Here is a 278,729-nt window from a genome sequence, read left to right as displayed (position 1 = left end):
TTTCTCTTAATTTTCCCATACCTTTTTGGATAAAACCGTGCGCAAGTACTTAAGAAATGTGTTAAAATTTACAGTATTGGATTGCCTAGTAATTGGCGTTAAGGGACACACAAGCTCAAAAAGTATAGGTCACTACTTGTGCCCGAGGTGAGAACTGACCATGAGGAAATATACAGATGTGAACTGGAAAAAGTAAGGCCTATCGCTGAACGTGATTTGCTACATACAAATGTCGGTGATCTTGTGTTAAGGCATGTTCAATTATTATTAGAAGCGCAATGCCACAACCTTTTGCCGCTCGAATCCGTCCTAAAACCCAAGAAATGGGCCATGTATTGAAGGCTCGTCATCTTCTTCGCCACGCTGGAAGATAACGACGAGGTGGACGGCCCCGCGCGGTTACTAGGCACGCGCCGCGGCTGGAATGTGCTTCGGTGACAGTGAAGAGGGTCCCAAAGCGACAACAAACATGTCATAACCGCATCGATGGAGGAGCAAGATTTCTGGGCCTAGGACAGCCTGGAGCTAACATGGGATGCCGACTCCTGAGAAACCGAGGAGAGCGAGCTACGACTGCGGGATGCCATCGCCTGGAGTCAATCTCGGTAAGGCTACGTCTCCATTGGCCGAGCGCTGGTAAATAGCTAGCGGGCTCGTTTTCGTCGACGTACGTGTGAATGATGAAGCTAGTACACGAAATCAATGAAGAAAAAGGATTAGCGTCTTTCTTCAGCTGAGGTAGAGTTTCGCAAGATTCTAGATTGGAAATAAACTAAAATTCGATTGCTGAGAGATCATGAAACAGTTCACTTGTGCGGTCAACTGTAGATACTGCGCGAATTCTGAGACAAAGTGAAGGCTGTAGAATACTTACAAGCTGTCCAATGGTGAGAACTTCACTGCACTTGTAACGATGGCATATATGCTCTAGAAAAAATAATCGGCGCAAAACAGACACGAACAGAAGAACTCAGACGACACGATTTCGTGTGTTTACGATCGGCACACCTGTGCCCTGTAAAACCATGACAGCTGGATTATGGGTGTGGTGTTCCTTCTTTTAATCCGCGCGATGGGGGCAACGTATACCCCCGTTATACCGATAGGTATCGAGACGCTGAGTGGAGAGTAGGGAGACTGCACCATATTCAGTTTCGTCTAGATCGCCGGGTGGTATCAAAAATTTTAACAGAATCGCTGCAGTGTTCAGTGCGCTTAAAGTTTATTAAATCATTCGTGTACTTCTCTTGTTCCAGGTCGACAGCTAAGACGACAAAATGACATATTACTTTACGGGCTTCGTGAGGAGTCCTGGAGGACTCCTCAAGATGATCCAAATCGTAAGAAATTTCTCTTCCATCAGAGTTGATCTTTTATGCTGCAAAATGCGGGATATGACATTATTTCTTTAAGGGCTTGGTGGTATAGGGCTCGGGTAGAAATGAAAAGAGTACTTTATGAATCAACACGACGATATCCGTCGGTCGCTACACAGTAATGGGCAAGTCTTGGCAAATGATAGCCGGCAGTATGCACGCATGCCGCGAATCAGGATAGTGATTTGGTCGAGTTGGTCGAAGTTCATGACGTAGAATCAGCGCAAAGCACCGAAGCACCAAAGCACCGAACCTTCTTCTATGTGCTTTAAAAACTAACTTTGAGCAATAAAATTCATTTGGCAGTCAGCGCTTGTGTAATTCTTTCCTTTAACCGCACTCCTAAGCCGCGATTTTGTAGCGACGTCTTTTCTGATGCTATTCCTTTTCACGCTTCTCGCGTTTCGTCAATGGTCAGAGCAACGCTCCGCCCGCGTATCAATAGGATCGACCGGCCGTGAACGGTGGGTGATAAGAGTGGCATGGAATCGAACCGAAGGCATCGATACAAAATCGCGGCCCTATTCTTGCACTTCAGTGATTTGCACTGCTTTTGTATCATGAACGTATGCCGCAAGGACTCGCTCACCGTCCACAATGTGCACTGTGCAACCACGTCTTAACATGGTTAAGACACGGTTAGATTAGCATTTTGATTTGTTGTTGGCATGCGTTTTTTGTTGTTGTTGCGGTATGTAGTTAATTCATTTGTGTGCCTACAGTCCAATCCTTTATTGAAGAGTGTGTTGTTTCCTTTCAAAAAAAAAAAAAAAAACGCTCGATCCCTAACGCCTTTGCCTCGCTGGATATATCTTAGGATCATGGTGATGGATAAACAGCGCCAAAAAAGACGCAGACGGAACAGAAATGAGTATTACAAGCGCTCTCACGTCCACTTCTTTTTCAAGTCTGCGTGTTGCTTCGCGCTGTTTATTCGTCACCGTGCAACTTTAACAACCCACCAAACTTACCGCTTGTCTATTCTAGTAGACTTTTCGAATAGAATGTGTAAGTGCGCTCTCTACCTGAAAGCGCGCTAACTGTGACAACAATGTGTTCAGCTGCTATTTACTAGCTGCCAGCCACCTTAATTAGCTATAACATTGTGCCCGGAACTTGCAAAGTATGTCTTCTTAGGGCAGTGTAGAACTATTGCCAGGAACGGTGTATAATTTCCTGCTCGAAACGTGCTTCAGGCAGCTTTCTTTAACAACTACCCAAAGTTTCGAATAGGGAGTTTCTGATCGGCGCTGTCGTCATTATTCTTTCAATTGTACGATGGAATGCGACACTGGCTCTGATCTGTTTGCAAATGTTCCCCCTCATATTTATACTTTTTGTGCGCAAACAAACAGGGACGAAGAATAGGGGCAACACAAGGACGAGCGCTTTCTAACAACTGGTTTTATTTTTGAAGAACTACTTACTTAAATACCCACAGAACTGCGCGATCTAGAGAACAGAGCACGCCTACAGCGCATATGATACCCGCTGATCTGCGCGATCAAGTCAAAAGAGCAACGTCAATATTACATATAACACTTGTGATAAAAAAAGACGTGGACAAAAGCCACCCGGTCATACTAAAAACAGCAAAGTGCATAAAAACAACCACTTACAATAACATGCGTTAAAGATGTGATGATAGAAGCGAATTTTCTTTATCTAACAATGAAACAGAAGGATGGCTGATGCATTTTTCTTTTTGTTTTTCAATCCAGTATGCTTCCACGATTTCCCTAGCGGTTTGATTCCTATGCCTGTACAAAATGTCTGTGCTAGTAACACAAGGGGAGCAACCATGTTCTTGGCAATGCATTGCCAAATGCGTACTAGGGCGACCTTTCAGGCTAGACAAGTGCTCCCTTAACCTAGTGTTAATGCATCTCCCAGTCTGCCCTACGTACACATGACCACACGTCATAGGAATCTGGTAAACAACGTTCTTCGCGCAAGCAACAAATTGGTTCTTGCGCGGATGTTTAACAGTGCATTCTTTCTGTACATCATCCTTACTTTCGAACTTCTTTTTAACCTTGGAACACACACTACCTATTTTGTTTTTTGCCGAAAATACCACTTTTACTTCATAACTACCAGCCACCTTCTTAAGTCTGTGTGAAAGGCCGTGCACATACGGAATCACTGAAGCATTGGAATCTCCATCCTTCTGCCTTTGATTCTTTGTGCATTGTCCTTTATCCTTGTTAAGTTCTTTCATTAGTCTAGCACACGTCGCCAGCATCACAGCGAGCGGGTACCCAGCCTTTCTCAACCTGTCAACTTGCTCAAAAAATGCAATCCTTACAGTGTGGTGACATGACTTCAACAACGCTGACCGGAAACACCAAATGACTATTCCATTTTTCACAAGCCTGGAATGGTTTGATGCATAGTTCATTAGCGGTTTTCCAGCTCGGGGTGAGAAAGATCAACACACATGTTCCGGTAGGAATGTTAACTTGACATCAAGAAACTGTAGCTTATTATCTACCGGTACTTCCGAAGTAAATGTTAAGCCCTTTCCCAGAGAATTGAAGGCTTCTACAACCCTATTTCTGAAAGCACCCTTGTCTACAGGACAACCTAAAATCAAGTAGTCATCGACATATCTGTAGACAGGCCAACTCTCTGTCTATGCTTCCCAAAAAAAAATGCTACTTAGGATGGGAGCTACCTTTGACCCGATGCACACACCCATTGCCTGTATATACGTTTCACCACAGAACCCTACATGTGTATTCGCTAAATAAAAATGCAGAAGTTCAAGAAAGGATTCAACTGCCATGCCGCACGTATTGCGGAATGACACCTCGTCATTCTCATTTGTTATGCAATCTTTACCACTGCACATTAGGGGCCCTTGCGGTAAGGAATAGTAAAGATCCTGAACATCTATGCTGAATCCCCAGCTGCAGCTTGTACTATCTAATGCCAAACAATTCACAAGGCCTTCAGAGTTTTTCAATATGTACGGATCCTGCACTTCTAGGGAATTCAACATTTTTTGCAAGAACTCCGCGACCAGAACTTGCCAACACCCTCTCTCGGACACAATTGGCCTAAACGGAATTGCTTGCTTGTGGGTTTTTGCCGTAAAAAATATCTCCAATTTCATTCCTTTTGAGTTCTTTACACGTGACGCAAGCTTATCTTGGTCACATTTTTTCAATAGCTCCACCGCTTTCTTTTTAACGTTTTCTACATTCACATCACATTTCTTAAAGCACTTGTTCACCGCTAGGAAAGCGTTTTCTAAGTAACAATCATTTGGTACAACAACCAGAAAGCCTTCCTTGTCTGCTTGAATAACACGCAGATTATTCTCAACCAAATACTTAGCAGTCCTATCAACATTGGGCCTGGATCTATCGCTTACCGAAGCTTTAGCTACCACGTCCACACATTCCACCACACATCGATCTTTTTCTTTCTCTGGTACGCTCCTGGCAATGTCCCTTGTAAGTGCGAACCTGTCGACGATGTCGATCCTTGGTTCCACGCAGAACTTTGGCCCCAACTTGAGAACCTGCTGATGCCGTTCTTCCACCGTTGCACCCCCTAGTATTAGAAGGCGTCCCTCTGGCACTTCCCTTTTCTTCTTCTTCGGCAATTTTCGACGAACATCGTTCCATATAGCCTCAGTCACAATATTTGCCTGTCTGCACCAGTCCCGAAAAGCCTTCACGTTAAAAAGGCCACCGGAAGCAGACGAACAGGCCACCTTTAGACATTCTTTGAAATGTCTCACCTGTCTCCGGCTCTCTGATCGCAGGATCTTGATCATTCTTCTCCGGTAGATAATAAGCTACAGTTTCTTGATGTCAAGTTAACATTCCTACCGGAACATGTGTGTTGGTCTTTCTCACCCCGAGCTGGAAAACCGCTAATGAACTATGCATCAAACCATTCCAGGCTTGTGAAAAATGGAATAGTCATTTGGTGTTTCCGGTCAGCGTTGTTGAAGTCATGTCACCACACTGTAAGGATTGCATTTTTTGAGCAAGTTGACAGGTTGAGAAAGGCTGGGTACCCGCTCGCTGTGATGCTGGCGACGTGTGCTAGACTAATGAAAGAACTTAACAAGGATAAAGGACAATGCACAAAGAATCAAAGGCAGAAGGATGGAGATTCCAATGCTTCAGTGATTCCGTATGTGCACGGCCTTTCACACAGACTTAAGAAGGTGGCTGGTAGTTATGAAGTAAAAGTGGTATTTTCGGCAAAAAACAAAATAGGTAGTGTGTGTTCCAAGGTTAAAAAGAAGTTCGAAAGTAAGGATGATGTACAGAAAGAATGCACTGTTAAACATCCGCGCAAGAACCAATTTGTTGCTTGCGCGAAGAACGTTGTTTACCAGATTCCTATGACGTGTGGTCATGTGTACGTAGGGCAGACTGGGAGATGCATTAACACTAGGTTAAGGGAGCACTTGTCTAGCCTGAAAGGTCGCCCTAGTACGCATTTGGCAATGCATTGCCAAGAACATGGTTGCTCCCCTTGTGTTACTAGCACAGACATTTTGTACAGGCATAGGAATCAAACCGCTAGGGAAATCGTGGAAGCATACTGGATTGAAAAACAAAAAGAAAAATGCATCAGCCATCCTTCTGTTTCATTGTTAGATAAAGAAAATTCGCTTCTATCATCACATCTTTAACGCATGTTATTGTAAGTGGTTGTTTTTATGCACTTTGCTGTTTTTAGTATGACCGGGTGGCTTTTGTCCACGTCTTTTTTTATCACAAGTGTTATATGTAATATTGACGTTGCTCTTTTGACTTGATCGCGCAGATCAGCGGGTATCATATGCGCTGTAGGCGTGCTCTGTTCTCTAGATAGCGCAGTTGTGTGGGTATTTAAGTAAGTAGTTCTTCAAAAATAAAACCAGTTGTTAGAAAGCGCTCGTCCTTGTGTTGCCCCTATTCTTCGTCCCTGTTTGTTTGCGCACAAAAAGTATAAATATGAATATGTTCCAACTAGGCCGACTCGCAGTTATGTTCCCCCTCATGGTGTTTGTGTTTCCTCGAAAAGAAATAAAGCTAAAACGCTGCGAGCAAAGATTATCGTGATAACTAAATGACGATTAACGTTCCAATGTTATGCCTTGGTCTCGAAAGATGCCGTAGTGGCGTTCTCTGTATTAATTTTCACCGCGTGTATCTAAATATACGTATACCGAACCAAAGTTGAGACTATTCGCTGGACAGAAAGAAAGTAGCTGTGGGTGGAGCAACCGCGGCAATCGTCATTGTCGTGCAATCAGATGAGAATCTGAGGCGAGCACGTGCTGTGCGCAGCTCATCGGTTTGGTGCTAATGTTGATCCTGATGGGGGGCCACTACGACGTCAGCACGGGCCTGTACCGCCTCCGCATCGACGCATTCCTGATGACCATGACGGTCTTCACCTTCGTCCTCACGTCCGCTCTTCTCCTGATGTGCACCATCATGGGCTCGACAGAGCTGCCGAACTCTGTTCTGGTACGCGCACCCCTTCAGAACTTGGAGTTCCAGCAATGGCGTACAGCTGTGTCGACGCGAAGTTGTCACTGATCATGTACACTATAGGCGCCTCATGACGCAAGAATACAACAAATAGCCTGGCTTACTCCAAGCAACGGCAAACACCATAACCTTGTTCTTCCAGCTACATGCATGCTACAAGATGATGTAATGTTGCGTCATCGCACGATATTTTCTGTTTATTTGCATTACTTTCTTCGTTCCATTGTCGGACCTTAAATTTTTTCCCGAAACCTCCATTTATCTTATTCATGTCGAGTTCTTTCAGCAGCATTTTTTTTTTTGCGCGCATGTACGTCGATCTTGTCCTTTTTCGCGTCGACTTTGACTGACACGCTTTTTTTTATTGAGAGGTCAGGTGGACCGATCCCGGAGATAATGCAGTCTGGCACAATGTGGCTAATTTCCGACTATATTTGCGCTTATTGGGCCCCTAGCGTTAGTTCTACCTCCAACGCGACTCATTTTCACTTGTCTCGTTGAAACCTACATTTTGATAACTTTTGCAACTCGCTACGACTCTCTGGAGACGCGAAAGGGTAGTTTTTTGACCGAGACGCCAGATATAGATAATCATATCCCACTTACGAACTCGAATTAGCCTAGACTTAAGGAGGGAATGGAAGAAACTGGTACATAAGCCGATCAATGAGTTAGCGGTAAGGGGGGAAAATAGAAGAATTCCGGATCAAGCTACAGAACACGTATTCGGCTTTAACTCAGGAAGAGAACCTTAGTGTTGGAGATATGAACGACAATCTTATGGGCATCATTAAGGAGTGTGCAATAGAACACGGTGGTAACTCCGTTAGACAGGATGCCAGTAAGCTAACGCAGGAGACGAAAGATCTGATCAAGAAACGCCAATGTATGAAAGCCCTACAGCTAGAATAGAACTGGCAGAACTTTCGAAGTTAATCAACACGTGTAAGACAGCTGACATAAGGAAGTATAATATGGATAGAATTGAACATGCTCTCAGGAACAGAGGAAGCCTAAAAACAATGAAGAAGAAACTAGGAATAGGCAAGAGTCAGATTATGCGTTAAGAGATAAAGACGGCCATATCATTACTAATATGGAAGAGATAGTTCAAGTAGCTGAGGAGTTCTATAGAGATTTGTACAGTACCAGTGGCACCCACGACGATAATGGCAGAAAGAATAGTCTAGAGGAATTTGAAATCCCACAAGTAACGCCGGAACAAGTAAAGAAAGTCTTGGGAGCTATGCAGAGGGGGAAGGCAGCTGCGGAGGATCAGGTAACAGCAGATTTGTTGAAGAATGGTGGGCATATTGTTCTAGAAAAACTCGCCACCCTCTATACGCAATGCCTCATGACTTCGAGCGTACCGGAATCTTGGAAGAACGCTAACATAATCCTAATCCATAAGAAAGGAGACGCCAAGGACTTGAAAAATTATAGACCGATCAGCTTACTGTCCGTTGCCTACAATGTATTTACTAAGGTAATCGCAAATAGAATCAGGAACACCTTAGACTTCTGTCAACCAAAGAACCAGGCTGGATTCAGTAAAGGCTACTCAACAATAGACCATATTCACACTATCAATCAGGTGATAGAGAAATGTGCTGAATATAACCAACCCTTATATATAGCTTTCATCGATTACGAGAAAACGCTTGATTCAGTCGAAACCTCAGCCGTCATGGAGGCTTTACGGAATCAGGGTGTAGACGAGCCGTATGTAAAAATACTGAAAGATATGTATAGCGGCTCCACAGCCACTGTAGTCCTCCATAAAGAAAGCAACAAAATCCCAATAAAGAAAGGCGTCAGGCAGGGAAATACGATCTCTCCAATGCTATTCACAGCGTGTTTACAGGAGGTATTCAGAGACCTGGATTGGGAAGAATTGGGGATAAGAGTTAATGGAGAATACCTTAGTAACTTGCGATTCGCTGATGCTACACACCTTACTAAGCAAGGCAAGATGCCTTGCTTAGTAACTCAGGGGACCAATTGCAATGCATGCTCACTGACCTGGAGAGGCAAAGCAGAAGGGTGGGTCTAAAAATTAATCTGCTGAAAACTAAAGTAATGTTTAACAGTCTCGGAAAAGAACAGCAGTTTACGATAGGTAGCGAGGCACTGGAAGTGGTAAAGGAATACATCTACTTAGAACAGGTAGTGACCGCGGATCCGGATCATGGGACTGAAATAATCTGAAGAATAAGAATGGGCTGGGGTGCGTTTGGCAGGCGTTCTCAGATCATGAACAGCAGGTTGCCATTATCCCTGAAAAGAAAAGTGTATCACAGCTGCGTCTTACCAGTAGTCACGTACGGGGCAGAAACCTGGAGGCTTACTAAGAGGGTTCTACTTAAATTGAGGACGACGCAACGAGCTATGGAAAGAAGAATCATAGGTGTAACGTTAAGGGATAAGAAAAGAGCAGATTGGGTGAGGGAACAAACGCGAGTTCATGACATCCTAGTTGAAATCAAGAAGAAGAAATGGGCATGGGTAGAACATCTAATGAGGAGGGAAGATAAGCGATGGTCATTAGGGTTACGGACTGGATTCCAAGGGAAGGGAAGCGTAGCAGGGGACGGCTGAAAGTGAGGTGGGCGGATGAGATTAAGAAGTTTGCAGGGACAACATGGCCACAATTAGTACACGACCGGGGTAGTTGGAGAAGTACGGGAGAGGCCTTTGCCCTGCAGTGGGCGTAACCAGGCTGATGATGATGATGATCCCACTTACGCCAAAACCGTGGAAAGTCGCCAAAGAAGACCTTGACTTCAAAAAAGTAATAGCAAGTATAGCGTGACAATAGCGTGATAGACGGCTGACTTATGCACTCGTGACTGTATTTGGTGATATGAAAGGCCTAAATTATTCCGCGGGTCAGAGTGGGCTTATTATGAAACAACCGTCATGCACTTTGGTTGGCATCGGCAAGAGTGGCACATGTACTGCCAGATGCATGCGATAACTGTTGTTCGGGTAAGGCGCATGCGCTGTTGTGCCATAGTGCTACTTGCTCAACTTTCTGGGCCACCGCGTTTGTTTTCGTTAAGCCATGCTTCGAAGTTGTAATGTCGGACGCTAGCTTGATGTTGCGACTTGGAGCGCTCTTGGAAGATGTTTGTAAAGGGGAACGGAAAACCGCCCCTTTGCATTCCAAACTATAGAGTGGGGCAGTGCCACCAATTAAAAAAAGAGAAAGCGGAGAAAGGGGGCACATTTTCCCTTTAATAATTCACTTTTCGCTATGCGACATGACGCACGCCTAAGAAAATGGTGGCATTCGTTTCATTTCTTCGTCTGTGACCTAATGGAAATTGGCGCACGCGCACGTGCTTTCGCAAGTGCCATACGCGCGTTAACTTCTTGGCCATGAAGCCGACGCTACGGGAGCGAGGCTCGCGGGCATGAATCAGTACATAAGTATAGTCCAGTTGTCAGAGTGGAGTTTCGTTTTCGCGCATCAGGATGTTTCGCAGCTTTAAACGCGGGCAACCTTGCCGCGGCTGCCGGGGGGGTCCACGTGTAGCCTAAAAGAAAGTTAGTGTTATGGATGAATTTCAAGTATACTTGAAAGCCATTCATAACACTGATTTTCTTTTTATTTATTAGCAGTTATTTAGGACCATGGACGGGGATCAGGCAGCCCCCCTTTTATGCTTGGTGCGCGAAGGCCGGTAGGGAGGCCTTGACGTAATACATCTTGCCGTGGCTCCAGAGATGTCCGTTTACACCTCCGTGTGCCCAGCGTTCACCCATCGCTCATCGTGATAATAGGTAGTCCTGTAAAAAAAGATTATATTCGCTGATGTGCCGTTTATTTTTTATTTATTTATTTGTTCTTACTTACTTACCACGTTTGGCCGCAGTGAATTATTTCATCCTCGGTTGCGAAGATGCAGGCACTTCGAACGGCAGCGTCCACCGCACACAGATTGCCAGTCATAGCTACAAGACATGGCTTTGGTATTTGCTTACCAAAATGCACGTATAATCACTCTCCATGCGTGAATTGTTCTCATAGCTTAGCAATTAACGCAGTTTGTCGTTCTTTAAGCGTCTATCTATTTATGTGCAGCGCTACGCTCCGAGAATGAGTTAGACAATAGCTGAATGTTAGAAATACACGTTCGCGTGTACTTGTAACATAATGGAAAGAGCGAATAACGGAACACCATCGACGAAACGCGGAAACTGCGAATGCAGAAGTGCTAAATTAAACTTTCCACTCTTACTAAATGCATGGACCTTAATTATATACACGGCCCATATTGTTTCCATCAATATGACACATGGCTCAGCAACACAGAATAACTACATGTATCTGGAGCATTAAAAAATAAGAATTCACTTACTGCCTCTGCATGTGATATGGTCTCTTTTGAGCAGGGCATAATTGCGCTTTCTTTTTTTAATCGCGAACGGAATGTGCTTCAGAATTCTTTAAGTAGTGCGGACACTGGCCTTCGGCATGTCCGGTCGCCGACGACATCGTTGCGGATGTTTCCCGCTGCCTCGTTGTGCATAAGGTAGCCATGCACTTTTCGTCGCCGGGCAGCTGTTGCGCAACGTGTTGTAGCGTTCCTCCTATATACAGGGTGTCCCACATAACTTGAGCCAAGAATTTAAAAATGAAAGGCGCATCGCAAGCGAATTGATCCGAACGCATACTACTCGCAATAGCCTATAGCAACTCAAATATTTTTCCCCCGTAACTCACTAATTAAGTTTTTTTACCCAAATTTTTAATTGTTGGCTGAGGACCCCTAGTATGACACGCAGATTTGTAGGGCACCTACAGAAACCACCGATCGAGTTGTTTCCTTTACGATACGTCTCAAGTAGTCCTTTTTTCCGGGTTTCAAAGAAAGCCCGCGAAATATGAAAAAAAAGCCACGTGACGGAGCGTTTGCGCAGTGGTATTGTGCTGCTCTCAAGCGTGCGTTCGGTGAACAAGGTCGGCTGCATGGTGACTGGCGACGAGGAAGCGGCAGGGCGTTCTTTATCTCATCGGCAGCGCTCGGCCAGCAGGATGCATTTTCGTCGGCCAGCAGGCTATTTTATGCCCACTGTAGGACGACGGCCACTCCCTGCGATCTCCAATTACCCCTGTCCTGCGCCAACCGATACCAACTGCGCCTGCAGATTTCTTAACTTCATCACCTCAACTAGTCTTCTGTCGTCCTCGATTGCGCTTCCCTTCTCTACGCACCCATGCTGTAACCCTAATGGTCCACCAGTTATATAACCTACGCATTACATGACATGCCCAGCTCCATTTATTTTTGTTAACGTCAATTAGAATATCGCCTATCCCTCTTTGCTTTCTGATCCACACCGATCTCTTCCTGTCTCTTAACGTTACGCCTAACATTATTCGGTCCATTGCTCTTTGCGCGGTCCTTAACTTGTTCTCAAGCTTCTTTGTCAGTCTCCAAGTTTCTGCCCCATATATCAGCACCGGTAGAATGCATTAATTTTACACCTTTCTTTTCAATGATAATGGTAAGCTTCCAGTCAGGATCTGGCAATGTCTGCCGAATGCACTTTAACCCATTTTTATTCTTCTGTAAATTTCCTTTTCATGATCAGGGTCCCCTGTGAGTAACTGACCTAGGCAAACGTGTACTCCTTCACGGACTCTAGAGGCTGATTTGTTTAGTGTTACTGAAACTTTTGCAGGTTAACTATATACTAGGTGCATTAATTGTTACTATATGCGCATCACCATTTGCACAATTCTCGACTATTGCTTCGCACTTTCGACGGAAGTGCAGTTTTTCTCGTTGGAATACAATAATTTAACCTGGTGACAGCGAACTGCTTGTGTGTAAATGATTTACAATGCGATTGTTTATTCACCTGTGAAGTTTTTGCCAGAAATGTTTGCACCGAAGTCCATCCGTGGGCGATTATGACAGTCACAGGCAATTATTCCTCATGATTCAGCTTGCACCAATTACTGACTACATTTGCAAACGGAATGAAGTACAGCTATGCTCATTCTCTGCAATATGATATATTTGAAATGAAACGATTCACCTCTTTCATTATCACATACCTTTGCATAATTATTGTTCATTACTTGTAGCATCATTCTTCAAGTTGGGAAATCTAGCAATTAGTATTTGCATAAACATATACACATCGCAGAAGGTGAACACTTCTTTCTATATTTGTTAGGGTCACGTCGAATGTTTAAAATCTTTAGATTCCCGAGTTTACCGGCATATCTATGAACACTTAAGGTTGTTTTAAACTTATTTCTGTATCCTGCATATTCCTAAATTGGTAGCTTTGAAATGATTAATAAACATTTAGTACCCTTGCTGTCTTAAGGAAGTGCGAAATACATATTTGTTCTTGCATTTAATGACGTTAATTGGCAGAAAACGCGTTACGTGTAAGCGTGTCCTAAAAAAGATTAGTATAAAATTATTTCTTGTAGAATACCGTCTTTCTGTCCGTAGGAATTAGCCACGAGTTTCTAGCGGCATAAAATATCAAACATTTGTTATTGTTGACGTATTTTGACACTTACCATGTTTTATCGTCTTCTTGCGGCGACATTATCGTCGTAACATTCGTAATTATATACTTGGCATTTTCTTTTTTTCAGTATCGCATTAACTACCTCTTGGCCACCATCACTTACTTTCCTTTCACCGTGGGTTTCATCTTTGAAGAGTACATGCATGGCGACATCAAGCAGACCATTGCAGGAGGGGTAATGTATCGGGGCACATAGGTATCTGTTTCAAACTTAACGCGAAAATACCAGCCTTTATGTTGATGCTTTATAAAAGAAGTCTTTGTTGGGCCGTCTACCTTTCTTGTCCTGCCCATGCGCGCAGAATATTTTAATAATTTGTGTCGAGCGGCTCGTAAGTTCATCCTGTGGCGTCACATCCATTGGCGAAAGATGGAAAAGTCCTCGTTGTCCTGTTTTCTGGCCGCATTTTGACGCAAACGCTAGTTTCACACGAATCTATATTAAATTATTGATTCATCTGGTTCGTGGTGTTCATTTAGCAGCCTATCCCTGCTCAGCCTAACGCATCAGTGTAACCGGAAGCAGTGCCGCAGATGGATTGGTGTCTGAGCTAGCGAGTCAGAAAAGGTGATTGGTGCTTCTGTCTGCGCAGGTGCTCAGCATCACCAATTCGCTAATCTACATGTTTAACCTGTGCGTTAGCTACGAGCTGCGCTGCCTTCGGGGCCGGCGCCGCGAGCGACAGCCCAAGGGCGGGAGGAGCAAGGGCGCCAAGAAGGGCAAAGGCAAGAAGGGAGGTCAAAGCGACATAGACATCCTGATGGGCAGGGACCGGGCTGCCGGTGGCGCCGCTGGCATGACCGGCCGCATTCGCAACGAGCGAGACCTGCTGGCCACCGGCGACGTGGAGACCTTCCACCGACTCCAGCAGATCCAGCAAATGAACCGGCTCTTGGAGAACGACCCCATCATGTTTCACCAGCAGACCAGCTACATGCTGGGCGCGCAGCAGGCGTACGCGCAGGAGCAGTACATGGGCGGAGGGTCGCCGGCAGCCATGCCTGCCGGCCTGCACAGCGGCGGTGCGTCGCCGGCAGCGGGTGGTGCACCGATGGTGGACGAGTTCGGCCGCCGGGGTGGCCCGCGCGACGACCGGCTGGCGCGCAGGGTGGTGCACGAGGTGTACCGCGGCGAGTTCCTGCCGGGCGAGGAGTACCTGATGCAGCCGGCCGTGGGCAAGGAGTTCATCATCCCCATCCAGGTAGAAGGGCGCAAGTCTTCGCAGGACAGCAGCACACCTACCGAGAAGAGCAAATCTCCGAAGAAGAAAGGCAAGAAGTCGTCAAAGAAAGGCAGCAAAAAGGGCAGCAAGAAGGGATCAAAGAGTAAGAAGAAGGGAAGCAAAAAGGGGAGCAAGAGCAAGAAGAAGGGAAGCAAGAAAGGCTCCAAAAGTAAGAAGAAAGGCAGCAAGAAGGGCTCCAAGAAGAAAGCCTCCAAGGGTAAAAAGAAGAAAAGCAAAGGAAAGAAGAAGAAGAAGAAGAAGTAGAGCCTTGTTCAACATATACTCTTTACATGTGGTGTGCTTTTTTTGAGCTGTGCGAACGACTCGGTATTTGTGTTTCACTATCATTCGGAACTAATAAAGTGGCGTACCTTCCCTCTTTTTCTCCTACATAAAAAGTTTCAGTTTATATTGTGAAGTTACTGCGTGTACAACTTCAACTAATTCGGATGCTCAACGCACGACGCCATCAGGCTGAAAATTCCGAGTAACTTTGCCTGAAAAATACTTGCCGCCCAAGCGAACTGCGTCACGACAACATTGAATAACTAAACCAAACCTGAGACAATCCGCAGGGTTGGCAAATATTGGTAAAAAATTCCCGGACCAAAGTGCATTTTTTAAAACTGTCAAGCTTTCTGAGGAAACCGTTCGGGTTTTTTTTTTTTGTCACTTTTCACGAACCAACTACAGGCCGTCCAGAGGGTCCGCGACGTCGCGGGGAGTCACCACCTCCATGTCCCGTCGGTTCCCCCCCAGTCAAGTTCCTCAGGACACTCTAATGAAGTTCTTGTCACCGTCACTACGTGGCATTTGTTTCTCGGTGCCAACTCTCCCTTTCATGACTCTTTCTCCGCCTTGTCGACTTTCGCTGAGCTCTGACACACAGCGCGCACCGCGTCGCGAGGCAGCAGGTTCAAATGCAATTCAGTGTCCAACATCAGTCTCGCAATCTAAATGACGCTATTTATTGTCACGGATGATGAGCCACTATTTATTAATAAACACTGTTTCTGTTGTGAATGTGCAAAGCGGGCTTCTCCCCATGAAATCTATTATTCCGCAGAAGCTAGCTTCGACGAACGCCTTACAAGGACACTAAAGAGAAACGCAAACAGTTTAGAGTGATAAATTATTTCTTCAAAACTCTTTGTTAATATCGCGGTAAGAGATTGATTACTAGAAGAGAAAATGAACGCCAATCTTTCTATTTTTTTTTAACCTCAGCGCCGGTTCCTCAGTGTGACGTCATGTGTTTCAATGTATTTTCTCGTGTTTGAGCCGTCGTTGTGCAGTAAAAGTTATCAAAATTGGCTAAGTTGTGTCTTTGTCTTCCTTAGAATACAATATAGTCCTTTTCTTACCAATAATAATTTAGCTGGGCCCGAGTAGGAGCTTTCACAGTCCCTTTCGTAACGGCGAGTTGGTGCGCGAACTTCAAGGTGGCGTCGCCACCGGTGTTTCGTCGTCGTGCCTTTTGGGGCTTATCAAGCCTACTGTCACAGTAAGAGCGGCTTTTTTTTTGCACCGTTGAAGCGTAAATTACCAATACAGCTCAAGTCAGTTGTCTGTTTAGTGTTCCTTTACCAGCGGTAGTGGTCGTGGACTCCTTTCCGCTGGTTTATATGACGTAGAGTGTATGTAAGTAGTGCTGCACATGAAATGTTTAAGAAACGTGAGAAAATGGATACCTTCACTAAAAATTCGCGCACTACCATGGAGGTACTACAGTTTCTCCGTGCGGTACGTGACGACCTTTCAAAAAGCTAGCCACGCCTGCAGGGGTGACAAGAAAAGTTGCAATTTTGCAGCTGATGCTTGGAAACGTGCCTAATATATTCACTTGTCTTTTTAATTACTCACTTTAGAGCACACGTTACTATGGTAGGCAAGGTATAATGTAGCGTTTCCATCCAGTCGATTCCATGCCCACTTAACCTCCACCGTTCACGGCCAGTTGATCCCGTTGATAACGCGGGCGGACCGCCGCTAGACCCCTGACGAAGCGCGACGAGGAATGGCATCGGCATAGAATCGTTTCATTATTCCGGCCGAGAATTCAAGATGCTCATTACTGAACTCGTATCCACCGCGGAGAACTTGAAATACCGAGACTAGCACCAGTTTCAAGAAATTCGTCCATAACACCTGATAAAAAATGAGTTGGTGTTGTAGTTAATGTGTACAAAACAGCTATTAGGATTTTGCGAAGCCATTAACTGGAACGTCATGTATTTCTCAGCGCGGACATCTTGAAAGTGACACTAGCCTTAGTATTCTTGCTAACTAGACTTCATGACTGCTTGGCTTCAATTTCTCAATTATGAAATGTGCCCTACAAAGAATAATTAATAGTTCATTAATAAATCGTCTTGATTAACTACTTGGGACATCGCGATTTGCCGTGTAAGCAATTAACGTCCGCCTCTTCAGGTAGTGCACATGAGGTTGAATTGCGCTTTATGCTCCATAGAATTTGTAAAAAAGCTGTTTGATCTGACTGCTACACGTATGCGTGCTGTAAGAAAAAAAGCTCAGAGGGAAGTAATAGCGGTGAATGGGAAAGAGTAAACGAAAAAATGTAAAAATTAGATTAAACTTGAAGGTAGATATTATGTCTGCTGTTACCGCAAAGTTATAAGTTCATGCATGTTTCGTAGACTAACTGTTTATTTCCAACAGTTGCTTCAAGAAGCGTGTAATTAAACTCTTCACCGAACATAATATGAGCGAGAATAATTGGGGAACCACGAGGAGCTAGATATATTTAGTCAACAATTTACAGGGTGGCTATTAAATATGTTCACAATTTTCCGGCAGCCAATAAGCTTCTAGTGGGGGTCGGTTTCGAAACAATCACATATAGGTTAGAAAATGGGAGGTACGAATGCCATTATATTCTAATGAGAGCTGGCTAACAGCTTTTTCCATGCAGCCATGAGCAGCATTCTGCACCGATTGGTCATTGTCCACCTCTACCGCGAAGGCTTCGCCCCGCAGAAGATTGTCGATCGGCTCCGCATTCCGCGAATAACGGTTTCATTGCGATAGCAATTATATGGACACTCCAGACAAATTTCCGCCGTCGGCGTGAGGTTCCGTATAGAGGCAAAGCGAGGTAAGATCACGGCCGCGTGCCGCATACGTGCTAGGGAAAGCGTGCGATGGTGAGGCGAGAATGATAGTGGCTTGATGCAGCGGCGTCTTCTCGCGTGCGCAAGGAAGAGGGGAAAGGGGGCAGGTCAGCGCGCATCTCTTCTATTCCGGCAGCGGCTGAGCGCGGTCGCGCGCGCCCTATTTTGTGGGTAATCTCCGTTGGGTGCAAAGGCTAGGTGACCCGAAAGCCTGATGGCTTCGTGAGCACTGTGTTCTCGCGTGCCTATACACTCTAAAAACAAAGAGAGATCCGGGCACTCTCTTTGAGGGAGTATCTGCTTGTCCCATATTTCACTCTTTTCGAGTAGATCGACCCTCTTTGAGAGAGAGTAGGGCAACTCCTCCTGACAGAGTTTTGTTACTCCACCGCAAGGGAGTGCTAGTACTCTTCCGCAGAGTGCTAATACTCTCCCCACAAGGAGTGCTAGTACTCTTCCACAGAGTGCTAATACTCTCCCCACAGGGGTAATAGTACTCCCCCTGACCGAGTACTTCTTACTCCTCCAAGCCGAGTGTTTCTACTCCCCCAAACAGAGTGCTTGTACTCCTTCAGAACAGAGTGCTAGTACTCTTCCCAATAGTGTGAAAGCACGATGTAGATCCGTGGTGACGTTTGAAGGGATTCGCAATACTTACATGTGGGGAATATTTTATTCCTTCATATACAGCTTCTGCACTTATGCTTGGTGAATGGGATGTAATCTGTAGTCGCCGAATTATTCACATGAAACATTTTCTCTTAAAATGTAAAAATCTTTTTTGATCAATCACAAGACAAACTGAATAATAATTTGAGAAACATACTGACAAACATAAAGTCAGATTACAATGATGCCCATGAAATTTACAACACATCTTGTAATAAAACAAGTATATTCTCTAAAGTTTAATCAGTATTACAGTGTATAAATATCCTCTAATTTCAATTGGCTCCTTCTTTTCAAAAATAAAGTATACAATTGAAAGTTAAGCATATAAGAAACATGTACCAACTCACAAAGTATTGACACTGTGATTGAAGAGAAATATATGCCACATTACTGGCCAGCAAACGCACTTCTGGCACAAAACGCGTGCACTTACATGGCAGAGGTTACCAGATGAGCTGCTACGCATGGGACAGGTAGTGTAGATAAATTGTGCAAGAAATTTTTTTTTTTTGCCATATTCTAAGACTGCAGCTCATTTGATAACATCCTGTACAGCATATGGATGTTCCCGACTGAGGGAACAATGCATTTAGAAATGTGTTGTATATTCTCATGTAAGGCTGCAGGTCTAGCTAGCTTTGCTTATATTTTACATAGCTATTCATGTATGCGCTGCACCCCATTGTTTCTAAGTGTCTTCCTATTCCTATTCAGTTGGCCTCCTCACGAAAGTAGTTTCCTCGTGCTGTTGGAATTAATCCGTTACACTTTCTCACATAAATAAAATTAAATTTACAATTTTATTTAGTGTGTAGCAAATGAGTATAAAACCGCAAGGAGCATTGGCATTAAAATATTGTGCATCAAGTTTCTTGTCATATATGGTAGCTTTTCATTCCCATTACGGTAAGAATGCTATACTTCTGAGGAGCAGCTTGCATAATTACATGATCAATTATTGTGAGTCGCTAAATATGTAATCTAACTGAAGTATAGCATAGCTTCAGATGTGAACCAAAAATCAAATGTGATGAATATGATGCATCAAAGGTGACATAAGCATTAGTACAGGAAGGGAAGTGCACGAAAAAGACAAGCAAAGAAGCAAAACAAACTGAGAATGGCACCATCCTGTTTTATATATCCCTTCCATGCACGTGGATTTTGCATGCGACTATGCATATACTTGCACAATGAACCAACTACCTGAAACCAAAGCTTTTTTCCTGCTGAAGTGGTTAAGATGCGCTAAAGAAAAATTCTCGCACTTACAGAATCTTCTCAAAACAAGTACATATGTGCCTAGGAAGATTAATACATCACCTCACTGTGCACTCTATCTTAAGTCCAGAATTATGTCTACAGAAGCCATGAAACTAAGGGGCTTTTGCTTAACACTATATGTTCACATACGCCAATTGATAAACAAGTGTTCTACTCAGATGCTCTGTTATTTGCATTGAACGCATCTCTACCTCCACTAGCATACTTCGTTGGCAAGTAGATTGAAGAAACCACAATTTTACATGTTTAAAATAATTTTCAATTCCAAGTGACTATCTGGCTTCTAAGACGTAAGATGTGCACCACGGTATACACAGATAAAGGCCTTAATTGCTCCTTGTTTTTGCTTTGGGAGGCACAAGCGGTTCTAATGAACTGGTTTCGTGAGCATGCACGTAAACAATAATTACTTCTTAAACAAGGAATTCTCTTCCCCAATGCTTCCCCTTTCTGGAACCTAAAAGGAAGCCATAATTCTAATATTAAGTGTAAAAAATAGATAAAAAGGAAGGCATGAAAATCTGCCTGCATGTCAGCATTTACAATACAGAATCACAGTGGTTTCTATTTGCACCCTTGCATTCACATGCTGTTAAATGTAAGCTATTAAAGCTGCTAAATGTTAAATGTATGTAAGCACCTAACCAAGTACGAGCTGTTGATTTTTACAGTGAAAACAGTATGTATCGTCACTAAGCTAATATGCAATTTCATTGCACCACTATTTTTTTATCACGTGGATATATCTGCTGAGAGGCAAGACAAGAAACAGTCACTTCTCACAAGTAATCAGCTTTTTTATAAAACACATTCCTAACTTTTCAATGGCACTCACTACTATGTGTTTGTCTCCAGAAACCATACTTGATTTTGACTTTCTCATCAGACATTACATAAATAGACCATGTTAAGATGATTGCCTAGAGGACGTGAGAACATTCATCTTCGTGTGATATAGTGTATTTTGATTTTGTTGACATTTATTCAAATGGTACACACAATATACCCTTATTCTAGTTTTCTGGTCCAAATTGCATGGCATTGTATTTTGATTCTTTGGCGTGCGCTCCTTTGCACTTCGTGAAGTCGCGCTGGGCTGGCTCTTTGGCATCCGTGTGTCCTTACAACTGCCTTCTTGCGTTATATAAAGCGGGTGCCTGAAAAATTTCGTGCGCAAAAGTCAACACGAGCACATGGTGCACACTGCACACTGCAACACGAGCACACTGCACTACTTATATCACACGAATCGTATTCTGAAGCCGTACAACTACTTCAAGAAGACGCAACACGTGTGATTGATTGGTTAAATGCTAATGAAATATATTTAAACAAAGACAAAACCACCATGATATATTTCAGAAATCCTCATAAGACTGTTAGCCTAGACCTGTTCATTCAATTACATGGTTATCAGTGTTTAAAATGCTCTTGCCTGTCTCTACCGCTATCCTCTTCTGTTAAGTACCTTGGTCTTCATTTTGACGACCGTATGTTGTGGGATGTCCACATTGACTACATAATAAAGCGTTTACGAACGGTAGCAGCTCAGTTATACACACTTAAATTTAACACGCCTGTTAAGTTGCGAAGGTTCGTTTTTAAGGCTTAGGCCAGTCTGTGCTCAGATATGGTATTTCAGTTTTTGGTTCCTGCTCACAAACGAAAGTAGATCGAGTGGATAAGCTATTGCATAGGATAGCTGCGAGCATACTGTATGGTACCGCTTATGATTGCTTATGATTATTCAGACAATGACGTAAGAAGTAATATTACAGGTGTTGAGTCCTTTTCGGATCTGTTTGTACAAGTGATACTTCTTCGTAATATTTTCTCGAATCGCCACAAAATAATACAGAGTAAACCTAAAACGCTAAGAAAAACATGCCTTTATCAGTTACCGCGTATATATACGAACTATGGTAAAAAGTGTCGAGAATATTACGTTCCTTTTTATTTTAACCAGTTGCCGAAAGAAATAATTCAACAGCATTCCTAAAAAGAAGCCAAACAACAAATTAAAGCATGGTTACTTCATCCTCAAAATACTTGACAGGTATTGTGTGCTTGTGTTTTTTAAACAGTTCCTATCATTATTTACACTTTTGTCTTGTAAACAAAAAGATTGTGATCTCTTTTTTTATGTTTCCTAAAGAAATAGAGGGAAATTTTATTTTTCAAATTAGTTTTTTTTTCTCATGCTACTAACACAGTAAAATATTCCTGTTCAGTGTTCTCTTCAAGCTGTTGCGATATGGAACATATCCGTCATACTTTTGCTAGCAGCGAGCTAGCACCTCATGTCTGCCGTGACCCGCCCACAAGCGACTTGCGCTTATGCGGGCACGATATGTGTAATAAGTTGTGAACTGCTGAAGTAAAAAAAAAATTTAATTTGGGGTTTTACGTGCCAAAACCACTTTCTGATTATGAGGCACGCCGTAGTGGAGGACTCCGGAAATTTAGACCACCTGGGGTTCTTTAACGCGCACCTACATCTAAGTACACGGGTGTTTTCGCATTTCGCCTCCATCGAAATGCGGCCGCCGTGGCCGGGATTCGATCCCGCGACCTCGTGCTCAGCAGCCCAACACCATAGCCACTGAGCAACCACGGCGGGTACTGCTGAAGTAAAGATGTATGTATGTATGTATGTACGTATGTACGTATGTATTTACCAGCCTGCATTATTTTTCGGAGTACACTGGCCTTTATTTCATACACCACAGGTGGGCTTTGTACAAATATTGCTTAACCCCTTAAATGTACGTATTTGGGAGGTGCCACCTATTGGTGATGTGCGAGAGAGTCTACAAATAATCTGTGATGACATCTACCCTCACATTGCAAAATTTCTTTCTCAATATATAATAAATGGACTATTGCAAGATCATTTATTGAGTTTAGGTATAAATACAGTCATCGCAACAGACGCCTCACAGTGTGGAGAAAAATCTGGAACTGGCATTTTCGCTCCTGCTCTAGACTGGTCATTCTCAATTAGGATTCCGGACTACTTGTCCGTATTTCAGGCTGAATTTCTTGCTGTAGTATTAGCCTTACGTAAGCTAAATTCATCAATATCGACGGTAGTGATAACAACGGATTCTTTATCTTCGTGTACATCGCTCACAACAAATATTGGCGCTAGCCTTTTACGTACACTTCATTTTCTAGTGTCTGACCACATAAATTTAGTTAGATTACTTTGGGTGCCTGGTAATAGGGGATTATACATGAACGAGATGGCTGACATTCTCGCGAGAGCGGCCCTCAATGGCTCTGTACAATCATTACTTCCGGCATCAGCTTACCTAACTACTACTAGGTACAGGAGATATGCACTCGCTCTAGAGTTTTTGAATCCAGTGATAGCAAATTTTTCAGAATATCGACGCCTCCTATTCTCTGTGCACAAAAATTCCTTTCACACCAGAAAAACTAAACTAATTTTTACCCGGTTACGCTGTCGAACACCATAATTAAACATTTATCGTCACAGGGCTGGTCCCTCCCCTCTGTGCCCATTCTGTGCAGTAGATGAAACCATCGGTCATTTCTTCTCATTCTGCCGCCGTTTTTCCGCGTTAAGGAAAAAGATTTTAGAACCAACGTTCACGCAACTTGGTTCAAATTTCTCCATTTTAAATATCCCTTTCTAAGCCTCCTCTCTTGGCAACTACCACAGGGATCTCTGCTCAGCCGTGGAGGAATTCATATTTGTTTCAAGACGTCTTTCTTAAGTTCTTCAAACATTATTTTTATCCGTTTCCACATGACACTTTTACCAGTTTTTGTACTACCAACATCATAATACCATCCAAATCTTGGCCAATCCCCCGCAGTGGGTACGCGTCATCGAAAAAGGGAATCCAATCCAATTCAAGCCAAGCCTGACTGCGCTAGCACCATCATCCATCTCCTGTGAATAAACCCATTTTGTAAGAACTCTTCGTAACAGTTGTGGTAGAAGGTGCTGGGTAATCGAAACCCGAAGACGGAGGTTGAACCACAAGCTCTTCGACGGAGCCGTCGCCTTGCTGGACTTCCACCGAATCCACCGGAGTTCAACCTGTCCCACGACGCAGACGAACAACGGCCACCTGCTGCGCCGGCCAGTTCCGTTCAACAATTGAGAGATGCGCGTTCCTTCGCCGGAAGACCGGACGAAGACGTCGAGGAGTGGCTCATCCATTATCAACGGGTGAGCGCCGCCAACAAGTAGAATAGCACTTCTCAGCTTTCGAAAGTCGTGTTCTTTCTAACCGATACTGCGTTAGTGTGGTTCGATAATCACGAGGAAACGTTAATGACATGGGGCAGATTTGTTTCTGAAATTAAAGGGCGATTCGGCGACTCCGCGATGAAAAAGAAAAGGGCAGAACAGACGCTAGTGCAACGCGCGCAAGTACCAGGCGAAACCTGCATGACCTACATTGAGGCAGTAATAAAACTGTGTAGGATGGTGGACTGTGGAATGTGTGAGGAAGACAAAGTCGTGCACATCCTAAAAGGAATTGCCGAGGATATTTACTGTTTCCTTATCGCAAAAGACACCCTGGCTTCCCTCGCCGACATCATTCCGCACTGTCGCACTTTCGAGCAACTTAAGACAAGGCGAACCTCGCCGAAGTTTGGCAGGCTAGCCAATGTGACGACAGTTGCAAGCATACATAGCAACCAGTCGCTCGATCTTGCGTCAGCGATGCGACAAATAGTCCGGGAAGAGCTCAGCCTGCACGCACAAGTGACACACGCAGGCAGTCATCGCTCCCGCCTGCCACTAGAATTCGAGCCAAACGTTGCATCCTTCTCCTCGTATCCCGCGGCCAGGGGCATTGAGGATTATGAACTCGCGCCTCGACCACACTGCAGCCATGTGTCTGCGACAGAGGCCTTACTTATGACGATTGGCCACGTACGTAAAAATGCGGCCACAGCCGCATTTTTACGTACAAGACACTGTGACTTATGATGTCAGGCCGCGACAAGGACAGCACCAATACTACTACCACGACGCGACTTATGACCAATACAGGGGATTTCAGCGAGCAGCCGAGATACGTTACCCACATGACAACGAACTTTCTCGTCGCCCACAGCGGCCTAGCATTTGTTTCGAGGAATATGTTGATAACCGCGACCCTTGCGTGTGCTGCAACTGCGGTTCCACAGAACATATAGCTCGTTATTGTCCCCACCGCCGTCAATCACGAGGGACACCACCGATGTACTCGCCACCCGGAACCCGTAGTTCATATGTCTTAATTGCGGACGACGGATTTGCTTCCAGGAGACCGTTTCTCGCACGAGACGAGGCGCAGCGATTTCCCGGCATCTGAGCGGAGTTTGACACCGCCAACTAACCGTCCCCGTCGCTCTCCGTCCCCTCGGCGCCGTTCTTCCTCAGGACTGCGTTGAAAGCTAAACAGCGTTCTTACAGAATGCTGTGACCGAAGAACCTCGGTTCTCCGCAGAAGCGACAGAAAGGGTAGGAAGAGAAAGCGGGCGGAGGTTCGAAGTAGTAAGACAAGAGCGCGGGGGGTCGCCTAAAGGGAAAATGAATGGTGATGACAAAAAAAAAAAAAAAAACGGAGTTTGAGAAGAACAAATTCCGCCGCCGGGAAGCTAGCATCCACGGCCAACGGAAGTCTTTGCAAGAAATACCTCAGCCTGTTGTGATGCCCGAAAACACAGTGAATGTGTTGATTGACGGAATACCGACCATGGCGTTAGTTGATACTGAGGCAACAGTGTCTGTGATGAGTTTCGCTTTCAAAAACCGTCTTGGCCACAAAGTTATGTTTCCTTGGAACGACGCTGTTACCTTTCGTGGAGTAGGCGGTGAGTGTCTTCATCCCCTTGGTGTTTGTGCTGCGAGTGTTTTGTTGGCCGGAAAAGTGTGTCGGAATTCCTTGTTCTTTCTCGTTATTCGCACGATGTAATTCTTGGTATCGGTTTTCTTTAACAATGCGGCGCTTCCGTGGACTATGGTTGTGGCGAAATATCGTTGAACAAGTTATGTATACCAGCACTTTCCTAACAAAGCTCGCGTGGCGAAGACAGGGACACACTCAGTGTTCTCGATGAAGTGATTGCACCATGATGGTGCCTGACGCCCGTTCGTGTTTCTTCAACTACTGTTGATGCTGCTTGTGTTGACCTCGCAGTTAGACCTCTCAGCATAAACTGTGCTAAATATATACTGGTGCCCTGCTCTGTCGTGTGCATGACGAAAGGAGTCGCCATTGTGGGCGGGTGCTGAACTGTTCCGCCACGCCGGTTGTCCTTCCTCGCAGCATAAACATCGCTCTCTTCGATGAAGCCTCGGGCACCTCAATAGCGGCATTAACTGCGGACCTCACTACAGCTTGCTCTCCTTGCGATAATCGCCATTCTGAAGATCTAATGCTCCGTATGATCAGGAAGGCTATCTGTACTTCGTAACGCCAAGCACTGGTACAGGTCCTTTCCAGGCATGTTGCTGCATTCGACTTCGCACATGGAGATGCACTATTTCACTTACCATCGTTCCGCGCTCACCACAGAATAGATACCGGATCAGCACATCCCATCCGCCAGAAGCCCTACCCAGTGTCATCCTCCGAGCGCAAAATAATTAAAGAAAAAGTCAAGGAGATGATTAACAAAGGCGTTGTTCAAGAGTCGTCGAGCCCATTGGCAGTCCCAGTAATCCTGGTCCAAAATAAAGATGGCTACTGGAGATTCTGCGTGGATTACAGACGTCTAAACGCAGTGACAAAGAAGGATGTCTATCCGCTACCGCGAATCGATGACGTCATTGAGTGCTTACACGCTGCGTCTTATTTCTCAACACTTCATTGGCGATCGAGATATTGGTAAATACCTATGGACCCGGACGACAAGGAATTAAAAGCCCTCTTTCGTTACTCCAGATGGCCTATTCGAATTAAATGTTATGCCTTTTGGCCTTTTCAATGCTGTTGCCACATTTGAAAGATTTATGGACACAGTACTACGTGGTCTAAAGTTGGAGATATGCATGTGTTACCACGATGATGTAATCTTTGGCCGTACGTTTGAAAAACATAACGAACGCCTCAGCTTTGTTCTCGACTGCATCGCAAAAGCTGGACTGGTTATGAACTAAAAAAAATCTCGGTTTGCCGAACGCCCAACTTTGGTCCTGGGAGACTTAGTCGACAAGGATGGCGTCAGACCCGATCCTCGTAAGATTGAAGCGATCAGCTCCTTCAAGCCACCGCAGTCAGCGTAAGAATTTTTGGCCTATGTTCGTATTTTCGTCCTTTTGTTTCTCGGTTTGCCGACATCGTTTACCAGTTGACCAATATTCTGCGACAAAATGCGGCCTTCAATTGAACACCAGAGTGTAACGCATCATTCTCTCAACTGAAGTTTATACCAACGTCAGCCCACCTCTTGCGTCACTTCGATCTAGCTTGCCCCACTGAAGTTGACACTGATGCTAGTGGAATCGGAATAGGAGCGGTGCCTGTACAATGTCACAGTGGCGCATGTCGTAGCATATGCCAGCCGTTGCCTGAGCAAATATGAACGCAATTATACGGTTACTGATTGCGTATACGCGGATGGCGCACTGATGCGCCACGCAACTGCGAAGACCGCTCACTTGACGCGCCGCACAGCAGCGCCTACCGTATATTTCACGTCAATGAAAGTTCATTACGCACTCGCTTCACGGAAGCTTAGTTTGTATGGAGAGGCAGTTCATAATTTAACCAAGCGAGGAAGTGCGATTGGCGAACCGTCCCGCTGATAGCAGTTCTCAAAGCCTGCGGCAATAAATTGACGCAGGAATATTTTTTTATCGACGATAGCGACACGGAAGTGCGGGCTGATATTCTTGTTAAAGGGGTTTCGTCTTTATTTTTCATCGCTAAACCGTAAAAACAGGAAGCGCCGTGCGTATACCCCGGCTGCCTATGCTGGAGCCGCGCTCTTTTACCTCAATATGGCCGCCGCCGGCTTCACTCGCTCACGTAGGCGGCGGCTGGGACTGTCACTTCAGAAGTTTTATATAAGCTCCTTGCTTGAAAGCGATCTGCGATGGGGACAGAGGCTAGGTGCGCCGAGGACTGATAGGTTTGTTCGGGCTGTGTTCTCGCCGCTTAGTTCGCGTTGAAGCGAGAGGTTGCAAGAAGGTCAATGCGCTCGTTGCTGCTTTCGCGCTTCCTCATACCAGCGTTTTGACAGCGAGTGCCCGCGGTCATCGAGTGAGATGATTTCATGTTTGCCTGTGCATGCGAGACAACATGCTTGTTAATTTAGTTAGTAACTGAGTGTTTACAAGCTTACACGGCCGATAAAACTACTATCCTGAGTTCGTATATATAGCTATCTAATAATTTGCATCGCAATCGATGCTTTTTGTCCTTTGGGCGAAACTGTGGCCTTTTCTATGAATCCATTTCTGCTTTAGCCAGAGTATGGTCTCATATAATGAAGTAAATAATTTGCAGAACCACGACGCTCGTTAAAAAAACAAAAAAGACAACAACGGCGTTATCAAATATTTCTCGCGCGAGAAATTACAGCGGATAATCCATTCGAACGGTGATGTCCGTTGGATTTGAACGCATAAGGAATTTTTATGTTGCTGAAGTCGGAATGAATCTTCAAAACAAAATCGGGACCAGTTTTGTAAAAAGTATTGTGCGAGCATTTCCTGTGGTTATCAGGAAAATTAATTCCCATAAATGATGGATCGTATTAACGTCGCATTTGTGGGATTTTCGCCCGCGAGGAAAGCATTTACCGAGACTGGGACGTTCATTAAAAAAATTCACCAGCGTTGTCAACACGTTTTGTGCAAGAATTCACTCAGGTTAACTTTACATTGCTCATACATCTTGTCATCTTGTCAAAGCTGTGAGATTCTTGTGCGCAAAAAATTCTTTACCAAGAACAGGAGGCTCGCCCCCCCTCCCCCCTCAAAGAAGGAAGAAGAAGAGAACGAAATACTGCGCTCTACCAAGATTTTTTTTTTCTTGCGCAAGAATTCACTGTAGCTGGCCGCACAGTGCAGAAAGGTCACATCAGCGCAGTGTCTGTGTTATTTGTGCTCGTAAATATTTTACCTGCCGCACAGGTGCAATTTACACCAGCAAAAAGAAGCGCGATGCTTCGGTTGGCAGCGCACCTTGCGGCTTACGCTCGAACTAGCGCCTACTATGCTCCAACTGCTGGGGAGCGCGTTGAGTGGAAAAGCCTGGGAAAGAGAGTGCGCGCCGCGCGATCTCGGTGACCATGCTTGCGATGAGGAGTGTAGTGCGTCAACAACTTGCTGCCGAAATTGTTGTAGAACGTACCGTCGAGGCTGACCCGTAGACATCTGACTGCATTTATGTCGTGTTTACCATCGTCGAGCTTATATGCCTGATGGCGCTAGTCCATTCTCTTCTTCCACCAAGGGGCTCTATGTGAGTACTGTACACTACATGGCTCAACCCCCCCCCCCCCCCCCCCGTTAGCGATGACGGCACTGCCGTTGAGCGCTTTAAGTTGTGGAGATGGCACTGCCAGAGTCTAGATGAGCTGGCTTCAAGCGGTCGATCGAAATTGTCTCTTCGCGTCCGCTGACAAGAAGTGTGAAAAACTTGGCGTCACGCTTGAGGACTTTGAAGGGACTGTCGTAAGGAGCTTGTAAAGGAGCGCGAGTAGCGTCGTGACGGATAAATACAGGAGTGCTATGAAGTAAAGATGGGCTCATGTAAACATTCATGCGGTCGTTACGAAACGGCGGCGGTAGAACAGTGGCCATTGTAATGCGAAGGCGGTCAGCGTAAGATTGTAGGTGAGCAGATGACGGTTCCGAGGCGAAGAACTCGCCGGGTACGCGAAGTGTCGTGTCGAAAGTCGAAAACGAGTCCTCCTGAGGAACACTGTGCATCTGCTTTCAGAGCTGTGCGAAGACCTTGTAGAACCAAAGGTAGACGCTCTGTCCATGAAATCATGCAGTCATGGGCACGAAGTGCTGCTTTCAGTTGACGGTGGAAGCGTTCTACCATGCCATTGGAACTTGCGTGATAAGCTGTCCCTCCTATGTGCGTTACACCCAGAAGACGAGAGAGAACTTGAAAGAGGGACGAGTCAAATTGTCTTCCTCTGTCTGTCGTTATGGTATGTGGTACGCCGTAACGAGAAATCCAGGTATTTAAGATGGCCTGGGCTACGGACTCTGCAGTAATGTGAGAGAGTGGCATTGCTTCAGGCCAGCATGTGAAGCGTTCGGTACAAGTGAGTACGTGTCATTTGTTCGAAGACGGTGGTTACGGATCAACGATATCGATGTGACGTGGCCGAAACGAACGTCTGGTGGTGGAAAATGACCAGGCGCGCTCATAGTGTGTCGACTGACCTTGGCGCGCTGGCACTGTATGCATGCCCGAGCCCAGAAACGGACGTCAGCGTTCATATGCGACCACAGATAGCGGGAAGTGACCAGACGTTGTGTGGCACGTACTCCAGGGTGCGATGAGGAGTGTAGTGCGTCAAAAACTTGCTGCCGAAATTGTTGTGGAACGTACGGTCGAGGATGACCCGTAGACATGTCGCATATCACTTTGACGTTGCAGCCAGGCAGTAAGATATCTTCGAAGCGCAGAGAATCGTTGGCAGTCAGGAGTGTTTGAAGTTGACAGTCTATGCGTTCAGCGGTAGCGAGGCGGACGAAGTCAAGGCCGGAACGATTTACTTGGCTTGTATTTATATGGATCCGTGACAGAGCCTCGGTAACGGGATTATTAGCACCACTGATATGCTGATTGTCAGTAGTGAATTCGGATATATATGCAAGCTGGCGATTTCACGGAGAGTGTGCGTGGAACTGTTAAAGGTAATAGCATAAATGAATGATTTGTGGTCGGCAAGAATAAAGAACTGACGCCCTTCGAGGTTGTGACGGAATTGGCGGAATGCGAGGTAGAGACCTAGCAATTCGCGACCGAAGGTGCTGTAGCGGGTTTCTTGCAGTGTCAGCTTCCTTGAAAATAAAGATATAGGCTGCCATGCCTGCCAACCAGCTGTTGAAACACGGCGCCAACAGCTATGTCCGAGGCGCCCACCTTAACGGGCATTGGAGCGTCTGGTTGCGGGTGTGCGAGTAGAGTAGTGGTAGCAAGGACGTTCTTGGCAGAGATAAAAGCAGATTCAGCAGCATTAGTACATGATATAGGCGTGCTAGCTCGTGTTGAACCACAGAGTAGAATGTGCAGAGGCTGCAAAATTGAAGCACAGCTAGGAATGAAACGGTGATAGTAATTGATGAGGTCTATAAATGCCCGTAATTGCTTGGTGGAAGACGGACGTTGAAAATCTTTAATGGCTTGGGTACGGGATGGGACGGGTTGGATGCCATGCTCGTCTACTCGATGGCCCAGTAAATCGAGCGAAGCAACGCCAAACTCACTCTTCGAGATGTTTACAACCAGGCCATATTGACGGAGACGTTCAAACACCTTATGTAGGTCAGATTCGTGTTCCACAGCAAAGCCACTGAATACAAGAATGTCGTCTAAATAAACGAAGCAACAAGACAGGCCATGGAGTACTTGATCGACGAACCGCTGATATCTTTGAACGGCATTACGGAGGCCGAATGGCATGTGGATGTATTCAAACATACCAAAAGGGGTAATGATTGTGATTTTAGGAATGTCGGAAGGCTCGATAGGAATCTGGTAGTAGGCTTTTACTAGATCCACCTTGCTATATATGCAGCAACCATGGAGTGATGCGGTGAAATCATCGATGTGGGGTATAGGGTACCTATCGGGAATCGTCACTTTCTTCAAGGCGCGGTATAATCGCCACACGGCCGCCAATCACCCGTCTTCTTGGGCACCATGAGTAAAGCAAATGACAAAGGGCTAGTCGAAGGACGAACGAAGCCCAACTCGAGCATGTGTTCGAATTCTTTCTTTGCAATTTTCAGACGGTCTGGTGCTAAGCGGTGAGGTCGGGCGTATACTAGTGGTCCTTACAATGTGGTGCATGACGTTGTGCACTATTGGACGATCTGGCGAAGGTGGTTCGAACACCTCTGGAAATTCCAGCAGAATGGTGGACCACGGTTTCGGTACCTGTGTGTGTGCTTGTACGAGACGCAAAGGTGGTGAAGACGCGGTGATACCTTGCACGGACAGGTTTGTTGAGGAGTCAAGAACGTCGATGAGAAGGTTAAACTTCCACAGAAAATCAGCGCCGATGATTGGCCCGCGGACGTCGGCGACGGTGAATAGCCATGGAAAAGGGCGTCGCAGACCAAGGTCAAGAGGGACAGATTTCTAGACATACGTTTTAATGTTGGAACCGTTGACGGCAGTGAGAAAAGACGTGTCATGGCGATCTCTTCTGTGGTCTTGAAAAATACGGGGAATGACACAAATTTCCGCACCAGTGTCTACAAGACAGCGAACTTTCGTGACATGGTCGGTGACGTAGAAGAGACGGCTTGATGTAGTGCCAGTAGCACTAGCCGTCATCAGTGACTGGCCCGACCGTTTCCCGGAAAGTTGCAAGGCGGACGGCACTGCCGTGCGCGAGTGCCATATCTGGCGTGATACCAACGAATAAAGGGAGACGGAGGGCGTGACACGTTTTGGTCATGCGAGCGATGCCGCTGCTGATGGTTATTCGCCTGAAAGCGTAAGGCAGCCAACTGGTTAGTTAGTTCATCTACTTGCACAGCAAGGTACGTGCTTGAACTGTCGGGTTCGTCAAAGTGCTGCTGTAACTGAAGTCGTGTCACCACGGGTGCATTACAACGGTCAACAGCAGATATCACAGGGTGGAAAAAATCCATAATCTGGTCTGCCATCGTCGCTAAGGCCTCGACAGATGTCGCAGTAGATCAGACACATGAAATCATGCGTACCTGGTTCGGTAGACGCTGGAAGAAGAGCTCCCGAAGGATTTTCGAGTCTGCTGATGATGGACTGTCCTCGCTGAGTCTGCTGATGATGGACTGTCCTGATGATGGAATGTCTTCGCTGCCCAGGAGTTGTGTCATGCGGCGAAGCAGCTCAGTCGGTTTTCTGTCACCGAGTTCCTCCGATGAGAGGAGCTGTTGAATCTGTCACGACTCAGAGTCGGTGGTGCGCCGTAGTAACTCCCGCTTAAGGTTGTCGTACTGGTCATCGGGCGGAGGAGCTAGCAACATGTCGCGGACCAAAGCTGCAGTGGTCGAGTTAAACGCACTCACGACGTTGTCGTACTGGGCCGCCTGAGATGTGACTCTGTGACGGTGAAACTGCGCCTCGATGTGGAGTTCACAGTCCGAGGGCCAGAAATTGGGAAGTTCGAGTGTGGCGACAGAAGACGTTCCGTTTATTTTTCGAGACGTCGTTGTGCGGCGGCCGGTTCCATGGCATCGAGAAGAAACTTGGTAGACGTATACAGTTGTGATGTGGTATCACGTCCGAGGTCACCAACTTCTAGGAACAGAAGGCCCACAAAGAATTGCCATTTATTTATCAGGTGACTGCGTTGATGTCCTGGCTACCATAGTCGAGCCTGTATGCCTGATGGCGCTAGTCCAGTCTCTTCTTCCACCGAGGGGCTCTATGAGTACTGTCCACTACAGGGTCAACAATCACTCCCTGTTCCAAGTTTTCGAGCATGTTAACACAGCCTCCAAACTTTTGAATGATATCAGCGTTTTCTATACGCCAATGCCTCAACAACATTGAATGTTACGGGTTCTTTTTCAGATCACCAATTACAGATCATCACTGAGTCGTGGGTGCGCTTCGTTACCACTGCTGCTTTGCTTATACTCGGAACCATTTTGGGTATCCTAAGAGAGCATAGCTCTTGTAGCTTCAATCTACCATGAAATAAAGTTCGTGTACGTGCTTGCGTATGCCGATAACTGTGCCTTTTTCTGCGCTGGTAAGAAGAAAGTGGAGGTTGCCCTTGCCGTCACAAAGGAGCTCTGTAAGCTTTCCCAGGCCGCCGCTAATTTCGATAAGTTTAGGTTTTTGATTCGGCCTACGATGGCGCTATGCCAACTCACCTTGCAGATATCCAGCGGAAGCAGGGTCATCGGTATCTGGGATCCCCTCTGTCTCAGTGCCAGAATAGCAACCGGTCGGCAGCAGTAAAAGGAGTACAGGGCAAACCTGGTTCATTGTAGGGGTGACCACCTTCGTTTAGACTTGCTAAAGCTTGCAGTGTGTTTCTTGTGGCTTTTCTTATGTATACATGGCGGCTTAGAAGTTGCTTAAAACACGTTGGCGGGCTAGTTGGTTAGAATCCATGGTAGAGTGTATAAGCGCAACTGAACGAGGATGTAGAAAGAAACAGATACACAGAGACAGCGCTGTCTCTGTGCATCTGTTTCTTTCTACGTCCTCGTTCAGTCGCGCTTATACGCTCTATCAGAAGTTGCACTCTACACAGCTTCGGTTGCAAGGGCTACATCGAGCTTCTTCCACGTTATTTGGGGCTCACGCTGTGATACTATGCAACGTAATATCCTCTTCGTTCCACATAAACGTGGTGGCTTAGTGCTTACTCGATTTAGGACCCTTCTTTACGTACACCTTCCGGATATAACTGTGTCATAGACTGTCTGAGAATTACCCGAATTAACTTGGGTCTTTCTCAAAGCAAGGGGCTCTTATGTTTTATGCTCAACAGCTGCAGTAAGATAGCGGCCGCAACTGGGCATTGCCTTGATGCTACACTTTGTTTTACCGCTGAACAGCACTGAAACTATATCTCCCTCTGTGAGATGAGAAGGTTTCTTCCCTGTCTTAATAGGTAGGTGAAAAACACAACGCTTCAGATGAGCATGAGAATGCCCTATGCATGTAATATAATAATATAGGACGAAAATGGAGGTTACCTCATAGGAGTTCCGTTGAGTCATTTCTATGTCGTCACGGCGTGCATCTGGAGGACTGAAGGGGTGCCAAGAAACTATACCTAATATGTTTTTAAAGAATGTCAACGTAACTCAGTATGTGATACGTAGAATCGCCAAAGCAGTGGCACGTTATTATTATTATTATTATTATTATTATTATTATTATTATTATTATTATTATTATTATTATTATTATTATTATTATTATTATTATTTTGTTTGCTAAGACTTGCGCATTGAAACCGACTCATTAGTCAGCGACATGCTGATGAGCAACCATCGACGACGGCGTGCCTTTCAGTTTTTATTTTCCTTTGTGATACCAAACTACGATGAAGAGTTTGGTATAAGACATACAAGGTATAGCAGAGTCATTTGCACGGCCGCAACGAGCGGCGCTACGCTTTCGATGACTTTTATTTCTCAGTGAGCATTGGATTAAGGGCAAGAACCACAGTAAACCGGACTGAAGGATGCAGGCCAGGCAATATATAGAAGTGCACGATTGTACGTGCATTTATTTCATTTCAGTGCGACAAGAATGACGAGTTCAGATATTTGTTAGTGCGTAGATGTGTCGTCAAATAACCGCAATTATTAGATCGACTAAGCCGCGCGGTCTCTGCGCCGGAACACGATCAACATCGACATGCGTCTCGTTTTCGTCGACAAGAAAGCGAACTGTTCTGCCACGAAGCATATCAAGTGGCAGAAGTACTAAGTAGGGCGGATTAGCAATGATATCTTAAATAGAGGCAAACATGCTGCAGCAAGGTAAACACGGAATTATTGTACCTAGCAGTATATACAGATATCTCCTGCATCAAACAAGCGCTTAAAATAAATCTTGTATTTTCTGAACCCGGATTCTCAACAAGGAACGATGATATAAAGGTAAACCTTTGTATGCACACAATATACACTGTTTTGGGAAACTCCGCACAGCGTTCGTTGTTTACTGGCGTCTATTAAAAGAGGAAGCGCACGAAAATTGAAACAAAACTGTATACACGTGTGCTTCAACTATAGGTTACCAATGTGGGGACTGTGCTAAGCTTGTGAAACTCCGTGCAACACACTGGCTTTACAATATTTCGCAGTGAGTCAACCCTCAAAATGAGCTGTCGTGGTGGTACTCCTTTGGAAGTAGTTGTGCACCTACTCCAACTCGGACGACGGTTCAACAGAGCTCTGTCTTCAACAGCATTATCCTCAAACCTGCCGATATACAAATACTCCAAAAGTTTAGTAAAGGGCTAACACATACTTCTATCAACTCAGCTCAACGCATCTTGAGCCTGTTTATAGCTATAGTGGAAAAAGAAAAAACTATAACCCGACACTCGCAATAATTCGGCATTTGTAAATGTTTTTCTTTTGTTTCACGTTATTCGTATTTCTAACCGAAACCGCATCAAATTAGCTTTTCTTATCATATCCCTTGGGCTCGGGCACCTAACAATTTGTTCTTGAAGAGAGGAGGGCGATAAATACCGTCGCTATTTCAACTTCAATAAATATCTCAATGGTAGGCGTGTCCTCGCTGCCCAAAATGCCGAATAGCTAATTCAAGGAAAATAATGCAAGAACACAGCCAGGTACTTATCTAATGGTGCTAAAGAACAAGCCGTAAAAATATGCCGCCACAGGTACCCAATGAGGGAGTCTCTGTGTCTTCGCTTGGTTACCAGCGACTGTGGCGCCTTGCAGTGCCAGAATTACGCACACGCAATGGACGAAAGACGCTTCCCTTGATCCATTGCGCGGAGGTATAACCATAATGCCCCCGAACGCGTCGGAACCCGCTCCCACCATTGTTAGCGCGAAATGCAACTTTCACAAGTACTCAGGCAGCACTCAGTTTTTAATAATCTGTTTGAGAATCTCATGACGGCACGCCAATGTGTCAGCGAGTTCGTTATACAGTCTTGAGGATACAAAGGGATGGGATGTATACGTGCCGGCTAAAAGTAAATGTAACCGCCACGTACTTCACGTGAGTGAAAACTTGACTGGTCGCAATTAACGAGATGACTACAAGAAATATAGTTGCGAACTAAAAAAAAAAAAAAAAAAACACGCGCAGAGTAATATTCTTCTCTCTCTCGCTTGGTCCTTCAACTCGAGTAGAAGACGGCGGGCTATACAGACAGACGGTGCGCTCGTAATTAGAACCGCAAGCAGTGTTGTGTGCGGTCCGTGAGTGCTGCGTCTTCTCTGTTAGTGCGTGGGTAGCCGTGGCCCCCCTCATCTCGGCTCTGGGCGAGCAAAAAATAATAATAAAAAAACTGGGGGGAAGCGTCCCGAGGCAAGAGGCGTCCACTTCTCGGCGTGTCGCTGGCCGTTCTCAGTTGGTAGGGCGCGGCGGTTGCGGCGGTGGCGGGGGCGGCCTAGTCGCCTTCCAGTCCTGGAACAGAAGGAATGCTCCGGCTCCGTACACGATCGCCTGCAGCAGCCCGAACACCTGCAGATGCGACGGCACTACGTCAACGGCCGCATCTTTGTGCGCAACCATGCGAACCAACATGATTTCATACAACAAAATGTACTTCAGACCATATAACCCGCTACTCTGTAGAACATGGCACACAATTACATGCCAATTGACCTTGTAATGATCTTTTTTCTCGGTCTTCCCCGGATAACCCTGCATGCACTACGCGGTCTTATAAAAAATTCCAGCGGGCGCTTCTTGAGTTGTAACTGCTTTAAAAAAAAATCGCTAGCAAGGATACAGAACTCTCTTGCATGTGTTTGCAACAGTACACATAGCGCCCTCTCTTTACGTGCGAATATAAAAAGCGGAAAGGGGCCACTGATATGACGCTAGTAAAACATTGTACACTGACTATGATGCTTCAGCCAGATAGTGTTTCCTGCAGGGTTATGGGAATTCGGAGAATTTAAGGGGGTCTAACCCCGCCCCGAAATGGTTATCTCTGGGTAAGAGCTCCCGCGCTTTTACCCTCCCCGAACAGCGTGGCACACGTGTGCCCCAGAGAAGTACTAAAAAAAAAAAAATTACGCCCTTATGTTGTGATTCTTCTTGTGAAAAGTGTGCACTTTCATCAAGCTTTTGAGGTCATATTGTAATTGCACATTACACATTTCGCGGGCATAAATTTCTTAGTGCATATTTTCTCATTCGAATGATCCGTTTAAATCTATACTCTGAATTGGCTGCTGACACCTAAAAAAAGAAGGCTAGCAACATGCGATAGTGCTTCTACGAGCGTGACGAAAATGTTCAACAGGGACCGAAAACTGCCGGGCTAAAGCTCGGAGTCTGTCACAGTGCCAGTGCTGGGAATGTTGTTTGTGATTCTGCATCCTAAAGACCACCAAGTCATCATTCTAAAGCTTACTACCGCGATTAATGGCTCAAAGAATGGAATTCGTAGCTTCGTGCTGGCTTCAAGCGGACGCTAACTTTCCATTTCGCGGATATTCATCACCTTGCGTACTTAAGTTACACTCATTTTGGCTAATATTAAAATTTTTTTGTTGTCTTCATTTACCTCGACTCCTTTTATGACTTATTACCCAGTGTCAGATCACAGCTGAAATGCCTTGAGTCGGCAACCGCCCCTAAAGGTTCCACGGTTTTACGGTTCATGAACTTGGTGACTGCATAACTATACCTATAGATCCTTTTCATGCTTACAGAGTTCCCAGAAGTCTTCCCGTTAATCCCTCCGGAACAACACGTTACGATAGCCTATAAATTCATAGGACCCTCCAACTGGCACCAGTTTTGCTGCAGAGTAAGAGAGTTTCACAAGTGAATTGTATTGTTAAGTGCAAAGAAATAACATACATGAGCTCGACGCACGGCGCACATTCTTTATATCAGAAAACGTCAAGAATATGTGGTTACAGTATACTATGCGACAAAATATTTCTTTTCTTTTGGAGGGGAGGGGGGGGGGGGGGGGCTAACTGGACTGTCATAAATGTCTGACCAGAAGTTCTCTAGGGTCATGTACGCACTGCTGCCACATCGCGGATGCAAAGGGTCTACATAGCCTAGAAAAATGAGCTTGTGATGATGATGTTGATGTAGATGATATGCGGTGTTTTGTGGCGCTAGGGCCAAGTATGACCAAAGAGCGCGAGGCCAGTGTTAACGACATGTCAATGGAGCGATGAATTACGAGAGGTTGTGTCGCGAGGCCAAAGAAAGAAAACGTCGAATGCACAAAATGAGTCTACTTACGCCAGCAGCGATGTATTGCCCGTTGAGAGCACTGAACATCGTAGGCCAAGTTTCGTAGTAGCTTGACTGCGACACCAGCTGCGTTACCGATGCGATGATGTAGAGGACGACAGCCGTCACCGTGTATGCCAGCTCCTGCGTGAGGTAAGAAGCGTTACGAAGGAGCGAGTGAGAAATGGCATAACGGGCCGCAGCGTTCTCGCGTGAAGCGAGGCCATCAATAGAGGGCGCCCAGCGAGGAACCCCCTCAACGTGTGCTTGCTGCGGTAAATCTGGGGAAACGATGGGAAATGTTGTATTAGAATGTGAATAATTCTACCCAGCTGTCAGTTTAGGCTCCTCTGGCCTTCTCGAAGCCATTAGGTTCAAGAATAGCAGGGGAAAAGAGAACATGTCCGCAATAGAGATTAGTAAAAGGCGATTGGAGGTTTGGTTGCAGAAAAGTAGGGAGATCACAAACAGCGGAGGCATACAAAAATAATGTTTCCAGTAGCTGTTCAGAAAGTTTGATGCTGGAAATTCTTTGTGTGCGTTTTCCTGAAAAAGAAAAGAGCTAGGCAAGCTATTAGCAACAGCTTGGTGGCGAAACCCGCCGCCCCCTTTCAAAGGGGACGCCCATAGCAAGGGCGCCTTCATGCAATTTTTGCATGTAGTGAACGTGAAGAAGGGCACCGGGGGGGCCCGAATTTTGTTAGGCATAACCAAATGAGGCCGACAGACAATTAAACCAAGGAAAGTATAGGGGAACTTACGCGTTTCAATTGCATGCAGGTTCACTTACCCTCCATGCAAGAAAAACCGCGCATTCTACTCAGCTCATCTTTCTAGCGCGTATTTGTGGTACAGCAGTGTTTTTCACTATTTGCGCAATATTTCTTTCCCACAAATTGGAACAGAGAAGTAACTGGCGCGCCTGATAGGCACCAGCGTGTCCTTGCACACATGTATTAAATATTAAAAAAAAAACGCGTAGCGCAGTTGTGATACGTTGCTATTAGGTTTTGCTGGCCCCCCGCCCTCAGGCGAATGTATACGTGTCTAAATAAATAAATAAATACAAAATTATAGCTCGTGTAATCACGCTCATAGTTCTGGAATTGAGCGATATATCTTACTTGTGGCGGGAAATATCGAGCGCCGACCAATCGTTGAAAACACGACGTTTCATCCCTGCTACGTACGGGAGCCTTGGTGCCTGCTACGTACGGGAGCCCCCGTAGTCAACGTGAACAAGGCACACGTACGTGTACTATAGCAGGGCCGAAACGCCTTTTATTTTCAACGACTGGTCGGCGCTCGATATTTTCCGCCATCAGTTTTTCAGACCAGACGGATTTCCGTCGAACCCTGCATTTCGCTGACTTATCTTGCGGCAATCCATCACAGCTATACCCGGGCGAAAGCTGGTTTTTGACTTGATAAAGTAAGCGCCAAGAAGAGCAACAATAAACCAAAAGTGGTTGTCTTCATCATTATCATCATTTATTATTCCCTTAAGGGCCCCATGTGGGGTATTACATAAGGGGGGGGGGGGACAATAATACAAACATCGAATGAATGGTCATGTACAAAGCAAAAAAAAGCAACAACTGAAAAGACACTAAAACGAACAGGTTTTAGCATAATTAGTTGCAAATGTGGGTGGTTAGTAACTCTCGAAATTTCGAAGGGTTTCGCTCTACAACAACGGATTCCGGGAGCGAGTTCCATTGTTCTATTCCAACGGGAAGGAAGGATTTGTTGAAAGCGTTTGTAGAACCATGAAGGCGTTGGATACATAAAGAACTGAATAGACGATGTGATGAGCGCAGGGGTGGAAATAAAAGCGAGGAACGAAGGTCACGAAAGTTATAGTACAATTTATTGAATTGGCAGAGTTGCGAAATTGTACGTCTTGATGCTAAAAGGGGTAGACCAATGGATAACTTCAAGTTAGTAACGCTGATAGTGTTGTCATAGTTCGATAAGATAAAACGGGAGGCACGATTTTGAGTAGCTTCTAAAGTGTCAATCAAGTACTTTTGATGCGGATTCCAAATTGTAGACGCATATTCTAATTTGGTACGGATGAAAATTTCATATGCTAGTTTACGAATCGACGGAGGAGACAAGGATAGGGATCTTTTAATATAGTTAAGGGATCTTGAGGCATCGGCTGTTATTTGTAGAACGTGGTTCGACCAATTTAGTTGGTTAGTGATGATAACGCCGAGGTAGTGGTAACTGTCGACCTCAGATAAATGCACAGAGCCCACAAAGTATATAAATTTGGATATAGCGCGTTTACGTGATATATGCATTAACTTACATTTGGAGACATTTAGTTCCATTATCCAGCGTGAGCACCACTTGTCAATAGAATTTAGGTCATTTTGCAGAATAGATTGGTCAGTGTTAGTAGTGACACGACGGTAAATAACACAGTCATCGGCGAATAGACGTATTGTGGATGTAATATTGTCTGTTGGGAGGTCGTTAATGTATATTAGAAAAAGGAGTGGGCCGAGGACGGATCCCTGTGGTACACCCGATATTACTTTGGTAGTACCTGAACAGCAACCGCCAACACAGGTGAACTGGAGGCGATCTGTCAGGAAGCAAATGATCCATGATAGGATTAGTGGGTCGAGGTGAAGGCATGAAAGTTTGGACACTAGTCGGTGATGAGGGACGCGATCGAAAGCCTTTGAAAAATCTAAGTAAATTACGTCAGTCTGAAATAAAGAATCTAAGTTTAGGTGGAGATCTGTGGTGAATTCAAAAAGTTGTGTGTCGTATGATAAGCCAAGACGAAAGCCATGTTGTTTGCTAAAAAAAAAAAAAAGAATTTCTGTCGAGGTGGGACGCTATATGGGAATATATGACATGTTCTAAAAGTTTACAGGCAATACATGTAAGTGAGATCGGGCGATAATTGGATGGGTCGGAGCGCTTACCAGATTTAAAAACGGGGGTTACTTTGCTTAGTTTCCAGTCTTTGGGCATAGTTCCCTCGCTTATAGACTGGGTAAAAATGATTTGTAATATCTGGCTAATAATCACGTTAGTGGCTTTTAGTATCTTCACCGGTATGTTGTCAGGTCCGGGGGAGCTAAATATTTTAAGTTTATTGATTAGGCTCGCGATACCTTCAGCAGCATGGGAGGCATTTCAGTGCCGCAAAATCTTGGTAAAACAGGAATGTTGGTGGAAGATTCACAAGTGAAGACGGCAGAGAAGTATGAATTGAAGACGTCAGAACGCTTTTCAACTGGAACATGGGACTCATTAGGATTAGTTATGGTAATGTTATGCGACTGATTTCTACTTGGTGCGAGTATTTTCCCAAATTTTTTCGGGTTTACACGGATGATATTGAGAAGATCCTGGTGATAAAATTTTTTTCTTAGAAAGCTTCAGAAGGCTGTTGTACTCGCGCAGGCAGATGAAATATTTCTTCCATTTCTGGGCAGAACCACATTTTTTTGCCACTCTGAAAAGGCGCTTTTTCTTTTGTGCTAGTCTTTTTAGTTGGTTTGTGTACCAAGGCTTTCCCATGACACCACGAATGCAAACAAGGGGTACGTGATTATTGATTAAGCTGAGTAGCTTTTGCTTCTACAACAGCCAGTTTGCGTCAACAGACCTTCTGAAGGCAGTTTCCTTGAGGTATTAAAAAAAAAAAATATTCAGTTCGCTGTTATTTTTGGAAAAGTCAGCTTTATTGTACTACCGTATTAATTTTATTGAACGCTGTTTGATTGGAACTGGGATATGCAAATTGAAAAGGACAATGCTGTGATCGCTCAGCCCATTGACACATGCTATCGACTGAATGTATTCGGGTTTAGAAGTGAGGACCAGGTCAAGGGTGTTTGAGCCACGTGTAGCTAAGTTTACTGTTTGTGTAAGATTGAAGTTTAAGGCTAAATCAAGGAAATCTGGATGATGCTGTTAGATTGTTCCAGTTTATATTCTGAAAGTTAAAATCACCACAAATAATATAGTTAGCACGTGGGAATTGAGAGGTTGCATCTAAAATGACAGTGTTAGTTCGTCGATAAAGGAAGCCCCTTCATTGATTACATATGGTATAGTGTCCACGATGGTATTCTATACTCATGGTTCTGATATTTTGCGGTTTGAATATGATATATAGATACACGCTCTCAGTAAAATTCCACTTATAATGCTATATAGGAGAAACTGGGACATACTTATGTGGTATAGTTCGACATAGCGGCGCTTGGATGTGGTCTTCGTTTCTGCGGCCCATTGTGTACTTTTGACCTTTTCTTTTCTCTTTTTCGTAAAAAGTTGTGTTTTTCTTGTGCAGACCAGAGCCACCGGATAGCGGCCATATAGTATACATATATGCAAAGCAATGTCCGTTCACGCGGCACACACAAACACCGCATGACAAACGAGTACTCGACCCAGTACACCACAGCCGCACACATATGTCAGCGAGATGTACGTGTTAGTTTGATCACTTTACAAATAGAGTTGTGTGATGATGATTGTGAATTCATGACATACAAATTGGGCAGATCTTTTCTCTTATTCCAAGTGTATTTATGTCCGTATTTCCAAAGGGCGACATTTGTCGCATCGTGTTTATATACTAGATTCAGTAAACCTTGGCAGACGCCGTGGCGTTCGGCTATTGAGCGCAAGGGCGCATTTACGTTCGTTTCTCGGTTGCGGCAGCCGCATATATACAGGATGTTTCACGTAACTTGAGCCAAACTTTAAAAGTATGCAAATGCCACTTAGCTGGACCGAACCATGGTAATGCTGTTTGCCGTCGCGCTGAGATACTCAGATTACTTTTTGCATTCCGCCTAGTTATATACTTAGTTTTAATTGATTATTGAACTTATTCTCAAATATTATAATCAGGTTAAAATTGTCAATGAGAAAATTGTACAGCGACATGAAAATGTCCCGATACAGCTTTCTGTTGCTCAATACGTGCTCCATAAAAGTGTTTTTCCGAGTGTGAAAGTCGCGCGGCAATTTTGCGTGCATTCGCAGGCTTCTTTCACGCTCGTAAGAACACTCTCCTGTAGCACTTATATTGAACATCAGAAAGCTGTATCGGGAGTTTTTCATATTGCTCTACAATTTTCTCATTGACATTTTCCATCTAATTATAATAATTGAGAAGATGATTCATTACTTTAAAATAATTACGTAATTAGGCGGAATGCAGAAAGGTAGCCTGAGTATCTCCAAGCGTCTGCAAACAACATTACCTTGGTTTGGCTCAAGTTACATGAAACATCCTGTATATTGATCGAGGCGAAATGAAAAAAATGCCTGTTAGCACGTTAATTATTCCCAGTTGACCGCAAACAATAACTTAACATAATTTTATAATAACAATAATTTTTTTCATTATTTGGTTTTCACGTCTTCAAACTTTCAGGAAATTTTACATCACTATTTGCGGATGGAGAGCGACCCGGTCCTCGAGGGCGGACACCCACTACTCGGCACTGTTACGATCGGCCAGCGGGAGTGGTGACCTTCTAGCCTCTCCTGGCCCACTGCGGCGAATCGCTTTGTTAAGCTGACATTGCATCCCCCACGGTATACCGGCGCCCGGAAGGCGAGACACGTTCGACGGACCGAGTATTTTTAGCTGGTTCACTGTCGCCTTCACGGACCAATGGGAGCAAGAAAACTGGAAAAGGGTGTTCTACAGTGTTCCCCCATGGACTCCGGTAACCGCCATGGTCGTTTGACAAACGCACCAGCTAACTGCGGGGTCATCCCAGGAATCAAGACGCGCCAGCTTGATTCAAGCGTGACAGCACCTGTCTAGGAAGCCTCCCTCCTTATGTGTGTTCAGTGAACAAAGGTGCGGGAGTGAGTGCGTGAACTTTGGAAGCTCCGATTGGACGAAGGTTGGAGGGCAGTTTCCCTGGCCTAGGGATCTAGGGAGGAAAGAGGGGGTTTTAAGCAGCCGTTTTTGGTCCCTCGGTGTGCTTCACTGCAGTTATGTTAGACTGATGAGATGTAACGTTCTCCACTCTTTATATAAATATTGTAAACGAACCCAGTACTGCTCGTTCTCGATGAGAGCAAGTTGCTCCCTTCAACAACGTCCTTATTGTGGATGAGTCGGACGACGACATGGGCCAGCTGCTCCTTTTGACATGCTCGACCCCAACTCTTACGACACGTAGGTCGGCAAATATGGTGCATATAGAATGATAACTGTTTGGTCAGACGTCTGCATTTCATGCAGGGTACCGCATATAGGCAATTGGTTGTTTAATAAAATAAATAAATAAACATAAATAAAGGATATTAAGGGAGAAAAAATGCTCCTAGCCACACCGTAATTGCATGTATAGCTTTGGCTGCTGGCACCTAAGCGGTGATCAGCGGAGGGGAGTACAAGGTCATGGAGAGAGAACAGCAGAGAGTAACAGAAGGCAACTATTGACAAATATATGCAACGGAGTCGGAGGTGTATAAAAGCGCGGTCTTTGCCACACTGCCGCCAATTATGGAATGTTCACAAACACGTTCGCGTAATGAGGGCGACTTCTGTTTTGCCTTACGCACCGAATCTGGCGTCTGCGCCGCCGCATCTTTGTGACATTAGGGTCCCTAGAAATTCTAGGGACCCTAGTGACATCACGAGCTGTCGCTCGTCCATAACGATTTCATTTATGACCGACGTAGGCGGACGTGTTGAGAGCGCTACATGGGCTCTTAACAGGAGCTTTTTTCTTTCTTTCTTACAAGGGCACCCTGGCGCAAAGTTGAGGAACTTGTACTAGACCTATACGAATACACATGCATTGCCCACTGGTGTCACGGCGTATATCCGACACAGCGGAGTCTCTACGCTTCCGCTGAAAAAGCGGCCTATAGACAACCGAGCAAGTGGACCATGAAAAGCAGGCGACGCTTCCACACCGCGAATCGCCGCTGATTAGCGCCCTGGTTGGTGCATTGTGGCCGAGCAATGAACCGCGTAAACACTTCGAGCTAAGAGCGGCGTGGCCTTGTCGCTCTCGAAAGCTGACCGACCGACGATGCGTGACCGCCGAGGGTCGCGCTCTCCGCCGACGCCCCCATCCGCGCGCACACCCAATGCGGAAGGGTGTCGAATCGCAGGTCGCAGCCCTGACGGTGTCAGCGGGTCGCACGCGAAGCTATCTTGCAAAATAGACTCAGCACAGGCGTTTACATTTTTAATTTCTGTTACGCCCGCAGGGCGTACTTCGGCAATTAATAATTAAAAAAATACATGAAATGTTTTTCCAACCTATGTTCGGCGCGGTGGTCGCAGCGCTTGTTTCGTACCACGCGGTACTCGCACTATAAGAAGCATTGAAATGCTTTTCATGTCGTTGCTGGTGGTTTAGGTTAAGATGTTGGAACGTAATTTAGCCATTATTGTCCCGTCGGCACAGCGCCGCGCTGAAAAAACAAACGTTGGAAATAAGACGTCTCATGTGAACACACTAGTACACGTTCTTTGGTGAGTTCGTGCGAGCTGCACAACATGTTAACTCCAGCGCAACATAGACGTAGAGAAAGAAGCCAGTCGCATCGCGTCACTTAGTTTTTTCGCTCAAATGGAATTTCCGCTCAAGTACGCATGCTGCCGAATTGAGATCGCGCGCTTTCATCATTAGCTTATTTAGGCGTACCTTCAAGGACCCGATGCAGCCGAAATTAATCTGGAGCCCTCAATTGGTGGAGAGCACGCTAACACTCTATCAGTCAAAGTAGGCTGCCCGTCGCGCTTCGACATACGTATAGCTGGGCGTTTTGCGGCAGAACACAGAGAGTCCGTGCACATCGTGTAAACCTTAATAAGGGGCACACGGAACACCGCGGCTCCAATGCCACGCTTCTTGTGTTTCCCATTATGTTAGCTCGCGCGTATCCGCTACTATTTGGGTTCAAAGCACCGCTACTTGGTGAAAATTACGCTTATGGGGTGTCATGAGTAGTAAAGTCATGCCAAACTAAAGCTATTATGGTACAATATTAATCACTTAAGAGTTTCAACGATAGAATCAGTTTTGCAGTGGCACACTTCCCATGTCCGCCATAGTGGCCCGCGAAGATTCGGCCTTCGGACGCGCAGACTGCTAAACGAATATTTTACCTCTCTGCCACTCCGCCGATGCTACACAGCAGAGAAGAATGATGCGTGTGGAGGGGATGCTCGCGCCTCCAACTGCTATATGATTGGCTGCTATGCTATGAATGGCTGATGCCACACTCTTCAGCTTACTCACAAACCACCGAGGTCAGACATCCAATGACGTCAGCGGTAAGAAGTGATAGGCAGGATAGGAGAAAAAAAAAGTCGCGTCTCTCCACTTTGCCACCGGGGTGCGCTACCTCCACAAACAAAGACCAATCAGAGTTGTTGACGTCATCGTTGTTTCAAATCATGGCTGCCCGCCATGTTTGCTTAGTGGCTATGGTGTTGGGCTGCTAAGCATGAGGTCGCGGGATCGAATCCCGGCCACGGCGGCCGCATTTCGTTGGGGGCGATATGCGAAAACACTCGTGTACTTAAATTTAGGAGCACGTTAAAGAACCCCAGGTGGTCAAAATTTCCGGAGTCCCTCACTAACGGCGTGCCTCATAATCAGATCGTGGTTGTGGCCCACAATTAAAAAAAATCATGGCTCCTTCACACTGGAGGGGATGAAAAATACAAACAACAAAAACAAATTTAGAAAAGCAAGAATCAAAAATGGAGCATTGCCTAACAGAACTACAGAATTTTAATGAGAAAAATTTGGAGTCATAACTGAATAAGGTCTTCTACTTCTCAAAAGGAGATTGCCCTCGCGCATATGAAATATTAGAGAGTTTTAGTACTTCGCCATGACGATACGTACGCAGCACGCAAGCGCTTTGTGGAACGTGACAGCGCACGTCACAACAGGGCTTCTAGTACACGGGAGTGCCCACCTATATAAGCGTACGTAAACCTGTTACGTAAACCATCTGAAAGATAAAAATAAAGCGCTTGTTGTCTGCAGCCAAGTCAAGTCAATACAAATGTGTTAGCCAAATTTTTAGCCAGATGTTGGCACAGTAGCCGGATTGTGAACGTGCGCTCGCAAAGACACCTCACCGGAATTCTGCACCTGCAATCGAATCCCATCGCGCAGGATCCTGAAATCGGTTCTGCGCGTTGAGTTCATGCAGCAATGCCAAATTGTAAGCCATCGAAAAATAGACCCTTCCGCTGGTCGCCTTTGACGCCGTAATATTGCGCAAACCACCAGTCTGATGCTGTCCCGAACAAACGAAAACTACGAAAGCAGCACGCGATCGCCCTCCATGTACGCGCGCATGCATGAATCGGATGCGTGTCACGTACCACTTGTGTTACGTTCTGCACATGCGCACTATGTAAAACGTAGCGATCTTGCGTATACGCAACGTACGCAGTACAAAAACTGTTCACTTACTCCAATCGATAGCTCACGAAACGGTGCACGACTCGCTGCGCATAATATTGCGCCAGCTACGGCGCCACTGCTTTGCATAATGCACGAGCAAAAGTGCAGCTTTGGGAGCTTGAAAAATGCCGCTTTGTAGCTCAAAACCATGTGCTGCTGAGGTGAACAAGAAACACCGTATGTTTCTTGTATAGCGTTGCGCAAACAACGCCGTTGCAGACAGCCCGTAACAATAGGCGACTGTCGCGGTGGTTGGCAGCGAAACCTTGAGGGATGTAGACCATGAAGGACATCCCATGATGTGGAACCACACCGCCTCGAAGCGAACAGCCTTTGCGACGCTGAAGCCCCACTCGACGCGTGTCAACAGAGAGCCGATTGCACCGCGTACGTTAATATTACCTTGTTAGGAACTAGCTGTCTTGACAACCCGTTCGTTTCTTTACTTGCCGGCTGTGTGGTTCCTCAGCCGTAGCCGCTTCCTTAGAGCATCCCCCGGTCGCAGAGGGGTTGCGGCGAAGGTGATTGGATGTACGTTGTTGACGGCATATAATGCCACCAAGGACGCAAAGCTATCAGGAGAGGGAAAATACAGAGACACCGGGAAGAGGATTGGGACGATGGCCTACGTTTCGGGTTGGTCATTTACTGCACTATAAGGGAACACTGATGAAGCCCTTCGCCCACAAAGGGAACGGACGTCAACAACGCCACCAAAGAGGTATAAAAACTGGTTTCGAAAAAAATATTGCAAGCTTTCGCTACCGCTATAGATTTCTTGCCCCGTATCAGCTGGTCCCTGCTTGTTATTACGTTCTTGGGCGATTACAGTGGGGTGCACATGGGCATGTTGGTATGTCATTTTGAAGATAATTCTTCTTCTTGCACAGGTACACGAGGAAAGACAAAAATATAAACAAAATACAGTGCTAATTATCAACAGCACTTTATTGCGGGAAATAACCTATTTATACATTTGAGCATTGACACATATAAGTAGTATGCTTATATGCATTAACTTGTAGAAACTGAACAGACGGTGTGCCCACACGATGTGACCCTACAGCATCAAAATAATTTCATTTCACGCGCCAACTTACGCTTCTTATTCACGACGATACAAGCACTAAACATAGGCTCACTACCACAATATTTGCGACGACGCGAGAGCCAGCCGTCACGCGAGTCTTTTACTTCAACCTTCTCTGGAACGGTCATTGACGCAGCGGCGGTGATTGACCTACGTACTCTTTCTCCACGATGGCGATACCCAATAGACAACATTGATAATACATATTTCAACGGTTTGCGCTGCCGCTCAAGTATGCATTTCATCCGAGAAAAACTTGGCGTACTTTAAAAACTTTATTACGGCCTACCCAAAGTGGTGTCCCTCAGGAAGTGAAACTATAGGTGAGCAAATAGTATCTCTAGGTAGTCTCTCCAGGTGAACCTGGAGAGAGTATCAATCGTTTCTGATATTGTGAAACACCAGATCGGCTGCGTGCCGCGATCAAGAACAAACGACGTGGAAAATTGAGGAATGGGGTCATCCTGCTCCACGACAATGCCCGTCCCCACGTCGCTGATGTGGTTAACACAAAACTGGCAAAGTTCAAGTGGGAAACGCTGCAACATCCGCCATACAGCCCAGACCTGTCGCCTTGCGACTTCCTCATTTTGGGGCAATTGAAGAAGCAGCTCAAGGGAACCAGATTCGTGTCGGACGATGACGTGAAAGATTCACTTACAGACTTTTTGAAGCAGCAGCCCAAGTAGTTTTATGAGACGGGAATCACGCGACTCGTTAGTCAGCGGGACAGATGTCTAAATGCTCATGGCGACTACTTTTAAATGAAGTACCCCGTTTGCCATATATTCGCAATAGCTCACTTTAATTCTATAGACTCGCCCTCGTATATTTTGCAGAACTCCTTCTTTTTATATGTGCTCTCTGTTGCGACTATAATTTCGGTGCAATTACTCACAATACACGACCGGTGACAGCTGCTCCTGCGCAATACACTGGAACAAAGGACAGCGGCATTGAGATTTTTTTATCTGGCCGTTGCATATGTATAAAAATGTAAACATTGTTCTTGAATGACAAAGTTTCATTAAAATATTCGTCCTCAACTTGTTCATTTCACGGCCTTTGCGTTTTTTTATATCGGCGGCATGCACTGCTTTGCTGATTTCGAACTGATATAGTTCTAAAGTTCGTGTGATATTTGCATTACTTATTAAATAGACAAAAAACACGGAAGCATTGATATCAGTTATTTCGGGCACAATTTTTGGGACATACGAGTACATTCTATTATGAAAAAATACATATTTGACTTATCTTGACAGTGCGTAGCGTTCATGAATTTGTTTGTAGCATCTTTGGCAATGGCAATGCACTTATTATTCAGGTATTTGATTCCTCGACAAATTCTATAAGGAGGAGGCCGAGCTGCAACGTGACCCCCCCCCTACAAGAACGAAATTTCTGGCTACGTCACTGTTGCTAAGGTATCGCAAAAGGATAGAAAGTTGGGCAAGTTGGTACGGTAACATATTCTTGGTTTGTAGCGCGAATACACACACATAGAAGCAGCGTTCGTCCTGTCTTCTCCTAGTCTGTGTGTGTGTGTCACTTCACGCTACAAACCAAGAATATGCTAAGGTAGCGGTTCTATACAAAGATCGTGCTGTTGATTGCATTTGTAATTATCGACCAATTTCCTTATATACTCCAAGTTGTCTCTAAAACAATTGAAGTAGCCTTCAACTCTACAATATAAGAGCAATTTAAGTATCACTATATAGAACTGAGTAACAGCGAATTAGTACGGATTCCAACAAAAATTGAGTCAGTAAATCTTCTGACTGAACAACCCCGACAAAACAGTTTGTAACAGGGAAAATCAGCAATACATGAGGAATTTTTTTAGACTTTAGCAAAGCTTTCGATTACATTAAACAAAACATACTTTTTTCTAAGTTGCCATGATATGGAATGGGAGGCCGTACACTTAATTTATTATGCATGGTGATAATTTTAAAGTTTTACGGAATTTTAAGAAATCGCCTGTGGCAGATGGCATAATTCTTGTCCTTGAGCTTGATTATTCCAAGAGGCGGACATTGCTAGCCCGAGAAATCGAAACATATTCAAATAATTAAGAAGAATTCAATAACTAACTTCTCAATTAATTACTTTACGGCACATATTGCAATTTACGAATTGTAGCCGGTAAGGTTGCAAGATGTACCAACTAGAAATTAATTTCCAGGATGACACCAGTTTCGATATATTATTTATCTTAGTGTGGAACGAAATACATGGTCGTTCCAGTTACTTTTGTGCTTCAGTGCAAAAAAGAGCGCTTTGTTAGAAAAGTAAGTGGAACAACGCATTTTTAGGACAAATTTGATGACGCATATCTCCAAGCTGGCGTCATTCTGGAAATTCGTTACAAGCGGATATGCCTTGCAAATTCACCGGATACAATTAGTAAATTGCAATATGTGTCGTAAGGTAATCCGAAAGCTAATTAGTATACGCCGTGCTTGCTTAGTGGCCATGGTGTTAGGATATTAAGCACGAGGTCGCGGGATCGAATCCCGGCCACGGCGGCCGCATTTCGATGGGGGCCAAATGCGAAAACACCTGTGGTACTTAGATTTAGGAGCACGTTAAAGAACTCCAGGCGGTCGAATTTTCCGGAGTCCCCCACTACGGCGTGCCTCATAATCAGAAAGTGGTTTTGGCTTCTGAAATTATTGCCTCTGAAACTCAAGAGTGAGTTACATTTTTTTCTGATTAACTCCCGGCTTCTTACTGTTCGCTTGTGCGGGGCATAACTTTAAAACTAACTTGCAAAATTTATATATCATGTAGGAAAAGAGTATTTGTTTCATCTATAATTGATCTATCTATGAACTTACTTTTTCATATTTTAAGCAAGGTTATACTCTAAACATTAATACTTTGCATGATCAACGACTGTTAGAAGTCGCCTTCCTAGAGTTACAAGCGAACCACGAGAACTTTTTTTTTCTAAATACAGCGTCGCAACTGCATATTCTTTTAGAAGCAAAAATTTTATTAAGATACGAACAAGTACTAACTACAGCACAATTAGGAATCTGCCATAAAATGCCAGGTTCCTAATTTACTAAGCAGACATACTTCGTTAATTGACATCATACAACAAGCTTCATATTGGCTCACATTTAGGAGGCAATCAAAATTGTATTTTCTTAATTGTTTACAACATTATGTTTGTGTGTGCTCATTATTTCATATAGATAGTGCAGTTCACTAGTGCACCATAATATTGAAGTGTGTAGCTAATTCGCTTCGCAACTTAAGGATACGTCGTTTAATTGCTTATTATATACGCAGTACCGCATGTACCGTTGGCCATGTGTCATGTTTTCATTTTATATATATATAGTTTTTTATTTCTGGTTGTGCTCTTTGTTACCACGGCACTAGGAGCCATGTCAGACATATTTCTTCGCCCTTAGCTCCAGCGCCATGGCAATCATGAAATGTATTGTCAGAATCAAATAAATAAATGAATAAAAATAAAGAAATAAAATCTAGCCTAAGTATCGGTCTTATATAGCTAATACAGCCGTACGAAGTGCACTTTGTGTTTTTTGCTGCACGTTGTTTGCACGTCACCTCGTTTCATCAAGTGGAAAAGCTCATAAAACTTACGAGGCGTAGTAAAGTCCCCTTTTGGTTTGTGTCGCTCAGCTATGTTTTTACACTGTGGGAAACCTTGTAATAAGTGTATCAATGACATGATGACATGCAGACGCTCCCTCTCACCATTGGCTTTGTTTGGAGACTATTTTAATCCGCTGGTGCTAACTCATGAACTACCTGTAGGTACTATCGAGTTATTACATAAAGCTCATGTTTCATCCTGACAAGACTTACTGGTGCTACCACTGCAGCCGCGTGAAAATACACCAGTCCTGCCCTTCATTCAGTGCAGTCTAAGTCAGTAAAAGGAGGTGTTGCAAACAGCTGAGCCTGTATTTAAAAAAAAAAAGTTTTTACGAGCCGAAACCTCTTCTTCGGGGCAATTATGCCAGCCAATTGTGATGTCGGAAATATTATTAGCGAAGGCGGCGGTCAATGACAAACAGCACTATGTAAAAAAAGAAAGCTTTGTAAATTCGGCCCCTGCTTTCGCAATGTCCTGCACGGCTCGTATAATTAAGGATTCCTTTCGCTCGATTCTATGCCTTTCTTATCATCCCCCGTTCACGGTCAGTCGACCCGGTGATCACGGGGGCGGAGCGCCGCTCTGACTGTCAAGGCGCCAGAAGGAATAGCAATGGAATAGAATCGCCGGGGTAATGTAGCGATTATATTCCACGACTATTCCTTATCGCGTTTCGTCAGTGGTCCGAGCCGCGCTGCGCCCACGTTATCGCCGGAGTCGGCCGGCCATGAACGGTGGATGATGGGTTCTTGTGCACAACAAATGGCCGTAAGCCTATAGCAGACCAGTCCAAGAGGTTGTCAGACGCCGGCTATCCATTGGATGTTCAAACAACAGTCGCAGGATCATCGCTTAGGAAATTACAGCACTTGGAAACACAGCCCCTCTCAGACAAGTATAAAACGTGACAGTTATTCTTTACGTAAGATTTCCCACAATCAGAAAAGGTTGGCTGACCGATCCCAAAGGTCAACTTTTCTGCACCTTGCAAGCGTGGTAAGCTCTGTCGCTTGGGCAAACGAAGTTGAGCGTAAACGATGTTGAGCGTAAAATACCTGTAACAAAGAAACTGCACTCCGTAAACTGTATCAGTTATAGCGCCTGCAAGGTACTGCTCTTGAGTAGGAACAGTGGTTCAAGTTCAAGTTCAAGTTTATTGTTATTGCATGTACGTGAAACGGGCTTACATATCATATACAGCATCAGGAAGTCCCAGAGTGAGAAACTGCCAGGGGGACCTCCTATCATTAGTGGGTGCATAAGAGTATTAGAGCAGCAAGTAGAGGGCGAACAAACAAACAAACAAAAAAAAAAACGAAAAAAAAAACGCGTCAAGAAATACAATTTGTAGGGAACAAGTGCAAATAAATAGAAGACAATTAGATAGATATTAAAAATAGCGTTATACAGTAATATCACAATACGTAATCATAAGCAGGAACATCTAGTAATCCGAAAAAAAAAATTGGCTCTTCTGCATATTACGAACAAAGAAAAATACAAAGTGTTTTACAGAAATATGAAGCCTAACGATACAATAACAGAAATAATGTAAAGAAAATTTAATAAATATGAAAATATATTTATGACAAATGAAACGATGGTTCTGCTAACAGTATTCTTTTCATATTGTGTTTAAAAAACTGCAGTGAAAGAGATGACTTAATATTAACAGGGATGCGATTCCAAAGTGAAATACCATAGAAACGAAGTGTAAATTTACCATAGTTAGATCTGATTTTAGGTAATAGAAGGTTATAGCGTTCTGAAAACCTAGTATTATTTTTGTTCATGAGGTTATCAAAAGGAAGACTGTCTAAGGTTATTTCACGATGAAAGAGACGAAATGTAATGAGTGACAACTTATGATAGAAGAGCTGTTGAATTGGTAAAACGTTAAGACGTTTATAGATAGGTAAAGAATGGCAGCGGAATGAGCTAAAGGTCATTAATTTTATTGCCTGATTTTGAAGACGTTGAAGTGGTTTGAGATGAATGGCATATGTATTACCCCATGAAGATAAACAGTATGATAAATGACTGTTAATATAAGCATGATACAACGATCTAATAATATGAGGGTGGAAGAATGCGCGTGTTTTAATGATAATGCGGATGCCAAATGAAACCTTTTTTATTAGCGAGTTAGCATGGCTATTGAATTTAAGGTGTTTGTCGAGAGTAATACCCAGAAATTTAACAGAATCAGATGTCGGTATAACATAAGTATTTAACGAGACAGTTATTGGAGAAGAAATCGGCGTTTCTGGATTATGAAATAGTACAAAGGTTGTTTTTAAAGGATTGATTTGAAGATTATTATCAGTGCACCAGGAATACACATTGTTAAGATCAGTGTTAAGTGTGTCTTGAAGTGCGGTAAGTGATTTCTGTGATGAGTAGATGGTCGTGTCATCAGCATATAACAAACAGTTACAATTGGTAAGTACATTAGGTAGATCATTTATAAATAACAAGAACAACAATGGGCCTAGTATAGAGCCTTGGGGAACGCCACAGTTAATCACTTTAGTAGAAGAGAACTGGCCATTAAGATACACTACTTGAGGCCTGTTAGATAAGTAGCTACGAATAAGATTTAAAGGTCGGCCAGAAATACCGAAAGATTCGAGCTTATACAGAAGAATAGAATGATCTAGAGTGTCAAAGGCTTTTGTTAGATCGATGAATATGAATACAGTAGTTCAGACGGGCTACTGCACCACTGACCGCCTCAGAGAACATGAGAACGCTGAGCTGAACCAGTTCATAACATATTCCATGGCAATTACCGCAATGCATGTCTCGAGAACTGTATTGCTCTTTTCGCACTGGTCGCCGAAGCCCGGCCAAGAGCCTTAATCGGTATCATCCGTAGACACATCTTGAAAAACAAAGTCTGGCTGATGCCGCTAGTTGCTTCGGTTTCGCAGTACGTATCTCAAATGTTTAGCATAAATGTTATTTGCTATAGATAAGAACGAGTACGGTGTCGATATGTGCATAATGTCCCGTCTAATTAATACAGCACTCAGTGTTTTACCGGCTAATGACGAAGTGTCCTGTAAAGAATACGTCTCTCGCAAGCTTCGTGATCATTGCGGTGCTCTGAGCTGCCCTGCGGGGTTCTTTTTAGTGCTCCGGCGCGATCTCGGAGGCCACAACGGTTCCTACATATATGGTACAGTGTTACGCGGCGCTTGCGTTCGCACACCATGACAACCTGACTACAGCATATGCAGCTGCTCCAAATATTAACGCAAGTAGGTTTCATACACCGACAGTGTGCAGAAACTTATACTCACTGCGTGTTAAATATCATGCAACTCTTATAAGGACTGATGCACATTGTGATATTCACTGTTGTCCTTGGTTTTGCCTTCCAGCCATTCGGTCCTTTTCAAGTGACCTGAATACGTGTTGTTCAGCGTCGTATGTCAAAAACGCCAGTTTCCCAGATTCCAGGAAGTTTTCGCAATTTCGTAAGCCGTACTTTGTCGCACGACGTCGCTGTGCTGCACAATAATGCTCGCGTGCGTGAAAACGCCGCGAATGTACATTCGCCGCGTGGTTACTGTCCGCGCGTCAGGGACGTTCCTGCAACTATGGGATTGTGTACATGCTACGCGAATGAAGCAGCCCGACGTGGCTGTTTCGTGCACGCAACCGCGTTACGTCGAAATCGTTGTGCTTATTTCACGCAGGACCGAAGGAGCAAGGCAGCAGCTCTGTAGCGTCGCTGTGTTTTAAGTTTCAACTGCGCTCTCGAGAGGAGCGGGAAGGAGAAGGGCATTGATGCAACAGGAACACGAGGGTCACGGCCATAACTGCAGCTTCCACCTTCCCATGAAAGGTGACTACAGCTGCATATGCTGTAGTCAGGTTGTCATGGTGTGCGTATACAAGAAGGTCTATACAGTAAACTCTCAGTTGTACGAACGTCGGTTTATCGAATATTTCAGAATAACGAACATTTTAAATATCCCCGGCAGTTTTCTTATAGATGCTATGCAAAAATGTTTCACTTATACGAATTTCGGAACAGTCAATATTTCAGTTTAACGAACTCGTTCAGAGGACCAAGGCTTATTTTTACGACCCACGTGGTGTGTTTTTCATCGGCTACGTCGAGCCTTTCAGTTTTAAGTAACAACGGCAATTCGCGTGCCCACTTCCGTGATGAGTGCGACGAAACGGAAGCGGTTCTCTCTCTCGGACAAGCTGGAAATCCTTCAGCGCCTGGACAACGGTCAAAGGCAAGTGGACGTTGCAGAGGACTATGGAATTGCACCGTCGACGTTGTCAACGATTGTGGAACGAAAATCGAAGCTTGAAGGAGAAACTTCGATGAATCCCGCCAGGAAACGACTCTGCACGGGGTACTTCAAAGAAGTGGACGATGCCGTTGCGGTATGGCTTCGCGACCTACGATCTCAAAACATTCCAGTGTCCGGCCCGATGATACAGGGCAAAACGAAGGAATTCGCTCTTCTTCTGGACGTTCGCGGCTTCGAAGCAAGCAGTGGATGGCTTATAAGATTTCGGGATAGGCATGGGATCGCGTGGAAAACGATTTGCGACGAAAGCAAGGATGCCGACCAAGAGACAGCGAGAACCTGGAGGGATGAGGTTGTAGCTCAGGTTGTAGGGTACATTGTAAAGTTGAGAGACTTTGTGTCTCAACAGCAAGCTGTTTCAGAAGAGGTGTACAAAAACATTGACTCTTTGGACAGTTTTGTTACTTCCTGTGCTTTAAAAGTACAGATGCAGAAGAAGATTACAGATTTTTTTTTCTAAGTGAGAAAGGCAGCATTATAACTGTTAGGACCCTTGTACTTGTTGATATGTACAAATTCCATTTCACACATTTCTAACACTATGGATTCCACGTCTTTCGCTCCATGAATTGCACTTCAAACTTTTGACTCTGTATGCCATGTCTTATGTTGGTCTAGTGAATATTCAGTTTAGTGAACTTTCAGTTAAGTGAACAATTTTCTTCGGTCCCTTGAAGTTCACTCAAGTGAGAGTTCACTGTACATGGTAGTTAAAGCACAGATGCAGAAAGAGAGAGAGAGAGAGAGAGTATTATACTTAAATGATGGCTCTAGGTTTATTTGGGCAAGTTTAAGGGAGCTAATATGGCTCACTATAGAAGCTTCGAACGCGAAGCTCTACAGTTATATGTACTGCACCTAAGAGGTCACATCAGGCGAATTTGCTGTTAGGCTAGTTGGTGCATGAGTTTGTCGTTTGAGCACAGGGTCCGACCAAGGGCTAACGTCAGAGACACTTACCTATAACGATCAACGCGCACGCACACGCACGCACACGCAAAGAAACGCGCGCGCGGGCGCGACGCATGTTAAGAAAAATGAATGTTAAGAAAAAAAACGTTACAGAACACGGGCCCAGGGCCCGCGTATATTTAACGGAACATTTCATTTTCTCTCCTTTCCTAGCTGAGTGGCCGAGCGGAGTGGCCGATGTAAGTCATAACGACGGCGTGATGGCGTACGAGCTAATGATGAAGGGCGAAAGGAATGGGAAATGAAATAAAGCTTAGAAAAAACGGCCGATGCACTACTCTTTACTCTTGGTGTCATTTCATCGTATGTCCGGTTTTTAGCCTTGTCTGAGTTCGGAGCTTGGCTACAAAAAGCGCGCTGGACTGCAAGAAGGGCCTTGCGAGTTTATCACAGCGTGGGAACGTACGGTACATATAGCGTCGCGACGCCGCCCAAAGTGAATCGGATGTCTGAGAACGGGTGCGCCAGCGACAGTGTACCGTCTCTCCCGAGTCATAGCTCAGGGCCTAACAATAAATTGCGTGCGCTAACGGTTTTGGCCTCATGCACTTTTCTATACCTAATAGGCCATAGACCATTTCTGTGACGAACTGCATGCTAACCGGATTATACACCAAAGTAAAGCATCATATGCAGCGCACGACGACAGACAGACCCTCAAACCTGAAAGATTTTGAGCAAGATCAGCCCGGCACCGTCGCTGAGTCAGCTCAGAACTCAAACGCTACCTACAGGCTCGCGCGTAGTCCTGTTGAGGCACGAAAATTTCATGTTTTGTCAGTGCCTCTCTGCGGCAATATAAGAACGCTGCTGGGTAAGCTACAAGGCGCAGTCGCGGCCCCGCGCGGGTGGATGTGTACTCACGCCCAACAGCCAGGGCAGCGCCGACAGGGCCGTGTTGACGCCCAGTACGTAGATGATGCACAGCAGGACCGTGACGATGTAGCAGAGCGCTGCCACGAACAGGAAGAACCGGGCGTAGCCGATCAGCGCCGGGGAGGCACAGCCCAGACAGATCATGCCGAACAGCTGCGCACAAAACACACACACGTTATGTATACACACACGCGTACACACGCGCACAACACCCGCACCGCCCAACAGAGACTTTGAAGCGAGCTGCCCGCGCCAAATGAACACTCGACACGCGAGATCAATGCCCGATTGAGGCTTTCATTACTATGTCAAATATGCGCAACGGTTGGCGAGTTCATTTGTTTACCTTGTTCCGGTCTCGGTATACCTTCGCTTGCTCAGTATGAGCAACCAGTGTTTTTCCTGTATTGCACAAAACGTATACGCTTGCGCACCACGAGAGCTGCTATTGCCACTGGTCTGATCAGCTTGATACGCTTTGTTCATAGCGCGTTAATTACGCCGTATTAACTCCAACTTAATGCAAATGCAAGCACACTCCCCCTTTTCTTGTGCTCGTATGCTGATAAACAAAAGGTAAAGACACTATATATTACGCAACTTAACCATGCTCCGACTCTAAATATCTTCTACCGCGGGAAGGCGAAGGATGTCGAAGAAGCATGTTGAAATTTCGCCTGGTAAAGACCAATACTAAATGTCGAAAAGTATAAAAGAAGAAGAAGGAAGAAGTGGTGTTCCCCTATAGTGAGCGACTGTCTTCGCGAAATTATAGTTCGCAGCCGTGAGCGTAAATTGGATAGTTCATTTACTTTTCAGAGATGCCGAATTACCTGAACACATAACGTTAATGAAAGCAAAATTATCATACGAGCAAGGCGCACGCTGAGGCGTTTGCATTTCGCTTGTTCAATTTATCAGGCACTGTATGTTGCTACTTCAGCCCTTTCTGTGATGCTGGATTACCACTATATTGCAAGCTCTGGAAATGAAGTGATATTTAAAATACATTCTTTTGGCGAATACGTTCTAGTAACGTCTAAAATATTGCCAGTCTTCAATACTACGCGTTTAAGAAGCAACGACTAACAAGAGTCACATGCATTCGAAGTGTAATATTAACGTTTTCTTCGACTATGCCCGAAAAGGTGATTGAAAAACAAGACACGAGCACATAAAAGTGAGACCATGCACACCCGTTCCCGTTCACAGAAAACAAAGCAAAAAATATGCAGATCCCACGCACTGCAGGAATCAATGCTATGCGAAGCATTTTGCTGGCAGCCAGCATCGTTAGGGCATCTGCAAGGCGTTACCAGATGAACCAACGCTACTGTGTACGTCAAGCAACTGCGTGTATGACGCGAGCGTGTGCTTCACAACAGCAGCAAGATGGTGAGTATACGTTAGTACGACGATGATGCCACGAAGGCAGATTTTTTGTTTTTTTCGAATTCCACGAGAACGTTACATGTTTTGTGACCTGAGCCGATCCCGAAGGCGGTGCAGTCTAAGACAGTGTCTCAAAGCACTAACAGCCATGAGGGAAGAATGGAAGAAATTGGCAAGCCGTCGCTTTTATAACCAACTTACCCATACATGCGAAAGATGGTGGTGAGATTGACTAGCCATCGCGTGCGCGTTTTATTCGAAACCCGCGCATGCGCACGTGCTCCCGCTAGTGCTTATGCGACGTGCCACATGTGACATTTGTCTGAAAAGAACTCGTTCGTGTTTGCGCGAGAGAAGTATATGTGCTGTTGTGGCCTAATGGTTAGGAGATAGAGGCGTCGTGCTGGCAGGCCGACTTTCTTTCTGTCCCAACACCAGACACTAGAATTATTTTTTATTGAAGAGGCCCGAAACGATGTGACAAGAACCTATACCTACCTGCCGCAAAGTGCCTGGGATGAGCCAAAGAAAATTATACTCATTGAACCACAAAAAATACTCCAACACGTCTGAATTGGGCCTGTGTAGACAGTTCTGAAGCACAGGACTTGGTTTAACTTTATCGGAACAATTACTTCGCAGCAACTGGTTCGGAAAAAGCTACAAAGCAGCTCGCACTTCAGTCGTATCCGGCCGCAAGAGTGTACCGTTATACGGTACGATGGGCACGCCTTCCTTGGTTCACAGTGGGTATGCATAACACGGGAAATCTGCTCAATGTGTTGCCAGGAGAATGTATAATTTGTACAAACTGAATGGATAGATGGATGCTATGAGCATCCCCTTTGGAACGGGGTGGTGGGCTGCGCCACCAAGCTCTTGCTATTATGCCTAATGTCCTACCTATAGGTTAAAAAATAAAAAAAGCAATGAAAAAAAAGCCGATGAATTCCCGTAACCAAACTTTCTGAACCCCTATTGTAAACTGTGTTTTTACACGCCTCTGTTGTTTGTCGTTTCCGAACTTTTCTTCCACCAATCTTCAAATCGCATCTTACTATTCTCTACTGCGGACATGTTTACTTTCCCCCAGCTCTCGCTAAACCCAAGGGTTTCAAAGAGGCTAGTGTTGCCTAAATCTACCACTGGGCAGAAACCTTCACATTCTAATAAAACATGCTCCATCGTTTTCTTAGCTTTAACGCAGCAAGCACATGCTTCTTCCTTCTTATATCTCGCTTTATAGGTACGTGTTCTAAGGCATCCTGATCTCGCTTCGAAAAGTAATGAGCTTCCCTTTGAGTTATAAATGTTTCTTTCCTGATTTCGTTCTTTCCTCTTAAGTAGTTACTCATAGCAGGTTTCTTTTACATTGCCGCCACCCATGAGATTATCTCAGCCTCTCTGACTTTCCACTTGACGTTCTTTGCTGCCGTGTTGCTCACCCTACAGGCCAGGCCGCATACTAGCTGGTAAGCTTCCTAGTTATTTTCCTCCACTGTGAATCAATGTTTTTCCTGTACAGATACCTGAACACTCTCCCAGCCCATTTACTTTCTTCCATATTCCTCAGGCGTCCTTCATACTCAATTTTACTGCGAGCTTCCCTTACTTCAAAGCTAGTCCAGCCCATATCACCCTGCACAGCTTCACTTGTAGTCTTCCCGTGAGCGCCCAATACGAGGCGTCCCACTGACCTTTGGTTCCCGTCGAATCCTGATTGTACCCCTGATTAAAAGCAAACAACCGCATTTCCAAATGTAAATGCTGGAACCATTACACCTTTCCACATATCCCGGAGCACCTCGTACCTATTGTATCCCCATAGCGCTCTGTGCTTCATTATGGCTGCATTTCTCTTCCTCTTCACTGTTATTGTTTTTTCCTGTGTTTCCATATATCTAATGCCTTCGTTTATCCATATACCGAGATATTTATATTCTTTTACCCGAGGTATTTCCTGGCTCTGTATTGCCACTGTCTGTTCACTGTTATCATTGAATACCATAACACCTGATTTTCTAACGCTAAAGTTCAAACCTAAATTCTCGCCTTACTGTCGACAGATATTAACCAGACGTTGCAAATCACTTTGCTTGTTAGCTAGCAACATATTGTCGTCCCCATAAAACAAACCTGGAAGCTGTTGCTCTAGCACTATACCCGCCTGTTAGTATGAGAGATTAAACCAAATATTACTTTCCTCTAGCGCCATCGTCACATCATAAAGAGCTGTGGGAACTTAATTGATACGCAGTGACGCCACGTATACGATGATGATGACTCTATGTCGATGGAACCTTGTACGGGACTCAACTTGGGGCTCACTGCACGCCATGTGAACTGAAACGGCCATTTTTCGTGAGCGAACAGAAAAGTTAAATAGCGCCAACAAACAAACAAGCATATGTTCGACGAATGCAAGCGCAGTTTACCACTAGCGGTGATAGCAAATTACAAATATTCACGCAGTGGTGAACCAGGCCGTCAAATGGGAAATATTGAATCATCTCGCGAGTATAGAAGTGCAAGGTTTCAGGCTGAGTTAGAGCAGCCGTGAAGCGAAGGCTGCAAATTTGGTTCGTGGTGTATGAAGCACGCGCGATGTATACGAAGGGTGCGGCGGAAGTAGAAGCAGTAAAAGTTTCTAACGTATACGCGGTCAATGCGGAGTCGAGAGAGCGAAAAAGGCGAAAGACAGGGCTGCTCGCATACGAGCAGAAGGCGGGCAGTATAGGGAACGCGGCAACGTGTGCGCCAAAGCGTGCGCACGGCCATGGGCCGAGGGAACACTGCAGGCGCGCTCCAAGTGCGCGCTTGGCCATTTCACAACCGCTGCACGTTCGCCGTTTGCAGTCACAAGCGCGTCGCAGAGATTTTCCATTTATCTCCGCATTTCCCTCGCCCCACTCTCTTTGTCTCTCTTTAACCGTAAAAAAATGGGCCCCGTCCTTTCTGCTTTGTGCGCATATACGCGTCTCGAGGAGGTGTATGCGTGAGGAACGCCTTGAACAGTTCTCGTTCCGAATGAGGTGCATTGTAAATGGAGTAAGGACGCTCGTGCAGCACGTAATCCTGTGGCACACGTTAAAAGAGAGGTTCGAAATGCAGTGGGAAGTGAGCGTAAATAAGCTGAGCGACGCTGCGGCCTCCACTCCTTACAGGGGGCGACGCACGGTTAATAAGCCCGAAAAAAAAAATAAGAAATGAAAAAAAAAAAAAAAAAACGCGCAAGACTTCGGACGACATCGGGCGTGTTCAGGTTCAGCCGCGTACGGGGCACTTTCGCGCGCTAAAGTAACATGAAAAAAATGTACCATGAAGTGATGACGCAAGTATTTCGACGAATGTGCAGGCGCCGATTGTCTCGCGCGCGCGTCAGGAAACAGGCCTTCGTTGTCTTCTGTCATAGACGCCTTCCCATTTTTCTTAAACTATTTTTGCATATACTACACGGGACGCATTTCGCTTATCAACCTACCGAAGTGAATAGCACAGAGCGGAAGTTCGTTTTCCAAGGTAGATTTGCTCTCAAATTATTTTGCCCTTTCATAACTTGCTTCCTAGTGAATCTCAGTTTTCTTACGTGTTATCATTTTGAATTCTGGGATTTTACGTGTCAAAACCACGATTTGGGTGTGAGGCACACGGCAATGGGCGACTCTGGAATAATTTTCACCACCAGGGGTTCTTTAACGCGCCCCCATTGTGCACATGGAAATGCGGTCGCCGCGGCCGAGATTTGCTATCCCGCGACCTCGTGCTTAGGAGCGCAATACCATAGCCGCTAAGCGACCGCGGCGGGTCGTGTTATCATTTTCAATCGATAATGCATTCATCTAGCAAGCCGGCTAATTTTCTGTGTGTATGTCAGAGTAAGTGAGTAGCAGCTGCGCGTCGCAGCGTAAGTGCGCGTGTGCGTGCGCGTTATACCTTCCGAAACACCCCGCCATATCGACAATAACGAATACGCAAAATGCAACAAAGTTGCCTCATTTCACGTCAAGTCCGGCGGTCATGTTTTTAGGGAACGTGAGCGATACGTGTAAGCGCCGCTGCCTGAAAGTTGTCAGCAAAGGTGATGCCATCTATGCGAAGTGCCTGCATATACGTTCGTTTACAGCTTATCTCACCTCTCCCGCTTGTGCTAAAGGTGGGCTATAACTATCCGGCGAGCACAAATCTGCTGCAGCGGCGGGCCAGCCGGTGTATCGGGGAACTGAGAAAGTCCTATAGCGCTGCAGCGTGTATACATCTCTGGCCATGCGTCCGGAATCCCGAGACGGAGGGAGAAAATCCAATGTGTAGCGGACTATATTCTTTTCGCTTCATTAGCACAGACATTTCGAAAGGGAAAAAAGAAAAATCTGTCTGTGCACGGAGAACACATTCGCACATGTCCGCATATGCTATAGAGAACGTATTACAGAGCCCAGAAGGCCTTAAGGTATAGTGCGCCTTCGTGTGAGCAATTTCTGAGGCGTATATCCAGGGTGTCCACCGTAACTTGTGCAAAAATTTTAACATACACGAGTGCCACGTAGCTGGACAGAACCAAGGCAATGATGTTTGCCGTCGCTTGGAGCGAGTCAGACTATGTTATTTTGCCTAATTACATAATTAGTTATGATTAATTAACAAACTTCTCAAATGATATAATCAGAGCAATATTGTCAATCAGAAAATTGGAGGTCATCACGTAAAATTCCCGATACATCGTTCATTTGCTCAATACGTGCTACATAGTTTTTTTTTTTCCCGAGCCTAAAAAAAGCACACAAAAACAAGTAAAAAGTGCTGCGCGATTATAGTCGCGCGGTACTTTTTCGTGTTTTGCAGGCTTTCTTGCTTGCAACACATTTGAGAAGTTAAGTAATTAATAATATTATTTCTATACAAACATTTTATTTGAGAATTTATTTCATTCTTAATAACTAATTATCTAACTAGGCAAACAAAATGTCCAACTCGCTTCGAGCGATGACAAAGAGCATTTTACCTCGGTTCTGTCCAGTAACGCGGCACTCGCATATTTTTAAATCTTGGAACAAGTTATAGACAGCTGTATAGACAGCTTCGGACGGAGTAGGTCTCAAGGCGTGTCCGAATAGCGCCGGCGGACCAGGGACCAAATTCATAGAGCTTTTCGTTCGCAAGTGCTCTTTGCCATTGGCCTGGTCGTCCTCTCTATAACGATACTTCCTACATCGCGTATAGCTCGCGTCTATTGCTACGATCAGATTTAGCGTAATAACATTTTTGTGACTGTATAGGGTGACGAAGAGGGCGAAGTAACGTGGCGTGCGAACGGGCTGCCTCATGCATGCTGTGTCGTTACAGGCCGCGTGAAAGTGCGCCCCTCTCTCGAAGATACTCAGATGCACAAGGGGGGCCACAAAGGGGAGCGCCTTACTTTCGCCGGCGCGTGCTTCACCGGAGCGGACTCCCCCACCGAGCGAGGTGGGCTGCGGGCCTATCAGAGCGGCGCAGCTACTCACCCCATGCAGCCACGAACGCTCGCGTGCGCGGGCGGCAGCTGATCCCGATGACAACCGATGCGGCGCGGGTGAAATTGCGCACGGAGGCAGCGAGGAGTCGTTTGATTCCAGCGACGTGCATCGACGAGCGCTTAATCAGCCGCCCGCCAAGCGCGGCTACCGCTGGATGAGAGCAACGACGCTGCGAAAGGAAGTAGATTGGAAAGACCGAACAGTCAAGGTACGCCACATCGGTTTCGGCTCTTGAAGGGACCCTAAAGCAAAACACTGAATCAGTTTAGACGGATAAATCTCTGTTGTCGTTAATTTCGAAATATTAGGTTGGTCATTAAAAGAGAAATCGAAGGTCAAAGTTTCATTTTTTTTCATTTCGCGCCGAATCCCCGAAGGCGGTACGTCACTGTGACGTCAAGCGTTTCAATTTTTTTTTTTTCATATTGAGGCCGCGTTGTCTCAGCAAAGGTTCCCAAAACTGGCCATGTTCACTCTTTGGCTCCTTGAGAACACACAATGTGGTCTAGCCAGTAGAGACTGTCAAAATCTATGACGTCGCAGCGAGCTGGTGCGGGAGGGAGGCATCGCCACCCGTCTTTTATTGTTGCGCTTTTTCTGTCTTACCGAGCGTCTTGTCGGGGTATGAGGGTGGTGTTTTTGACATAGCTGAATAGTGCTTTACTGACACGCAAGAAATCTTTTTTTCTTCTTTTTATGTAGTGCCCCTTTAAGCAGTTCATAATTATGTATACCCGTGTGCTGGGCGCCGAGAAATCCGCATCTGTCCCAAGAACCCATTCCGGTATCTCCACACTACCAGCATAATCACGCCTTGCAGTGCACAAGCGAGACATGAAGCGGACTGTTATTTTCTTCTTTTTCTTTCGGGGTCATTTCTGGAACCGCTTGTGCCACAGCGCGCGGACGCGTCATCAAGCGGTACTTATATCGTATTTAGTGCGCGCGTAAAGCGCAGAAAAAAATAATTACGCAGGACATAGCGTGCCGAGAACGACTACGTGAATAGCATGTTTTAGGACGAATAACGAATTTAGTATGGAAAGGCATGCCATAAATTCAAAAAGCTTAGTAATTCTACGTGTCACAAGTGGAGTTGCACCAATATCATTAACCGCGTAATGTCAATGCTGCTCAAACGTGCATGTCCGTGCGGTCTGGCATCGATTTTGGGCTCCCACAACACGTACGTTGTGCCTTTGTTCGTGGGACACTCTCTACAACTAATGTTCTCGAGTCCGCCTTTGCGTTTCCGTTCAAGGCACGAAAACGTTCGCGGTCTCTATATTAAAAAAAAATTAATTATGGGGTTTTACGTGCCAAAACCCCTTTCTGATTATGAGGCACGCCGTATAGTGGAGGACGCCGGAAACTTCGACCACCTGGGGTCTCTTTAACGTGCACCTAAATATAAGTACACGGGTGTTTTCGCATTTCGCCCCCATCGAAATGCGGCCGCCGTGATCCCGCGACCTCGTGCTCAGCAGCCTAACACCATAGCCACTGAGCAAACCACGGCGGGTGCGGTCTCTATATCCCCTAGTCGGTGGGAGTGGCATATGGGCTTGTTGGTATCGGTCATCTCCGTAGCGCAGGCACAACGGCGCGGAAATAGAAGGCACACGAGACGACGCACAGCGCTAGCTTGCAACAGATTTCTAATAACAGATTCCAACAACACATTCTAGCATGAACACTCGCGTCGGCTTCGAAAGATCCCGAGAGACCCCCGACAGTGAGTGAGGTGCGAGACAACAGGCGTCACTCTTCGTGCTTCGAATTAGCGCACGAGTTGGCGCTGGAAGCGCAGGTAAAGGTAGGCCAGTGTCGCAGGCTTTTTCATCCCCTCTCCTTCAGTCACCGCAGTGCAGCTCACAAAAGTAAAACGAAAGTTGTCGCAAACGCTTTTAGTGCGATTAGGTGCCCGAGTCGAGGCTTCCGTAGCAAAAACAGTTCGTTAGCCGCCGCGCGCGACCTGCTGTGGTCATAGGTTTATTCAGCTACACGACAAAATAAATGTGCTGCGAAGAAGAGTGGTAGTATAGGCAGAAAAGAAAAAGGCAGAAAAGAGAAAAAAAAAAGAAGAGAAAAATGGCTTTCTGCAGTTCTGGGATGATCCTCAACGCACTTGTTTTCATTTCTAACATTTTATTTTTCTCAATATTTTTTTTTTTCGTTTTTATCGTGTCCCTTCGGTCAACCGAGTCTCAGCTTGCATTGCCCATGGTCTGTTGCGTCTTTAAATTTTGGACCAACCGACCAATCTTGAATAACACCAGAGTTGAAAGATTCAGTCGCTACGATGCAACTTGTCAACAAACACGGGTGAATGGAATCCTCGCCTACACACAGTGACGGTACACTGAGGGGCAATGTAGCAACAGCGATAAGTTGCCAGTTCGAGTCTTTAGTTTCTCTTTTGCAAGTTTGTTTGTATTGTTAACATGTCGATCGTCGAAAAAGGCGGAAGTCGTGATAAATCCCGGTATCCTCGTGTCCTCAGCGCACTGCCTCTGGCTGTGATTCGGTAATGGAATTTGCAGATGTCTTGTATAGTACACGCTTCGATTTCATGCCGGTTGCATGTTTTGAAAAAAAAAAAAAACGCATTTTATGGCGGTCATATATGCATTATTCGCCCAAGATGGAGTCATTGATATGACCATGTATTCGTATTTATTTATTTATTTATTTATTTATTTGTTTATTTATATACATGTACTTTACAGGCCTTCGAGAAGGCATTGTGTAAGGAGGGAAATACGGTAACTTATTAGTATGGAATCGGGAAAACAGAAACATCAGTATAATGAATGGAATATGCATGCAACATGGAAAATTAATACATTAGCAAATACAATATGTGGAGCAATAACAATAAACGGTAAACAATACCATAATAGCGTAATAACATCATAAACGTTTTTGCATCTTCTAGAGTAGTACGTACAGTAAAAAATGAGGACCGCTGAAATTCTTTTATTAGCTTGTAAAAAATTGCAGGAAAGAAATTTTAAAAAAGGCAGGGCGTGTTTCATATGCCTCAGACAATGTTTCCGGAGCGCTCAGCTTTAGGCACTCCTTGCTTGTCGAGAAAAGCTAGCAGGCACGACTTGCTCCGCTCTGCGTGGGCAGCGAGGCGAAAGTGATCCGGCCGCTGCGATTCGGGTGCGCCTTTGCAGCAGCAGAGGCCGTATACGCACCTCTCGTCCGGTCCGAGCACGCCGAGTGAACGAAGTCAAACATGCAAGGCGATGGACGCAAACACTGAAGCCTCGAAATGCAGGCATTTGTAAATGCCAAGAAAAGAAAGAGGAAAAAAAATTGCCAGACACACTTAAGACTGCTTATGTGTGGGAATGCGAAAGCATTATAGTCGACTATAATGCTTTCGCATTATAGGGATCCCCATCAAAGGGATCCCCATCAAAGGGATGCCTTTGGTGAAATGTTTTCTTCCACGCGGTTCTGCCCGCGCAAGCTCTCGCCTGCGTTCTAACTGCGCCTCGGTAAGGCCAAATGAAAACGAGCCAAGCGTCTCATCGCGCTCGCTTGCCCGCGAGGAGTTCGTTCTGAGGACCGCTCAGCGGCATTCAATAAGACCTTAATGCTTTTGATTTTATACACCAATTTATTCACTCATGACGTGGCGCCACCAGTTCCCCAGTGGCTGCGCCGTCACGTGCCCAACGACGCAGGCACTAGGCACACATTTAGTCAACCAGAACCGTGGAGCACGGCGAGCACGTCGGGGAAGCCTGCTCGTCTCGGACCCCGAAGGTCCCGGTTCGATTCCCACCCAGACCGAAATTTACCCAATATTCCTTTCAAAGGCATTAGTACTTTGTTTACAGGAACATCCCTGAGAAATGTGACGTCAGTCCGAGCATTTCTGATAAGTTTTTACTATTTGCGCCGTCGGCCATTTTTGTTACCATAGCTCGGTGGCGACGACGCCGGATTTTCGTGCAATAGGGCACACAAAGCTTTCGCATTAAAATGTCACAAGTAGTCTACTCGAAGCTTCGCAAATGCCCCACTAAGCTGCTTGGGTGCGAGGACACACGGTGGCGCCAACTTTCGGGAGCGCGCCGCTGACGTGGTATGAAGGGGTATCGCGGCGCGCTCCGCATAGTTTGGCTTCCGGCGTTCGAATGAAATACCGCGCGGGTGCCCTCCTGGACATTTCTGTAAGTGCCCTTAAAACAAGAGACGTCGAAAAGTGCCAAATGACTGGTGCTCGGCAAACTGTAAAGAGAAGTACCCTATGCACACGATCTATCTTTAACAAAATACAACGCACGACCACTGTGTGCGATCGTCGCAATGGAGTCCGCCGTACCGGTTTTTACCTTGAAAAAGCAATCGAATATACTCGTGTTCTAAGCTATCTGTAAAACAGCAGCCAATGTCATCTCACTGCAGCGATCACACGGACTCTCAACAATATCGCGGGAGTTTCTTGGGGGCTAGTGATCTCATTAGTTTCGTGTGAATACTGATATATGAAGTGACATAAGTTATGTCTTGCAATAACGCCATGATGGCTTTTTCTTATTTCAACTCATTTTATTATCCTGGCAACTTTATCGCGCCACACACTTTTTGTACGCTCTGCTTTGAATTTATGCATTTAATCGTGAGCAGAGCAATTGTGCTTGTCACAGGTCATAGGCTGACTGTATAATGCAAGAACTTTGTATATTTATAGAGTGTGTTTAGGGAGTTTCACTCGGCGCAATTGTGAAAGCTTTCGATTATTTAATTTTATTTTTCTATTCATGCTGATCTCTCCTGCAGTGCTTTAATATGTGCGTGTTAGGTACGCTTTTGGCACAGCGGGCTCATCAGTAGCCAAACTTCCCATGTTGTCGCACTTAATAAACAACAACAACGAACGGTTGCACGTGCGCATGTATGTTATGGTACGATATTTTAATTTCGGTGTGAAAGGTACCGCCATTTCATTTTGTTTCTTTCTTCAATTGGAAGGCATTGTAAAAGAATATCCCCACGGAAGATAGCGAAATTCGGTCGGCTCAGGTGGATTATATGAAAAGGCAGACATCACTTGCATGGCTAAATGAAATGGTCATGTATTTAATAAAAAAATATGCACTAATAAACTCTTCTTTTTTTATTTATTCACTTGTTCAAATTGCGAAATTGAAGTCGAGAGGTATGGTGAAGTTAGATCTGCCTATCAGAAATCCCGAGACTAGCATCACTCGAGTTATCCGTCCTCAAAATGTGCTAAAACCTGCGTTGGCGTAGTAGTCATCGTTCCGGCCCCTTAGAGAGATGCTCTGGTGAAACTGTAAGCAGGAACGAAAATATATTTCGTACTATATTTTGAAGATGCACATGCAAACATTTGTGATTGCCATTTCCTCGAAGCAGGCACGACTGTAAAACTGCTACGCTTCAAAATTTCAATAGGTAAGACACAATGAAGAATTTAAAAGGTAATCAGTGAATCTTTTCATTATAACTACGGGGACATTGTGATTTGCCGTGCAAGTAATGTCCGTCTCTTCAGATAATTCATCTGAGAAGCCGAATTGCGCTTTCAAAGCAATAAAAAGAATATTCACTAACCAGAAATAAATAAATGAAACACGCTATATTGGAAATTCGCCTGAATTTAAGCTTAGTATAGAGCTTCAAACGAAAAACAACGATGAAAGCATGGTGAGAGGGTAGGACCAGACGGTGTTCTGTTCACTCTTGTCCCGTTTCCCGCGCAGCCTTCTTTCGTCACGACCGCGGCAAACATATATACATAACGCACGCATTTGCGCCGTGCTGTGGATTTATGTCGCAGGCGAATGAGCACTTCCAGGACAAAAGCAAACATCATTGTGGGAGCGCTTACGGAGTTCGAAAACACTTTCGCCATGACTTCGTCGTGCACCGGGACATGCGATAGCCCTTCGCGACCTTTTTCTGAATTCTTTTTGATGTCTCATTATTTATCATATATGTGAGCCGCGAACGACAGCGCAGCTAAGGCTTTTCTATAGCGTTGTTAAACGCTTTCGTTCTCAACCCGCTCTACAAGCCCTAACTTCCGACGTGGCAGCTGTGCTCACGTGATCCTCATCCTGTCTGAGGTTACTCGTGTCTTGAGTATGTAGTGGTCGCTACCCAAATTTTCCATTGGGGTTTTCTCATTGCGAGTCTCCGCTTCCCCTTAGAAAGTGAGGTCGGGGCAGATGCCGACGCTGACCCTTCTAGAGTTCGCTGGGTCGGTAATTAGATTGCAGTTGAATTTCTCCACTACTGCTAGTGTTTTGCCTTTGACGTTGTCCTTTTGGTACCCCCAGCTCTTGTACATGGCGTTGAAGTCGCCAAGGGTGACGAGCGTATTGTCCTCCGCTAGCTTGTGGGCTCCGTGAGCATGGCAACGATAACGAACTGGAATGCATTCCGAGAAGCATGCGATAGCAACCAGGCCGGCATACAAACGGCGCCATTATCAGGATGACCGGTCCACAGTATGCGCCGCTCGACGCTCTATGGGGCGCGATAAATGCGCACAACGAATAAAAGGAAGGAAGGATGTGTTCACGTTATGCCCCCAGATCCGCACGCGAGCCCAGTCGTGGCTGATATGCAGGGAGCGGCGCTTTCTTTTTTTCATCAGTTCGTGCCTAAGTTACCCCCTTTTCAAAGCCTCGCTGTATACGCAAGGCGCGCTGCGTCATCCTGGCGCGAAGAGGCAGGGCTGCACGAGACAAGGGACAGCAGCGCTCGAGACAAACCGGGCCGTCGCGTGCACGCCGAAGTGCGCATGACAGGGACATCAACGGGACGGAGGGCCCTGCGGGCTGTTACGTGTGAGTGGCGTAACACAAACGCGCCGGAGGTGTACGCTGCCGTTAATCGACAAAGTCCGCGCAACTGGTTCCGAAGGAGCGCCTCAGGGGGGGAATACGAGGAAACAGGAAGCGAATTCGTAAAAGCCGCTCAACGAGGGTGAGGAGAAGAGAGAGGAGCGAGAAAAGGAAGAGGTACGCGCTCGCACTAACACACACACACACACACACACACACACAGCCAGGAGCCAAAGGGAATCGTCCGAAGCCCGTTGTGATCAAGGTTAGCTTTGCCGAGAAGTCCGCTCCTCCGAAGAGGACGGGTCTCAAGGACCTTGACCGCATTCTGCACGGCTATTCACGTCCACCACTCGCGGACATCCCCTTCTTGCAGACGCTCCTATCGTGAACTCGTCGGAAACGAGAGCGATGAAGCATGCCGACGTAGGCTCGGTAACCGGCACGATGGACGGGCGAAATATTTCCCGCGCCGGCGTTCGAAATGGGATTCGATTAACGGCGGTCTTAGTAGCACGAAAGGCAAGGAACGCAGACGAATGCGTCGGACATTGCGTATACTGCATTACGTTAGCAGCAAGCAGGTTTGTAGGGTTGCGATGGCAACAAAATAGAGCAAGAGGTTTTTGTGCGAGCCTGTCAGTGACCGTGTTGCTATCTGCTCTCTCTACTTCTAAAGCGTCACGTCGTTTGCGCTGCATACTATTCATAGCGCCTTAGAACGGACATGCTTGCGAGTGTATCTTAATACATTAGCGATGCTTTTTGTTAGTCTTTAAAGGTAAATAAATGTCTGTTCTCGTGTTTCAATTCCCCTTTGCATAATTTTTACAAATTACGCGAAGAAGAGAGAGAAATACGCGATTTTCTCCGTCATACTTTAGAGATAATGGGGTCCAGTATAATACTACGAGCCTCCTTATCATACAGCTCCATTAAAGCCTACACCTTCCGTGATTCTGTCACGCTCATGTCATTCCTGAAGGAAAAACAAAAGCACTCGCTCACAGTTTCTCTTCGGTGGATCCAACGTGACACCCCTCACCGACCGACTCATGCACGCAACAGGTAACAGAATCAGTGAACTGAGCCGATTCACCGGCGCGTACGTGATTAAAGGGCACGTGCGTAACATCTGCCGGTTGCGCATTCTCAGTGGTCTACGCGCGCGACTCTGTCCGCATTCACCGGAACGTTATCGCTGTGCAGCGCGCTTCAAACAACGCCGATGCGTAGTAAAGTGCACTCTTTGTGGATTGAGTGGCCTAATTGATCGTTACTATAACCGTGATTATCCAATATAAGTCTTCCTCTTTCTCTCTGTGATAATTGGATGTCGGCGCGGCTCCGCGCAGTGGGGCAATTTCTGCCGGGCGGCTCTGGAAAACCACGAGCGGGCCCGGCCGTCTACACTCGGACAGTTGGCTGGTTGGCCCACAGCGCCGGACCGCGTGTGGGACCTACAGTAGCCGCGCGATAACTTAATCATGCATCGGAACAAATTGAAAGAGGCCGCACGACTCCGGCGGTTCTCCGCGCCTCCGACCAAGTTCCCCCGAGCGTGCACGCGAGCGGAAAGAGCAAGGCCCGATTCCCGGCGCGTCGACGAGGGCGCGATGCATTGCCCGAAAGTGTAGCGGCGGAAACAAGCACGCCGAGTATTTGGGTCGGAACTGGCCCTTTGCTGCATAGCGTTCCGGGCGCGTGTTTGCGCTTCCTTGGGCCGCTGCGCTCCACCGTGACCTCTCCTACCGGTCCTTGGGGCAGCTGGGTGCGATTCCTCTCCCTTCGCGGCCTGCAGCGGTACGTCCATGGGAGCGCCCAACTCGAATGCGAAGGGGGCGCGTGAAGGTTTGCCGAATAAACGTCCGCTCGCGACCTACGGAACTTGCTTGTGAGGCGTATACCCGAGTCGTAACACGTTGCCTGCAACGTGTCAACACGAAAGGCTGCGTAGCACAGCATAATCTCGCCGCCTTCCACCTCCGCCCTATTTCTTACCGCGCGAACCTTGACAGGCGGACAGGTCGCATGTGACGCGCACGTAAGTTACACCGTTCAAGGGAACGCCGATTTTATGCATATAACACCACAGGCCTAAGGAAGTTAATAGTCGTGAAATGAGCAATGTAGATTATAGACCTAATTAGTCAAGGAATAGAAAGACGTCGGCATGCAACATATGTAAGTAGATGGCATCCTGAGATAAAAAGAAAGCGTACTGAAGTCGGAACGACTATCTAATAGAACGGGCAACCGAGTATGAGAATGAGTACATATCGAAAGAAATGGCTGCGAAGGGCGGCAAAGAACCGAAGCAATATAAACGTCTAGAGGGGGTCCTGTATACGGTCCAATCTTGCCATAGTCATCATCATCATCAGCCTGGTTACGCCAACTGCAGGGCAAAGGCCTCTCCCATACTTCTCCAATTACCCCGGCCATGTACTAATTGTGGCCATGTTGTCCCTGCAAACTTCTTAATCTCATCCGCCCACCTAACTTTCTGCCGCCCCCTGCTACGCTTCCCTTCCCTTGGAATCCAGTCCGTAACCCTAAATGACCATCGGTTATCTTCCCTCCTCATTACATGTCCTGCCCATGACCATTTCTTTTTCTTGATTTCAACTAAAATGTCGTTAACTCGCGTTTGTTCCCTCACCCAATCTGCTCTTTTCTTATCCCTTAACGTTACACCTATCATTCTTCTTTCCATAGCTCGTTGCGTCGTCCTCAATTTAAGTAGAACCCTTTTCGTAAGCCTCCAGGTTTCTACCCATAGGTGAGTACTGGTAAGACACAGCTGTTATACACTTTTCTCTTCAGGGATAATGGCAACCTGCTGTTCAAGATCTGAGAACGCCTGCCAAACGCACCCCAGCCCATTCTTATTCTTCAGATTATTTCAGTCCCATGATCCGGATCCGCAGTCACTACCTGTCCTAAGTAGATGTATTCCCTTACCACTTCCAGTGCCCCGCTACCTATCGTAAACTGCTGTTCTCTTCCCGAGACTGTTAAACATTACTTTAGTTTTCTGCAGATTAATTTTTAGACCCACCCTTCTGCTTTGCCTCTCCAGGTCAGTGAGCATGCATTGCAGTTGGTCCCCTGAGTTACTAAGCAAGGCAATATCATCAGCGAATCGAAAGTTACTGAGGTATTCTCCATTAACTCTTATCCCCAATTCTTCCCAATCCAGGTCTCTTAATACCTCCTGTAAACACGCTTGCTATAGTACTCGCTCCCTATCCGTAGTGGGTGCGCCGTGGTCAAAGTGGTGGATGGGCGCGAATCGGCATCCGTCTGTCTTGCTGCCCGTGTCTCTTTACGCCATTTCTGGACCTGTAACACGGGGGCGCCATAGCCGAGAAACCATCAAATTTCTGCAACAAATTGCAGGCTTGTAAGCCTTACAACCCTTCATGAGCACAAGCTCGAGTTAGACGTATAATATTTATCTATGACAGAGTGAGCTCTCTCAAACGCGCCCAATTCCGCTCGGATCGACATGCGTGCTGCCGAGACCTCTCTGAACGGGGAGTGAGACTGTAATTTAGCTCCGGTTGCGACAACGGCGCCGTCTCTGAACGCGATCCATGCACGACAAAATGATGTCTTCTCTCCTCCAAATAAAGGAGCGTGGGTAGTACGGTGGCAAAGATGTAAGCGATAATAGTATTACATGTTTTTTGCTACATGCGGTTTTAGCCGGCAACCCCCAGTGCTGACCGAACATGCAAGACGTTTCACGTTAAAAACGCATCTGCACAATTGTAGGGCGGCTGCGAATGTACCGCACGGTGTATCAGAAATTATTTACAATAAACCATCAGACGGCAGTGACTAACTGATTCTCTTAACTCAAATTACTGCGAACAGCAATTGTGAGCCTTTGAAACAGAGACAAGTTATAGAAAATTCCACGTGACCTTGAGACTAATCAGCCGGCACTCCTGGAAAACGTTGGGAAAACTCCAGTGTCACTGGAAGAACTTCTGGAAACTCCTGCACATTGCTGAGGTGCTTCCCGCAATATGAAGAAACATGCGGCTTGCATGCGGCAGCAGACGTGTGCTGTGCGCAGCGCCATGACACTTGGAAGCAGGGTGTATACGCAATACTACACAACCGCGGTAAGAGAGCCCTCCGCGAGGGGGCATTTACTGAGTTTACTGCCTTCACACGCTTGTCTGCATTTGCTTCACGAACCGACGAGTCTCCAAGAAAGCACGCGCAGCGCAATGCCAACACCGGCAAAGCGGCGTCGCAGTGCATTGCCGCAGGCACCGCGCCTCTCAGTGCAATACATAGCTGGGCGCTGTGGTACGAGGCACGCTACGAAGAACCGTCGGTGTTTGCCAGCGCCCAGTGCAAGTAATATATGATCGCTTGCGGGACAGGAAGCCATCTGTGGACTGCGCGTATACATCTCCCCGCCGCCGTTGGATCGTGCTGCACCGCTTTCCATAGTGTATACATGCGTGGGGAAGCCTACTATATCGCGACCAGATTCAGGACTTCTCGGTTACAGCTTAGGTACGTGCTTTTAAGTACGGCAAAATCGGGGAGCCTAGCAGCATATATATTGTGCTGAGTAAAATAAACTGGTTGGCCCGGCCGCGTCAAACGCACAGGACGTACTAATACAGGAGATCATCTTATAATAAGTAACATACAATAATAATAATAACTACAATAATTTCTGGGGTTTGACGCGCCAAAACCACGAACTCATTATGAGGCACGCCGTAGTGGGGGGACTCTGAATTAATTTCGATCACCTAGGGTTCCTTAATGTGCACCTTAATGGTTCCTTAATGCACGGTACACAGGCGTTCTTGCATTTCGCCCCCATCGTAATGCGGCCGCCGCGGCCGCAATTTCATGCCGCAACCTCGTGCTTAGCAGCGCAACGCCAAAGCCACTAAGCAAACACGGCTGGTAAGTAAAGAACAAGCGAAAGAAAGATGAAACATGTGTCAAACTCAGTCGTTAAGAGGACTTATGCAATACATGCGTACATCGACATATAATATGTCATAATACGATCTCATACCGTCCAAGAAATGATACAGAGTTCAAGAAATGAAATATGCTTCATACTTTCTGCGATCCCAGCATAGTGAAGGATGTTGAAGTGTTAGGTAAAGTGCAGCGATCATAGGTTGGTGAATTCTAGGATTCACCTCAATTTGAAGAGAGAAAGAGTAAAATTGGTCAGGAAGAAACAGGCCAACCTATAGACGCACTAAGGGTAAAAGCAGACTAATTCAGGCTGCTACTTGCAAACAAATATGCAACCTTAAAACAGAGAAATCAAGATGACATAGAGGTTATGAATGAAACCGTAACTAGGCTGGCTTAAGAGGCAGCAATTGAAGTGGGAGGTAATGCACCAAGGCGACCAGTAAGCAAGCTCTCCCAAGTCACAAGGGACCTAATAAAAAACCACAAACAATCAAAGTATCCAACTCAAGAGATAAGGTAGAATTCGTGGAACTGTCAAAACTAATCAACAAGGAGAAAATAAGGGATATTCGAAATTATAATGTGAGAAAGGCTGAGGAAGCTGTAAAAAATGGACGCAGCACGAAGTCAGTGAGATGGAAACTTGGCATAGGACAAACCAAGATGCATGCACTTAAAGATAAGCAGGGTAATATCACCAGCGATAGGGAAGGTATAGTAAAAGCAGCGGAAGAATTCTGCACTGACCTGTACAGTACGCAGATGAGCCACGATATCTCTATTCACAGTAGTAATGAACAGGTTGCATGCAGAGACTCTTTCTATAACTAGCGATGAGGTTAGAAGGACCTTGCAAGACATGAAACGGGGAAAAGTGGCAGGAGAAGATGGAGTAACAGTCAATTTAATCAAAGATGGAGGAGATATAATGCTTGAAAAACTGGCAGCTCTCTATACGAAGTGCATCTATCGACTTCAAGGGTCCCAGAGAACTGGAAGAATGCAAACGTTATACTAATCCACAAAAAGAGAGACGTTAAAGAATTGAAAAATTATAGGCCCATTAGCTTCCCTTCCAGTATTATATAAAATATTCACCAAGATAGTTTCCAATAGAATAAGGGCAACATTGGACTTCAGTCAACCAAGGGAACAGGCTGGCTTCAGGAAGGGTTACTCTACAATGGATCACATTCATGTCATTAATCAGGTAATCGAGAAATCCACAGAGTACAATCAGCCTCTCTATATGGCTTTCATAGATTACGAAAAGGCATTTGATTCAGCAGAGATACGAGCACTCATAGAGGCATTACGTAATCAAGGAGTTCAGGCCGCATACGTTAACATCTTCGCAAATATCTACAGAGATTCCACAGCTACTTTAATTCTACACAAAAAAAAAGTAGGAAGGTACCTACAAGGAAAGGGGTCAGACAAGGAGACACAATCTCTCCAATGCTATTCACTGCGTGCTTGGAAGAAGTATTCAAGCTATTAAACTGGGAGCGCTTAGGAGTAAGGATAAACAGCGAATATCTCAGCAACCTTCGATTTGCAGATGACATTGTCCTGTTCAGCTACACTGAGGACGAGTTACAACAAATGATTGATGACCTTAACAGAGAGAGTATAAGAGTGGGGTTGATGATTAATGATGAATGGCCGGGCAAGGGAACAAAAGTTCAGGATCGCCAGCCAGCCTCTAGAGTCTGTGAAGGAGTACGTTAACCTAGGTCATTTAATCACAGGGAACCCTGATCATGAGAAGGAAATTTACGGAAGAATTAAAATGGGTTGGAGCGCATTCGGCAGACATTGTCAGCTCCTGACTGGAAGCTTACCATTATCATTGAAAAGGAAGGTGTACCATCAGGGCATTTTACCGGCACTGGCATATGGGGCAGACACTTGGAGACTGGCAAAGAAGCTTGAGAACAAGTTAAGGACTGCGCAAAGAGAGATGGAACGAAGAATGCTAGGCGCAACGTTAAGAGAAAGGAAGAGAGCACTTTGGATCAGAGAGCAAACGGGTATAGACGATATTCTAATTGACATCAAGAGAAAAGAAATGGAGCTGGGCAGGTCATTTAATGCGTAGGATGGATACCTGGTGGACTATTAGGGTTACAGAATGGGTGCCAAGAGAAGGGAAGCGCAGTCGAGGGCGGCAGAAGACTATAGGTGGGGCGTTGAAATTAGGAAATTCGCAGGCGCAGTTGGTATCGGTTGGCGAAGGACAGGGGTAATTGGAGATCGCAGGGAGAGGCCTTCGTTCTGCAGTGGGCATAAAGTAGGCTGATAATGATGATGATGACCGTGCCAGACCACAATACGTCGCCTGTGTGTTTTTTGTTGTTGTTTTATTTCGAACAGATTTCTTGTGTTGATTATTTCGAACATTGCGACAGCCCATAACATCTATAACTGCAGACTATTACGCGAGTATTACTTTAATACCAAACGTAACAATACTTTACTTGTAGAACTTGCAAATCTATCCGTCAATTCATACCGTTATTCAACTCGTACACCTGAAGTATGGAAGGTTCCGCGCTCTAGAACTAACTACGGTTGTCAAATGTTGTGTAACAACCTTCCAAGATTACTGAATTTATATGACAGAGCAGGCTACAATTTACAGGATTTATCACTGTCATAATTTAAAACTCTATTGCTTTCACCTCTTTAGAGCGCGTTTGTTAATGATTAATAATGTATGTTATGTTCCTCTTTTTTTTGTCTATGTTACCAAGTGTATATCATTTATTTATTTCAATGCCGCAGTGTGTTTTGCATTATTATTGTGGAAATATTTCACTGTTTTTTCATATATTGTATAACTGCAATGTTTTATGGCCACTATATAAATGTAATTTATATGGTGCTTGATGTGTTACCCCATGCAGCCATATTCTACCTAAGGGGGTGAGGTTACCTCAAGCTGCGTCTGTGCGGCTTTTTTCCCTCTTCCACCTCCATTTACCACTCCTCTGTACATGTGTGTGTGTGTAAGTGGAAATCAATAAATCAAATCAAATCAAATTTTGCTTTTCCGCCTGTGGAGATTACTTCAGAGTAATTTCTGGAGCAGGCAGAAGGGGGGCTGCCTGCAGGAGATATAGGATGTCCGGGTGGTTAATTAATAAAAGCTACCAATTACCTCTTTAATTACTCACTTTAGAAAAAATGACGAAGTTAAGAACTGGTACCTGCACTATAGTACCACTTTCTAGATATCCATCCTTAAAATTTGCTTCCAACTACGGTCGCATTCCGTTTAACAGTTTCCCGATAGCTTCCCTCTAGTAGATTGGGGACGATGTCAGCTACAAAACCGAGGCTTTTCTTGCAGATTTTGTTGGACTGACGCAAGCGCGCACGCACGCACAAGAAAAAAGAAAAAAAAAAAACAATGATCTCGCGAACGAGCGGTATTCCGCTTCGCACTGCGCTCGGCTGGCTCGTGTGTATACATCATATAACAAACGTGCTATACGTTCTCTCAGGCCGGGCCCCGCTGAGCAGTCCTGCCCAGTTCGCGAGAAAGAAGCAAACACCGCCGGCGCGCTTCTTAGCAAAAAAGAGAAGCACAACGCTGCCACCGCGCGACAAAAGATCCCCGAGCTGTTGTTATTGTCCTGGGAGTTTCGAGTACTCGGTAAGGGAAATTCCGGCTGGAAGCGACGCGTACACCCATTATCTCTGTATATACACCACAACCAAGCCGGCGATCACGCTATAAATTGTAATCGTTTCTAGCATGCTGTCATGTGGCACCGATCTAGAGGGGTTTACGAAAACCGCACGTTTCACGCGGTAAAGTGGCCATACGGTAGATAATATGGTGTCCGTAAGCTATATCAGACTTACTTCTGAACCGCATTCAAATGCTAAAACGTTACATTACGGATGATCTATTGTCAGTTAATCATACGCGACGCGAAAACTGCTGTGAAATAATGAAAGACATGCTAGGCTCAGATACGAGTAAGTAATTGGCATTTGTAACGTCCTGTCCCCATGAACTCTCGTGTATTCCGCAAAACCAGACGCGCACAATGTAAAGGCGCCGATAACATATTTGCAATGGTCGTAAGTAATTTCCTCCCTTCCTCCTTCTGGTTATACGCTTCAACGGCTGATCTGCTTCTGTCGCTGTCACGCTGACGTCTCGCCGATTGCGCGCATGCCGTCTTTTTTCCGCACGCCGCTCGCTTCCCTTACATTTATTCGAGTATACGACCACTCTCAATGATTTGAGGAACTCTCGTTTAAAAGTGTTACGAAGATAGCTTTTAGTTTACTGCTTGGTTGTGCCATGTAGGATTAACCATTAAGTTGAGATTATATTTTTTTGCGGCATGAGCTTTTCATAAATGCTCAAGTATACTAAAAGGAGGAGAGAATGGTTCTGTTGAAGCATACAGCTCAGAGATATATTCAAAGCTTCCTAGCACATCCTTAATATATATATTTGTCTTTTTGGCTATGGCCGTAAATGTGACAAAAACACGAAATCATTCAAGATAGTATGAATGGCACATTGGGACATGGGCCTTCCACGGGCATTTTAGAAGTGTCGGCGCGCATGTTCGCCTTTAGTGACGCGCTATCGATGACGATAGTCCCATTATCTTCACCAACACCCTTGTTGAGGGGGTTTGGAGTTACACGCGCGTAGAAACACCACAATGAATGTAACTTTATGTTCAGCGCGTATTGCCTTGAAGAACTTCTAAAAGAAACGAAGCATATGCAATGATTCAGACTTCTTTTCTCTCGTTCTTAAACAGAATAGGCCCAGATAAATGTACACTGCTGTTGTAGTGCGGCACACTGTCGAATGTGTTTGATCTGCATGGGCGACTTGAAGCTCACAAGCAGCAGTGCCTGTGCTCCTACTTCGTCGCTGCGTGCAAGATGCTCGAATTATAAGGACTGTCTGCTACGGCCACGCATGCGTACGGCGGTTAGCGGATAACTATGCTTGGTCCCATCAGCATCGGGTTGCCTTGTTGATAGGCGGCAGCAAATCGATGAAAGCCGGCAAAAATCGCGTATTACGCCGCGCACCACAGCAGTGGGAATTTACACGCGAGCGGTTGGCATCGACGAATGTCCCGTATACGGGCGCTCGCTTCACTGCAGCGACTGCAAGAACCGCACGAGGCCCGCTTGTTTCCGCCCCGCCTGCCCGGCGCAGCCAAGCTGTTCCGCATACTTCCTCAGCCGCCGCCGCCAGCATCCGACACAAAAATCCGCTTTTCTTTTGTTTTTTTCCTGCCCGCGGCGCCGACGGAGACAGCGGCGCGCCCGCCGCGGTTTGTCGCGGGCTCGCAGCCTGTTTCGTCTACGTGGCGTTATTTGCACTCGTCGGCGTCTTTCGGCGTTTGCGGTCGTCGGTGCATCGGTGCGCCCACTGCGGCCTGTCCTTGTTCGGCTGGCTCTCGGCTGCATTTGCCCCATGGCCACGGAGCATGCAGCACTATACATGCGGACGCGCGCCTGTGTGTTTGCTCGGGTACAGAAGGACGTGCTCGCGCATGCGTGCCTGTCATCTGTGCGTACCTGCCTATACCTGCTGCTGACTCGACGCTTTTATTCATCGACTTTTTTTTTCTTTTTTCTTTTTTTTTTTTTTTGCGCGCACACGCGTGTTTCCCAAAGGAGGAGCTGCTGCCGCGGGCGACGACTCACCCCATTGTCGCTGCGAGCTAAGCCTCACTCTTTAGCAGCGTGCCTTGAGTAGCTCAGCCGCCCTTTACCACTGTTTGCGACCCCCTGTCCCCGCTGACTCGTGCTTCTGGACTCGCTCGGTCGGGTAGAGCGAGGCCCGGAAAATAGCAGCCCTGCATACACCCTGCGGCGTATACTGCACAGCATGCACATACCACGTGGACTACGCGAAGCGAAGCCTGTCCTCACCTGTCCATTACACGCCTTATAGAGAAGAGTACGGTTATATTCAGAGGACAGAAAGCGGACGTTTAAACGTGATACTTAACTTTACTATACCCGAAAATATTCCAAGCAGTGCATGGGAAATGTGTATAACGTTCGACATAAACTTTTTTTTTTTTTGGCGAATGTGAAGCGCGTTCTAAGAAATAAAAAAGAAATTCGTTACAACTGCGACAGTTGGTATTAAATGTAATGGCCCACTGCAGTGGCTCAGGGGCTATGGCTTTCTGCTTTGAGCACGAAGTCGCGGGTTGGATTCCCGGCCGCGTAGGTCGCGCATTTTTGATGCGGTGGAATGCAAAAAAGCCCGTGTACCGGGCTTTGGGTGCATGTGAAAAGGTGCACGCCGGCTCATTGGGGCCCCGGCCGCCGTGGTCACTCCTCAAGCCTTGCTGCCCCTGCAGGACCGGCGGCCGCGATGCTGGGTTGATGGCGCTGCGGATGCGCCTTTTCACTTCTCTTGCCACAGACTGCGCCTTGTTTTCCCCTTTGGTGCCTATGCCCGTATCCTTTATTTCCCTAAGCAAAATTGCATAGATCCAAAACCTGCCTTTGGCAGAGGAATCTAGATGTTAACTATACGGATGGTATTGTATTTTGTGAAGCCAGTGAAACCACCCAGCCAAACCCAGGTGATCAGAATTAATCAGGACCCCTCCACTAATGCGGCCATCATAGAGTCATAATCCACTATAGTTTCAGGAAAAATACGAAGAAGAGAGAGAGAAAAGTGCAGTTTGCACGAGTTCGTTCCCAAACCAGGATAATCCCTTATCGTGGTAGCCGTATTTCAATGTAACAGCCAACACTGGTTTTGTCATTTTGGTTCTTTTTGTTTGGCTAATACAATTAGTAAAAGAACAATTTATAGGTACTGCTGCGCAAGGAGTCAACTTATATACAGTCTGGCGCAGCTTGCAACACAACGCCTGGTACCGTATTTTATCTATAGAAGGGTGTAGGATTGGACTTGTTGGTGAAACATGCTTTAAAGTTTGAATAACAGCGCAAGGACAGCAGAGAGGACAGAAGAGAAAACAGAGCGCTGAATTCTCTCTTCTGTCCCCTCTGCTGTCCTTGCGCTGTTATTCAAACTTTAAAGTATTTCGTCTGCTATCGTCAGACAGAGTTTCAAGTCCGAGGTAATCATCTGTAGGATTTGTTTGCAAGAGTAGTCACTCGATTCGATTTCTCTCACTTATGCAGAGGTCATCTCCTCAAACAGTACTGGCTTTAGACTTTTCTTCTGCTGATGCGGCTCCATCTGATAATATTTGCTCACACACAGATTTGAGAAATATAATTTTAAAAGCTGGGGTTCAACATTCGGTAGGTGCAAGGGCGCCACGAGGGGGGCTGTACAACGGATGAGGCGTTCTTAATCGTATACACGCACCTAAATCTAAGTGCACGGGCGTGTTTGGACCGCGCGCCCATCAAAGACATTACATCCACCAAACTACTGTACCCGGTGGGCGCAGATTTAGGGTAAATAAATATACATGAAGCCACACCTACATGGTATGTTTTATTTAGGAACGTTACTCCCAATGTCGTTTCTCAAAAAAAAAAAAAAAAAAGATGCCAGCTCTCACGTAGCGTGTAACCACACATGCATAAGCCTTAACAAATATGAGAACATGTTGATCAATAGTATAATATTCAAGCGCAATTGTGCGCTCTTCTACGCGTGGCGGCTGCAAGCGAATCGCCTCGATGAACACTTATTGCATGAAGATAACTCAGTCGAAAACAGCTCGCTTGGCCTTCGTGCGCGTCACCTTTGCGTAGAGCGCGCGAACGGCGTCCGCTGGGCCTATCTGGCGACAGCCAGCCACGTGGCTCGACACATAAGAAGTGTCTGGGCACGCGAGGACGACGCAGCTGATCTGGGGCCCGGCCACTACCGTTAGACGTCGCCAGAGCGCCCCGGCGGCCGCCGTTCGCGCGCTCTACGCAAGGGTGACGCCGACTGCACACTTTTGAACGCCGCAAAATAAAATAAAATCTGAAACCACATACCCACGGTGAAACGCCGTGCTTCGACCAAGCAGCTTTCTGCAGGTTATTAAAAAAAATTCGGCAGAGCCCATGTCACGATGACTGTAGACGGTAATGCGTTTAGCATTGAATCAATATGGCGGCACAACGTATTGCCACCGTCGAAACAAGTTACGTATGAGGCGTGTACTGCAGTGGGACTCCTCTCTCGCGCTTCCTTAAGAGGAAGCTTTAGCTGGGGTTCTCCTCTCTAAATACATGTAAAAGGAGAATTCGTTTTTCTCGGCAACCACAGCACCAAATTTGACGGGGTTTGTTGCATTTAAAAGAAAAACTTAAAATCTAGTGACTGTTGGTTTCGAATTTTCGATTTAGGTCGTCAATTTTTTATTAAAAATTGGCAAAAATCGCAAATTTTCAGAAAACGAAACTATCAAGTTTACAACTCTGTAACTCAGCAAGAATATGTGATATCGCAATTCTGTGAATTGTACTTAATAGCACATCTAAAGCGGACAAATTTGACATCTCATACATGAATCTCAAAAAATTTATTAATATGTAATTACAACTTTTGCAGAACCCTCGTAACCAACGTAACAAACTCACGTAAGATGTAAAATGATATATGAAATTTGTCCGCTTTGAATGATCTAATGGATGCCGTTTACAGAACCGCGATATCTGTTCTTGATGCAGAGCTATTAGTTTGTAACCTTCGTGCTTCTATTTTTTTCAAACTTCTGAAATTTTGTAAATCTCTAACAAAATGCAAGCCTTAAATCAAAATTCCGCTTCCAACAGTCACTAGAATTTAACTTTATCTCTCAAAAGCAACAAATTTCATTAAAATCGGTCCAGGGGTTATCTCAGAAGAACGTTTTTGCGTTTTTACATGTATTTGAATAGGCCGCGTCGGAGTTGGGCCCGAGCTAAAGCTTCCTCTTAAGAACACCCGGTGCCACCCAGCGGCATCGCTGCGAACCCTGCGCATGGCCTCCGAAACGCATGGCGCGCCCGTGCGCGGGAATGCTGAGAAAAGCGCCACGCGGCAGCCCGGGCTCCTCTCTCGCGCTTCTTTCTGGACACGCTGCGCCATCTAGTGACGCTGCCGAGAACATCGCGCATGACCTCCGAGACGAGAAGCGGGGCGCGCAGGTGCGTGCGAACGTCGAGGACTGTTCGCTCGCTTGCCGCACAGCCAGTGGCACACAATCAGTGACCAAAGTTGGCGAGATGTTCGTTGAAGAGCGGCGCATATACCCAGTGCATTTGTGGTGCAGCCTAAAAAAGCACCTGGTTGCTGTCCTCGAGGAACCTTTTTGACGTGGGTTCGATTCCGTTCGGCATCGGATAAACTTAAGGAATCTTTCTCGTCATTGTAGAACGGCACACACCTACTGGAACATCACTAGTGACCCAAGTTGGCGTCAAAGAGTTTCTTTGAAGTGTCGTACATACCAAGACCTGCACCTAAAGTGACCGATGTCGGCGGGAAAGTGGTTCGTTGAAGAGTGGCAAATATGTACACATTGCCCCATACTGAGTGACTCAAGTTGATCCGACGGTTTGTTCCTAACTCTGTTCCCTCAGCACAGTAGCCCGATGCTCTAAGCATTCGACCATGGATTACAAAGTGACCCAGAATGGCGGGAAAACGATTAGATACAGTAGATACACAGACAGATATTTAGCCCCCGGAGTGTCCGTGAAGTCCCCTGAATGCTAACGAAATCAAAAAAAAAAAAAGAAAGAAAGAAAAACGAGCGCAGTAGTCTTTTTTCTCTCCTCGATTTCATTGTATTTGTGTGTTTTTCGTTTCGAGTTGATTACCCACCGGCCAGTGTTCGACCCATGCTGCGTGTGCGCCTGGCTATCAGCAGAAGAGCTTACCGATGTATATAGGTTTTACTTTAGTGCTGCTCACCTCTCAGTGAAATTGTGTGAAATTCATTTTACTGTATTGTGCCGAGCTGTGCGCTTATTTCTTACCTCCCATCTTTTGACTGACAGTTACTGAAGGATGTGTACATAACACGCGTGTACTCAAAATAGAAAAAAACAAGAGTGTCCGCAGGAAAGCTATAGCATGCGGTCCGAAGTTAATAAGCTTCACGAAGCGGTTGATGGAATAATGATAAGCTTCATAGTTTCCGTGTAATCTAAACCTCGCGTGATTGACACCGTTTCCGTTCATCGTCTTTCTTTCTCTCTCTCTCCCTCTTTGCTTCCCTTAAAAAAAATAAGTCCAGTTTTCACGTAGGCTACCCGCCTTCGGAGAACGGGTAGCGAAGTGTTTGTTCATTTGCGCGAACGTCCACTCTGCAGCGGGAAAGTACGCAGGCAGGCCTTATTATATAACAAGACCCGCGGCAGCAGCGAGGCCCCATCACCCGCTTCACGCTCCTTCGTATTTTTTCCGGCGCCGCTTCCGCGCTACGCCCTCGGCAAGGCGGGTCGGCGCACGATTCGGACAAGCGCGGAAGGCGGCGGCCTTTTCCGAGCGCGACTTTCGTCGGGGGCCTCCGTGCGAGGGGGGCGACCAGAAGCGACCTGCATGTCGGGCTTCGCCCGAGCTCCTGCGACGGCAGTCGGGTAGCCGTTTCGTACTCGTATTCACGCAAATGCACTCTCTGTTAAACTCCGAGATATTCGCAACAAATGCGTGCCACGCTATTATATAAAGGGTGTGCCAGCTAACTTTAGCCAGAGTTTAAAGATATGCGAGTGCCAACGTAGCCGGACAGAACGAAGGTAATGTTGTTTGCCGTCGCTTGGAGATAAACTATTTTTTTTCATTCTACCTAACTACATAATTAGTCCTATTTAATTAATCAACTTCTCAAATATTATAATTAGATTAGAAGTGTCAAGGAGAAAATTGTAAAGCGAGTACACGCAAAGTGCCTCGAGCGGTCAGTCGCGCGGCAATTTTGCGTGTAATTTTGCGGGCTTCATTCACGCTCGGAAAAGCACTTTTACGTAGCACGTATTGAGCAAAAGAAAGCTGTATCGGGAGTTTTTCATGGCGCTATCCAATTTTCTCACTAATACTTTTAATCTAATTATAATATTTGAAAAGTAGTTTATTTAATTAAGACTAATTATCTAATTAGGTGGAATGCAAAAAAAAATAATAATCTGAGTACCTCCAAGCGACGGCAAACAACACTACCTTCGTTCTGTACAGCTACGTGGCATTCGCATATTTTCAAACTCTAGCTAAAGCTAGCTGGGACACCATGTATATACAGGGATTAATTTTACATTTACGAGATTTTTAAAGCTCACCCGTGACGTGTAGTACAAATCCACTCATTGAGTTGGAATACTCTGAGAGGCGGGCATTACGTGCTCAAGAAATCGAAATTAATTATCGACTAATTACCATAATTTCGAGAATTACCTTTTAAAGAAACTGCTTTACGGCACGTGTTGCAATTTACGAGTTGTAAAAAAAAAATTTAGAAAGTACTTTGTTCTGATCGGATACACGGCATTGCAATCCTGCACGCCCACTCCACACCACTCTGTTCTTTTTCTCTCTCTCTTTTTTTTCTTGTTACGTCAGCAGCATTTTGATTTCGCTTGGTAAACATTCTTAGGGAAGAGTGACGTACGCTCAAACGACAACTATTGTACGCGTTCCAAAATAGAACGGAGGCGGTTCGTTCCACCGAGCCAAATACGATTCGTCAATTTGAAGCGTGCCGAACGCCATGACGTCAATTGTGACGTGATATCTGCTGTCAATCATTCCGTGTCGTCTGCTATCGGACGAACGGAACGGAACATACCGCCTATTTCGTGATGTAAAGAACGAACCGCCTCCGTTCTATTTTGGAACGCGTACAAGATCGCACCCCTAATGTATTTGGACAGCACCAGCTGGGCGCTAACGTGAACGCGACGGGAAAGCGGCTCGAATATTGTTTTTTGAGTCTATATATAATCGCGCTTCGTAATTGTAGAGCCTAGCGTTTCGGAATACCTTTGCGTGTATCACTTGGAGCTTCACAAATGTGAATAACGAACATGGCACGAATCATAAACTGGACGTTTTTTTCTTACTACAAAACAGGCGTACGTTTGTTTTCTTCTTTTTTTTTTTACATGTATGCGTCATCCAGTCTCTTCCAACGAGCTTTGGACGTGGTTTTCATTAATCAGTGTTGACAACCATGCACTGGCAGCGCGCGGGTGCAGACGGAGAAGGCGAATATTTTCTCTCTCGCAATCGCGAGCACAAGTGTATTCGCTCCAGTGGCTGGTGCCAAGCAACACCCCCGGTGGATCTCGAACGTATACTCTCCAATACGAGGGGCACACGGAAACTTACGGGCGTCTCCAGCAAGGCATTTATTTACGCCTTGTGACGCTTCACCGCTTTCGTGAAATGCAGATGAAATGCAGCGTGACGGTTTATCGGTTGAGGCGATACCTGCGAAGGCCGGTCTGCGTAAAATAAATAAGTAAGAATAAATGCAGGCACGGTAAAGCTTTAAATGTTGTTGCAAAGCTGCTGCTACCACGTACAAAGCGAATGCGCCATGAGGCGACGAGCTCAGGAGAGCTAACAGTGGCATGCACCAGAAAAGAAAAAAATATAATAACCGCACGTTTCAGTCGAGGCGAGTAAAGCTATAGTGGGTAATGCACGAGGGAGGGATTTATTCGAACGTAGGCAGATTAGTCGGTCTGAGCCAGCACGCTCTTCATGGGGGAATAAGAAGAAAGGGAAAGGAAATAGGGGATTGAGGGATGACGAGGGCATGATAGAGAAAGGGCATAGAGCTATAGCTGTACAATTCTGCAGCACTGCTAACATAGTGCTCGGCTATGTTGATGTGTATGTAGATATTCCGCAACGTTCTTCACTGTCAGAGTTGCATATTCTGGCTATGAACAGCCTCCCCCCAACCCCCCAGCTCCTCCCAAACTATTTTCTAAAATATGTCACAAGGTTGCCCGATAGTCTCAACGCGAGAACGGTACATAGTGGAAAGTGCGACTCCACAGCGAACTCACTTACGTGAAACGTAGTAAATTCATCACAATAGCTGCAACAGTAGCGCCAAGTCTCGTGTAGCATTCCTGAAGGTCGACATAACCAAGGCGGTTGTTCCTCTGAGTCTCCGCGGCTTCAACAGGGACCCATCTTCACGTCCCTGCAACTCTGCCCAGGCGGCGCTGCGGAAAAACCCGTCACCAGCGCCCCCGTCGGAGCCTTGGCGCGAACTGAGTAGTGCAAGGAGAGCTGTCCGCAAGCGAAGGTGCATAGGCCACAATGGATCCTTCTCTTTCGTTTGTGTTGAGGCACGGTTTCCTAAATATCAAGGACCTGGAAAGCTTCTTCCGCCCATCCACGCTTCTGAAAGGAAGCTCAGCAGGGCGAAGTACGTGTACAATATAAAATAAAGTCTCCAGTGTTATTTCGGCGTGCTGCAACTCGCAAGCAAAGAGAGCATCAGGTTTGTCTATAGGCATATCAGCATAAAAATCTAAGCATTTCAAATTCTTTCATATTGAATATGTCCTGAACACAAGACTTAAGTATCTCCTATATTTTTATGTATTTTATCATAATGTTTTGTCTCGCAATTTAGAGAGAGTAAATCCTTTCATAGCTTTTTCCAGTGCAGCAAACAGAAAACGTTTTCCAAGGCAGCAAACAGCGTGCGATCATAACAAAGGAAGCTTCCTACAGTGCATACGCGCTGCATCTTTCTTTCTCGCAGGAGCTACAGCATCACTCAGTACCTTAATTTGAACTTTTCGCAGACGCTTCGAGCAACAAGCACGCACAAATAAATCTAAATAAACACGACATTTTTTCTTTACACACGTGCGTTACTTCGCAATTACTCATCCAGTGCTCCTACAGCAACTTTATTGCGCACATTTGAAAAACGCAGTCGAGTAGGCTCAGCACATTGCGAAGCGTGCTTGTTGTATCGGCGCAGGACATACGAAATACCGAAAGTAGAAATGAGCTCGCGATACAACGATGCTCTAGAACAGGATTTTGAATTCGTAAACGAACGAAAATGTTTGGTTAAGCTGACCTGCCAAATCTCTCCGTTCCACTTGTTGAGTCAAGCGGAGGCGGACGTCTGTTAAAAGGTGGAGATGTCGATGGTACATAATAAGCAGGATGGTTCGCAACGTTGTTTTTTCTGTTACCAACGAAGTGGCGGCTGTAGATTCTTGAGTTTTCGCTTGGTCACCACGGTCCTCCATCAGGGCTACGCAACACAATTATAGAAGAACAAGATTGTCGCACTTTCTCATGCGAGCCGCTGTGTTGTGGGGAATGCAAGTAATCCGATTACCCAACAGGTTGAACGGCCCGTATCCAGCGCTCTTGCCTTTCCCCTTCATACGATCGCGATGGAAATCGGCAAAACTGAATGTTGTTATTCCGTCCTTCACGTTCATGGCAATTTACAACACAACAGTAGCGTCGATTGCGGCGTTTCTTCGTAGCGCGCGGAGCTATCGCGGTTGCCGTCGTTTCCGCCATCAGTCTGAAGAGTGAGCCAGCAAGCGCGTTATGGCAGTTCGGCGGCGCGTCTGACTAGCGTAGAAATTAATAGCTCTCTGCCTGGGTGTTAAATGCGCAAAACACTCGCAATATGAACCAAAATCTAGTTAAATCGTTGTTTCGCAGTCGCTAGCTGCATAGGCAACTTCGCAAGGGAGTCGGGCTTCGCACTACTCAATGACTGCCTCTTCGCACCGGCAAGTGGCGCTACACGTCTTGTAAAACTAAGGTGCCTCGATGCCAGCGCCGCCGACGGCGCTGGCATCCTATGTAAAACTCCAGAGTCTGACGTCCATATACCAACAATCGGAGGACAAAGCGAACGCGCCGCTTCGAACCTAGTCGATGGCTCGCCTGTCGCATCCAAGGAAAGGGGCACCCCTATTACGACACATGACTCAAGTGACTCTGACACCTCCTCCTCCTGACTCGCGCTGCCGACGGCACGGAGCCAGCCAGCAGTCACGAAAGAATTTGACGCGCGCTCCTTGCGGGCTCCGTCGTGCGTGCGGACTTTCCTCGCGGCGTCTCGCCTTTCGCTGCGGCGGCAGCCGTGACGCAGACTGGCCGCGGTCTAGCGCCGCCGCGCTCACGCCGTCGGTACATGCCGAAGATGCCGACTTCGGGCGCGCAGTGCAGGAGGCACGAAGGAGCGCCAGTCACACAGCAAATTATTCCAGCTGAAAATTCGCAAGTTTCCTCCAAAGTTCGATGCAGTAACAGCGACAGCGTGCGCAACTCTAAAAGATCCGCCCCGCTTGTGAATCTTGTTCGTCTTGTTCTTCCGCTTAAGATTTTAAGATCTCCAAACACTTGTTTGGCTATGCCAGAGCGATTGGCGCTCGCTATATCGCACAACACGCGCTCTCTTCAGGATCGGCCGATTCGAACATTCGAGCGTGCTGGCATCTGGGCGTGACCACTTACTGCTCTCAATTATTAAGGGCATGTTGGAACTTACGTGAACAGTTTCGCTGATAATTAACGCAGGCGGCCATTCTGCCTTTTTACCACGTCCAGTTGTGGCTCTTCACTTCCCTCGCAAATCTCGTGCGTCGACTAGAGGGCACGCATGCAGCCATATTAAGCAGACAATCGGACGACCACGGTAATTCTCATATGTTGCTGACGCGCAAGGCACAGGAGAGGTGCATGATCCGCCAATAGTGGTGGTTCTCCATATCAAGGTGTCGAACTGAACCAGAACTGAACCAGAACCGATATTTTTATCCGCCATCTTGGAACCGAACCCAAAGCGGAGCTTATATATCGCAAGAACCTTTCCGAACCGGTTCGACCACAGGTCTAGCCAAGGGCCGTTGCTGCTGAAATTCTAGGAAAGCAGACACGCCTCGCGCTGTGTGTTGACTCGGGAATAGTTATGTGGCTCGCCACAGTGATTCCATTGGCTCACTGAACTGTACGCATGGTAGGCTCAACTGTATACACTGTGCGCAAAGAATCGGCGCACACTGTTTAGGGTGTCGCTGACGCTGCGTTGTCTTGGAGGATACTGCTAGTGCTCAGGGCATATGCTGTGTTCAGGAACAGTAGCGAACTGGTTGTGCTCTCCGATACGCTCGTTGGAGTTTGTACAGTGCCTTCAGTGACTGCTGAACGAGAATAAAGCGGGGTTAACTGAGGGGCCCATTTTTATTAGCCATATCATAAGAAGCCAACGGACACTGACACCAAAGACAACATAGGGGAAATTACTTGTGCATAATAAATGAAATAGAGAAACGATAAAAAAATGGAAATGAAAGCGGATGAAAAAACAACTTGCCGCAGGTGGGGAACGATCCCACAACCTCATTTCGCGTGCGATGCTCTACCAATTGAGCTACCGCGGCACCGTTTCCCCATTCACTTTCGTGCGCACAGCCATAGCCAAGCGCACAGCCACAGGGGAAGACGAGGTTCCCGCTACGCTGATTAATGAACTAGGACCAAAAAGTAAGGAAGCTATGTAGAAAGCAGTAGAAAAAACATTAAAAGATAGACGAATACCAGACAGTTGGCGACAAAGTAGAATGAAGTTAATTATAAAGGTAACGCGGGGAAAGATAGAATTCACTCATATAGATCGTTGGCAATTACGTCGGTAATGTACAGGTTAGCAATGCTGGCGATTAAATTAAAACTGCAAGCATGGGCAGAACATAACGGTACATTGGGAGAACTTCAGAAAGGCTTCGGAATAGGTAGGCGTCTGGATGATAACTTATTTGTTCTTACTCAGTGTATTGAAATATATATCCGAAGAAGAAAGGAGACCGCTATATGTGGCTTTTGTAGACGTTACCGGAGCGTATGACAATGTAAACTGCAATATCTAGAGGAATATTCTGGAAGTGGAAGGCTTATAAAGGCAACGACTGTATACAGCTTTTGATGGATATTTACCTAGAAAATACCGTTTGCGTTGAATGGGAAGGAATGAGGAGCGAGAAGCAAGTTGATATCAACAAGGGACTGAGTCAGGGGTGCCCTTGATCCCCACTGCTGTTCATGAGGTACTTGGTAAGGATGGAAAGGGCGTTAGAGCGTGTTACGACTGGCGTTTAGCATTGTTATACTCGGCACCCTTTCTCGACGATTAATGCTTCACCAGCGAGCCTGCAGCTATGAAAAGCCCTTCACGCTGCGTCGTCGCTTTCTCAGGACCAGGTAGCTGGCGAGCGACTAAGTCAGCGTAACCAAAGCTGACGGGCGACACAAGCGCCCGCCTGTGCTAGACTGGACTCGACATAAACAAAGGGGCTCACGTCGAGGCGACAACAGCCGCCGCCCTTCGTGGAAGCCATGACTACCGTGAATACCACTATACCGGAACCTGACCCTGACAAGCGGACCGTCACGAATGGCCCACTATTTATTTATTTATTTATTTATTTATTTATTTATTTATTTATTTATTTTCAATACTGCCAGTCTCTTTATCGAGACCATAGCAGGTGGGCATATTGTTACAATGTAAGCGTTGATACAACATTTTTCATAGAACATGTGTATACAAAGTACAATAAACTAGATACGCTACATGTAGCTACAGAGTACAGTCTCGAAAAATACAAAATGCAAAAGAAAGAAAGACATCGTTTCACGCATATAATTGGTGAAGTCAACTATAACGATAAAACAAATGTTATAAATACAATAAATTGTCATTCAATACAATCTCGTGAAATATAAATGCAACACAACCATTTACAACCTAACAGTGTATAACTTAATACAATCTAACATAACATAAGAGATAGATCTAAACAATGTAAAAAACAATTTTGCATAAGACTAAAATATTTCTAGCAGTTATTCCTTACTCTTTTCTATCATGTTACTAAAAATTGAAGGCGTCTATATCAGCTGTTGTTGAGTCGAGGTGGTTCCACTCCCTAACAGCAGTAGGGAAAAAAAGAGTATCTAAATGTGTCCGTTTTACAAGGGTACTCAACTAACATTTTATTATGCTTATGGCGTGAAATACGCGACGTAGAGAAAGTAATGTATTTTGAAGCATTTATGTTAAAGCGGTTGTGCAACAGGTTGTGTATGAATTTTAGCCGAGCTTGCTTCGCTCTGTTTACCAGTGTGTCCATTCCGGATGAAGCCAGGAGTTCTGTGGGCGAGTCAGTGGTTTTGTACTTGTTGTGAATAAACCGTATTGCTTTCCTTTGAACTTTTTCCACTTCGGCTATGTTTGTCTTTGTGTGAGGAAACCAAACCGTGTTGGCGTATTCTAGTACTGGCCGCACAAAGGTTTAATAGCATAGCAGTTTGATATGACTGGGAGCAGATTTCAGGGACCTCTTAAGGAAGAAAAGCTTACGGGTGGCTGCTGAAGTGATGTTGGCAATGTGCGTGTTCCACTTCAAGTCAAATGCTAGAGTCAGTCCTAGATACTTGTGTTGCTGAACATTAGTTAGGGGTGTACCATTGAGAAGGTAGGTGAATCCTGACTGAATCTTCTTTGTTGTTACTACCATTGTCACTGATTTCTTGATGTTAATAGACATTTGCCATTGTTCACACCAGGCATTTATCTCGTTAAGGCATCTGTTCAAAGTAAGGTGATCTTCATAACTTCTTATTTCTTTATATATAATGCAATCATCTGCAAAAAGCTTTATGCTGCATGCTATGTTATTGACAATATCATTGATGTAAATTAAAGATAGTAAGGGCCCCAAGACCGAGCCCTGGGGAACGCCAGATGTGACAGGAACTGTATCAGATGATGCTTCATCATGGAAAACAAATCGTGAACGTTGTGATAAAAAATCCCTAGTCCAGGCTGTAATGCTTCCATTTCCAATAATTGACTCCAATTTTGCAATTAGCTCGTTGTGACACACACAGTGGAATGCTTTGCTAAAATCTAGAAATATTATATCTGTTTGACCGCGGTTGTCAATAGTCTGTGCTAGGTCATGTATAACTTGAGTGAGTGAATAAACTTTATTGTAGGTCCGGCGAGGACGCGAACTCGTCGCGCACCCGGCTAGTCCCACGTCGGGACCGGCAGGTCTAGCCCACCGGCCCGGTCGCGGGCACGCCGGACGGCCAGGATTTGCTTTTCTAGAGCGGGGCTACGCAAAAGCGAGTCCCACTCCTCCTTGATGAACTTGGGGTATGTCGACCCGCACTCCCAGAGCATGTGAGGTAGAGTGGAGGTCTGGCCGCAGGACGGGCAGGCGTCGTCGCGATACACGTCGGGGTAAGCCTCGTGGAGAGCGGACAGACACGGATATGTGCTGGTCTGTAGGAGCCTAAGTGAAACGGCTTGCGCCCTATTCAACTTGGGGTGAGGGGGTGGAAAGACCCTTCTGGACATGTAGAAATATTTAATAATCTCATTGTGAGTAGCGGGAGCGTCCCTGTGACCGTAGAGAGGAGGGAAGTCAGTGCTCCTTATAGAGGAAGCGCGGTCGGTGAGGTCACGCGCAGCCTCGTGGGCAGACTCATTGAGGTTCGGGGGAGCACCCTCGACCGATCCTACGTGAGCGGGAAACCAGTGAATTGAATGGTTTGTGAGAGCATGTGGACTCGAGCCGCTAAGAAGACGAACAGCTTCCTTGGCGATGCAACCCTTTTGAAAAGCCCTAACTGCCGTTTTGGAATCACTATAAATTTCGGACCCACGACCGTCTAGCAGGGCGAGGGCGATGGCGACTTGCTCGGCGACTCCGGGGTCTGAAGTGCGAATTGAGGCGCTATTGGAAATGTTGCCGCCCGAGTCGACCACAACGACGGCAAAGGTCTTCCCGTCACTGTACTCCGCAGCGTCGACGAAGCTTGCGCTAATGTCGTGTCGCTTGATCTGTTTGAGGATGGCGGCTGCTCTGGCCTTGCGTCTGCCCTCGTTGTGGACGGGATGGACGTTTCGGGGCACAGGGGCGACTTCGAACTTGTCTCGAATGCACCTAGGGATCGGGGTACTGACCATCGGGAATCCCACAGGGTGGTAACCCAGCTCTTCGAGGATGCGTTTACCTGCTGCTGTGGTGCCCAGGCGAGTGAGTTGCGCGCGTTCTTGGGCTTCGGCAATCTCCTCGGCGGTGTTATGTACCCCCAGCTTCAAGAGATCCTCGGTATGGGTCCTGATGGGTAGCCCGAGAGCCCTCTTGACTATTTTGCGGATAAGAACATTGAGCTTGTCTCGCTCCGCTCTGAGCCAGTTGTGCATAGAAATCGTGTACGTGAGGTGGCAGAGTACGAAGGCATTGATCAGCCTGAGAAGATTGCTTTCCTTCATGCCTCGATGCCGGTTTGCGATTCTGCGAACGAGGCGGAAAGCGTTGTCCGTCTTCGCGATAATCTTGCGGAGAGCAGTTCCGTTTCCGCCGTTGTATTCGACAAACATGCCCAGGACCCGAATAACGTCGACCCTGGGTATCACCCCCCCGTCACAAGTGCGAAGTCTGATGCTGCTTTCAGAGACTGGCTTCCAATCTTTGGGTCTGCCTCCCTTCTCTTTTCTGTAAAGTAGCAGCTCCGACTTGGCGGGGGAGCATCGAAGTCCGGTGGGGCGGAGATACTCCTCGATCACGTCAATCGCCTCCTGCATGGCTTCTTCGACTCTGCCCTCGCAGCCGCGGGAGCACCATATGGTGATGTCATCGGCGTAAATGGTGTGCTTGACGTTCTCGACGCGCGCCAACCTCTCGGAAAGACCAATCATACAGATGTTAAACAATGTTGGGGAGATGACGGCGCCCTGAGGAGTGCCCCGCCCTCCGAGGGGCACATCTTCGGAGCGGAAGTCTCCAATGCGAAGCTTGGCCTTCCTGTCAGTCAGAAAAGAGCTGACGTAGTTGTGGAATCTGGAACCCAGACCCAGGTCTGAAATGGTCTTGACGATGAAGGTGTGGAGCACGTTGTCGAAAGCCTTCTCGAGGTCCAGACCCAGCAGAGCCTTGACGTCTCTGGAACGGCCATCCACAATCTGATGCTTGATTAGTTTCATGGCATCCTGCGTTGAGAGTCCGGCGCGGAAGCCGATCATGTTGTACGTGTAAACCTCGTTGTCTTCGAGGTACCCGTTAAGCCTGTTGAGGACGACGCGCTCCATGACCTTGCCGACGCAGGAGGTTAGAGAAATCGGCCTGAGGTTCTCGATGTTCGGGGCCTTGCCGGGCTTGGGAATGAGCACCGTGCAGGCCATCTTCCATTCTGCAGGAACAACGCCGCTATTCCAGGACTCGTTGATTTTGTCGGTCAGGAAGACGATCGACGTGTCCTCGAGGTTTCTCAACATTCTGTTGGTGACTCCGTCTGGACCCGGCGCAGACTTGCGGTTGAGCGCGAAGATGGCCTGTCTAACCTCGGCAATGGAGAAGTCTTCGTCGAGCTCGGGGCGTGGAGGGCCTCGGTAGTCTGGGAGTTGGGTCACTGGATCTCCGTCGCGACGGACGGGCAAGTACCTCTGTACCAGTTTTGCGACGAGCTCATCGACCGTGTGAGACCTGGTGGCCTCGTGAAGGGCCCTGGCCAACGTATGCCTCTGATTTGACTTTGAGCCGCTTTCGTCGAGAAGGTGCTTCAGCATACCCCAGGATTTGCCGTTGCGCATCTGGCCGTCGATGGATTCGCAGAGCTCGTCCCACTGCTGCTGGCATAGCGCCTTGCAGTGGTCATCGATGACCTTGTTGAGCTCCGAGATCTTTTTTCGGAGTCTGCGATTGAGCCTTTGACCCTTCCATCGGCGGAGCAGGGCGTTCTTGGCCTCGATCAGGTGGGCAAGTCTGCTGTCCATCCGCTCGACGTCGAGATCGGTTTCCACTTTCTTGGTAGCCGCGGAAGCGTCGTTCCGGACGCCTTCACACCATTCTTCGAGGGTGGCGGGTGCCCTGGCTCTGCTGGGTTCTTCGCGAATCTTGCGAAAGTGGTCCCAATCGATGAACGTGAATTCCTTGATCCTACTCCGAGACACCTTGAAGTTGGTCTCGAGAATGTAGTGGTCGCTGCCGAACTCCATGGCGGTGTTCTCCCAGCCCACGTCCTCAACGTTCCTGACGAACGCTAGGTCAGGTGTCGAGTCCCGGGTGACGGAGTTGCCGATGCGAGTAGGAAAATTCTTGTCAGTGACCAGAGTGAGGTCCATCTCGTTGGCGTCTTGCCACAGGTTGCGCCCCTTGGTAGTGTCGTATACGTAACCCCAGATGCCGTACGGTGCGTTGAAGTCACCGACGACGACCAAGGGTCGAGGGCCGGCCAAGTCGGTCGCTTTCTTGAGGATGGTCTTGAACTGCTGGCGCGAGTCCCTGGGGTTGCTGTAGATATTGAGGACGAACACGCTGTTTTTGCGCTGATTCTGGTGTGGTACGTCGAGCAGGATCTCAACCATGACATATTCAATTCTACCACACCCCAGCTTGAGGTCGTGGGTGAGATGAGTCAGCCTTTTATCAATCAAGGTGCAAATCCCTCGCCCCCCGGGCAGGCCCGACACGGCCCTGTAGCCCTGGAGCGAGGCGGCGGAGACTAATGTTTCCTGGAGAGCAATGACTTGAGGTTTGACAGCGAAGGACCTGAAGAACTGCTGCAGAGGGGCTTTTTTGTTAGAATATCCCCTGCAGTTCCATTGCCAAATGCGAAAACTTTCTTTGGACCTATCCATTATGGCGGACCGGATGGACTACCACCTAACGGGGCAGTTAGGGCTGTGCAAAGACTGGGACCTCCTGACGCCGCCCTGGTTGGATATTGAAGTCTAGCTTCCTTTAGTATGGCGGGAACGGTGAGCGGTTGTACGACGGAGGCGGGTGTAGCCATTCGCGCCTCAATGGCGTCTATGCGATCAGCGAGAGCTCCGAGGCCCCTGTTGGGGTCTCCGAGTGCAACCTGAATTTGACGAACGTTATCAGTGAGACAATTGACGCTAGCAGTGACCTTCAGTCAACTGTGTTACTGTTGACATCCCGTGCCGAAATCCATGCTGATTGGCTGTTAGTATGCCATTCTGTTCAAAATATGTTGTTAGGTGTTTTAAAATTATATGCTCTAGTATCTTGCATGATGTACTAGTTAGTGATATCGGTCTGTAGTTGGAAGGAGAGTTTGTGTCACCTGATTTATGGATTGGTATTATCTTTGCTTTTTTCCAGTCATCTGGCACGCGTCCGGTTGAAAGTGATATGCGATAGAGAATGCCAAGATACCTGCTACACCATTCTGCGTATCGCTTTAAGAATTCGTTCGGGACGTCGTCAGGGCCACTAGACTTTTTCGTGTCTAATCCGAGTAGGAGGTTAAAGATTCCTGAGTCAGTTATGTTTAGTGAGTCGATGGTGAAACCTGTAGGAATTATTGGGGGGACAAAGCCGTTATCTGCAGTAAATGCCGATTGGAAGTACTTGTTGTATGCATTAGCTTGACAAACTTTTTCATCGTGGGGTCGTTCTGGCGTGATTACTTTGCGTGCACGGAAGTGATTCCAAAATCTGTGGGGATTACCTTTTACGAAGTTAGACAGGGTAGTATTAAAATATTCTTTTCTGGAGTGGCTTAGTCTCATTTTAAGGTCTGCCTTGGCGGTAATCAACTTTGATGTCTGGAGCGATTCATTTTTAGTCTTCTTCAAAGACCGACGTAACCTTTTCACTTTTCGTTTGGCATGAATTACCTCACGCGTTACCCATGGGTTGTATTTCGGCGATTTTCTTGTTTTTAACGCTATAAATGGTTCAATGCAGTCATGTATTACTGTCTTAAACTTAATCCAGAGGCAATTTGCGTCTGCCGAAGGATTGCAAGCCATTTCCGTAAAATCCGTGAATTCATGTGCCATGTACGTACGTCAAAACATTGGCGTCGTCCGACTTCGCGAAGTCGATAACGGTACTTTCTAAAGACGTTTTTTGTATGTTAAACGACAGAGGCAGGCGACATATTGGAATATCGTGGTCGGATATACCTTCAACAATACTTGTATGTATTTTGTTTACAAAGAAGCGATCAGAGAGTAGTATTAGATCGAGTGTATTACTTGCAGTACCATGTGAGCGTGTTGGTTGATCAACTTGTTGTAGGTTGAAGTTGAGCATTAAATCAATTAGCGCTTCTGAAGTACGTGATGAGTATCGCATTTTCTTCCAGTTAAATTCTGGAAGGTTAAAGTACCCCATGATGATAATTCTTAGGCTGTGAGCGTGGCACTGCAGAAACTCATGTACGTTCTTTATGAAGCTTTCGTCCGAGTCAGGACTTCGGTAAACGCAGCCTACAATTATGGCAGTGTTGTTGCAGGTAATTCTGCAGAACACGGCCACAGCATCCCTCACATTTGGCAACGGTTCGTATGGGAGGGATTTCTTTATTAGCAGTGCCACGCCACCACCACGTGTCTGTCTGTCTTTTCGAGTGGCGGAGTAATCGGGAGGCACACATTCGTGATTTAAGACAGCCGACGGAAGCCACGTTTCAGTTATCGCTACTATGTCGGGATTATGTTCAAAGAGTGGATTTTCAAGCGCGTCAGTCTTATTTAAAATGCTTCTCGCGTTTACATTCAATAACGTTAGTTCTTTGATTGCGCTTGGCTTCGCGTGATTGGACGCTTTGCTCCTACGTTTTTTAAAAGTAAAACTCTCTCTCCCTTGTCCTCGTCCCAAGCGAAAACTTGGTCATTAATGTAAAGCTTGTCTAATGACAAAAAAATCCTGTCATGGTTTTCTCGGTTTTTCCTTGGCGCTATTCCACAGCAGTTTCCCGATTTCTCGAGTTCTTTTACAGAAGTCTTCCCCGATAGACAAACCTGTGTTCTTTAGCTTGCGCCCCTTTCCTAATATTATAGATTTCTGTCCAGAATCCAGAAGCCTAAAGATTACTGGTCTTGTTTCGTTATGCGCTGGTTTACCGAGACGATGAATTCGCTCTATGGCAATAGGCTGCAAGCCAAGCGTGTCCTGGATAATGGTCTTATTTACAGTTTGTTCTAGCTTTTCACTGTTTTCGCCTTCTGTTTCAGTCAGGCCGTATACTATTAGGTTTGAACGCCTACTCTAGTTTTCCAAGTCGTCCATTCGTTTTTCCATTTTCCTTGCACTCTCATGAATGTCTTGTATTTGGCTTACGCATGAGGTTATCGTCGACTCCAGGCATGACAGAGCATCTAGCTTTTTATCTATACTGGCGAGCCGTCCTTCTTTAATTTCCTTGATATCGGCTGCAACTTCCTTCAACTGCTTTACGATTTGCGCTAGATCAGGGCCTGGATTGCTCTCAATGTCCCCCGCTAGCAAAAGCAGCTCTTTTAACCATGTCACTACGTTCACAAGCACTACGGGCACGGCAGCAACAGCAAGAATGGATCACTAGAACGGATACAGTAGTCGTGTTGTCTTCTTACCTGCACGATGAAAACAAACGGATTAGTGACCGTCATTCCGCCGGTGCCACCGTGCCCAGTGGACGCGATGCGAGGAGGCAGGCTACTTATAGGCGCGCTGCGAAGCGGCACTGGCTGCTGGTGACGTAGTTCGTCACACGTGGGCCTAGTCCAGGATGGCGGCAAACAGTTCCAAGGTGCTGAACACGTTATCTTCGCCCCGTGAAACGTGACGAAGCTTGTGTCGCTTGCTTCCCTGGACGATGCCGCCGGAAGCATGCGAATGCCATCCAGGGATACGAAAAGACAGATGGAGAGCTGCACGATGAAAACAAACGGATTAGTGACCGTCATTCCGCCGGTGCCACCGTGCCCAGTGGACGCGATGCGAGGAGGCAGGCTACTTATAGGCGCGCTGCGAAGCGGCACTGGCTGCTGGTGACGTAGTTCGTCACACGTGGGCCTAGTCGAGGATGGCGGCAAACAGTTCCAAGGTGCTGAACACGTTATCTTCGCCCCGTGAAACGTGACGAAGCTTGTGTCGCTTGCTTCCCTGGACGATGCCGCCGGTAGCATGCGAATGCCATCCAGATATACGAAAAGACCGATGGAGAGCTGCACGATGAAAACAAACTGATTAGTGACCGTCATTCCGCCGGTGCCACCGTGCCCAATTGATAAATGGGGCCAACGTAGAGGACTTTCGTGAGAACGACTTCGACATCAAGTTCCCAGTTTGCCACGTTGTTGCCTCGTGTGCGGGGGCGAACATGAAACATTGGAGGCGGAACCCGCCAGAGCGATGCGACGTAATGGGCGGTATTTTGCGAACGGTTCAACTATTGTGATTCGCCGAGAATAGTGAATTTACACGACGAGAGAAAGAGTAAAAAGAAGTGCGCAAAACGTGGATCTTGAGTGTTGTGGGAGTGTGCTGCGACTCGTATTAGTGCTCCTAGTCATGCTGGTGCTCCTGCTCGTACTCGTGCTCCTGCGTGTGCTCCAACTGGTACTATTGCTTCTAGGCGTGCTGGGGCTCCTGCCTGGACTCATGCTTATGCTTGTACTGGTACTCGTGCTAGTACATGTAAACTCTCATCATGTAAATTTGTAAATAAACCTTTTTTCATCTCTTGCACGTCGCCCAGGACCGACCTCTCGATCGCCCTCTACCTGGCACATCACCAGCCACGGAACAGTAATGGCCAATCGGATACCAAATCGCAACAACTGGTGACAGCGGTGGAATACGCTACCCTGAGCCCCAACAAGGGAATCAATATCGGGTTTAATCTCTCATACAGATAGGCGGGTACAATAATAGAGATGCAGCTTACAGGTTTGCTTTATGCGAACGACATTGTGTTGCTAGCGAACAAGCAAAGGGATATGCGACGTCTGGCTACTATCTGTGGACAGTAAATCGAGAATTTACGTACGAAATTTAGCGTTAGAAAATCAGCTGTTGTGGTATTCCATGAAAACATTGAACAAACAGTATCCATACAAGGCCAGTAAATACTTCGGGTAAAAGAATATAAATACCATGGTATATAGATAAACAAAGGTAATAAATATATGAAAATAGTAAGGTTGAAGACTAATATGCAGGAGACGAAGATAATGATGAATAGTCGGGCAAAGAAACAAGAGTTCAGGATCGTTCAGTCAGCCTCTAGAGTCCGTGAAGGAGTACGTTTACCTAGGTCAATGACTCACAGGGAACCATGATCATGAGCAGGAAACTTACAGAACAATAAAAAATGGGTTGGAGTGCATACGGCAGACATTCTCAGTTCCTGACTGGAAGCTTACCACTATCATTGAAAAGGAAGGTGTACAATCAGTGCATTTTACCGGTGCTGGCATATGGGGAAGACACTTGGACTGACAAAGAAGCTTGAGAACAAGTTAAGGACTGCGCAAACAGCGATGAAACGAAGAATGATAGGCATAACGTTAAGATACAGAAATAGAGCTGTTTGGACCAGAGAGCAAACGGGTATAGACGATATTCTAATTAACATTAAGAGCAAAAATGGAGCTGGGCAAGCCATGTAATGCTTCGGTTAGATAACCAGTGGACCATTAGGGCTACAGAATGGGTGCCAAGAGAAGGGAAGCGCAGTCGAGGACGGCAGAAGAATAGGTGGGGCGATGAAATTAGGAAATTCGCAGTTGGAATTGATTGGAGCAGGACAGGGGTAATTGGCGATAGCAGGAAGAGGCTTTCGTCCTGCAGTGAACATTAGATAGGATGATGATGATGATGATGATGATGATGATGATGATATGGAAACAAAGGAAGAAACAGTAACAGCAAAGTGGAAGAGAAATGCGGCCGTAACGAAACATAGAGCGCTATGGGGATACAATAGGTACGAGGTGCTCTGGGGTATGTGGAAAGATGTAATGGTTCCAAGACTTACATTTGGAAATGCGGTTGTTTGCTTGAAATCAGGGGTACAATCATGACTCGACGCCAACCAAAGGTCAGTGGGACACCTCGCATTGGGCGCTCACGGGAATACTACAAATGAAGCTGTGCAGGGTGATATGGGCTGGACAAGTTTTGAAGTGAAGGAAGCTCACAGTAATGTTGATTATGAAGAACGACTGAGGAATATGGAAGACAGTAAATGGGCTGGGAGAGTGTTGGTATTTCTACAGGAAAAACATTGATTCACAGTGTAGGAAAATAACTAGGAAGCTTACCAGCAAGTATGCGGCCTGTAGGGTGAGCAACACAGCAACAAAGAACATCAATCGGAAAGTCAGAGAGGCTGAGATAATCTCATAGGTGGCGGCAACGGAAAAGAAACCTGCCATGAGTATCTACTTAAAAGGAAAGAACAAAACCAGGTAAGAAACAATTTATGATAACTCAAAGGGAAGCTCATTACTTTTCGAAGCGAGATCAGGATGCCTTAGGACACGCGCCTACAAAGCGAGATATAACAAGGAAGAATAAGCATGTGCTTGCGGCGATAAAGCCTAGCGAAACGATGGAGCATGTTTTATTAGAATGTGAAGATGTCTGCCCAGCGGTCGATTTAAGCTCGTCTGGCCTCCTTGAAGCGCTTGGGTTCAGTGAGAGCAGGGGTAAAGTAAACATATGTCTGCAATTGAGATTAGTAAGAGGCGAGTGGAAGTTTGGTGGAAGAAAAGTAGGGAGACGACAAACAACGGAGGCGTACAAAAACAATGTTCCCAATAGAAGTTCAGAAAGCTTGGTAATGGAAATTCTTCGCGTTTTTTAGATATAGGTAGGACATTAGGCAAAATAATAACAAGAGCTTGGTGGCGCAATCCACCGCCCCGTTCCAAAGGGGACGCTCATAGCATCCATCCATCCATCCGCGGCAGCGGCGGCACTGGCCGTGCGGCGTAAAGAAAAAAAAAAGAACCAGAAAGCTCGCCTTCGCGCATAGCGTTAACGCCATAACACCGCCTAGATAGCACAAGGCCTGTTCATTCCGATGGATGACGTCATGCTACCTGGTCCAAAATTTCCATTGCCAAGGCTGGCATGACAAAAGCGGTGACGTCAAAATCATCACGGCTGACTCAGTAGCATCCCCATTAGATCCTATTGCAGTTGGGCCAGGTAGCATGGCATCATGGATCGGACGGAACAGGCGTTGTGCTATCTAGGTTGTGTTGGCACGACGGCTTTGCGGCGACGATGACTACGAGTTGGCACCAGAGTAGCGTGCCTCGTCTCTATGGAAAAAAAGCGCTGCATGAGCGGAGGCCTGTCTGCGGCTGCTGCTGTGGATCACGCCCACACGTCACGACTAGCGAGACAGTCGCGCCACACTAAGCTCCGTTTGCAACGTACAGCACGAGACAGATAGTCCACGCCAGCAAATATATCACAGCAGTACATGAAAACACGTATACAGCTGCGCTCAAATTTTGCAATAGGGAGTATCGTAATGGACGGTGAAATTTTTTACAGGAAAATGTGGGCAACGAGCGCGTGTAACTTTTACGGATTACTGACACAAAATGTCTGTGTCTTGCGTATCTTTATATATTGGGTAGCTGCCGATCCCGCAACTACCCTATGAGTGAAATAACTTTAATAGGTCCAGAGAAGACGCAGGGAAGACCCCGCGCCACTCGGCTAGTCCCACATAGGGACCGCCAAGCCGAGCTTGATGGCCCGATCGGGGCACTCTGGACGGCCAGGGTTTGGTCGTTGAGTTCGGGGCTGCCCAAGAGCGCAGCCCACCTATCCTGGCTGAAGCAGGAGCCAATGGCTTCGCACTCCCACAACACATGATCCAATGTTGCCGTAGTCCACAGGCAGGGCAGTCCGCACTGGGATACCCTATGGTGCCAGTATTCCTCGAACGGGCAAGAAATCACTAATTATATCCTCTTTTAAAGTGACCCGCTCAAAGCCGGCAATAAATTGGGAGTGGCTTTTTGGTGTAGAGGTCTTATCTGCACCTAACGAAAATCGCATTAGAAAACTCGTTTTGATAGCCTCACAGGGAGCCACAAAGGCCTATATGTACAAATCCGACATACCTGTATAGAGTACTGCATGGCGCCTCATTTTGCGATTTTCTAAAGCTAATACCATTGCAATTATTATTATTATTATTATTATTATTATTTGTTTTGAAAACATATATACGCATATATACACATGGCAGTAAAAGGTAAGTGAGGAGTATTCTGGCAACTGCCACCGGAAGGGGCACAATGCCGTGCTACTCTTCACAAGGGAGGTGACAGCAACACAGAAATGGAAGATAGAAGGGAGGGGAGGAAAGAGGAAAGTAAAACCAGTTTACAGTCATTCTTACCCAAGCGAACTTGTCTCTATAGTGTACCGCGCGTTTTTGCGGAAATCGGAAGCACGCGAATGTATTTTTTTTTTTTTTTCGAACCCGTGTGAACCCGAATGAACAGGTTCAGAGAGCTCCGAACCGGTTTGAAAGGTTATAATTTTCGCTCCGGACTGCTCGTGAACCGTAAAGCGCGAACCAGAACCTGAACCGAACGCTAAACAGTGTGGGTTCGACACCCTGCTCCATATACGCAGTGCGAAATCTTGTATGTGTATTTTATGCATTGAAAGTGCAATACGACGGCCGCCGCCTACCGACGACAATTTGGGACGAATTCAAGCTTGTCACTGAGAGTGCATAACGATAGCTGTAAGACGCTGTCCTGCTTAGAGCGACGGAGGACACTTATTCGAGTTTTCCTTCGAGAAGTGTTCGTCATCGGGAGGTCTGTGGCCGGAGCAACTATACTTATTACAGCGAAGGTGTTAGCCTCTCGTTGGTCGACATTTTTAGTGCGCACATCCATGGGCAAAAATGTGGGCCGATCCCGGAGGTAGTGAAATACTGGGCCGATCCTCGGTGGAGGTGAAGCAGGCTTTAAGCACGTAGCAAAGCGAATCGAAAAGTCCATACATTCTTTGGAATCACACATACAACACACAGAACAGCATTCGTTGCAATAAAGAATAAGCACAAAACAAGCTTTCGAATCACATAATTGTGATAAGGCACTCCTGATAAGAACGCGAAGCACGTAGCGCTCCCCGCATACGTTTTCAGGTAATGATTACCGTTGCGCAAGCTACCGCGGCGACGGCAGCTTGCGACGTGGGGAGTGACGTCACTACTCTTTCGTATATAAAAGAACCAGCCTAGCAACAGCACCGCTGTGGGTAGGCAACGCATAGTTAGTAGGGCTCCAGAGAAGCAGGCAAAGGGAAAAAGAAACGGCAATACGACCCGCGGTGGCGCGCTTTCAATATTACCATTACTCAAATTACTCTAAATTACCATTACTAACATGACTTTAAAGCAATAAAGCATTGTATACCCCCTTCAACAGTTGTAGTGGTGGTTTTCAACTGCTTCGCTGGACATCCACTTTCACAGTGCCGCGATGGCGAATCAATTATGGGGCGATCAATTATGCCGGGATGGTGAGTATATGTATTTATATAGTTATAGAACGTTCAACAGGCCAAATTGTTGCGCACGCAATTGAAACGCACCGCGCTCATTATTCCGTAGCCCATTCCGGAATTAACGACTCATGCGAAGGTGTCAACAATTTGCAGCACCTCGGCCATAATTATATGCCCTTCTCTGCCTTTTTGTTAAAATTAGGCACGGCCACCACAAGCATTCGCAGAAGCACGCAACATTGCGCTGCGAAGGGCAGAGCACGTTGCTGGCATAGCAAGTGGACGCTATACCTTCTCACCGTGGCTGCTGCTAGCACCGGAAAACAAGCAGCAGCAGGTAAGGAATAATAATAATAATAATAATAATAATAATAATAATAATAATAATAATAATAATAATAATAATAACATAGCAGGGAAATGGGTGGAAGGTGAGAGAAAAAAGAAAGCATAGCAATTAAGTCGCGTCACAACTCGCTACGGGCGGACGTTGACGCGTGCGGGATATGTGTATACCAGTAGCCAGAAAGACGGACCGAAACGAAAGGTGCTTTTGGCTGCTGTTTTTTTTTTTTCCCACTCCACTACTTCTACTTCCTTCAATCGTTTCATTCTATCAGCGTCGCCGCTGCGATCAGCTGCGCCGACAAGAGATGAGCGAAACAATGCCTCCCGTCGACGCAGTGAACGAGCCCGACACGCGAATGTACGCGCTCTGCTGGGGCACACGGACAGACACTGATAGAAAAAAAGAATAATAATAGGAAAGAAAGAAAGCAAATCAGTGTATGCACTTACATATATGCACACAAAGACACAAAGAATGAAGAAAACTGGAATAAAACAAGCCCACTTATTCAGGTCACCCAATCGCTGTGGAGAGCGGCGACGACGGAAACAACGCGGTTCCATTGTTTCCCCGCTGCTAGCAGTCGAGAAGGCCTAAAATTAGGTTCCCCAGGGCCGCGCCTCTTTCTTTCTCGCCTGCTTTAATTCTCTCCTCTCTCTTCAGGCCCTGTGTGTTCCTTCTCTCCGAATGTGCTTTGGTTTACTTTTCACGCCGTTCCTCCTTCGGTTTTACACGGGTGGCCGCCTCTCGAGTTTCGGCTTTGTGTTGCGCGTATTGGCCACCGCCGCCGCATCCGCGACCTCGAGGATTGGAGTCCGTGGCGGCGCCTCCGGCAAATCGGGCCCGCCTCGACCAACACACCGACAGCACTGCCTCCGAGCAACAACACAGACAGGCAGATGGACGGACAACATATTTCATGGTGCATTTTGGGCCAGCGTCGTTGGCGCGTTCATTTCACGCTGCGCATTGGGAGCGCTGTTATCATGGCTGCTTCGCAAATGACTGCCGTTTACAGGAGCGCGGAACGCGATTCAGCGTTGAGTACACATTGCCCGGCGTCAAATGAACACCCCCCCCCCCCCCCCCCCTCCCGTTCAAAATAGTAGCAAATACCTTTCATCTGCTTAGCGCACTTCACAACTAGCGACTTGGCGTGGTAGTAGCGGTCAAAGGTTATACTTTCAATTCCGAGCAGCGCCTTATATATAGGCTCTCTAGAATGCACACAATCGTCTTGACGGCAAGGAACTCGGACTGAAGTTGGGATATTAATTAGCTCCATAAGTTGCTACCGCTGACACGCTCACGTACTTCCTCGTCTGTAAAAAAAAAAAAAAAAAAAAAAAAAAGAACGAATTAATGCCAGAAAATAAAAAATAAAAGCGAGAGCGGTTTTCTCCATCTGGCGAAGCGGACCGCGAACGGGGCATGCAGCTGCAGCTGCACCTTTCCTGCGCGCGTGATAAAAACAGTCCGCTCACAGCTCACTCGAGAGACTAGTAAAGATGCCAGCCTTGAACTCGTGCTGCTCTTTCTAGTGTACTCATCGCTGCCGACCTGGATGCGCTTCGCTCTTGCATGAACCGAGCGAAGCAGGAAAATGAAGTCCCTCTGATTCCGTCAACACGGCATGCCTCCATTGCAGGAGCAACTGGCGCGTTTCCTTTATGTATGCTTTTTTTTATCTCGCTCGAGCCAAAATGCGCATCTTCCTATGCTGCACAGAGAATAAATCACTTTCGCCTATGACACAACATCCGTATTTTTTAAGTTTCCCCCCTTAGGTCTCAGCAATTTGCTTATTCCTTTCGTGCCAATTCGCACCTGTGTCCATAACTTCGGTGCATCTCCACGTTCGTCCCAGCGGCCTCTCGGTGCTTGGCCCTTACGCACCTGACCTGGAAGCGTCGAGCAAACGAAGGCGCGGCAAAACGAGCCCGATGGCATCTCACGCAGTGGAGCGCCGACTCAGCCGTCCGGGCGCTGTTTTCCGAGATGTCCATCAGAAAAGGGCCGATGAATCAGGCACACGCAAAGCTAGCTGCCAGACCCAGATTCTCATCGGGGACGTGAGAATTGGGAACTATTCTCGTCTGCGGGCGGCAGTGGGTCGCTGCTCTCTCATTGCTTCGGGGCAAACGCAGCCGTTCCCACTGGAGGCAAAGTATCAAGATTTCGCCCGCCTTCAAGGCGTGGTGGGTACTCTTTTTTTTTTTTTTTCGTAGACGGGGTGTACATCTCTCCTTCTTCAAATTCGAAGGAATTAAGGGCACTTTAAGATAGAGCAAGAATCAAAACGGTGCTCATCTGAGACAAAGAAAAGTACTTTAATGATATCAAGAGGACATAATTGGTCCGAGGGGCACGACTACTCTCATCGTTTGCTAATTCGTTCAGAGTAGGCGAAGTGGAGTGGGGGACATGTAGGTTGCGGCAGAGAAATAAAAGAATATTTCGTGAGGTGATGACTGTTATGTCCACGTTAGCCGTAATAAGAGGCGTTCATGCCAAGGAACGGAGTGTACTTCAGAGGGGCTTGCGCGGTGCGAAGCCATCTCATGTTGTTCTCCGTGTCTCGGGAGCCGCCTACGGGGGGAGAGTCACGTGTAGAGAGTGCGTCGTTGGCGGCTCATGCGAGCGGAAAGAAGGGCTCCTCGTAGACATAGCAATGACGCAATAACACAATGCGTCATACCTGTAGCATTGTGTGTAATCATGTCCATTATATATGTGCACAATGTGTCGGCGCATTAAACTCTCGAATAGAGGCCGGTTTTACGCTGCACTTACTAGCCGCCGGTGACGGCATTGCGCGGCCTGAACGTCGTAAAGCACGGTGGCGTGTTTGACCGCAAGCGCTCTAGGCTTCTTCATTCAGCCCTTAAGACCGCCTGCGTCAAGCGAGACTGAGAGCGGCACACTAAGCTATACAGGGGGAATTGGTTCTTTCAATACAGTAACTATTTTTATATTCTTTTAAATAAAAAGGCCATGAGCGTGTAAAAATAAAATAGGGGTGTATCAATATGCTATAGCCTCTAAATTAGCCATTTAAACAACTGCCTCCAAGGCTTCAATAAAAAGTAACATTCTTTTTTTTAAATTAGTCTTCTGATACGTTATTAGCGGCAAAGTATGTCCCCCTCGCCGAAGAACTTATTTGCAAAAACACCACGTTCACTACGCTCATAGCCTTTCTATAAAAATATATGCATGGCCTAAAAAAAAACATCCTGTATAAAACTATACGCTTACTTTTACTGACCATGCCGCGTCAGCACGATATTTTTCTGATACTGATATATTTCGCGTTTGATTCAGTATAAAATGCGTCAAAATGATCAGCAAAGAAACGCTGCTTCCCTTGAGCTTTGCTTATGTAGAAGTTTGGAACTTACGGAGAGGGCTTTGTCAGACCGAAAAGTTTACATCTGCAAAAGCCCCCAGTCATCTTTTGATGGAGTTAAAATAAATGCATGAACAGGCGCCATTCCTGCTGACTTCATCTGCTCCTCTCTGTGTGTGCAGCTGCCTCCCAAACTGTTTTCAGCTAGCAAGGATGGCCCCATACCCGTAGTTGGCGCATGTGGGACGCGGCGGCCAATTTATCTTGCCACCGCATGTTGCCCTTCTGCGGGCTTGAGCCATGCATCCTTCATGTGGTGGTGTGAGTCACATTAAGATGTGAGCCCAATTAAGCTTACTCGTTGTCGTCTTTCTTTCCTTTCTTTTCTTAAGGGGGAGGAGGTAGCCATGACAGTCGATGTTTCATTCACCTGTTGTAGAATCAAGGCACACCTGATGGGCGTTTCCAACCCGTATTTATCGGCTGCTGGCTTTCTTGCAGTGCATAGTTGCAGAGGGGGGCAGGGGTCAGCGCATTTATCCGCAGGGCACGGAACCACGCGTGTGGAATCATTGGTAGCCTATCGCTAAACTATCGGTCAGAAGATAAACAGGAATCAAACCAAGCAGGTGCACTCGAGCCTTTGGCAATTATATCTCTGAGACGTAAGGAGCGTTTCCCCTCGCAGCCACATTCGGACTATCCCTATCCGGACGGTCAAATCTAGACGAAGTATTTATTGATAGCAATAACGTTCTTGATAACCGCATAACAGGTCTGTACCTTCGCAAGTCAGAAGTCTGCTCTAACGCTCCATCAGTAACTAATTTTGGGATATTCAGGAGCTAAATTGTCCAGCAAGCTTGCCTTCAAGGCGAAAAAGAAAATGCTGTCATGGCTCCCTTAATAGCGGTTCTATTGATTTTATAACGTCCGTTCAACTCCTTCGGTGCTGCCTCTGACCGCTGAGCTCCCACCAAGCGCTCGCACACACGCCAGCTTTTGTTGGCTTTTCGGTTCAGGCGACGTTGGAGCGCTGCGATACGCCCGCCGACGCATTATTTTTTACGCTTCAACCTGACCCATTTCTAAAAGCATCCACTGACATCATCGCCCACTCCTCGCGCAATAAGTTGCAACTGGGACGCTCGGGGTACAAGCCAATAAAGGCACCAGATACCATCATAACATATACAACGTGAGAAGCCCACATAAAGATACGTGGACACAGAGCGCAACAGAGAAGTGCAGAAAAAAATGACGCAGTGATTGATACGACCCGCTCGCAATTCACTCGATGGAAGCACAGCCAGGTAAGCACGTGCAAACACGTGTATACAGTCAAAACGCTGCGCGGGTGCATTGACGAGTATGTTGAGCAGCGTGTAGCAAAGCGATACACGCTAATTTGGCCCGACTTCTCGGTATTTTCTGCTTCATTCCGCGCGATTCAATGATCGGAGCGCAGCGCTGCGCTGATAACTGGCCTCGCGAACAGCCCGTTCTTGCGTCGCGGTTTGCAAAGTGGACCCGCGGTCAAAGGTCGTCGACTAAATCGCGCTCGACTGAGTGCCCCGAGCGCTAAGCGATGCCCGGCGAGCCAGCGCGCCCTGAGACAATGGCCACGGGCAGAGAGAGACGGCCGCGATGAAGCGACGTCGGCGCGCTGATGGCCTCTCGTGGTGCCGTGGTGCGCGCACAAAGAAAAGGAGTGCGCCGGCGTGCCAGCGGGCGGGAGACGCGCCGGGCGCAGAGCTTTTCCGCTTTGAAGGTCATCGTTTCTGGGTCGGCGCGGCCGGGCTACAGGGAAACGCAGCGCTCGGCGGGATCATCTTTCTCTGATTTAATCCTTCTCTCAATTCTGTTCATTTTTTTCTTAATCGTGGCAACCGCAATTTTTCGACGCCCAGCCGCACCACAAAAGTAAGGAAGCAAATAATCTCTCTCTCTCATCCCCCCCCCCCCAGATTTGAGTACTAGATGCTGAAATCCCGCTGACATTTTGCAGACGCTAAATTTTGAGAGATGGCCATGCCGCCATTGCGATGTGCAATATCGGCAAAGTTTGTCTCAGCGCTTGGATAACAGACCGCTCTCGGAGGAAAAGATCCTGGGAATATGGCTTGGGCACATTTGCATGCAGAAGGCCACAAAAGCCCTATGCGCTTCCTAAAGACGACTGGACTGGACGAAGGCATGGTAACTGTTGGCGGACATTCCTCTGCGGGTGTGTTCACACTGACTGCCTCTTTATTATTGTTCTCCTTTTCTCCCTGCCCAAGTGTAGCATTGCCAAGCGGGCACGTCCCTGGTTAACCTACCTGCCTTTTCCCTCTTCGTTTCTCTCTCTCTCTCGGCAAAGCTGAGATTCTGCGTAGTGTTTGCAGAACCGATTTTGCGCGAATAGTAAGCCATTCGCGAAAATATCGAAAAACAGATTACGAGATAATTATGAGCATCACAGGGGACGACGCAAGTACCTTATTTGGCTGTTTATACAAAGGCATTTCTCGCCTTCCCAATGGATCAGCAGTTTTCTATACACAGATAATACTAAACAGCTCTGAGAGTGCGCGTGTGCGCATCCTTTGTATGTGTATGTGTGTGTCTATACGTGCGTGTAGCGTGCGTGCGTGAGTTTAACCTTGATACATCCTCCTGCTTGCTTTCCCATGTAACACCACAGCTGACCACTCTGATTCAAATAAAGAGTTTTATTAAAACTACTTTGCCGGCGCAGTGCCGTTGAAGCCAGCAATTATCTGCTTGCCTCGAAAAAGGTTTCTGTTACAACCTTCTTAGGGGTCTCAAAAAAGCGAAACCGAAGCCGCGACTTCAATGCTAACACTCAGCTAGACGAATTCGCCTTCCTGCGTAATAACTTTCTGGCCCGTCTATCTTGTCGATGCATCAGAGGCGGCAAAGTGCCACCTTGCAATGGGAGCTGAAGCAACGAAGAAAAACGACGCTCGCGCAGCTCCTATGTTTCTCTGCGGCGGCGTACACGCAGGGAGGCGCGTTCTGCATTCAATGTGCCATTGTCATTATCGAATTCGGGGCCACACGTGCTGCGAAGGAAAAAGCAACGCCTGCGGGCGGGTCGAGGAACGGGTCGCCGAGGCATCGTCCGCGCCCGGGACCCTTCGCCGCGGCGTGCTCCCCTCGCGCCGTCCAAGGGGGCACAGCACGCGCGCCCGAGAACAATCGTCTCGCACTGTCCCCGGCGAAGGTGGCCGTTCGAACGGACCGCGCTCACTTTCCTCGGGATCTATATGTCACGGCACAATGGCTTTCGCGCTGCGGGACCACATGCGCGCTACATGCAGGACTTGCGCGTTTGCCAGTGCGCAATTCTATTCACCCCTGACGAGCACAGGCCGGCTGATGGACGCCGGCCACTTGGCAGCTCTTGGGACCCCGATACGAAGCGCTGCCTACGAGATTCCTTTCTTCTATGGCTGACTGATAGCTGTCACTTGCATTAAAGTTTTGCGTTCAGGACCAACGTTAACCTTAGAGAATTAAAAGAAAAAAAGATAAAATGAAGACGAGTGAAGAATAAGATACCGAGGTTGACGGAAAAGTGATCACATCATGCGACATTCGTCTCGCAGTCGGCACTTTCAAAGGTGCCGGTGGAAATCACTGTTTCTTTTGTGATTAGAGCCGCCTATGTCTGTGAACACCTCTGATTGGAGCGGGCCCAACTTCAGACATACACGACTACATTCCCTGGACACTAACTTAAGCCTTCGGACATCATCAGGACTGCCCTGAAGAGACGCGACCCTTTTAGGCAGTCTGTGGTTGGTCGTGGCGTTCACCAATGCTTACACCTTCCGCATAGGAATGACCGGTACCTCAGCTTGTGACCACTGCGGCAAAGAGGAAACCATCAGCCATATCTTGTGCCAGTATCCGCATTATTATCCGCAGTATCCGAATCTCACTTGCCGCTGCGCTCAACAAGCTCAACGATAGAGCTCTGTCAGAAGAGATAATCACTCACCATAGACGTGACTCGATATGCTATCGTAAGACTGTTAAAGCATTGTTGTGCTTTTTGCGATCCACTGGACTTGCCTATAGCAGTAGTTACTATTATATATTCTCTTTCTCTCTCTCTCTCTCTCTCTCTGCTATTTCCTTCTTTATAACCCCCGTTTCCACCACCAGTGTGCAGAGTAACAAACGGGAGACTTCCGACTTTAGCCTCCCTGTCTTTCCCCTCTCTCTCTCTCTCTCTCTCTCTCTCTGTGAAGCAGTCTGTCAAGATTGACACGACTTTGCATAAGGCGTTGCGGCTGCAATTGCCTTTACAACAATAATCCCACATGCCTTCCACCGATCAAATGACTTGAATTTAGTATTCAAGTTTGTTGGAACGGCCATCATCACCGTTAGGCGGCGCGCAGCGATCTGCATATAGTGAAGAAAAGAGAACTGACACCAACCAAGGTGAAGAAATTTATTGTGAACAAGGCTCACGTTCGCGACACGTCAAGTTTTTGATAACGTTTTTACATTGGCCGGCATCAGTTCTGTTCTCTTCATAATTCTTCCCTACCAGAGGAGATATCGTGAAACTCTCGACTTGATCTGCGGATCTGTTTTTATGTGTTCATGGGAATCTAGATTTCAGTCTTAGGTTGGTGCATGGCATAGCGAATGTCACAGTTCACCATGTGGCGCTGGAACGGATGAAATGGACCCTGTGATAATAATTAGACGTCACTGAACAGTTGCGCACGTTTGAGTTTTGTCCATACCATGTTTCTCGTTGTAAGCACTCCCTAAAAACTGTCGCTTTGCTACAGTGCGGTTCCAATGGTGTTACGGTGCACAAGAACAGAGTGTTGAAATGTTCTTGCGGCGGCCTGAGGGTTAAAAGGGGACAGTACATGTAAACGCAATTACGACGCGGTGACTCTCGGCGCCAGTGCGTCAATATCACGCAGCGCAATAACCATACCGTTACTACGGCAGAAGGACGTTTCAAGGATTATCCACTTTCACCGGTAACTGCACGGAAGACGTGTAGGTCGAGATCAAAGCACGGTCTTCGTGCAGCGGTTAATGAACGCAGGACGACGCGACCCCAAATAACGCATCGAGATTGGTAGCAGCGGCGGATTCACGCTTTCCGCGCGCGCTCTTCTCCGGGACGCACGTGAACGCGATATTGCAGACTCCGCATCTACCAGGCAAAGAACAGTCGCTCGAAGGCCAGCTTCACAGCTATGCCCGTGCGGCCACGCACCAGCGTTGCGACGCGAGAACGCCTTCGGCGCATCCCACGTGGACGTCGCCTCCGCGCTCGCCAGGCCGCCTGTGGCCCACGCTGCAGCAGCTGCGACGGCGATGACTACGCGCCATCTGTCGCGCCCAACGCCATCGGAGCCCACGCGCACCGCCGGCTCCACAAGTGCGCCGTTAATGACGGCCCCGTATTAATAAGAGCGCACGCGCGTGGCAGCTGCTTGGCATGCAGCGAGCGCGCGGAGAAAGTGGATGGGCGGCGTCGGAGAGAACGGACTGCGATCTGCGACGTGTGAGCTCGCCTATATGGCACGTCGTTGGGCGCGATCGGCGGAAGGCAACACGCGGCGTTGTTGTTGTGGATTGTTGCGGATTGTGTGGATATGTATGGTACAAAAAATACGGCATACGCAGGACGTAGTAGAAATTAATGTTAGGCACACAACCCTCCAAGTGCCCGCGCCTTGTTGCTATATAGTAGCCTAGAATGCACGCTACTGTAGCTCTGGAATGTTCTGTGCAAAGATACAGGTAGAACGTAATACGTCCCTCACTTGCTACAGCTGGCATTTTCACCCACAGGCTTCGAATCTGGGATGTGGAGGAAAAGTAAAATGAAAGAATTCACTGAAAGAAAGTAATAAAGTCTCATGTGTTTCACACCCGCCGCGGTTGCTCAGTGGCTATGGTGTTAGGCTGCTGAGCACGAGGTCGCGGGATCGAATCCCGGCCACGGCGGCCGCATTTCGATGGGGGCAAAATGCGAAAACACCCGTGTACTTAGATTTAGGTGCACGTTAAAGAACCCCAGGTGGTCGAAATTTCCGGAGTCCTCCACTACGGCGTGCCTCATAATCAGAAAGTGGTTTTGGCACGTAAAACCCCATAATTTAATTTTTTTTTTTTCATGTGTTTCACGTCCGTTTAGATTTCCATCAGTTTGTGCACGTGCATTTGTTTTTGTTTTGTTTTTTTGTTGGATTTGTTCTGTGTGTGAGGCCAGCATGTGCCTCGCGCAAGAGATTTTGCATCCAGGAAAGAGGAAGTTTTCGGCACCCTCCCAGTAGCAGAGAGAGAAACGAAGAGGGAAAAATAGGGAGGTTAACCAAGGACGTGCCCGGTTGGCTACCTTACACTTGGGGAGGGGAAAGGGGAAGAACAGATAAGGAGAGAAAAGAAAAATAATAGAGTCAATCGCAGAGGAATCTCCGCTGTCACAAGCGTATCTGTATCACAAGCGAATCTAGTATCCTTCACGAAGTGCGGAAGGCCTGTTGTGGCCTGCTGCATGCAAGAAAGGCCATGGTCTAAGGATCTCTTCCCATAACGCTCTATTATCTGACAGGTTGAGTTTAGCTTGTAGAGTACGTCTTTGAGTGTCAAAGGATAGGCATATATATTGGGGGGGGGGGGGGGCAGCAGTTAGTAGGGAGCCATGTTCCAGAGATTAGGAGTGGATGAAAACCGAAGGGAAACTCATTTGCAGCATGCTTTACTGTCTAAAACAAACGAAACTGGCGCTACAGAAACTTGAAATTTAAAATTAAATTCTGAAGTTTCTTCGTGCCAAAATCACCATATGATTATGAGGCACGCCGTAGCGGGTGACTCGGGATTAATTCTGACCGCCTGGGGTACTTTAGCATGCACTCAATGCACGAGCGTTCTTTGAATTTCGCCCCCCCCCCCCCGCCCCTCATCGAAATGCGGCCGCCGCGGGCGGGATTTGATGCCGCGGCCTCGGGCTTAGCAGCGCAACGCCAAAGCCATTACGCCGCCACGACAGGTAGCAAAGTGAATGTAGCAACACGGTCGCTTGATAAAAACACACAAGGTTCGTGTTTTTTGATATGCTCTATTTACTCTTTACAGTAAAGTGTGATGCGGACTGATTAAAGAAACATGCAGAGCTTTTCGTATAGCTACACGAGTAACGCGAGATTGGTCGTTTCGTGGGCAACTTTTCGGGCACTATCGGGGAAGGTTCAAAGAAATGCGTCCACATATCAGCAGTCGGCCAGATACATCAACGGAAGATGGTGTGGACGTGTTCTTTATTGTCTAAGTCTAGCCTGGACACCGTTCGTCGTATATTCTCCACACGACAGCGATGGACAGCGGCTGTCGTGTAAAGGCAACGTAGTATTGTAGGGACGTCCGGGTGATGCGGACGTGTCGCCTTCCGAGGACTGCCTTTTGGCAGACAGCACTTAGCGTCGCACTTTGTTAGTGTAGATGTGTTCACGAGAATTCGCTTTGTTCTTGTTGTACATTCGCTAATATTCCTTACGACATGAATTTAATTGCAAACGTACTATAAAAGGAGGTATCTTGTAAAAATGATAAGAAAACGAGAAAGTGGGTGAGAGCTGACGTCAAAAAGGAAAGAAGATAATTCGAATTGTTACGGCAAATAAAAATTGAAACAGTGCAAAGCGCACGACAGGAAAATTCATATTGAATATCTCGGAAGGAATAAGAGTGCACGTAAGAGAGAACGATCGCCGTATACCTTGAGTTTGCGCATTTGTATACCATTTGGAGTACGTGCCCGCCCCGGTCCCTCAGTAGATATGACATTGCACTGCTGAGGGTTCGATTCCGACCTCGGCGTCCGCATTACCATGCGGGTGGGATGCAAAAAAAGAAAAAAGAAAAAGGGAAAAAAAACTCTGTACCGTGCGTGGCGCACTTTAAAAAACTCCCTTATAGTCAAATCGCGCTTTTGGCACGCGAAATGCGAGAATTATAATTATTGCCACTTAGATTACACATTTTTGAGCGATAACGTTTGGTTGCATGCACGGCGCGTATCGTCGAAGAATTTCGCGGACGATAGGGAAACGTGGAGGTTGAAACCTTTGACTTATGTGGGCAAATCTAGTGCATGGTTAGTATAGCCGATGTGAGTTCACTGTCCAGAAAAAAAAAATTGTAGCAGCACGACCTCTGAATTGGTGTCTGTGACTGACACAACTTTCTTTGCTTGACAAGACTTCTGACTATAGCAACAAAACGCTCTCCAGAACGTGCGCAATACGTTCTTGTCTCTAGAGTGACGTATACGTTTCCAGCTGGTAATGCCGCGCAATTAACATGATTGTGAGCGTGTTGGGGCCTGTGTCGAGGCTTCTCACAGCACTGCGGAAGCCTTCATGGGTGTTTTCATCATGGCACCACATGAGGTGCTTACACCGGCCGAAGACGCCTAGCATAAAGCAGCAGCAAGCAGCTGAACATGGGCATAAATGCAGTTGATGAGACAGACAACGCCAAGCTATAAAAGCGCGCGTTAGTGTACATTCCATAAGGCTTGGATGTATGTCTCCCCCCCCCCCCGCATTCCATTCAATCGGCTGATGTGCCGGAGGAAAGGAGCGACACTTACACGCCAGCAGCCTGTATAGCACATGAATACAGGCGAGCATGTCAAATGAGAAGCGGATAACGCTGAGCATCTTTGGCGGTAGCTTTGCCGCAAGATGAAAGAAACGTTCAGTTAACGAGCCTATGAAGAAATGAGTGTCGTAAAGCCTGAAATTCGCCCAACGGCGACGCCTCCCTACAAACCTGGCAATGTCCGCACATCGCGTACGCGTACAGAACAGAGCGTGCGTGCGCCGTGGTTTGCCGCACAAGGCGATGCCTTGACCCCATTTTCTCGAGCTGCCATCCCATCGTTTCTCGCGAGCCACCGAGATACCACTAGCTTGATTGTTTTCGAGTTGATTAGCGGCACCTCTTTCGAAGAAATGACTTGCGCGAAGTTAACTTTAAAAATTGGGGACGTGAGAACGAGAAGCACGGAGACGCCTTGCAGGACAAGTCTGTTATTCCCTTCACTCCGGACGTCGCCTGCACACCCCTCCTGCGCCAACCTGCGGAGACACACAAAGGAAAACTAACGCTTGCGTGCCATATTTGCCACTGCGTTTTCGCACGTGCTTATCTTCTCGAGGCTGTGTAAGGCCAACGGTACCGACGGTGCGATTGTTGTTGCGCTTCCTGTACACAACCTGCAGCTTACCCTCTGTGATTGTGGAAACAACCACGTGCGTGAAAAAAAGGTCGCTTTAGCTAGACTGCCACTTGCTTCTACTGTAGAGATCCCCAGAATGCATGGGTAGACCTCTTGTAGCACGTTGTGCGCCTTCCGGTTTTCACGAAAAGAGCCGTTCCCACGTCGCGCTGCGTTGGCGCGCGCGTGCGCGGCCGCTTGTCCTCTGCCTGGCTGTAGCCGGTCTGTACTAGAGATGTAAGCGATTGAAAAAAGAAGCATTGAAAATTTGGGGAGAAAAGAAGTTTTTTTATTGCGTTTTTTTTTTCAACCAGGATAAAATTGAAAAAAAGAAAAACAGAGCTTCCCCGCAGAATTCTTCTGTTGCGATGCGACTCTTTTCGACGTAACAAAAAGTTTGGCCAAAAGAAGGAATTTGGGAGTCTGCGAAGCACCTGAATGCATCCACGTGGTGGCAAGGACTTTGCTTCAACCAACCCTTGAGTCCCCTTGCCTGTCGCGTAACGCAGGTTCCCCCTTCTCCTGCGGCATGTGAAAGAAACTGGCCCGAGTTGGAAATGTGCACAACAAGCTACGCAACAGGCTCACAGGGGATCGCGCGCAAAAACTTGTATACGTGCACTCTAGCTTCAATGTCCGGAAGGCTTAAGTCCGCTGCATAGCGAAGCGTTGACGCGTCAAGCGGGAACGAATCGAACACAGATTGATACAAATGTCGGTCTTGACACTTTGATGTGACATCAGTGCCTTGATGTGACATCGGCGCCTTGACGTGAAATCGTGCCTAGATTTTTAACCCGCGGAATCTCTGCTGGGTATGCGCTGATCAAGAATGCATGCCGTCATCATATACACCGGCGGCGAAGCCTTCATCTCCACAGGCTCAAGTGAATTTTGCTATTCCCGGAATTACAAAGAAGGCCAGTCATCCGTCGCCATCTCTGAAGCAACTGACGCTCTATTACTGCACCAGTCATATCATGACCGCGTACATATATATACCGACGGTTCGACCTCAGCTACCAGCTCAACTGCCGCGTTCGTCGTTCCACCTAAGCAGGTTACAGTTAGATTTAAATTGTCACACGTACATGACTACATCTACGTCGCCAGAACTTGCAGCCCTCCATGCCGCTATGATACGTCACCGATGAGCCGTCACAGAAATGGGTCATCTTTCGTGACTCTAAGGCCGCTCTTCACAGTATCAAGTCTGCCTTACATCACAGAACTTAGGAGCAAACGACATCTGACATCAAGGAAGTACACCACCACGCTCTGGAAACAGGGCACAACACAATATTTGAGTGGGTTCCTGCTCCCTGTAACATCGTCAGCAACGAGTTCACTGACAAGGCTGCCCGGTTTGCCCACGAAGACACCCAGAGGCGTCCATTAGCTTTGGCGAGGACGGACGCTGCCAGGGAACTTTGCCTACTTGCACGCAAAAAGTCACAAGCTTTCTGGAGTTCAAGTGCCTTCAACTGCCGGCTGCATAAGCTGGACCCCTTGCTACGGCTACAACTGCCATCTAGCCTTTCCCGCGGCGAAACAACCTTGCTGTGCCGTTTGTGGCTGGGAGTGGCGCCCACGAACGCTTACTCCTATCGTATAAGAATGGCCGAGATTCCGATGTGCTACTCCTGTAGGTGCGAGGGAACCATCGAGCATCTATTGCGTACCTGTCCTCGCTACGACGTACAATGCCTCTCTCTCAGGACAACTTTAAACCGACTGGACTCGAGATCGTTCTCTGAGTCAAAAATACTCGGACCGTGGCTACAGCCGTCACTGGCACAAAAGGCGATTCGGGCACTAGTACACTACTTGAAGTGCACCGGTTTAAGAGACCGCTTATAGTGTCCCTGTGCATCATCCCACGCGCACTCAGTGCTCGCTCTCTCCCTCTTTTTCTCCTTCTTTCACCCTTTCCCTTACCTCCAGTGTAGGGTAGCAAACCGGGCGCTCGCCTAGTTGACCTCCCTGCTTTCCCTCTCCTTGCGCTCTCTCTCCCCTCTCTGTCTCTCTTGTGTCGCAGTAATGTCACAAATATATTCTTTTCAGTGATAGAGAAATAAATATGTCAGGTTTTTCATAGCTCTGTGTGCAATGATCTTATTTTTTTTTATTTTTCGAAAAAAAAAAAAGACATGAAAGGAACTATATTCTTTCACGCCCCTCAAAGTTTCACGAACTTTTACATCTCTAGTCAGTATATGCATGGGTGCGTGGGAAAGTATCGATTCAATCATGTTCACAAAACTGCGCAGCGTATTTCAAACGTGAAAACGCGACGTGCAATGTTCTTCGCTGACGACGACGAACCTTAGTTGATGTCAGCATCGCAATTTCTATACAGGATGGTGCATGCTCAATACGATTTTCAATCCGAATTGAATGAATAAGTCTGAAACAATTTTCAGGAAACGTAAAACATTGGGAAAAGAAAGTTCTCTGTGTTTTCCCTGTATTGATATCCTGTTCGCTCTTTTGTATTTCAAGCGTTTAGGCTGATGGCGTCAGAAATTCTTCTCGCCCACAGTTTGGCAAACGCGAAAGCTCGCAGACGCAACCGAAAATTGACAGCGCAGCCGACGGCGTAATGGCATTTTTCTGGTGCGTATGCCGCCCGATGGAAGGGACGGCAGGGCGACGGACGAGGGAGAAAAAAAAAAAAAAAGAGAAAAAAAGAAGACAACGCGTGGAAAAGGGAAGTGAACGGGGCAAGAGGTGGCCAACAAGGCACGCAGGTTGAGACCCGCGTACAGGCCGAGCGAGCTGCTGCGGAAAAAAAAAAAAAATTACTGCTTTGTAGCCGCGGCGCCGCCTGCACCCGGAAGGGGGATGCTCGTGGCGTGATGCAGGATGTACTCCGGGCCCGCTTCGTTGGGTCCGCATAATGGGAGAGCACGCTGAATGCATCGACCGAGAGACAGCAGCACTGAGGAATGGCCATGTTTCGCTGCGTTTCTTCTTTTTTTTTCCCTGTCCTGGACACAGCGTCCGGTCAGTACTGGCGCTCCTCTTTTGTTTAGTCCTTTCTCCCTCCCCCTGATCCTCTGTCCGTCTCACTCCCGCTATCGTCCGTCGTCTTGAGTTTTGATGCTGAAAGCTCTTCTCTTTATATCTGGCTATTTTGCTTCCCAGTGCACCGTATAAGAGTCACGAATCGGAACAAGTTCAAGAACGGAGTTAAAAGGTAGGCAGAGATAGGTGTAGCGTGAAAGAACGTCGGGTTGCCGCATTTCCTGCCGGATTAGCTTTGCACGAAGCGGCTGCTGACCTCTCTACCGGGGTTGAATCTTGCTTCGAATGTGCCAAAGAAATAAAAATAAAATAATAGAAGCAGAAGAAGCGGGCACTTGACACTTGCGCTTTATGCTTTTGCAAGGCTGTGACTATACTCTATTGCACGTTCGTTTATTTCGCGTATGATCGGATTAATTCGTGTTTTCATTTATCTTTCTGTTTTCCTACTGCGACCCGCTCATCATCATCAGTCACCACCACCATCTGAGGCACAATTGTCAACGCAGATCTGCGACACGAGCACACCGGTCTCGTCTGCTGGAAGGCAAAAAAAAAAAAAAAACCATGCGGGCCTCGCGAACGTTCGACCTTTGCCGAAGGCGCAGCGTTACCTTTCCTCTGCGGGTTATAATATTACCCGAAAATGCGCATAGCGCGTCCTTCTGGACGGTCTATCGTTTGTAAACATGTGATGCAAATCGCGGCGCTCCGGCGCGGGCGGCACCCGCGCCGCCTGCGAATTCGAGTCTCGCTCCAGCGCGCTTTCCCGCCGCGTGTTATCTACCACCGAGGACGCGATTTCCCTTTTTTTTTCTTTTTTTTCTGGCCACCCGGTGACGTCTCCGGAACGAAGCGGGAGAGTCGCCTGCTTGGCGCTTTCCTTCCGCTCCTTTCTGTTTCGTGTACGCCCTCTGTGCTTCTATATTAGCCATCATGGCATCTAGATCTAGAAATAGACAATTCCATGATGCTGCAGGCAGCAAGGACAGGCACACCTATTTGTTCAAAAAAAGAAAGCAGGGGCGTAGAGGCATTAAATTTAGCAAAACGCGACATTGCCTTTAAAGAGTTAGCTAAGCTGCACGTCTAGAACACCAGACAGATCAGCCTTACCGAGAGCGGAGGCTTCGCTGAGCCACATTAGACGCGAAAGGGAAAGATAGGTGATGATGGCGCCAACACAATCTTTTCGCGCCAGGTCCCTGTGACGACATGAATTTTGATAACGGCTGGTTGGGGATATTTCTAGTGCTTATTAATGCAGGCGGATATTTAGGGTCCTTAGTCATCGGGTTTTGTATTATATATATATATAGAAATTTGGGAGGTAAAAATCGGGCGGCAATTTGAAAGAGTAAAAACGGGGAGAAATCTGGGTTTTCTTTTCTTGTCTGGCAGGAAAACCTGGGACAAATCGGAGGTTTTGTTGTTTGGCAGCTCAAAGCTCAAAATCTTTATCGTAACCTTTACAAACGGTTAACACAAGCAATAGTCTCCCTTTGGACACAAAAACGTTCTGTTTCAACAAGTGAAATTACTCACAGGAACATGTAATGGCAAATAAAGCTGCTCGCAAATCACGTGACGAACTCATCTCCCCAAATCCTCTTCGTCGCACATTATTGATACATTTAAAAGAAACCACATTACCAAAAAGCAACAAATACAGACGGGTCTGGCGATCTCTTCTTCCTTTTGTTGTCCGATATGTTCAACAAATTAATAAAAGCGCAAGTAGTACTTGCGGGAATGATTCGCAGGAGATTTGGTGCTTTCCATCATATTAAGAGGCCTTACAATTGTTGAAGTACGTTATCTGAATTGTAAACATTTCTGTGACCCATCCTATACCTGCCGGGCTTTTGTGGTATGATTTTGCTGGCTCCCAGTATATGTTCGTGCAAAAAATAATGAATTACCAATGAGACAATTAATCCAGCCTTCCTTGAACGGATTTGGATGGCCATCCTCGGAATGTGGCAGCTACCGTTCTCGTTGTAGAGCTACGTAAGCGCTGCGTCAATTCGCTTCTCAGTGCACTACTGCCGTTTACACGTATGCGACGTGCGAGAAATGCGATGCAATACACCGTTGTTGTGTTCTTGTAAGCACGGCTAGCAAAAAAGCAACACGCTTTCGTTCACTTAACGCAGGCAGGCGCTGAACAAATAATTCTATATACGCCGGTTTAACTTAAGTGTTAGGCAAAAACAGGGCATTTAGCATATTCACCTATCAATGATAATATTAATATAATAAGTCCATGAACACTTGCTCGCAAAAGGTGGGCAGCGTTCATCAGCAATGCAAAACCTGCACTCATTATCTTTTGCGACAGGGCAAACTTCGCGGAGAAATCGGGTTTAATCCGATGTTTAGAATTTGTGTTCGGGGTGCAAAAATCTGGAAATATCTGGCTTTACAAAAAACGAAAAGCCATAACTTATTCTCACAAAGACTCAGTCTGGTACCAGAAAAGAGCTTTGCTTGTAAAAAAAAAAAAAAACTAGAAAAAACGACCGAAATGTGCAAAAAGATACAGCGAAATACGTGTCATTATACAATCCCGTCATAGAAACCGAGCTTCGGGTGCGGCATTCAATAAAAATAAGTTTGGTCTTCATTTCTCCACTATACTGATCAGCACATTAAGCCACGAAAATGTAAGCGGCGTTCTTAAATACATCTTACCGATGTAAACTGTTATTTAGTGCTAACCTTTCATACATCTGCTGTGCAGCATGTATCTACGTCTGTCTATACCGAAGTGCGTATTTGTACGATGGTGGAAGTAAACGAAGAAGCAGTGGGACGATGCTGAGTTCAATAAACGTTGCAATTCGGAGTTAAGTGAGGAGGAGTGGACATTCGTCGATGCCTTGGGGAGCAATGTTACGCGAGCACTGTACTACACGGACGATACTATGTGCACACACAGGAAGGCTCGCGCGCGCAGTGTAGTTCAACGCTTCGAGAAAACGCATTCTTTGAAAAAACACCAAAGCAAGTTAAGTAACTATAATAAGTCCACGAACGTTGCCAGTTTTAACTTATTTAATATTACGCTAAACCACCTAACACATGTACCGGCAGTCTGTGCACACTCAGGAGAGCCGAGTGTGCAAATCGCTAGTTTATACAAGAAAAAAAAAAGCGAGAAATTGTCGCGCAAGAAGGGTCGCAAGTCATTGGCCTTGTATAGCCTCCGCGTCCTGGCACGGTCGCACTCAACTGCTCCTCCCGTCGTGAATGTTTCGGTGGGCGCAGTTTCCGTCCCTTTTCATTGGACTCGTACCGGAAGAAGAAACGTAAACGAAATACAAGAGCACGCCGTCGCATGTATTCATTGGGAAAACAAGACGAGACAATTTTCGTTGTCTTTTTCTTCACACAATCGTCTCCTAATGAAGTATAGTCGTTCTGAGCCTTGAATATTGCATGCACCGTGATGGTGCGGAGGGCAGCGATGGGTGTCGTTGCGTAAACGGTCGCGAAAACTATATGTTTCACGTACGGAGATCTGTAATGAGCAGCTTTCGTTAGGCTTGCTTTGAATCAGCGTGGAAAACGGCGGCACCACAAAAAGGACACAGGGCGTTCGACGTTCTGTTCGACGTTCCAGGCGTATCCTCTTTATTCAGTTCAACATTATTTTCTTTTTTATCTTTCCTAGCCAACCGACGATAATTCAGTCACGTGTATTTGCCTTCGATGACCTGAGACAACAGGCGACCGACTTCCACATCGCTATAAAACATGCACGCTTCATGCCTTCTTATATCGTCTACCCCGGGCGCTATTATTAGACTTGCGGCGAATCTGTTACAAATTTTCGTAACGAGTACAAAGTGGCCCTTCGCTCTAGCGTCGTATATTATAGCTTATCCCACTGCGCGCCGCTCATGCAGGCAGCAATTCAACGACCTCACGGTCCGCTTCAAAGCACAGGCAGCTTAAGAGCATCGGTGCTAAAGCCTAGAGAGAAATAAAGAGAACTCATTACGCTATCGCGCGATTCAAAAGCCACAGCGTTTGGACACAGGGTCACACGACCACATAATAAACAACACCGCGCCGCAGCCCCATATGACTGCGGCGATATTGTAGTCGAGCTACGATACGATTTCGACCCGTCAAGTACACGAAAGGAACGACCAGCGAATATACAACTGCGCGCGTACCGAAAGGGCAATCTTAAATTTTATGATGGCATACTTCAATGGACTACGCCTTTGAGCGGCCGTCGCAGTTATACATTGATTAAAGGACACGTGTCGGTGTTTTATGGGGGAAAAACACAGCCACACGTTCTCCCGATAGAATGATTCCATAAAATTAGATTACAGCCCAGCGAATAGCGCGAGACAATTATATTCAGCCGTGACTTCATGTGGGCGTGTCTTTATATTCTAATGTAAGCGCGCCAACAATCACAAACATAGCACAGCGAAGCACGAGCATCGTGTTTGAACTTGAAGGAATTGAACCGTGTCTGCCACAGACGGGTTAAGAATTATGATAAGAAATTTGTGCTACAGCTCGTTTAGGGACGCGTCGATTATTCTTAATATTATTATTTTTGTTGCTGTTCAGGCTGCCAGCACCAAAAGTGTCGACAAATTAACAGGAAAGCTGCATTTGTCGTTCCCCTGTGTCCTTCGGGAGAGAGGACTGCTCTCTGTGTAGGGATATGCTGCAGGACGCGCAGGCGGCCGCACCTGAGGCCCGCGGCGCTGGCATGAGCGCCCGCCACTTGATGTATGTACTCGCGTGGCATGTGAGCGAAAACGGGGCCGCAACAGCAGCCACGCCGCACGTCTCTAGATGCGTAGTGTGGCCAAATCCAGCAGCCCATATGTGTGTTTCCTGGAGGAAAGTGTGTCGCAGCAAGTGTGTAGGCGCATCTTTTGGACGCACGGCCGGCGTAATGGCAGCACGCCCTCACCTCTGCGAGGCGGCGAAATGCAAATCGTGCCCTCGCGATCCTCGGCCGGCATCGTCATGGCCAGGAGTACCGTAGAGTTTGCCCCCCGCAGCATGCCTGTTAGCGCGCTCGTCGTCCGCGTAAACGACGGTGACGCAAGTGTACACGAACGCCACGGCCACGCCCTTCGCGCGGCTGACCGTAAGCGCCAAGGTCGCGTGCCAGCTCGATCGTTTCCTAGGGACGTGCCCGAGAGCTTGGCAGACGCTATTCCTATTCCCAGTCGAGCGTCCACCGCGCCGCCTGTTTGTTTTCCTTCACGCCTCGCCATTTCTGTGGCGGCGGCGCGTTCCTACGGCAGCGCTTTCGGGGGGCCCTCTATACGCGCGTGGTAGGCCGCCAAGCGCCACTTGGCAACACTCGAGCCCGGGACCTTGAGTCGCCCGAACAAATCCTGGCGTGTTTGGTTTTGCTCCGACCGCCGAGGAAGGACCACTCACTCACACGGTTCGCGCACGGCTCTAGACTGGCGGCAGCCGCAGCTTCCTCCGTCAAGCCCCGCGTTAGCAGAAGGACGCCACCGTATTCCGGCGTCCGATCAGCAGGCACCGTATTTCGTCAGAAATAGAACGGAACCAGGGAGCACGTGCTACGGGAACTTATTGTGCGTGCAACGCGCCGAGAAAGCAGAGGGAACGCCGAGCACGCCACATGCAGACAAGAGCAAGCATACATGCAAGCGTGCTTGCTTTGTTGGCTTTGACGTGTTTTCTCACGTCCGGGCGAGCCTGGTGAAGGAGAGGCCTGAATTATGAGTTGGCCAGCTGTTTTTGCATTGAAAGGAAGGAACTAAAGACGGCGTCCGGCCGCCGGGGTTGCATTCGACGGGAATGAGTGTGTATTATTTCCAGCCAAGACGGTAATTACAGTCGCACTACACGCGGTGCCAACTCGACTTCCGCAGCATGTCCGCATAGGGGCGTGCATACGTGCGCAGTGTTGTCATAATTATATGTATGAAAACACTGCTGAAGCTCACGAAAAAAGTAAAAGCCCATCGCAGGAAGTGTTGCTCAAGACTGCACAACTTAAATTATAGTAGAGGCGTCGCGAAGACAAGCAGGAAAGAGAAGTGATGTCATCCTACAGTGCCAAAAGTCTCCTCCCATGAAGGGCCGCTGTATGTACTCTGGACTAGACGTCCCAGAGAGTAGCATTCGGCGCATATTTCACTTCGAGTGCAGTTCGCAGAGGTGCAGGCAATACCAGCTGATGTCCGACTTGCGTAGCGGTTTAAGTTGAATCATCACCTTTACTCAGGAGGAATAGGTGGGCTAGTATAGCTCGGACATCCTTGATTGAACGGCGGCGCCCTTAATGAGACACAGACGGACATTAAAACACAGAAACACACGGGCGTACATCACGTTTAATCATTTATTTCCAACCTAGCGTTCTTCATTGTCTCTTCAACAACAAACTGCGCATTGCTGTACCAGTGATGATCTTGTTCGCTTTGTTGTTTGGTGTGGACCTCAATACAGTGACTGTGCCATGACAACTCATCCCGTAGCTTGAATGCCGGTGAAGAAAGTGCACCGCGTAATACAATGTGAAAGATACAGGTTGGCTTTTCAGTTCTGTTGGAGTGCTGTGTAAGCCGACCCTCCTGGACGACAGAGAGAAAGGAGTGCTACAGCCTGCATCGCGCTCGGCCGGATGACAGGCTGACGTAATGACCCGTGCACGGCCAGCAACGTCCCCCTTCTGTCGGCGCCCCTGACTCCAAACTTGAAGAACGCCAGCTGCGACTCGTTTCCGCAGAAGTATGGCCGGTGACAAAAGCTCGGTATCTCGGTTCGCCTCCTAGGCGGAGCAGAAACATTCGGCGGCGCAGGCGCCGTAAGTTGTCGCACGGCGCCACGCAGACGGAACGAGACGGCCCGCCGCGTCTCGTTACTCTGATCCCCCTCCTTCGTTCGTGAAGGCGCCCGTCTATCGGAAGAGCAATGCACACGATCTCACGAGCTCGCGCCATGTTCCGCACGCGCACGTAGCAGAAACACGAATTCGGACATCGCCAACGAGGCGTTGACGTGGGATGGCCCGGCGGCGGCCTCTTTATCGGCACGCAATCACTGGAACTGATTCCGCCCATTTTGAATGAATAACGAAAGGAACCTGGCGGGGGCGGAAGGGAGGTGGCGGAAACGTCACGTTCTCGCATGCGTTACTCCGCTTGATTGAATTTGCTCGTGTGTGATCTCGCCTGGGCGCGAGCTAAACCATCGCATTCCTCTGGAACCGAGCGTGTATCCCTGAGCTTCCTTAGGGTCGGACCCGTGCCAGACCCCCGTGGAACGCGCGTAATTATATGCTCAGGCAAGCAAGGTGAATGTTGAACAGGATAAGTATGCGCATGATTGCAGCGATGCGATTTGCATCAGCACAATAGCACTCGGACTGTTCACCGAACCGCTCCGGAAGAAGAAATGACCGGTTGTGGTTCATCTCTCAATGGTTTTACCGGGAAGAATGATTTTCTTTAAAGATTGAAGTGATGCTGATTACGTAACGAAGGGAACGGCGTTAGCCCATAGGTTTCGCTATGTCACCTAAGATAGTATACAAACCGCCTCGTAAAGTGTGGGTGGACACAGGTTTGCCTTCTTCCTCTCCGGGTTAGCGAAAGTATACTACGCGGTAAGCTTCGATCCCGAGAAATGTTTCATTGACGTGCTGACAGCTTACTGCGAGGCGAGCGAAAAACGACACCACGAGAAGTCGAAGCGATAGCAATACTACGCAAAAATGTGCACTGAGGAGATGAAGAAAGTGACCTGCGCGGACGGTGTGAGTAGACATTGAAGGACGTGAACTGCCGCAAAATAACTCGCCTTTTAATATCAGCTGCGCGGAATGTCGACTATCGCGACCGTCCTGTCGGAAATACGCAACTAATCTGCACCGACTACGGGGCGTCAGTGCGGTCCCCGCGGGTACGGCGATTCCCCCGATCCCACTGCAACCGGTCACCCAGGGCCCGCGAGCGGCCGCGTCGTTCATCGGCGGCACCTCGCGCGTAACGGCTGCGCGGAAATGAATCAGCGGCGTGCCCTTTGCTCTCCAAGGGCGCGTGCCCAACGTGCAGGGCGAGCGAAGATCGCGCGGCGGCGCACGCTGCAGCATCTTCCGCGACCGGGCCGACGAGCGTCGGTTGTTGCGCGCCCCGGTTGCTGCTACTAACCGGTTGCCTCGCGAAGACTACACGCGTAATCGGCGCAGTCCAGGGTCATCGCCGAGAGGAGCGGGCCCGCGGGGGGTTTGCGAGGGGCCGTGCGCGGCGGCCCCAGGTGGTCTCCCCTCCCGGTCAGGTTGGCCCGACCGCCGCGGGGCTGGTGCCTCTTCCTTTTGTTGTTGACCCCCCGAGGAGGCTGCGTGGCACCGGGAATCGAATTCCGCGACATGGCTCGTTAACCTCCATACACCATTCCGCAAAATTAGACGGCGCCCGCAAAGGGCCCGTTCTGGGGTGAACGCTGCGCTATGCGTGTCGCCGCTGCGGAACGCGCTTCCGAAGGCCGCAGCGCGGAGTCGTGCGGTTTGTATTTGCGCGAGAGAAAAAACTAGCGGTGCCTCGACGCTCGAGCGAAGTCGGGTGCGCTATAAGGAGGCATCGAAAGCTGCATCTCTGAATGCACATTGTGTTCTTTGCCACAGTTCCTGTAACGATGTCAGAAAATAAATAAATAAATAAATAAATAAATAAATAAATAAATAAATAAATAAATAAATAAATTGACGACGTTCTTCAGTGAGACTCCAAACGCACTTTAGCCATTTTTGCGAGCAAGGTGCAACACTACCAGAATCTGAGTCAGTTGCTGCAAACACACCGATGTGTAGCGTCTCGTCCATTCGAGCTGTCTTTTTTCTTTTCCACAACAAGAGAGAAATTCACAGTAAGATGGATGCTTGAAGCGATTAACGGTGGTAGAACAAGCAACGTTTCGGGGCAAGTCTTCTGTTGCTGCCCTGACGAAGGCAACTGTCGCCTTGTCTAAACGTTGGCTAATAGCGACATTCCTTGTTCTGCCACTGCTGATCACTTCGTGTCTCTTGTTTTCCGACTGAGCTGACGTTTTATCGTGGCGCCGTCACCGTGCGTGAAATGGTCGACGCTTCATGGCGCACATCCACACCACGAGACGCCAGTACAAGAGCGCACATGCGTAAGCGGGGTTGGCTGTATACCCTTAGGGCCCGTCGCATAACGAGGTCCGTCAAACGAAACGGTTGGCACATTCGAGCATCAAAGCAGCGTTGGTCACTCAAAGTACGAGTCCAGCAAGCGTATCCTCCCGCAGTATACCCACGCCTGCAGTTTTGAAATGTCAAAACTTGAAATCCAGCGCATACTTAGACGACTCCCATAGAAATTTCTGCGTGAATTTTCTTTTCATTTTTTTTTTCAGATTGACCGATACCGCATCAGGCAATTCACACTTGCGTGCCACAACAAATTGTTGTGAGAAAATATACCTGGCGTTCTTAAAAAAAAAAAAAATACATCTTACACATTAAAAAAATTGATTGTGGCAGATGGCACAATTGAAGACTTTGACCTGCATTACTCGAAGAAGGTGGACCATTATATCCACGAGAAATCGAACTGCATAATCGACTAATTAACCAAGTTCACTAATTATGTTTCTAACTAAATCATTTAGGCACATGTTGCAATTTACGATTTGTAGCCGGTGAGTTCGCGAGGCGTATGTGCGCAATCTGGCCAACGCCAGACGGCGGGGTCGCTACGCGCGAGCGCGAAACAACGGTAGAGCGATGCGGTCACACATAATGATGGATATATGAGCGAATTTCCCCTTTAAAACTGGGGGCTGGCATGCGCCACTACACCCCAGAATATATACTATTTAAGTTCATATGTATTAGATGTATGCCGCACATATGCACGATGTATATGGGAACTGACTTTACTTTCCAGGATGTCTCATGATACATCTGTTGTGAATTGTCTTTGTTGCATTTATGTCAACTGTCTCTGCGTTCTAGTGCATTTTATGCGACCTGTTTTGTGAGCTATATTTTCTCCATTTATGTGAGATGACTATGTTCAAGTGTGCCTGATGCGATTTCGGTTGTGAACTGTTTCTAGTGCATTTACGTCACCTGCCTGTTTGACTTTCTTGGTCCTGTTACCTTCCTTTTGTTTAGTGCCGCCTCGTTATTTCATTTTCAGTATACATATGTCCCATGTGAAAAGGAGCAGCGGGCACCGCTAAAGGCACCAACATCTTCTGAATGTGCTATATTTAAAAAAAAGTTCATAAATAACTTTGTTAGCGTTAGATATGTTTTAATTCTAACTTCTTGATGTCTATAAATAAATGCATTTTTACATCACTGATAGGGTATACCAATTTTTATTCGACATCACTCTGCTTCTTCTCTACCTGTGCGCCATCCGTATTCCAAATTCATTACTGTCTTTAAACCCTAAGGCTTCGTGGAGACTGCCCCTATTTTTATACACTTTTAAATGTATAACTTTCAACTGCCACCGAGCGGTAGCTCGCTCGACAACGATGACGAAAATAACGGCGAGAAAAGAAGCATGACGACTGCATCGCATCCTGGATGGGGATTTGCATATATGATATTTCATTTTCATTCTTCGGTTTTCTCTTCAGTATGAAAATGATTTAGTTTACATCGATAGTATACAGCATTATTATTATTATTATTATTTGTTTTGAAAACATATATATATATACTAGAGAGGAAAGGGAAAGCGAGAAGCAGTCTGGCAACTACCATCGGAAGGGGCACAACGCCTGCCTGCTCTTCAGAAGGGAGGAGACAGAGACATAGAAATGGAAGATAGGACGGAGGGGAGGGAAGAGGGAAAAAAGACAATATCACAAATGTCAAATAATTAAGCAGAACATACATTGTACAGGGGCGCTATAACGTAAAACTATTCCAAGCTTTTCTATTCCAATTCTGTAATCAGCCCTCCGCGATGGGTCAAAAGCTTTTCTTGACCCCCCCCCCCCCCCCCCCCTTCACCTGTCTGTCACGCGACGTCACGAAAACCGCGGTAGCTTCCCATCTGATATGATGTGTACACTCTGATTATGCATTATTTGACCGAACAAAAGAAAAATTGTTATTTCTGATTCGACGCCTTTTCGCCATCAGCCCTCGGCTATTGGTCAAAAGTTTTCGGACAGCACCCACTTCACCAGATTGTAACGCGACGTCACGAAACCGCGAAAACTCACCGCGTCAAAGTGACGTGTACGCGCTAAAGATGCATTAATATGCCGAACAAAACTGAAGTTCTTTTTCCGAATAGCCGCAGGCTGCCCCTTTCCGAAATAAAAGATGGCTGCCGCCGATCGCTCTTGCACTGGCTCTCGCACCTGCCGGAGAGCATGGGTTTATTTGCGTGTAAAAATCTGTTTGCGTGGCTGTGTAACGTTTTCGAGCACTTTCGGCACGTTTACGACCTCGCTCTGCCAACCCTTCTTTGCTGAGGATCCGTTTGAGCGTCATTCTTGAGCTTCCGTTGCATGCCGCCGCGATTGTCGACCAGCCACCGCAAGCTAACTAAGGGAAAGCTGACCAATCGCAGACTCTGGTACCACCCTCTTCATCGGGTTATCGATTTTCAGTGCAGTGGTTCGGCCCTATCGAATCCCTCTCCACTTGAGCGTGCTCCTCGCCTCTTGTGAGCCAATTAGATAAGACAAGCCGCTCAGTGTGGGCAATGTTATTAATTTTTCAAGCAAACAAAAGTGACCTCCTATGAACGAGGAGAGCGTTTGACTGGTCTGTTCAGACAACCCTGCGGGTGACCGCCGGGTGCTTGCGTTGGCGGTTAGGCAAATTTGACGTCAGGAGACTGGAATCAAAACATATTGGAATAGTTTTACGTTATAGGGCCCCAGGTCACACACAGTGGGGCCGGTCACTACAGGTCACGCCACTAAAGAATGTCCAAATAGAAGAAACAGTGTTTCAGGTCCCGTCACCCGAAAACAGAAATAGGCTGCAAACGTGAACATAAGTTAGTTGCTTCTGGAAAAGTAAGTAGAGCGCGATGCCCCTGATCGCGTCGAGACGCACAACCCACTCGGGTTACAAACATTCGTCGAGCCTCGCGCCCCGCAGGCCGAGGAGGTGATATACACTGCCTCACTGGCGACGTGCGCTCGATCGACTTCGGACTTGGAGCCATGGACGATCCCGCATAACAGCCACTGCTGTAACAGGAAACCCAGAGGCGCAAACGTGCGCGCACGTTAGTTTCTCTAGGTGCAGTAAGCACAATGCTCAAACTTCCTGGTCGTCGCGTTTTCCTTTCTGTCTTGTTCTCTCGGCGCTGAGCGGTCATGCATACTCGAAACGCCAGAGGCGATGCTCAGATAGGTGTCGTGCACGATACTTAGGTGGGCCACGGACCGACCAAATGCGCAGAAACAAATGTGCAAGAACGTCAGGGGGAGAGCTTTTGAAGACATAGCTATTCGGCAAACAAGACAACGGTGTCGGGGAGAGAGCAACCGATACGCATATCTTTCAAAAGCAGTAATCAAGTGCATGGCGACATTGGGCAAGTAAGCGTCCAGATCCGTTCTTCAGCATGGGCCCTGACAGTTGAAGTACCAGTAGCCCTTCTGTTATGCGCCCCCTGACTGTTCCTGAGCATCATAAACCTGGGCTAGGCTGAGTCGAAACGTGAAGCTATGTCAGAATGATGTTGAACGATATTATTTTATCTCGTCGTGCGTCGCCTGCAACGAGACGAGACGAGAACAGTCGAGCCGCGCGGTCGAACACATCTTGCAAACTGGCTCAAAAGCATGTACGCTGCCAAAAGTAACGATAATAAATGATGTGCGCCAATTATAAGCATGCTGGGGATTTCTAGCCTCCGATTTTCTTCGGTACTGGCGCTAATTAAAGGAAAACGCCTTTTCAGTGCAATGGCGGGGAGAGCTATTTGTACTTGTTTCCCCCGCTTTCACACCTCGATTTCTTAAAGAGATTGACATCACCACACCGATTCAGTCTGTTCCTACATATCCACCACCTTCTGGTAGTTATTTTCTAAATGCCATCAAGTTGATGAGAGAAAAAGGGAAGGTGGCCTGTGAGCGTTTCTGTTTTTCGGAGTACCGCCATGTTTCCCATTGCGTACACGTGCACGCCGCTCTGGCGGCCGGATCGGCACGGGAAATTCCTGCCACTCCGTCGCCAGCTCGCGTCACGAGCAGGCATACAGGCACCGTCGTTAGCGTAACGGGTGCGCGCGCGCGACGCATGCAAGTGTGTCGCCGCAACCACGGAGCGCCACGTGCTATGCGCTGTGGGCGGCAGCGCTCCGCCCTTTCTGGTTTCTCGGGATCATTTCGTCTCCCTCGATCGAGCACGGGATCGCGGCGCGTCAAACGCGCGCAAACCGCCGGCAGAACAGCATGAAGAAGCCGGAAGCACAGAGCGTCGAGGGGTCGCTCGTGTAGGGAAGGAGATACCGCCCTCTCCTTCCCTCTTTCGAGCTAGAAAATGGAGAGGGGGGGCTAAAAATAAGGAAAGCGAAACAGAAGAGAAAAACGAAATCTACGAGGTCCGAACACAAAGCGGGCAACACGTAAATGCTGTAATTTCTTTTCCGCGTCTGGGCCTCCGTGAGAAGCCCCGGAAAGGAAGGCGCGCGCCTCCGTCTCGTCGTCCACCTCGACGAGGTAACGCCTAATCTTTCATTCAGCAACGTTCCGGTGGCTGAATCCTCGCGCGAGCCAAAGGAGAGGGAAGCAGCCTCCGTTCCAAGCTATTTACTGCCGCCCGCGCGCGCGCGCCTCACCTGCTGGCGCGCATCGCTGCAAGGCCGTCAGCTGGCGAAAACGTCGCGAGCGCCCGCCAAGAAAGAGCCGCTCAATGCGCGCGCGGCGCTGTTGCAGCCGTGTAGAGGTGCCGCGGCGGACTCCTGCGATTGCGCGGCCGGCGGCGCGCACGGTCCGGGGCCCGCGAGCGCGCTTCGCTGCCCACGGAGGGGGCGACTCGGTGTCACCGCCCAGCTGCTCGGCTCTGCCCACGACAGAAAGAAGGGCGCCGGGTAAAGAAGCTTTCTCGAATAAACCACGCGGCCGAGCAGCGCCGGTTTCAGATGGCGTTTCGTGGGACAGCAGCCTCGGACTTCGACTCCGGTTAGCGGTGTGAGACATGAATCCGACCATTACAACATGTTTTTCGAACAACACCTGCGCGCGGAAGGACCAAGGCAGCTGCCGTTTGCCGCAGGCGACGTTTAACTTGCCGATCTCTCACGTTCCGGAGAAGAGCTCCACGTGCCAGCATTCTGGCTTAGCTATGACGAGAAGGTGGGAAAGGGGGTGGATGCTCATTAGCCCCTGCCTCCTGCTACCTCTCTTCCACTTTCTTATTTCCGGCCCTGAAGCCGAAAGCCAAGACTAAAGTGATAAGAGTGCTTCTACGGGGGCCAGCCAACATAGTTATTGCACAGTGCTTAAGATGTCGTTTTGTTGTTTAAGGAGAAAGAAACGAGGTAGACCGCAGGCTTCGTAAATGTCTCATCTACTTACGCAGCATTTCAGAGCGTACTGACGTCGCTGGCGCTTGAACTTACTTAATTTTGCTCGTCAAGAGTTCGAATACAGGTGACTCGAGCACTTTCGGCACAATTGCGAACGTGATACCGTCCGATTTGTTCGAGGAGTGACATTTGCGGTTGTGATTCTGTAGTGCGCAGTGGTGTCTATACCTTCCACGTTCCTGAGGTTGTCACGGTTCTTCTAGCCGCATGAATGCAAGAGCCGCCGCGCGGTGCAGATGTGTACCGAACGAAGTAGAGGCGTTTGTTTACGCCGGTTGAAGCGCTATAGCTGCTGGCAATAAGTGCCGGACTGAGTGGCCGGGGAACTGCATGTGGAGCCTTCCAAGAGGCATATCCGTGCATCCGCCCCCCCCCCCCCCCCTCCTTGCCTGCGAGAAAAGTTTAGATGGCAATTTGCTTTGCCGCGTTTTTACGCACCGTGATAAGCACGGTTGTTTTCATATCCTGGGACAGTCGCTCGCAGAGTAAACTGCTTTTTGGCAACACTCACGTTGGTCAGACATCGCTTTGGTCCAATTCATGAGCAGTTTACTAGCGCGATCGAGCGCTGGAGCGTCACTGGAACGAAAAGTTCTCTGGCAGTATTAGGCGTGGTGTTTGCTGCGTATCTTTCTTTTTCTTTTCTTTCTTCATATACATAAGTGAGCAGCGTAAGTGTTCCGAAGCTTTATGGCATACGCAGCTGTTTTATCGCATACACCCTGACAAGCGGAAGACGAGAAGCAAACAGGGGCGGGGTGATAATGAAAAAAATAAACCATTAAAAAGAAAGCTCCGAAGGCAAGGGTAGGTATTAGAGAGCAGGGGGAGAGTGCCCGTAAACGGCGGATGTAGCAATACGATTACAGAAGGAAACACGGAAAGGCAGACGCGCATTGCACGCAGACGTATAGCATGCAGCGAAATACTAAACCGCGGAGCGTGCCAAGAACAGTTCCTGTCAAGCGCATAGCAGTTATTCAGTCTGGCTCTCTCACACGCTTGTCCCGACGACGGAGAAACGTAGCCCTATAGTCAGCTGCAGCTTGTAACTGGTAAACTTTGTTTGTTAACTTTGATACAGTGTTTTAGCGCGGAAACTTTTTCACAATGACACAGGAAGGGACGCACACAAGCGCTAGTGTGTGTCCTTTCCTATCTCCGTGTGAAAAAGTTTCCACGCTAAAACACTGCATCAAAGATGTCGCACCAACAAGGCCAGAAGTCAATCATTTGTCAAGCTCTGCAACACGACAGCACACTATCCGCATTCAGCCACGCTGTGATTGCGACATTGAGCGTAAAGCGTAATGACGGCCTCGCGTTTTGAGTACGGGCAGCAAGAAGAAGACGAGGAAAAGAAAAAAAAAAATCGGCAGAGTGCTTACGTGCGGGAATGCGAAAGCAATATAGTCGCTTTGGGGGAATGTTCTTTTTTTTTTCTGTGCATTCCTTGTCCGCGAAGCTCTCGCCTGCGTTCTAACTGCGCCTCGGTATACATCGGCCAAATCAAAACGCGCTCGCTTGCTCGCGAGGAGTTCATAAGTCGAAGAACCCTTCAGCGGCATTCATTTGCGCATTAATGCTTTGTATTTTATACACCCATATGTTCGATCGTGACGTGGCGCCACCTCTTCCCCAGTGGCTGCGCTGTCACGCCCAATGACGCACGCACTAGGCACACATTCAACCACAGTCAACCAAAACCGTGGAGCCACCCGCCGTGGCGTCGGGGAAGCGTGCTCGTCTCGCAGGCCCGGGTTCGATTCCCACCCAGACCGAAATTTACCCGATTTTCTTTTCGAAGGCATTAATTTACTTTGTTTGCAGGAACCTCCCTGATATATCCGACATTAATTAAAGTATTCTTTGATGTCGTTTTACTCTTTTCAGTCGGCCATTTCTGGTGCCATCGTTCGGTCCCTCCGCCGACAACAATGCCGGATTTTCGGTAATGGAGCATATAATGCTTACGCATTAAAAAAAAAAAAAAACTGAGTAGAGTGAAATACATAAATGCCGGACGACCAATCGGCTGAAAAATGGTGATTCGTAAAATGACGATTAGATTGGCGTATTTTATTCAGTGTCTGAGGCACTAGATGCTTCTTCGTCCCATTGTAAACGCTTTCTGTATAGGAAATTCACATTCCATCGACAGCTGATTGCGATACAATGAGGGTCAGTATAGCATCCAGCGAAAGTCTTTTAGCTATTCGAAAGGAAAACCGTTAACCAAAAATAGTGATACGCTCTCCGGTTAATTGTAATGAGTTCGTGCAGAACGTGCGTACCGCAGACTCAAGGAGCTGTCGCACGTACTATATACCGCGCACACTATTCGCTCCTGAAAACGGAAACAGTATGGCAGCTCTAGTGACATAACACGCCTTTTCCGTTTCCCACTATTTTCTGCAGTTTCACCAAAATGATCTGCTGCTGGCCTTTCTTTTTCGTTGTTCTACAAAACGTTTTTGAACATAGTTCACTCCCATATACAGAGAAGTAAAAAAAAAGATTACTCCCCTCCTAACTAGAGTTTTCAGGGAGTATACGAAGTACTCCCAATTTTTCTCTCGCTCTAGGGGACTTCTTGCGTGGATCAACGAGACATTCTCATTTCAATTTCTTCGATGCGCGAACTTTTGACGATTCTGTCATTTCGCGCTTTTTTTTTTCTGCTTTTTCCTTCTTCCTTCTCTCTCTTTTTGCGTACAGAGTTGTGCACAGCTTCCGTACGCGAAATTGGAAATAACTGCTCGATGTATATGATGTCTGCCTGCCTAAAGTTACGTAGGTGGTTAAGCTATACACAAATGTTAATTGAAGATACACATTAAATTATTTTCACGGCCCGTAAAACAGACAACGCACAGATAACACTACATACACACAAACGCTTGTGTGTGTCGCGTTTTCTGTGTGCTGTGTTGTTCGCGTCATAAATAGAATGTATAGAAAACCGCACTAACTTGCCCAGCAACAAGTTCTTTTGAACTGTAATTGGAGGCAGCAAAGAAACAAATAAAATCATTTTCTCTCACAGTATACCGACGCTATTCATGAAAATTTTCACCTATACACTCTAAGAAAAAAAGGACTAAAAGGGGTAGGGAGGTTAGTCCTTTTGGGGACTAACTGACATGGGATGAACTGTTACTCCCCATGCGTTACTCCTTCGAGGACTAACAGTTGCCCTTTTCCGATGCTCCTCAAGGGAGTAACGGTAATTCGTTGCGATGCTCCGCAAATGTAGAATTAATGAAATTAGACATTTATACCATAATAAAAAATTACTGAGCTGAAAAAAAAAAACGCGCCCGAAAGCAGGATTCGAACTCAAGTCCTCTCGCTCACAAGACAGGTACTCTAACCACTTCACCACGGTGTCTTTTTTTTTAATTACCGGCTGGACAAAGGAAAGTACAATGTGAATATTACATGTCACCACGGCGGTCGGTTGACAGGACCGGATATTCAGACAGGGTTAAGCATCGGAACGCAAGTGCAGCAATGTAAAAGAGACTCGGCATCTTGTGCATAGCATCCACAAGATGCTCAAGCGGGGCACCCAAGACGACAGAGAAGGCCAATTTCTGTCGCTTAGCGCGTCCCGTTTGAGCTACACATAGCTTCAGTTCAGTTCGTAACCTCGTTGGAACAGAAGGAACTTAGGTACTATTGACCAAGAAAATGTAGCCGTCTATCAATGACTTGCGCGTTTAATGTGTATCGCTCACTTATGGTGTGCGCACGAAGGGCATGGCTCTTCACATTCTAGCTTTTAAGTTTCACGCAATTTTCTCACGAAAAGGCAAGGTGCTGCTTTGCATGTAGTTCAATAGACAGTGCACGAACTTCGAGCTATTCACTATTTATAGACAATACCGTTTTCGCCGCATCACTCCATGACGCGGACGAAAACAGTGAAGTGCGTGGGGAGTAACTGTTGTCGTTTGCTCTCTTTCCGACCAGGGACTAAACACTTAATTACTCTTCGAAATTTGCATACGGCACGCACATTCATGCAGTTAGTCCTTTGAGGGACCAAAGCGCCCTTTTTAGGACTAACGGCCGAGTTACCCCCGTTTTCCCCAGGATTTTTCTTAGAGTGTAAGGTCCGATTCTGTTAAAATAGAAAAAAGTCGATGAGCAAGCAGAAAAAGAAATTCTTTTAAGTGAAAGGACTTTTGCAGTTTCGATTTGAAGAAGTTATTTTGAGCAAAAAGTGGGGAATTTTCTTTGAAATTTATTCTTTCGCATTAATACGGTTTCTAAGAAACTCGTGCGGCAAATACAGATTGCGAGCAGCAAGCATTTCCGTTTTTTTGTCAAATAATGTTGAGTTTTGTTCGCGCGTGCACGTGGTACTGAATACTTCAATCATCAGAAGCCGAACGTGTTGGAAAGGTACTCGCGCCAAGGCCACGAGCAGGTCTGTACCTTGAACGCCCCGCATGCACATAGCAGCGCAAGCAAAACAACTCGCGCTCGGTTGCACACCTGCTCCTGGCCATTGTATAAAGCGGCATTGAAAATACCTCGCTTTCTATTATTTTTCTAATCATCGCAGCAGCAGAAACAATTACGGGAGCGCAGAGGCAAGGGAGAGATTTTCAATCTTTTATTTCTTTTCTTCAACGCCACTCACTCGAACGAATCCCGTACGCAACGCCCACCACGCGGACACACTACGGCTCTGCCCCGTCCTCTCTACAAATTGAAATTCTTTTGTCAGCTTCCCTGCTTTATGCGCGCCAAATTTCATTCTGACAGCGTATTTTTCTTTCCTTTCTTTTTACATACAACTCACATTCTTCTGTGAAGCCAGGTGCGTCAGTCGTTATAATGGATACGACCTGTCTAGGTGCGTGCGTATACGCGGTCAGCGCGCATTTTTATTGTCACCGATGTCCGGACCAACAAAGCCAATCGGAATCACAGCGACATTCAAGCGCACTAATGCGGCATCAGACCACAGCAGGCGTCAAGCTACATGTGAACTTTCTGGCATGTGCTTTGAGGTATACATTGCCGGAGAAACGATGCAATGAAACTTTTTTTTTTTTCTTTGTAGCACATTAATAAAAACAACAGTTCACATGGCCATTTGCGCGCGCATTCTTGCAAACTCAAAAATGGAAGGTATATGAAAAAAAAAAGAGCGATTGCTATGGCCTATCACGATACGTGGGGCATACAACGCGTACTGCAGTCATCCTCTGGCGCAGGCCAGCAGCGTATACAGTCGGATGTCGCGTTAGCGGTGCGCATTTTCAGGGCCGCGACGCGAGTATGAAATCCGGAAATCAAAGAGACAGCCGCGCTTTCGAGCGTTCAGACGTCGGCCGTTGCAGTATTACTATATGCTCGTATTCCTTCCCTGCGGTAGGGCTGCGCAATGTACATGTGTATAGAATCCAATTTATGTATGTATGTATGTATGTATGTATGTATGTATGTATGTATGTATGTATGTATGTATGTATGTATGTATGTATGTATGTATGTATGTATGTATGTATGTATGTATGTATGTATGTATGTATGTATGTTCGTTTCGTATAGACCCTTTTCAGCGGCTAGGTCGCTAACTAAGAACAGATGGCGCTTGCTCCGCGCCTAGCTATTTGTTGACTCAAGACCCGCCTCTGCGGCGATTCGGTTCCCGGTCGCGGCGGGTGCGTTCCGAGAGGGGTGCAATGCAAAAGCGCCCCTAGCCGTGCCTTATGATAAACTGTCCCAGATGGTCAAAATGAATCCGGAGCACCAGCACTATACCGCGTCCTCCATAACCCACTGTGCAGTTTGAGGACGCTAGCCCCCCCCCCCCCCCTCCCCCCCCCAGCTGCGAGTCTTACACTCCGTGTAATATTCTAACATATTGCTATCGCATTCATTGCTTCGCCCGTATGGCGAAACTGTGATATTTTTTTTTAATCTGCTAAACGTGCTGCACGCGTACATACTGGGCTGCTTCCTACTTAGTGAATTGGCAAATGTGAGATCCTCACATGGGTCTCTGTACTAAAAGATAATCAACTCACACTGTTTTGTGTTGGCAATGAAGGAGCATCAAAAAAAGCTGAACCACTCAATTGATGACGATATGCTTTCTCTACTTTACTGTAGTTACCGCCCTTCCAGGTTTTGTTCGTCCTTGTTTCTTTGCGTCACAATCCCGGAATAAAATGTCAAATCGTCATCTGACTCAAAGAAGGTCTTGCTGTGGCAAAACAATTTTGCGATTACTTTTTCATCGGAGACAAAGTTCTCAGAAAAGTACTATGGCCAGATGGCCCCCAAAACTTAGTAGACACTCGCTCGCGCTTGTAAATAGTATTTTTGTGGTCTCCACTATCGCCCAGCGCCATTAATTCGCTAAACTCACTGACACTCACAGTCGCGTATTGCATATGAGTGCACTCATTATTTACATATATGTTATTTACATATATGTTACGCAAGAATGCCAGAAGCTAAACGTTTCGTCAATAGCCACAACGTAGACGGGTGACGAACGCTAAGACAGCTTTTCTGTAAACTACTACGAAACTTTAAAACATGGCTGTTTTAAGCTCAGAGTGCGGCATAAACAAATCTAGCGCAATTAGCACATTCGTGAGTTAACTCACAAAAAATTATGCAGACATCTCACGAAAAATTGATACTGAACCAAAAAAACATGGCAGCTTGTGTCTTCCAAGCCACTTGCACTAAATAAAGAAAACAACGACGAGCGAATGACAGCAACCCTAATTTAATACAGCGGCTGAAAGTACCCACCACTGCGTCGGCGAAAACAATTTCTAGCCCTGCCTTTGGTTCGCCCACCGGAATGCTCGCACCATATGGACAAGGCGAACTAGTTCGAAAGGATTGGTATGCGAAATTTACGTGTCTTCTAAAGCTTTGGCCAAGCTTTTGTGCCGTTTACGCAGCCATTGTCGGCTACAAACGCCGAATCAGCGGCTTGCTGGGCCGCAGCGGCATCGTGAGCTGCCGTTAAAAACAGAGGCAGCGGATGCCGGCTGAGGCAAGCAATGGACGGGTCACCACGTGATAAAACGTGGCGGCGCTCACGGGAGCACCGTAAGAGGGGCCTATAAGCATGACGGGTCAATCATATCGGACACTCCATTCTTCATCTCGTGGTATCGCAGTAAAAGTCTAGCTTTTGCTCACGGCACAGGTGCATCATACACTTGCATGGTCCTCATGACTGCGTCACTACGACACTGGCTTATTTTTTTAGGGCACACATTCAACTGTTCTCACCGAGAACAGTCCACGCAACACGAAAAGCGCAGAGCGGGAACGTTTACGGACATTAACGAAGCTTATTCTCCTCCAAGAAAATATGTGAAAAGGCAAAAAAAAAGAAGGAAAAGAAGAGAAAACATTAACGAAGTAAAGAAAGAGTATACTATAGTCACAGGGCATGCTCGAGCTTTTTTGCACTTGTGTATTAATTTCCTAGCTTATGACGTCACTTACGTATACGCGCTTACCAGCGCCGCCGTGCACGCAGCAGGTTGGCGACATAGCTCTCTGAATATACGTCCCTACCGCAGACGTTATACAGCGGCGCACGGAGTCGCCTATAACGCGGTAGAGGTTGTGCACGTTTCCTGGTGCGAGACGCATGCGGAACATTTTGCAACATGCAGTGACAATCCCCGAGTGCTGCTCATTGTCGATTCCGCGCCGTCCATGGAATCCGCTAGCACTTCTGTGTTCCCCCATCGCCGGGAAAAGTTTGGCGCCGCGAGAAGTTGTTGTGGAAGGCATGGCGGGCCTTATCTCCTCGCTCTTCTTTCGAGGAAGCTTCACATGCATGACGCGAGTACGCAGCTCGTCCGCCTTGAAACGGAGAGATGAAGCGCGTACAGAAAGCGAGCGGGAAGAAGAACAAACCAGTTTATAAAAGTCGGGCGATTCGCTGCCGCCGCGGGGCACATGTCGTCCGCCGCTATACGCGTGCATAGTGTAATTGCGATGGTCCGCATCTAATTTCACTCCCGCGTGAAGCCACAGCTGCGGATAGTATGCCAGATATGTCGAACTCGAATTCCACGCGGGCCGGTGGCTTAGACAGGAGCGCGTGCGAAGAAAAGAGCACGAGTCTTTTTCGAGCCTCGCCCCGCTTTCTCTCCGGCAGTAATCCAGCGGAAGAGTGAACTGTGCATTGGGACACTGCCACGAATATTCCTAAAGCTAGCTCTCACTTTAGCAACCATATGTAATTTTCTACTGCGCAGGTCTCTTTCAGGCGCTCCTCCTAATCATTCGAGTTGATAACATGATTGGCAACCGCAACGTCTACCCGCAGTCTTGTTTCGCTTACATCGATGGCGTCTTCGTGGATGAAGTGCAATTGATTCGCGCTAAGAAGTGAGCTTCATGCACTCTTGAAACAGCAGCAGACAACCGCAATGTTTTGTTACAAAATTCCTAAAATGCCCTTCAGGAATTCGAATAAACTTCACTGTATGCGCTATAAGCGAACGTTCATCTATAAAGGCGGGTGGCACGTATACACAGCTGCAGCCTGCACAATGCGGCACCTCGCTGACCGAATGGTGCGTGGTGGGCATGCTATATCGAACTCCTTCGTGGTTCTTTTTTCTCTGTTGGCTTATATGTTGATGTTTTTATTGATGTAATGTATGATGTAATGTAATGTAATGTAATTGATGTAACGTCGCGAGCATACGCGCGAAAGGACGGGAGCGCAATTCTGGGTAAATACGCGACGAGAATCGCGCGCAGTGCCAATAAGCTGAAGAGGTAAGCTATTTTGTTAATGTTGTTTCGGCAGGCCATGGATCAAGGTCCATGGCCAAGCACAAATATTCTCATTCAGCGGCGGCGCAGGAACGGACTCGGCAGAACGTACAGGTCCTCGCTATACGACTGAACGAAGCGTATACGTAGACAGCATGTACGCCACATGGCGTCGCACATCTTTTGTTCCCCTCGGTATATTCACACAGTGCTACGTAAAATGATATTCTACGTTGCAAGGAAAGAGAGGGACAAGATCAGTGGTAAGTAGAACGGAGAGGTCGGCCAGAAGTGCTTGGCCCTGGCCCGTTATTCCACTCCGGGGTAAGGGGAGGGGAGCAGACAGGGAAACGAAGAACAGTACTGAAAACGGGAGGGGGGGGGGGAATATGCTCGACCTTAAACAAGTCATGGCTAGAGGTCGTAACCAAGCATTACAACAACAACAACAATGTCGTGCGAGAGAGAGCACCACTACATTCTGTTCTGTTTCTGTTCTTTCCTTGAACCCAAAGCCTGGGTCTGTGACTGAATTCCGTTACCATTACATCGGTGGATCGGAGGCTTATTTTGGAGTCTGCACGAGCCTATAGAAGTGGACCGCACGTGTTGGACTTGCGGTTGGCGTACTTCATTTGATTTCACGTAAAAACAATTGCATTTCAAACGTATAGTTTGAGCTAACTAGAACAGCTCGAAATTGAACAGCTTTGTGGTTGAAAAGGGGCTCTTGGAAGACAACCATCAGTGATTGTGTACAATAAAAAGTTATTCTTCACACACCCATCGTACAACGTAACGTGGAGTCCTGCCTTCGCTCGATAATTACAATACAGAACGGCTAATCGCACACGCCTGTTGCGCAATTTGTATTTCGTAAACTTCGTCCCCCATTCAAACGAGTTTCAAGGTCGCACCGAACTCGAAGCATTGCAGATTCGGTTGGTTTAGAATTAACAAAACGCAATATTTATCTTTAATGAATGCTCAATTTTATATAATGATTATGCAATGGAAAGATTAGGAATAAGGGCAAGGGTTCTCAATCGCAATAAACTCGGCGATGCTGAGCTAAATCAGTTTGTAGAAAAAAAGGAAAAATCATTATCAGTGAAAAGTGTTGGCCGAGGCAACATTCGTCCGGCGAATATTTTCCACTGATATTCGAAACAATTATCAGCTACCATCGTATTGGCTAGTTAAGTCAATACGTTACTGAGATAAAGTGTGTTGACGAAGAAAAATAAATTTTCCAAGAAAAGAAGAGCGTTATCAACATGGCTACGAACGAGCACAGGCGGAACGTTGACTTACCACTTGAATCAGCTTTAGGATTCCGGGGACAGTTTTGAAGTAGTACGGGTTGAGCCTAAGTCCTTCTCCCACGGCCACCGGCTCGACTTTCACCGTCGCCGTAACCCTGGCGGAGCGCGAGGTGTTCGTTTCCGTCTTCTGAGTGTTCTGGTTGTTCATCTCGGCGTCGCGGGTCATCTCTTGCAACATCAATACTCTGTAAATGAAAGGCGATGCGCCTCTCGTATATGCACTGGTATATCACGGGGTAGCGCTCGGACTGTCACCAACGGAAACGGAACGACGAGCACAGACCAGACCACCTTCCAGCAGCCTAGCAAAAGAACTGCTAAGTACTGCGCAAGTCCGCATGAACAGAAGGCAACAGCGGAAAGCGAAGTCGTAGGTGATCGGGCGCGCGCTACTGGCGGGCGGTCAGCACTCCTGGCAGCAGTAGAAGAGTTTCGCCCGGCGTCACGATCTGAGAGGTGAACGTGTAAGAATGCGAGGAGCTGATGTCGCAGCAGCCGCACCTTCCGTCAACAGCACGAGGAAGTGCGCCGGTCCCCAAGGGCTGCGCGTACAATCTGCCGTGGGCCAGAGCAGACGACGCGGCTGCGGCACACCGAGAGGGACACACGCGCGTCGAACCAGAGACTCCGGCTGCTCTGGTGGCGGAGGGAGCGATTCGCCGCGCAGCATCCTCCACACTCTCGCCCTCTGATAACAGCAGCGAACCGGTTTCGATGCACGGGCGACGACTCTACGCGGCCTGCGTACAAAAACTGCCGTAAAGTGTCGCTCGAAAACGCGGGCCCCTCTCTCTGGGTTGCAAAAAAGATGCGGCAGCGAGCGAGGAGCGGTGCGGGAACCGGGCCCAGTCAAGCATAAACAGACTCGTGACAGTGAAACCAACAGACGTAATTAAAAACAAAAACATAGCTCAGGGCAACCAGAAAGAGGCAACAACGCCGCTCGGGAGGATGCCAGACCACGCGCAGAAGCCGCGGAAAGGGGCCGTATAGCAGGTTGTCCAACTGCGCACACGCAGGCGCGGGGAACGGACTTCCATGTACACGTGTTTTGACTAACTGACCATGCTTCGCGTCACTTCCCTCCTCGCTCGCCAGTCGGCTTTGCAGAGGATTATTATTTTTTCAGCAAGCATGAAGCCTCAACTCTTGACAGTAAGTTAAATTTTGCGGCCAGATCGCAAATCATCTACATTCACATTGTGCATATCGACTCATGGCTTCGCGGTTTCGTCGTTTCTAATGCTTCCACTGGGAGCACGTTTAAACACTTGTAGTTAGCTGTAGTAACCCAAAGCTGATTCGATCTTATTGAACGGCAAGAGAGGTCACTTGGGTTTCTTTTCTTTTTTTTTTCGAAAATCACTCAGTCACTGCGCCTGGTTAAGGTACTAGTAGTGCAGTCACCCTGGGTCTCACGTTTGCCTGTAGGGAGAGGGGGCCGATTTATCTCAAAACGCCTTTAGAGACAAAAAAAAAAAAAAAGCCTACGTCACTGCTTGCTTAGATGCAAATGGCATCTAAACGCGTAACGTGAAAGTGCTACACCAGAACACTGCATAGACGTGAATGGCGGCCTCACAGCACTGCAACTGCCGTATACCGTACATATAATAGTATATATTTTACCAATCTAACTCACCAATGAAATGCGATACCACAATAATGTAAAGTGCACCTAATAATACATCTAATGTTTCGCACTGCAGGTGGGTACCTCGGCATCAACAAGATGACTTGACGGTGTGTTCCTTAACACATGACATGAATTTTAAAGCAAGATAATTTATTGCACATGCCTTAACAAGGCGTTGTAATGAGCACGCCAGAATGGTTTTCGCTCAGCGGCCTTACTTCTCGCAGACATTATTTCTCAAGGCATGACATGATGCGGCGGCGAGTTATACCAAGCTGGACATCGAAAGCAGTTCCGCTCACATTCCTTCAAATCCCTATATCTACCGGCAGTGTAGCTACGTTATCAAGAAAAGGAACGGGATGTGGAAGTGCAAGACGTGCGTTAGCACCAGGATCCCCATCTGCTACAGCCTTGAGTTGCTTTTAGACAAATAACTATTACGTGGGACTCTCGGTTTCTCCTTATTTGTGAAATTATGTGTCTTTCTACGGGTTATTTAATATTCCACGAGAGAAATCATTATTACAGCGAAAGCTGTATATGACTAACCTTCCGTAGTTTTTTCGGCCTCCGGCAATAGAAACGGACTTGGCGATTTCTAACAAACCCATACACAATGGGTTTCATTGCTTGCTTCATGCGTGATACCGTACGGATGCAGTGCGGCGGCGCAGATGTCAAAATGCGGAACAGAATAGAACGATCGCCGTGAAAAATAGCGTGACGGCAAGGTTATCGCACTATGTAAGCAGGAGAGGTATCGGCCCTAAAAACAGCTGCGTTATCGATGGGGTGGACACGTATAGTTCGTACACCCGAAGAACAACATGCGTACGAGGAGCGCCGGAGGGAACAGCAACGAGAATGTAAACGGTGCCGGCGCGAAACGACCACCGACGAAGAACGTTCCCGCGATGCTGCACGAACAAATGGCAACCATTCCACTATGTGAAGATGGAATGACAGCGAAAGCACTTTGCTTTTCGTTTGAGAGTTTTGACTGTCGTCAGCTATTAGCGGCGAGAATTTGGAGTGGCGCCCTCTCGCGAGTGACGTCACGGCCAGGACGCCGCTCGCTCCGGCTAACTCGGCGGCCGCGCGCGCTGGTCGCCTTCGTGTACGCTTGGGGTATGGGTGGCTCGAGCCATAGTTATTATATAAAAGCGCGTGAGTCGAGAAAGTTTGCGGCTTCGTTATCGCAAGCTATGTAGCGTTGAAGGGCTCTACTGGTTTTGCAATGCATATATGCGCCGTGTCTGTCCATAAATGTTGCGTAAAAAAAAGAATGTCTGCAAATTCAATACGCGAAGTTGCGTACGATGCTTCGCTAAATACGTAACATTCCCTTAGTACTTAGCTATGAGAGACATTTTACATGGAAGAATAATCTTGGTATTTGGTGTCAACGTGTTGTCCGTGTTTAGAAAGACACTGCCCTGCGAAGCTCTCATCATGATTCTTATTACTCTGTTGAGTTGTTCTAGTCAAATATTGGCACTTTATTAATGCGTAAAAGAAAGAGTTAGGCGCACATTTCGTATGAAAAAGTTTGCTACTACTTTCACCGCTCTCTGAAACAGGCCCCCATAAAACGAATTGCTCATGGCTGCTAACACGACGGCGTGTCATGTAAATTATTCACATAGTTAATTCACAAATACCATTGTAGCAATCACCTGAAACAAAAGTTTCGTTGTTAAGGTCAAGAGCCAATCAACAGCAAGCGATGAAATGTTTCATGGTGGCCCTCAGTAGCCTTTATCGACAATATGGCGCAGACCTCAAACAACGTTAGCAACCGACTGTACTTATGGCGAGGCACGCATTGTTCGCGAAACCCATCAGTGCCACACAAGTTCAAATTGAAAACCATAAATCAGTTTTTTTACAGCGCCAGTTGCAATGCCTAAACTATACTCGAGTACCTCAGCGCAGCTTAGGCTGCCTAGAAAAGGAAAATTCAAGCTTCGTCAGCACATAAAAGAGAACCTCGCAAACCTTCGTAAGGAAGACACAACAAGCCTTACATATTTCACTTGATTTTTGACCCTCCACCGGGGAATTATATCTTCAATATGTCCCATGCTACTAATGAATGACGGTTCGGCTTCTTTCTGGCTGCAGCCATAGAGTCCAAAAGGCATATTTCACTAAAAAATTTGGGCCGAGCGGCCTGTGTCAGATGGCCAAACAGATTCGTCATGTCTATTCCTCCAGCAACAAACACCAGTAAATTGCTCAAGTTGAACGTGTAGCACGGTAAAGGGAATATATATTGCTACATTCCTTTTCGTATTCTGCAAATAGCTGTAAGCCTCAATTAGCTTTACTTGAAATTACCGCCATTAAACACGTGAAGAACCACCTAATTTTGAGAAGTAGTCGAAGAAGCAAGTGGGGCTGGTATATGTAAACTGCAGTGTTAGTTGAGTCCCAGTGTTACTGCCGAGCGTTTCTGTGAAGAAATGAAAAAATTCCATATTATACCATGAACTACTCGTCGTGAGCAAACCTGTTGTAGCAGATTAAAATCAAGGTAAATGTTGCAGAAGTCATATATAGCCAGCATTTGTGGTATATTTGTTGCACCGCTGCTGGTATGGTATCATAACTGGATTCTTATATGCTGTGTTTTTGCGGTTGTCCATCCGCGCATGAAAAACCGCGCTGGGCTGGTCTGCGCTCCTTCGACGGGCACTGTAGCGTGGCCTTTGAGAACTGTATTGTCGTCTAAGAAATAAGCTCTTTGAATAAATTTTCAAGAACGAAGACATCGTATAGATATATTTGAGACGACCGCCATAAGTATACAAGCATAGGGAACGAGAGCGAACAAACGAAAGCACAGCAGAATGCGCCCGGACACCCCCGGAACTGCAGCAGATGACAAGCGCGAGTACTTGCCCTGATGTCACGCGAGCGGCGCTCGCAGCGCCCCTGTAGTTCGTTCTCGGAGCTAATAGATGCCATTCCATCTTCGCAGAGTGGAATGGTGTCACTTTCTTTCCGCCCCTTGACAACAGTTTTTTTTCTTTCGTGGGTGAATAACGTTAACGTCGTTAAAAATGTCAGTCAAGTCAAACTATTCCTTTCGTGTTCTTTTTTTCCCCCATTTGAGCTCTGGACTAAATCATTTTTCCATTGTATATATTGGTTTGGTGGCCCTACAGGCTGTAAACTATAGTAGCTACGTGTGTGTACATAAACCACTTCGCAAATCGCTGACTTGCACAGGTGCGACAAGCGATTGCATTATAGTAGTGCAAACATGTTCCACTTATTTTTCGGGAGATTCCACATGCTTGTGCTTCTGGGCGCGTGTGTGTTTTATGTGTTTGGGGGAGCGTAGACCAGTCCTTTCATTTTACCCGACAGTTACAACGCCCAGCTAATCATAAGAATCCGCTCACGGGCAAGTTGGTACATCTTGGATTGTACGAAGTTTGTGTAGTGCTATAAATACGGAAATACAGGAATCCGGGACATCAACTACTGCGGCCGACCCCGTGACTCTATGGGAAGCATTCTTTAAAAGATCGATTGCTGGGCAATGCTTAACTTTTCGATATTGCACTTAAGGCACTTAATACCGACAACGGTCTCACGCTATATGTCGCGTCTAGTTTTATTCCGCTAGATGATTTTTTTTTTCCTGGCACACTTTTGTAAACCCGTCTAAAATGCGTGGGGTGATTTTTAAAATGATGATTGCAGCGCAGCAGAATTAATTCGCTAATTGCACTCTAGTGGGATACAATCTAGGTCGGCCTCTTTATGTGGGTTCAATTTGGTTTTATTCCACTAAATGTATTTTTTTTTTCCTGGTATGCTTTTGTTCGAGTACCATGCGGCGAAGCAGCACTACAGGGGCAGAAGATTCGTCCGACGTTGAATTGGCGGGAAACGGCTCGTTGATCATGTTAGAACTCATCAACATGAATGTGATGCTATCTATGATGCACACTCGCGCCCTGGCTTATATGGACAGATGAGAATGTCAGATTCTGCAAGAAGCAGCGGACCGAATGGCTGCATGGAGTGACATTAAGCCCGGCTGCACGCGCCATTTTTTCTAAAGTTTCGGCATATAGCAACATGTTTTATTTGATATTTAGAAAGATGAACATTACGTTCATGAAACCAATCAGTATTTTCTTAGAATTAATAAAATTACACAATACAGCTAACTAATGAGACTATAGTCATCAATGATCACTAGTTACCAAAATACTATGCTAAGTTCTTTCGGTTTTACACAGCATTAACGTCATGAATAAAAATGAAATGTCATAAAACGAGTGATTCAATAGTGAGGCCTGCTCGGAACTGGTATGATGAAGTCAATAAAGATAATGAATCTTTTATTTTACGGGTGCGATGCTGCATTTGACTCCTGCACGTCGTCATTGGTGTCATTCGCACTGTAATTAAGTGAGCATTTTGGCTTCTATTGCTAACGCCGAGGTTAACTTTCATACTGCATTGCGTCAATTCAATGAGCCATCTGAAATTAAATGTTTAGACTTTATTTATTAGAGTTTTGCTTAATATTGACTAAATACTTCACATCACCTGTCACCTCGCGGCTGCCATGTCTCTGAAGGAACCGTCCTTTTGTTTCAATACAGCTATTAATATTACTAAAAGCCGTCATGGAAACATCCGGTGTTGACGCACTGGCAGACAGGCAAGATAGTACGCTAAATGCTCCCAAAAACTTCACTTCTGATAGTTTTCCATGCACAGGCGTCTTCCTCAACTGGCGCTGTCACATGACTGTTAGAATGTGAACGAAGTAGCCGAAAAATACCTTCTCAGACGAGATACGTGGATGGCACCAGTTTATAACATTAAGGGCCACTGGATAGCACCGACGGTGGCGATTTCATACTTAAGATCGCTAATCCTGCCTAAGACCTTGCAGGGGTCGATTTAGCATGAAAACAGTTTCTCGGACAGGCCGACGTGGTGATTTGGAGACCATAGAAGAACGAGACCTCGAGCAAAAAATTGAACGTTCCGGTGGTGACTGTCATATAGGGTTTTTGTGTTCGGTCTTTTGCAGTCTTTGCTGCTTATTAAAAATGTTTTGGTTAGGGTTAAAACACTGCTTTAATGCAACAGGAAAGTTAATAATACGTCCTGAAAATACTTTTGTTATTAGAAGGACCCTCTTACGTTGCTAACTGAAAGCTGTTGAAATTCGGGCGGCGTTTCGAAATATCATTTTTAAGAATACTGCCCGTTACGTGAAGTTCAACAGATAGCCGCGAGGACAATGTTCAACTTTCCTGGATATGTCTTGTTGTTTACCTACATAACAGAACGCTTATTACCGTTTAAGCTCATTCCCCACTTTTCCCATCCCACACTTCACATCTGTAATCACTATTGACTCAAACTTTTCGTTCCCAGTTATCATAATTGATTCACCCTTTAAGAAACATTTCATTTGATATCCATAACGTTGATATTTGTAACTAGTCGAGGACACCCAAGTGGACATAATCATTAGTGATTATCAGTATTTCCACACTGTCTGCTATATAGTCAGAAAATGGAACTTTATAATGACACTTATTCGTAGAAGTGACAATCAGTGAATAAAGACTGTCATTGTCATGCTAAACAAAGTGATTCGTGATCACTAGTAATTCAGCCCTACCATCTCCTAGTTATCGAATTCGAATCTACATTTTTATGACTTTTCATTCGATATCTGTAACGCTATGCTGTTTAAAAGTATGAGCATATCGAACTGAACGTATCATTAGCGATCACCAATGACTCGGCAGCATCAATTACCAATGGCAACCAAAAATACTCATTTAATGACCGCATGATTGATACAGATGACGACGTGCATGGATGAAGCCTAACACTGCGATACTAGATAAAGTGATTCGTGATCGCTAGTGACACAATGCCACTATCTCCTAGTTGTAATTCAATGACTGTTTATGTGACTTTTCATTTTATATCTATGGCGCTATACTGTAGAAAACACGATAACGTCCAACCAGGCGCATCACTAGGGATGACTAATCAATGGGCGTTGTCAGTTAGCAACGGCAACAAAAGAAATACTTATGTAATCACTTTTTGATTAATATCAATGATGACGTGCACGAATGAAGGCTACCATTGTCAAGCTAAACAAAGCGACTTAAGATCGCTACTTATTCAACCTTACCATCTCTCAGTTATTATACACGAATCATCGTTTGTATGACTTTCATTTTATATCCATGACGCTAAGCTATATGAAAGTGCAAGAACAAAGAACTGAGCGCATCACTAGTGATCACTAATTATTGGGCGTAATCAATCAGCAGTGGTAACCAAAGAAATACTTATTTAATGACTTCTTTTTGATTGTTATCAATGATGACTTGCATGAATGAAACTTACCATTGTACCAGCAAAATACATGATTCATTTCACTCTGACTTAATCGTACCAGTTCCCAGTAAGCATAGTTGAATCATTCGTTTTGATATTTCGTTTGATATCCATGACATTCTGGTGTGTAAAACATATAGAATTTAGCATAGTATGTTAGTAACTAGTGATCATTAGTGGCTATACTTCAATAAGCTAGATATAAGGTGTAGTTGCCTAGGTAATTGCTCATTATTTCACAGTGTGATTACTGGTTGGCTTTCATGTCGACATGCTCGATTGGAGGCTACAGACGGCCTAGCAGAAAAAGCTATTTCAATTCACTAGTGACCAAAGCCTACCAGGGCCTAGTGATCATTGAATCACTCTAAGATGTTTCAGTTGAGGGACACAATGATGTCGGGCGGGAGTCATTACCTCTCTTAAAATCCCATGCTAACATTTTCTCGTAATTGTTTACTAGAATTGACATCTGTGAGCCGCTATTGCAAAAAGGAAAAAAAGAACTCCAAACGTTGTCGTTAGTCTCATGGGGGGAAATCTACTGGTCTTCCAACTTCCACTTCTTTTTTAACAAAAGGTTTAAACTCCAAACATTTTCACAATAATTTGCTTAACTCGGAACATGAAGGTTCTGAAAGGACGTTCTGCTTGGATTAACGTCACTGGCGCTGGCTATAAATCGGCAAGTGTTTGGATTAATTTGAGGGGGAAAACCTGTAGTTTGCAATAGAAACAAAGTGCCGCTGCAAAGTCTCCCTCAATAGTGAATGCTTCGCAGAATTGCACAAAATTCTGCCATTTTGTTTCAAGAATTGCGGTGAAGACACTCCTATTACTACTACTAACAACAACACCTAGATGCCGCTAATGATAGCGGTTAAGGGGAAAGAAAACAATTCACGGGGCTGCAACATTAATATTGGGACAGATTACCGGCGAAACTGTTTAGGCTGCATACATGAGCTGCATACATTATGAAATCATAAATTATTCCCGCTGTCACTGGTTGTATTCGCGTTTCTGCTGTCGACGCCTCGCCGCTTGTTCCTCTGGCGTGAGCGCTCTGCGCCGTCTCGCCATCTCCGGTTCCTCGCAGCGCTCTAACGCGCGCAGTCCAGTTTATATATACATATATATATGCGAAGGTTGTGGGTTCGGTTCCCACCTGCGGCAAGTTGCTTTTTCATCTATCCACTTTAATTTCCATTAATTTATCGTTTCTTTATTTCATTTATTAAGCACAAGTAATTTCCTCTATGTTGTCCTTGGTGTCAGTGTTTGTTGGCTTCTTATGATATGACTAATAAAAATCGGGCCCCTCGGTTAACCCCCTTTCTTCTCGTTGATTACATAACGCGGGTCTCGAATCCGGCAACATTGATGCCTTCAGGTAGCATATGTGGGTTTATTGACCAGTTGCCTTCATCCAAAAAGATCACGTTCTCGTGACGCCTGCGGCAAAAAGGACGTTCCACGTCCGCCGCCAAGGTCTGTGAGTGGTGGCGCTGGCTAACACTCCCAGGGTTCTACTAGGACACATAATTACCCAAGAAAGTGGATGGGGAAACAGCGCCGTGGTAGCTCAGTTGGTAGAGCATCGCACGCGAAATGCGAAGGTTGTGGGTTCGGTTCCCACCTGCGGCAAGTTGTTTTTTCATCCACTTTAATTTCCATTAATTTATCGTTTCTTTATTTCATTTATTAAGCACAAGTAATTTCCCCTATGTTGTTTTTGGTATTAGTGTTTGTTGGCTTCTTATGATATGACTATTATATATGTATGTATATATATATATATATATATATATATATCATGTATTACGTCATACTACAGCAGCGCCACCACACTACGCCGCTACAAGCACCGCCGCGGTCACCGCACCTCCTATGCATCTGGTGCAACCGCTGCTGTAGCCGCACCGGCACCTCCGACGCGCGTGACGTCATAACCACAGAAGCGCAGGCCACATGCGTAGGCACCGTCATCACACTCTTTCCCCTTCTCCTATTACCCGTCTCCATTGCTGCAGCCCTGTCGCCACACACACTTGCCCCCTCTACTCGTTTCCACTCCTGTACACGCGCCGTGTCCCCGATACGGACGTAAGCCGCCCCGGGTACCCCCCTGGGAACGCATGCGAGGAATGCATATGGGGGCTAGAGGTAAACAGCTTCGCTGTAAAAGGCACTCCTAGCACGCGCAGGAACCACGTCAGTTTCTTGCGAGGGGGAAGAACTCGCCTCGCGCCGTGACGCAGTAGGCGCTTCAAGCAATGACAGTACAGGCTGCAGCATGCGGCCGGCCGAATTACGGGCGGTGAGGGTCCAACTCAGACATGGAGGGGGAACACGCCGTATCGCTTCTGTCAACTGCCTTTTCCTTAATGTCACACACTCTATTTATTCCGTGTGAATGCTTCATTCTCAATGCGAAAGCTTCTAAAGTGAATAGCTTTATTAGACTCTTACCCATCGTGGTTGGTGGTGTATTTCACTCTTATAGCTTTATCACTTTTGGTGAAGAATCGGTGGAAGTTAATGAGCCGATGATACGTGGCGTCAGTTACGATTATGATCTATGCTAAATTTGCGTAAATGTGTGCCGAACATTAAATAAAATGTCAAAGCTATAGCTGTCGCCTTGTGTATCCTATGAGTGTATGGTTATGCGGTTGCTTCTCTGAAGGTTAGCGAAACTCAATGGGGGCTGCCATTGCAATGCGAGGGTTATTGAATACGACGGAGGTTGGCGCGGAATATTTAAATGAAGGCTAATTTTAAAGCGATAGCTGTGCACTATGACGTTGCCAAACTCGGCGTATTTTAACATTGGATTGTGGACCCTATAATAGCGAAGGTTTACTTCAGAGATTCATATGGCATGTAGAAGTGCGGTGGGTTTTAAAGCGATATCCCTGTCGCGCGGCCCATATACGCAATAACTGTTGTAGACAACAACGGTCTGTCTGCACGGCCAACACCACCTAGATAGCGCAAGGCATCTTTACTCCGATCTATGAAGTCACGATACCTAGCCCGAAATTTTCATTGACAAGGCTGGCGTGACGAAAACGATGACGTCAAAATCACTGTTGCCTACTCGGGAGCACCCCCATTAGGTTCTATGGCAGTCGGGCCAGGTAACATGACTTCATGGATTGGAATGAAAAGGTCTTGCGCTATCAAGATGGCGTTGGCACGGCACGGCGTAAAAAGCTTTCCCGCTTACCGTGCGATTGGTGCAGCCCCGATGCGCGGCATCCCATCATGCTCAGAGATGATGCAGATAAGTTATTGCGTGGTGATGAGGGTGAGCGCATATACTGATCCAGTACACACGAAAAAGTGGGACCGCTGCTACGGCCGAAGCTGTCAAAAGTGTTTAGTAAGCATGCGCTAGCACTACTGCTGCCACGGTCGGAACGCGCCTTTGCCAATACCAATGGCACAAGAGCTGAAGCAAGCGGTATGCCTGCGTTGCTTTAGCCAGGTTGGCTTCTCTGTATCGAGAATAACGATTTATATCACTTGTCAACGACGTGATGACGCCCAGCCAACGGCGGTGCGGGTGGCGCGAGGAAAAAAAAAAGACTGCGATAGCCTATGCAGGGACACTATCCCTCAGTATACGTAAGCGCAAGCCCAGAGTCCACTCTAACTCGCCTAGGAGATTTGAGATTTGGTTTATGGTAAATGAAAAAATAACAAATTCACGGGCGATTACGATACTCCCTAATGCAAATTTTGAGCGCAGCTGTATACCTGTTTTCATTTCGCGATATATTGGCTGGCCCGGACAATCTGTCTCGTGCTGCACGTTGCGAACGGAGCGAAGTGTGGCTCGACTTCTTCACTAATAGGGAGATAGCGAGACGCAGGGCGTGCTTGACGCGTGGGCGCGATTCACAGCAGCCGCCCCGCAGTCAGACCTCCCAGACGACGCGCTCTGCTTTGGCGCCATCTCGTAGCCATCGTCGCCACACTACGATTTTCTTCTCACGCTTTCGCCATACCCTCTCCTCCTCGCGTCTTTCATCCTCCACTGCGCTTCACGTTCGCTTTTTTATCCTTCTGCTGCGCTCGGGTTTGCCGACGCTTGCCGCAGGAACGGGCGCCTAAGAGCTGCGCTCTAAAAAGCATAGTCACAATAATTAAGCCACGTAATGTCAATTTCACTGTCAACATGCATCAAATTGAGAGCCATGTCACATATTGAACATATGAAAACTTTTGTATGAACACAAAGGAACATTCGCATCTAGAGTTTCTTAGCGTTCACTACAACGTAAAGATACAAGTGCATGTAGTATGTTTTCTTTAAAAAAAAGAACCGTTCGTAAGAATCTGCTATGAACCCACGAGCTCATACAAAGCAGCAGGCCATATAGCCACTGAGCCAACGAGATGAATTTGGTCGTGTACCTCAGCCTATATTCCGTTTTATTACGGTTTCACCAATGCTTAGCTATGAAGCGAGGGCGCGCCACAGCGTTGCCCGTGTACATAAGGAAATAAATTACTTCGGACGTCTTTCTTGGGTGCGATCTTGCGAAAAGAAAGGAACTATTCCAGGTTCAAACTAATGTGCCTTACTTGAAACCCTTCAGTGAAGCAAGTCTTTGAACATTAACCAAATACAGAGAAATTTCTGCCTTTACTACCATCGCTTACCAAACCCTCAGAAAAGGTACTCGACTTGTGCACGTTACCTATGCAAAAAGAAAAAAAATATAAAGAAATCTGTCCGTGGCAAGTGAGCATGACGGGGAGGTCAACCGAGATTAAGGCGTCAAGTCCTGCATCTGCATATCCTGAAACACGCGCCCACCACCATTTTGCAAGCTTGGATTATTCTTTAAAAATGAGCTTTTCACATTAGAAGCACTGCAGCGAGAAAACAACCTTCTCGCTGCAGTGCTTGTAATGTGAACAGCTGGTTTTTAAAGAACAATCCGATGAAGCCGCACAACAATCCAATCGGACAAAAAAGTTGGACGAAGTATGGGATGGAGACGTCGCTTGCTCAATATTCTGCACTCGTCTTCTCGAAGCGCGACAGAGCCTCTTGTACGCCCAATCGCAACAAACTGCTCATTCACAATTAACCAGCCGGCCACTCGTTATACGTGCGGCGGTTATCAGATCTGCGATTCCCGATTCGCGCTCGGCGGTGAAAGCTGTTGCGTGATCCTGCTATTTTTTTTAATGCGTATTCTGTTTTCGTTCAGTACCCTGCATGCGTCATCGCGTGAATGTTGAATGTGGAAGGTCTGTACACCACGTGGTGTAAAAGCGGTGAACTAGAGTCGATGTCCGGAATTGCTGGGATTGAACGACATGGGCTGGCGCTGTTCAATCATGGGCTGGCGCGGGATAGCGCCAGTCAATGCCGTTTCTGCGTTCCTTTTCTGTCTTCGTTTTTATTGCGCTGCACAAATTTTGTACAATTCAAGAGCTATTCATAGCGACGTATTTGAAATTTATTAGTTTTATTTTTGAAGAGCCTTTCTTCAGATTTATCAGATGCACGCACGAAAATGATGGATGTTCACGCTATCGGCTAAAGAAAATTTGTCGCCCCTAAATGAGAACGTCGGATATAATATTAGATTTAAATTGCGACGTAACTTTGGTTGGTTGGTTGGTTGGTTCTGTTTGCTACAGGCGGTGTTGGCCTGCCAGTCTAGACTGGAAATTGCGTCACCTGTGCGTCTCTTCTGATGTTCAGAAACGTGTTACCATGTGTCCAGAAGTTCGGTGTCACGTAGATACGCAAGTAGAAGGCACAAGACATCCTGACGCGCCATCCTCGGTCCTTCGGAAAAAAATATCTGTTTCACACACGCGTTTGGAAAGCCTCCTGTTTGCAAGTTGTCAAGCAAAGTCTTCCTTTCGACATTGAAGCGACGGCAGGACCAAATGATCGTTCTCAACGATGAACACCACTAGTTATAAAATCAAAACGTCGCGCAGGAAAGGCGAAAGAATAGTACAGCCTTCTTCCAAAAGTTCAGAATTAAGCCACTTCACGCGTTGCCGGTGCCTTCGCGTGGTCGCGTATACTGGTATCCCTGCCTTGAAATCTGGGTGCTCCATAGCTCTAGTTAAACTTAGAACCACTGGACTATATAATTTTTCCAGTGTATCTCCTGGTGGTGCAGGTCGAGGCATCTCTCCTTTATGCCTCTCTCGCTTTCTGTATCTCCTGGTTAGGTGGCCCTATAGGTCGTCAACTAAAGTAGCTACGCGTGTCTACATAACGCACTTGCAAATTGTTAACTTGTATAGGTGCGACATAAGATTGCAATATAGCAGTAGAAACATATTCCACATATTTAGCGGCAGGTTCAAAAGTTATTTCTGTCTTTAGTATTAAGCGGGCTACATGCAGGAGTCCAGACACAGAGGCCAGCTGTGACAAGGCCTTGGGAACTCGCGCGGTGACTTTGAAACCAAAAACTCTACATTCGGGTTCTACATAGGAGTGAGTGGAATGGCAGCTATTCAGTTGTCGTGCTATAAGCGGAACCTAGTAGCAGCACCAGGAAGTATTTTCTTCTCACGGCTCTCATTACTAGTCAAAAGCAATATTGCGTGGCTGGCCGAAGCCACGCCTTTAGCAAGTACGCTAAGCCGCCTCCGTGCAACACTTCCACGCCACGATGGATGACACTCCGTTGCAGTGACGCTCCCACCAATCTCTCGCAGTGGCAGAGGGAATAGAAGCAATTTAGAGAACGGAATGTCACACAGTCAGCGGCATCGTGATGCCCACTGAATGAGTGCAACAGCGATGTACCTCCCCATTCAGCACATGAGAAAAAAAGAAAGGCGCACCTGAATTTTACCTGGTGATGCGTAAGAATTCTAGTAGACATGCGCACCGCTTAGGGGACATTGGACACAGCGGCAGGGTGAAGATGCACAACCTTACGTCATATCATGCGCACGGCTTGTGCTGCAGTAGTCTCTCTGAGAAACGCCAACAACATTAGCGAATTTAAGTAACACATTTCTTTCAATTATCGTTCTCTCATCGAAGCCTCGGCTCGGTATGCTGTCGGAGACTGTTGTTGCCACTAGCCGGTACGTAGGCTATATATATTCGGCTACTCACCAACTGCAGCGGTGGCCTCTGTGCAGAGGACTCGCCGGTTCATAGCCGAGGCGATAGACCAGCGAGAGTGAACGCGTAGTTCGCTTATGGAAATAGAACCTGAACATATGGTGAGGCCCCGCCGGGCCGAGCGAGCCAACGCAGCTGCAGTGAGACGCGCAGCTCGTGAAGCTTGTTCTTCGGAAACGCCCGACCTGCCTTACGTGCCACAGCTGCGTCAAGATGAGTGCCACTGTGTGTTCGGGGGAAAACGGTTACTTGCCGCGCTCTGACGACCGATGCAGGAATGAATGACGAAAGAATTAGCACACATATCTAATTGGGTTTCACCTGTGGATAAAGTTCCGTTTTATTAGCAGCTTACTTCAGAACGGTTTTGGAGAACGTTGATTTTTTATTACACTTCAGTTTGTTTTGAACTGACTGAGGAGTGCACAACTGAAGCGCACGATAATGATGAATCACGTTTCAATAGGGCAGAAGCAATTTCGGTTATAGTACGCCATACAATTAAGGGTTGATAATATAATATAATTTCGTCAGGGTTAAGGGGGGGAAGAAAAAAAAGATTTTGGTTGACGGGAGAACGAATGAGAAAAATCAGGACTGTGATGGAGGGTATTATGTGCCGAAAAGTAATCCCTGAAGGCATCAGCTATCTCATTCGGCGATGTTATGACCGCACCATTTATATATACTGATGTAATCGGTTAATGTGAATCAGCATTGTTTAAGAATTCATTTACCAACTGCCATTTTGTTCTAGTATTATTACCGCATTGTTGAATTTGGTCTTCCCCGGAGGGGCGTCTGTGTCAGCAGGGGTTTGGTGTGTTGCGACACCACGTACACGAGCACATGAGGGTTGGACCCTCCCGCGCGTAGCCTGCGTGGCTTAGCCGTGTCTGGGGAAAGGACGATCCTGGGGGTTGAGCTGATGCCGGGTGTTCGGACCTGTAAGGCCCCCCCGGCGGAGGCAACACACCTCATTGGCCTCTGCTTCACACAGACTGCACCTCCAGACTGACCCACATTTAGGAAATCGGCAGTCACCTTTTCCTGTCCTCCTCTCCAATCTTGGTCTTTCTCTCTCACCTTTTCATCTTTCCTGTCTTCTCTTCACTTCCGTATTCTGGGCGGCAAGGGTTAACCTGATGTAATTATCCAACCTTGGGTATCTTATATCAGGTTATAGCGACGATGCATGGCTGGCGTCTGCAGGTATTCTAGCAACCTTGTAGCGTCCCCTTGTTGGGCTCGGTGGTGGGTGGCTACCATTGCCCCGAATTTTCCAATTTTATATGGCAAATGCTTCCCTCCCCCTACCTGATCGCTCCCTGAAAAGGGGGCGCACCGATGAAACATTCAGTTTTTTCATAGAAACGAAACATTCTTTTCAGAAGTACCACGTTGTACACAGCCAACACGAAACTAAGACAGTCCGAACGATCTCCCCATTTGTTGCAGTCAAATCCCTCACGGAAGCAATCGGCGCAGATTATAGAGTAACGAAGATGGGAAGCGGCGATCTTCTTCTTGAAGTTCGCGACAAACCGCAGTATGACAAATTCTCAAAACTCGTAGCATTTGGAGACATTCCAGTTCAGTGGGCCCACACAGGTCGATGAATACAGTACGTGATGTCATCTCGGAAGATAACCTTTACGAACTCAGTGAAAGTGAATTACTTGAAGTATGGCAAGAGCAGAACGTCGTTAAGGTACAAAGAATAATCATAAGGCGAGATGACAAGCAAAACCGACCAAGCACATGAGCATTACTTTCGGAAGCAGTAGTTTAGCCGAATCAATAGAAACCGGTTACTGTAAGCTTCGTGTCATGCTGTATATCCGAAATCCGCGTCGATGCTTCAAGTGTCAGCGCTTTGGGCATGGGTCGCAGAACTGCAGAGGACGTGCTGCTTGTGCTAAGTGTAGTTCTTCTGAACACGCTTCTGACATCTGCACTTCAGCAAGCCGCTGTGCCAACTGTGAAGGAGATCACCCCGCCTACTCCCGATCGTGCATCTCGTGGAAGAAAGAGAAAGAAATCATAGAACTTAAAGTCATACTTAACCTATCTCTCCCAGAGGCACGTAAGTGTTTCTCTCTACACAGTCAGTCCAGTCCTTCCTACATTGATGTGGCGCGCAAGGGGGCAGTGCCACATCCTTTGGCGGCCGCCCAAGTCACACGGAGTGTGACGACGGTTACGCCATCAGCCTCCCGGGCAGGAACAGCAAGCCCTGCTCCGCCCCTAGCCAAGAATGACCAGCAGACCTCCGGGCCTGCAGGTCCCAGGGCCCCTTCCCGCGCAGACAGGCCCAGAAAAACCCCTAGTGTGCCCGCCGAGCGGCCGTCATCCAGCGCCTCTGAAGAGGCGATGGATGCAAGCAGCACTACTCCGGCGTCTCAGACGCCGAAGGAACGGCGTAGCTCCGTGGAGCGCGCCAAGAAAAAAGAAAATCACGTATCACGGGGCCCGGGAAAGTCTCGTCAGCTAACTCAACGAATATTTCTTGACACACAGCACAAAACACTTCGAATATGGCTACACAGATAATATATTGAAATGTGAGAGGTCTATATACTCCAGAATCTCGATGATATAAAGGAACTCCTAGATAAGTTTAATCCAAGGGTACTGTGTGTGTGCAAGAAATACACCTCGATTCTACACACACAAATTTTCTGGTGCAATATGCGATTTACCACAAAGGCCGCAATAATGCTCTCACCTCGTCGGGCGGTGTGGCCATAATCGTAGATAAGGGTGTCGCCTGCCAGGATTTGAAGTTACAGACGCCCCTTGAAGCAGTTGCAATCAGAAACGCGTGCTGTTTGATAAGGTAGTAACAATAAGTTCTCTCTACCTCCCGCCCCGCTATCAACTTTCCAAAACAGAATTCCAGAGCTTTATCGCAGAACTCCCCGAATCTTACATTATAGTAGGCGATTTATATGCACATAATACCCTCTGGGGAGATTCTCTTTGTGATGCGAAAGGGCGCTTATTAGAAAATTCCCCTTCTCTACAAGTGCATGCTTACTGAATAAGAAAGAGCCCACATTCTACAGCGTGGCAAACAAAACGTTCTCATGCATAGATATAAGCATCACATCAGGTACACTCATACCATACGTGGAGTGGAACGTAATCAAAAATCTATATGGGAGTGACCATTTCCCAATTGTCTTAAAATTAACAAAAGGCGATAAGTGTTCTCCACATCTGCCCTGTTGGAAGGTCGACTGTGCCGACTGGAAACGATACAGAGCGCTGACACATTTGATCTGGGATGACATCAGTACTCTCCCTATCGATGACGCAGTGTCATATTTGACGGCGTTTATAACTGATGCATGCTGTGTCAATATGTATTCATGAAACTAATGGATCGCCCTCTAAATGGCGTATTCCCAGGTGGAATGAAGAGTGTAAGGAATCTCAAAAAAATCAAAACAAGGCTTGCAGTCAGCTTCGCGACTCTCCAACTACTGATAACTTGATAAGCTTCAAGAAAATAAAGTCAGAGGTAGAAGAACGCGCAGTCGTGCCAAAAGGGACAGCTGGCAACAATACATCTCTAGATATAATTCAAATACACATGAAAAAAAGCCTGGAACTGGCTAAACAAAATAAAAGGCCGCGGAACATCCTCTACCATTGGTAAATACACAAGGAGACACACTTATTGACCAAGCTGACTCTCTAGGGGCACATTTTGAACAGATCTCTAGTTCAACGGCCCCACTATTCAGATTCGTTTCTGAAACATCGGCAACAAGCGGAGCGACTGCCTCTGAATCGGACAGGAAATAGAAACAAACTTTACAACCGTCCATTCAACATGGCGGAATTTCAGGCTGCACTAAGTGTAACAAGTCCGCTCCAGGAAGCGACAGAATACTGTATGAAATTACACCTACACCCTAAAACCCACAAAACACTACTGTCCCAATTTAACTCCGTGTTCTCTGCCAGCTGCATTCGTCCGCCTAGAAAGAAGCAATAATTATTTCAATATTAAAAGAGGGCAAGGACCCAACTTCGATCAGCAGTTATAGCCCTATAGCCTTGACAAGTTGCCTATGTAAATTGTTTGACAAAATGGTGAACCGGCGCCTCCTTCATTTCCTTGAAAGTAACAAACTATTAGACCCCCTACAGCGTGGTTTCAGGGAAGGTAGATCTACAACTGATTACCTTGTCCGCATCGAGACGAATATTCGTGATAAAACAGTTGTTCTTGACAGTATTTATTGATATGAAGAAGGCATATGGCCCCACGTGGCGCTTCGGAATTCTCCGTGACCTGGCTGAAATGGGAATCCAAGGCGATTTGCTGCATGTCATCCAAAGTTACCTGTCTAACCGCACGTTCCGTGTTAGAGTTGGCAATGTGCTGTCTCGTCTATTTACACAGGAAACAGGTTTACCACAAGGTGGTGTGCTTAGCTGCATTCTATTCGTTGTAAAAATGAACTCGCTCCATACTATCAAGCCACGCACAATGTTTTATTCTGTGTATGTGGATGACGTACAAATAGGTTTTAAATCATGTATTTCCATCTGTGAGCGACATGTACAGCTTGGGCTAAACAAATTGTCAAAGTGGGCTGACGAGAATGGGTTTAAATTAAACCCGCAAAAAAGCAAATGTGTTCTCTTCTCGAACAAGAGAGGTATATTACCTGACCCCGCTAACTATCTTCATTGACAGCAGCGCCCTGCGAGCCATGAACATATATTTTTGGGCCTCATTTTAGGCTCTAAATTAGCATTTATCCCCCACTTGAAATATCTGAAAGCGAAGTACATGAAGACAATGAATCTACTGAAGCTCTTGTCCCGCATATCCCAGGGAAGTGACAGAAGTTATATAGAAGCTGTATAGCTCTTGAGGTTATATAAAAGTCTGATACAATCACGCCTTGACTACGGAGCCATAGTCTATAACCCTGCTACGCCTAGTGCCTTGAAGATGCTAGATTCGTATCACCACTTGGGTATCCGTCTTGCTACAGGTGCTTTCAGGACTAGTCCTGTAGAAAGCCTGTACGTTGAATCCAACGAATGGTCTCCATATCTACAAAGGGCATATTTAACTTTCGCCCTACGCCATGAAACTTAAAATAGATATTCAACATCCGTGTCATTTTACTATTCGCGACTTGTACACTGCCGGGCTGTTTCGTAACCGCCCAGCCATCCGGCCTCCTCTGCCGCTCCCCCCCCCCCCCCCAGTTGGAAGCACTCTCAGAAAAAGCAGGGGTCTCTCTTTTAGAGAATGTCATAATGGCTCCTATTCGGCTTCCACCGCCTTGCAAGTGGCAAACTATCCAATGTGACATCTCTTTCTTATAAATATCGAAACGAGCACCTGAGGCTCACATACAATCGCATTTTCTCGAACTTAAGAAGTATTCCTGTGATGAATTTTACACAGATGCTTCGAAGTCTCCTGGTGGTGTTGCTTACGCAGCTCTCGGACCCTCATTTTCAACATCTGGAGCACTAAACCCACACACCAGTATCTTTACAGCGGAAGCATACGCTATGCTCTGGGGCTAATCAACACATAATGCTCACAAATGTCACTAAGGCTGTTGTCTTCGCATACTCATTAAGTGTCGTAAGCGCCCTAATTAGCCTACGAAAACATAAGGCCTCCGTATTGAATGAACTGTATAGCTTGTTGTGCTCCGCATATAAATGCAACCAAGCGATTGTCTTATGCTGGGTACCTGGCCATAAAGGTATAAATGGCAACGTAGCTGTTGACGAAAACGCTACGTTAGTGAGCTTTAGCGACACAGATGGTAATGTCCCCATCCCTGCCACAGACCTAAAGTCTTTTCTACGTCGTAAACTGAATAATCATTGGCAAGGAGAGTGGGATACACAAGCATTGAATAAGCTACACATGATAAAAGCGATATTAGAGAACTGGATAAGTGAGAAAACAGCACGGTACAAGGATGTACTTGTTTGCCGATTAAGAATAGGACACACCTACGGTACTCACTCTTACCTCTTGACTGGGGGGGATCCTCCGACTTGTAGTAAGTGCAGCAATATTCTCACAGTCCTGCATGTTCTTATTCAATGCCTTGCAATAGAAGCAGAGAGGAAAAAGTATTTCCTTTCTGGATATCGCGAAAATATACCCCTTCATCCGACATTTTTCCTTAGCAATGAACCGCCTTTTAACCTGAAATTAGTCCTAGAGTTTTTAGCTGTAACAGACACTCTGAAAATCATTTCGCCAGGTTATTTTAGCACACGATTAACAGTCCTTGTATGCAAGGGGTTTCTTGAAGCTCTAGTGTCATTGTTATGTTTTGTTTCGTCATGTTTTTAACGAAACCCAATTGCCATAGCCCACATCACTAGCTAGTCAGTGTAATAATTTAGTACCTATATATTTTACGCCATTTACAGCGACAGGTGTTAGGCCCTTTTGTAGCCATGTCACATCTATCATAAAGAATTCATTGTCCCCGCTATCCGCAATTCATCGATAACATTACCACTTGTCATGGCGCTCTGTAGCCATGGACATCTGGCTCTTGCGCCATAAAACACCACCCATCACCATTGAATTCGGTCTTCATAATAACTGTGCTTCGCATGTTTAAGAAGTGTGGATAAGGTGTTTGAAAAATGCTCATATCGTGCTATAAGGCGCTGTTGAAAGGTTGCCGCTTGGTTTTTTGTACAGGTTGTCCTTTTATCTTAAAGAATGCAACATATAATTTTTATAGCAAGGGCAAAGGGAAGCATGACAACGCTGCTTTGAGAACAGGACGGTATAGTGCATGACTTCAAGACTGTATTAATAATGTGGGTAAGTTCAGTTAACGCAGATTCAGAATCTAAAGCATTGAGAACTGTTGACCAGTCTGCATCTTCAGTAATTTTAGCGTATTCAATTTTATCAAATTTACTTGAGAAATAGATTTGCTAGTGCACTGAAATGTGGGGTAATGGTGCTTAATATTAGTTTAAATAACATCAACTTGAGCGTGCATGGTGAAATTAGAGATAATGTGGTCTATTAAAGACTGTGAACCTCGGTTTGCATAGCGTTGTACAATCAGTTATAAGACACTGGTAGCCATACCTATAGATGCAGGTGACGTAGTCTTTTGTCACGATATGAGAATCTTCTACTAAATTTATGTTAATATCACCTAGAATCAATACATTTTCATTTTCCCTAGAAAGTTGATGCAGTATGACTGAAAGTTCAGTGAGAAAGCTGGAATAATCAGATGAAGGAGAACGACAGATGGAACCACAGACGAGTTTCTAGTGGTTGTCAGTAATTGAAAGCGGGCCAAATTCTATCCAAACGAACTCACGCCTAGGGATGTTTAGATTAAGGTCGTGACGTCTCGTGTGTGATAAACCATTCACAGCGTAGATGGAAAAGTCTCCTTATGGATCACCGTCACGATGGCGATACTCGCATGCACAACCTGACAGACCGTAGAGGTCCTTATCATCAGCTGAAAGCCACGTTTCAGATAGACCAATAATCGAGAACGTACAACCAAAAGAGCCAAGGAAGGCCGACATTTTTGTGTATGTTTTAAGCAAACTGCGGGCGTTCGCACGAATTGCAAAGAAACCCGCAGCATTCGATGTGATCAAGTTGGCATCATGCTACGATATGTACGCCATGATGAGTTATCCGCCGAAGTTGCTTAGTGGCTATGGTGTTTTACTCGCGTATTAGTTGCTTAGTGGCTATGACTTTTTACTCGCGTATTCTAAAGATTCCTTAGTTTCACCTACTTCTTTCTGAAGCTGTTTCACATCATCTTGTTTGTGTCTATATATCTAGACACAAACAAGATGAAGGTTGCTGTATCTACTACAATCTACAGGGTTCCCGGTGCGCCAGACAAATCACTAAGTTTTGCATTGACAACACCTTATAAATCCTCAAAATCTTTACTTAATAAAGCAAAAATGCGAGCTATAACAGCAAGAGCGATCTGAGATGTGCGGTCAGAATAGAAGCGTGCTGACTCTCTCCCTTTTCCCTCTTTCTATTCCCATTTCCCCCACCCCCAGTGTAGGGTAGCAAACCGGATGATCTTCTGGTTGACCTCCCTACCTTTCCTGTCCTTGCTTTCTCTCTCTCTCTCGCTCTTGAGCGCAGCTCTCTACATGTTTTCATTTCACGTGTGAATATTTTCGATTATGATTATATAGGTACACGGTTTATATTTGGAAGAGAACGCTGTGAGTAGCGTAGCTGGCGCAGACAATTTGTCTGGTGCGGCACATTTCAAACGGCGCGAAGTGTGGCGCGACTGCCTCGCTAATCAGGAGATCGCGAGAAGCAGCGCGTGGGTGACGCGTGGGCGCAATTTACAGCAGCCGTCGCAGACGGACCTCCGCTCATGCAGCGCTTTGTTTCCATACAAACGACGCGAGCTACCCTGGCGCCATATCGTAGCCGTCGCCGCCGCATAGCCTATCTTGCCGGCACTAGCTTTTCTTCTCACGCTTTCATCTGTTACGTTTCGCCTCCGACGTGCGGTATAGCCGGCGCGGATGCAACGGACGCCGGGGCTTCGTTCAAAGCGGCGGACATTTTGGCCAGTTCAGCGCTGCCGCAACGCCTCCTGCCAAGCGCGTCCAGGCATGTTTCCATGCCACGTGTCTTCGTGTGTGCGTGCGTGCGTGTGTGCATGTTGGTGCCCACGCTTGTCAAAGCGCGGCAGCCGGGGAGAGGAGCTCCCCAACGGTGAAGCGAGGAGGTCTGACCGGCGCCGGCCCGGCGGATACGTCACTTCTTGTCACAAAGTGTCCGTGCGCCGCCGTCACGTGCGCCTCATCCGAGCCGTTCCTTCTTGCCCTCGACTCCGAGAGTATAAAAGCAGCTGCCCCCGGACGCCAAGAGAGAAGCTTCGATTTACTCAGTCGAGTAACGTGGTCTCCCGTTTCTCCACTTCGGTCGACCTGACCGGCCGCTCTTTTGCGATGCTAGAATAAACAAGTTGTTCTGTTAGCAGTCGACTCATCCTTTGCCAGGACCTTCGGATGCTTCCAGCTGTGCCCCAGGCCGCCAGGCCAACGCTACCCTTGGGGCTTGCGACCCATTTGCAACAACTGGTTGCCAGCGGTGAGAACGCGACAACGGAGGCCAGCAGCGAAGATATGCGGTCGACTGCATGCTGAGCAGCACAACGACCATCCGGGAGCAGTGCAACGAGCCCTGTGTGATGACTGGTTGCCTGCAGCAGAACGACTACGCTGAATTCTTGGCTGCGATGTTTGGTGAGTGCGGGACTTTCTTCTTCTGAGTTTTGCCAGACTTTTGTTAGTGTCAGAAACAGAGCTGGTAATTGTGGTTGTCGTTGCTGCCGGGTTAGTTTGCGGCAAGACAATAGTAGGCAATAGAGAAAGCAGCATTCAGAGCAGCCATGGACTGGAAGTCGTTGCGCAAACCGAAATTGCTGGAGCTTGCAAGAGAGTTGGGTCTGGATGTCTCAGACAAACTCAGAAAACCAGAACTGCTAAGGACTATTCTTGAGTTAGAAGCTGAGGATGACGAGCTGTCGGAATGCCTTGAGACCATTGAGGAGAGGGAGACGGCAAAAAGACAGGAGCGCGAATGTAAAGAGCAAAAAATTGGAGGACGCTTAAGCTTCACCTTCAAGAGTGAAACGCGACAGCGTTCCCGTCGACCCGCCAAGGGGTGTAAGACAATGCGCTACGGCGCAGCGATCACTTACGAGGCGCCCCGCAACGGACTTTGCACCCACCAATCACGCGGTGAGCGTAGAGCAACGCAGCGTTCGGCGCGGCAACGAAACGTGCGCCTGAGCAAACGGAACGAACCAAAGAACTCGGTGTCTCGGAGGGGGAAACGATCTACGCCAGCCAAACGTCGTGATCGGCACGGGCAGAGAGATATATAGATAGTGATCTAAAGAAAGGAAGGACGCTTGATTCTGCAACCCGTGAGAGAGCACGGCGAAGCGTCGTCAAGGGAGAGGGAGTCGGGGCCGCGACGCGCCTCGCACCGGTCCCCGCACAGCCCCAATGCGCGCGTGGCGCGCCACCCTCGGGGCAGCGCCGTACATTGAGAGGAGGGGGTCTTCTGCGTTTGCCGCAAGATGGCTGTGCGTGTGCGGAAAGCGCAGAAGAAATGTAGCGGAAACGTACCTCGCTACTTCTGTAAGTTACATGCTCATAATTACCGATATACACCGCAGTATAACTTGCTACGGCACGTTTCTAAGACAACACCGCATTCACTAGAGGCGCTTTTGTACCGCTTTGAAGCATCGAACTCGTGGCTGAGTGGTAGCGTCTCCGCCTCACACTCCGGAGACCCTGGTTCGATTCCCACGCAGCCCATGTTGCAAGTTGTTTTTATTTATGAATTGCCTGCCGGGATTTTGCGCTCACGGCCAACGCCGCGGACGCCGACACCGACGACACCGGCTTTTCTGCGACACGACCTGCTTACGCTGTCGCGTTAAAAGAGAAAGGCGAGCGCGAACGTAAAGAGCAAAGAGAGAAAGAGAAGCGCGAACGTAAAGAGCAAAAAGAGAAAGAGAGAGAGCAACAAGAGAAAGAGGAGCGCGACCGTCAACACGCTTTGGAAATGAAGCGTCTCGAGGTAGATAGAGATGGAACGCGCTCGTAATGGAAGTCGGGCACACGGTGCAGAAGAACGAGTATCGTTCAATATGACTGACCTGATGCGGCCGTTTAAGCTTGGAGAGGACATTGGTTTGTTCCTGGTTAACTTTGAGCGAACGTGCGAGAAGCAGGGGCTCTCTCGGGAAACGTGGCCACAGCGCTTGCTCACTTTGTTACCCGGCGAGGCGGCCGACGTAGTCGCTCGCTTGAAAAGAGAGGAGGCAGAGGATTTCAACCAAGTGAAATCGAGTCTGCTAAAAAAGTACAGGCTGTCAGCGGAGGCGTTCCGTCGGAAGTTTCGGGAAAATGAGAAAGGTAGAAGTGAGTCATATACAGAGTTTGCCTACTGGCTTATGTCAAACATGCAGGAGTGGCTCAAAGAAGAGAAAGCGTTTGGTGACCACGAGAAAGTTCTGGAGTGTTTCGGGCTGGAACAGCTTTATAGTCGGTTACCTGAGAACGTGCGGTACTGGGTCTTGGATAGGCCAGACGTTAGTACGGTGGCTAAAGCCGCTGAGCTAGCCGAGAAGTTTGTGACGCGTCGGGCTCGCGGAGCTAAGGACGGTCGAAAGGGTGAATTTGGCTCCAAGTTTGAGAGGCCGAAGTTCACGCCCATGAGAGCAAGGGGGACACACGTAGTGCGGATGCGAGTGAAAGCAGTCCGACCGAACGTAAGGAGACGGCGGCAGCCGAAGCCGAACGCAGAAAGCGGTTCGAGACGAGGCAAGCGCGCGTGTGTTATACGTGCCAGAAGCCGGGTCACATTTCGGCGCACTGTCCAGAAACAAAAACAAAAGTCGTGTTTTTGTCATTATGCAGCACTGACGAGAACATGAAGCTTCTCGAGCCTTACATGCGAGACCTCCTCGTGAACGGGAAAGAGTGCCGAGTGCTTCGTGATTCGGCAGCTACAATGGATGTAGTTCACCCCTCTTACCTAGAACCCGATATGTTCACGGGCGAGTGCGCATGGATCAAGCAAGCCGTGGAAGCTCATAGCGTGTGTCTGCCCGTAGCAAAAGTGCTTATTGAAGGACCTTTCGGAGCACTTGAGACGGAGCCCGCAGTGTCATCTATGCTGTCCCCCCAGTACCCGTACCTATTTTCGAACAGGTTCGATCACCTCCTGCGCGAGAAGGGGCTTTTGTTTGGCGAGGCTAGCGTTCAGGCCTTAACCAGATCGAGAGTTCGGGAGCTCGCTGCAAAGGTGGTAGTTGCGGGGCCGACGTTGTCGAACAATGAGAAAGGGTCGGAGGCGCAGCAAGCTGATATTCAGAGCACGTCCGAACTGAATAATATTGAGCCTGTAGTGTTGAAGGCACCAGATACTGGAGAGGAAATGCCCGACACGGGAAAGTTAGAAGAGCTATCTGCAGATTTGCTCATCGCGCCTACGTCAGATGGACTTAATAGGTTGCTAAAAGTCAGCCGGTCGGCTTTGATAGCCGAGCAAAAAAAGGATGGCAGCCTAGAAAACATGCGCTGCAATGTCAAGGAAGGTATCGCCAAGAAAAATGCTCGTTTTGTGGAAAGAAGTGGGGTCCTGTACCGGAAGTATCTAGACCGCAGGGGAGTGGAGTTCGATCAGCTGATCGTGCCTCAGTGCTACCGTCAGGATCTGTTGCGCTTGTCGCATGGAGGTTCGTGGTCTGGACACCTAGGAGTTAAGAAGACTAAGGACCGTCTCTTGCAAGAGTACTATTGGCCAGGGTGTTTTCGTGACGCAGAACACTTTGCGAGGACATGTGACACCTGTCAGCGGGTGGGCAAACCAGGGGACAAATGGAGGGCGCCGTTGAAGTTGGTACCTATCATTACGGAGCCTTTTAGACGGCTCGTTATTGATACAGTGGGACCTCTGCCGGTAACAACGACGGGGTACAGACACATTTTGACTGTGATCTGCCCAGCGACAAAGTTCCCTGAAGCAGTGCCGCTTAAAGAACTCAGCTCAATTGAGATAGTCAATGCACTACTGTCCATATTTGCGAGAGTTGGTTTTCCTGCGGAAATCCAGTCAGATCAGGGCACAGTGTTTACTAGCGCTTGGACGACAGCCTTTCTCGAAAGGTGTGGGGTAACGCTGTTACACAGCTCAGTGTACCACCCACAGTCGAATTTCGTTGAGAAGCTCCACTTCGTCATGAAGCGCGTGTTGAGAGCATTGTGTTTTGAACAACAAACTGACTGGGAGCTGTGTCTGCCTGGGGTGATGTTTGCATTAAGGACCGCGCCGCATGCGGCTACGGGGTTTTCGCCAGCTGAGCTGGTGTACGGTCGCTCGCTGCGGTCTCCGCTTCGCATGCTTCGAGACTCGTGGAAAGGCAGGGGCGACGACCCAGTCGTGGTGGAGTACGTGCTTAGGCTCCTCGAACGCTTAAGAAGGGCACAGGAGTTGTCAGGTGAAGCAATGGCAAAGGCCCAGCAGAGGGCCAAGGTTTATTATGATCGGACAGCCAGGGCCCGTCGTTTTGAGGTGGGCGATGAGGTAACAAACTCGACGTGCAGTGGGAGGGCCCAGCACGGGTTGTTCAAAAACTGTCGGACGTTAACTACGTGGTGAGTCTGCCAGGAAAACGGAAAGCACAGCAAGTTTACCACTGTAATCTGCTCAAACCCTATAGACAACAGGAAGCAGTGGTGTGTATGATGGTAAACGTTCCCGAAGAGCTTCCGGTCGAGCTTCCGGGACTAGGCTCAGTGACGAACAGGGAAGACACCGATCAAGTCATTAGTGACTGAATCAGTAAAGCACCACTGTCGCCTGAGCAGAAAACCGAACTACACCAGCTCTTACAAGAGTTTCAAGGTCAGTTCTCTGAGAGGCCTGGTAGGACTTCTGTCCTTACTCATGAAATAGAACTTACCTCCCCAGAGCCAGTACGATCCAAGGCGTACCGGGTGTCACCCCGCCAGCGCGATATTATGGAGGCTGAGGTAAAGAAAATGCTACAGCTCGGTGTTATTGAGGCGGGTGAGAGTGATTATACCTCCCCTTTGATTTTAGTTGAGGTACCGGGCAAGGAACCTCGTCCTTGCGTCGACTACAGCAGGCTTAATTCCATCACTAAGGATCAAATTTATCCGATCCCTAACATCGAGGAACGCCTTGAGAAAGTTAGTAGCGCTCAGTTTATTTCCACCCTAGATCTTGTCAGGGGTTATTGGCAGGTTCCACTTACAGAAGAGGCTAGTAGGTATGCGGCGTTCATTTCACCAATGGGAACATTCCGTCCTAAAGTTTTGAGTTTTGGTTTGAAGAACGCGCCATACTGCTTTTCAAGCCTCATGGACAAAATGTTGCGGGGACAGGAAGAATTCGCTTTACCGTATTTAGACGACGTAGCGATATTCTCCGCATCCTGGTCTGAGCATATGGCACACTTGCGGGCAGTGCTAACCCGCCTGCACGAAGCGGGTTGACAGTCAAGGCTCCCAAGTGCCAGTTAGCACAGGCCGAGGTTGTCTACCTCGGTCACGTGATTGGACGGGGTCGTCGCCGCCCCTCTGAAATAAAGGTGGCCGCTGTGCGAGACTTCCCGCAACCGTGCACGAAGACCGATATTCGGCCGTTCTTAGGTGTCGCCGGCTACTATCAGAGGTACATCCCCAGGTACTCTGATATCGCGGCTCCCCTGACGGATGCTCTAAGAAAAACAGAGCCCCAAACAGTCGTCTGGGACAAGACAAGGGAAAGAGCTTTTAGCGCCCTAAAGAGCGCCCTAACAAGCCAGCCTGTGCTACGATCGCCAGACTACAAAAAAGGGTTCGTTGTTCAGTGCGATGCTAGTGAGCGAGGCATGGGCGTTGTACTGTGCCAACGGGAAATGGAGAAGTGGAACACCCCGTCCTGTATGCTAGTCGTAAGCTGACCAGTCGTGAGCAGGCGTACAGCGCCACCGAGAAAGAGTGTGCGTGTCTCGTGTGGGCTGTTCAGAAATTGTCTTGCTACCTAGCAGGCTCGAGGTTTATCATTGAGACGGATCACTGCCCTCTCCAATGGCTACAGACCATCTCTTCCAAAAATGGATGCAATCCCCTGACCATCGGCATCTCCTTCTCCAGGCGGGGCGGTCTGTTACGTTTCGCCTCCGACGTGCGGTATAGCCGGCGCGGATGCAACGGACGCCGGGGCTTCGTTCAAAGCGGCGGACATTTTGGCCAGTTCAGCGCTGCCGCAACGCCTCCTGCCAAGCGCGTCCAGGCATGTTTCCATGCCACGTGTCTTCGTGTGTGCGTGCGTGCGTGTGTGCATGTTGGTGCCCACGCTTGTCAAAGCGCGGCAGCCGGGGAGAGGAGCTCCCCAACGGTGAAGCGAGGAGGTCTGACCGGCGCCGGCCCGGCGGATACGTCACTTTTTGTCACAAAGTGTCCGTGCGCCGCCGTCACGTGCGCCTCATCCGAGCCGTTCCTTCTTGCCCTCGACTCCGAGAGTATAAAAGCAGCTGCCCCCGGACGCCAAGAGAGAAGCTTCGATTTACTCAGTCGAGTAACGTGGTCTCCCGTTTCTCCACTTCGGTCGACCTGACCGGCCGCTCTTTTGCGATGCTAGAATAAACAAGTTGTTCTGTTAGCAGTCGACTCATCCTTTGCCAGGGCCTTCGAATGCTTCCAGCTGTGCCCCAGGCCGCCAGGCCAACGCTACCCTTGGGGCTTGCGACCCATTTGCAACACATCCCACAAACGACGGGAGTGGCCCTTCGTCGCGGGGAATCGTGCCCCCAGTGTCAGCAATTAGCGTATACAGAGGGGAGGGTTTGGGGTTCCGCCCCCCCCTCGGTATTTTTTGACGAACCCCTCCCCTTACCCCTTTCCTACAGTACAGAAAGTTTCAGGAGGTGGGCTCTGAAAGAGCGACATGAATGAAAGGGAAAGCTTATGAAAACAAGGAGGAGGCTAGTGGCGGTCTGAAGAGGGTTGCCATGGGGGTGATCCTCTCTCCCATGATCGTTCCTCCACGACCGCACTCTCACGGTACGGCTGGGGCGATCCAAGAGCTCACTGTCTGCGGGGGTGCCGCAGTGGTCTATTGTCAGCGCCTTCATGTTCAACCTGGCCCAGTTCCGGCTTCCCATAGCCCTACCGATCGACCCCCACGTCCATGTAGAGTCGTAGAGCGGATGACATGTAGAGCGGATGACATAGCCCTGTGTGTGCGTGCACCGGCACAGTCTCTCAACATGACACTCTTGGCCCTCCAAATAGCCCTCGACACCGCTGCCACCTACTTGGGTAGCATTAGTCTGACCATGTCGGTTCATCCTAAAGCAGCTGCCCGCCGCACTACTGCCCGGCTACACTTGGAGACCGTGCAGAACCCATGGAGCAAAGCGGTCACGTACCTTGCTCTACGAATAGACCACCAGCTGACGTGGTTCTGGCCGCTACAAAGGGGCTGCTTGTCCACACCACCCGGTCCGCGAGGCTGTCTCCCAATTTCTTGCCCGGGAACAGGGATGTACGTCCAGGTGGGTCCTGTGGCTCTATGATGCCGCTGCCACATCACGCCTGCGGTAAGCCCATCCACTGGTGGCGCTGCCGCCACCACGCCCGAGGAAGCTGGAGCTGCAGCACAGGTCAGCAGTGCGGCTCTGCCTTGGGCTCCCCCGGACCTTACAGGTGGCTGCCACTCTTGCCAAGGCAGGAGGATGGCCCCTGTCACTCCTATTCCTGCAACAGGGGCTGCGGCACATCGACCGCCTACACCAGCCGTAGATAAACGTACCCTAGTTCCTGGTGCGCCTACGCTCCCGGCCCTCGTCACAGATGGGGCGGCTGTGCTGCCTCTATGAGAAGGTCATAGGGAACACGACAACAAATGAAGTACAGCCATCCCCACCACAACGACCACCTGTCCAAATCGCCACTGAGCTACCGGGCGTCTCGAAGAGGCGCTCCCCAACCTGTCCCCTCCAGCATACGGCAGTCTCTCTCCTTTACGAAAGGCACGCGGACAACCTCTACTGCCTCGCCGACGGCTCAGTGTTACCAGACACCGGCTTATCGACGGCAGCCTGCGTAGCGCCCGCTCTGCAGAAGAGCAAGCTGTGTCACCTCCCGGCACACGCGAGCTCAACAGAACCAGAGGAAGCAGGCCCCCACCTTGCCGTCGACCTACTCGCGAAGGAGCTGCCAGCGACCCCGGCAGCCATCTTCCGCGACTCAAAGGCGGCTCTTCTCATCCTTCAGAGGCCGGAAACGGCCAGCCTGGGGATCGCCCTACTCTCGACCAGAATAACGGCACTCCAAGTGTCGGGCTGCTTGGTGTCCCTGCACTGGCTTCCAGCCCACGTAGGGATCACGGGAAACGAGGAGGCCATCGCCCTTGCAAAGAGTGCCTACCATTCCGCGGTCCCTCTCAGCCTTGTAGTGATAACTGGAGACTTCACACGGCACAGGCTGCGACGACATTTCCTGGCTTGCCACCCGGACCAGAGGATGTCCCTGGGCCGCCCTCCACGGCCATTGCTGCAGCGTGGCCTTGTTCACAGGGAGGCTTCGCTCTTACTGCGCCTGAGGGTCGGCTGCTGCTGGACAAGGACACGTCGCTACTGGCTTGGGCTCGCCGCTTCACGGGCCTGCGGCTCCTGTGGGGAGCCTGAAACTCTGGAACAGGCCTCCTCCTGGCCTGCCCGACTTACCTCCAACATCAAGGCCGGCTCCTTCAGGAGTTCCGCCGCCGGGCCTTCCTGTTGCGAGAGAGGAGGACATCTTTCCCCCCCCCCCCCCCCACCGCAGCCAGCCTCCGGCACTGCTCAGCGTCATCGAATTCATCGACTCGATGGGGCTCTTGGCGAGACTAGCTTCCCCAGGTCTGCCAAACCATGCGGTACTCTCTTGGCTGCCCATGGCTGATCTGTCACCGACTGACAAGGCCTCCCACTCCGACCGGCCCCACTGAGCTCCAGCCTGCTGGTTTGCTTCGCGCCCGCTTTGGCGACTTCTTCCTCTCCTTTCCTATATTCTTTCTCCGCCACTCTCACCCTCCCAGTTGGCGCTGAGTCATGCTCCTTCAAAGGTTACAGAAGAGAATGCTAACTTTTCCATTCTTCATAAAGAACCACTTCTCCTCCACCCCCCTCCCCCCATGCATAGAACATTGCGGCCACACTCAGGCGCGCCTCCTCCTCATTCGAGATCGTGTTAACCATAACTGCTGAGGGAGGATCAGCGCTAAAAATTCCACACAGAAAGAGATGGGATGAGCGCGTGCATAAAACTTGGGGGCATTGTTGCTCCCCACATGCCTTCGTGTCGTCGAAGAGCTTCCCATTTCTGTTACTTGACCGAATCGTCGACCACGCTGCGCCGAAGAGAAGCATTCCGAAAATAATGTGACTTGCTTTTTTAGGAAACGCATAATAAGCACCACCTCTCCCCCCCTTTTTTCTTCTTTTTCTAGCCCTTGTCTCTAACTTTCATTATGTTAATGAACTTGAGAATAGCTTGCTGTTAGGCTAGTTTGTACTTGCTATGAAGAATGAAAAGAGCAAAAAACAGGACAAGAAAGAAAGACCTCTAATCGAGAGTTTGACGGAAGCCCGTTTGGTCGAGATGAAACATAAAAAAAAAAAGACCTACGCCGACCAAATAAAACTGCTTAAAAACTAGACGTTTCGCCTTGTTCACAAACAAAAGTTTGTGAACGGGGGTGCTGGGCCAGGGAAGCCAAGAAACCGCCAGAACAAACGGATGGTAGTGCAGGTAGGTGAATGACATCGAAGTTCACGCGGAAACAGAAATATAGGAACGTTAGCGGCTGCCGTGCCAACAACCTGGTGAATGTTGAAGAGTGTGACAGTGGTGACAGAAGGAGACTGGGGTGATGGATACGAGGAGGGGGGGGGGGGGGGCGAGCGCATAAAAGGCGTCAAGAATGAAGTTGGAGGATAGTTATGGACATAGGGAGAGCGTCTCGTCACTGGCCGATCGCTCAACACAATGGGACGGCCGTGGCCAGTCGCCTAGCTGAGGCTCACCCATCCCGTCGTAACACGCGCTGCTTGCTGCGGAGAGCCCATCCTAACTTTGCGTCTCAGCAATTTTCAGAATAGATGGGTTTCGGGAGACATGACGCTTTCATATATCTTGTAGCTACTGGTCCTTATTTTACTGCGAACTACGGATGCCGCAATTTTCACAAAGGCTTCTAAACAGGAAGAAGCTCTGCTTTGGACTGTCTGCCTCATCAATTCCCGAGTGTGATCAAATAACAACGTGCATCGCGTGATGACTACAATGCCATGATCGCAAGTTTCTTCCAAACATCCTTTCAAACAAGACAGACAGGACGCCACCGAAAGTCAGCGAAACTTGCATCATATACCATCGAAGTTCTAGCGCAAAGCTTTCGTTCCTCTACTTTTAAATTTAGAATAATATAGCATGTCCACAACGCCGAAAGCACAATTGAGTGATAGGAGACTTGCAAAGTAGTGCCCGCCCTCTTCCGTACGTAATCGTGGCCGTACTACTCACTAGAACATCTGGCTGGAAAACAACCGTGATCTCCATTGTTACCTGGGGTGCAACAAGTCTAGCCTGCAAACAAGAAGACACGATAGTGCGCTGTCTCTCTCTTTTTTTTTTTTTGCCCCGTGTTTAGCGCTGTTAGGCTGTTCCAAGTTATGCATCAGCTAGGTCATCGACATACATTATTTAGATGCATAAATTCGTAAACGAAATCTTAGTTTCTTTTAATATCATCACATTTAAAGATAGCATAAGGATGAGAGCATAATTTGATGCGAAGTGGCTGCACGCCTTAACAATGAAAAACTTTCGTCAGAAGACGCGGACAAGCGCAGCCTTCCCCACCTCACGCCACCCTAGCCCTTAAAAAAATTGTTATAAAGTCTTTATAAAGTATATAGGCACGTGTCTATGAAGTCAACAAAATTTCTATATATATTTCTTTAGACTAGTCTACAGACAGTCTAGGTACTTATAGCCTTACACTTTTTGTAGACTAGCCTACAAAATGTCTGAGTCTATAGACTGTCTATAGACGATCTATAGATTAATGAAAATTCACTTTTGTAGACAAATATCTGCTGAATGCCTATACACGAAAGTTCTACTTTTGTAGACTGAAGCCTATGAAATACCTATAAGCAAATGTCTATAGAATATCTATAAACTATTCATATAGACCAGTCTATAGTCTATTTTCGGACGTATGACCTTACACTTTTTGTAGACTGGTCTAAAAATGTCTGAGTCTACAGACTGACTACAGACTGTCTATAGATTAATGAAAATTCCCTTTTGTAGACAAATGGCTACAAAATACATAGCCACACTATTGTTTCAGCGCCGATATCGATCTCCGCCTGTCAGGAATAATGCATAGTAACTCGCGAGGTGGTTCAGAGTAGGCGCGTCAACATCCTTCTAAGTGGGCAGCACGCGCTGCGTAGTTTACACTTTGCTATGTGTAGAGGAAGAAAGCCTTCAGTTATGCAACCTGCAGGGGCGCTAGCGATCTGCAGCCATTTGGAGTGCTGCAGCACCACGAACCCGCGGGCACATGTGGGTCGAATCCACGCGCGTCCCAAGCCATACATGGTTAAGTTGTGTCTAGAAAAAGGGAGGTCCTAGTGACTATAAGCTGATAATAAGTACGCTATGTTCCCTTATAACACCTCGACACCCAGGTCACCGGATCTGGTGTCAGCACTTCGACCATCACGCAAAGGAAATGGGGATACGCACGAAGATTTTCCGCCCGAATTCCAAAAGTAAATTGCAGACGCTGTAGGGAGCCAGCGGAGGGTGGGGGATACACTCGTCTCTAAAGAAGTCAGCAGTATGGCAGGACACCATGCTGTAATGAGCCGCACCTGCAGTGTGCCGAATCCGTAGAACTGGGAGACAGGAAATGCCAGTAGGCCTATTTCTCGAAGCAGCGAGGACACGGAGAAAAAGAAGCATCTGAGAAATGCTGAAATAGCCCAACTCACTTTCGAATTTCACGTTTATACGATGAAAATAACAAGCTGCAACTACTGAGCTTTGTTACACAAGCTAAATAATATTCACAATCTTGGTTTCTCGCCGCAAGTGAGTTTCCTGCAAGTGTGTCACAGGCAAGGTCTTTTTCATGTGCTAGTAGTACATGAAAAATAAAGAACCCTGTCTGTGATACACTTGTAGAAGCAGTATTATAGTCGTGCTTGAAAACGGCCCTGTCTGAGATAGACTTACGGGAAAACCACCTGTGGCAAGTAACCAAAAGGCCTTTCGATAAGCATAGCTTTAGAGAAAACATCACTCGAGGAACAATAGATTAAAAGACGATAAGTTCTAGTATCCTCGTTTTATTGAATGGCACGCAGCAGGCCTACTTTTGCTCCTATAATCGATAGGTTCAGAAACATGCTCTGATTCATGAATCACCTGTTCAGCAATAACTAAATATTTTAAGATCATCAGGAAGCGTTATGCAGGAGCCACTACCATGGGGCGCTATAACGTAAAGCTATCCCAAACTTTTCCATTCCATATCTGCAATCAGCCCTCCACGATTGGTGAAAAAATGTTCGGGCCACCCTCACTTCGCCTGCCTGTCACGCGACGTCACAAAAACCGGCATAGCTCCCCATCTGATATGACGTGCACACACTGATTATGCATGAATATACCGAATAAAATAAAAACAATTATTTCTGATTCGGCGCCTTTTCGCCATTAGCTCTCTGCTACTGGTCAAAAGTTTTCTGGCTGTGCCCACTTCACCTGTCTGTCAAGCGAAAACTCAAAACCGCGAAAACTCACCGCGTCAATGTGACGTGTAGGCATTAAAGATGCATTAATACGGTGAACAAAACTGAAATTTTCTGAATAGCCGGAGACTGCCCCGTTCCGAAAGGAATAGAAAATAACTGCCCGCCAATCGCTCAGGCATGGGCTATTCGCACCTGCCAGAGAGCATGGATTTATTTGCGTATAATAAACTTTTTGAGTGGCAGTATAACGTTATCGAGCCCTTAATTTCGGCACGCATACGACATCGCTCCGCCAACTCTTCTTTGCTGAGGATCCGTTTTAACGGCATTCTTAAGCTTCCTTTGCACGCCGCTTCGATTTTCGACCAGCCACCGTAAGCTAAGTAAGGGGAAGCGGACGAATCGCAGACGCCGGCACCACCCTGCTCATCCGGTTACCTATTTACACTGCGCTGGCTCGGCTCTACCTTAACCCTCTCCACTTGAGCGTGCTCCTCGCCCCATGTCAGCCAATCAGATAAGAAAAACCGCTCAATGTAGGCAGTTTTATTCCTTTGGAAAGAAAACAAAATCGACCGACTATAAACGAGGAGAGCGTTTGATTGGGCTGCTCAAACAACGCTTCGGGTCACCGCCCGATGCTTGCGTTGGCGGTTACGTAAACTTGACGTCAGGAGATTGGAATAAAAGCAGATTGGAATACTTCTGCGTTATAGAGCCCCTGTTTATCTTTCTCAACAGAAAATTTCGCGACCATACTAGAAACATCTCCAGGTCAGAAGTTATCATCATCATCATCATCATCATCATCATCATCACTACTCGCAGCAGCACAAGCAGCATATTTGTTATGTGCAGCACCTGTGTCGTGTGCTCCCTTTCTGTGTCTCGTTTTTGCGCTGTTTGCTAAAGTACGTGTTCGTACCAACAAGCCCAGCTAGCCCCCATATTGAAGTTAATCAACTCGACCTCGGGATCCTTTATTCATCCCTCCGCGCTTCAGTCAGCACCTGTGTCGTGTGCTGCTTTTCTGTGTCTCGTTTTTGCACTGTTTGCTGAAGTACAACCTATTTTATCTGCATTGCAGGTTGCCTAACTTCAGTTTTCCCTCTTCAATTAGAATATCAGCTACCTGCGTTTTCACCCTATCCATCACGCAGTCTTCCTGTCTTTGGGTGCTAGTCATCTGTGAACCAAACGTGTCAAATATCCTCAGATTATCAGGATACGAAGCTTTTGTTTACGCCACGCTTGACAAAAGCAGCAAGGTCGTCGTTTATGTTCGCAAGGAGCTCACCTAGGTGGCTCAGACCGTGCCTTCCCGTGAGAACCAGTATGTGTACCTTAGCATAAAGAAGAAGAGGCTCTCCTTCACACACGTCGCAAGCTATATACATTTCTCCATCAAGTCGTTTGGTAAGATTGTACGTACGATGCCGAAGAAGAAGCCGAGGTGCGGACGTCCCTCACATCGGCTCCGTCGTTTTTGAATGTTTGTGCAGCCTTCTTTGCCACCATCACGGATTTGTGATCTGAGCACATCACTGGATTTGTGAAGTCACCGGGAATTCGCAGACACCTTTCTTTAAGGTGGGACTTTCATTTTTGGACTTTTACTGGCCTTTCTTGGTGCAAGACCCAAGTAGGCCTACTGGCCCCGCCGGGCCGCGATGGCGGAAACGCGCATGGAAGATGAAGACGCTACCGGATTAGAAGATAATGAGGAAGATCTAGGTTGGCAAATTGTGACAAGCCTAAAATTTCGCTCCACCACAAGGATTGCTGGCGATAGGAAAATATCGCCGCAGAGCCAGCAGGAGCAGGGCAACAGCAGCAAGAACAAGGGACCTACAACCACTATGTTCAAAAACCGGATTGTCAAGGCATCAAGGATGCCCCAGTTGCCCGAGGAGCACAGCAAGATCATCATCCGCCTACGAGGAGGTCTCAACTTGAGCAAAGGAAGCACCACAGCGATAGGCGTGGCGATTATTGAAGCATCGGGCCTGACTCCGCAACAAGCCCGAGAGGATGTCGTTTGCCCTAGCTTCACGCAAAACATCGTGGTGGTTAGTACACCAGATCCCAGTCATGCTGCCAGGTATGTGCGAATCAGGTCAATTATTATAGTGGAAACCGAATATGAAGTGAACGCCTACGAGACAGCTCCGCATACAACGTGTAAAGGGGTGATTCGGAGAGTTGACCTCAGAGACAATCAGGCCACGATAACGAAGAACATTGTGCATGACTTTAACCCACTGGCATTGGCAGCCAAACGTATTAAATCCACGGGCTCCGTCATTGTTCTGTTTGATGGGCTCAAAGTACCCAATTATGTCAGATACGGGTCGACCCTTGTAAGGTGCTACCTGTATAGGAAGCAGTTTGATGTCTGCTATGCTTGCTGAAAGATTGGACATCGATCAGATGTATGTCCAACACTGGAAGTGGTACAGTGCAGAGGATGTGGAACTCAAAACCCGGAGGACAATCACATGTGTGTGCCTAACTGCGAATTCTGTGGAGGGGACCACCCAACTGGGGACAAGACTTGCCGACAGCGATACCAAATTCCATACGTGGTGCGAATTCGACGACGAGAACGCAACAGATCTGCATCGGGGGCGACATCAGCTCAGCTGCAATGGGATGCCCAAACGGGCACCAGGGGGCGAACGCGCTCAAGTAGCCCACACGGTCAAGACGCCACTCGCCGTCGAAGGGCAGAAGCCGCTCCAGATCACGTGAAGTGCAGGTGCGCTTCGAAGGAGGAGGGCAGACGCCTGGCGACAACACGACATCTGGAACCTGGGCCGACAAAGTGAAAGGTACTGTGAGGGCTGCGTAGAGCGGTGCGGGGTGGCCGGTCGGAGATAATGATGCCAGGGTAGAACAGCTAATTAAGGTAGTAACGTATCTGAGAAAGCAAATGAAGAACTTACTAAGCAGGTTGTAGAACTTCGCAAGAACTCGCAGACTAGCTTCACAAAAGTTGCAATAACCAAACCGGTGAATAATAACAACAGCCAGGATGAAGAAAACACACCAGCTCCGAAGAAGCGGGCAATAAGCCCAGTAGAAACGACAGTGTGCTCTGCTTTGGAAGAGATCAAGGAGGCGATTAAACAACTTAGAGATGCCATAGGTAAAACTACCTTCAAAGTTGATAAGTTGTGGAAGTGGAGACTGACGGCTGAAAAGAGGCTTACCAAAGTAGAAGCGCAAGGCGAGTACGACGAATACCTACCCTCAGAAGCAGGAAGCGTCAGATCGCTCCCTGGCGCGTCGGGGGGTTCTACGAAGCGTACTCTAGCGGGTAGCAGTAAGGCGGGTTCTATAAGCAATGGCTAGCAGGGGGAGCTTTACCGTGTGGCATTGGAATTGCCGAGGATTTTATCACAAAAAAGCACCTCTCATGCAGTTAATAAAAACCTCTCCAGACAAACCGAAAATAATTATGCTGCAGGAAACCTTGGCGGATGAGATCAGCCTATTCGGATACAAAGCGACATGCAGGGGCAAAGAGCCGGGTAGGGGGCTAGCCACGCTCGTAGATAAGAAAATGCCTTACATAGAACATGATTTGCGCCTTGGACTACACAAATTAGAATACTTACTTGTGGAAATAATTTTGAAAAGGAATAGAAGCAAACCGCAAAGCCTCTTTTGTCTTAATGTTTATAGCAGCCCTAGCGACATGAAACAGAGTTTCAGGGCACTTCTTAATAAGACTATGGCTGTTACTAAGCACGCTCCACTCATTATTGGAGGGGATTTCAACGCCCCACATCAAACCTCGGGATATCGCTGGAATACTAAGAAAGGGGATGGACTCTGGCACCTAGCTACAGATCTTAATCTCTCCCTCATCACAGACCCAGCTTTAACCACTAGGTGTGGTACATCTACATGCAGGGACTCCACCCCAGACCTTACTTTTGTATCAAATTTAGCGAACGCTGGCTGGAATAACTCTAATATTGACCTGGGTAGTGATCATTACATATTACAAATACTATTGGAAACACCAAGTAATGGGATAAAGCACTTTAACTACATTGACTGGGATCTTTTTCGGAAAGCAAGGAAAAGCAGAACTGAGACAGAGGCAGGACAAAAGAAAACACTCCAAATTTGGACCACTCAGCTCAGGGAAGATGTAAAGGCGGCAACGAAGGATATTACCACAGAGAAGGATATCGAAATCATGGACAGTAGGCTGGCGCACTTGATTGAAGCCAAACAATTTATGTTAAAAAGATGGAAAACGCAACGGCTGAACAGGAGACTCAGGAAGCGCATGGCATTGTTGAATAGGGAGATTGAAGGACACTCTAGAAATTTACAGAAACAACAATGGGATGAGCTTTGTAATTCCATAGATGGTCGAATTCAATAGATGGTCGTGGTGGAAATTGGAACTTACTTAGACATTTGCTTCATGAGAACGACACGAAATCTAATAGGAGAACAGCAGTAGCACGACTCGTCCATCGTGAGAGTAAGGACACAACGGAGGAGGCCATTCTGGATAGGCTCGCAGCTAGGTATTTACCACTTAAGGAAAGCAATGAGAGTATAGACCTGCCTGAATATACAGGGGAAGACTGTGAGCCTATGGATCAAGACTTCACAGAAAGCGAAGTTCGCGCAGCCCTGTACGACCTCAACAGTAGATCTGCTGCCGGTCCAGATGGCATTTCCAATAAGCTGTTGAAAAATTTGGACGATGATTCTATAAAATATTTAACAGAGTATTTCAACGAACTCTGGAAAAACGGTGTTTATCCGAAGGAATGGAGAATCGCTAACACAATTCTTATTCCCAAACCAGGTAAGCAACTCAATCTAAATAACGTAAGACCCATATCGTTAACATCGTGTCTGGGCAAAACCATGGGGCATGTCATACTCAATAGACTGACTAAGTATGTAGAAAACAGAAATGTTCTTCCGCATAACCGGATCGGTTTCCGTCCTGGACTTTCGACTCAAGATGCAATGCTTTTAATCAAACATCACCTTATTCTTGCTAGCCCGCTACATACGAGAGCTCTTCTAGGCCTAGATGTAGAAAAGGCCTTTGATCGCATCAAGCACAGGGCCATATTGGATATCCTCTCGGAGATGGGATTGGGTTAAGCGATTGCGCAATATAGTCCAAGCCTTTCTCGGTGGCCGTTCTGCTTGTCTCAGGTTAGGCGAACTCCAATCGACAGCCCTGGAACTTGGGAATCGTGGGACACCACAAGGGTCTGTCCTATCTCCCATGTTATTTAATTTGGCAATGTCAAAAGTGGCTCGAGGTCTCGCGCAGATTGAGGGTATCCACTTTGCTATATATGCAGATGATGTAACAATCTGGAGTGCCGAAGGTGATATGGGACAAACAGAGACCAAACTACACGAAAGCATTTATGTGGCGGAAACAACACTTGAGGGTATGGGACTGAACTGCTCTGCTAAAAAATCAGAACTATTGGTATTAAGGAGCAGTAAGCGTGGGCGCGAGCCGAACGGATATATCCCAGAGGAAGAACCCCGCATTGACATATACTCGAAGAATGGAGAACCAATCAGGCAGGTGGAGACTATTAGAGTGCTAGGACTTCTCCTGCAAGCGAATGGATCTAATTGCAGGATGATACAACACATCTCTAACAAGTCAGAAGAAGTCATTAGGCTTCTGCGTAGAGTTACCAACAAGCATAAGGGACTAGGAGAAGACAGTGCCATAAGATTGGTACATGCATTCGCCTTTTGCCACTTCTCGTACGTGGCTGGCATGCTACAATGGACACAGGCTGATAAGAACAAGCTAAACGCTTTAATCAGACGACTTATAAAGACTGCACTAGGACTTCCCATCAGCACGGCCAATGATAGCTTATTGCGCCTAGGGCGGCATAACACACTAGAAGAGACAGCTGAGGCTCAACAGGTGGCCCACCAAGAGAGACTAATGGGGATACGACCTGGGAGGGCGCTACTTGAAGAAATTGGCGTAGAAATTAAAAACCCCACCAACGAAGAAGAATTATTAACACAATTGCAAGCGGGACTACGAGAAACAATAAAGACGACCCCGTTCCCTAGGAACATGCACCCGACACATAACCTCGAGAGACGGAAGGCAAGGGCGAAGGCACTCCTTCAAGACATAGATCAACATAAGCAGCAGACGGTGTTCGTTGACGCTGCCTGGGTTAAAAATAAGGATGCGTATACCTCCGTTGTTGTAGACACTCAAGGTAACATACGGGATGCGATCACCGTCTATACCAAGGACCCAACAGTAGCAGAACAAGTAGCAATCGCCTTAGCCATCCGGGCTAATCGGTGGACACATATTTACAGCGACTCTAGAACAGCCATACGCAACTTTACCAACGGATATGTGACACGGATAGCAACAAAATTACTAGAGAAGGTCAGCAGTGAGAGGATTGAAATCCGCTGGTTTCCTGCACATCTGGGGGTGGTGGACGGAGCTCGGAGAAACCTCAATGAGGTGGCAAATGAAGCAGCACGAGGACTTTCTAGCCGTGCTCTTCAAGACCGAGCAACTTACACTTCATCCGGGGAACACAGGGATCGATTATTAACATATAACGAAATCACGAAGCATTATTATTTAAGCAGAAGGGAATACCCATTGCCACACGGTAAGCTTTGCAGAGCCCAAGCGGTCACATTACGTTTGCTACAGACAAGAACATACCCAAGTCCAAATTTTATTAGCAGGATCTATCCGGAGAGGGAAACTCAAACCAACTGTAATAAGTGCAATGGCATCATTACTCTTGACCACATGCTTTGGCAGTGCCCCGCGGTCTTCACAGACTGTGACAAGCAACAAGAATGGTAGCGGCAAATGCTACACAGTGAATCACTCTCTGACCAATTACGGGCAGTCCAGAAGGCCCGCTATGTGGCTGAAGGGCTCGGCCTGACAGGCCCAACGTGGGAGCGGCCCGCGTCAACCTAGGGTTGACCTTCAGGACCCAATAAAGTTCTTCATACCATACCATATCAAGTCGTTTAGATTGCAAAAGGCTTGAAAATGTTTTGACGACGACCTCCGGTCCCTGGATAATTACAGGAGATTTTAATGCTCATCATACACTTTTGGGAAGTACAAGAACCAATTTAAGAGATACTCTTGTATCTTTTGCTTCGGATCATGACCTCTGCCGCTTGAACGACGGTAGCCCGACATTCTTGAGAGGGTCGTCGTACAGCAGCTGCCTAGATCTGACTTTGGTGTCACGATACCTTACTTCAAGTGTCTACTGGTTTACTGACTTGGAAACCCGTGGAAGTGACCATATTCCTACTTACGTTGCAATCAAACGTCTCAGCTGTACGTCTTCCCCTATAATCTCTCAAACAATTGATTGATCTGCATTTCAAGCCTTTATTAAGGCCGAATCCGAAGGCGGCCTTGCACGTAGCACATAGCTTGTGATTACGGACGCAGTGCATGCTGCAACGCGCTGCTTCTCATGATCAGCGACTCGTACGGACTGTGACATTGAATTGGAAAGGCTTCGTGCAGCACATCGGCGCGCCGAGAAGACATACAGACGCATAAAGTCGATTCTAGACCTTAGGGACGCCAGGCGCACGCAGAAGAAAATACGTCGTCGCAAGGACAAATTAGACAACGAACTATGGAAATAATTATGTAGCTCATTGGACCGCAAAGCACTCTCTCCCGTTTGGCGAATTTTTCAGGCCCTTCGCTCTTCTCAGCAGCGCCACCCCTTTAAGGCATTGGCTCCACCAAGGCTGTTGTGAGAAGACTTTTATGAGGCAATCGCAGGTGGCAGAGTGCTACCAAAGGACCTCGAATTGTAGACAGTTCCCTTCATGCAACATTCAGCAATGGACGAACCTTAATGGACCCGACAATATAATGTATGCTGTGCTACGCCACCTTGATCATGAAGCACGAGAGATCCTGCTGCGTCATCTCAACGTTTCATGGAGTGCCGGTGTTGTTCTCTCTGACTGGAAGCGTAGCCGTCTTGTCCGAATCCTAAAGCAAGGAAAGTCCCCGTTGAATTAACATCATGTCGGCCTATTGCTCTCGCCAGCTGTGTTTGCAAGTGGTTGGAACGGATGATCTCACGCGCCTCGAGCGGTTTCTTGAAAATTACAATGTTTATCCAGACGCGATGACAGGCTTCCGACGTGGTCATTCGTCGGTCGACAATGTCATCGATCTATGTGTCCTCGATTCAAGAGCTGAAATTATCCAAACGCCTCTCCGTAGTGCTATTTTTAGACGTGAGGGGCGCTTATGACAATGTTTTTCATGAAGCCATCCTTGACGCGCTCGTGGCTGCTGATATCGGAGGCCGCACTTTTTGGTGGATTCGGAGCTACCTGACCTGAAAAAGCTTCTTTGTATTCAGCGAGGGTGGTGAAACTACCGACCACTAGACCAGCCATAGAGTTCCACAAGGTGGCGTTTTGAGCCCAGTTTTGTTCAACCTAGCTCTGATTGTGCTGGTAGAGTCCCTGCCACAGTCGGTCAGTCTGTCAATTAACGCAGTTGACATTTGCATCTGGGCTTCAGTAGTGACTCGCCTTCAGGTTCCCGCAAGATTACAAAAGGCTGCAACGCTGACGTCTGCTTATCTTCAGAGACAAGGCATCGGCGTCTCAACAACAAAATGCCCAATAGTCGTCTTCACGCGAAAATCGATGACTGGATACCCGGTGTCTATTAATGGCCAGCCTATCTTGTACAAGACAACTCATCGATATTTAGGGATTATTGTGGACCGCGACCTCTCCTGGAGCCCCCATGTATCCTACCTAAGGAATAGACTCATCTCGATCCTGTCACCTTTTCAAAGCCATCGCTGGAAAAGCATGGGGACTGTCAATGCATTGTATGCTTCAACTGTATAAAGCGCGTTCTGGGTTTCTTGCGTTACATCACTCCGGGGCTGTCAAGCACCTGTAGGAAAACTCTCAGAGTGCTTGAGAGCATGCAAGCTCAAGCGCTTAGAACATCTCTGGGTCTACCGCGATGCGCTTCAACAGCCGCAATAATTGCCATCGCCAGGGAACATCCCATCAGTACATACATCGCGCCAGACATATAATCGTCTTCGTCACCTTTCCTGACTCCGGTCTGAACGCCTTTCTTCTCTCTCGGAAGGTAGACCAGAAGCAACCTTTTCGCACATTGTAGCGTCGTACCGATCCTTTATTACATCAGACTTCACGCCTGCAGCAAGACCACCTTGTTCTTTGTGGCGTCTCCGGCAGCCACAAGTGCGGCTTTCCATTCCAGAAGTTGGAAAGAAGTTCGACTTGCGAACTTGTGCCATGAGTCAAGTCGCTCTACATCTACTGCATGATTCGAGTTCATGTTTATACAGATGGCTCTTCGACTATAACCAGCTCTACTAGTGCGGTAGCCATTCCGTCAATGTCAATCTACAAAAAGTTCAAGATAAGCCACGTCACAACATCGACAGGCTCGAAATTTTCGGCCCTGTGTACCGCAGTGCTATATGCGCAGCAACAGTAACTCAAATCATTGGGCTGTAATCTGGGACTCAAAGGCAGCCCTACAGTCTTTCTTATCAGCTCTGCGCTGCAGCCAACATAAAGAATTGGTAGCAGAGATACGATTACTCTACCAACAAGCGGTGGACTGAGGCCACGGCATTGTATTTCAGTGGCGACCTGGGCACTGCAACATTACTGGCAATGAAAATGCCGACAAAGCTGCCTGTGAGGTACATGATGAATGTGAAAGCATCTTACCATTGTCGAGAACGGATACAGCACGGCACCTCAGCGGCCTTGCCCATATAATTACTCTAAGGAAATGGAACGCACCGGCGTTCGCCAATCTGCGCCTGTATGCCATGGACCCACATATGACGTTACAACTTCTACCTGGTTTTAACCGACCGGAAGAAACGCTACTGTGCCGCCCGCGAGTAGGAGCATGAGGAATAGGAGTCGCAACAACATCACACGTGGTGTCGAAGAAAGGACCAAACATCTCCCGTGTTACTGCCCCACATACGAAGACGAGAGGAGTACCCTTCGGACAGCTTTGGGGCACTTAGACGACAGGCATTTCACAGAGAAGATATTGGGCCCGTGGCCTCGTGCGTCTGCTGTGTGCAAGGCCACAAACGCGCTGGTGCGTTTCTTGGAATGCACCGGCCTCTCTGACCGCCTGTGACCGACTCAGCGATGAGCGCATGTGTGTGTACCAGTGCAAACTGTGAACTTCTTTCTCCTCTTTCAATCCCCTTTTCCCTTTTCCAGTGCAGGCTAGCCTACTGGGCTCCGCCTGATTAACCTTCCTGCCTTTCCCTTATGACCTCTCTCTCTCTCTATTTCTCTCCTGTCTTTTAAGATTACGCCAACCATTTTTCGCATCATTCTCACTGCGCAGCCCTTAATCTTTTCGCCCAAGTTACATTGTGATCCTCCAACTTTCAACCGCATAGATACCGAAATAATGCAATGATTATACACTTCCCTCTTCAACGATATTATTAAAGCGTTGTTCATGACTTCAGAATGCCTGTGATATGCACTCCGACCAATATTTATTCGTCTGGAGATTTTTTTCTCACAGTTCTGGTCCTCGTGATAAATTATTCTTGATAAACATACACCTGTACAATTTCAAGAGTCCACTTAATAATTACGAACGATTCTTCCCTTACCAGACTATCAAACCTTACTTTAGGCCTTTGGTAAAGCTCTCGTCTATAGACTTTGCGAATTCAAGTCCTCAAACATTTGTTGCAAGTCCAACGTTGTTGAACAGGACTGTGTCATCAGCAACCGCAGTTCGCCGATATATTTACCGTTAATCATTACAACTTATGCTCCCCAACCTAGCCTCTTGAATACTTCTTGCATTTACCAGACTGTGTGTGGTTTCCTGGCACCCTTCTTAGCATGATTTTTCTGCTTTTGTTACAACGAACTATGGTAGCAGATGAAACTTCTGTTCATATTTCCTAAGATACTGAAGTATTCCCTATTCCTTGACCTCGCAATGTGTTCGTGACTATTAGTGTCTTTTCTTAGTCGAATGCCTTTTCGTAATCTGCGACGACTGTATAAGGAAATCAAATGATGCGTCGTTGATTGCAATAAAGGCGGAAAGAAACGATGTGGGAGACCTCATTTACCTGAGTTATGACGTGGATGTGATCAAATGTTGTTCATGCGTTTCCAAATCAAATCTGTCCTCTGGACTGACTTTAGAATCAGGGCAAATGTTGCTCTGATTCTTCAAAATGCCTCAGTCTATATAATAGCCCATATAATAGTGAAATTGCAGTAGTCCATAATTATTCAATTCTGTCTCCTTTCTTATGGGTTAATATATTGTTAGCATTCTTCCATGTAGCTTTATCATCATGGATGGACGTCTTAGATTTACAATACCTTTAATTTATACCTTTTATTTAGCGCTGCTACAGTGACTTATGTTTATTTCCCTTATGTTTATTGTTGTAAAATCATCGATTTTCCCCACTTTGTGCTTATGTATTAAACATCCTACCTCCTATTTTCTCTTCCCACGGAGGCCTCTATTTCAGACGTCCTCCTTAGCCAGTACTGTATACGCCTAAGCAAGTTTTCCTAACCTCGCAAAGCCTTATAACAGACCAGCGAACGCTCGATGATTGCTCTAAGAACCCTGTTAACCTTGACTCAAAATAGTTCGCGTAATGGACTTTGCTAGGTTTAGCTTGGGGTGGCTTCCCGTTAGGTTTCGGATATTCTTAGCACACTCTGCTGCGCAGCAGGTTCGACCATCGCCTTGATCAGGTGCTCCGCAGCGGGTAGAGGCTGAGGAACAAAAGTCAATATTGAGGGAGTCACGAGTTCTACACAATGGAGGTGTGGTCCGTGAAGCCACGCATATTTCGATTGGAATGGGAGATGTGTGGTTGGCTGCTTCATAATGGAACTGCATAGGCAGGAAAGGCTAGTCACGAGATAGGGTAGGCAGGAGAAAAGAAAAATAATACATGCGGGTCCTATGCGCTGTGAGAATTGGTTCAGGCGAGGCCTTCATTGGTGTTTGCAAAAACTGTTATTTAGCGACCATCTCCAAGTACAAAGCCCACGACCAAACTGGACACATTTTCAGCGGGAAACGCCTCACTCAAAGTAAACTTGTGACATTTCAACATGCGGATCCCACGCATAATAACAAAATGATGCAGATGAAATGACGACGACGGTATGACGGCGACGGTATGACGGCGACGGCATGACGGCGACGGTATGACGGCGACGGCATGATGACAATTGAATGACACTGGAATGACGATGAGAGACTAACAACAATGGAACTACCACGGTGGTATAACCACGACGGCAAGACGACGACTGTATAACGACGATGCAATAATGACGACAGTGAGAACAGCCTGATGACGACGGCGTGACGACGACAGAATGATCACGATGGCGGGACGTGCAACGACGAAATGAAGAAATGACGATTGCGTGACGACAAAATAATCAAGACCTATTAATCACGACAACGGCATAATGCTGAAGGCATGACAACAATGAAATGACGCCGATGGATTGACGACGACGACATAATGACGAAGGCATAACGACAATATATATATATTGACGACGATAAAGTGAACAGACGAAGTGACGACGACAGAATGACCACGACGACTGCAGAACACGACGCATGCAGAGTCTACGACGGCATGACGACTCATGCATGACGACGACAGATGACGACGGAGACACTACAACAGAACGATGACAACGGTACATCAACGAAGGAATGACGACCATAGGAATAAAGGGAACGACGACGGAATGACGACGGCGGCGTGACGACGTAGGCGTGCTTATATTGGAGCTCGCGTCCGCGCTTGCGCAGATCACCCCCCGCCCCGGGACGCCTCGGTGTACACTATATCCGGTACTGGTTTATGCTCGTAGAAGACCGTAGCCAACAGCAGCCAGCACCCGCGAAGGGGGAGGAAGAGGCAGCAAAAGCTTCGATTTAATACGAGCAGTGAAGAAATATAATGCACGTAAGATATTGTGCTACATGCGCTGCTCCCTTACCCAATTAATACAACGCAGGTGTTGAGTAACAAGTGAAGCCAGTGACAGTACATTTTGTACAATTTAAGCACTTGATTCGAAATATTTGGCAACGAACTTTTTTCGCTTCTCTACTACCTGAGCGCTCTGCTCCGCCCGTATTCTATTTAATGTATAGCCGTTTGTGTAACTTATGTTGCATTTAACCTTCACGTTGCTACGCTCGCTGAACGTTGAAACGTTGCTATGCGCCGCCATGTCGTGTCAACATGCCTTTGAAACGATTCGACCGGACGCTTAGACGACGAACAATTCAAGCGTGGCAACACAAGAATTATATCATAAGACTAGGTCTCGAATATAGTTGGTCTTCATTTTGTAGAGAAATAAGGTATAAAGCTTAAATTTGTATTACAAGGCAAATCGAGTAATCCCAACTAATTATTTAGTCAGGGGAACAAAGTGTAAAGACAAAGGACAAGAAGGTGAACACATACCAGCGTTGCCCTTGGTCTTTTCGCGCTGTTCCCCTGTCGAGTATGTACCGGCTAGCCCAAGCCAGCACGCTGTAATTCTTTCGTCCATCATCATAATTATCCTTGCATTTAATGTGCAGGCCGCCATTTTGTCTATATTGGAAACAAATTTCGTGCCTCGGCCTAACATTTGATTGAAGATCTGCCCCGATAATTATGGCAAAGAACATATTGCATATATGTTTGCGGAGTCGTAGCATGACACATTCAGAGCAACTGCATTAAATTAGTCTGCTTCACTGCAGTCGATGAAAGGACAGCCGTCAATGCAATCGATCCATGCAGAAACACAAAAAAAGATCGTCTGGGATACCAAAAAGAAGACGACAGCCGTCCAGAGAGAGTGACGCCATGTTGCTCGTGTAACTGCTATGCAAGCTGCTACAACAACACAAGTTGTCTGTGTTGTCTATGCTGAGAGAAACTTGGAAAGTAGGATGAGGAAACGTGCCAAAATGTTATTGACCACCGAAGTGCACCAATAAAGCTTAGTATGATCGAATGACTATGCCGCACGTGTATCCACAAGGACCATCACTGCAGGCAGAGTTCAATGGAGAAACACAGGAGCACTACATTTCCACAAAAAGAACTGTGCACACGAGTAACCGTGGCACAAATCGCGCTGACGAATATGAATGGCGAGTTTCTCAAGGTATACGTCCCGTGAGAACTCCGTGAGCGGCTAGCATGCATTCGACAATATTGCGCACGAACTGATGAGTCACCTTAAAATACACTGTTTGGCCATTAATGATGAATTGAATTCATTTTGGGTTTAATGTCCAGAGTAGAAGTGATGCATAGAAAGACAGGGAGGTTAACCAGAGGTAGTTCCGGTTGGCTACCCTGCACGGGGGGAAGGGTTAAGGGGATAAAAAGAGAGAGAGTGGAAGGAGGAGATAGAGAGAGAGAAAGAGAGACGAGCACAAACAAACCGTGTACACTATGGAGTGGTAGGGGGCGGCGTTCTTAATGTCTATCGTGAAGCCCCGTAGACTGCAGGAACCTTAGTAACGCTAGTAAGGCCTTCAGCGCGAATGTTCTTTGGGAGCACTGGCCTAAAGCTTTCTGTTCTGATAGTGGGTAATGGTCCAATTGGTCCAGCACTTTGCACATCACTTCTCTCTGGGCACTATATAGCGGGCAGACACAGACAATGTGTGCAAACGTCTCATCGCTGTTGCATGTGTCGCACGTGGGGCTGCTGGCCATTCCAATAAGGAAAGCATATGATTTTGTAAATGCAACGCCTAGCCACGGACGGTACAACATGGTCTGTTCACGTCGTGTTAACCCAGGCGGTAAATGCATCCGTATATCCGGAGACAACGAATGCAAACAACACATGGTGAAAACGTTTGAATCCCACAGGGGCAAAGTACATTAATGGTACAACAATCGCAGCCCAGCAGCAGCGTCTGTTCGCGAAAGCCGAACCAAGACAACTTGACCATTTTCATGTGCAGATCGGGCGGTTTCGTCTGCGTGGTCATTCCCGTTGATGTTGCAATGTCCTGGAAGCCATTGAAAGATTATGTTGTGTCCCTTATCATGACTGCGATGATATATCTGTCGAATTTCTGAGGCCAGTTGTTCATTGGGTCCGTGGCGCATTAGGCTTTGTATGCACTGAATGGCTGCCTTGGAATCACTAAAGACTATTCATTGTTACGGTGATTCCTGATTAATGAAATCAAGTACAGCACGAAGTGATGCAAGTTCTGCACCCGTCGAGGTGGTAACACATGACGTCTTCAACCTGATTTCTTCAGATTTTGCCGGGATAATGTCTTCAGCAGCAGAGCTGCTGAGTTTTACCGACCTATCTGGGTAGACATGTTGCCGGAATCTGTGCACGTTGTAAATGCGTTCCAAAGTTGCTTGCTTCAATACTTGCAACGGCGCTCCAGTTTTCTTTCTGATGCCCGGAATTGTCAATTGCACGTGCGGCCGGTGCAGACGCCACAATGGGCCTGACACACCGTGTAGCAGGCGTGAATTGTGGGGGCAAGTAGGACTGATGTCTTATAATACTTTTGGCAATTGTAGAATGTGGTCTCTTTGCTGGCAAGCAAGCAAGATGGTGTGAGGGAATCCGAGTCAGGTGCCAGATGTGTGCTCTCGGTACATCTGTATCAATGTAGACTGTCAAAGGAGCGTCTCTGACAGTGGCCACTGTCGCAATCGAGGACGTAGTTTTTGGGAGACCGAGACAAGCTCGAAGAGCTTGTGCTCGCACACTCTGGAGTTTTTCGGATATCTGTAATGCAAGTATTTCCTAGTACGAGTAAGCTGTACCGCAGGAAGCCCAATAAATTTGCTTTATATAGTTGCAACATTGATGGCATACAGTTGCGCCCCAGGACTTCCCGCCGAGAAATGCGAGAAGGTCCACAATGGCGGCCAAACGCTTTGTCGTGTACAGGACGTGAGGGCTCCCAGACAAGTCTCTATCAGTGATTGCGCCAAGAAATCGGTGCGTTCGTCTCTATGGCACATTTCGGCTATTGATCTGCAAAGTGTCCAGGGCCATCGCTTTGCGAGTAAAAGCAACGAGTGCACACTTCTCCGGTGAAAACTCCAGGCCTTGCCTTCTTAGGTATGCTGACACGGCCGTTGAAGCCTTCTGAATTTGTGTGCGAACTTGGACACGTGCCACTCCGAAAGTCCATATGCAAATGTCATCTACATATACGGAGCGCTATACGGTTTGCGGTAACGAATCGGCGAAGCCAACTAGCACCAGGTTGAAAAGGGTAGGGCTGAGTACTCCGCCTTGCAGTACACCACGACTGGTATAGCTAGACAGCATTGGTCCGTCTTCAGTCAAAATAAAGAAAGATCTTCCATTCAAATAGCTGCGTATCCACCGAAAGACGTGTTCACCAATCCATACAGCTTCTAAGGCGTCCAGAATTGCATGATGATCTACGTTGTCGTAGGCACCTTTAACATCAAGGAATAAGGCCGCTGAAATCCGTTTCAGGTGTTTCTGGTGCAGTACATACGCGTACGTTATAAGATCAATAACGCTATCTATTGACGAGCGTCCGCTTCGAAAGCCAGCCGTTACCTCTGGATAGACGTTGTAAAATTCAAAGTACCATTCTAGCCGTGTAAGGATCATTCTCTCCATTACCTTACCAGCGCAGCTGACCAGTGCTATTGGACGGTAAGATGATAATTTCAATGGAGATTTGCCAGGCTTAAGGAGTGGAAAAAGGCGACTGGATTTCCACGTCGTGGGAACCAAGCCGTCACGCCATGATGTGTTGTATAGGCCAGGAAGTGGATGTCTGGCCTCTTGACCAAAGTTTGCAAGCGCAGAGTATGTGATGCCATCGGGTCCTGGTGACGAAGATTGCCTGCACCCAGCGAGTGCGGCCTCCAGTTCTTCGATGGAGAAAGTAGCGTCCATACGAGGATCCCGGGAGCAAGGGGGGACAAGGGATAGGTGTGCAAGGCTGGAACGTCGGGCCCACGATCCATGCGCAGTAATCTTTGGCTGCGTCGACTTCTCGGCGTCCTTGATGGAGGGCTAGATATTTAAATAGACGGCGCTGTTGAGGAGATGTTCAAAGTCACGGACTGTTCTCCGGGTCCGGGTAACCGCGCATCGAGGGACTCACAAAAAGATTTAAGGCATTGATATTGCAGTACAGCAATGCGACGCTGAATTTTCTTTTGAATGCGTCTGGCGCCTGTCTAAGGTCGTAAACTGATTTAGTCCGTTTGTACCATCGCTCCGCTCGCCGGCGGATTGCACGGAGGCTCTGTATTTCCACCTCAAAATGCATGTATTTCACCAAGGCCATGCATAGCATCCTGCATGGCCTTGGCGATTTGAATTTCCAGTGCGGACGAAGCCTTTGTGGCATGCGTCTTCTATAAGTGGTTTAAACACGGACCAATCGATTGTTTGTTGAACATTTGATGAAATCGATTTGGTTGGCCCTTTTATCTTCAGGTAGGTAGGAATGTGGTCGTTCCGTGAGTTTCTATATTTGGAAACCAATGGACGCAGTGAGTGAGGCATCGCGAGACAAAAGCTAGGTCTCAAGAACTCAGTCTCAAGGCAAAGGAAACGAGGTTTCTTCCTTTGGAATTTACCTTGATACTTCCCCAAAGTGAATGATGTGCGTTCAAGTCCCTAACAACAATCCATGGACCAGAAGTCGTATCTAAAATGTCACTCAGTCTCTGTCTATCGAAACGACTTGATGAAAGGTAAGCGCCCACTAGAATAAACGCAAGTTTGTGTTTTTTCACGGCCAAACAGACATATTGAGTACTGCCATGAGGCCGTACTGGATGAACAACATAAGTCAGTTCGCACCATGTGTAGATGATCACCTTGCTGATGTCATAGCAAGTCAATGACACATAAGGTTCATATCCTGAGAGCCGAACGGTTTCTGTAGCTTCGGTTCACAGACAACAATAATGGGGAATCAATTGGCGAAAACGTATTGGCGGAAATCAGCAATACGGGATTTCAGTCCACGGGCATTCCATTGCATAATGGACGCTTCCTTGACTTGTTTGAAGAACGGCTGAGACGGTAGAGCCATTGGGCTTGCTATTCGAGGCTCGCAAGAACCGAATGCAGACCATGCAGCCCTTGCAGCACTTGCACTTGCAGCACCACGAGCAGATGGCGTCTGCATGTCATTTATCACACGAATTACTTTCGTTCGAGACTTGATAATTACGATTACTTGCTTGTCTTGACCTTGCAGCCGATCTGTACCATCATTGGTGCGTCGGTAGTCCACCGTCGTTCTTTGTTGTGCTGGAGGATGTAATGGCGGAAGTGTAGGCCAGGCGTTCGCAGTAGACGTATGCAATGCGTCGCCAGACACCGTGTTATTAGTGCGGTTGATCGCCTTGAAAGCACCAGCTGCAGGAAGTAGCGTCTTTCTTACGACGGTATCAGTATTTTTAGCAGACGAACATCGTCTGCGGCGGGAACGACGCCGACGCACTTTGGCGGTGGCCTCTCTATGCGTCGAGTTGTCTCTCATCATTTGTTTGAGGACTTTCAGCTCTGTCTTGTGTCTCGGGCAGTCTTTCGACGATGGTTCATGGGGACCACAGCAATTGGTACATTTGAACTCAGTCGCTCGGCAAGCATCACCGCTGTGCTGCTATGAGCATTTTGGATACACGGTCGAATTTTTGCATATACCGCTGACATGGCCGATCTTCAAACGATTACGGCACTGAGGTCTCGGAACGAAAGGTCACACTGGATGACGAAAAAATCAAACTTTTACGTGTGACGGCCAAGCTTCTTCCCTTGAAAGTTATCGTCACACAACGTCATTCTCCTAGGCGACGGATTTCAATAATAGTTACATCCGCTGTGGCGGGCTTAATCAAAATAGGCAGGTACTTCGTTAATTGACTCATCGGCATCATAAGTGACTCCTGATAAAGTATCGCTGTCCTGTGGTATTATGGTGCGAATATTTATTTTTCCCAGCATTTTCACTGTACTCAAAATATCCAGCACTGCTCTGTTCTTGGCATCAACCACGAGAATGTTCTTACGGGTGTTAATTGTCACATCGTAATCTCATTCGGAACAAGAGCCCCAAGTGTGACAGATATGGCTTGCCTGTTTAGCCGATTCAGGTCGTCGGTCGGCGTCTCGGGCAAGAAAGAGAGAGAGTAAACATTTTTATTGAGTGAATGCAGCTTTGGAGAGGCGTCCTCATTCCAGAATGCCTTGAGCTCGGGCCGCGTTCTGGGCCCTCGCAATCAGCCGTTGCTGATTCTCGAAGTCGGAGCTGGCCAAGGCTCTCTCCCAAAGCTCATTGGTGGGGTAAGGGATCGGAGGATTTAATGGTGCCGCTCTGCAACCCCCTACTAGGTGCCTGAGGGACCCGGGCTGTGCGCAGAAGCGGCATTGCGGATAGAATTGTGTAGGGGCTATGAAGTGATTTCTGGTTGGGTGGGGGAATGTATTAGCCTGTAGAGCTCGGAGGAATCGCTTCTGCTCTCTAGGTAGTGGCTTGTGTGGGGGTGCATATGTTCTGCGGGTTAGCTTGTAGTGTTGTGTGATGTCTTGGTACGAGACTATAGAGGGTGCATGCGCTCGGGTTCAGATTCCTCGGCGTCGGCTCCTGGGTCAAATCTCGAACCACGTGGTTGGCGACCTCGTTGCCAGGAATGCCGTGATGAGCTGGTGCCCAGATGATCATGACTGATCTCGTTGGCGGCTTTTGATTGATGATCCTGAGCGTAGTGGTATGAATTCTGCCGCTAGCAAAGTTGCGGCACGCCTGTTGGGAGTCGGTCACTATGACTTAAACCTCTGTTTGGGAAAGCGCGAGGGCTATGGCCGCTTCCTCGGCTTGGAGGGGATTGTTTCGGGTGAGCGAAATGCTGCTCCGATGTTCTTTGTTGACGACTACGGTGGCTGTTGTGGCTGCGCGTCTGGGGTAAGAACCCGTGTCCGTGTAGGCTGTAGAGGGTAAAGTCCCGTATCGCTTGTGTATGGCCAGGGCCCCCCGGCTTCCCTTCGCTCTACGTGGTGCACTGGGTGCATGTTGTGAGATAGAGGATGTACGGTGATGTTGCTCCAGATGACATGGGGTAAACTCACAGTCTGAGGCGGCGGATGGCTCAGAGGGGCAGAGAGCCCCAGGCGTAAGAGAATGGACCTCCCCGTTTCCGTAACCGCCAGCCTTGCTCGCTGACTGGATAAGTGTGCCTCGATCAGCTCCTCGGCCGTGTTGTGGACACCTAGTCGTAGTAGGCGTTCTGTGGACGTACTGATCGACAGGCCCATCGCCTGCTTATATGCTTTTCTGATCACTGTGTTGATTTTCTTGAGTTCCGTCGCGTTGAGTAGTGCGTATGGAATAGCGTAAGTTATTCGAGACACAACGAAGGCTTGGACAAGCCGAAGCTTGTCCGCCTCCCCCATGCCTCTTGTCTTGGTTGTTATTCGCTGGATCATGTGGGTAACTTGGGCTGTTGTATTCTTAAGCTTGTGAATTAATGTTGTATTGGTGCGATGCGACTGGAAAACCATTCCCAATATCTTTACACTCTGAGACAGGACGATGGTGTGTCCCTCCAGTTGTATTTTGATAGTGGGCGAGTCGGATACGTGCTTCTTTCGCGGTGAGACCAGGAGTAGCTCCGACTTTTGGGGGGCGCAGCTGAGGCCGCATGGCAAGAAGATGATTGTATGAGCCGTGTCATTGTTCTTTGTCATCGTCCTTGTTGAAGATCGGGAAGCAGTGACGATTCTCCTCTTTCCTTTTTGCCTGACAACTGTCAAGTAGTCACCGTCATCCGACACATCTTTTTCTGAAGCAGAGTACACTATGGTGTCCTCGCTGTGTGTGTCGCTCATAAGGTGATTGCGCTTCCTCGGAGCGATTGATGCTGTGACGTCTGTCTCGCCCGGACGCCTAGCTGATTCTGTTTCCATCGCCGAAGGTATAGGGAGCGGCGCCTCCCGAAAACACGCAAAAATACTCGTAAAATGAGGGCAGTAGAAAACGGGGCTCCACACAAGAGCCACTTCTTCCTAATGCCCAGAAACGACGCAGTGGGTTACATTATAAAAAAAAACGCTTGCACCCTTTGGGGTGTATATATCTGTCACACAACAATAATCGTCATCTGCCTTGACGCGTCTCCGTTCTTTAACGCTGCGAGCCCGGTACTTTCCAGTAACGAACGGCATGCGCGTTATCAGCATGACATAGCATTCCCGACAGGAAAGTAGCGGGCGCGGCGTTTTCAAGAAAGGAAACGCATCAAGGCAGATGACGATTATTGTTGTGTGGCAGAGATACACTCCAAAGGGTGCAAACTTTTCTCAGAGAGTATGAGGAAGACCGCAGTGGAAGGCTCCGGTTTAATTTTTACCGCCCGGGGTTTAACTTGCACCCAAAGCTCGGTTCACAAGGGCTTTCGCATTTAGATACCAGCGGAATGCGGCCGGGAATCGAACCCGCGGCCTCGTACTCAGCAGCACAACGCCGTAGCCACTGAGCCACCACGGCTAGTCATTATAGTGATGAAGATGGACAGATGCCAAAACACATTTCGACGGAGAAAAATGCAAAGAAACTCAGGTGACCATGAAGATGCCTTTTCGCACAGGCATGAGATATTTCGTGTATTTCCTAGCTTGTTCACTCAAAAAACAGTTGCACCCTTTGGGGAGTATATTTGCCACGGAACAATAATCGTCATCTGTCTTGCTTGCGTTTCCTTTCTTGAAAACGCTGCGCTCGTTACTTTCCTGTCAGGAATGCTCTGTCATGCTGATAACGCGCATGTCGTTCGTTACTAGAAAGTACGGGGCTCGCAGCGTTAAAGATCAGAAACGCGACAAGGCAGATGACGATTATTATTATGTGGCAGATATACACCCCAAAGGGTGCAAACTTTCATCACTTTCCTATTTCTATGTTCCCCTCCATTGAGACAAAATTAAGTGAGAGCTAGGTGCCTTCAGTGGCGTGGGCTACTCCCCCTCGCAATGAAAACAAAAAGAAGTAAAAATACAAAAATCACTCAAAACCGCTTAACGCAGCCACAGAGCAAGAACGTTCGCGAAGTTCCACGCACGAGCATAGAAACGCACAGAATAGAGTACAAGAACATTAGAGACATTCACAGTTCCACAAACAAGCGAAAGTAGGCAAAAGAGTCTGAGAACACGCATCGAAGTTGGCAGTTTTGCAGACGAGACGGTTGAATTAGCTACACATAGGTAGGGGTCTGCGCTTAGAATTCATCCGATAAGAACCGAAAAACACTCGCCAGTGAAAAAAGATTTTAAAAAAATGGCGATTCGGATTTGTCCAAAAAACTTCAAATTTCAATTCCCTCAGCTGTGATCACGTAACGAAGCCGGAACTACGTTCGCATAAACAGTTCGAGAAGCTGAAGGCGTTCGTCGTGACAATAAACTCCTCGCACAACCTGCTCGTCAGCTTGAGGTTCTTAAAGAAAAATTCAAATACACTGTTCTCAATATTTAAGGATAATATGCTCTATAGATTTTTAGACCATATAAACGTTGCTTATCTTTATCTTACAATATTTTTTTACTGTTATTGTCACTATTATACGAAAAGAAGCTGCCGTCACCATTATAGGGTAACTACATCTCTTTATTTTTCATTTCAATAAAAAAGGAAAGAGGAACTCCAAGCTTAGTCTACTCTTTGGCATGACGTATACAATCTACTTGCCGTGCTCCTCCCGCAGGCGCCGCTACGTCAAAGGAATGAGGCGTTTGCGAAAACTATTGCGCGGACGCAGACTGCATGATTGACATTACAGACGAGGAGAAGCGCTGTGAAGTCCTTAACACATTCCTTAACACATCCCTTAGCACATTCCGCTGTGCCGTGCAGCGGAACTTTCCTCACACGACTCGCACTATACATCAACGAGTCATTCTGGAGCCATGCTCAGATCGTGAAGTGCACTCGATGCGTATAAGCAGTTGTTTTCTACCGTTTCATCACTGGCGCATGACACTACCTTGCTGGCAATAGATTGCTCAGAATGTCAGGCGTATGCTGTTCAAGATATTGTTGATCCCCTCTAGTTTATGGAGGATACATACCCGCGACTGGCCAGCCTTCGCGTACTGCGCTGCTACCGGCTTTTCCTGTGTCCACTGTAAACAGTGAAAGGCCGTTATCGAAGTTTCGTTCTGTGAATCGGAAAGAGCGCGCCGTAATGACGAATTCCAGCATTCGTAAATGCGCACTTATACATGTAGTGTCCCAACTATCATGCACCAAGATTTAGAGATATGCAAATGCCACGTAGCTCGACAGAAACAAGGTAATGTTGTTTGCCGTCGCTTGGAGATACTCAGATTATTTTTTTGCTTGCCGCCAAATGACATAATTAGTCATAATAAATAATCAACTTCTCAAATATTATAATTAGATAAAAAGTGTCAATGCAAACATGAAAAATTTGCTGGCTCTCCCGCAGTCGAAAGTTGACGTAAGCATGAAATGGCAACCGGCAAAGCAGATTGGTTGGAGATGACACAAGCCAAAATATAAAAATGGATGTAGTGCATGTTCGCAACGGCACACCCCACCACGCCACAGCGCACCACACCGCACCACACCGCACCACGCCATACAGTGCACTGGTCCATATGTACGCTGCCCATCTAGAAGAAGAAAACCGGCTCAAGACGGCACGACAGGCAGCGAAAGACGCCAGGGACCGAGTGCACTGCCCAGCTAGAAGAAAATCGCCTGCAGGAGGTGGCGCCATCTCTCGAGGCGACGCAAAACCCGCGCCGCGGAACTCACGGACCACTGGCGTTCAGAAGAGCAACCCCCTCTCAGCACCAAAATATGACAGTGAAGTGTACGGTGCCCTGTATGGTGCCTTTTGAACGTCGCCCCCTCCCCTATTGGAAATGACAAATAAAATTTCAGCGTACTAGAAGTTACAGCTTAAGTGATATTGTGAATTAACATTAGGAAGAACTCGGAAGCAAGATTTTTTGTAACTTGCTTAGGTAGTAAGTAGCGTATGTAATGCGTTCCTGTACAAAGGGTTGGGGGCCAGAGACCGCTCTTTCTTAAGTTTTGACTGGTTGTCCAGATGATTTCGTTTTGTTCTCGCAACTTGGCCGGATGTTCTCGTTTGAGTTCCCGGATAACGGCTCTGGCTTTTGGCTCAAGGTCACTTGAAGGTCGTCGACAATGGGAGCTAAAAGCGTTTCATGCTTAAAACTCCCAATACAGCTTGCGGTTGCTCAATACGTGCTATATAAAAGTGTTTTATGAGCGTGAAAGAAGCTAGCAAATACACGCAAAATTTCCACGCCACTGGCCGCTCGAGGCACTTTCGGTGTCAAGTTCGTTCACCGTAAAAACTGCACCTAAAACGATGGCCTCATACCGTCCTGTTTGTGCCACAGAGCTCGACTGACGATCTGGGCGTCCTCAACACGCGAGCGCTGTCCTTGTTTATTGATAACACTGTACCGAACGAGATCAAGGATGTGAGGTTAAACACACGAAAAGACATCTTAGCCATCGACGTGATGACCCCGAGTGAAGTGAGCCCTCTGCAGCGTATAACGCAACTGGGCAACAGAAGGGTTCGATCCATTGTCCAAGCGGATGGTACCACCATTGCAGGAGTCATTTATCACACTGACATTGAGAACCCCGATGCAGACCTTCAAGGACTCATAAAACCGGCAAGTGAGAACAATGTTATTGTGCACGCCAGCCGTCTTGATAAGACACGTTGTGTGAAACTAACATTCAAAGGTCACTGCCTTCCTTCCTCCATGAAGGTTGGCCAATTCCACCACTAGGGTGTACCGTTTGTTCCAAAACCGCTGCAATGTTACAACTGCCAGAGGATCGGCCATGTGAAGGGCGTTTGCACAACTTCTGCAATGTGTCCCCGATGCGTCGAGCCCCACTCAGAAAAAAGACTGTAGTGCGACTGTTTTGAACCCGCCGTGGTTGCTTAGTGGCTATGGTGTTGGGCTGCCAAGCACGAGGTCGCGGGATCGAATCCCGGCCACGACGGCCGCATTTCGATGGGGGCGAAATGCGAAAACACTCGCGTATTTAGATTTAGGTGGACGTTAAAGAACCCCATGTGGTCCAAATTATTCCGGAGTCCCCCGCTACGGCGTGCCTCATAATCGGATCGTGGTTTTGGCACGTAAGACACCATAATTAATTGCGACTGTTTTGAAGTGCCCTATCTGTCACGGCGCTCACGGTGCTTCTTCCAAAGACTGCCCGAAGATTAGGAAATAATTTGCTGTGCTTAAACAAATGGCAAGGGATTCAACCCACAAGGAAGCCGCTGAAACATTACGACGTAGAAGACGTCGCCGTCGAGGGTCCTCACGTAGGACTGCGACAGCTTCGAAAAATAGGTTACCTCTTCAAGTAACAACGTCACCTGCAGTCCCCAGCACAGCAAACACTGAGGCTGGACGGCAGAAAACTACGGAACGTCTCTCTATAAATTAATGACCCCCTCTTCCAAGTACACGACCTATAGAGGAGCAGCAGGTGCCGCATCCAGTACAGCAAGCTCCTCCATCGGGTGAGGTGCGAGATACAGATCTGCAAGTGGCATGTTTACTGCATGTGATCCTTAATGAATACCATTCACGTGTTGATGAATAACATACACACAACATCAGCCAGAACTGCACTGCAAGTACTGGACACACTAAGTACGGTATCGGCAGTCCTTGAATAAACCATGGGTCACCGGGTACTACATTTCCGAAATGAGGTTCTCAAATTTTTCAGTGGAATGCCTAGGGACTCGACGATTTCGGACGGTTCGTGTACGCTAATAGGTTTCCCGTCATCATCATCTGCGAGCCGAACTTATTGAACTCAATTAGGCTATCAGCCTCAGAATCATTTATGTTGTCAACTATTGGTGAAAACAGCAAGGTTAGGGTGTTTATTCACCGTGACCGCACTTACATTGTTCAGCCTGTGGCGTCTCATGACGGTACCAATACATAAGCTTAACCGTAAAGAAGAGACTTGCCGTCACTGTTGTGAGTGCCTACCTATCTTCATCAAGCCGATTTGATTACAAAAGATTACAAGACATCCTGTCATCATCTCCTGATCCGTTGATTATCATCGAGGGCTTCAACGCTCATCATAGGCTCTGGGGAAGCACGAAAATGAATGCGAGAGGCAGAGACTTGGTGTCTTTCGGCTTTGACAACAAACTCTGGGTTTTAACTGATGGCAGTTCTGCATTTTACGCGGCTCCACATACAGCAGCTACTTGATTTGGCTTTTGTCTCACGAAGTCTCGTCAGGTGTTCTCGATGGTTTACGGACGTTGAAACGCACGGTTGTAACCCATATTCCCACGTATGTCAAGATCAAAGGACTGTCCTCTTCCAAGTCAAGCGATACAATCCAAAGAGTGGACTGGCCCAAATTCCACTCTGTTACGGAAGACCTATGGAAAGGTAATTTATTGCATAATTTGAAAGACACAATCAAGAGGACAGTGCAAGACAATACGCGTACTCTAATGTGCTCTTCGAAGTTCGTGGAATTTAATACAGAATTAGAGCGACTTCAAGTAATCCGGCGACGTGCCCAACGAAGGAACCGACGCACGAAGTTAATGGAATATTAACGGACGGCTAGACACTCACAGAAGAACATCCAGCGCCGGTTAGATAAGCTGGAGTCACAACGCTGGATTGCTTCTTGTGACTCACTAGACCCTCGTAAACGCCGATCGCACTTATGGAGGACGGTACCAGGGCTCAGGACACCACCCGTACAGCGGTCTTCATTCAAGGCTCCGGCCCTCTTCCAACAGCGACCAGATATTGATGTCGCAGAAGACTTCTGCGCCAGATTACCCGGGAAGCTCACAGCTTCGAACAACTTATCACATTCCATCAGCTTTCCGCCACCAAGTGACCCCCGCATAGATCTACCATTTTCCATCCATGAACTCAAGGCGGCGATAGCTTTGTGCAGGCGTACGTCATCACCAGGACCTGGCGGAATTCCTTAGAGAGCTCTGTGTCATTTGGGTGAGCGGGCGAGGAGTGTTCTACTAGATATGTATAATGAATACTGGTGAGAAGGCACACTTCCCACAAGCTGGAAGACTAGTCACGTAGTGCCATTACTGAAGCCTAGCAAGTCTCAGTTGGAGCCTTCATCCAGCCCTGGGCAAGACAACATGGCCTCCCGGAATTCTTCCTGGTTCTTTTCCGTTTTGTCTGAATCGGCTGCTTTTTCATATGCCATATTCGGTATTTGCGGGGTCCCGCGGTCCCCGAGCCCTGAACTACCACGTGGCAGTGTGCCTGGGACTCTGCAAAACTTGCAGAGGTACGGGAATTGCGTTGGAGATATCCTATGCAATAGGATACCGTTAAAACAGAAAAAAAATACTCACCGGCGATTACGATACTCCCTAATGCGAAATTAGAAGGCAACTCTTTAAGTGTTTTGAATTCCACCGGTTACGTCGTTCATTGTTCAGAAAGAAAGCGTATACACGGGAACGCGTGGCTCGCGCGGAGCGCATTCTCTAGCGGCGGCGGCGCAGGCGAAGTAGCGCATGCGCACTGGGTCCGAAGCCCACACCAGCGCTTTGTTTCCATTTCGTATCCATATATGGTATCGGTGGACGCGCTCGTCGCATGCCTTAGTAATGACGGTATCGGTGACCAGGTAACGGCGCACGCTATACTATAGCGCCATCTCAGAGCGGGTCGCCACCGTGGAGCGCGTCTCATGCGCCATTGCGCTTTCTTGCTCACCCTTTCGCGACACTCTCCTCCTCCGCTTTCCTCCTTATGCTTACCTTGTACCAGAGTCCTTCAAATCATTGAAGGACTCTGCTTGTACCCTCCTCCTCCACTTTCTTCCTCACGCTCTCTCCGTTATCGCTCTGTATCCTCCACTGCGCTTCGCTTGTTCGTTCTGCCGGTTTCACCGAGGCCGACGCTCAATGCAGGAACGGGCGCCTAAGATCTGCGTTCTGAAAAGTTGCATTGTGATCTGAGAAGATTGGAACTCCGGGCCCATAGGTCGGCAAACTCACTCATAAGTCGACTCACTCAGACTCAGATTAACCCGTGAGTCTCAGTCTGAGTGAGCCCGGGAGAGTAGAATTTTGGTGAGTCTGAGTCCGAGTGAGCCCTAAGCAAAAAAAGTGTATTTTGCGAGGGCATCAAAAAAGATTGAGCACGGGAATACACGGCCGTCGTTCGCGTTGTCCTCCCGCACCGCGCCTAATAGAATAATGCGCCTGGACAATAATGTGCCTGGCCTCTTGAGTACTCGTTAAGCTGGATCCACTGACGCCACGCCCCTGCAGCTTATCCATAAACCAGCATCGATGTGAAAGATTATAAACGAAGCTGGTGGTGAGAAGCGAAAGGTAAGATAGGAAAGAGCTAGGAGGCAAAAAGAGGTCCTGGGTCACCGCTTCTCCACCACCGGGCAGCGCCAGCTACACAAACGCAGACGAGTAGCACTGTAGAAGCATCATTGCCGAAAGTTTCCTTTCGAGAGATAGAAAATTGGTCGCGCACATCCGCGAATGCTACATCCAACCGATACCGCACGGAACAGTGCATGACTTACTACGCCTAACACTGCACCAGCTATCGTGTCAGTGCTTTGCATTATGGGCGACGCTGCAATTTTCTTTTTTAATGAGTGCAACTTTGCGACTGATACTCCTAGTGCTGTTCCAGCTAGTCGGCGAAGCAGGTTTATGACAGAGTTGACTTGTCTTTACAAGTCAAATTATTTGTGCAGCCTGCGCCAGTTGTCGGTGGAGAATATAGTGCCAAAGCGCTGCTTCACATTCATAATTCTCTTCAAGATTAAGATGAAAATTCCTCAGCCGCCGTCTAGTGAAGGGCATAGTACAGCTGCCTTAGCGGAATAAAGACTCAAGCCCCTTTCCTTCAAAAAGTTGTCACTGATATCAACACCATCCAGCAATGTCTGTTGAAACTGATCTGTACATACATGAACCAGGGGCCCATGCATACGCAGACGTTATCTGCGTAGAATAATTACTACAGACCAGGTATGGTAGTTATGCGTGTTAGCGTAGTAACTATTCCTTCTATTGATATGTAGAGCATCCAAATAGGCGCTCTTATGGTCGACGTCATTGCCATCCCTCTTTTATTCTTTCTCTCTTGCCTGCAGACAAGATCCGAACATTCCTACGCATCAGAAAGAGCTATCAAAGACAGTGAATAGAATACTCTGTTCGCAACCCCAAGCGCAGTTTGAGTGTCACAGCAGAATAGTCTCCTCACGTGGCGAACGCAATTCGTCGCCCCGAATTTTATGTTATTACATTTTATGAACCGGCGCGTAGCAGTAGTACATACCCCCCTCTCCCCCCCCCCCCCCAAAAAAAAAAAGCTGCGTCAGCAGGCGTTTGGTGCGTTGCGACACCACGTACCCGAGCACACGAGGGTTGCACCCTCCCGCGTCTAACCGTGCGTGGCTTAGCCGTGTCCGGGGAAAAGGGGATACTGGGGGTTGAGCCAATGCCGCGTGTTAGGACCTTTACGCCTCCCCCCCCCCCCCCCCCGGTGGCGGCAACACACCTCTTTGGCCTCTGCTTCACGTAGACGGCACCCCCGGACTGACCCACCCGGGGGAAATCGGCAGTCGCCTTTTCCTGTCCCCCTCTTCAATCTTTTTCTTTCCTATCTTCTTTCTTTTACTGTCCTATCATCTCTTCTCTTCCGTCACTTCCTAATTTTCCTAGGCGGCTAGGGTTAACCTTGTGTATGTGCCCTCCCTTGGGTATGTTATATTAGGTTATAGCAGCAATGCACGGCTGGCGTCTGCAGCCTTACACGTTAAGTACCACAGCGTCCCCCTGTTGGGCTCCGTGGTGGGTGGCCACCATTGCCGCCGAAAATGACCGAAATATAATGGGAACACCTGCTTTTCCACGTCTACTTGATCGTCACCCTCAAAAGACGGAACGCACCGATGAAATTCTAAGCCTCTCCAAACCAAAACAAATTTTCCCCCGATTCCAAGTTGTGCACAGCGAAAAAATGGGAAAACCAGTAAGAACCGTATCCCCATTCCTTGTTGCAAAAGGGTTGACTGATGCACTTGGCCCAGGCTATAAGGTCACCAAAATGTCGAGCGGGGACCTCCTCCTTGAAATCCATGATAAAGAACAGCACAACAAACTAAACAAACTTGTGGCATTTGGAGATATTCCTGTTACCGTTTCCCTCATCGGTCTATGAACACAGCACGTGGTGTAGTATCTGATGCAGATCGCATCGACTTGTCCTAAACAGAGCTGTTAGAGGGCTGGAAAGAGCAAAATGTAACTAACGTACAACGAATCATTATCCGAAGAGAAAATAAAGGAATTCCTACAAAGCACCTGATCCTCACCTTTGCCACTTGCGATCTGCCACAAACCACAGAAACTGGATACACAAATATAGCTGTCAGACCATACATCCCTAATCCAAGAAGATGCTTCCAATGTCAAAGATTTGGCCACGGATCGCAGAGCTGCCGTGGTAAACTCACATGTGCGAAATGTGGGGTCCAAGGCCACGCCTCAGATAAATGTGAAGCAACACCTCACTGTGTAAACTGTGAAGGTGAACATCCAGCATACTCCCGATCTTGTCCTAACTGGAAAAAAGAAAAGGAAATAATCACCCTCAAAGTACACGAGAACATCTCTTTCAAGGAAGCACGTAAAAGGTGCTCGCCATTACACACCACAACGTATGCCGATGCGACGCGTCCGGGGGCAGCGCCGCACCGGCCTGCGCCACCTGCCCAGCCCGCGCACAGCGAGTCATTGGCTGTGGCATCCCCCGCCCGCGAGGTGGCAGCAGTCAAATCTGCTCCACCGACCAAGACACAGAGGCCGGCTACCCCGGGTACGTCGGGCCTCAGACCACGCCTCGCCAGGCGAGGTCTGACAAACAAATTATATTAAAAAAAAATAGGAGCCCGCACGCGCGGGCGTCCAGTGCTTCCCAGGAGGCAATGTACACAACACCGGCACGTTTGGTGCCGAAAAACCGGCGTGGTTCTCTCGAGCTCGCCAAAACAAACACAAAACCCATAACAGGGCCAGACGACGGTCCTGTTACCTAAGGTACACCACTACACACCTGAAGACAGAACATTTCTCATCCTAATAAAATGGCTGTACAAATTATTGATTGGAATGCCCGTGGCATTCTAAACAACTTAGATGATATCAAAGAAATAATACAAGAGTTTAACCCTAGGCTGTTCTGCGTTCAGGAAACACACTTGAAAACATCAAATACAAATTTCTTAACACAATATCCATTATTCCGCAAAAATCGCGATGATGGCCATGCCGCGTCTGGTGGCGTGGCTATTATAGCTCAGAGGTCAGTTGCTTGCCAACACCTCCACCTTCAAACTAATTTTGAGGCAGTAGCGGTTAGGGTGATTCTATTCGACAGGCTGGTTACGGTCTGTTCACTGTACGTACCACCCGAACATCGCTTGCAACTAAGGGAACTTGAAACGCTTGTCAATCAGCTTCCGGAGCCATTCATTTTAACCGGTGATGTGAACGCCCATAATACGCTATGGGGCGACTCGCGCTGTGATGCAAGAGGGCGTACTGTAGAAGACTTTCTTTTATGTACCGGTGCGGTTCCCCTGAATAAAAAAGAACCCACCTTTTATAGCACTACACATAAATCATATTCTTCAATAGACCTAACCATAGCCTCTCCATCTCTAATGCCTCACCTTGATTGGAAGGTCCTGAAAAACCCCTACGGAAGTGACCACTTTCCTATTCTCTTAAATTTAACAAAACGAGCTGATTGCCCTCCACAGATTCCCCGATGGAAAGTCGACTCGTCGAATTGGGAACTGTTTCAGGACATTACATATTTACAGTACGATGATTTTAGCTCTTTAAACATAGATGATGCTGTGGCATATTTGACACGTTTTATTATTGACGCCGCTGAAAAAATGCATAAATCAAACTACTAATCAAAATACTGTCACACACAACATGGGGAAGCGACAGGAAATGCCTCATGAACCTCTACAGGAGCCTCGTACGATCTCGGTTAGACTACGGTGCTGTAGTGTATCACTCAGCTACACCCAGTGCTCTCAAGATGCTGGACCCAGTGCATCATCTTGGTATCCGCCTCGCCACCGATGCCTTTAGGACGAGTCCGATTCAAAGCCTCTATGTCGAATCGAATGAATGGTCGCTCGATCTGCAGCGGTCATATTCTGCTGTTAATTATTTTCTGAAAGTACATGCTAACGAAAACCATCCTTGTTATCCCACCATAAACGATATGACCTCTGCAACACTCTTTCATAACAAACCTACAGCCAGAGAGCCATTCTCGATCCGTGTGAGAAAACTGAGTGAGGAGATGGATGTTCCTATTCATGAAAATCATCTAATGGCTTCTGCCAAGCCGTTTCCGTCGTGGTTGTGGCTAATCATTGACTGTGACACGTCATTTGTGGAGGTAACGAAGTACGCTCCAGAGGCCCACATTCATATGCATTTTCTAGAATTACAATTTAAATACTCGTGTCCAGAATTTACACTGATGCGTCTAAATCACATGCTGGCGTGTCATATGCAGCCGTCGGCCCATCCTTTTCCGAGTTTGATGTTCTGCACCCTCAAACAAGCATCTTTACAGCAGAGGCGTATGCACTGTGGTCGGCTGCGAAACGCATCAAACAGTTAAAGCTACATAAGGCGGTCATATACACAGACTCATTAAGCTTTGTGAAAACATTGATGTCATGCTTCAACCGCATAAATCCAGCAACTGCAGATCTATTCTCTCTCCTCTGTACTATTTATGCCTCTGGCCAACATGTAACGATATGCTGGGTGCCTGGACACAGAGGTATTGAAGGTAACGTCCTGGCAGACCGAATTGCTACCTCCTTAGAGACAAAAGCTTGCAACATGTCCGTAGCCGTTCTGGTCTCAGACCTCAAGCCACGCTTACGGAAAAAACTGAGAACCTGCTGGCAGCATAAGTGGGTCGCTGAAATCCTTAATAAACTCCACATAGTTAAGCCACATTTAGGATACTGGCCATCACTGACCAAGTCCAGACGAAGTGACGTCCTATTCTGTCATCTCAGAATAGGGCACACTTACGGTACACATAGCTTTTTGTTGACTGGCGGTGAACGTCTAATTTGTAGTAGATGTCAGTGTTCAGCATGTCTCCCTAGAATGCCGCGAAACACAAGTCGAGAGGAAAAAACACTTCCCTTTAGCATACAGTCAGTGTATACCACTTCACCTGGCACTGTTTCTAGGCAGAGAACCGCTATTTGACATGCAATCTACCTTAGCCTTTTTAAACGACGTTGACACGATCCACGTTTTCTGTCCAAGAAATTCGTAACACGGCCTCTTGCGAGAGGCCACGGTTGCGATGTGAACCTTTGTTATAGCACATGCCTCCGGGCCCTTGTGCTCAAGGAATCCGCTGAGGCTGTTGTGCTACTCGTCAACAACAATCACCTGTCCATTTTTATTCATGTAACGCTATTACACCGTTGTTGTACATCCTATACTTATAGCATACCCTACTTCAGCCATTCTCATATTTTTATTCCTTATGTATTTTAAGCAACTTATAGCTCTCAGTTTTAGGCCTCTCTACAGCCACGTCGCATCAGTCATTAGTCCATTCAGTACTCATCACCACTGCCTTGGCGCTCTTTGGCCACACTAGGCCCTTGCGCCAATAAACACTACATATCATCATCAACTATTCAAGCTTAATGGTGTTGAGTGGCCCCTGCGAAGCTGTCTTCACCTCGAGCACAGTGGTAGGTAAACTACTTCCCTTATCAAATTTTCTTCTTTAAAAATAAAGAAAGAAAATCACAGGGGGCTTGGTCTGACGAAGACGACACGTGAGCAACGTCCGTTCATCCCTGAGAGGCTAAACATTAACACGTCAGTACTAAAAGCAGTGTGAACTATAGTTCACACTGCACCGTATACGGTGCAGTGTGACAGCACCGTATACGGTGCTGTCGTGATGGAAAAACCAGTCGCCCGCATTCCAGAATTTTGAGCTTTTCCTTCGCACATCCTTAATTTCTTAATAGCCCTAATACCTCCAAGTAAAATTTCTGACTGAAAGTCTAGAACATACGATCTATGCGGACGACATCACCCTATGGATAAATAGAGGCAGTGACGCCCACATAGAAGAAACGCTGCAAAAGGCCATAAATAGAATTGAAGATCACTTAGAAAAAGCTGGACTTAAATGTTCAGCTACGAGGTCGGAGGCTCTCTTCATCAGTCCACAGGAAATGCGAAAGAAAATCCCTAACCACGGGATAAAACTCACGGTTGATGGGGACGCGATTCCAAACGTAAAAGCTATACGAGCGCTAGGCCTGCACATTCAGGACAATGAAAGAAATACGGAAACGATTAGAAAGCTTGAAATGAGCGTAAGCCAAACATGTCGACTCCTCAGAAGAATCGCCAACAAGAAGGCAGGCATTAGGGAGGCTATCCTATTAAGGATAGTACAGTCCTTCGCGATCAGCAAGATCACATACGCAACACCGTACCTTAAGCTAACAAGGGCCGCGAAAAACAAAATAGAAATCCTCATTAGGAAAGGAGTTAAAACAGCCCTAAACCTGCCACCATGCACATCTACGCAGCGGATACTAAACATGGGCATTTCAACCACCCTAGAAGAGTTGATCGAAGCGACACTAGTCTCCCAGCAACAGAGACTAATGAGAAGCAGAGGTGATCTGAGAATTCTAGAGAAACTAGGATACAAAACTAACAACAAAGTAAGAAACACGGGAGCCATTCCGTCACAAACCAGAGACAGGATACGCATACCACCACTCCCGAAGAATATGCATCCCAGTCACCACCAGGATAGGAGGAAAGACAGGGTTAAAGCATTAAAAAAATCACTAGATAAAAAGCATGGGGTGTTCTACAGGGATGCAGCAGAATATGAAAGCAGACCAGGTTTTGTCTCAGTGACGACACAGGCTAACGGTGAGAACTCAAAGAGCTGCAGTACCCCGCAAAACAGAGTGGAGGTTGCAGAGGAGGTGGCCATAGCCCTAGCTTTGACTCAAAAAGGGGTCAAAATCATAGTGTCAGATTCCAAAACAGCCATCAGGAATTATACCGCAGGGAGAATCTCCAAAGAGGCGCTCAACATATTGGAGAAAGGACCAATTCCAGAAGAATTAGTAAACCTTATATGGACTCCTGCCCACGAAGGCTTGCCCGGCAACGAGAAAGCGCACGCGTTGGCCCGTGAGCTTATTTACCGGTACACCAATGCAGCCTCTCCAGCCAGGGAGCCCCTACAAAAAGAAGAAGGCATAAATACTTACAGCGAAATTCTCACTTATTATAGAATGGGAAGGAAAACGTTGCCAGAGGCGCATAAGAAACTAAGTTAGCAAGAAGAGATAACATGGAGGCAACTCCAAGCGGGGGTGATCTGCAACCCCTACATTCTGAAGAGATGGCACGATAACATTGAGAACGTGAATTGCAAACACTGCGGGGCAAAGGCGGACATAATCCGCATAATATGGACATGTCCTAGATACAATAAACCAGATAGGGATAGACAACCCTGGGAGATTTTAATGACCAGCTCGAAGGAAGATGATCAAAGAGAAGTCATCCACATGGCCCTGGACACCGCTGAGCTCCAAGGAGCATCAGCCAGCTGAAAAGGGGTGGAGCAAGCCGAAGCGACAGGAAGACTCTTGACTCCTCGGGGCTCTTTTTGCGGGTACAAATAAACGTTATATATATATATATATATATATATATATATATATATATATATATATATATATATATATATATATATATATATATTTGATTGAGAGTCTGTCCAAGAGAAACAAATTCCCTCTGCACAATTCAAGAACGCGGAATAAGAAAAAAAAAATATAAAAGGAAACGATGATCATCATGTTCACACAAGCGCGCTTGTCGCATTTTTGTTTTTGTTTTTTCGTTCTTAGTGAATGAGTCTTCAACAGACACGAACATAACACCAGCCTTAGTAACCCGTGATGATCTTCGAAAAACAGTCTATGTCACTTTCGATGTGATTTTCTCTATCCTAGCACAAATCAAACAAGTGTTGTTGTTGTTGTTGTTGTTGTTGCTTTGTCCTTTGTGAGCACGCGGGGAAGAAATGTCGCGGTTACGCGTCTAAAGCCTAATTCCACACTCATAATCTCATCACAAAAGATTCAACGCATGCCAGCAGCTTCTGACATGTCAACTGTGCAGCGTCGACTTTTGCTGGCGTTTTGTCGAACTTTTTCGACAATCTCATATGAGTGGTTCAAGATCGACCGAAATTAGGATGTACTTTAACGCCCATTTCGGCTCTTGGGACCGATCAAACAAATAAAAAACTCGTCGTTCGTCATTTTTCCAAAAAGGAATGACAAGCGCAAGGAGATTTGCTGTCTGTGAGCAACAGACGTCAGGATTTCGCAAACGCAGCACGACAACAGATGGGAAAATTGTCACCGCAAACGCGTAAGACATTTTACGGCAACGTCAGCTTGGTTACTGACTTGTGATGCGTCCACCTACACCCACCTGGCGGTAGAACACAGCACTTCAATTACGAAGAGGTCCATGAAACCAGTCTGGTTTTTTGGGGGGTCCCGGCCCCCTTAATTACATGAAAGTCAAAATAAGTATTTCTGAAAACAAGAATATCAGCGGTGCATCCATCCTTTGGAGATGAATGGCGGCGTTAATGCGATTAGTCTTATGATGGGTGTGCAAGTGGTGATGACATGTATTATATGTCCAGACTTGAGCTTCTTTACATGCCTGTTCACGCGGAACAAAGTCATCGACGAAATGACCGTGCCGTTAACGTGCTGTTCTCTCCTGAACTAGACATACTGTATGCTACTGCAGCAGAGCCAGATGAAATGGGTAACCTTAGGCCAGGCAGCAGCCACTTGACCCTGACCCAGAGGCCCAAAACCCAAGTGAGGGCGGGCGCTGTGACCTGCTGTGCAGCAGGTGGTCAAGCGGCCACTTCCGCTGGTCTCGCTGTGCATAGATGTCAATCTTGGCGAAGGTGGCGATGCCATCAAGCGTGCAGTCTTACTACACGGAGTAGGAGGTCTAAAAGTAGATAACCCAGGGTCGATGGTGGCCTTCATTGCAAACAACCCAAATCCGAGGCCAAGGCAACTTTTCCTCTGTGTGGCTGTGCCCGTCTGTCACTCCGGCGATAGCTTATCTTCAAGCACCAGCCAAGTTTGGAAGCGGCTGTTGCCTCTACTGTCACGACTGCGCCTGACAACGTTTACGAACCGGGGCCCACCCTGACGCTATGGGTGCCAGGAAAAATAAAGCTTCTGCGTCACGGCGATCAGGAAGCGTGGACGGCGCGTTCATCGGCCAACAGCTGTGCAATTAAGCGTTAGCCCAGTTATGAAGGGGAACCCCCAGCCGGAAACGGGCCAAAAAGAAACTAATAAACTACGGGCTAGCACCACCCCCTACCCTCACCACAAACTCCCCATCACTGCCCTTACATAACCGTTAGGGGGAAAGTACCAATCTCCCGTTGCCGCAGCACCCGCTCGGATGGAATATAATGTTTTAATTTTACGATAGGTGAAGCATCCGGGCGTCCACATCATGCACAAGCATGATGTTGTCACGTGGTAGCGACGTATAAATAACACAGTAGCGATACTGTGGAAGACGAAACTAACTTTTATTGGGCGAACCTGCGCCCACAAAAACAGGCTACACTTAAAGAACAGCGACAGCGGCGAACACAGTCGGCGATCGTCAAAATCTGATCAGCGGGTCAAGCGCGTCGGCTTTTATACATCAATGGTCAAATGTTACAGAGTAATCGCTGGGACCCGCATGGCTTCCACAAAGTTCTACACCATTCGCGTCGTGCATACATGCAATCAGGTTACACAAGGTTCGGTGACAGACAGCGGATGGAACCATCGATAACGTTCCAGAAACTTCCTATACATGCAGGCGCGTCCTGCGCTGTGCGATAACATTTGTTAGGCGGTGTAACGTGGACGCCCGATAAAGATAAACATGTACACGTGTCAATATGAACGTTCACTGCTCAAAATTAGGCTGGTGGCGCCCGGGCCGCAGCTCTTCGCACTACTTTCGGCCAATCATGGAACTAGCTAGGTTTCTTTTGCCACGAGTCCCTGCATGAATCATCAGCCCTCACGACCTGCCAATAAATTATCCAACATTGCAAACTCAGTAGAAGAACACTCCACGCACTGCACCCAAACATCACGAATAGCCAGAAAACTACATCCAGATCAATACAGGTTAACACATTTCTCCATCCAATCAGGATGCATCTGCTATTCCCCGCAAAATTCAACACCCATTGTAAGTTCTACAATCAGCCAGACACTCTAAGACACATCATATGGCAGTGTGTCAACAATCCTAACCTACCATCCCTTTCCACTTCCCCTGATTATCCGGAGAAACTGATGTCCTGCTCCACACCTCAAAATCAACTCCTGCTGGTCGAGAGGGCCGATCGAGCCAAGACGGCCTCATGGCAACCTGAAATAAGGATCCACCCGGCTATGTACCAAGCCTTGATCTCTCTCAATCATCGTGGCACAGCCGGCATGCGCGGACGATACCGCGAGAACTAGAGAAACTCAACAATTGTGTAGATGCAGAACCAAATATACATAGCAGTGGTGCTCGTCATATCTTTTTTTTTTCTGCTGAATGTGGCGCGCTTGTAGGCTACCATCTATCTATACATGATCGTCTGTAACGCTTCACATGATCATCCCGCCACGTATGCCATCACCGCCTTCACATTGCTGATGCTTCAAAAACTGCGTTTGTCCTTATTGATTTGATTTGAGTGTTATTGGAGGAGAAAGATGGCAACACTTTAGAAAACTATGCGGTCGTCTGTTAATTGCACATTTCTCGTATACACGAAGAGCTCCAGGCGGTCAACAGTGCGGCATTGCCTTATTTATTACGTTCTCACATTTTTTGCAGAGCGAACAGGGAGTACGACCGTTGTCTTTAGTAGCATACTTCTCCAGCCAGTTTCACATGCTAACTTTAGCTGCCAGCTAATTTATTTCATCATCATCATCACCAGCCTGGCTACGCCCACTGCAGGGCAAAGACCTCTCCCATACTTCTGCAACTACCCCGGTCATGTGTTAATTGTGGCCATGTTGTCCCTGCAAACTTCTTAATCTCATCCGCCCATCTAACTTTCTGCAGCCCCCTGCTACGATTCCCTTCTCTTGGAATCCTGTCCGTAACTCTTAATGACCATCGGTTATCTTCCCTCCTCATTACATGTCCTGCCCATGCCCATTTCTTTTTCTTCATTTCAACTAAGATGTCATTAACTCGCGTTTGTAATGTATTTAAGCGGACACTAAAGGCAAATATTAAGTCAAGCTATAGTGATAGGTTAGTGCTCGAGACTCTAGAAGGCGTCAATATTATCGCGAACAGAGCCTTAATAACCGAGAAATTGAAGTAAACGCAGGTCATGATTAGAGACTTCCCCGGGACATTCAAGTAAGCTTGCCCGATGACGAAAGCATTACTCAGTTAAATTCTGTCACTAGTACCGAACCACTCATTGCAAAATATCGCCCTTGTATTGCAAGACGAAATAAAATGCTACTTGTCCAGTTCTATTTCATTTTTAGAAAAAAGAACTGATCGAAGTTACCCTTGACAACGACGCAGGTGGTCGAAAGGTTTCGTTTTCGCTCGACTCCACGCCGCACACGGTTTCGCGTTTTAGTAGTTTCGTTATCTGTGGTGGTTTTGCTGGCTCGCGAAACTCGTACAAACTGCAAGTAGCAGAGAATTCAACTTCCATTTGATGTCGTGGGATGCCCGAACGGTCTACGCCACTTCACCAAAAACAGCTGCCGCGGCGGAGCCACCGCTCTGAATGGATGGATGTTACGGGCGTGCCCTTGGAACGGGGCGGTGGGTTGCGCTACCAAGCTCTTGCTATTATACTGCCTAATGTCCCACCTAGGTTAAAAAAGAAAAAAAGGACAGAAAAAAAAACGCACGATGAATTCCCATAACCAAAATTTCTGACCCCCTATTGTGAACGTTGTTTTTGTACATCTCCGTTTTTTGTCGTTTTCGTACTTTTCTACCACCAATCTTCCAATCGCCTCTTACTAATCTCTATTGCGGACATGTTTACTTTCCCCCAGCTCTCGCTGAACCAAAGGGCTTCAAGGACGCCAGTGGTGCCTAAATCTACCACTGGGCAGATACCTTCACATTCTAATGAAACATGCTCCATCGTTTCCCTAGCTTTCCCGCAGCAAGAACATGCTTCTTCTTCTTTCTTACATCTCGTTTTATAGGTGCGTGTTCAAAGGCATCCTGATCTCGCTTCGAAAAGTAGTGAGCGTCCCTTTGAGTTATCATAAATTGTTTCTTTCCTGGTTTCATTTTTTCCTCTCAAGTACTTACTCATGGCAGTTTCCTTTTCCATTGCCGCCACACGTGAGATTATTTCAGCCTCTGACTTTCCGCTTGACGTTCTTTGCTGCTCTGTTGCTCACCCTACAGGCCGCATACTTGCTGGTAAGCTTCCTAGTTCTTTTCCTGCACTGTGAATCAATGTTTTTCCTGTACAAATATCTCAACACTCTCCCAGCCCATTTACTTTCTTCCATATTCCTCAATAGTTCTTCCTAATCAATCCTATTGTGAGCTTCCCTGACTTCAAGACTTGTCCAGCCCATATCACCCTGCACAGCTTCATTGTAATCTTCCCGTGAGTGCCCAATGCGAGGCGTCCCACTGACCTTTGGTTGCCATCGAGTCCTGATTATACGCCTGATTTCAAGCAAGCAACCGCATTTTCAAATGTAAGTCCTGGAACCATTACACCTTTCCACATACCCCGGAGGACCTCGTATCTACTGTATCCCCACAGCGCTCTGTGCTTCATTATGGCTGCATTTCTCTTCCCCTTTACTGTTATTGTTTTTTCCTATGTTTTGTGGGATTCTCATCCGTACTCTTGGGACAAGGGAACGACAGTACAGTAGTGCAAACAATCACAAGGGCATTTATTGCACCTTTCATAGATCAATGCCAGCTAGCCGAGTTGCTATTCACAAAACATGCCGATGGGCGCGCGACAAATCTAGGAAGTCCGACTCACCGCGACCGCATAGCGAGCGAATATGTTCGCCCCATGCTGGATCCCAACGCCTGGTCGTTCGCGTGTACGGTGACGCCAACGGTGGCGCGTTCGAAGGCGGCCACGCGATACGGTCTCGCAGAAGCATGGATCGGCGCACGCGCGGCACGTCCGTACTGCTTGCTGTCCCGAACCAAAGAGGAAGCGCCTTGTCTTTCGGCGCCCCAGTAACCCCGCCTGTCGGCGGCGTTAGCAGCGCAACACTCGCGCCATCTCTCGTACTGCGCCTCAACCACTCCGCCCGCCGCGGGCGCCAGGCCACGCGAGCCGTGCGGGAAAACCAACATATCAGGGGACGCGTGAGAGTCGCGCATCCCCCCAGTTTCCATATATCTACTGCTCTGTCTTGGCTTGGTACCGCCGTCTCTCGGGTGCCGTTTTATTACCGACGGCAGCAAGGGGTGGCGGTGACATATGCAACGTGACCACTCCCCCGGTTGGGTGGTGGGAGATTTGACATTCGAAAAAGGTATTCGGACCGCTCAGATGCAATTTTCTCGTGAACTAAGTCTTTTATTGGCACGAAACAAGAGTTGCGAAGTTTCTGGAATAGTATTTAAACAGTCCACGTCGCCTTAATATTTGCCTTTAGTGTTCCTTTGATGAGGCGTCCAGGTAGAGCAAGGCCTGTGTGACCCGTCAAGTTGTTTTTCCGCTCCCCCGGACACTTGAAACGACAATGATGAATTGTGCTGGCGTTGCTTACGTTATGCAACGTGCTGTTGTGATTGCACAATATACGGCTGCCCTCGTGGCTCTCTTCCAGAGGCGCAACTGTTCAGTAAACCTAGCAAGCCAAAATGTGTAGTAGCACAAGGACGGCGCCGGTCGACAGTAAATAGAAAGCTGGATAAAGTTAGCAGCTCATTATCGGCCTTAATGTGTGAGTATATATATATATATATATATATATATATATATAGAGAGAGAGAGAGAGAGAGAGAGAGAGAGAGCGCACGATTCAGTGCCCAAGAGATGGTTAGCATTATATTACATTCGAACGTCGTTACAACAAAATTACTTCTGTGACAAAAGATTGATTATGCCCCGGCCGAATTCCTTTATTCATATACACTGTGAGCGCCTCTACGACGAAGACCACTGCAACTAAATAACCTGTACAACGAAGTATTTAGTGGTCCCCGACGGTAGCACATTCTTTCTTGCAATGTTTACAAAAAAAAATTGCGACTTATATTTCACAAAATTCCTATTGGATTCACACACACACAAAAAAAACGTTTTGTTGAATGTGCTGACCCTGCTATGTATATTGCAGAGCAGTACGGTGCGCGTACTTTACAACGAAGTGACTAGTCTAACGAAGGATCTTATAAGTCCTAAGCAGTTCGGTAAAAGGAGTTTGACTGTACAAACAGCTGTGCTGCAGGCGATTTTGTTGGCATAAGGTGACGCACGAGAGACATCGAATTCGCGCTCACGTGATTGCCGCCGTGGCCTGCGCGGCCACAGTTATTCTGATCCCCCTCCCGCCCCCTTTCTACCTTTCCGCCCTCTCCGCCTTGTGTTAATAGATATTGCTCTCCTTCCCTCATTGCCCTGTGAATGCTCGCTGCGCATCGTTTGGCAATGGATAGGGAGGTGGGGGGAAATTCTGTTATTTTCGCAGTCTTTGGTTAACACACCACCATTTTATATAGTGCTAAGCATTTTCCTTTGTGCATTCGTATTTTCATGTTGTTATTTATGCTCTATAGACCGTGGTAACAAGTTTGCGGTTATATATACATCCTATAATCAGGCTATTTAGATGAGGAATATTTCAGTGATTCGCCTTTCAGCGGTGCCCGTATGATGTCGCGGGCTCAATCTGGCCAGCCGCAGTGACTGCATCAAAACGGCGGTAAAGTATTGATGCGCGTTAATAAGTCTCAGGTACACAATATTGATCTAGAGCTCCTCATTACGAAGTCGCTCATATCACACGCGCTGCGTCGGGGCGGAACAATCGAACATCGAAAGATTTGTTTAGAAAAGCTTTTATTGGCCAAAGTGTCGTTCTGTTTTTGGCGCAACGTTTCTTGCGCGCCATATACACAAGCACGTAAGGGTGACCCCCTATTCGCGACCAGCGTACGCCAAGGAGGATCAGCTACTCTCAAGGGCTACCGCTCTTGACCCATTTGCGAAGGTGCTGCTCGTTGCGAGCTTTCGTCTTTCCATTGTTTAACCAGTACGCTTTACGGTCCTGGGGGCCGAGGACGCCCGCGCCGGAGCAGAAAATGAGCGCTATATTCCGAGCACACTGAAGAGGAGCTAGGCGGCGGCGTATCCGGCTCAAGCTTTTTGCCTTTTCACAACAAACAACCTGCTAAGGCAAACGGGCCGTGTGTATGGGCTGGCCCGCGCTTCCTCGTGACCCTCCATCACCTACAGAAGACGGAGCAGAATTCATGCCGCATGCAGACACACTCGCACACACATTTGTCGGGAAAATAAGCAGATTGTTCTCCGTGCTGCGTAGGGCGCGTCACTGATGTAATTTACGCCATGCTTGATCTATTGGAACGGCACTTTCGATCCACCGGCTGGTTTGCTTGCCCTAGTGTGTGTGTGTGTGTGTGTGTGTATGTGTGTGTGTGTGTGTGTGTGTGTGTGTGTGTGTGTGTGTGTGTGTGTGCGCGCGTGTGCGTGTGCGTGTGCGTGTGTGTGTGTGTGTGTGTGTGTGTGTGTGTGTGTGTGTGTGTGTGTGTGTGTGTGTGTGTGTGTGTGTGTGTGTGTGTGTGCGTGTGTGTGTGTGTGTGTGTGTGTGTTTCCGGGATCGTCACATTCGTTGGCCCCACAGAGAAGTTGCCTATGGTTGAAGTCTGCCGCGAACAAAGGGACGAGGTCGAGCTTGGTAGAATTTAGTGAACAGTCAGCCCAAAGCAGGGTTGTTGGATGGCACCTGAGCCAACCTGAGAACGTGAGCTGACTATTACTGACAGCGGAACAAAACGGTAACCACGAAATAAAATTATTTGACTGCACGTTCAGCTAACCACCGAGAAGCACATCGAAGCGTCGTTTAAGAGAGATTTGCTAATAGGGAGGAATTCTTTAACCCAACCAGACGCTGGACAAACAGTCTCGTATGCACGGGCAGGAAGTGAAAAAGGGACGGGAAGTGTGGCGCAAGCGTAGGGCTCGTCAAGCGTCAGTTGAGGCTGGATCGTTCTCAGCTCCTGTGCGTAAGCAATGATCCAGTGAATGAAGCAGTACGAAAAAAGGAAAGCCACAGTAGAGCAGCGCAAAAACAGAAGCAGTGAAAGTAAAATAAGCTATAACGCCTTTCTGACTTTCTTCTTCTGCCGCCTCCTCTTGTACGGAGCGGCGTTGTTATTTAGGGACCCCCTCCTCCTTTCTCCGGGTGGCATTCGTTGGCACGGCAAGCCCAATGCTGCAAGAGGCGCTCGCCAGAGAACAACGGCGCGCGCGGGAACAGGCGGCCACCAGGTTCCCCCGTCCTCTGACAGGCCTGTCATTTACGGATGCCTCGTTCCCGCTGCTGCCCAGACGCCCTGGTCGCGCAGGCGTGCCCCGGAGGCTGAAGACGCTGCTCTTGTTTGCGAGCTTCCTCCGTCAGCTGAACAGTCGACGTGCGCCTTCCACTTTGCCTTGCCGATTTCATTGTCGCTCACGGCCACCGTGGGAGACAGAGTGGCACCCGAGCGCTGAGCGGCGTCAAACCGGCCCCGCTGTTTTCCGCGGTACGAACGATTGCATAACCGCTCCTGACAGCAGTTCAGCAGTGCTCGCTTGCTCAGCGGCAACGTTTCAGGAATTATGCTCGGCGAACTGTAGCAACGCGGCGACGCTTAACATCCCGGAACGTGAAGAACGGCGCTGGCGCGCATAGCCGCGGACTAAACGAGGATAGTTCTCGGGAGTCAAGGCTGGTCGAGCCTTCTCCGAGCCACTTTCCATTTCGCTGGTCCGACTGCTTGAGTCGTCTGGTGTGCCGTACCGAACAATCTTGTGCCTCAGGTGCACAACGCTGGTCACCTGCAGCCCTTGACGGGAGCGACGCTTCAGGTGGCTTGGACTGCTATGTCCATCAACCGCCTGGGGCAACGTTGCGAAGGGTCATAGCGCGCGTGAAGAGTAATCGACGCTCCCAGGATGATCTACTCGGTTCCTCCAGGTAAGTAAAATCTATGTGGCGGGTTGGTGAGCCGAGTCATGTGCAAAATGCTGGAGGGGAGGGGTACCTACATTCAATGAACACTTACTGTGGACCACAATGAGCCTCAATGATAAGTGTGCACGTTGAACGTTGAGAACGTTGAGTATTTCACCAACGTTGGTTGGCTACCATTCTTCGACATAGGCGAAAACTTCATTATAAAGACTGAATAATTGAAAGCTTATTTAGTGAAAAACTTCTTATTCCCAAATCGTATTAACGATTACCCCACAAATCCTGACGTCCGCCACTGCTGTGAAGCTTGGTCAGCAAAATTAACATACTCTGAAATTCTCTACTTTTAACAATCAGAGACAGTGGCGACTGAAACACCTGACATGCCTTTATACCACGTCAGCTTTTTAGTGCGCTAAGCAGTTATGATCTCGGAATCCCGCTATCTCTTTAACATCACGGCTCGGCAGCATAAAAATTATGCAGCTTTCACGCACTATGGTAATCGGTGGGCGCGAACCTTCTTTCATGTAGATGCTCGTGCTGGTGCTAAATGCGTTGACGTTATGTGATGTTGAATTTATGCAGATGTGTTACGTTAGGTAGGTGCCATTATTACGTTGTGTAGATTATAAGTTGATGTAATGTATGTGATGACATTGTTTATGTTGAAGCATTCCACGATATTGAACAGCTAAGCCTCCATCACAACTGTTAAGTTAGCAGCCATCGACGCAGCATGCGCAATTTACAGTTTAGAGGTTGTTCTTTCGGATGATTCACGCGCAGCGCTAGTCGCTTGCGGCAGCACAATGACTGCTGTGTACAGGGTGCCCCACGTAACTTGAGCCAAACATTAAAAATATGCAAATGCCACGTAGCTGGACAGAACCAAGGGAATGTTGTTTTTGGTCGCTTGGAAATACTCAAACTTTTTTTCATTCTATCTAACTACATAATTAGTCTTAATTAATTAACCAACTTATCAAATATTATAAATAAATGAGAAGTGGCACTGAGAAAGTTCTAGAGCAACATGACAAACCCCCGACACAGCTTTCTGTTGCTTAATACGTGCTACATAAAAGTGTTTTTCCGAGCGTGAAAGCAGCCCGCGAATAATTGGCGCGCGACTGACCGCTCGAGGAACTTTGTGTGTATTCGCGGGCTTCTTTCACGCTCGGAAATTTTTTTTATGTAGCACGTATTCAGCAACAGAAAGCTGTGTTGGGAGTTTGTCATGTTGCTCTAGAACTTTCTCAGTGACACTTTTCATCTAATTGTAATATTTGAGAAGTTGAATAATTAATTAAGTCTATATATGGAATGAGGTAGAATGGAAAAAAATAGTTTGAGTATCTCCAAGCGACCAAAAACATTACCTTGCTTCTGTCCAGCTACATGGCACTTGCATATTTTGAATGTTTGGCTCAAGTTACGTGGGACATCCTGTATATGACGCGCTGCAGTTCTAAAACTGCTTCCGTGATTGCGCACCTCGGTGTATTCTTATGCGGCGAATGGATACCATCGCATGTATTTATCGCTAGCAATAAAGAGGCTGACCGAGTGCCTTCTCGGGAAAATGATTACAGAATTAGTCCAAAGGTTTCCTGTCATCTTGATGGTGCTCGTCTTCTGATCCACTGCCACATTCTCGGACAACGCTCTAATACTCAGTGTCAGCAGGTAATTTTCTCCACGTGTTTACCTTTTTTGCCTCAGGGTTATGCTACTTAATTAAGCTTCGTGTAAGGGCAATAGGCGGCCGAGCAGTTGCGCGAACAAGGACGTGCTTCAACCGGCCCATCCTGTGCATTCTGCGGTGCCACAGAGACACTTAATTGACCCCTTAATCGTAGACTGTCTCACCTGCAGTGCACAGCTGGTTCCTCTTCCCATAGACTATACTGCTTAACGAGCTTACCACGTGCTACACTGGACATTCGTTTCACCTTTATGGTCGTGTATCTAGATCGTGATCAAGCTTACGGAGCCGTTCTATCATTTTAAAGGTGACACATTCAGACTCCCGATTGCCACTAATACACCAACTAAGTGTTGCACTCTTGTACATAACGCAGACACGTGTCTCGTTCATGCTTTGTTCTCCAGTGTGTACATTTCCATAGCCGAAAGGTAATTAAGGTTTATCGCGCTGAACCAAAGCGCATCCGCATGTGCGTCCGGAGGAGCGTGTGCAGTGTTCTTCACTCTTGAGCCCAAGAGGTGGCACCCAAACACGGACGCCATGCCTTGATGCAAAAGCCCGCTAGTATCGTAGAGGTGCACCTACCGCCGAGAAGAGGCAGCGCGATAGGTCGGAACGGCCCGTTGATAGCTTCATAAAAATGGCTATAACACTCGCATATTACGAACAAAGGACTCCCCCATGTTTGTGAGGAGTTTCACGACAACGAATTAAGTGCCTATACGCAAGGCGAAGATTGTTTATGCATACATAGGATAAGGAAAGAGAGGATGACTGGGACAGGGTAATTCGTTGGCGCGTCTATAAAGATTGCTTTTGAGAGACGCTTGCCACAGCGTTCTAACTTGCCTGTCGGTGACTACATAAAAAAATTTGCACGCTTGATGTACCACGGTAAAAAAGTGTAAAAAAGAATCTGCGGAAATTTAGGTTATACATGAAAAGTTGTAACATGCCGTTCAGGGAGCGTTTTACTGCATTTTTTAAAAGGTGTTGGAGTGGCTGAGATATAAGCAAATTAAATGTTGCGAGACGTTCGTGCGCGGAGGCGAGCTCCCTCCCCACAGCAGAGGTTGTCTTCCTTTGTTTCAACCAGCGCCGTTGCCAGCGCCCACAGCAGACCTTTCTGCTCTGCCCGCAGCCGGTCTGTAGTACGCGCACACTCCAAACCGTCCGTGCTGGGCCTTCACCAACGTCGGAGCCGAGGAGCCACGTGACGAGCATGTCACAAATCCCACGTTCTTTCATTTTTTCTCTCCCTTCATTCTCCTTTTTCTCTTTCTTTTATTGCCTTAGCAATTATACGGACAATTCAGGCGCATTTCTGCCGTCGGCGTCGCCATGGAATTCCGTATAAAGTCCAAGGGCGGTAAAACCGTCGCCGCGCGGCGCATGCTGTATGTGCGAGTGAAAGCGTGCGAGGGTGAGCTGACGAACGTAAAGCCCCTTAATCTTCGTAAAGTAGCGATACTCTCCTCCTCCGTTTTCATTCCTCCTCGTTTCTCCTCTTTCACGCTCCCTCCTCGACCGTGGCGCCGCCTACACTGCTCGAGCGTAGCAACGGCGCCAACATGTGCTCCTCGCCACTCTGTAGACACTTCTCGAGCAAAAATGGCGCTGATGCACGGCGCGAGGGCCCACGTGATGCTATTAGGCCAATTGCGACGCGGCGTCAGCCTCGGCCAGAGCGCACGAGGAGGAGGCGGCATTCTTCAAAGCGTGGCACTACTTTACAAAGTTTAAGGGGCTTTAGGCGAACGCGGTTCAATCTCGCGTGCGCGAGCGAGGAACGGGGGCCGGAAGCGTGCCCTCTCCTGTCGCGCACGAGGCAGGAGGGTCAGGCGAGGGAGGAGGGGCCTTCTTCTCCGACGGCTGCTAGGGTGCCTCGATATCCTCCTCGCCCACTGCTCCGTACAGAGTGGAGACAAGCACGGCGCCTACTACGGCGTTGAGCACGCGATAGACCTCAGACTCTGCCCAGGCGGCGCTGCGGAAAAACCCGTCACCAGCGCCCCCATCGCAGCCTTGGCATGAACTGAGTAGTGCAAGGAGAGCTGTCCGCAAGCGAAGGTGCATAGGCCACAATGGACCCTTCTCTTTCGTTTGTGTTGAGGTACGGTTTCCTAAAAATCAAGGACCTGGAAAGCTTCTTCCGCCCATCCACGCTACGGAAAGGAAGCGCAGCAGGGCTAAGTACGTGTATAATATAAAATAAAGTCTCAAGTGTTATTTCGGCGTGCTGCAACTCGCAAGTACAGAGAGCATCAGGTTTGTTTATAGGCATATGAGCATAAAAATCTAAGCATTTCAAATTGGTTCATATTGAATATGTCCTGAACACAAGACTTAAATATCTCCTATATTTTTATGTATATTATAGTAATGTTTTGTCTCGCAATTATTTACAGAGTAAATCCTTTCATAGCCTTTTCCAGGATAGCAAACAGAAAACGTTTTCCAAGGCAGCAAACAGCGCGCGATCATAACGAAAGTAAGCTTCCTACAGTGCCTACGCGCTGCATCTTTCTTTCTCGCAGGAGCTACAGAATCGCTCAGTACCTTAATTTGAACTTTTCGCAGACCCTTCGAGCAACAAGCGCGCACAAATAAATGTAAATAAACGCGAAATATTTTTCTTTACACACGAGCGTTACTTCGCAATTACACATCCAGTGCTGCTACAGCAACTTTATTGCTCACATTTGAAAAACGCAGTCGAACAGGCTCAGCCCATTGCGAAGCGTGCTTGTTGTATCGGCGCAGAACATACAAAATACCGAAAGTAGAAATGAGCTCGCGATACAACGATGCTCTAGAACAGGATTTTGAATTCATAAACGAACCAAAATATTTGGTTAAGCTGACCTGCCAAATCTCTCCATTCCACTTGTTGAGATATCGATAGCACTTGAGCAGGATGGTTCGCAACGTTGTTTTTTCTGTTACCAGCGAAGTGGCGGCTGCAGATTCTTGAGTTTTCGCTTGGTTACCACGGTCCTCCGTCAGGGCTACGCAACACAATTACAGAAGAACAAAATTGTCGCACTTTCTCATGCGAGCCGCTTTGTTGTGGGGAATGCAAGTAATCCGATTACCCAACAGGTTGAACGGCCCGTATCCAGCGCTCTCGCCTTTCCCCTTCATACGATGGCGATGGAAATCGGCAAAACTGAACGTTGTTATTCCGTCCTTCACGTTCATGGCAATTTACAACACAACAGTAGCGTCGATTGCGGCGTTTCTTCGTAGCGCGCGGAGCTATCCCGGTTGCCGTCGTTTCCGCCATCAGTCTGAAGAGTGAGCCAGCAAGCGCGGCCCGTCCGACTATCGTAGAAATCCATAGCTCTCTGTCTGGGTGTTAAATGCGCAAAACACTCGCAATATGGACCAAAATCTAGTTAAATCGTTGTTTCGCAGTCGCTAGCTGCATAGGCAACTTAGCAAGAGAGTCGGGCATCGCACTACTCAATTACTGCCTCTTCGCACCGGCAGGTGGCGCTACGCGTCTCGCAAAACTCCAGAGTCTGACGTCCATTGGCGGACGCCTAGTGTGTCTTGAAAGAGATCTGCGACGTGGCCAAAGTGCGCGTCTGCGTGGGCCTCATCTCCAAAGCGATCTGCGATATTTGCAGAGTGCGCGTAGTGCTGGTAGCTTCGTATCGCTGTGCTTTCGACGTTTCGTTCGCGTTGAAGCGAGAGATCCACGAAGGTCCATTCACTTGCTGCTGCCGCGATTCCTCACTCCAGCATTTTGACAGCGAGTTTCCGTGCTCATCGAGCAAGACGTGTTCATGTTTACCTGTGCGCGCTTGACACCGTGCTTGCCAATTTAGTGAAAACACGTTGGCGGGCTCGTTGGTTTGAATCTATGATAGAATGTGTAAGAGTGACTGAACAAGGACGTAGGAAGAAACAGAGACACAAAGACAGCGCTGTCTCTGTGTGTCTGTTTCTTCCTAAGTCCTCGTTCAGTCACGCTTACATATTTTATCATTGTTAATTTAGTTAGCAACCGAATGTTTACAAGTTTATAAGGCCGCTAAATCTGCTATCCTTACTTCGCACAACTATCCACGAATTTGCTACCGCAACCGATGCTTCGCCTTTCGGGTAAAACTTCGAATTCTTTATCTTTTTACAGCGAAGCTGTATACAGGGTGTCCCACGTCACTTCAGCCAAACTTTAAAAATATGTAAATGCTACGTAGCTGGACAGAACAAAGGTAATGTTGTTTGCCCTCGCTTGGAGATACTAAAATTATATTTTTTTTCATTCCGCCTAATCAGATCATTAGTCTTGAATAATTAATGATATTCTCAAATATTATAATTAGATTAAAACTGTCAATGAGAAAATCGTAGAGCGACATGAAAAACTCCCGATACAGCTTTCTGCTGCTCAATACGTGCTACATTAAAATGTTTTTTCGAGCGTGAAAGAAGCCTGCAAATGAACGCAAAATCCGCCTTTTTCTTTTTCATGGCGCTACGGCGCATGCGCCCTGCCCTAGCGGATTAGTCGCGAAACGTTTTGGAAGGGTCGCGCGCGTCGATGCGCGCCGGAAAGTCCCCCCAAAAAACAATCAGCGCTTGAACGCGCGCTGCTGCAAACACACGTGCCATGTACCGTGTTGAAACTCCACTGGTAGCTCGACGTCATTCCGGTGCCGAAAACGTGCGTAGCGTAAGACTGCAACTCCACTTTAAAACAGAAAGCGGCCAGGGCTTCGTCCGAGCGGTTCGGACTATGCACCGTGAGCCAGGTAGTTCCCGCCTTTCATTGATGGCTAGCAAATTTAACGAAAAAGCCCGTGCGTTACACTTGGGCGACACTTAAAAACATCACGTTGCTAATGAAGTCTTCCTGCAGCGTCGGTCCTCACTTGCTGGTGGTGGCAGCGCGGGCCAGACTTCACGTACTCGTTTAAGGCGCGGTAACACTGGGTCGATATGCGATCGACAAGACGCTCATGCCAACGGTTGACCGACTATTCAGTCACTGAAAGCATTTTATTATACCAGGCTGACAACGAATACCAGGCTGTCAGCGGCACCGACAAAATCAGTGTGCAGACCATCGCTCGACCGAACCCATGCGTGATATCGGCCATCAAACTGACAAAGCGGTATAGCGACAGCGCATTCGTTTGTATATGTAATTAATCGCGCTCAAAGTGAGTCAAAACATACCTACGAAATTGAAATGCGCAAGCTTCAACCCTCCCAAGCCGGGCACATGAAGTTTGAGCCAATGTTGATCCTGTTCAGCGAAGGTTAAGCCTGCTTCCGTCGTGTTCGTGCACCCACTACCGGCGGACTTGAACTGAAATGTAAGCAGTTAGGACGAAGGAAACTGCTTTTATAGTTCAGTTCTGTCCTTAGCGATTTGAAATCAACTACACTTCGCACGGCGCCTACACAATAAGCGGCAAGCGGCGACACGGTGCTGTGCCAACATCTGTTACCGTACACACGCACGTAGGCTGCCGCGGTCGCATTCGCTACGTAGATGGGTGAGTCTGCACGTGTTGTTATGCTGACACATTTCTCAATTCCAGAGATGGACTGTTTACCTCTGCTTCAAACAGGAAACAAGATACGGTGCATTCGGTATACAGCAGCATAAACAACCGCCTCGCTCAGTTATACCAACGGTGTCAGTGATGGTATCCGCTTTTTCGCGAAAGAACAACACGGCGTATAAATGAGCATTTAATTTATGCGAGCACATTTTTCTCTAATAATGTTTTATGGCAGGCGCAAGCTGTGAGTATGATGTAGTTAAAGAAAAGCTAGAATCAGAGATAAATCAACAGCCCGTAATATATTATCTGGATCACAGTTGCCGTTGTTTAATGGTTCGGCCGCTCATATTGACTCGTGTCGGGGTGGAACAACACGGCACATATGCGCAGATATGTATGTTTTGCTACGTTTTGAGATGTCATTTCATATCAGCGATGCACCTTTTTCACAATATTTGACGATAACGACGATCTGCGTCTGTAGATGTCGATGTAAACAAGTACGCTTTGTTAAATCCGACGCGGAAGGCTGCACTCGAAGTCTTTGTAAAGGGTTGTCCATAAAATGAGGTTCCCAAGGAGCTGCAGGAAGGGAGACGGTTCGGGAGCTCTGCGAGATGATCCCTGGTGTCAGCAAGACTTGCATTGATGAAATTTTGACAGACCACTTAGGGTATGCCAACGTTTGTGCAAGGTGGCCGGGTCCCGAGAATGCTTACGAAACGCCACAAACGGCAACGCGTTGAAGCGGCCCGCGAATTTCTTCAGGCCTACGAAACCGATGGCGAGGAATTCTTGGACTCTATTGTCACTGGGAACGAGATCTGGGTCTACTACACACCGGTAACGAAACAACAATCCCGTCAGTGGAAACATCCAGAGTCGCCGAAGCCACGGAAGTTCAAACAAGCACTGTCTGCCGGCAAAGTGATGGCGAGCGTCTTTTTGGACAGGAAGAGGTTATTGTTGTGCTAATTCATGCGTGCCGGTACAATAATCAATGGGGACCGCTACTGTGAGATGTTGCAGAACCTTCGTCGCGCGATTCAAAACAAGAGGAAAGGCACGCTCACGAAGAGAGTGCGTTTCCATCAGGACAACGCTCGTCCGCACATCGCCCGTGTAACAAACGATCTCATCAACAAATTTGGATGGGATGCTGTTACACACCCGCCCTACAACCCAGACATAGCCCCAAGCGACTACCCTCTCTTCCTTGAATTGAAGAAACACCTGGGTGGGACGCATTTCAGAACCGGAGAGGAGCTGAAAGAAGAGGTTTTAAAGTATACCTTCACGGCGCGGCGGCAGAGTTCTACGATTGAGGCATAAAGAAGATGGTACACCGCATGCAGAAGTGCATTGATCTCAACGGCGATTATGTCGAAAAATAGGGGAAAGTCTAAGCTTTCCAAAAATGTATTGTTCAATCTCATTAAAGATATGTTTCCTTGGGAAAATCATCGGGAACCTTATTTTACGGACAACTCCTGTAATAATAATATTTTATTATATTGCGTATTTTTATACGGTGTATGTACGAACACATGTTCCATGTACTTGCATATCTGTAGTTGACATAATTTGTATTAGTACTGTCCTAAACCAATACTGAGTAAGCTACTTCTTTTAATTTTTTTACATTGATTGTTGCAATTGTTTATATTTTTTACTTATACGCTGTACAGTAGGTCCCATTAGTCTTTGACCTCGGGACCTCCTCCTGTATAACATTTACTTGTACTGTATCTTGTCTAATAATAATAAAACCTAGTTCATTCATTGATTCAAAGCAACACAGGGGCTATTAAGGACGCCGTAGAAGGGGGCTCGGGACTAATTTCGACACCCTGGAGTCCTTTGGCGTGCATCTAAGTGCGCGAGCGTCTTTTGCATGCCGTTCGCCTGCAGAGTGCGGCCGCCGCGGCCGGGAATAGAAGCCTTCGACCTCAGCAGCAGAGCAGCACATACTGAGCCACCGCGGCGGGTATAAAGGACCGCGACTGCATGGTGGCGCAGGTCCTGAGCGGAGACCACGGTGGAAGTCACTGCACAGCATACTTTCCAGTCGTTATACATAAGCATGCCTCGCCTTACGCGCACCCTACGCGAATGGTTGCCTCGATTTGGGCAATGTCTCGTTGCCGAGGCGTGTATGTACCGCATACCTCACCATGTTTGAATGCTTTTAAAACCATGCGCGGCGCGTTAGTATAAATTTAGTGCCTTAACAGAACACAACAATCTATACGTGCAGGTGGCGACGTGATGTTCCGTTGTTTCATTACTGCCATTATCACGGTGCACCAGATAACTGAATGGTCTATGAATTGCAGGCTGTTGACCTCACATACAGGTATTAATGGCATTAGATGTATCAAATAACGCAAATGAGTATTCCTTTTCATTTATTTATTTTTATTTATTTGTTTATTTATTTATTTATTTATTTATTTATTTATTTATTTATTTATTTATTTATTTATTTATTTATTTATCCAGATGGACTTCACGTTACTTTCATATTTCACTTTCTTCAGAAATTCTATATATTCGGTGGTACACTCGATATTAACCACAGCAAAACTACTAATAAGCTTGTATTAGTCTAATAGAGAAATCTTACGGGTTCTGTATGCGGCTTATTGGTGCTCTACGAGTGGATTCTATCGGTACAGCTGCTTGTCCCCTAGGAGCAACATATCAATTGGTGCGAATCGGCGGCAATGCGGTCTCTAATACCACACTGCTGGATGGACAGGTTTCTTTCTTTTTTTTTTTGACGAACAGGTTTGTAATAGTACCAAGAGTGCAATAGCCAGGTGACAGCTATTTGTCACCTACAGCACCAATAGAGTGTGTATTGGTTCCAATACAGGGCCCGATGGGTGGCAAGTATTTGCTGCCTATTTCGTTGTGTTGGAGGAATCATTAGAAATGATGGAGCTGGAAAATATAGGAGTGTATGAAAATGATGCATCCAGATCAAATACGAATACTGAAAATAAATGATCTTCCAATATAGAATCGAGCATCGACAGTTTTTTTTTTTTTAGTCCGTTTGGTAAACAAAAAGGAAATAGAGGCTTATCTACATTACACCTGGTGAGTAAGTATGCCAACCTATGTGGCTGCCCTTAGACGTTCAGGCGCAAAAATGCTTCTGTACTGCAAGTGAAGAATTCCGTATCGGTAAATCGCGCGACTGAGTTTTTTTTAGCCGCTTAGGCCTATATTGCTCAAATTGCTCATAAAGCTCGAAAGGCACGAAAGGCGCGGGCTCAATTGTTCTATCGTTTAAATATTGTCGTTCATCTGTCTTGATCAACCTATGTAGTCACAAGTCTCCATTTACACTGTCCTCACTCCGTACCGCGTCAGCCGAGTTTGTTTCAGCTGCTATGTCAGCAGCATGCTTTGCAGGCGCAGCCTGTGCTGCTTCAGCAGATAGACTCGCTTCAAGGCGTGTGAATTCTTGCGCGCGACAGCTTTGAATAATAAAAACAGAAAGAAAATAGCTCTAAAGACGGTTACAGAGACGTGACGGCATTGTTTGCTCCCGCTTTTTGTACGGCCTCGTGCACCACTGATAGCCACCTAGCGGGCGCTTCCAACAGTACGCGCGGGAGCAGTAGCAGACGACAACCCTTTCCAGCAAGGATGGCTGAAGTTCGCGGCTGCGATTTCTCCTTTGTTCGAGTGCCAGGCTGCTTCTTCTGCAATGACAGCTGTGGGAAAGACGCTGGCCTATGTGGGAGCGGGTATGCACGCGATTCAGAAGGGTTTGAGTGCGAGCTAGTTGGTACGGATCATTCATATTTAAAACAGCGCCAGAAAACACGGACAAGGGAGGACACAGGACAGCGCTCGTCCTGTGTCCTCCCTTCCTTGTCCGTTTTTTTTAATATGAATGCACACGATGTTACCGGTGTTGGGGACAACCTGGTTGGTCCACATACGTGCCAGGTGCGTCCCGCAGACAAACGCCATGAACCCCATTTACGTGCAGGGGAACTCATGTTAACTAGCCGATAAATTTTGTTGAGTAATGCAATGTCTCGATCGTTCTTTTTTTTTTTAAGTCTACCCTTGCCGTAATGCTCCTTCTGTACCTCAATAATGAGCACGCGTCGTTAGCGCAGGCTTACATCAAACAAATCCGCACGGTGCGATGTCTGCATATGCCGTTGTGATTTCTGTGCCGGTGAATACATCTGACATCGCCGAATAAGTGCAGCCGAAGTCGCCTCAAGAAGAGTAATTGCGAATTTATTGATGGAAACGCGTACACAAGTCAACGAAGTCACCAAACGCACGGGTTAATAAAAGCACGTCTTAACGCTGTACCGCCGATGCAATTCTGCTGCATACGCCGATGAACTGCCGTTCCCGCTGCACTTTTTGCAAGTTTAAATTCCCCAATGGAGCTGCTTGGAAACGTACAAAGCTAAAGCCTCACTAACTTTTCAGTACTTTATTTTTAATGTTACTAGAGAGAGGTGTCACATTATATATTTAAAGGCAGAGCAGCGCTAGTCAAAGTAGATGAGCGCTGGCGGCAAGGCCGCGTTTAGTCCTCTGTGGTGTAAGCATAATAAGAAAGAATTCATTTGAGTACAAAATTCACATGCAAGACGGGACCTACGTTATGAAACAAACAAATCATTCGGCGTGTTAAGTCTGCTCAGACAGCGTCGAGGTGTGATGACTTCCCAAACGTGACGCGAACTTTTCAGCGAAAAATGGAACAAGAATACCATATGCAGCAACTATTAGCAATTCTCGCCCTGAACTACCTATTTTCTAAACACATTTCCCAAAAAACCACAATATATAATATGCCCTCGGGCGAAAACAATAAAGCTGTTAACGAAGCACTTGCTTGGTATCATTCCGATAAGAAAGCGTGACTTAGACCCTTTACAAACGAGGCAGTTTGTAAACCTCGCAGCTCAAAAGAATCAACAAGAGTTACGCATGAAGCAATTAGCAACAGTTAAACATGTGCGAAGCCACTCATAAAATAGATGCAACAACATGAAGTGCGCGACAGCTGGTGCGAAGATTTACCGGGTCACATAAAACCAACAATTTTAGTTCTTGCAAACTTCAGTAGATTTAACATACAACACAATGTGATCGTGCAGTCATGCTGCCTAGCTAGCGTAACGCAGTAAAGAAGCGGGAAACAATATAAGCGGCAAACGGCATTCCGAACTTTAGCGAAATGCATTTAAACCGCATGCTGCACTGCAGATGAACTTCGTCGCTTTCGCGTCTAACTATGATCGAGCGAAAAAAAAAAAAAAACACCGACGCGACAAAGGAAAGGATGAGAACAAGAAATTTCCCGCCGAAGCGACGATTCATTGCTACCGTTGCTCCCGCTGATGGGGCTTTGCGGGGAATGATTAGAATCGTATCGCCGGGACGTTTTCGCCGGTATTTGAGCATCCCACCCTGCAACAATTCTTCTTCGACACTCCTTGAAGCTTTGGCCACCCCACACATGCGAAGGGTGTTGCCTATTTTGCTCTGAAAACGTGAATAAGACAGAGAAGCACTATCAACGGCACAACAAACTACGGCGCGCGGTTGGCTCCTCTCCCGTGTGTTCTGCGCAAGGCCGCCATCAGTGGCGCGGCCATCGGCGCGCACTAGGCGTATAGGCAAAGAACGAGGCGCGCCCTCTCGACAAGATGGACGCTGCTAGGTTACTCTAATAATAAGCTCGCACACCCCTATTTAGGGGTGTGCGAATAGTAATTTTTGAGACCGATTTGAATCCGATCGAATCGAATCAAATATCTAATACTTCTCGAAAATTTTTCGAATAATGAATAGCCGTTATCACAATTATTATAAAGCGATGTTCCCGTCCCAGTAGACTTAATCGTTAGGACGTTCCAGTTAATACATAGTACGTAATCAAGCGCAGTTTATTAAAAGCAGAAATGGAGCATTAGGAACAAACAAGTAGATTTTTCGCGTGCACTAGGGCTCTTCGGAGAGCAAAGCGTTGGTTCGGGCTATTTGGTAATCCATACTTAACACTGTTTAAGCACAGAATTTACAAAAACCACAAAGGGACACAAACGGGACAGACGTTTCTCTTTAGAGAGTACGAACGCTGTACAGCCTGTGAAGTGTGGCTACCTAAGCGCCGTACTACGCAAGCTCCCATGTCTATACTATGCCTGCGGGGGTGAAAATTTAGGGTACTTGTGCTCCAATTTTATAATTATTTGGGCGCAGTTGATGTTTGGATCATTCGAAAAGTATTCGAAAAATATTCGCAATTTCGAATAGTTACTATTCGATTCGAATATCGAATCTTAGAGGGCACTATTCGATTAGTTAACCGAAAGTTTCGAATATTCGTGCACCCCTACTCCTATCGAATGCGGATACGTTTTCCGGCAGCTCAGCACCAAATTGAGAGCACAAATGAAGCCTGAACGCACAAACAAAGCGAGCGAGACAGGCTCTATGTTTGGTGACAGCGCAATTCAATCCGCCAAGGCTTGTACTACTACCTAGCCAATTTCGTTGTTCGCCACCAGATTGCGCCATAGTGTGTTCAGAACCATTCAGAACTCTAGAGCAATTTAAGAAGCCTAATTTTAGTGTACAACGTGAACACTAGGTGCCACTCGAGTCAACCCACCTCACGATGCCCCAACGAATATGAAAGAAACAAGCTCTAATGCGATGCTGGAGATGTGCAATGGACATTTTGCATACACTATACCTTGCTCAATTGGAAGAGCTAGGGGCGCATCAAGGCACACATGCAGGTGTTGACTCCGGGCACCTTAACCAATCAAAATATGAATCCGAAACCATGCAAGAAAGCCCCGGCCCGCGTTACAAAAGAGAGCACGATAGAGTGCATTAGCTGCCTGCGCTCGTATAAAAAGCCATTTTTTGTGAACTGGAGCATCTGCAAATCAATCAATCAATCAATCATTTTTTATTATTTCCGATACATATAATGGCATCTTATCTTTATACACGTAGGACCACAGAACCTTTCGAAGAGTTGTGGCAGAAGTCCGTTTTTTAACATAAGTGATTATTAAGTGAATAACAAGGTAAAAAAATACAAATATTACAGTGGCTTTGTTACAAATGCGCGCTAAACGTTTTTTTTTTTCGTTAACATGGTTACTATTCTTAGTTAAGTAGATGAACACGAACAAGTTGCTTATATCAAACTATAGGTTAGAAAATAGTTATTTGTGAGTCGACGTCTTCCTTGACATACAGAAATTACACCATACGTCTGAGGGAAAGAGGCAGACTGACAGAGACACTTGTTATGATTGGAAAACTAAGAGGTTGGCCTGAGTCAAAGTTCTCGTCTGTTACTCATAATTGGGGAAGGGAAATGGAAGTAAAAATGAGACAAAATCGTTGATGAGGAGGGCGAAAATGGCGACGAACGAACTTGAACTACCAGGCCTCTTCAAAGACTCAAGTCCAGACCACTCTCGAGCAAGAACTTGACAGATTTTATAATATCACGCTGGCCACAAGGGTTCGGTCGAGGTGCGAAGAAAATTTTTTCAGAGAAAGGTTGACTGATGAACTTGGACAAAAGGTCTGCCAGTGATTGTCTCTCCGCAGTACATCGCGTACAGATGCACAACACGAGCTCTGCAATCTCGGGTACATCGCACTCCTCGCAGTTCGGGCTGTCTGCACGACCGATGAGCTTTAGGTAGCGCTGAGTGAAAGCAAACAGAAAAATATGCTGCTGACAATGGAAGTCAGAACCGCTCTCTAGACATCAAATGTGGGCGACGTTCACCAACCGTCCAGACTATTCCTTTTTTCTCCACGTTGATCAACCTTACCGAATAAGTTTTGCACGGTTTCCTTTCATAACACCCAGGGCAACACACGCTGAACTGGAACGCAAGTGAATGCAAACAGCACTCTCTCCTGACAGCAGCTCGTTTTTCGTGTCCACTGGTAGCAGCAGTGTCAATTACCTCGCTCCAGTGATACTTCACGCCAGACTTCAAAGTGATCATTCTAATTAGATTTTCTCAGCAATGATAGTAATTTCTGCTTAAAAAAATGTAAAAAGACTTTTGAAAGACCACGCCATCGACCTTGATGAGACGTTGAGTTGCATTACAGTCCCTTTAAGTAGAGCCATCAAGACTATAAATGGCATGTGCTGCTTCGCCCATCATACCATGTCACTCGCCCTGAATTACGCAAAAGATCCATAAATGGGCGCTGAAGCTCTCCTTTTTGGAGACCTGAGGAACACGTTCGATTTCTCTGTTAATTTGGACTTGAAGGGACCAACGAAACTGACCCAAATATTCAGATTGTTTCCCGTGTAAATTTCATTGAAGTAACATGGTTCTCCTTTAATTGCTAACTTTTGTATAATCAAACAATTATGCTGATCCAATGCACATGCTGGCATCCATGTGAAGCAAAGATTTTGTGAAGCAGTTAATGAAATGCTATAAAACGAAATGCGATGCGTGTAATTTATTGACATCCTATACAAAGTGTAATCTTATGCAATGTTTATGGACTGCACTGCAAACAACACTTCATACGAACGCACACTGTGAGGCGCCGATGCAGTGACGTCACGAGGAAGACGGCGATGTTTGATGTTTGCCGAGAGAAGAATGGTGAGGAGATGTGTATGGGCAAATAGAAGTATGACGAGAAAGACCGAGGTAAGGTAGACCATTATTCGCCCGTTTTACTCCAGCATCTGTGGCCAAATCGAAACAGGTGCGCGCTCATATGCAGGGTGTCCCAGCTAACTTTAGCCAGAGTTTAAAAATATGCGAATGCCACATAGCTGGACAGAAAGGCAATGTTGTTTGCCGTCGCTTGGAGATGCTCAGATTATTTTTCGTTCATTCCGCCTAATTAGATAATTCGCCTTAATGAATTAATCAACTTCACAAATATTATAAATAGATTAAAAGTGTCAATTAGAAATTGTAAGGCAACATGAAAAACTCCCGATGCAGCTACATAAAATTGTGTTTCCGAGCGTGAAAGAAGCCCACGAATACACACAAAGTGCCTCGAGCGGCCAGTCGCGCGACAATTTTGCGTGCATTGTTACGATCGGCCTGCAGGGGTACTGCTCTCCAAACCTATCTGAGCCCGCTGCAGTTGTTTCGATCGACCCGCGGGGGTGGCGTTCTTCAGAGAACCGGCGACGCTGGTAACGCTAACCGACCATGCACTTCTTTCGGAGAACTGGAGACTACGGCAAAGTTAATTAACCATGCGCCTCCTCGTACAGCCCAGCGGCGTCGGCCAGGCTAGCCGTTCGGCGGACCGAGTATTGTTGGTTGATTCGCCGTCGCCTTCATGGTCTCTTTGCAGCAAGAGAGCTACTCGGAAAAGTGTGTTTTGCGGCGCGTTTTTCATCGGGCCCCAGGATTTGTCACAGTCTGCTGACACTCGTGGCGACTACCGGAGAAGTCAGCTCTCGAATTAAGAGGCGCCGGCTGGGGTCAAGCGTGACAACCTGGCTACGAGGACCCGCTCAACTCGGTGGGTTCTGGGTGGGAAGGACAGAGTGTTTTTAAGCAGTTGTGTGCTCGACAAGCGGTGTGCTTGGAGCTCGTGTGGTGTGTGCTTCGTCTTGCGTGGTCCATTTGGGAGTCATGCTACACTGTTGAAATGTATGTCATGTTTTAATGTAGATATTGTAAATAAATCCCGTACTCCTAGTTCCTGATGAAGAGCCAGGTCCTCCCTACAACCCCGACCACAAACCTCACATCTGGGTGATAGCGGTGAGATCGGCCTACAACTGGTAGACAGCAATGAGACCTCACGGACTTTGGGACATGGTGACCGACCGGTATCCCGATCAAGTTGGAGGCGACTTGGGATTGACTACCTCTTACAACTGACTGGATACGGTGGAGAAGGACTGGTGATATGATGCTGCTTGAGTGGGTAAGCGTTTGGTTTTAGCTGCAAGATTTACCAGGTTTCAATTTCTCTGTGTTTGTAGATTTGAATCGCTGGGGATCTTTTACTTGTATTCTGATTTGCGTGGGTATCGCAGCAAGTATTGTGTGACAGCAGAGCCAAAGCTTAAAGTAGCGACCATGGTCCTTTTTTGTGTTTTACGAGAGCTGACCTGTTGTGATTGTGTGAAGAGGTCGAGGTAGACGTAGAGGAGGACTCGATGGAAGCAGAAATTCGGAAAACCATTCTCCAAAGTGACAATGATTTGAAACTCATCGAACATCTATGTAAACGAATTCTACGCAAAAAACGGGAACAGGAAGCAATTAGGCAAGAACAAGAAGAAATGAGGCGAAAACAGGAAGAAGCTAGGCATAAACTGCAAATAATTTCGCAGGAAGAAGGCCTAACAGAAGTAACGAGGCAATATGTTGCTGCATTGAACAAGGAGGCTCAAGGTTTGGAGCAGTCAATCGAACGAAGTCAACAACGGCTTGAGAAATCTGTAGGCTAGACGCGGCGTAAGTGGGAAGAAGTCGATAGCAGATTTTGTCTAAAGCCGAAAGAAGGAGTAGCACCTGCGAGATTAGCAGCACGTTCATGGGTGAAGTCGAAGTGCTAGCAGCTAACGATGCCTTAGTGGCAACAGAGGCCGTTAAAGACCGTAGTGAGAGCGACGAGGTGCTGTGCCAACAGAGCTCTGTAAAGACAGCTAGGCAAGCTGTAAATGAATTGGCACAGTCACCGCGCGTGTGCGTCGCTTGTAATGTTAACGAGGTTGTTAACGAAGTACAGAGTACTGCTGACCGGACAGACGCGAGCACCCATGTCGAGTCAGATCTGCGTGCCGAAGTGAAGGGCCTTCTGGACGATGCAGTTGAGGGCAGTTCGCAGGATTGCGAGCAGCGTAGCTCAAGGGAAGACAACTGCATTGTTCAGAGATCGGTGCAACCGTCCGCCAGTCTAGGTAGCCAGGAGAGGAATTATTTAGTTAGGAATCATTCGGACTGTGCGGGTGAGCAAGCGATCGAGACCGACGAGCTGTGTGCCGATGCACAGCGTGATCTGGGCAATGCAGTAGAGGGCAGTTCGCAAGAGTGCGAGTTGCATAGCTCGAGTAAAGACTGCTGCATTGTTCCGGAGTCGGTTGAGCTGTTCGCCAGTCGAGGCAGAGAGAGAGTAGATTTAAATGAAAATCACTCAGTCTGTGCGGGTTGGAAAGCGATCCGGGCCGACGAGATGCGTACAGGCAACGCGAGAAGGCGGCATGAAAGGAAGTTTGAGGAAAAAGCGCCGTAGAAAGAAGCGCGGTAAAGACCGGAAGACGGTGAATAATGTAGCGCAGCCAAAGACGGCGACAGACGCAAAAAGCCAGGCCGCGAGAAAAAGAAAGGTGCGGTCGTCGTTGACAACGTTGGCGCATCAAGCACGTTGGAGCCACCGGTCAAAAAGAGACCGAGAAGCATGTTCTGCGCGGACAAAGGGCACGGGGCAGTTATGTTCCTCGTCGTTCCGTCGTTCTTTTCGAGGTGCAGCATGTAGTGCGAAGGAGCGCAAGGTGGCAAGACGAGACGAGGTGATAAGGAGTCGTGACGCGATCAGTCGAGTGCGTGATGAAAGCCTGACACCAGGACGGAAATCGGCTGGAGACTATAACGTCTTGAAGCAGCTGATAGTGTGTCAGCCCTTTTGTTGTTCCTGGATAGCCAGAATAGCGTTCGAACCGCGACCACCTCGAGTACGGCTTAAAAGTATGAGTAAGTCGTAAACGTTTGGAACGGGAGTCCAAGACAGCTTCCGTAGAAGTGAAACGTGTTGTATTGTTTTATTTTTGAGCATTTCAAAATTTTCGCGATTTAAGACTCAAGTTTCTTTTAATATGTAAGGTATGAGCTCTGTTTATGTTTTGTTTGAGAAGCTCCGAGATTTGAAAGATGCGTTTTATGTAAACCTATAGTTTCGCGAGGTGTTAATTAATGGGTAGATAGGCTTTCTTTTTTTTGTGTGTGTGAGCAACCTGAAGGTCAAGGTTATCGGTGAGAGGCCTATGGTAACGCGCGTGAGTATTAGTTAACCTTCTTTATTTTTAGAAGAGTTTTCGAAGTTTATAAGTTGAAGCGCGTGGGTTTTCAGTAAGTGCATAATTTGCACGGAAAAGCGTTCTTAGTTCCATTAGCGCGTGTCCTGTGCGAACGGAAGGAAGCAGAAGGTTTATGACTGGGTTGCTCGTGTGTGTTGCGGGCGGCCGCGTTCTGACTTCTCTAGTACGCGTGCGTGGAACTAGTTATTAGAAGACGCGTTTGTTTAAGGGTTCTGCGGAGTGCGTAAGTTACGCAAGTTTAGTTGTTCGTTTAAGGTACGTGCCCTGTATGGACTAGAGAAAGAAACGAGAGTAAGCGTGATGAAACGTTTGCGTACGACGCAAGTACGCGTTCTGACTAGGGACCACAAAGCTAGCGCGATTGTGATTACGTACCTGTGAAGTTGACCAGACTGTTCAGTGGCACCAGTACGTGCGATAAGTGCGCCACTGCGATATGATAAGAACAGGCTGTTCGTGAAGTTAGGCTGCTTAAGTTATGTTCGGGTACTGGTGGTTGAAAGCCTTTGATTTAGTTCTGCGTAACCCTTTGCTCTTGTGCAGCACGACAGTCATATCTGGTTAAACTCAGGGGGAACGTGAACGCTCGCTTTGGCGGCACAAAAGTTTGGGGCCAAAATTTGGGGTTCCCAGTTGAGCGGCTTGCATTGAATTTTTATAGGAAGCCTGGTGGGTTAACAGCTGATTCCGGGCGTTTGCACGCTGAGTGGTATTGTGTTACCGGGATGGACTCTTCTGTGCCGGTTGTTGTGAGATGGTTTATGGCATTCCAAGGGCGCAGTTGTTGCGGAGAGCTAAGCCGTATTCTTGCTCGCCAGCCATTCTCTTCCTGCCGAGCGGTTGTCAGCACTGGCCAGTCGAGATGTTCCGGGCCATGGAGGAGCTGTTACGATCGGCCTGCAGGGGTACTGCTCTGCAAACCTATCTTAGCCCGCTGCAGTTGTTTCGATCGACCCGCGGGGGTGGCGTCCTTCAGAGAACCGGCCACGCTGGCAAAGCTAACCCACCGCACACTTCCTTCGGAGAACTCGAGACACGGCAAAGTCAATTAACCATGCGCCTTCTCGTACAGCCCAGCGGCGTCGGCCAGGCTAGCCGTTCGGCGGACCGAGTATTGTTGGTTGATTCGCCGTCGCCTTCATGGTCTATTTGCAGCAAGAGAGCTACTCGGAAAAGTGTGTTTTGCGGTGCGTTTTTCCTCTGACCCCAGGATTCGTCACAGTCTGCGGACACTCGTGGCGGCTACCAGAGAAGTCAGTTCTGGAATTAAGAGACGCCGACTGGGGTCAAGCGTGACAACCTGGCTATGAGGACCCGCTCAACTCGGTGGGTTCTGGGAATCCAAAGTGCGTACGTGAGTGTGTGAGCCCTCCCCATCAAAGGCGGGTCGACTACGCCTCCAACGACTGTGGACGGTCCGATTGGACGAAGGTTTGACAGCAGTTTTCCCTCACCTATGGATCTAGGAAGGACAGAGTGTTTTTAAGCAGTTGTGTGCTCGACAAGCGGTGTGCTTGGCGCTTGGAGCTCGTGTCCTGCGTGCTTCGTCTTGCGTGCTCCATTTGGGAGTCATGCTACACTGTTGAAATGTATGTCATGTTTTAATGTAAATATTGTCATTAAATCCTGTACTCCTAGTTCTCGATGAGAGCAAGTTGCTGCCTACAACCACGTCCCAAGCGTGGGTGAGTTGGACGACGGCATGGGCCAGCTACCACATAGTTCATGCCCGACTACAACCCTTGCAACTGGACGCCAGCGATGGGTAGTTCCTCCCTTCAACTATGTTTAAACCGTGCAACTGGTCGCCAGCGGTGGGATCGTCCTCCAAACCTTACAGCATTCGCGGGCTGCTTTCACGATCGGAAAAACTTTTATGCAACACGTATTCAGCAACAGAAATCGGTATCGGGCGATTTTCACGTTGCTCTACAATTTTCTCACTGATACTTTTCATCTAATTATAATATTTCAGAAGCTGATTAATTAAGACTAATGATCTAATTAGGCGGCATTAAAAGATAATTTGAGTATCTCCAAAGCGACGGCGAACATCACCTTGGTTCTGTCCAGCTACGTGACATTCGCATAGGTTTGGCTCAAGTTACATGCGACACCCTGTATAGCGTACACGTGCTATATACAGATGCACGTTTTGCTGGATTATGGCAGGTCTGTTTTAATGAGCTCATAGCGCGCGCATGTAGCGCACACGTGATCTCGCGCGCAGCACACGCGATGTGACGCACGCGCTAATAGTCTGAAAGATATACTTTACGTTGACACGAGCCAATTAGATGTGTCCGAATGTTGTCTAGCGGTTAGGACATCAGGTGTTGTGCTGGGATGCCAAAGTGCGATCGGGTGCGCAATTTCCTTTCTTTGTATGAGCTATTCGGCAAGATACGCTGATGACATATCTTCGGGTGGTGGTAGCTTCTGAGAGGTCCAGAGAGGGTCATCTTGTTCGGGTAGTGGAAAAGGGCGCTACGACTACACTCGGTTGTTATTTAAATGCATGAGCACTTCTATGCTTACCCGAGGAAGACCGTACGTCCCTCACGCAAGACGATCAATTTCAAGATAGGCCCCGCTGCAGCGAGCGAATTCACCTTCGTGCGGCCTCTCGCTTCAACGCGAACTAAGCGGCGAAAACACTGCGTTCGCGTATTTATCAGCATTCGCCGCACTCTGTCGCCATCGCAGATCGTTTTCAAGATAGGACCCACGCGGCCGCACCATACGCAGCCGCCGCCGGAGTACGGTTCCTTACGGTTGATAAATGGCTCGATACGGATGGGTTAAACGCTAAACAGCGATAACGCCTTATAATGATCAGAACGTCATCAGCGCACTTGGCGCCGCCACCTGCAGTAGTTTGCTCACGTTATCAATTCACCTTGCGCCACCGTCCGCAGCAGTTCGCCGTGGAGGGTGGCGACACCTTTTGGCCTGCGCCGCGCCGCCTTTTTGCTCCGCGGTCGCTTTCTGCGCCCGTTCCTTCCAGCGTTGGTAAAGCAGCATTGTTGGGGAGTTGGCGAAGCTGCTGTGTTGTGCGCCAGGTGCTGGGCGATTGAACTGCGTTCAGTCCCAAAAACCAGCATGCGAGGGTGTTATGTACCGCTGTGTGCCGGCTCGACAACGAAAGGCATGCACTGTTTTCGCTTTTGACGGGACAAGGAACGGAGAAAAGTATGAACCTGTCTGGCTTTTAGGTGCCAGCATTGTGTGATTAGAATAATGCCGCGAAGCTTGCTTTTGTTTGTTTGATCATTCTTAAAGCGGCCAGCACGCCGCATTATCAGTTTTTCTGTGACGCGAGATGCGACCAGATTTATCTCGATTGATCCGAGCCACGCGCGACTATGTCGGGTTCTAGAATTTTGTCGTTGTCTTTAGCATGTTATCTGGAAGTTTCCTTCGGGTTTTAAATTGAGCTCGGCTGAGAGCGGCGGGCATCTAGTTCATCAATGACAGACGCGCAGGTTTGCTGGTATCGCCGCCGCGAAGATGTGCAGTTCTTATTAGGCGCAAGTCAGCCTAATAAAGTGTTTCTTTTAGGAGCCTTTCGGTCCTTTGGGTCCTTTGGGTGCCTATACCGCACGCATTGCATCGAATTCTCCGTCATCTGGAATAGTGCGCTGGCATGTCGAGTAATTCATCGGTTCGAGCATCCCAGTTGGCCAATGCGGACCTAGCTGCACAGTAGTCAATTCCTCTGAGGTCTATGCATGCAAGCATACGCTATTTTATTTTTGTGCGGAAGAAGCGCTTAGGATTGCGAGTAAATGTGCAAGACCTTTATACACCTCAATTTGCTGGCGCAAGCGCATGCTAAACAAGAATATCGGCCGACGCTTAATTGCCCGCCGTATCTGCGCTCGCCCCAATATGGCGGTCACGAAGGCAGTGTCTCCACCACTCCGTGGTCTCCACCCTGTAGGGCGGCGCGCTACATCGAGGCACCTTAGAGTTCCTGTGTATGCTCCCGCAGGGAGCAGAGTTGCGCATAACTTTTCCGGCGCCGCTCGCACCGCTATTGGCCGAGCGCGAAAAGTGACGTCAAATGATCCGCGCCGCTGCGAAGCCAACTTTACGGGCGCATCGCCGACTCATGCGAACTCGTCGTTTCCGTCAGTACCATCGCCATTGCAATCAGTGGACCGTCGATCGTGCGTTCAGAGGAGCAGCTAGAAGCTCTTGCATCTTGAATCTTTTTCTACTTGCAGATTTGCAGTAAGCTTTGCTTAAAATGTGCGCATGTCAACATTTGAAATGCGCCTAAATCTGTGTCTGCACCGCATGTATCGAAAACGTGCTGCTGTTTTGAACGATGGTTAGTGATAAATGGCGCTCTGTTAACGGTCACTGACATAACTGCAGGCACGATAGCTCTCTTGGCGACGGTCATTAATCGGCTGGTTTCGGCAGCCAAAATGCGCTAAGTGTCCACCTTACGTGTGTGAAGTTTTAAACACTCTTTAAAACATTTCTTGCTTTCTGACCATGATAAGACAACTTCATATGCATGCTGAAAATCATTGCACCGCTTTTTGTGGCAACGTACTGCGCGTTTGCGAGCGAGCTTTGGAGCTGTTCGAGCCACGGGAGTATTTTATTTTGGGGAATCGAAGGCGGTCTTACCCCCTATTTGTACGTTCGTGTGTGTGTTTGTATATGCGTGTTTACATAGGTACATAAAAAGTTTCGGTTGGTTGGAAGCCCACCCCATCCGGCTGCACGAATGACTCGTTCGAGCGTAGCCTGTATTAAGAAGTGCCCTTTGCTAAGCGCCTGCGAACAATTGGTGCTTGTAGCTCGCGACCACTAGAGAAAAAGGCGGAACACCGCGCGGTATTTGGCTCCTGCGCGCGCGAGGAGTGGCTTCGCTGCAGAGCTGGATCACGGCGGCGGGCCTATGCGCAACTCTGCTCCCTGCGGGAGCATATACAGGAACACTAAGGCACCCTAGTCGCTTATACTGGTTGGATCAGGTTTCATAACATTTTCTTTCTTTATTTTTACAGCGTAGCTGCACATGCCTAGCCGATTCGTCCGACTGTCGGTCACCTGTACGCCGAAAACTCCTCCGGAGCAACCCCATGCGCATGCGCGAAAAAAAGAGAGAGAGATAAAGAGAGGCGCGCGATTAGCCAACACCACCTAAATCGAACAAGGCATGCCTACCAAGCCGTCGTTCAATGAACCGTCGGGATTAACCTAGTGATAAACACCGGCCGGGGCCGCACGTTTCAGCTTCGCTGGTTAACCATTGTTAGGAATGGCCGTACGGGGTGACAACGTGCCAGCTATTTCAGCCCGCTGCACGTGTTCCAATCCAACCGGACGGGGCGCACTTCAGAGAACTGCGGATAACCGGCAGCCACGTGGCGCGGGGTCAGCTCAGGGGAGTTCTCGAGGGGAGGTAATTGGCGGAACCTCCCCATGAGCTTTTCGAGAAACCAGACAATGTGCTATCCGGCCGCGTCAACAGGGACGGCTCAGAGTTCTACGAAGGCCCTCTGACGTCGGCTCCGGACCACTGAAACCTGTGCGGCACTGAAACCTGTGCAACACGAGTATGTGAGCCCGCCTCCTCCAAAAGGGCGGGTCATCTACGGTGACGTCGAACGGTGACGTCGAACGGTGACGTCGAACGATGACTGGACGAACGTTTCCTTTTCTCTTGGAATCTCTGGATGACTGGACGAACGTTTCTCTTGGAATCAAGGGGGGGACCAAGTGCTTATAGGCAGCGTTTGCCGGCTGCTAGGGTGTGCTCGTCGTAGTGAGCTGTGTGCTCGTTGTCATGCTCGAAATGTACTAGTGAGCTGTGTGCTCGTAAGCTGTTTGCTGTATGCGTCGTCTTGCGGGCTCCATTTGGGAGTCACGCTAGACTGTCGATGTATGTCTTGTTCAAAATGTTAATATGAAAATAAATCCTGCTCGCCTAATCCTGACGCCCCAAGGTCCTCCCAACGACTACGACCGCTCCAAATCCCTACACCATCTGTACGGAGTGCTTTAGCGGTGATTTTTTTTACTTTATTATTTACTCAATGATTATCCCGCTTAGTCTGAAGGCGCTACAGCAGTAAAAAAAAACACATCTTCATTGACACAACACACTTCCTGACTTTATAGGCGATTCCATTCGGTAATGCAACGAACAAAAAATGAGTTAGCATACATATTACTTCTGGTGCGGAATTCTAAAATATGGAACAACGATCAGTACGTGCAGAGACATAATGAGGCCTGTGTAAATGTAATTCCTTTCGAATGCCGGTTTTACCATGAAATATATGATAGAAGAGTTTCAGTCGCAATTATCTTCGTCTAGAGGAACGAATTTCTCATCCCGAGTCATTTTTCATATTGGTACAGCTATCCGTGCTCAAGGACCGACTGAGGACAAACATTGCTGCTCTGTTCTGGATTTTTTTCAAGTTTATTACTTACCAATGTTTTTTTGCCAAGGGCCCCACACTGTACAAGCATATTCGAGTACTGGTCGAACGTATGTTGGGTAAGCAGTTGATTTCAAACAAGGCCAGTGTGTCTCAGATATCGCTGTATAAAGTTTAAGGTCCTGGCAGCCTTAGCAAACATTTTCTATTTTATTTTATTTATTTTTTATTTATTTATTTATTTATTTATTTATTTATTTATTTATTTATTTATTTATTTATTTATTGTACCCTCAGGGCCGAAGCATTACAGAGGGGAATGGCAAAAAAAACATTTCTGTGAAAAGATACTTATACAGGAAGATATATAATGTACAAATACAATACTCCAATTAACAAATCAAATCAATACAAATCACCAAACTATAAAACAATGTAAAAATGACTAGATGAAACAGGTAAGCACAAGCAAACAAGAACAACGAAAAAATAACATGAGGTAAAGAACTAATTAGTTACTGTTAGTTAAAGCATTCTTGAAACGTTGATGGTCTGTAATATCTGCAGTAATGGCAGGAAGATGGTTCCAGCTCCCTGCATCAACGTGAGCATTCCATAAACAATCGGCTGAGAATGTCACACCTAAGCATTTATACTGTGATTTTTGCTTCACTATATTATTTCTGATGACATAGTCAGAGGTTAATCTGTTTTTTTTTACGTGTAAAAGTAACATGAACGTATTTTAACATTGACAATGACACCGGGCTGCGTGAAGATGAGCAAGTGGCACAATGCTTGCCCAGGCTTACACAAATCCCGGAAGAGTATCTGTGTCAATTTTTTTCAGATAGCTGGAATCCGACTTGGACCGCACCGAAATGCTCCCACTTACGACGTCGGAGCAATTGCGAGATTCGACCAGTTTTCGGTCACGTGAGATCGCGTGATTGCACGTGACATGCCTTCAGTTTTCTATTCAAGCCGAGAGGCAAGCAGTGCAACAGCTGAAAACTTCATTTCGTTTCATTTATTTTTACCCACAGGGCCTTTCGGCATTCTTATGCTTGGATCCTTTTTCCGACCGTGGAAGAAGCCCTCGAATATACGCGAAGTGCCTCGAGTGGCCAGTCGCCCGGCAATTTTGCATGCATTCACGGGCTGCTTTCACGCTCGGAAAAACACTTTTATGTGGCACGTATTCAGCAACAGAAAGCTGTATCGGCAGTTTTTCATGTTGCTTTACGATTTTCTCATTGACACTTTTCACCTAATTATAATATTTGAGAAGTTCATTAATTAAGACGAATGATATAATTAGGCGGGATGAAAAAAAATAATTTGAGCATCTCCAAGCGACGGAAAACATTACCTTGGTTCTGTCCAGCTACGTGGCATTCGCATATTTTAAAACTCTGGCTAAAGTTAGCTGGGACACCCTGTAGATGTCGGAGAACCGCTTCCGGTATTGTTGCTATATCGCCCTACAGGGACATCTGCACAACTGCTAAAGACAGGGAAATGTATAAACACATCTAAAATATCAATCAAAGGGAACAGGTGCGACTCCTCCTCCTCCATCATCTTTATCACCAGCATCAAAAACATTTATTGGTCTCTACAGGGTATTTTGTTGTAGTCCGTCAGAGTCTTCTTGGATGCTCTTGACTGGGTTTAGCATGGGTAGGGCCCTTTTTCCAGGGCCCCAACGGCTTCGGCTGCCCTTCGTACTCGCTGCACGAGACCAGTTTGGTCCACGCAGCGGTCGCTGGCCAGCAGTGCCTCCCATTGCTACACACTTGGATTTATGATTTTGGGGACTGCTGTTATAAGTTGGAATTCCCATGTGTTGTGATACAAATCAAGATGGGCTTTTGACCGCACCCCGGGCAGTTAACTGCGTATCAGGTGGGGTACATTTTACTCAGTATATAGGTTTAAGTTGGGGAAGGTTCCTGTCTGGAGCTGTCTCCAATCAGTGGCCTCCGCCCTCGTGATGATTTATGTAGGGGAGGATATCGTATCCTGGTTCTCCTGCAGTGTGCCAATACATCCGAGTATTCATTTGGAACAGACGGTAGACTTTCGAGTGTGAATTCTTCAGGTGCTCGGATTGCAAACCCTCGAGCTACCCTGTCCGCCTCTTCGTTCCTGGCTATTGCTGCATATCCCGATAGCCACAGTATATTGTGTTGGATCGGCTGTGGTTGCGTTGTGTGGTATGTTACGCCGCCTGTCGTCTCGAGAAGTACACGGAGTGAGCGGTGGCGTATTCTACCGTTAAGGAAACGCCGGCAGGCGTCTTGAGAATCAGAATTGCTTGAGATTTGCTGGTTCTGAAGCCCTCCGCCGCTGCTAGAGCGACAGCTAGCTCCTCAGCTTCAGTCAGCGTGCTTTGGCTTATTGAGCCGCTTGTGGTTTCGCGATGGTTCGCGTTGATGTCCGTGGCCACTCTGCGTCCTCATTTAGGATCTTGGGTGGCTGCGTCTACGTATACTACGTCGTTTTTGGTGTAGTACGTGCGTTGGATGTAATCTGCACGTGCTGCCTGGCTGCCTTTGTGCAAGTATCGGGTTCACTCGGAGATGCCTGTGGATTTTATCCGGCATGTTAGCTGTAGTTGCCATTCTCTCAATTTGTTCGGTATAGCCAAGGCGTTCGACAAGTGCTCGGCCCGTTTGTGTTTGCGGGCGTCTTTCTTTTTGTGCCTAAAGCTGAGTTCCCGATGTTCTTGGAAGGTACTGTGCACCCCCAAGGCAAGGAATTTCTCTGTAGGCGTACTGATTGGGAGTTTCAGAGCCGTCTTGTACGCTTTCAGAACGATTACTTCCGCTTGTTTCCCTTCATTGAGATTCAGCCATTGGTACGGTAGACTATACATGACTCTGGTGATGACTATAGGCTTCTTACTAGTTTCAAACTGTCCTGTTCCCGCAGTCCTGTCCGACGAGTGGCGATTCTCTTAACAATTCTGGTAACCTGTTGCGTTGTATTTTTCAGGAGCGTCTGGATGTGGTTGCTCCGTTGGTTAGACAGGAGCCACATCCCCAGACCTCTTATCATGGTTTTCGCGGGCATCTCCTGGCCCTCGAGGTACTGTTAGGATTGGGGGCTCAATCCCATCGCTCGTAACCAGTTGTCAAGATTGGAGTCGGGCATGAATCAGAAGGTAGCTGGCCCATGCCGTCGTCCAACTTATCCACGCTGAGGACGTTGTTGAAGGGAAGGACTGCTTCTCATCGAGAACGATGAATATGGTTTTATTTACAGTATCTACATAAGGACGTTGCAGTTCATCAGTCTAGCATGACTGCGAGAGAAAGTGCACTGAGCGGTCGCACAACAGCGGTTTATAAACACTCGGTCCTCCCTCGATCCCAAGGTGAGAGAAACGTTCGACCAGTCATCGTAAACAAGTCGCCTCTGTGCGCGAGGGATTACACACACCCACTTCTACACAGGTTCACGGTCCTCAACCGACGTCAGACGGACTTCGTTGAACTCGGGCCTTGTGTCAGGAAAGGTGCCTTTTATTCCCCGAGCTGACCCCCGCAGCGCGGCCGGTTGCCCATTGTCTTGCGTCTTGAACGGCGCGTGGGAAGGGGCCTCGAACTACGTTCCCTGGGGGACTCCCCCGCTCGCGGCACACCGGGTAGGCGGTGTCGTGTTCCGGCACAAAGCCTGTTTCGTCGAACTCATCTCGGCTCCTGCGACGGAGAGTCGAGGACGCGCGTATTGCCCTCCGGACACAGTCGACTTAGTGACGCCGTGGCTAGAGGGTTGCGGCGGCCTTCCAGGAAAAGTTTGACGCCGCTGTTGCAACTGGCTGGCAAAACTTGCACCTCAGCAGGCCGTTCTTAACAGCGCCTCCATCGCCCGGAAAATCTCGACTGTCCAGTGCTGACAACCGCTGGGCAGGAAAAGAACGGCTGGTGGCCAGGGGGTGGTGCCTTGGCTCGCAGCGACCACTTGTGTAATGATGTCACCGCCCCAAAACATCCAACAAGGACAGGCAACTCCAAAACGAACCCCAGAACACGGCTCTGCGCCGAGATGACGTACCTTCGATCTCACTTTAGACCCGCTAGGCTTCAAAGAAGACATAAGTGCAGAAACAAAAAATGCTGCATTTCGCTATGCCAATTTTTGAAGCAATTTCGTGCTGACAAATTCAGCAATCATGGAGGGAATCCTGCTAAATGAGAGGGGATCTTCTTGGCTTAACAAAATTAACAATAATAACCCTAAAATTTAGGCGGGACCCTTAAACGCAGAATTCAAATTAGCCTGCTCAAACCATCAGCTTTGCTATGCAACTTTCCCTTCTTATATCTAACGGAGAAGTCGTACTCTTGGAGAGTGCGACTCCATCGGAGCGAGCGGCCATTTTTGTGTGACATTTGATTGAGCCGCGTCAGAGGACAGTGGTCGGTCTCGAAGATGAACCTCGCTCCGTACAAGTAACACGACAACTTCTGGGCGGCCCAAACTGAACAAGCACATTCCTTCTCCGAAGCGCTGTATGCTTCCTCTCTTAAAGCTAGTTTACGGCTGGCATAGAGGATAGGATGCTCCTAGTTATCGTCGCCGACCTGACTAAGTACCACGCCAATACCTCTGTCGCTTGCGTCGCATTGAACTATGAATTCCTTTGTGTAGTCTGGCGCGCGAAGCACAGGATGAGAAACCAATAGCGTTTTCAAACCCTGGAAAGCGTTCTCTTTGTCCTTATCACAGTGTACGCTACTCGGTGCTCCCGTTCGGAGGGCGTCCGTTAAGAGACTTGCCATTTGCGAGTAATTCGGAATGTACCGTTGATAGTAGCCCAAGGTCCCAAAAATGAACGAAGGTCTGTCTTCGTGCGCGGCTGAGAAAATTCTCCAATCGTAGCTATTTTCAGCTCGGCCGGCCGTCTCGTGCCCTGGCCGACAACATGGCCCAGATAAGTAACCTGTGAACAACCAAATCTACACTTTTCCGCTTTCATTGTTAAGCCGGCTTCCGTCAACCGTGAGAACACCTGTTTGAGATGAGATACCTGTTGTTCCCAGCTGTCTGAAAAAATTGCTATATCATCAAGATATGGCAAGGCGAACTCAAGCAAGTCTTTTAGGACAATACCCATTAACTTAGAGAAGGTAAACGGCGCGTTCTTCAGCCGGAAGCTGAGTGCGAGAGGGCGAAAAGTGCCTACAGGTGAGATGAATGCGGCATAGCGGCTGGCACTTTCTGAAAGGGGAACTTGCCAGTACCCCCGCACGAGATCTAAAGTTGAAATGTATTTAGCAGCGCTAACTCTTTCAATTCGTTCCTCAATGTTGGGTATCGGGTGCAGCTGATCCCTAGTGATGGTATTTAACTTCCTGTAGCCAACACACGGACGAGGGTCCTTGTTAGGGGTTTCTACCAGTATTAGTGGTGACGTGTAGTCACTCTTAGCGGGCTCAATAACTCCCAACTCTAGCATGCGCTGTATCTCTGCCTCCATAATCTCTCTCTGTCTTGGAGACACCCTGTAAGGCTTTGATCTTACGGGTTCGGTTGATGTCAGCTCTATTTCATGCGTTATTAGTTCGGTTCTACCCGGCCGATCACTGAATCTGTCGAGATATTCCCCTAATACCTCTTTTAGCTCATCTAGCTGCTCGGGTCTTAGAGCGTGCGAGCTTACCGAATGTTTTACTACTTCTTCTAGGCCGATTTCAGGGTTGGCGGTCACCCTATACTCCTTAAACTTGGTACTAGTGCCATCCTGCTCTTTGATGGTATAGTTAACGACTCCGCTCCGCTCTACATACGGCTTCATCAAATTGCAGTGATATATCCTCACCTCCTTCCTGCGAGCGGGCATTTTCAGAGCATAGTTAGTACCTGAAAGTTTGTGCAACACTTTAATGGGCCCGTCCCAGTGAACTTCAAGCTTGTTCTTTCTTGAAAGTTTGAGGATCATTACCTGGTGTCCGGCGTTAAACGTACGAAGCCTCGCATTCCCGTCGTAATAGAATTTGGCATTCTTTTGAGCTACTCCCATGTTCTTTCCGACTAGTTCTTGGGTTGCGCTTAGCCGTTCCAATAGATTTAGCACGTATTCTACCACTGTTGGACTCTCTCCTCTTTCCTCCCACATCTCTCTTAACATTCTCAGTGGAGAACGGAGTGTCCTCCCACAAACTAGTTCTGCTGGCGAGAACCCTGTAGCCTCATGTGGAACCGTTCGCAAAGCAAACAAAGTTGCCGGCAGACAGTTCTTCCAGTACTCCTTGTGCTCGTAACAGAGCGCACGCAAAACTCGCTTAAGCACTGAATGCCACCTCTCCACACTGTTTGACTGAGGGTGATAGACGGAACTGTGTATTAACTTTACCCCGCACTTTTGAAAGAATGTGGAAATCAGTGCGCTGGTGAATACTGACCCTTGATCTGCCTGAATTTCGGCTGGAAACCTAACTCGTGCAAACACTGTAAAAAGCGCATCTACTACTTCGGTGGAGCTGAGCTCTTTCAGAGGGATTGCTTCTGGGAACTTTGTAGCCGGACACAGCATGGTAAACAAGTACCTGTAACCCGATTTTGTTTTTGGTAGAGGTCCTACCGTGTCTATCACAAGTCGTCTGAAAGGTTCTGTTATTAAGGGCACTACCTCTAGTGGAGCCTTCCATGTCTCTCCTGGTTTACCCGAGCGCTGGCAGGCGTTGCATGATCTTACAAAGTTTTCTACGTCTTTGAAACAGCCAGGCCAGTAGTATTCCATAAGCAATCTTTGATTTGTTTATGCCTAGGTGGCCGGACCACCCATTTCCATGACAGAGACTCAAAAGGTTCTCCCTACTTAGTAGGTACGACTAACTGATCTAAAATCCTACCCTTTCGATCGCTGTAGTGCCGATACAACAATCCTCCTCTCTCATGTATCGTCACGTTGCGCCTAGCAATGCCTTCTTTAGCTGTGTGGTGTAATTTAGCTAAGCTGTCATCATTCTTTTGCTCCGCTGCCAGTGACTCTCTGTCCACACGTAAGAGCTGATCAACGTTCTTTGAGGCCGGTGATAACAACGATCCTGTCTCGCTTGCGGTTACGTCAGCGGGCTCTTCCTGCAGGGGTGAACTTTGACACCCTAGCGATACGCTCTCATAGAGCTGGTCAGCTCGCGGACTTTCCTCAACCGTTTTTTCATCCCTCGAGCCTAGCTCGGATTCGGTTATTGAAGTTATCTCTTTTGCTGCTTCCGCTGGAGCAGCTGGTGCATATTCAGCCGAAAGCGACGCGATTTTACGAGCTTGGCCTCGCGTCAATGCCTGTACTACGCCCTCTCCCAGTTTAAGCCTTTTTTCACGCAGTAACCGATTTGAACGATTCGAAAAAAATGTAAGGGTACTGCAGTGACAAAAATTTGGAAACTGCAGCCTCGGTCACTAGCTCCCCGAATGGTCCACTGATTTTGACTTTGGCCATGGGCAGACACACGCTGTGTTCTTCTACAACCTGTTTGATCCATGCTACTTCTCTGGTGAAGTCATCTACTGTCACGTAAGACGGATCGACAATGTCCACCGTGGCGGCACTGTCTCTTAGCACCCGGCATGGTTTGCGATTAACTTGCAGGGAGTGGCGTAGCCAGAAATTTCGTTCGGTGGGGGGGGCTCACGTTGCAGCTTGGCCTTCTCCTAAGAGGAAGATTTATCTCGGATGCTCCTATCTAAATACATGTAGAAGGTGCATTAGTTTTTCTCGGCAACCACGGCACAAAATCTGATGAGGTTTGTTGCATTAAAAAAAAAACTTAAATTCTACATTCTTCTGCTTTCTAATTTTCCATTTAGGTTGTCAAGTTTTTATTAAAAATTGGCACAAATCTCAGATTTTCAGAAAACGAAACTATCACGTCTAAAGCTCTGTAACTCAACAATGAAAAATAGTATCACAATTCTGTGAATCGCATCTAATAGTACACCTACAGCAGACAAAATTGATTTGTTACAAATGAGTCTCAAACAATTTAGCATTATCGAAATACGGCTTTTGCAACCCTTGTGCATCACGTAACTAATTCACGTAAGATACAAATTGACATACTCAATTTGTCCGCTTTGACTCTTATAATAGATGTCGTTTCAAGAACCGCGATATCTGTTTTTGATGAAGAGCTTTTAGTTCGTAAACGTCGTGCTTCTATTTTTTTCGCACTTTCAAATTTTTCAAAATATTTTAAACAAAATTCAGGCTCTAAATCGAACTTCCGCTTCCAACAGATACTAGAAGTTAACTTCCTCAAATTCAACAAATTCCATTAAAAGTGATCGAGGGGTTATCTCAGAAAAGCGTTTCTGCGTTTTACATTTATTTGAATAGGCCGCGTCCGAGTTGGGCCCGAGCTAAAGCTTCCTCTTAAACAATTTGTCGAGAGATCAAATACATGAATAATAACGGCATTGCCATTGCCAAAGATGCTGCAAACGAATTCTTGAACGCTACGCACTGTCAAAACAAGTAATATATGTATTTTTTAATACAAAGATATACTCGTATGTGCCAGAAATTGCGCTCAAAATAAGTGATATCAATGCTTCCACGTTTTTGTCTATTCAATAAGTAAATAAAATATCACATGATCCTTAGAACTATATCAGTTCGAAACCAGCAAAGCAGTGCATGCCGCCGATATGAAAAATGTAAAGGCCATAAAATGAACAAGTTGAGGACAAATATGTTAATGAAACTTTGTCATTCAACAACCTTGTTTACATTTTTGTACATATGCAACGGCCAATGAAAAATCTCAATGACGCTGTCATTTGTTCCAACGTATTACGCAGGAGCAGCTGTCACCGATCGTGTATCGTGAGTAATTGCCCCGAAATTATAGTCGCAACAGAGAGCACGTATAAGAGGCAGGAGTTCTGCAGAATATACGAGGGCGAGTCAAATGAAAGTGGGCCAATGCGAATATATGAAAAACGGGGTACTTAATTTAAAATTAGCCTCCATGAGCATTTAGACATTTATGACATTCACTAACGAGTCGGGTGATTCCAGTCTCATAAAACTCCTTAGGTTGCTGCTTCAACAAATCTGCAACTGACTTTTTCACGTCATCGTCCGACACGAATTTGTTTCCCTTAAGCTGTTTTTTTTTTCATTTGCCCCAAAATGTGGAAGTCGCAAGGCGACAGGTCTTACTTAGCTGTATGGCGGATGTTGCAGCGTTTCCCACTTGAACTTTGCCAGTTTTGTATTAACCACATAAGCGACGTAGAGACGGGAATTATGGAAAAATTAAAAATTAAATTATGGGGTTTTACGTGTCAAAATCACTTTCTGATTACGAGGCACGCCGAAGTGGAGGACTCCGGAAATTTCGAGCACCTGGGGTTCTTTAACGTGCACCTAAATCTAAGTACACGGGTGTTTTCGCATTTCGCCCCCATCGAAATGCGGCCGTCGTGGCCGGGATTAGATTCCGCGACCTCGTGCTCAGCAGCCCAACACGATAGCCAGGTCGTGGAACATGATGACCCCATTCGTCAATTTTTCACGTCGTTTGTTCTTGATTGCGACACGCAGCCGATCCGGCGTTTCACAATATCGGAAACGATTGATAGTCACTCCGGCTTTAGAAAATTCTATCAGTAATGGCCTCTGAGGATCGAAAAAAAATAGTAAACAACACCTTTCCGGCGAAAATGACGGCCTTTGCTTTCTTTGGTAGCGGTGAATTCGAATCTTTCCACTGTAAGTTTTGCCGTCGTGTTTCAGGCTCGTAGTAGTGGCACCATGGTTCGTCCCCGATCACAATTGCAGACAAGAAGTCGTGACCCTCATTGTGATACCGGATCAGATGAGTCAAGGCAGCGCAGAACCTTCCTCTGGCGGTGGTTCAAAATCTTTGGCATCTATTGCGCACACAAGAGCCGATGACCGAGATGTTAATGAATTATGATGTGAACCGAATCGTGACTGATGTTCATACGCTCTGCCAGTTCATTGATGTTTATCCTCCGTTCTTATCTCATCAGCTAATCAACTTTTGCACTTGTGTTGGGGGTGATTGCACGATGGCTTTGGCCCGGTCTTGGATCGTCTTTGCCACTTTCACGTCCTCTTTCAACCATTTGCTCCAATGCTTCACAGTGGCCAATGAAATGCAATGTTCAACGTACACGGCAGCCATACGGAGAATAATTTCCTTTTGGGAACCACCTTCAGCTGTAAAAACATTCACGGCACCCCGCTGCTCAACTTCTGAAGTGTCCATTACGTCACGCAACCATGTTCAATCCAGTGTATGAGAGCATTAAATAACATTTACCCTCACATCTGCGTGTCGCTTTTGTGAATGAAGGATGCCTGTGTGCTACGCGCATGCCTCGCAGGTAATGAACCGAACCATTATTGCGCGGGGTGGGTAGGCTCACTTTCATTTAACTCGCCCTCGTACATTAGAAATGCGAAGATACAATGGAATATACAAATGCTTGATAAAGGGCAAAAAATTGTCACTGGAAAGAAAGTTCACTGCACGTATACACAAAACCTCGCAACAAGATATTTAAATATACGTATAAGTTTCCAATAAACCTACGTATCTAAGAAAAATTCACTGTATATAATGCGTCAAACAAGGCAAATAAACATGTAGCGCAATCACAGATTCCGCCCCCATTCCATCCACTCCATCCGATGTATCGCGTGCGACGGAAGGCGGCGCGCTTGCTCCCCGCTTTTCTCCTTTGCGCACTATTGGAGTCGTCGGACGATCCCACCGCTGTCAACCAGATGTAGGAGTCGTCGGACGATCTCGCCGCTGCCACCATTTGAAGGAGTTGACGGTCGTAGAGAGGAACTCGGTGAACAGGATTTATTTACATTATTTACATCTTCGACAAGACATACATCGACAGTCTAGCGTGACTCCCAAATGGGGTCCGCAAGACTAACGTACAGCAAACAGCTTACGAACACACAGCTCACGAGTATATTTCTAGCACGACAACGAGCACCCTCTAGCAGCCGGCAATCGCTGTTTATAAGCACTTGGTCCCCCCCTTGATTCCAAGCGGACGGAAACGTTCGTGCAGTCATCGTTCGACGTCACCGTTCGACGTCACCGTAGATGACCCGCCCTTTTGGAGGAAGCGGGCTCACATACTCGTGTTGCACACACACACAGGTGTAATGGTCCGGAGCCGACGTCAGAGGGGCTTCGTAGAACTCTGCTCCGTCCCGGGTGGCGGTTTCAGCACAAAGCCTGCTTCGTCGAACTCCTTCACTCGCAACGGCGACGAGGCTAGAGGTTGGCGGCGGCGTTCCAAGATGAGGTTACCACCGCGGGCGTAACTGGCTGGCAAACTTGCACTGCAGCTGGCCGTTCTTAACAGCACACAAGACTGAGTCACCATCGTCGGCTCACCCATTCTATCCCCCCCGCCTCCTACGCTTTCTATCGCACACACAGCATGTGGCGCGCGGTCACGACGTTATTGCCCTGAGACTTCATACGAAACATTAGGGCGACGGCGACAGCAGGATTGCGCCTGGAGTCTTCATATAATTGCTATCACAATAATATAATAATAGTATCCAGCAACCGAAGCGTGCCGTGGCCGATTACTTTCCGCAAAAGAAGTAACAAACTGTCACCATGCGACAATTCGCAATTCGCCGCAACAATGTATATTTTATTTTTCCTTTTGTGGGGCGGGGGCACCGAAGTTAAAAAAAAACGCAAAGCAGAGTATGTTGGCCACAATCCAATGCCTACTTTGGGCACCTAATGTGGCTACCGAATGAATATCGAAGAAAACGTGAGACGCTTCGTCCACCGAGAACCATACGCATAGTGCTCGGTCTTTTACACCGGCGAGACAAGACTTTCAGGAGAGGTTGCGCTCAAGCGAGCACGGTGTAATCCGTCAAGTCTTCACAGTGATGGCGGTGAGAGACCATTGTTTCTTTTTCTCGTCTGCTAGCCAGAAAGCGTCCAAAACTCTGCCAGGCGAAAATGCACTCGGCCAGAGAAAACCACACGCGCACCGAAGTACGCCGCGCGGTGGTTTCGGGGCAACACAAGAAAAACGCATGCGCTCTGGCTGGCTCTGGCAGCCCGAGGGTAGGGTAGCGAGAATAAAAAAATTTAAGAGGCTCAATGTGTCCTCATGAATAAAAGCCAAAGTAGCAAACATAAATAAGAACGTAGTTACCCTGGCTGGCTTTAGTGTCTTGACATGGATGCTTTGGCGTAGGTGAAAAAAAAATTTTGATATTTTTTTATGCCACATGACGGCACAAATGAACCACCACAACGCTTCGTCTCATCGGATCTCGCTGCGTTTTTTCACAACTTGTCTGATAGTGTGTTGATTTGGCTTGTCTCGTTGTATGTTCCAATCTAAGACTTAGAAAAGTCAATTCACCTTTGGCGTCAAATGTTTATAACAACATTAAGCCCACAACGTTACGGAATTGAAAATCTAAAGCACGACTTTGGAAATATCATTGCACCTTTCGCATCAAAAGTCTATTAGAACTTTATACCCATAAAGTGTCAGAAGTGAAATCCAAAGCGCTCCCGATTCCGCGGCCTCAGCGAGATGCCGCGACGAGCCCGCCCGCCACGCCTTTGGAACTTTGTGCTCGGATGGAGCTCCTTGCGTTACGATATGTGACTTCCGGTGCATGGGCGTTGCCGCAAAAGCCAGCCCGATTTCGCAATGTTCGCAATAAAATGTTTTTTCGAACGTGAAAAGGACATTCTAGACAAAATGGAGCATGATTTCCGGCGCCAGGGGTTGTTTTGGCCGGCGGCGCATGGACAGCACGAAAAAATTTCGGGGGGAGGGGCTGAAGCCCCATAACCCCCCCCCCTGGCTACGCTCCTGCTTGCAGGTCGTGAAGTTATGGACTTAAATGTTCCACATTCTCCTCCTTTCCATCTACGTAGGAAAAAACTACGCTAGGCTTTACGCAGTTCACAGCGATATGTCCCAGTTTGTGGCACTTATAGCAGCGGATCGGTCTAAAAGATTCGAATTTTCTTTTCTGCTCTTTTTGTACGGTTTCCCCGTTAGGTTTCTCCTCGATCTTTTCTGCGGGCCTTTCCTTCACGTCTACAGGCTCCGGTCGTCTAGTCTGCGAACCCTTTTTGAACGGAAATGGTTTCCGCGGACCATTTCGACCGTCCCAATTTCCGTCCTCGGCGTTCAACTTTCTACGCGTTGCGTACTCTTCGGCTAATTCAGCCGCCCTTTCCACAGTGTTTACATTTCCTCTGTCTTGCACCCACAGCTTCACAGATGGTGGGATGCTTTTGTAAAACTGCTCTAGACACATGCATTCAATGATCCTGTCTCTGCTCTCGTACGCTTCCGCGCTTTTCAGCCACTCGACTAGGTTTGCCTTTAAGCTATATGCAAACTCCGGATACCCCTCGCTATCTTTCTTGCCTGGGCTCCTAAACCTTTGCCGAAAAGCTTCGGCTGAAAAGCGGTATTTCTTCAGGAGACTAGCCTTAACTTTCGCATAATCATATGCATCCTGTGCACTGAGTCTGGCGATTACTTCCGCCGCCTCACACGGCAACACAGACAGCAACCGCTGTGGCCATGTACTCGGACCGAAGTTCATCTTCTCGCAAGTCCTTTCAAAATTGCATAGGAACAAGCCTATGTCGGTCCCGACCTCAAATGGCTTTAACAGCCTGTCCTTGCGGTATGATTCTGCCTCACTTGATCGTCCCAGAGCCCCTTCACTTTCTTGAGACAACTCCAAACGTTTGCTTTCAAGTTCAAGTTGCATTTTTCTTAACTCGCGTTCCTCTCTCTCTCTCTGTCCCGTCCTTCTCTTTTTTTCAGAAGTTCCAACCCCATTTCAATTTCTTCCTCACTGGCCTGTTCGGAAATTAGCTGCAATAATTCCGATTTTAGCATTTCCTTGCGTACATCTAGGCCCAGTTACTCACCAGCAATCAACAATTCATCGCTCAGCAGTCTCCTTAACTCCATAATTGCTGCTTTACTGCCTTGGTCCTGCTCGCTAAATCTACCTAGGAAAACACAACCTAGCTAACACTCAACAATCTAGCTTCCCTACTGTTCTAAACAGAACAACCACAAAATGAAGCCTAGAGAGTGAAAGCAAGAACCAAGCACTCACCGCAGACAGCACCACGTCGCAAAGTCCATCCCACCGCTGCCACCAGTTGTTAAGATTGGGGCTCAATCCCATCGCTCGTAACAAGTTGTCAAGATTGGAGTCGGGCATGAATTAGAAGGTAGCTGGCCCATGTCGTCGTCCAACTTATCCACGCTGAGGACGTTGTTGAAGGGAAGGACTGCTTCTCATCGAGAACGATGAATATGGGTTTACTTACAGTATCTACATAAGCACGTTGCAGTTCCATCACTCTAGCCTGACTGCGAGAGAAAGTGCACTGAGCGGCCGCACAACAGCGGTTTATAAACACTCGGTCCTCCCTCGATCCCAAGGTGAGGGAAACGTTCGACCAGTCATCGTAAACAAGTCGCCTTTCTGCGCGAGGGATTACACACACACACACACACACACACTTCCACACAGGTTCACGGTCCTCAACCGACGTCAGACGGACTTCGTAGAACTCGGGGCTTCTGTCAAGAAAGGTGCCTTTTATTCCCCGAGCTGACCCCCGCAGCACGGCCGGTTGCCCATTGTCTTGCGTCTTGAACGGCGCGTGGGAAGGGGCCTCGAACTACGTTCCCTCGGGGACTCTCCCGCTCGCGGCAGTCCGGGTAGGCGGTGTCGTGTTTCGGCACAAAGCCTGCTTCGTCGAACTCATCTCGGCTCCTGCGACGGAGAGTCGAGGACGCGCGTATTGTCCTCCGGACACAGTCGACTTAGTGACGCCGTGGCTAGAGGGTTGCGGCGGCCTTCCAGGAAAAGTTTGACGCCGCTGTCGCAACTGGCTGGCAAGACTTGCACCTCAGCAGGCCGTTCTTAACAGTACACGTTGAGGCGGAGACTTCTGTCCGTCGATACCGTCGTACTTAGATTGTGTCCTCAGACTCTGAGCAACTCAGATTTCTCTGTTGAGCATTGCAGGCCTCTTTAACATACTGTTCGACGCAGTTAGCGGCTTCTTGTAGTTTTGCTTCTTTTTTCTTCAGGGACCTCTTGGTGATCCAAATGGTAATGTCATCCACGTAAATAGCATGTCTGATGTCCGGGATGTTCTCTAATATTCTGTCACGTCCGGTCATGCCTATGTTAAAGAGCAACGGTGAGATTACTGATCCCTGGGGTGTGCCCTTATTGGTCTGGGAAAATATTTGTGCGGGCATCGTTTATACCTATCGCAGCTGTTATTTCTGAGAGGAATGCTTTTACATAGCCGTGGATGCGTTTGCCGCAGTTCAGGTTGTCTAGTCCAGTCAGGATGGCTTCATGGATGTCAAAAGCCCCCTTGATGTCTAGGGCCATGACAATGCGTTCCCCTCAGGTTGTGACGTTCTTGAAGACTTCTTCCATAAGTTGGAGGAGCACGTCCTGTGTAGAGAGTATTGCCCGAAAACCAAACATAGTGTGTGGGTACAGATCTCTGCCTCCATATTCCAATGGAATCCGAGAGGCCTGAGGTCACGTATTTCGGATTTTGGACAGTTCGTGTTTGAAAACCACTTTCCTATACTGGTCATCTGTGAACCGAACTTATCAGCCTCCATAAGACTATCAGGATATGAACCTTTCGTTTCAACCACGTGTGTCCGTAGTAGTAAGGTTCTGGTTTACATTCGCAAGGACCTTACGTATTTTTCCCAACCCGTAGCGCCACACGATGGTAACCAATACGTCTGTGTTACTGTGAAAAGGAAGAGGCTGTCTTGTACTCTTATTGGCGTCTACCTTTGCCCAACAAGTCAGTTTGATAGCAAAAGACTAGGAGATATTATGGCTGCTACTCCCGGTCCTGGGATAATAACAGGGGACTTCAACGCTCACCACCATATATGGGGAAGCTCCAGGATAAATTCGAGGGGCAGGTCGCTAATATCCTTTGCATCAGGCCACAACCTGTGTCTTGCTTTTGCGAGTCATTGGACCCCCGCAAGCCATTGTCCTGCGTGTGGCGTACCCTACGGGGTCTTTGCTCAAGTCCCCCAGCAACGATGCCCTTTTAACGCCCTTGTTCTCTATCAAAACCGCCATGAGATATACGTTGCAGAGGAATTTTGTGCGAAAGTCGCCGGCGGCACAGTTTTAGTCCCTGACATGGCTTTAGGCGACATCCCTGGTCCACGAGATACAAGTATGGATGCTCCATTCTATATGGAAGATTTAGAAGCTGCTATGGCGCTCTGTAGGTGTTCGTCTTCACCAGGGCCCGATGGCATAACATATACTGCTTTGCGCCACCTATGTCGACAGGCACGAAGAGAACTCCTCAGCCTTTTGATAGTTCATGGCAAGATGGTGTCGTCCCACAGAAATGGAAACACAGCCGCCTGGTACCGCTGCTAAAAGCAGGAAAGTCACCGCTTGAACTGACATCGTATCGGCCTATACAGTAGAATCTCGTTACAACGAACTTCGCGGGACCGCCGAAGTTAATTCGCTAACTTGAATTATTGTAGTACTTAAAAACCAATATTTTCATGTCAGTAATGTAACACAACGAAAATTACATACCTTTGCAGTAGATGTGCGTGTTCGTACGTAAATAATAAACGAGAACGCTAGGCACAGTTTAAATACAATTTATTGCTTGAAGAAGTCTGTAATCTTCTTCTGGCGAGTAGACAGCAAGTGCTGCAGGACGAGCGCCTCCACATCATCGACCTTCCTCCGAACGTCATCGGAGACATCTTTACAGCGCCCGAGGAATGATCGCGTCTTTTCTAACGAAAGCGTTCGACACGGTCAAACACAGATTTTTAATGGAAACGATCTCGGTGATGGGACTCGGCCGGAAATTCCACTCTTACATAGGCTGCTTCCTCAGAGACAGACCACGTTCGATTGGTACACGTTGGATGCGAGGGGCACCCCACAAGGGGCAGTGCTCTCCCCACTATTATTCAATCTAGCAATGAAAGGGCTCTCGGACCGGCTGACGAGAGTGACCAACGTCAATCACGCCCTGTACGCAGACTACATTACGGTGTGGTGCCCGGGAGGGTCCGACGCAGAAGTCGAGCAGGCTCTTCAAGAGGCGCTGGACACAATGGAAGAGTACCTGAAGGAAACGGGACTGCGTCTGTCACCCAGCAAATCGGAACTGTTGCTGTACAGGCCCTCGAAACAAGGCATGATGAATTTGACGCCGATAGATCAAATACCGATCAAATTACACACGAGAGCCGGCCAGCCGATCCCCAGAGTGGACACTATAAGAATCCTGGGGCTGCTAATTGAGGCTAAAGGCGGCAACACGCAAACGGTCATGAGACTCACGTCCAAAACAGAGAGCATGCTCCGGCTTATCCTCAGGGTGACGAACCGCAGGGGAGGGCTCAGCGAGAGCAATCTCATCAAACTTTACCACGCCTTCCTCATGAGTCACGTAAATTACGCAGCCTCGGCGCTAAAATGGACCAAGAGAGACGCAGCCAAGATAGAGACACTGATGCGCATGAGCATCAAAAGGGTGCTAGGTCTTCCGATCACTACAAGCACAGAGCGGCTCGATCGGTTAGGGGTCCACAATTCGCTAGCAGAAATCATCGAAGCCCAGACCAAGGCACAAGTCGTGCGGCTGTCGACCACCAGGGCCGGCAGACGCATCCTAGAAGCAGGGATAAAAGCAGGGGCAGAGTGCAACGCACGCAAGGTCGCGCAGCGCCGCGGTCAGGGGCACTTTCAAGGTAGAACCGCTTCCGAGAAACGTCCACCTGCAATTCAACGAGGGGCGCCGAAAGGCGAGGGCCCGAGCACGGCTGAAATTGACCGCCAACTGCCCGGGACTGGCGGCATTTGTAGACGCGGCCTAGTACGGGCGCAGCGACCGGTACGCGGCCGTCTTGATACGCTGGGATGGTACGATCATTAACGCAGCATCAGTCAAGGGGGTAACGTCCGAGGTGGCCGAACAGGTGGCAATAGCCATGTCAATGAGGGACCCCGAACGTCCTTACGTACGTAAGTACACAGATTCGCGATCGGCGGCCAGAGCATTCGCCTCGGGCTCGATATCGCGGGAAGCGGCGGCCGTCCTCGGCAGCGAGGGAGCCGCGGGTCATCACATCATCAAATGGTTTCCAGCCCACATGGGGGCCGACGTGCACCCCGACTTTCCCAACGCCAACGAGCTGGCGCACGGACGCGCGCGAGGACTCGCGCACCGCGGCGATCGTGGCGAGCGAAGTGGCGGGGATGGAGGGGAGTACCGAGACCCGCTACTCACCTTCAACGAAATACCGCACTATCAGCTGTCGAGGAGGACCTTCCCGCTCCCCCACGCTAAACTCACTAGACCACAGTCGTCTATATTCAGAATGCTTCAGACAGGATCGTTCCTCTCGAGAGGCAGACTTAGCCTTTATTCACCATAAGTAGAGCCACATTGTCCGGATTGTGGCGAATCGTACTGCTCGCTAGCGCACATGCTCTGGCAATGCTCCGCGTCGCGTATCGTAAAGAAGACTCGGTGGACACCCTGCGAAGCGACGACCACCAGACCCAGCTCCGGGCCGTCCAGAGGGCTCACGAAAGGGCGGAGGCTCACGGGCTTCCCGTCCCAACGTGGGTGCGGCCCGCGACCCCTGCCGACCACTAAACCACGAGTGGGTGGGGAGGGGTTCCTCAGGACTCAATAAAGTTATTTCCTCCTCCGAGCTGGAAACAGTCTCTTCCTCTTCGTGTGTTGATCCAGTGTCGGCATCGTTTTTGTCACTACTGCAATCTTCTTGCTCACGCACTTTATTCACGATGTCTTCGTTGGTGAGCTACGCGGATGTAGCCGCGGCGCTGTCACTGTCAATGTAATCATCGAAGGTCACCGCGGTGTCGACGGGGAGCTTCTCGCGGTAAGCTCATTCCACAATTCTGGGTTGCGCTCCTCCGTGTCCTCGCAGTCTTGTGGCGTAGGTGAAGCCTTTAAAAGGCCTGCCTTTCGCCAGCAGTTGCTGATTGTGCTTGCCTTCACGTTCCACCACGACCCTGTAAGCATTTCTGCAGCTTGACGGATGTTTATCTGTGTGGGCAGCTTCAGTCGAATATTGATCAGGAGGCGCTGCACAAGACGCTTCCGAAATTCGGCCTTCACACGTCTGATGATGCCCTGCTCCAAAGGTTGGAGCAAAGTACGATTCGGGGGCATAAATTCAAGTTGCAGTTGCACAGGATATCAGTGACGCACCTGGGAAGCGTGCCTCTGAGGTACAACCGACAGGCGGCTTGTGAATCTGTCAGGATGTATGCGGGGCGACCCCATCGTTCTACTTCTCTTATTGCGAGGGCTATGGCTGCTGCCTCCGCACGTAATAGGAGAGTCCGAACATGACGATACGCGACGCTCACGCTGATGTCGATGCTGCTGGGGCTGTACCCGTTGAAACGGGTTCCCCAGCGCATGGCTGCTGCTGCGGATGATGATGATAGGTGTAAGCCTCAGGGATTCGGTACCGAAACTTCAACGGAACTTCGTAATAATGAAGCATCTTGGTGATTAGAGAATTAAATTACGTACGTTATTCTGAAATATTCGGTAATCTAAAATTCGTAGTACTGAAAGCCTTTTACATTGAAAATATAGGCATTTTGGCGGGGATTAAAAAAAATTCGTAATCTGAAAAGTTCGTTAATGTGGTGTTCGTAGTAACGAGATTTTACTGTAGCACTTGCCAGCTGCGTCAGGAAGCTCATGGAACGCATGATCCTCATGCGTCTGAAATGGCACCTTGAACACCACAAAATTTACTCTGACTCTATGGAGGGATTTCGACAAGGTCGTTCATCGATTGACAGTGTCGTCGATCTAGTATCATCTGTAGAACAGCAAAAATCTTGGAAGTGATTACCAGTAGCACTCTTTCTTGACTTGAAAGGCGCTTACGACAACGTTTCCCATCAAACCATTCCAGGCGTACTTTTGACAGTTGAACTAGGAGGGCGAGTATATCGATGGATCGGAAGCTACTTGACACAAAGGTTCGTAGTACGGAAGATGGTCCGACTACCGACCACTACACATGCCGAGGCGTTCCCCAAGGCGGTGTTCTAAGCCCTATTCTTTTCAACCTCGCGCTTCTTGGGCTGGCCGAATCCCTACCGGAAACAGTGAGTGTCTCAATCTACGCCGACGACATCTGCATCTGGACATCAGCGGTCACTCGCCTGCAGGTTCGCGCAAGGCTACAGAAAGCAGCAACACAGGCATCTGACTATCTCCACACACAAGGCCTTACCATCTCAACAGAAAAATGTGCGTCATTCGCTTTTACGCGAAAAGCGATGTCTCGTTATCCAGTATGCATCAATGGCCAGCCTATCGCCTACAAGAGAGAGAGAGAGAGCGTAAACTTTTTTTTTTTATTTCAAATCAATAAGATTCGAGTCCGGCGACTTTTTGTGCGTCTGGGCACCCGCCGCGGATGCGGTTCCGAGACTTTGTCTTGAAGCGGCTTCCTCGGCTCGCTGGACGGCCGAGTTGTGCTGTCAGGTTCGAGCTGAGCAGTGCGGTCTTCCAGCGCGAGCGGAGGCTGGTGGTGGAAGAGACAGAGGGATTGGCACTGCCCGATTTGTTTGTTAACTCCTGACACTCCCATAACATGTGATTAAGTGTTTGTAGTGTACATGTCTGGATACATGGCGTGCATGAGTCTGGGGGCCACACTTAATCCTGCAAGAGAAATCATCGGTTTTTGGGTGTCATTGTTGACCGGGACCTATCTTGGAGCCTTCAGGTTGCCCACTTGAAGATGAATCTCCCATCTATTGTTCACGTCTTCAAGTTCATC

General features: G+C 47.4%; 2 protein-coding genes across 3 annotated transcripts; one reads left to right on the top strand and one right to left on the bottom strand.

Moving 5' to 3' along the window:
• Positions 1 to 251: 251 nt before the first annotated feature.
• On the top strand, positions 252 to 15,065 carry LOC126544260 (uncharacterized). Its single transcript, XM_050191517.3, has 5 exons — positions 252 to 605; positions 1,257 to 1,340; positions 6,677 to 6,859; positions 13,512 to 13,619; positions 14,038 to 15,065. The coding sequence occupies exons 2-5, from the start codon at positions 1,278 to 1,280 to the stop codon at positions 14,929 to 14,931; spliced, it is 1,248 nt and encodes a 415-aa protein (XP_050047474.1). The 5' UTR covers positions 252 to 605; positions 1,257 to 1,277; the 3' UTR covers positions 14,932 to 15,065.
• Positions 15,066 to 35,142: 20,077 nt separating this feature from the next.
• On the bottom strand, positions 35,143 to 165,258 carry LOC126544266 (MARVEL domain-containing protein 1-like). 2 transcript variants are annotated; one of them, XM_072287167.1, is made up of 5 exons: positions 165,063 to 165,258; positions 149,891 to 150,086; positions 59,210 to 59,374; positions 38,867 to 39,001; positions 35,143 to 37,114 (listed from the first exon to the last, which is right to left on the bottom strand). In XM_072287167.1, exons 2-5 carry the CDS (start codon positions 150,077 to 150,079, stop codon positions 36,998 to 37,000), a joined length of 606 nt encoding a protein of 201 aa, XP_072143268.1. In that variant the 5' UTR covers positions 150,080 to 150,086; positions 165,063 to 165,258; the 3' UTR covers positions 35,143 to 36,997. The 2 variants fall into 2 exon arrangements, with proteins under 2 accessions (XP_072143268.1, XP_072143271.1); XM_072287170.1 differs by lacking the exon at positions 165,063 to 165,258 and having other exon boundaries at positions 149,891 to 150,555.
• Positions 165,259 to 278,729: the final 113,471 nt, after the last annotated feature.

This window comes from Dermacentor andersoni, chromosome 1 (assembly GCF_023375885.2).
Source record: "Dermacentor andersoni chromosome 1, qqDerAnde1_hic_scaffold, whole genome shotgun sequence".
Taxonomy (NCBI): Eukaryota; Metazoa; Arthropoda; class Arachnida; order Ixodida; family Ixodidae; genus Dermacentor; species Dermacentor andersoni.
Note: the sequence above shows the minus strand (reverse complement) of the source record. Positions and strands in the feature narration are given on the sequence as shown.

Bases quoted from the DNA above. Each gene is read 5' to 3' on its own strand.
- LOC126544266 (XM_072287167.1), bottom strand. From the start codon at position 150,079: ATGTTGCAAGAGATGACCCGCGACGCCGAGATGAACAACCAGAACACT. The intron at 39,002-59,209 runs GTGAGTACACAT...TACCTCACGCAG, and splicing joins CGCTGCCCTGGCTGTTGGGC to GAGCTGGCATACACGGTGAC. The intron at 37,115-38,866 runs GTAAGTAGACTC...TCGCATCTGCAG, and splicing joins GGCAATACATCGCTGCTGGC to GTGTTCGGGCTGCTGCAGGC.
- LOC126544260 (XM_050191517.3), top strand. From the start codon at position 1,278: ATGACATATTACTTTACGGGCTTCGTGAGGAGTCCTGGAGGACTCCTC. The intron at 6,860-13,511 runs GTACGCGCACCC...TCTTTTTTTCAG, and splicing joins AGCTGCCGAACTCTGTTCTG to TATCGCATTAACTACCTCTT. The intron at 13,620-14,037 runs GTAATGTATCGG...CTGTCTGCGCAG, and splicing joins AGCAGACCATTGCAGGAGGG to GTGCTCAGCATCACCAATTC.